Raw genomic sequence first — 279,763 nt, forward strand, 5'->3', positions numbered from 1 at the left:
ACGAGAAAAAAAATCAAATTCATACCTTCGGCTAGAAATACGGTGAAAGATAGAATATCAAGAACGCAATTGTAATTTTTAAACATTTTTAAAAGAATTCTTAACTATTTTTTTCACCATGAAAAACTCCTTGGCACGTCAATCAGTCGAAAAATATTTGGGAAATTTTGGCACGAGTACATAAAAAGGTTCGCCAACCCTGCACTAAAACATCACACTTACATATACAGTCGAATTTGGTCATTTCGAGGAAGATGGGACTGACTTAATTTGCCTGTTATAAGCATTACTTGTTATATCGTTAGATAACATTTTTCGCGGCACGTTCTATTTAAGCATAGATCATAAAAAATCCGAAAACCATCATAAAAATCTCCGAAACAAGAATGGCATTCATAAACTACCAAAAGAAGTTGATAATGAAGTAATGTATATATAAATAAGTAATGATTGTAATGAAGTGCTGAGCCGCCGGCGCTGGTAGGTACATACTGACTTTTTCAATGTTGAAAACACCAAATAGGTACTCAACAACTAATTATAATAAACTTAATACGATCCCGGCGGCACATCGGTCTAGTTAACTGCCCGGTCGTATTTTATTGCTTAGGGTCGACCCTAAAAACGATCGACACATTAACAGTTTTGCTCGGTATACCCGAGAAGTAGCTTGTTATGAAAGTTAATAAATATATGGAGAAAATCATAAATTAAAATGTCAACGAATGTTTCATCATTACATCTGGGATCTCACTATTTCTATGATTGTAATAATCAAGTTCGACTGTACAATAATTAGAGGTTTCAAAAGAGCCCTCTTAACAACCAAATTCAAATTGGTTCTCATTGGTAATCGATTAAACTCCAATAAGTTTAGATTCAGCGGAATTTTTAACTCTATCCACTACTTTGATCAAATTTACAGATTGTATTTTTCAACCAATAGTTATGTAGTTATTATTCAGTTCCAGGCAGGCTATGGACACAATGGGTTGGTCAATGGAAACAGCTAAAAAGTCCTCCAGTATTATGGTCACTCTAAGAATCATATTTTATCACATGTAATTATAATTTTCCATTTGTTTTAACTGGCACTATAAATAGTGGAACCATTTAAAAATAAATACATACATGTAGATACGATTATTACTTGTCCAGGATGGCAGGGTTAGAGTGATTATTATTAGGGTTGCACCCATCTTCATATTGTACCCATCACTTTTTCTTCACTTCAGATAATTATTCTAATAACAACCGATAAAACCTGTATGGAATATTGAATGGTGCCAAAATTATCTTACGATTGTTTATTGATTCCTTGGGAGTATTTTGAGAAGAATATTGAGAGTACACGGGGCCAACCACAGGTCTAGCAGGCGCTGCATATTTTGATGCTCGACCACCCCCTGCTCCACCTCTCATTCCGCCCAGGGCTTGGGCGAGTGTTATGGCTGAAAAAATCCCATAATTAATACCTAGAAGTCAATGGATACGTGCAAACTTTATCTAGATTATGAAGGAATCGATATTAAATTACGTGCAATATTATAATCATGTCGCCTAGCGTCTTTCCTGTGACACTTACCACAAAATAAAAGTGAGATTTTGATTAAAAACGCCATGGTTCTCGGGCACAATGAATTATTGAATTACAAAAAATGAGTGTTTAAAAAATTATGACGAAAAAAGCATAACTTAATAAATAACTTCGTTATCAAATAAGTATGCTTTCCCTTCGTTAAGCCATTATTTTTTATTATTGTTTCGTTTCTAATTGACCATCGACTAACCGGACTAACTAATGGCCATAGACAATGATAATGACATTGAGTCAGTGTTGCCAACTGACATTCACAAAAATAAGGCTGAAAATTGTATACGTACCATATTTATTTTATTGGTGAGATACCGTGTGGTACCTACGAAAGGTTAGGTAGGTATACTGTAAACAATTTAGTCTGGTGTAATATTAAAATACCTATTTTATGAGTAATTATTTAGCTATTTGCGATGCCGGAAAACAAAAAAAACGCATGTAGTGAAGTACCCATAAGCAATCCTTGGTAACAATGGTAGATACCTATGTACCCACCCCGTAAAAATCATAAAATAAAATTGTACCGATATAAGATCCTTAAAATAATACACGTAGGTACAGTAAAAACGAAACAATAATGCGGTCGGTCGATAGTGTGCGTGCATATGGGGAGCCGTGATAAATGCCTGGACCGCGTATTTGTGCATATACGTATCATTGTTCCGCATCATTGTTTCGTTTTTACTGTGCCTACCTCAATCTCAGTCTTCAATCTCTTTGACCTACCTACTTTTTTGTTCAACGAACCTACAATGTGAAAGAGGATTAATTATTTTATACACTTGAATAAAATATTTTTGTTTTGAAAATTGACATCCTCATTTTTAATAGTAACCATCCAATTCCTACTACAAAAATAAAGGGGAATATATATTCGCACAATTGAATAGACTGTTTTCACAAAGCGCTGACAACATTTAAAAAGATGTTCGTCACATCGGAAATGGATGATATTCACAAATCAACTACAACACTCAAATGATCGATTTGCACTAAGAAAAAGTAGTCTTCACGTATCAATATACTATTGTAACCAATTAATCGTAAAAGAATACAAATACTATGAAAATTAGGTTTAATGATTTAATTTAATTTAATGATAACAATATTTTGGCAAAACATAAGTATGTATTAGGTACCTACATACTTTCAGATTCAAATAATACTATAAATACCTATTTAGAAAGTGACGTTAATTAAAACTTAGGTAATTGTGCCGCAGATGCCGTCATGAGCTTTTATGTTTTTTTTTTACGAAAACAGTTTATTCCAGTAGACAATGATTGCCTTCTAATAAATTGTATTGCTGCTACAATTATTAGTTTGACATTTGTGAATTTCTATCTTTTTTTTTGTGAAATCATTTAATATATGTGAAAACTACTGTTATTTTTTTTTGTGAATTTTGATTATTGCATTGTGCGATTAATTCACACCCAAAAATAAACAGCTTGATTTCGGTGCTGCCAGTTAGTATAATTAAGAATTTACTTTTGTCGAGCACGGTACTTTCAGAGGATCGACGTATCCGTTTGCGTGTCATTTTATTGAAATCGTTGATAGCGGCTTTCGGCAATGGAGAAACTTCGAATATCACTGTATTTAACCATTTTATGTGTTATTGGTGTATATGGTGCAACTGTTGATACGGTTACTAAAGATATAGTTAACAAACATGTTGAAAGAACTATCGATATATCAACACAACTTGTAAAAATATCATCGAAAGTGACCATCGAAAATGTTGGGAAAAGTGCATTGAAGAGTTTCTTGGTTGCGGTGGAACCGTCATTCAAAGATAAGTTGGCGTATATATCTGTGAAAGACAGCTCTAAACGCGACGTTCGTTCCATTGATACCACCGTGCAAGACAAAGCCGATGGCAAGTTTTGGAGAGTCGAACTTAAAGAAGCATTGCAACCCGGCAAGTCCGCTATCTATCAAATCGACTCGGTTTATTCCAAATCTCTCACACCTTATCCGTCAAGCATCACTCAGAAAGAAAAGCAGCTCGTGAAGTATTTCGGAAATCATTATTTCTACTCCCCTTATTCAACATTATCTCAAAAAACGACAGTTTCACTTAATTCCAGAAATATTGAAAATTACTCAAAACTAAAGCCAGTAAGTCAATCTGATTCGTCGATTACCTACGGACCCTATGAAAACACACCGGCATATACTCTGGATGAATTGACTGTACACTATGAAAATAATGCTCCATTCCTGACTGTCACAAAAATTGAGCGTCTAATTGAGCTTTCTCACTGGGGTAATATTGCTATTGAAGAGACAGTCGACATGTATCATTCCGGTGCTCTTCTGAAGGGGTCATTCTCCAGATACGATTATCAACAAGATTCTTCCAGCGGAATGTCGAGTGTTAAATCTTACAAAACTTTGTTGCCCGCATCTGCCACTGGAGTCTACTATAGAGATACGAATGGAAATATTTCTACATCTCACATGCGGGTCAAGAAAGACGCTGTCGAACTGGACCTGCGGCCTCGTTTCCCATTATTTGGCGGTTGGAAAACTCACTATACCCTCGGTTATAATGTTCCCAGTTATGAATACTTGTACAACTCAGGCGATCAGTATCTCCTCAAGATGCGTCTGATCGATCATATTTACGATGATATGGTGGTAGATGAAGTAAATACCAAAATAATTTTACCCGAGGGTTGCACAGATATCAAATTGACTACTCCATTTTCTGTCAGTAGGCAACGTGATTCTCTACACTTCACTTACTTGGACACCAAAGGACGCCCGACAATATCATTTTCAAAGAAAAATCTAGTCGAGAATCACATTCAGGATTTCCAATTGCGCTATTCATTCCCTCGAATTCTTATGTTACAGGAACCTATATTAGTGGTAATTTTCCTGTATGTCCTATTTTTGTGTGTTATTGTTTATGTAAGATTAGATTTTTCCATTCACAAAGAAGACCACCATAAAGAGTAGATGTATTTTTTTATTGCACAATAGTTTTAAGAGCACTGTGTTTTTACTAAAGATGTGTTCAATAAAATGAATAAGTGAAAAGAATAATCATGTTTCATTTCCCCATTCCCGCAACGACATACCTACTAACAAACTGCCTTTTGACTCTGTAGTTTTGTTGCTTGCAATATTAATAACAATAAAATACCATCTATAGGACATTCAAAATTTTACGCAATTAAATACTGTTACTGGCCAAATAAATCTCGAAACGAATGTACAGTAAATATGTCAATAAAGTTTCAACTCATCAGCATTCTAGAAAATCTAAAACATGCCCATTTGATTTTGTGATAGTAGGTACTTTGCAAATGTTTGGTGAGCGCTCATCTCTGAAGCACTGGGTCGTAGGTAAGGTATTATTACGCATAGTCCCAGTACTTTACATCAGTTATTATATTTTATTATCATTTAATAATAATAATAAAATAAATTACATCAATACTGAAACATTAACGCTTTTAAAATACTATGGAAATGCAGTATTTTTTAAAAACTAATTGTGATAATAATATATCGAGGGTATACTGACAGAACGCATTATTTCAGTTTTTGCTGTTTTTCTGTTTTAAATGCCAAAATGTATACAATTTTACGCTCTACTTCCTGGTAAAACGCACAAAGGCATAGGATATAATGGTGAGAAAATAGAAACATTATTAAATCATATTGTTATTTTTTTATTCTGATAGAAAGCATGATAATGACCTAATGAGTTCTGCGTATAAAAATACAGGACTTTTAACATGTTGTATATTGTGTTTGCCATAAAGGTTAATCTTTATAATGTAGAAAAAATGTTTTTAAATCATCCATCCTTTTTGCGATTATCTCAGAACTTGTTTTAATGAGATAATGCTTTCTGTCAGTATACCCTCGATATTGTATTAAAACACTAGGTTTATATTGTCAGCTATTTACCAAAATTTGACATTTAAAACATTACAAAATAGTTCCTGGTAGTGAAAACACCTGTTGTGTCCTCATTAGATATAATTAGCATGTTATTTAAATGTGGTAATTAAATGGTCTGCGGTGAAGAAGTTAATCCATGGGCGTATTAGGTACTATGTGTACTAAGTCCAACTATAGTCAAACCATCGCACTAAATAGCAAGTTACGATGGTAGTGCTAGTTATTGATTATCTTCGAATGCAGTCCGGCAGTGGCGAAGGGTGGAGGTAGGCTGTTAAGATTCGCTATAAATAGTGCACACTAAGCTTTGTTAGTCATATGTATTTGTTTTTATTGAACTAAGACTACAATTTACAGATGGTGTTAGTTAGTTTTTAAAAATCAATTAAACCCTGCCTAAACGAAACCATAATAGATTTGGTCTAATTTGGGCAATACGACAAAATTGTGCACAATTTTTCATTCATAGTTATTTGTTTTCGTTGGATTAAAACTACATATTACATATATTTTTGGTTCATTTTTTTTAATTCATTAAGCCCTGCGTAAACCAAACTATAATAAATAAAAAATATTATTCTATCTATGAAATACTCAAAGTTATGTATGATTTAATTGCATAATTTTAGATATTTTATAGATAGACATGTATTTTTTGACTAATATCTATTATGGCTTGGTTTCTCAGGGTTTAATTGAATTTTAAAATCTAACCTACACTATCTGTAAATTGTAGTCTTATTTCAATGAAAACAAATATGTATGTCTGAAAAAGTTTAATGTGCACTATTTATGGCCTACCTCCACCCTTCGCCACTGCAGTCCGGTAGCCTGTTTCGCGGTAAATGAAGATTTTCAATTGAATATTTCATTCAAATTAATGTATTACCATTTTATAAGCAATTAGCACTATATGAACGAAATTTGCAGCTTTGTGCCCCAGCCAGAATATAGTGGACCTTGTATGATGTGTACATAAGTAAAATAAATTATCATGTTCATTCTGTGAGTGGAGCATGTGGGCCTACACAGGTAGAGGTTATATTGATAGATTTTTATACTTGTTTCTCCCTCCACCACCTGTCACATCTCCAGATCCGTTATGTAGGCGTATACCGTAGTGGTAGCAAGTCAGAGATTCTATTAAACCAATAGTTGTTAGCAATTTGTCGAACCAATTGAGTCATTGCACTGGATCAGTTAAACATTGAAAAAACAACATTCATTTATGACCATTTTTCAAACAATTTTCATATTTATAGGAAGACTGTGGGTATAAAAAAACTATTAATCCTTCAATAAAAATGTTTTCATATATTTAGCTGAAAAAATACAATAAAAATTTTGAATTTACACATTTATGCATTGGCCAAATCTTAATATTTTTGGAAATAAAATGGGGTACAAAATTCTGATGAAAATTTTAGTCTCAAATCGTTCATACAGAACAATCTTTCTGGGGCCCGTAAACGAGCATCAAAAATTGCAGATTGCCGATACAATTGCCAAAAAAATGGTGCAACTATTGCCCAGTTGCTGGGCAATGTATGGCCTGACATCAGTTTCGGGCAAGTGAGGCCGATGTATTTTGTGTGTACACGTGACTTGAGATAAAGCAACAACGGCCGACAATGAAATTTCTGCACCATAACAAATACAAAATAAAAGAAGGATTTGGATCGGGTCCTACTTAAACAAGCGTGAAACAAGAAGTAATATAAACCAGGAATTAGTTATTGATAATTGAGTAGCTTGATATCAAAGTAGGCCAAACGCCATTTTTAACGAAAAGTATGTTTTAATTGATTATTGTAGTGCAAGTGATGCTCTTTTCAAAAAAATCCACAAAAAGTATCAAAAATGGTAGTTTTCATAGAGATTTATGAGTTTAAAGTTGGTATGTTATATGAAAAACGGACACTTCTCACACATGATTGGGAGTCTCCTGTAAAATTTTGTAAATGGCGTTTGGCCTACTTTGATATCAAGCTACTCAATTATTTATTTAAAGACATTTGATGTATGTGCAGCTTTGATAGTTGGACTTTTCATATTAGGATCATTATATAGTTTGGCTTAGACGTTCCATAGCTCCGGATGTAAATAAACCTCATTAATAAGCTCCAATACCCTGTTGTTTGTCCATTTATTCATTGTGTACGTAGTGTGAATTGATGATGATTAGTAATAACACCATAATAATATTAATAATGACTTTGACTGCGTTCGATATTACATTACTTATTGTTTCACGTTTGTTTAAGTAGGACCCGATTCAAATCCTTTTTTCATTTTGTATTTGTTTATGTGATTATTTATATGGTGCAGAAATTTCATTGTCGGCCGTTGTTGCTTTATCTCAAGTCACATGTACACACAAAATACATCAGCCTCACTTGCCCGACACTGATGTCAGGCCATACATTGCCCAGTAACTGGCCAATAGTTGCACCATATTTTTGGCAATTGTATCGGCAATCTGCAATTTTTGATGCTCGTTTACGGGCCCCTTTATGATTTATACTAAATTAGTAGAAGAAGAGTTTCGAAATTCAGATGCCATAATATGAAATTTATAACTGAAATATAAAGAGGGTTTTTTTTTAATAATGTAAACAATAAATACAGCTCGAATACCACTAAAATTCAGAAGGTTTTATTCTCAATATAACAGGAACACTCGTGCATGGTAGAATACCCAACTCTGTCACAACAGCGGTAACCAAATCTGGTGGAGTGACATCATATGTAAGATTTAACGGTATGAGATCTTTAAAACTCCTCCAGTTAGAGAGAGGACTATCTTGATGGAGAGGATCGCATGTGATCAAATCATCAGGGTCACCTACAAAATAATCAATCAGAATAGTTGTACAGGAACATACTTACCATCAACGTTCCCTCTAATTTTTCTATTGTGTGTGCGGATCATCAACGCGTCTGAGCAGTGTCACTCGTCACCTGGTGCGGTAAATTTACACCCCCCCCACAAACACACACATAATTTTTTTCATTAAATTTCATAATTAACGTACAAAATTAGCATTTTTTGCACAGATATACCCATACTGCCATCAACAATAATTATTATTAATGTATGAAACCGAGACTTTACTTGAGACCGTAATTAGTCAAAAAAAATCTTTTTTAATGACTGCATTAATGCATTCAACAAATTCGAACGCATAATTTTTACTACGCCGGCTTTCGGGAATATCTGTGTATGATCATGAATATCTTGTACATAAAGCATAGAAGCGTTTATTTTTATACCCATTAGTCCATTATCAATTATTAACACTAGATCGCAACCAGATTTTTTGCACTAAGCAATCTCAATTCTATTCTTTCGTTCTTCGGGAGTTTCTGTCATTATTTTCAAAAGTCCACCTCTTTTTAATTTTTTCAATTTTGTAATAGAATGCCGGTGTACTTTTTGATTAAAATGCCTTTTTAAAAGATACAACCTCCATTCCATCCAATTCTTTCCAGACGTGAATTCTCCTTGCATATTTGCTGCGGAGCATATGATGCATTTGACACAATCATCTGTTTCCGAATAAACAAATATATCACCAATTCTTACTTTTTGTGAATGCATTGAAGATGGCATTTCTGTTTCAACGATTTCAGAGAGCCATTCCAATTTAAATTTATCGGATGATTTCTTCTTAACACTATACGGTCCGCGAATTTTTGCGACGTACCTACACCAATATCCGGTATTTTTAAATGAAAATCAACAAATTTCGATCACGAAGTTAAAAATGCCATAACTTTTGAACCTATTGATATATTTCAATAAAATTTTCAGAAAATACTTAAATATATATCAATGCATCAAATTGTGTCATTTATTTAACACTTGTCAACCTCTGGCCCGTGTTCCATAAAGGTAAAGTATATAATTTGTAAATTTTCGTAAATTGTTTATTATATGTTATTAGATTAGTTCAATTTGTTAAATATAATGTAAAGGAAACAGCCTATTGATATAAAGCAATCACAATATATTATTTTTTAATTAAAAAATGTAATAAAATATTCAAATACAAAATGTTTTACACCGCTATAGAATACGTATCAATTCATTTTTAGCGCTACTACTCATATCTCTGATTATCAAATATAATAAAATAACAAAGACTTCACACAAACTGTGAAGTGTTTAAAAATAAATGCACATTCATTCCTGAACGAACACTAATCTGATTTATTGGTTTTATGGGTTTTATGGCTGAGGCAGTGCAGTGGCGTGCATATTTTAGAGTAAATTCAATTAAATAAAATGCACGCATATACATTCCCACCGCTTATTACAATTTGGTATTTTTGTAAGAATCGAGACAATCCAATAACAGTGCAGAGGCGTGCGTAAAAAAATCATATAACAAAATCTATGAGCAATAAATTGTAAAACAAACATCTACTTATATTCCATAAAAATATTTGAATGAACACTCAATCTTATGGATAATACCTTTAGATAAACTGGCTAGGCACAAAATAATTATTGGCACACAATAATATAGTGTACGAGTAGATTTAAAACAAATCAAACACTAAAGCTGAAATTATTTGAAATAGTTTATAAAACTATGAATGTAAAATGAACTAACAACTAATACACTTTTTTAAATGATAAGAAAAGCAATTACCAATATGTAGATGTAGAGGTACTTTACACTCTTTGGACATGTAAATAGGTTCTTTTCGAAGTTTATGTGAGGAACACACTTCACACTTTCTTCTTAAACGTTTATTAGTTGCGGAAATATTTGATTGTGACTGAAAATTGCGGAGATATTTGATGTAATTTTATACTGCCTATACTTTGTAATGAAGTAGGTGAACTGGTTTTATGGGTTGAATCTGTATCAGAAGATATAGAAGATGCATGCGTTTCCGCAACATCAATTGATTCAGATGTCTGTATATCCTCGATCCAAACTTTATGTTCAACAAAAAATCGTGAAATTTTATTTTTCATTATTAGTGAATTGTAAATATCGCAATATTTGAAAAACCGCTTACGTGGCATAGTTTTCGAAAATATGGGAGTCTCTATAAGTGGATTTGTCGACCAATAAGACGGAGTCGCTTTTCTGACAATTCCCATTATTATCACCAACCCGAACCCCTTTTTTAACTCCGACATGGTTATGTCCACTCATTTTTTAGATTTAGCTTCAGGACTTAAATTATCAGTGTCAAATGTTACTCCTGATAATCCTTCAAATAGCTTGTTCTCTCTCGGCGGAGATCCTCAGAATCACTCGCGAAATATTTTGTACGTGGGCGTGTTCTCAAAGGAGCAGATGAGTCTGTTTCAATATCACTAAAATCTCCGATATATTCACAGTCACTGGGAATATCTGACATACAATCCGCATAGTTTTCTTCTAAAAACGATTGGTCCTCCATTTTAAAAAGTGTTTTTGGAGATAAAACTAATAAAAAATATATATCCTAGCTAAAATATACTTAGATTAATTATTTTTTCAATGAAATTAGTGCAACAAATATAAATAATAATAGCTATTATTTATGCAGTTACACAAGCAATAATCTCCCGAAAAAAGCGAACGAAAATAACAACGCGATAAAGTTCACATTTATAACTGTTCTCATTTTCAAGATAAAATTTCTATCATGGATGATGAAGCATGGTGGACGTTTCATGGGTAGTAAACCATTAAAGACAAAATATCAAATAGCACGCAATTTCATAGCTAAAAATCGCGTTCATTTTTTTAAAAAAGAATGCAGGTTCATAGATGGTTGACTGCCACTGAAAAGGGTCGACAATTAAATTTGGAAGTTGAAGTGACGACACTGGAATATAACTGAGTGTTTATTACCTTTTTTTGTTTATGTCTCGTGATTCACCCGCCTAGAAACGGGCTTGTAACTAATTAAAAATATGGTATAGGTACAAAAAATACTGAATGGTATTACGTCCGCCATCTCTGTAAAAACCCCGAAATATTTTTTTTTCCATCGTGATTTTACTTCTTGCACATGTCATTCAACCATCTGTCGATAGATCTTGCAACCAAATATTAAATTTCATATTTATTTTTCACAATAAAGATATGCGTAAGTTAAAACGCCACGTCGGCGTCACCGGACCGTAACGTTCGGCTCGCTAAGGACGCCAATGTGGCGTTCCCGGACCGTAAAGTGTTAATGATCGCATTTGAAATATCACATCCACTCTTTTTTGACATTTTTAAGGGATAAGTTATTAATTAATTGTCCAATTGTACTCAGTGGCGGCCGGTGATAATAAAATTAGGGAGTGCAAAAGTGATATTGAAAAAAAATCGGCAATAGCCTTCGTGGTGGAGGTAGGCTTTTACTTAAATATAGAATACATCTTGGGGGTTGAGAAATGAAACGACGCTTACATTCACGGACAGCATTATTTTTTTGCCAAAGTTACAAAGTTCAAACCTCTGGTATGATAAGTATGATGCAAAAGGCATAGGTCCACACTCTTTTCGATTGTATTGTACCTAATTATATTTTATATGTGCTGACATAGTTGCCACGTTTGTCACTCCTATCTTCCATAAATCGTAACGGATTTAAGTATTTTAGACATGTGTCATTGAGAAAATTCCGCAAACCCCTCATTTGTGTAACCCCGATAGGTAGTAGGTACGTGAGTCATGGGCATTACATTACCCTTTCGCTCTTTTTATCACATTCTTCTCATATACTTGCTGTATCATTTTGATAAATACTATGGATCATTTATATTCCAACGGGAGATCACTTGTTACTATCTGTTAAAAAGTTGCTACTACTTTTGTACACCTCAACTTCAGCATTGCACTCTAAATGGGACTGATTTGAAAGATATTCAGCATCAAAAATAATAGTATAAGTAGGTACTTACGTAAAAAGTTGTAGTACCTACCTACATATTATTTTGCAAAGGTTAACAGTATATATTATGTTACTTAAAATCAAACGTTTACTTTGCTGTAGGTATATTAAAATTATTTAGTCTTCAATTTTGAAATGTAAAATAATTATAAAATTGGAATTTGTATGTTGAGATTGCTATACCTAACATAATGATCACAATATTACTCTAATCGATATTTTGATCGATTCAATTTTATATGGAATCATACAACGAAGCATTTACCTCATATAACGTATGAATAATATAATAGTATTTTGAAATACTGCGCGGGAAACATTTACCTACTGCATAGGCGCGTGAATTTATTATTATAATATGCGCCAGTCGATCGCATCGTCATCTCTCTGCTAAGATTGGAAACTCTCAGGGAACACTGTACCAATCGATGTAATATTCGTATGCGTTCACTGAGCTCAGATCGGTGAGTGCAAAAAAATTTCTACGGGCAGATGGAGACAGTTCAAATTCTGCACCTTCTACAAATACTAAGAAAGTCGTACATGTATAGTGTAGGTCGTAGGATACACACAGGCTTAGCGGCCGGCGCAGCCGGTCAAAAATACGACAGAAAGTACTCTGTGCATGCGCGTATAGGACGGGCGACAAATTAAAAATATTTTACAATAATTAATTAATACAATATGTAGGTATTTGAACACGTACATATTATTACATATAATAATTTGGGAGATCAGTGCACCATTTGCTCTTATACAAGAGCCGTCCCTGATTGTACTATATATGTAACTGTGTAAGCAATCGTATTGTTCACTTGAATTGTTTGTTACATACACTGAACACATCTGTAGTTATTACTAAAATCTGGCTAAGGAAACTTTCTTTTACAATATTTTTGTGGGGGATGAAAACGTGTGTGCGGACACATTTTGGTAGGTGTGCGCGCCTTACAGGGAACATTGCTTACCATCATACCAAAGAACACCAACTAAAATTATAGCACGGTTGGGGCAAAACTCTACGAGAAACGCTGATATGTAGATCAAGCACTTGCTTCGGCAATGTAATCGTGCAACAGATAAGAAAATATTTTTATGAAAAAAATTGACTGTGTACTACCAGTGATACGGGTAAACAACTGTTTGGAATACACTGAGGTAGTGTGTTAAATAATAAAGGAGTCCATAAACAGTTGTTGCACTGTGTCATGATTCTGTAGCTATAATTAACTAAGTAACATCAGCCACTGATGGCTGAAGACCTTCCCTAGCTCTTTCCACGTTTCACAACCAATATTTTTTTGCTGTCACGTGCATCCACTGAACTTGATGAGTATCGATTCAATGAGTGTCAGGACGTCGAATGCTATTTATTGATGAGGATCGCTTTGAACTAGAAAACATATTGTCATTGTGACTGCAATATTGTGAATGTACCATTTTTGAAAATATTCAGGGAAAGTAAAAAAACCTTGTTAGGTACTCGCAGACTTGCTGTCACATAATTATGTACTTCGATGCAGTATTTAGAATTAAATGAAAGCAACTCCACGTAGTCCATAGTGTTCATATATGATTTTTTTACAGAAATTTTCCATTCTTTCTATGCAGTATTGATTTAAGCTGATAACAAGAAAATTATTGGTCGATTCAGATATTTTAATACACCAATAATTGTCTGTTCATTTTAACAGAATGCGGCAAAGAATCGTATTTCAATATTGCAGTTACACTGAAGATATATCTTCTTAGGCAATATCTAGTAACCTTCCAGGACACCGGATTCCGGTTGACTTGAAGAATAAGCAAGCCAGGTTTCAACCTGACTGATCAATCATCAACCTGTCTCTAAATGATAATATTTTTAATGTAATAATGATACACAAACCTATTTCATTGTAGACAATTGAATCTGTTTGAACTCTTTCTGAGAATTTGTATGTTTCACAGCATACTAAGACGGGAACGTTGTATTCGGCAGCCACCTTAGCCACCAGAGCAGTTCCGGCCCGAGCCATTACATATCCGTTCGCCAAGAGGGCGCCTGCACCTAAGACCACCTTATTGATCTGCAAGAGTGCACAAATTTGTTGTTCAAGAATAAATAATTTAAACCATACTTTACTTCGTGCTAAAGTTGCGTCCATATAGATATTCTCAGTCTGGATATAGAGATAGCAAAAAGATTTGCACAGGACGATCATTTGTCGGGGCGACAGGTCGCAAGGCAGATGTTCATTGTAGGGATGGTCTGGACTGAAGATTTGGCGTGGGGCATGGCATATATACGGGAAATATGCGGTATAACAGACCACAAGTTATAAGCAAAGCGAAGATCAACATCCATTTTGCCGGAATGACGTATGTGCAGTACCCCTGCAATTCCCTCAAAACAAAATCCTCATGCCCAGACTATCCCTGCAATGAACATATTGCCTGAGACTAATCGCACCACGTCGTGTGCCTTGAGGCCATTTTTAAACCCAAACCAAACATACCAATGTAACTAGGGATGTTATATTGAAGAAAAAAGTATTGATACATACTTGGTATCGGTATCCTATTGAAAGAAAGTCTCGGTATGTGCCGATATCAAGCTAAAGTGGGTATATATTGTATTATGACTAGTAATTATTGTTGAAATTTCCATGAGTTAAGTGATTAAAGTGGTTAACCATTTAATTCAAAATCCAAGTAATTCCTCCTCACCTTGTGAAATACTTAAGTGTACAAAGCATTCTAAAACGCTTTCACATTTGCCTAAGCCTCAATGGTGCACTTGGTACCGCATTTGGCTTTAAAGTTTTTCTTCAAAATACTGAGAGATCTGTATTGTACGAAAATAAAAATATCACTCCTTTTTGACATGCCTACATGTAACAAAATCGCAGTTCACCAAATTTAGCTATGATTGTACAATATTATTTTTAATTATTATATGACCGTACTTCAGGGGGTATTCATTTTTACAACCAAGCTGATACATTAATTTATTAGTTATCCACATAACAACGGACACTTACCTCTCTCATTACAAAACTCAAAGCAGATATCATAACTAATGAGCATTTAATGTTTTTTGCCGTGAGCCTTCTGAGCATCTCTTTTCCTTCATTCCATGGATGTGCTTCAATCACAACAACTTTAAAACATTTGGTTTTTGCTGCTGTTTTCAAAATGTTCTCGATCAAAGATGAACTGAAAATGTAAGAGAATGCCGTTATTCTACAACCATAATATCATATCCGCGATTAAAGCGCTGTACGTAGTGTAATGGATGGAAGCGTGTATAGATATTTGTGTGAAAGATCGGAGGGATTCGTAATCTCGCAGATCGCCCCACATCCACAGCCATGCTACAATGGTAAGGGTATAAGTAAAGACAAATGAGAGGATATCATGAATGCGCAAGTACTGTATACAGACAAAATTAATGTAATAAAATACATTAAATACAGTTAGTTAGAAAACTAACTATGTGCATATTATAGTGAGTGGTTTACTAAACTTTTGACCAAATAGGCCATGCACAGTTAAGTATAAGAAATGCATCTTGAAGAGGTTCTGATTTATGTAGTTTTATAATAAATCAAACATAGCACTGACTTAAGTACAATAAACATATTTTGTTTTAAAATCAATGTTACATCGGTTTTAACCCTTTCTAAGCGTTACGAATCCCGACTTAGTACAACAGTGCGCGTTGTGATTTCAAGCTCAATAAATCGTAATAAATGTCAGTCAAACCTACACAAATAGAGTAGTAAAAAATCGGAGTCAAGTTCAAAAATGAGTATGACACAACCTAATATTTTATGTGACTCTAAAAATAAACATTCGTCGCCTAAATCTGATAAGAAATCACGAACAAGATTTATCATTGAATAAATGCCGGCTTATTCGAGCGACGCCATGACAGTTACGAAATGGTGCTGGACTAATGCGTCGATGACAGATGATAAACAGTTCAATATTCTTATAGTCTACCGGCTACCCAATCCACTTCATAAATTTGGACAAATATGTCATACACATAATGAATAATAATATGGTTTAGGAGTTTTATGAGCATTTTTGTCGAGTGTGTTGAAAAAATATCAGTCATAAATAGCTAGCTCATTTTTATAGCATCCAGGACATCTCAAACTGTGTAACTTTTGTTTGAACTCGCGTACACATTATGTGTAAGCACTGCAGGCTGAGTATAAATAAATCATCCTTGAGAACTACTGGCTATTTGAGAGTGATGTACTTACCACCAGTGCCTGGTTTGTACCTACCATTGACCCCGAACTGAATGGAATCGAATGACACAGTTTATATAACAAAATGGTTTATTTTTCGAATACGTATTACAATTCGTAAAATATTAAATTTCAAACACTTTTTGCACTTCTAAATGCTTTATAGTCAACACAATTTTATTTTCAAGTTCAATTGTTTTTTATTATATTACTTCGATAACCTGGTACTAGAATAATCTCTTATTTTATTATAATGACGTGATAGTAAGTAACTCGAGTTATTTTCGACTATAAATATAAGAAGAATTCTACATAAAAAAATCGTAGTCATGAATCAAACCCTTCTGAATAGTATTATAAAAAAAATAATTCTCAAGTGTCTGCCTCATGCCAGCAGACGATAATTCGCCGCGCAGTGTATAAAAACGAAGTAGCGCGGGACCTGGTGCTTGCGTAATATGACAATTTCCGCATTTATGCGAGAACGGGCGTCTGAGTGTTCGTATCTTTTCTTTATAAATGGCTGAAAACTAGGGTTAAAAAATATTTTTTGTCTGTTTTACCTAATACTATAACCAGAAAATAGTATTTAAAAATGTTAATCAATGATAAACAAAGAGAAATATTAAATCGCGGACTCCTAGGTATATTTAAATGACACCTTGTTCAAATTATTTTCCGAAACTAGAAACTATTAACTCGCGGATAATATACTAGAAGATAGAGGAATGAATGCAATTTCCAAAAGCATTCCTTTTGTAAAAATGTTTTGTAAATTCACTTTGATCAATGTAACTTTCGAATATTCTGTTTAACAGTTTACGTACCAAATAGTTTTTCAATCACTAAAAAAAATATAACATATTATATCGCGAACTCGTATCGTTACAAACACGTCAGTCAAATGTCTTCGGCGCACATGCACTAAGAAGCGATAAGACACTATATACCCGGCAAATTTGAATTGGCCGATGACTGATATTTTTTTTATCCAAGACACGCTCCCGAAAAATATTTATTTAAATTAGATAGAACCAAAGTTTAGGCTATCCATTGACAGATGTCAGGAGAAGGATGATTTCTGAATAAATTAAATCAATGTTCGAATTATTCACGCCTGGCCGAAAGCAGTACTAGGCAAACAAAAATCGAAATGACTTTAGTCAGCTGACGCGCGGATGACTCGCGCGTATAGGCTGACTAAAGTCAGTTGCCGCGTTAGAAAGGTTAAAAAGAGCTTCATTGCATTACCAAAACGTATCCCTAAGCAGGGTTATGCCACGTCATGTTTGCATGTACGAGGTCTTGATATTGGAATTCTCCGTCGTGCAACTTATCAGTGAGTTTCTGTATTTGTGTTTCACGTAGGTATCTAATTTTATTTTACGGCCGGAATATTGTGACTTTATAGTTTATTTCTTTTATGATAGTTTTGAAATCATTACTTGTAGACTTTTGGCAAATTATTATTTCGTAATTTACTGGTACAATTTCGTGTCTTTTTATCATTGTAATCTGTATTGTGAGTACCTATTGATTTATTGAGTACTGATTGTTTGATTATGAGTGTCCGGACTTATTTCATTGGCATAGTGTTAAACTTTTTGAGTCAAAATGGAATGAGAATCAAATACATCTGAAAACGCCCAACTGATCGAAGATTTGATGTGCAGGGTTGGCCTCACTGTTGAATCCGAAGACAGTGACTTCGATGATGAGGAACAAGATGTCTTGATTCCCACTGTTAATGAACCTGCTACAGTTTTGCAATAGAAAGGCATTTTCTGGTAAAATTACCTCCAAGTTAGGAAAAACCATAACAATGGCGAGATGTGTGGTGTGTTTATCCAAAAAACTACTAAATGAATCAATGTATCAGTGCAAACAGTGCAAAGTGGCTCTCTGTGAACACACTAAGTGAACCTTGTTTTGAAGCATACCACACAGTAGAAGACTATTGATTTTTTTTTTAATTTCTCATTGTATTTTTGTATAATTTTAAGATTAAAGTTACATATTATAGAATTACTTTTCATAATAATCATGTACGATAATTTTCTGTATAAGTTTTGCGACAACCCTGACATTTTGTGAACGATTTGGTTTTGATTTTTTTGGATAAATGGTGGCGCAAATGACACATTGTGTATTTATTTGGTTAGTCATTATGATATACTATCGATTCATTGCCAAAAAATATATATTTATTAGGTTTTATTTATTCAAAGAAAATCGCGGCCATCCTAATATGTCCCGGCACATAACCGGATATACTAACCATCCATAAGTCAGAATAACATCGCCATCAGATATTTTGTTATATACAGTAATGGTTATAGCTTTTCCGGCTTTTCGTATCTGATCGTCTATGTACGTGTCGATGGCAATCTGAAGTTTGCCTTTTGCCTATGAAACAAAAAATAACACCATTTAACAAAAACAAATCATAAAATAAGGAAATTATTAAATATGGTGGCATATAACTAAACTAACTTATTCTCATTATAATATACAATAGTGCCACACACACTTACACACATGTGCCAGATAATACATATATGTTTAAAATAGATATGGTGCAACTTACATCGGTTTCTTCAATATTATTAGGAAGTTGAGTGAGTTGAGATTTTATATTTTTTAAAGCATTGTTCATGGATACGGCTAGTGGTCGGCAAGAGTTCAAAAAAGCATGACAAGGAGCCAAATGTGCTTCGAAGCCACGGGAGAATTCAACATTTGCCGGAAGAGTGTAGTCTTCAACAACCTGGAATATAATTGATAAAATTAGTATATTTGTACAAAATTTGCCTACGGTGGAGCGGAGAATTCCAGGTCGGGTCCTGATCGATGAGTGACAGGTTCGAAACATGTTATTTATCTTGTTTTATGCCCATTATTATGTGTTTGTATCCAAGGCAGGAGTTATGCGAATCGCCAACAAATAACTATCATAAAAATCCCATAATATAGGTACCTACTTCAACTAGATATCTTAGGGCCTACTCATACTGATACTTATTTAAATAACTCAGGTTATGCGTTACTCAACTGAGTTTCAGATAAATAGGAAATAAGATCCTATGCATAACAATAAACAGGTGGAGTCCCATGCGACGAAATTGAAGCAAGGATAACAGCTGTACGTATTTTAAACAGAAATCAAGTAAATATAGTTTAGTTGTTTCCGACAAAGCAAAATTGTTTTAAGTAATAAGTGTACACAAACACGAAAGATTAGCAGTAATAACATGTTTTATTATACCATTAAATCATGATTGACATCTATTACACAGATCCATTAGCGACTAGTGTCGCAATACTGAGATGACTTGTGTCCGCAATGCGTGCATTTATTCAAATAACCACTGATGTGGTTCGTAAGTAAGTATTGTGTGTCAATTATAAAAAATAATTGATGGAAAATTGTTATTTTAAAAATGTCAACACTTCTTATCGCAGAGCGACATCACCATGTGAGTTACTGTTTTGCGACTTGTCATTCCACTTTCATCTATGCATTAGACCACTAGAGAAGAAATGGTGACATATTGTGTTTATTTGTTGCTAAATGAATAAAATATGTATAATATATTACTTGTTTTAATACGTTGAGTAAGGCAATACAGCGAGCATTAGATCCCATTACAATTCGAGATGCATATTGAACGCCCAGCCGGATCACAGCAGGGTGAATGTCGCTACAAACATTAAATATAAATAGAAAATAGTACATACAATAAATAAAATTATACTATGTATTCACAAGCTATGTATACATTATTTGTTCATTTCAACATCCATTTCGCTTTAAGTATATAATACTGGTTTTTAACACTGATTAATTTTGCACATGCTTTAAATTGAATGTGTAGAATGCACTCTGTCAACTGTTTACACTTGTATGTCAAACAGTTTCCAATTTTTCACAGGAAGCAGTATTGCCATATTTTATATGCTGATAATAATACAACGATGTAAAAATTAAAGTATTTTGAAAAAAACAATAGTACACGGAATATTTTTCGTTTTGAATCCTTCAAAATTATAGTGTTTTTTACTTATTCGGCGTAAAATTATAGTATATTATAGGTACATTTTTCGTGGAATCATTCGGTTGGCAACACTGATTGTGATGTTGAATAGAAATCCAATGGTAGTGGCGCTACGTGCCCAGCACTAAACGGCCATTTAGAAATTGGTGGCCATGCGATGCGTTCCTCTTGTAAATGAAAAAATGCACTAATGTAGACATAGTTATAGACCATCTTATGTAAATTAAAAAAAATTGTATCATGTGGAAAACATATGTATAGCAATTATTTGTATATATTTAATATGATTTTATGAAATTGGTTAAGTTAAAATACTTCTGAATAGATTACTAAGGTTTGAATGTGGAAATTTATTTCACCTCATAAAATCTTACTATTACTAAACTTACTCTGAGTTTAATGGTATAGCGGCTTCTCTCTCTGGATACAGATGATTGAATAATTTCACTCTGCGTTGGTTCGGATTAATCTTGGATTCATTTTTTTTTGGGCTTCGTATTTTATCCTAAATTGAGATAAAAAATAAAGGATATTTAAAAATGTTTATTACCTCAAACCGGTCACAAAGATCAATTTGTAAAAATAATACCATACGCACATTTTTAAATTCATTTGCGCACTTTTGTGATGATTCACAATCAGAAATCTAGTGAATAATACTGAATTCAACAATCATATATATATATACACCCGATCCTCTTTTTGCACAGGGGATTCGTACCAAATACTACCGTGCAAAACAAAACCGTGTAAAAAAAGATTAGGTGCCCAAACGAAAATGGTAGATAGGTTCCATTACTTAAGGGGGGACATGCTCAGCGTAGGTCAAAATGGAGCTTTTGTTCTATTTTCAAAGCATGATCCTGGACATACCTTAATCTATTTATCTAATTTTGAAGCCTTATTATCCTTTATATTTATTTTAAGCATTTGATGACTGCATAAAATATTTTTATTACGAAACTCAAAAATAAATCGAATTTATTTATTATTTATACATAAAAATACATAGTTTTAGATTTAAATTAAATTTAGCACAGAGAAATATATTCATTCAGTGGCACTACTTGACAATAAACTTGCCCGTTTACTGCTGTTTCTCGCTGGCGAAAAATCACTCTCATCGCTGGAAATATTTAATGATGCTGACGCCGAAGCACGCGGCGCATCTCTCGTATTGAACCCAAAGTGACTGACTAGTGGCGCCATCTATGTACGTATGTATGTCTGGGCAGCATCCGGTGACAACATGTCATGTATGCACCAGTGGCGTGCGGTCCATACATACGTATTTTTATTCTTTTTAGTTTTTTTAAACCGTGTTTAAGCAAAAAAATCAGTGTAAATAAAAAATAATCAGTACTTTTTAAAATCGTGTTATTTCGAAATCGTGCAAAAAGAGGATCGGGTGTATATCATTGCGGGATATATTAAATTTATACTATGTCTTACCGTCAAATAGTATATATAAATCTTAGTAATTGCATTGTAAATACGTTTAAAAGTTACCAATGATTCCATACAATTTATCTCATAAAGGTTTCACATACAATTTATCTCATAAAGGTTTCACCTACAATTGTGTAATTCAGGTTATTTTTGTTCATTTTTAAAATGACAATGATTTTTTCTTGTAACTAAAAGGTTCAAGCAAGTTATTTGATTTTTATACAATAACAGTATTGTTTTAATTCTACAATTAATATCCCTTCTCACTTATATCGTAGGGTGGAAAATATATGGGCACAATATCAAAGATAATATCACCATAGTAAATCATCCATCATCTGCAAATCCATTGTCATTTTATAATTTGAAGCAGATAATTAGGTACATATTTCCAATACTGCGATTAGCCAAAGACATTTTGGATTCTCTAGTGTGTATGCGCATCTCTTGTAAATATTTGCCAGAAATATCAGGCAAGTCGCGCAACCAATTTACCTGTTGTACGATCGGTGGATCTTCTCACGTTATGGCATAAAATTGAAGTTGCCTATAGAAACCACAATGATAACTACTCATGAATCATAAGCATGATATAGTGCAATCGCGGTGTACTAACATGACATACCTTACTGAAGTTATATTATATTAGAATTTTACACAATGAATTAACTGCTGAAATAGTGAAAAAATGTATTGATTATAAAAATATATCTAAGTAACTGACCTTGGTATTGATCTTTTGAATTACAGTTGACAGTTGTTTTGGTGCTAAAATGGTAGCAGTGTCAGGTTTAATTTTTTGATTAGGGGCAGCATTTTTCTTAGGGCCCTGATTCTGCTCCTTGGCAGCCCTTTGCGCTTCTTGTATCGCTCTCCTCTCAGCTTTTAATTCCGCTTTGCTTTTTTCTTGTTTTTCTTCAACATTTTCCTAATGAAATAAACATATTATACATGAAGAAAATACAATTGTAGTATCAATTGACATAATTTTTTTAGAAAAATTACACTTTACTAGTTTTTTATTTGAACATGTCCGATCCTGATACACTGCACAGAGTGGAAGTTTGTATTAACAGATTTTTGTTTATACGAGAAATGGACGTTAGCCACTTGCTTAACCTATTAGGTCGATACTCTTGACTCCAAACACAAATTGAATACGTGTATTAATTAAGGCGCTAAGTACCAAAATAATAAAAACTGACATTTTTATAGAAAAATGTTCTACATACCAACGCCAATCACTTCAACTATAGTCTAAGTGCCTCAAGCAAGTCAAAAAAATACAGCAAAATAATTAAACCTGTCGACGTTGTTAGTCCGTTGGCGTGTTTTATTTATAATGGTGTGTTGACACTTGCGAGTTCTTAATACCTAAAATTATAGAAGCTGCCGTGATTGCTTCACACTGTAAAACTACATTTTTCAAAAGGTCTGCTTCATGAAATTTTACTGCAATGACTCGGTATTTTGTAACTACAGGCAATACTACTTTTTGGTACTTAGAGCCTTATTTAATACACGTATTCAATTGATAAACAATATGTCGACTGTAGAAAGGAAAAGGGTGTACTTCTCAGTTTTTTCAAAATAGTTTTTTATTGGATAATTATGTTGTACATGACTAAATACACAGTGTCCGAAGGATGTAAAGAACAAACACCAATTTGTTATCTAAATTTAGCCGGCAATTTAAAAAAAAAAGAAGTGAAGTGGGAAAAACGACTTAACCATCATAATTGTTGGTTTTTCTTTAATTAATATCAGATTAGGAATATAAATACCAAATTATTAATTATCATGCACTTCAAGGTTATGTCTAAAATTGTATTTGAACTTTGACCGAAAACCATAACAAAAAAGGTTTTTTGTGCCTCCTGTAAAATTTGATTTGTGTGGATCACGCCCCTTTTCCTTTCTACAGTTGATCTGTATATACCGTATATATATATATATATGTATAGGTACAGTAGAATTTTGATTATCCGGACTAATTGGGGATGAAAATAGTCCAGATAACGATAAATTCGGATTATCAAAAAAATAATAAGACATCTACATATCGTCGGTAATTTTCTACTAACACGTATCTCAAAAAACACAACTTTTGAGGAGAGGCAAATAACAACTTTATTCTCTCAGTTTTTAAATTCAGAAATAAATTTTCTTCTATGAAATATCCATTTAGTATAGTTACACATATTTTCATGAAAAGAATGTTGTTTCTTCAATCTATCGCACTATACTTTCGACCGATCAGTCATATTTTCGGAGATACGAGAATGCGTTGCAACTTTACTGTGAATCCACATGAATTCCACAATATTACTGCAGTAAACACGTATCTTGACTTACGAGAAAGAACTTCAGTATAATCATCTGACAGTTCAGTATTTCAGTATTTTGTGAGTATACAGGAGTTCAGTATTTTGTGTACTTACAAACACGTAACTCAAGATATTAGTTTATAATATTTATAAAAGTCTTTTATTGTGATACGAGTTTTATGTCATTGCTTAAATCTATTATGTTATAGAGATAAAGTATGTTTTGAGATATATGTTAGTGGAATATGTGCGTATTCAAATTCTGAATTCATTACATCAAACAGCTCAAAACTGACAAAAATTGAGATACGTGTTTGTAGAAAATTATAGGCGATATTTCACTTATTTAAAAATTTTTGAAAAATCCTCTTTTTTACTAATTGTATATTTTGTGCCTTTTTCGTATAATGACACGAAACAAATACTAATTAGAAAAAAATCCTAGAAAACAAAGATTGGCCTAAGTGGAATTAAACAAACATCTGTCATTTTCCGGGACAGTGCTCTTGCCTTTAAGCTATCGATGATTGACGCAAATTATTTTTAATAATTACATAGTACCTGAGGTACTTACCTGCCAATCGAAGGCCATTGGCGTTGTAATCAAGTAAGGTAAAGACATTACTTATAGTGGTAACCTTGAAATTGCACAGATTGTGATTTCTTCTACTTTGCACGAATTTAATTATTGTCATTATTTCCGACTGCTCTAACATGAAGCGTATTGTATCGCTTTCTCTCGCTCGGCGTCGTTCTAACCACAGTAGGCGCTCGGTAATCCGGCGTTCACTAATCCGGCACGTCCAATAGTCCGGCATTTTGCAACTCAGCTCTCCTGCACTATAATCCAGCAGGTTTCACATTAAACTGCCGGATTACAGAGCGAAGAGCCATCCGTTTGGCAGTTCGGTGCCCGACCTTGACAGATTATTTATTATTTCCTATAGAAATCCAATAATCAGGCATTTCCTACAATCTGGCATAGGTAAAAAAATATTGGTGCAGGATTACCGAGCGCCTACTGTATGTCATATTTTTTGTCAATATGAACTTCTCACTTATGTGGTACAGTCGAACTCTGTTATTACGATCTTGGATGTAATGAGGAAACATTCGTTGACATTTTGGTTTATGATTTTCTCCATACATTTATTTACTGTTATAACGAGCAACTTATCGGATATACCGAGCTAAAATACAGTTAATGTGTCGATCGTTTAAAAACATTTCAACCTTAAGCAATAAAATCCGATCGGACAGGATGCCGCCGGGGTCGGATTACGCTTATGACACTAGTTAAGTGCCTAAGTACCTACCTAATTGGTGTTTTATTGGCGTATTTTATTTTATACCTATTGGCGCATATGGTTGAAAAATTCAAGGTTTGTGTAGTCCTTAGGTACCTGGTAATGAACCAGTGTTCATTACAATAAACAACTTATTTTGTAGTTTATGAATGCCTTGCTTGTTTCAGGGATTTTTACGATGGTTTTAAGATTTCTTATTTTCAACTTTTTGTGTTGTGACCGCTCATTTAAAAATACCTATTCTCTGATATAACGAGCAAATTCAGTCGGTCCCATCTTCCTCGTAATGACCAAGTTCGACTGTATGTTTATTTATCATAATTATTGTAGCCGACATTACGGCGTTAGCCAAGTATTCATTAAATTATTTTCTAAATTTAAAGTAGTTTACAATATAATTTAAATCTTGTGTGGATTCAGAATTGAATAAAAAAATAATAATATCATCGTTCACGAGAGTACAATTCAAAGAATGACTGAAATGCTTACAACATGAACTGCTGCACCTGTTAGGGGTATTTTTTTAACTGCATCCGTTTGTTCACTTTTAGTTGGAATTTCTTTTTTAGGCAGGGCCTTACTGTTGTCGGCGACAGTTTGAACATTTTTGTTAGGCACCACATTGGGTTCCGCTTTTACTTTAGTTTTAGCGAGTTGCTTTGCTAATTTTTTTGCTTCGCGTTCAGCTTTTATTTGATCTCTTGATTTATCAATCTCAACAAGACCTTGCACATTCGATATTTTTTCAATTTTAATGGCGCTGACAAAATCAGTTTCATCTCTACCTGATGTATTAGATACTTTTTTATCTTTATTAGTGTTATGAGCCATCATTGTTGCTCCTTCACGATTTTTTGATGACTCTGTGAGATCTTGATGTTTTGAAATGATCGTTTGTGCAGTATCTAATGATGTGTGCGTGTTGTAAGTCGCAAGGTTTTCTATATTTGAAATGGAGTTCTCAACTTTCCCTGGAGGCGATTTAATCTTTTTAGGACATTCTACTTTTTTGATCTGATCGCCAGGCAGTTTGTTTTCTATATTTGAAGTGGAGTTGTCGACTTTCCTAAGAGGCGATTTAATCTTTTTGGGACTTTCTGTTTTTTTAATATGATCCCCAGGCGGTTTGTATTCAATGTTTAAAATGGAGTTGTCAACTTTCTGAGGAGTCGATTTAATCTCTAAGGGGCATTCTACTTTCTTGATCTGATGACCGGGCTGTTTATCATAAAGATTTAATTTTATGGTACCCGAATGAGATACACTCGAATGCTGTGAAGCTGTCCCGACTAATTTTAAGTCACTCGCAGTTTCACTTTCTTTAGAGAGACTTTGCGTCGAGATAAGATGTTTATTCTGCAGAGATTTCTTTTTCCGAAGTCTTCTGCGTTGTGATGGAGATAGTATTGTCTTTTCGGGATCAGCTGCTGATATGTTTTCCGTTTGTAAAATATTTTTATTCAAAACATTACTTTTCTTTTTGATTACAGTGGGGATGTTTTCTGGAAGGTTCACTGTTTTTTCAATATTTTTTTTCTGAAAAAATTTCGAATACATAAAAACATTAAAAACTAAATCTTTTTATACAAAAGCAAATTCACATTACAATAGAACCTCGATATAACGGACTACTGCGGGTGAGGGGGTGTTGTTAAAGCCGAAAGTCCGTTATATAGAAACACCAAAACTCTAAAATTACGAAAATGTGTGTAATTTAATTATAATTGAATTTGGTTATCTGACGAATGGTCAATAAAATAAATGTTATTAGATAAGTACTTGGATTTAAACATGTATAACATTAACAGGATGTTTTTAACAATTTTCACAATTTATTGGATATTTTATTTTGTCTGTTATATCGAGGTTCTCCTGTACTTACTTTTCTTGCCTATTAACTAACAACAAACCATATAAGTATTTAGCGTATAACCATTCATAATATAAAAGTAAAAGGATTTTAAATAAATTATAGTAAAATAATAGAAGTATACGTCGATAAATTAATGTAATTAAGTATTAAGTTATTTAAAAACCGTATGTAAGATTTCTATTAAAAACATACAAACAGTGACAGCATAATAATTTAGTAAATTATTACCGGCAGAGTGTACTCTATGCATAAAGTAAGACAAATACTTAGATCTTAATTGAAAAGGTATTTATGTACTAATTTACAATAATATATTTAATATTATAATATAAAATTTTACAAAACTCGTTTTTTAGAAGACAGTCATTTCTATCAACTAAAATACTAAATTTGTGGAATTTAATATTATTCATATTACTTACACTATCATAAAATATATATATCAGTGATTAGCAATGTTTTATTGAGGGCCAAGTTAAATACTAAAAACTTTTAAAGACGATAAAATCTAATTCATTCTTCGGCATATAAAAAACAGCCTTTATTAGCCGCATAAAATCATTCCGTGGGTCGCTAATCACTGATATTCATGAAATTAATATTTTTTACAGTTAATACTTGGAAGAAAGCTGTTAAAATAGAATGCAAAAGCAAAACAAACAGTCAGGGCTACTTTTTGGGCCACATTTTGTCTCATTTGGCCTGGTGTCGCTTATTGATTTAGCATATTCAAGGTATTATTAGCAGCAAAACAAAATTGTATAAAGTGTTTCTGGTAACACCATTAATAATATGAGTACTCAAAGTGAAAAACAAACTGACTAGTGCACACTATAAATATTTTTGTTGATTCATATGATTAAGTATGATGATGATATAATTATTTACAGTATAATGCTGCACAGATTTCATAAAACTTCACACCATACTGATGGGCTAAAGGTGTCTTTTAACTGAACTAAACGTGTTGTCAAGCAACATATTACTTTATACTTAACAATTGACAAGTTTTTGTCAGCAGTAAAGTGGACATATAGGTAAGTGCATAATTATACCTTATGTGTTATATACCCACACATTGATACTATTGTGAATTGATTTTTAATTTGGATATGCAGAAAGAAAGTAGGTTGAAAGACAAATGCAAATATGCTAAGAAATGAGTAAAATCAGTTTTTCAGAGGATAACGACACCCGAAGAGATCATGGATAATCTTGAGACGTAGTAAAATGTGTGATTGTAAAAATACAATAAAGCTTACATGAATATTGATAATGATGCAAAATTAAAACTGATACATACTTATGACGAATGATTTTATTATTGCGATAAAATACTTAGCCTGATACCTTACTAGATTCCATTTCAACAAAGTGGGTCCAGTGTTGGCTATAAAATAACAACCTTTATGAAATATTATTTGATTCAAAATAACCTCAAAAACATATTGGTATATTGATTAGGAAAATAGATATCAACTTACCAAAATTAAATTGCTATATTCTAACAACAGTGGTTAAAAGTGTTTCTACATATATGTCGTTATTGCACTATTATACTAATCAAAATAACCAGATACACGTCACAATAAGATAAAATTAATATTCACCAAACTTCCATGATGAAATCAGAAATGAAATTATGACAGCTGAAGTCAGTGTTGGCAAGTCAAAATTTAAAATTCCAGTAGATTCAAAATATCAGTAGATTTTGTAAAATAATATAGTAATTATGATCTAAGACTAATAAGAATAACAATAACAGTACTAATAATACCTATTCATTTTTTATAAACAATGATGTTAGTGGGTAAAATGGCGCTCTTGGATAGAATTAGGTACAATGTTTTTTTGTCAATGTAGAAGTGTCAGACACCAAAAAAGGGCGTGCGTAAATCATTTCACTTTTATTATTAAAACACAAATATCAGTAGATTTCATGAATTTCGAAAAAAAAAATCAAAAATTCAGTATAATAATTATGGCAAAAATATCAATATAAGTAGACATGGCAACACTGGCTGAAGTTGCCAGCATAGCTGTTGAGACTATTATTATAGTGGTTTGTTGATACATTTTTCTATAAATCAAGTTAAGTTTACTATTATTAATGACAGAATGTAAAAATAATTTAGCTAGTTTTATGATTATGAAAAATATTATTCTTTATGTTATGCTTGTGCATAATTTAAAATATGCCAGACACGTGTCGTCATTTTTTTTCATGCTAGTTGAATCCTCCATAATAATATTAATAAAATAATATTTTACACAAAGAGATTGAAAGACTGGGAATCCGGGAGGAGTCCAATCTTTTTGATTTTACATAATCAAAATGATAATAGATATTGTAAATTCAAATTCCACGAAGTACTCTCGGTCGATATTATTGTACCTACTATATTTATAGTACGGAATGGCAGCACAAATCCCGGATAGCGAATTATCTATTTTTTTTAATGTGTGTAAAATAATGTAAAATATCAAATATTTTAAATCTAAACCGGCTCGCACATCAGAACTCGTCTCGCCTAAAATCGTGTCGAATACGTCATCGTTATTTAACAAAACAGCAAATCACATGTTGCTAAATGGAGCTCCGCAGATTGATCGAATGCAACTGTTTCATCTGAAAAAAACATCTGGCTGTTGCATCCTTCTCGGGCTCCGAGTCGGAGGGTCGAAGTCACAAAGGAACACATACGAATTGGTCATTCCTATACTGGCTCGCGATTACCACATTCAAATATCAATACGTTTCGAAGACTATGCGCGACTGTCGCTAGATAGATGTACTTACGAGGTTATGTCATGCAACACTGGCCGGCCGGTCTCAGAAGTTTTGATTTATGGCTGTCAGGCACACGAGGCGAGTTCTGATATGCAAGCCAGCTAACAAACATGTTATGCAGACTTAAAAGTCTGCAGATTTTGGGTGTTCCACAAGAAAAAAAAAGTCCGAAGGCTGTAAATTGATTGACTCGAGGGCCAATGGAACAGGAGCATTATGCTCAAATTCTTTTGATGATCCATACTGAGGATTTCTGTCTCTACAGTACTTTGTTCCAATGAAATAGCGAGTAGGTTTGATATATTTCAGACACGTTTGGAGTCTAAAATTGGAGTATAAGTTTAATTTCCATATTAGTAAGATATTATTAAAATTCCATTAATCTCAATAAGAGTATAAGAGAGAAGTGGTAGATTAATTTCTATCAGGGAACACATGCTAAATGAAATATTTCATCACTGTTGAATTTTTAATGGGTATAGGAAATAAGATAAGATACCTAGTTATTACATTATTTCAATATTCTATTCAATGTATAAAATAATAAATGGACACCAAAATAATATTAGGACTAGTATTATTAGTACATTGGATTAATGTATGAACATTGAGACTTGCTGACAGGTGGTAGTAAAAATGTATTCGGGGCATGTTTATCCATCGGTTTAAGTTGCATGTTTCCATATGGGCATATTGTTTTTGATAACATTTTTACTGTCGAAGATTCATGCAAAGTCTGTTGCGATACGAATGTATTTACATTAGGGTTTTCAAGATTATTTGACTGCTCGGTCATTGACATATCAACATTTATATTTTGAGTATTTATTGTCTGTAGTTGTTGGGGTGCTGATGGAAGCGAACTGTTTTGTAGTTGATTATGTTTAGGTTTCCGTGGTCGAGGGGGTGCTTTTTCTCCAGTGTGTGTTTTATGGTGGTTACGCCTGTCCTTCCCTGACATAAACTTCATGGAGCAGTAGTCGCAGGAGAATGGCCTTTCACCTGTGTGCGTGCGATTGTGAACTGCCATGTATGACCGAGTCTTAAATCTCTTATCACACAATTTGCACGCGTATGGCCTGTCATCAGAATGAACACCCATATGCTTTTGTAAATTTGCATTTGTGTAGAATCTGAAAGTAAAAAAAATATGAGCAATATGTAATTCTATTGAAATAAGCTGATTTTTTACAAGGATTGATTGTTCGCCATTTGTTGCATACGCACGTCATATTAATTGAAAAATAATTTGTGAATTTTACCCAGTTGTGATTTGAACCCGCGTTTCACTGATCAGATAATGAATACGATAATCACATTACAATTTACATTCCTAGGATGGAGCATATAGACTATTATAGTGTCTTTATCTACATACATAGTGACACAATTATTTTTCAGGTTGACTGAGCAGTGGCGTAAGTAGGATTGGTGTCACCCGTCAGTGATGAGCCATCACCCGGTGCGGTAAATTTACACCCCCCCTCCCCCAACACACACATACAATTTTTCATTTATACTTATATTTTTAAGGTACCTAGGTATTTATTAATGTCGCTGATTTTATAAAATGATAACACTAACAACGATAATTTTTGAAGTAAATAAAAAAATAGGAAATAAAGAAAAAAAATATTCGTTGATAAAATATATTAAATACTAAACTTGCAGAACGTTTTTCAGTGTTATTTTTGGATTTTGAGGACTGTGCGGGGGATGAAAACATGTGTGCGGACACATTTTGGTAGGTGTGCGCGCGTGCACACGCGCACGCCTTATAGGGAACATTGCTGATGATTTATCAAAATGTAGTCAAATATTTTTTTTGGAACATTATTGACTATGTACGTTGGACGCAAACAAGTAATATCAATACATATCATGTTAATAAATTATAAAGTTATTATTTTACCTTAAGGTACATAAGTTGCATGCAAAATTTTTAACACCGGTATGGCGAAGCATATGCAGTTTATATTCTGATGGTTGTCCAAATCGTCTGTTACATGGGTCACAGACATATGGTTTTTCACCACTGTGTTGGAGCAAATGCGTCTGAAATTAATAAAATCAACATAATTATCGAACAGCCACAAAAAAAATATGAAAAGACAATGATCATAATAATACATACATTCAAATTAGTAAGCTGTACAAATTTTTTGCCGCATTGGTGACAGACATATTTCTTGATACCGGCATGGGCTCTCTCATGGTTTTTTAACACATTCAGGTATGCAAAAGCTTTGCCGCAAGTTTTGCATTTGTATTTTCTCTCGCCGGTGTGTACTCTTAAATGGCTCTTTAAATTTTTTTCAGTAGTAAATTTTTTATCACATTGGTTACAACTTATTGTAGAATCTGGCTGTAAAAGACAGAAGGAAGGAGTGAATGGAAAATTACACATGATTAATCAAAATTGTGAAAATCTAGAATAATTAATTTTCAACACGCCTAATTAAGTATTAAGATAAAACATAGTAAGTGTATGGAACTTCTTCCACATAATTTAATAGCAATCGAGACCGGTTTTGTCCGCTTCAATAAGACATTGAGTTTAAATATTATTATAACCATACCGAAATCGGATATGATATTTAAAAAAAAGGATTTCAAGTTGCATAATTGATTTTTTTTATAAAAATCGATATTTTTTAAATAAACATAAAATAGTCAAAAATTATTTCAATATAATATTAGAGAAAACTTATAAACCAAATTTGAATAAGAAACATGACCATAAATAAGTTTATTTTTGACTTTGAATAAAGATATTTTTCTTTTTATCATTTTTAGATGTTTATCTGTTATTTGTTAGATGTCACATGTTTTCATCCCCCGCACAGTCCTCACACAAAAATATTGTGAAAAAAAGTTTCAAGAAGGGATCACCATATCCGTCCCATTCTATTGAATGCCAAAGTATACGAAAAGAAGATACGTATTTTAGTGTTAAGCAATGACCACCTATGTGCCGGGTCCTCTACATTATTTCTTAGTCTTGGACATTTTTCAACTTGCAAGAAACATTGTCAGTACAGTCTCATATTACCTAGTCCTTATCGTGAAAACATCACAGTTTTTACAATATTTTGTAAACGGTAAAAGTGTTCGTGCAATAAGCAGTGTTTTTTACTTTAAATATTTATAAAACAAAACTAATAATCAATTTTTGTAATAAATAACTACAGGTGTGTTTAATGTACGTAACAAACAATAATTCAAGTGAACAATATGATTGCTTGCACAGTTACATAATATATAGTACAATTATTATACTTATTAATTATAGAAAACTTATCCCCTAAAAATGTCAAAAAGGAGTGGATGTGATATTTCAAATGCGATCATTAAGGTTATACATCAGTTGAGGCACGGTCTAAAAAGATCGTGGCTAGGCGATGCGCGGATTGCGGGTTGCGGCTGCAAATGACGCATGCCAAACGAAATATAATTTGTCATATAAATCCAAAATGCATCCATTTAATGTTCTGTTTATTGTTCTATTAGTAACAATAATAATACATTCATTGACATATTTTCTTTTTAAAGTAAATGGGTAATGTTTTTAGTCATCTTTACACGATTAAAGAATTAATACGCCCGTTGCCATCACGAAACAAATTGACGTGTGCCTGGCATGACGTTCTCTCTCATAATGCCAGCGAGTGGTGAGTGAGTCCAAAATTTCGTCGCCCCTATAGTTGAAAATTATTTGCCGTTTCACTGATGTATCGCCTTAAGAAGAAATCCTGCGATAAATTTAAATTGGAATGGCTCTCTGAAATCGTCGAAACAGAAATACCATCTTCAATGCATTCGCAAAAAGTAAAATTTGTATATTTGTTTATGCTCCGCAGCAAATATGCAAGGAGAATTCACGTCTGGAAAGAAGTGGATTGAATGGAGGTTGTATTTAAGTCAAAAAGTACACCGGGATGCTGTTACGAAATTGAAAAATTTGAAAAGAGGTGGACTTTTAAAAATAATGACGGAAACACCCAAAGAACGAAAGAATAGGTTTGAGATCGCTGAGCGCAAAAAATCTGGTTGCGATTTAGTCAAAGTGTTAATTGATAATATACTATTGGCTATAAAAATAAAAGCTTCTACGCTTACTGTACAAGATATTCATAATCATGTACACAGGTATTTCTGAATATTATTCCGAATATATAACGTTTGAATTCGTCGAACTTTGACTTTAATTTTAAACTTTGTCATTAAAAAAGAAATTGTATGTGTGTGTTTGTGGTGGGGGGGGGTTGTAAATTTAACGCACCGGATGACACCAACCCTGCACAGATGCGTTGATGATCTGCACACACAATAGAAAAATTAGAGGGAACGTTGGTAAATATGTACCTATTCATTATTAAAACGCTAATGGAAAATTTAAAAAAAATGTCTCAAATTTCAAGTGTCATATTATTTTTTTGCTGGATGCCTCTGGTAGACTTAACAGTCTTGGTGACCTTAAGACCATTTAAAAGACTTAGGACTAAGAAGATTATTGTAAATAAATAACTTACTTTCATCCCAAAATGTTTACGCATGTGGGCTTCTAGTTTTACATATTTATAAAAAGATTTATCACATTTTTGACAATATAACATTGTTGTAGCTCGTTTATTTGACTTCTTGTATTTTTTCTTCAACATCTCCCTGAAAGATTGTAAATTAAAAAAGAAATATTGTCAATCCACCAGTATAGGTAAATCATTCTACAGTGGCACCATAGGCGATTCGCGCGTGTATTGAATTGCTTGCGACAATGCCAGTTCCAATGCTAGCAAACAATACCACTACAACTGCAAGCCGCATCTGCCGTACCCATGGTGCCACTGTAAAACGATTTACCTATACCTACCGGTATGTGGCAAGAAAATAATATAAGGATTTGTATCACCATAATTTTATTATGGCTGCTCGTTATATCGTTTTTCACTATAACAACATTTTTTAATTATGTCGCAATTTCGATTAACGGCCAAAAATTTTTTTTTGATATGGTTTCGTGCATATACGTATGTATATGCATAAAAAATTTAGCAAACAAATAATTCCAGATGGAAAAATTTTGGACTGGCTGCAGAAAAATAACAAGTCGTGAACACTTGCATAAAAAAATCGATAATGTTATAAGAACTTCTCGGTCGACAGTTATGCAAAAGGAATGAATATCCTATTTCAAATTGATCCCGATGAAGAATGCATTGATTTACCTTTTTAATGGAAACATCATTTTGAAATAGATAAAATGCAACTTTCGTTAAAAATGTCGATGTTTTGTCTAAAATTAAAAGCATCCTAAGGAAATTGTATTGATTTTGTATGGAAACAAATGATTCGTTACACCACATTTCACTTTACCCGGGAAAGGGCCAACTTTCCAAGAATGTATCTTGACCATAAAGCGAGGTATTAGTGTATGCAGATTTGACTATGATCTTCAGAAAAAGGTATAATAATATAATAAATGTACAGTGAATTTTTTTAAACAAACATGGAAAATTAGTTTATTATTCAGAAGTAAGTATTTTTTTATTGTTTAATTATCCGGATTTAAAACTTCATCACAATAATTAAAAAAAAAATAGGTGTACATACAAAGACTTTAATTCATCAGTCACACGGTTATCTTCCAATTTTTCCAAATCTATTGAATGCTCATGTTCACTATCTTTTGTATGTTCTTCGGTTACAATATTATCTGAAACATTTTATTTGTAAATAAGTAATATGAGGGATAAAATGTCATGACTGTTAATTAAATACAAAAATAAGTACTTTATGATGGAAGAAACAGTGTTTACCTATTGAAGTGCATGTGAGATCATTACTGCTTTTAGAATTCTCATCTTTACTGGTAATTTTTGTTATATTTCTAGTTTCAAGAATGCAAAATTCACTTTTAACATCATAACCTTTTTCTTCTTCCTGCTTCACAAACTGAAAAAATATATTAAAACAATCTACAAAATATTCATCGACAATTTTGTAGGTAATAATATAATTGATGTACAATAATGTATAATACGTATCAGTGGTGCACTCAGGATTTAATATTGGGGGGGCCCAAGGAGGAGAAAGTAAATTAGTCCCATAGGCTCTTTTTCTTCTGCATATAATTATTTTTACATATTTTCACAAAACACGGTTGCATATTTGTACAGTTTCTCCTAGTTTTTACTAAATTGGAGGCATAGTGGCGGTAACCGTTGAGCGTGTCATCGGCGACTGGCGGATTGGAAGTGACTAACAGCGACCATGCTGGAGATGTGCGCCTAGTATGCTAAAACATTACTCAAATAATATCGGCTGTGCTACCCGCTTGGTCGAGAGAGCTACAATATTTATGCCGAATTCCACTGAAAAAATGTTCTTTTGATTTACACCACCACCGACTGTAGTCAAGTGGGTGTAGTCGTTCTTTTTGCCAAAGGTTTATCGTCAATTTTTGGTTTTTTAATATTGAGGTTCCAAAATATTAATTGAAAATAGACAAAAAAAAGTATTATTGCATTTAATTTATACACAAACCTACTCAACACAACACATCCTAATTTCTCGTTTATCGGTCTTTTGTCTATTGCACTCGGTGTACCTACACCATGGCCCTCACATCCTGAAACGGGCCCTCAGGCTAGGATATTTGGCTGGCCCCCTACCTACCGCCAAGATTAAAGGCGGTGTGAAACACTACACTAACGTTTTTCAAATTGTGTTTTAATTCAAATTAAGGGTACTTATACAGTGAATTATTAGCGATTTTCAATAAATCTACTTTAATAATGGAGCTGTCGAGTATCGACACATAATAATCAGAAAGTATATTGCACAATTATATAATTTAAAATGTTCATGGCCATGAAGTGTAATAGCGCCGCAGGCGAATTTTTTTACTATTAAAGCTAATTTATGATGTGTGTTTATTTCACTTATCTGGTCAACCCGACACGCCGGGCCCCCAGGCTAGAGCCCTGTCAGTCCTCCCCAGCCATGACCTACACCACTCCGGAATTCGGATGGGCACCGAGAATTTTTTGACAGTTCCATTAGGGATTGGGTTTCTAAAAAAAACCCGACATTAGTGTTTCGAAATTAAAATCTAAGAAATTTTTCTAAAATGGGTGCTGGAGAATTACAAATCATTTTTTTTGCCATGCTTTTATTTGTCTAAGGTTTAAGGTATAGGTATAGTTTATTGGCTTTCAATTTCAATGTTTAAAATCATTCCGATAATTTTTCTGTTTGGGGGGTGCCAGGGCCCCTTGCTTCCCCCTCTGGGTGCGCCACTGATACGTATATATAAAACAAAGGTTGGCATCACTGAAACTGGATAGAATAAATTGCGAATGAACCTTTATAGTTAGAGTAATACCATAAGTTAGTGGTTTTCAAACTATTTTGTTTCACAGACTGTGAGCTGCAAATTGAATATTTTCCGTTAAGAATCACACTTTTTTTTCGCTTTTAAAATGAAGTCATATCAAAATAGATTCTGTGAGTAATATCTACAATAAGGGAAAAGCAGAAAGCTGAAGAAAACAGACATATCTACTATCATTGTGATTGTCTTGAATTATAATTTTTAGCACAACCTGGGCATAGTTTGAATACCACTGTCATAGATATATTATGTAAATTTATGAAATGTAGAGCCAGTCAACACCTATTTTTTAACATACCTGCGGGTGAAGGGGTAAAGGCTTCAATTGCTGTTTTAATAAAATATCGGAACGAACGCATTGCTGCTTGAAATAATACAATCTGTTTAAAAGTTCAAAACACGCTTGACAAATAACCAATGGAAGCCCATCTGTTAATGTTACCTGAAAGTAATAGACATTTTTAATATTCGATTCATAATTAAATTACACTATGTACAACAAGGAGAAACAAGTCCTAAGGTCTAAAATGACAATGAATACTTCGAATTGAGACCAAGCAAGTGTTTGTAATTTTTTTTTATACATTATGATTACAAATCAGTCCCAGTTTTTCAAAAATATGGGCTGGTGGTCGTGTAGTGGGGGACAGATTGTGGTCAGCGATTTTTTTGCTTTATGATTTACCATATAGAATAGGCAATTAGTTAAATTCGTATAGATTTCATGCCTACATAGTTTTTGACATTTCATAAGGCAATCGAGGCCGTTCATTAGTTGGACTATTGGCATATGAGACGATTTGCAGCCAATAAGATTTTATATTATTAAGGTGATGATGAGTTAAAACTGAAAGTGAAATATATCAAGGCGGCCTCATAAGAACAATGAAAACATTTTAATTCATTTTGATATATGCATGTGTACTTAATGTAAAATTTTGATGAAATTTTCATAAAATATAAATAAGGTAATTTATCGCATTTTTTTCAACGAGCCTGTCTCATTTACACCGCTCTTGCAATGGTGCTCTGAAATATATTATTTATGAATGACTTCTATTCGCTAAATACTTCATAAGAGTAAACTATGTTTCGGTAGGTATATTTAACAAAAAAAAAAAAAACATAAAACCTTAACAGAAGTGCAATACGAGTAAACATCTTCTGGTATGTTTTGAATCTGTTCCTGCACAGATAAACAAGCTCTGCAAGTTTTGGAAAGATTAAAAAACCCATGATATCCGCTATAATTCATTTTATCTAACTCTTCCATTTCAATTATCTTCAAACATGAAAAATAACATGAGCGTTAATTCGAAGTCAACTAAAATGTAATGCACTTTGAAAATATTATAAAAAACCCCTTTAAATTAAACTTAAATCTATTTAACCGGTACATCAAAAGAATATACTCGTTTAAGTTCAATCATTCAGGTATTGTTTCTAAATATTATAAAGACTTATAAAACAATTTGATATTGATACATCATTTTGTAATACAAAAATTGACTTTGACATTTCTGTGTAAACAAAACTGTTGGTGTTGCCCGGTTGCCGTAATTGTTAATAAATAATAGTTGCTTTACTGTTCAAGTAAACTTTGTAAAAAGAGTCCAGCAATGTTCCACTATCGATTTAAATAAAACAAATAATGTAATAAGTACACAAGAGGTTGGACTGGGTGATTTTTAATCTCTTTGGCAATACGTCGTATAAAATTCAAAACCCATACTAGATAATGAATGTACATATCGACGGTGTTTTGGCCAATTGGTGTAACCCTCAAAATTGAAATTGTTCAGGAGAGAGTAAAAACTGTTTTTATCGGAAATATTCTATTATGAGGTATATAAAAAAATATATAATTAATACGATTTTAATTATTGAAGTATTTTACTAAAACATATGTATTTTAAACCAGTTTTACATAAAAAATGTTTCAAATTAGAAAATGAGGGTTACATCAATTGGATGGTTCAGTTATTGTCAATATCTCATTTTGATAGGAGATATCTTATGAGTTACATCATTTGACTTTATTTATCATAAACATAACATTTTGTTAAATATATTTTTAAATTACAAATAAAACAAATTTATAATTATTAACATATTTTTTAAATTGTTAAAAAGGAAGACAAATTCAAAAGAAATATAATTATGATATCTTAATAAAACAATACGTCATATAGGTAGGTAGGTACCTTATAATTAAAAAGTAATGCTGTGTTTTACTAAAAGTTTTAAACAAGAATTATGTTATAAAAAATAATGTATTATAGTTAAGTATCCATAGAATATAACATTATAAATTTTAATGTGGCTCATCTTCTTCGTCTGTTTCATTCAGTGTATTACCAACTCCACTGTGATGCCCCATTGTCGAATATTCTTCATGGTATCTGGATGGAATTATTTTATTTTGTACAAGTTTAGACAGATCTTTAAATTTGGCGGTTGAAATAGAAATTGGTGTTTCGTATAGGCATCACAATACGGTTGGCTTAGATATTCGTCGGGAAGACCTTCCTCTAGCAAATGTAAAAGTACTTTTCTCCGCATTAGGCTTCAATGAATAAGAAAAAAGCATGTGGTCAGAGTCTTTGGACAACCAGGCCTTTTTAATATTTTTAAACATTATTTTTATCTGCTTTATTTAATTTGGGGAGAATTGCATTCTGGAGACTTTTATAGTCTTTAAAGTCTCCATGGTCAATTGTAATTACGTTGTATAGTTTGGGGTTGATTTTAGAATTACTTATTAGTGTTGGCCATTCAGATGAGGCTCAAATAACTTTATTCTTTAAATTATTTTCAATTGTTGCATGATTGGAGTCAACAGGCATTTAAGTCTGTCCAGGTTTAAGGTATGTTATGCTGATATTTACAATATTATTTGCTGTTCTTAAAAACCGAATGATACAGGCCAAAATTTGGTGATTTTTATTCTGCCCGGGGCATGAATCACAGTACAGCGACACCGTGCTCGCTGAACCCCTTTCATCCACTATATTCAAATAAGTAGTTATTTAAAATTGTACACATTTCATTGGTTCCCCTATGCCCATCCTGTTCTCCCCATAAAAAAACAATAACCATTTCTGGTCACACTTTCATAGAAAGTTTCATTAAAGACTGTGCATTTTCGTAAATAATAAGGTAGTATGTTTTATAATCCAATAAGACTTTTTGGAGATCAAAATCATTTTCTACATTTGTCATATTCTCTTCAGCAATATTCTTTAGTTTTTCACACGTAATTACATTTGTCTTTGGATGGTGGATACCTAAATTGTACTTTGTACGAAATACATCTTTGAACACTTTCTCAGAACATGTTATAAAATTGCGTATCTTACATTCGTCTTTGTATAGCCTGTAAACAAATGATGTATTCTTCAATTCTGCATTTAAATATTTTCGTGTTGTGCTTGCTCTACAGTAGTGCGAAGGAACTGCTGGTAATTTTTGTATAAACATTTCAATGTCTTGCAAAACCTCTAAAGATGTTTTGTTTTTGGAGTGTGTTTTTCACAACTATATCGTTTGGCTGTATGAAGTTCTCTTTTGTTTTGAATTGTGTAGAAAACCTTATTTTGGGATATATTAAGGCTATACTTGAGCTTGAGGCTGGGGCACTTTCTAAAACGATTGTCACGACGCGACGCAAAGATTGTGCAAACGACGCGTGCAGTTCAAAACATAATTTATCATAAAAATTCAACATGCGTCCATTTAATGTTATGTGTATTGTTCTATTAGTAATAATAATAATATATTCATTGACATGTTTTCTTTTTCAAGTAAATGGGTAACGATTTTTAGTCATCTTAACACGATTTAAAAATTAATTCCCCCGACGCCATCACATTGACGTGTTCACAGCTCGACTATCACTCTCTGATTGGCAGCGAGTCCAAAATTTCGTCGCACCTATAGTTGAAAATTATTTTCCTTTTCACTGAAGTATGCTCTTAAGAGTATTTAATAAAAATTCCTGGCAAACTTTTCGGGTAGCGTTATTAACAGGAACAAAATATTCTCTTTTTATACACCTTATACGTTTAATACACCTCCGATCACTTCACAAACCGCACGTGGCGAACAAACTTTCTGAATGTGCGAACAGGGCAAATGGTGTAACCAACATAGAATAGTGGCTTACATCAATTGTCTTATGAGACCAAGTCTTTGCAGTGGGTTACACTATTCAGTTACATCAAGTGGCCGGGTCAAAATTTTTATACCTAAAACCAATGTAAAATGATGTTTACCTTCCAAAAACAGGTAAATATTTTTTTTTAATTTACAACATTTGGCCGGGACCTGCTCTGTCGTCTTTAAAATGAGATCCAATCATTAACTCATTTTTGTATAATTTGAGGGTTACATCAATTGGCCAAAACACCGTCGATATTATAAAACTTCATAAAACATAATCTCCTATCTCCTATATATTATTATCCTAAGAGATTCCCGGGTTTTGGCGAGCGATTGTGGGCCTTATTCGTCATCTCCGAAGAGTTCAAAATAAAAATCGGTTCTCGGATCGTTTAAAATCGGTTTTCCATAGTTGACAGCCGCTTGGTTAAATTCCACCGAAGTCGGTGATTTTTGTTCATTTCCCGATACATTTTCCAGCGACACGCCACTTTATTGACAACTGATTATGTCGGGAATTTATTTTTTCACAATGTTTGCAACACTCAAACCAACTCACCAAAGATGGCCGCTTTAAATTTAAAATGCGTTTTAACCGATACATACAATCAATTTTCACAAACTAATCATAATAAGATTAACCGATAAATATATTAGAACTGATTTATTAAAGTTTTTATGAATTAAGTTCTTTGTTTTAAGTTAAGTTTCTACACCTCTGACGGAAATCAAGTCTTTTGACACTACGTATTTATCACGCTATGTATACTAAACTACATTATTTCAATTGACTCACCACATATTTACTTATCGGATGCATTCGTGTGACTATAATTCGAAGCGAGCACAATTTATAAAACTTAACACAGTCATAAAAAAAAATACTTTTAAAAACTACCATCCGTCATTCTTAGGTAGGTAGTTGTTTATGTAAAAAACGACAGGTGATAATATTATTTACGTCTCATAATGATTTAAAAATGCACAGCACTATATAATAACTCACATTTATAACAAGTACCCATAGATAACTATAATTATTCAAATAAACAATAACATTTATACGAATTCCGATTAAAACTGATCATTTCATTAAAACGCGGGCGCACGACATATCGGCGTTTTAACGATACCAAGGAATAATATTTCAAAATTTGATGTCACTCTTTTTTTGTACGGCTGAATGAAAATTTTTTTGAACCAATGAAACTTATATACATTCAATTAGCTCATTATAACCCAAAAATATTTAAAAAGTATTCAACAATAATTGGTGTTATAATATACATATTATTTAAATCATCATCAACCAGGATCAATCCACTGCTGGATGAAAGGTTCCGCAACCTGATTCTACTACTAGCGGTTAAATGATTGCTATATTTTTTTATCAAAATTGTTGCAATTATATTTACCCATTCGTAATATCGTCATTATCATCATCAACCACGATCAATTCACTGCTGGATGTAGGTTATCCCAACCTAATTCTACTCTACTTGGTCATATAATTTGCTATATTTTTTTAAATTTGTGATTTTATATACCTACCCATTTATATCGTCATCAACCTGTATCAATCCACTGCTGGATGAAGGCCTCTTTAAGCTGATTCCACATCTCTAGGTCTTATAAATTCCTATTCTTATCAGAATTGTTCTATTCCTCTCAGATATAATATGTTATTTATCAACATTTGTCTCGATATGAATGTCCCGCACCGGGAAACTATATTGTTGAAGGTTAATTTTTAATTCAAATTTTGATTTTTTAAATATTATTCTATGGCTGCAAGCATTTATTTTTTATAGACAATGAAACAAAAGAATGTTTAAATTTATTTTTTACAATGCTAACCTTTTTCTATTATCTCAATGGGACCTGTGGGTCTATTCTATACTTATCGAACACTAAATTGATAAATAGTATCAAACTTAGGGTAGGTTTGTATGAAAATATTAGCACTTATTGTAACAATTACACGAAGCCGGTTTTTATTGTTGCAATAAGTGCGATATTTTAACAGCAGCAAGATAGGTGCTGTTAAAATATAGCACTTATTGCAACAATAAAAACCGGCTTCGTGTAATTGTTACAATAAGTGCTAATATTTTGATACAAACCTACCCTAAGTTTGATAATATTTTTCACTTTATCACTTTAGCGGTCGATAAGCATAGAATAGAGTGAATAGACCCACTGAAGGAGATTAATATTACGTTATATTGGATCGCTATTTATGATATCATATAATATGTTGCTTTATAATCGAATGATTGAGATGCATACTTATTTAGCATATTTAACTGCACATACCTACACATATATTGTATTAAAATTAAAATGTCAGTGGTAGCAAACGGTGATTGCCAGCTGTTCTGCTAGGCATAGCAGCCTAAGGCGGTGTTAGACGATATTCTGAAGGCCAGACTCCTGAATAGACTATGCATATGAGTCCAAATTTATATTGGCTGTGACGATTTGCAAATCGTAAAAATGACAAATCAGTGAAATGTCAAACTGTCGTGAATAAAAAACCTATCCCGAAGGGAAAACTATGGCGCCATCTATGCATAATTCACAATTATATTAAAATCCAACACCGCCAAGCCGTCTGCAAGACCTAGCGAGACAGACTGGCGACCGCCAGCTGGTTCAGCTAGTCTCCTATATATTATTATCCTAAGAGATTTTGGAAAACGCACCAACAGCCCATTTAAGCGACATTTTATTGTTATTTTTACATCTTCACTTCAAAATGTGCGTTACCGATTCATCTACCGATTGAATTGACCACATTTCAGAAATTTTCAATGATTTTACAGGTACGTGACGTTTATATCCGATATTTTCTCATATACCGTGTACAATTCGCCATATTTTATTTAACGCACAGCAGAATGACGTCTTCGTCGCTTAAGACCTTCTAATCCTTTAATTGACAAACGGAATCGATTATTTTTATTCAAATATCGTAATGTAGGCATTGGCGCACTTTTTTCCGGTGAGAAAACAATAATCTTGGTACAATTCACTACGTAAATTATCTTTCAACAGCAGCGTCCGCCACTGTCCGCCATTTCATAGATAACATGATATTCCAAATTTGATTTTTTTTAAATACTTCTTTGTGGCTGTTACGCACTCTTTTATTATTGTATAATTACCTAGGCTACTAATTTCCATAGATCACAATATAGTCATATTAAACTAACAAAGTTGCCATTGCAAACAACGAAAGAAATTAATACGAATCGTTATAGTTATCAAAATGTGTCATGTTGTATAATATCTACCTATTTTTGTCGTCCCTATCATCATCAATCTTGACCTATCAACTGCTGGATGAAGGCCTCCTCAGCGTTATTCGACTCCTTACTTACACATGAATAATTCATTCACAATTATTGTTATATTTATCAAAATCAGTGATATCATATTATTATCTACCTATCTATATATAATGCCATTATTATCACGAGCCTCAATAAATCCACTGCTGGATGAAGGCCTCTCTACGTCGATTGTATTCTTGACAGTATTGAATTTCTAATGTTATTTATCTACATATTCATATCGTCATCATAATCATCATCATCAACCAGGATCAATCCACTGCTGGATGAAGAGTTCCGCAACCTGATTCTACTACTATTGGTTTAACGAATTTGTGATATTATACATATTTCTATCCATCTGATCATCATCGACTTGAACCAATCCACTGCTGGATAATGGCCTCCCTAGCCCGAATCTACTCCTTTCTGTCATATGAATTGCTGTATTTATCAAAATCGGTGATATTATATTAATCTACATATTCATATCGTCATCATCATCATCATCGACCTGAACCAATCCACCGCTTAATAAAGACCTCCCTAGCCTGATTCTACTCCTTTCTGTCATATGAATTGCTGTATTTATCAAAATCGGCGATATTATATTTATCTACATATTCATATCGTCATTATCATCATCGTCATCATCGATCTGAACCAATCCACTGCTTAATAAAGATCTCGCTAGCCTGATTCTACTCCTTTCTGTCATATGAATTTCTGTATTTATCAAAATCGGTGATATTATATTTATTTACATATTCATATCGTCATCATCATCATCATCGACCTGAACCAATCCACTGCATAATAACGACCTCCTTAGCCTGATTCTACTCCTTTCTGTGATATGAATTTCTGTATTTATCAAAATCGGTGATATTACATTTATCTACATATTCATATCGTCATCATCATCAACCAGGATCAATCCACTGCTGGATGAAGGGTTCCGCAACCCGATTCTACTACTATATTATACCTATTTCTATCGTCCTTATCATCATTGACCTGAACCCATCTACTGCTGGATAAAGGCCTCCCATGCCTGATTCTACTCCTTTCTGTCAATTGAATTGCTGTATTTGTCAACATCGGTGATATTATATTATATCTATTTATATTTCCATTATCATTATGAGCCTGAATCAATCCACCGGTGGATGAAGGCCTCTCTAAGTTGTTTGAATTTCTGTCGGTCATATGAATTGCTATATTTATCAAAATTGCTGATATTATATTTACCCATTCATAATATCGTCATTATCATCATCAACCAAGATTAATCCACTGCTGGGTGAAGGTTATCCCAACCTAATTCTACTCTTCTTGGTCATATAAACTGCCATATTTTTTTTAAATTTGTGATTTTATATACCTACCCATTTATATCGTCATTATCGTCATCAACCTGTATCAATCCACTGCTGGATGAAGGCCTTTTTAAGCTGATTCCACATCTTTAGGTCTTATAAATTCCTATTCTTATCAGATATAATATGTATTGCTTCATTATTTATCAACATTTGTCTCGATATGAATGTCCCGCACCGGGAAACTATATTGTTTAAGGTTAATTTTTAATTCAAATTTTGATTTTTTAAATATTATTCTAAGGTTGCAAGTATTTATTTTTTATAGAAAATGAAACAAAATAATGTTTAAATTCTTTTTTTACACTGCTAACCTTCTTATATTATCTCAATGGGACCCGAAGGAGATTAATATCACGTTATATTGGATCGCTATTTATGATAATCACATAATATATTGTTTTATATTCGAACGATTGAGATGTATACTTATTTATAATATTTAACTGCACATACTTACACATATATTTTATTAAAATTAAAATGTCAGTGGTAGCCCATCCCGAAGGGAAAAATATGGCGCCATCTATGCATACTCACAATTATATTAAAATCCAACACCGCCAAGCCGTCTGCAAGACCTAACGAGACAGACTGGCGACCGCCAGCTGGCTCAGCTAGTAATAGTATTATTATCTCATCAAATTCAGGGCCGCATCAAGGAACTCAGCCGCTTCCGTGCAAATCTAAATAAATAAATAAAGATACCTGCAAGAGTTAGGTGCCTAATTAGATGCGTATCCAGATTAAGTAAATTAAGTAGACTATGTTAACCCCTCCCGTCCCAGTGCCGTAAAAATTAATACTTAATACATTATTAATTATTATGTACATTTTTCCGAAATGAACTTTATCTTTTTATTACCTATATTTTTAATAAAATGTTTTGAGCGCTTCTGTTGGAGTTTCTGTTTGAGCACCTTAAACGCCCCGTACCATACCTCATCATATTATGGCTGTACGTTTGGATGTGAAGTACGAACATTTTTAATGTCTGGGAATGTCTCAGGAGCAGCTACTCAAGATTGAGGTCACCACGCATTTAATGCTTTGACTGAGTTTACATAATTTTATATTAAGAGTGTTCATGTGGGGCGCATAGGGCCCAACGTTAAAAAAAGACAATACAGTAAGAACGGCAAAAATATAATCTATGTAGGTATTATCACCCTGTGGTGAAATCAAATTGTCATACTCAGTACCTACACGTGCAAACTTAGAGCTGCTCAATATCATATGGAGAAAAAAAATAATTGGATTACATTAGTATTCACAGAATTTATGACAAAGGCTAGGATCGCTTCACTATTTCTGAATTCCATAAACGTTTACAGAAAAGATGTTCTATCCTTAAAAAAATTAAACCCTGGAATAATAAATTTGTAAAATTTTGGAAATATGGTTTTAGTTTCAATTCAATATTCTTAATCGCGTATCCAGATTCCGAAACAAAAAGGAACATAGCCAAGCGAGTCGCAGTTTTTCGACCCCTGAAATTAGGCTAAATCAGACATGCTTTACGTTCCGTGCATTCATGCAGGTATACAGTTTAATAAAAAAAATATTGGTTATTGGAAAATGATTAACTGAGAGGACGTTAAAGGATGGAGATGGGTGACGTTCATAAAATTTTAATGGTGGTATGCAGTGACATTCCGTAGAGGTAGGCAGGCTATGCGTTGCTAAGCTAGGTGCTATGCTGGTCTATTAAAAACACTACTGCCACATTGCACGCTACGTGCTTAGGTACAAATTCAGTTGACGTTTGGGAGCGCTTTAGTCAACAACGATAATATGTCACTCTCAAAACTTACCAGAAAGCAACTTCTCACAGAGAATTTAAGTTTGAAATTTCGAAAGTCTCAAATTCGAACTTGTTAGGTGCATAATGTCAATTCATCTAAATCTAGAATACTTTTGGAGAGTTTCAACTTCTCTACAAAGAAATTCGGAAATAGGATGAAAGGTTTTTTAGTTATTTGAGGATGAACCAGAAAACATTTGACTTATTGTTGGGCATATTAAAAGAGACATTACAAAAGGATGATACGCATTTCAGATGTTCTATAACACCCAAGGAACAACTTTATATACTCTCTTTTATAAACTGCTCTTATTGAAACTTCCTCCATCTTGCAAAATCACTAGGTGACACAAAAAAATTAACCAACACGTTTGTTCGCCGGGAGACGAACTAGGTGACTAATAATCTCGTAGCGAGGTGCGAAGCGTGCAATGTGGCCATTGCGATAGTATAGTGCGCGTCCGTTTGCTAGGACATGTCACCTAGCTCGTAGAGTAGCACTAAGCACCAAGCGAAGCACGTGGCCCCGGCCTTAAGGGATTCTTCAATACGTTTAGTAAGTTAGGTAGGTGGGTAGGACTTATATATTTATAAAAGATTTGAGAAAGGGCAATTTGAATTATACAACTACTGATTGAATGCCTCTACGTACCGCGGGACATGTCTACGCCGTAGGCTCTCACAGGCGGCGTAGAGGCAATAAGGTCGCACTGACAATACAATGTGCAATATTCTAATAAATAGTGTTCCAAATTTAAATATTTTTTATTTTAATTGTATATTAAAAATAATAGAATCAAAAGTATTGTTCAATTGTAACTAGTTATTGCGTATACTATAATAAGTAGGTATTCCGTGAATCGGTATAGACTTATTACATGATATATTTTTTCTATGGTAAAAATAATATTATTTGATTAACGATTAATGTGGTTGCCAATTCGCGGTTCACTATTACGATTAAAAATGTGATATAAGTACCTAATGATTAATTATTACCATTTTATCTTAGCTTACGTTCATTGCCAACATCGTCTTTTATTAGATTATGAGTATTTCAAAATATAAATCAAATATTGTATAAACATGGCGAGTATTTTTGCGAAACGGTCATGACTATTTTGTATACAGTATAAACTACAACGTGATGATAAATTCAATATAATAGGGTTTGGATATTTAATTTTATACAAAATATTATTGTTTTAAGTATCAAGTGCGAACGAAACTTGAACATTGTTTCGATTTGTTATGTCATGATGTAGGTAGATAAACATATTTTATAATAATCATAATATTCTGAAAAAGAAAAGAATATAATAAATATATTTTTAATGTTGTTTTTAAATAAATGTACATTATATAATTACTTGCTTTATAATAATTCTTGACCTAAGAATAAGGTAAGTAGTGTTTTTTTGAAATACGCCATTTCTCTTGGCATTATCCAGTGGTTAAGCTACCACATACAGCCGTAGCCATACATTGACAAACTATAATTGAAGTAGGGAGTAAAATGATGTTAACGCGCGTGTTTGAACATGTACCGTTTAAAAAAAACGGTTAGGTAATTAGGTTAGGTCAAATAGCTGCTATGACGCTTCTATGACATATGGTGATGTGTTAGTTCCTCATTCCGACCACAGATGGCTTCACTTGTCTGAACTTTACAATTTAGAGCAATCCCGCGTCTACGTTTCTTATTTTGGGCATTTTATTGAAAAAAGGTCAACTACCGGTACATTTACCTTACTTACTTTAATTAAAATAAGTATTAATTATTACCCATCAAACATAACGTACGTATAGGTGATGTCTAATTTCTGAAAAATTATTGGGGTTATCATGTTTTTTGGAAATAGGTTTTCTAATTCTATCTAATGATAGGTACCTACCTATAATTTATTATTATTTTTACCTAAAATTAATAATAATAAGGAATATAATAGTTCAGGTATTATTTTTGTTTATTATACATCGTCTTCAAAAACTATATAAATGGCGTATTTGATAATGTTTATTGGTCTTCAATCACAAACGACATTTTTAACGACTGAATGAATGGATTTTACAATGTCACTTCAATTTGACACACAGCAAACTCATTTGACAATTTATTTATCATTTTTGCTTTTGAAATTAATTAAAAAATATTTCTAATGCTGGTCGGCAAATATTTTCCGTCTATTGACACAGTATCAGTGTTTCAACATGCAACAAAGGACGCAAACATATTAGGTACGCCTTGTTTGGGCCATTGTGAAGAGGGGCACAAGACAGAACAAGACCACAGCCCCCTCTCCCCATTTTAAACGAAAATATGGGTTTACAATTTCGCCGGTGTAAAAGAGTCACATTCGGACCCTGTATATACCTGCCTAGCCCCTATATGTCAAAGTAAAGTAGATTCTCGGGTTGAACGAATCTGATGGAAAAATCTGAAAAAAAATAACAGGTACTTGATAAACAAATGCATGATCACACCTACATAAAGAAAGCATGTTTTGTGTTGTCTTGTAAATTATATTTCATTATAAATAGATAATTATTATACACATATTATGCGTTAATATATTGTTTTGTTGTTTTACATTAATCGCGAATCCCAAGCTGAAGATAAAATAAAAAGTGTACTTCAGGTGTTTCAGTTAAAATAGAAGTTTCAAAATATAATTAGGTATAATAATCAAATAATGCATACGCACCTAAATAAATTCTGGAATGCATTCATTTTAAGAACACAAATATATCTATTATTAATCCTATTTGGATTGGGATTACGATAGCAATTAATTGACAGGTGAAATACCAGTCTACACTTAGTTATTTTCTAATCCGTATTTAATCTGGTCTCATTGCTATAAATTGCGACAATGGGTCCAGTTAATGATGGCGACTGGTTGGGAGGAGACGAGTTATTGGACTTGGAAACACAGCATTTAGGTATTGGCGAACAAACTCCGCAGCCATAGTTTTTCGAGAGAATACAATGCGAGGGACAATGCGGTTGATGCAAATGATGTATATTGGTGTTCGCAGAAGCCTTCGAGCGATCACAATTATTGGTATTGTACATATTATTATGTGACATTTTGCGGAATTCACAGACATTGACGCCTTCGCATTTTTTGCAATTATTATACCCTGGAGTACCGTGGTCGACAGAAGATTCACAATTACACGTGGTTAAATTCCTTTGTTTGTAATGCCGTGTAAGTGTGTCGTTGCTTCTTCTCATGCAAATATCGTGAAACGTTCGTCGATGGACACATTGGACTTCACGCGTTGGAGATTTTTTATTTTGCGTAACGCCATTGGATATCGTATGTTGTTTCGCACATTGTATAATATGTTGTCCCGCACCCGAATTAGATCGTCCTGCGGTGCAATTTTCGTGAAAAGGAACAATTTCAACGAGCTTGCATTGGGGAGCCCTATTTACAATTTTTTGAGAATGGTGCCTAGCACAATGATGTTCATGCCTGGAAAGCAAAAATGTAAAAACATGAACTACAATAATTACATTAACGTTCGCAACGACACATTCGATCGAAAGTATCGTACAAAATATCTTTCGATAAGCGCGCTTCTGTGCAGTTAGGTACCTATCCACTGCTACTTCTAATATACTAACAATAAACTTATTGTTGCTTTAGTGAATCTAGTGGATGTTTGGGATAGGAATAGAATTGATTCCATGGAATAATGATAATGGTCCTTCATATGTAACGATTAAAATATTATAATATAATCTTACTCGTGGGTACTGTCTAAATGCTTGCAATTGTGTCTAATAATTAGGGCATTGTCTAAATGCGTGCAACCATTGTGGCACATTTTATTTAGGATCGTTAAAAACTTTTCCCGATGGTCGACATCAAACAGACTTCTAAAAAATAACCGTACAAAAATGACATGAAATCAACTATTGGAGATTCATTTGTTTCTATTTTTCAATTATGGCTGGTAAAGATTAGTGTATAATAATAATATTATGTGTTGGTACCTAACAGCTGACCATGAACTGGCTACTTAATCATGTCGATAATATTATAACCAGCGATTGAAGAACGCAATATGATATTCTATACTTACAGAGAAGCTTGTACATTTAGTTTGCATAAAAGAATTTGGTAATTTTCTTCAACGTGTTTTATATAAATATTTATTAAATCATACATATACAAAGAAATTAGTTGTAAATTGCAATCAAAATAATATATACCTATATATATTTATTTTACATGGAGTTCTCGTAATATCGTAACATAGTGGTGGTAAGTTACAAATTATTCGAGAGGGGGGACATGCTCGTCGAAGGTCAAAACACGCGCGTTAACATAATTTTACTCCCTACTTTAATTATAGTTTGTCAATTTATGGCTACGGCCGTATGTTGTAGCTTAACCACTGGGGAATGACAAAAGAAATGGCGTATTTCAAAAAAACACTACCTTATTCTTAGGTCAATAATTATTATAAAGCATTTTCATAAGATGTTTATCACACTTGAATGGTCAAAGACATAGCCTGTGTCAAAGACATAGACATATCTTAAAATCATCTTCAAATGTGTTAATCTTGCCGATTTTTTGAATAATAAAATGCCTAATTCTTGTCAAATTTGGGATCACAGAGATTATCAATATAATTTTTTATCGTGAATATTTTACAAAAATTATCTCGTAATAAATTATACTAATGGTTTTATAAATACGTTTAAAAATTAATAAATGTAAAAAATCTTAACACCACTGCACAGTTATGTACCGAAATATGACTATATTCTAAAACATTAGAGCGAGAGGTTTAAAAGAATACTATTTTATGTAACAAAAACACTTTATGCAGTCATCAAATGTTTAAAATAACTATAAAGGATAATAAGGCTTCAAAATTATATAAATAGATTATCTACAACGTTTAAGGAGTGTCCAGGATCATGCTATGAAAATACAATAAAAACTCAATTTTGACCTACGACGAGCAAGTGGGCCGTTAAAATGTATCTTTTATAAATTTCAATTTTTAATATTTACAGTGATTTTCGGTTGTCAAATCATTCGGAAATATTGTTTTTTTGATTTTAATTTGGAAATTCAGAGGTATATCCTCTGCGTTAGAAATTTTGTAATGTAAACGAGTAAACAGAAAACAATTTTTTATTTCATTTCGTCTTCTAACTAAATGTAAAGTACAAAAATATGATTCAAATTATACTCAATAGGTACGGGTTTTCTTGCATTATAATCGATTAAATTCAAAGACGCATAATAATTTGTGGTGAAGTTTTGGCAAATGATTCATGAAAACATGCAAAATTAATTCGTCATTTGGAATCGAAGCATTCAAACATTAAAAACAAACCGATGGATTATTTGAGGACACCACTATTAGGAATGCATTGGCAGCTTACAATTCTGCAAAAAAACAGTTTTTAAAACAATTTCGAATATAATAAAAAAAATGAAGCAAAACACTGTTATTGGTTGCTAAGGGGGTCCTAGCAACTAAATTGTAGTAGATTATTCGTGTATACTTGCATCAACTATGGAAATCAATATGAAATTTTAACATGACATTTCAGTTTTTTCTATCAAATTAGTGGCAGGCCCGAACTTAGAGATTTAACACTTCTTGTTATACATAAGATAATAAAAAAATAATTGTAAACACATTAAGTAAATTTAGTGGAATATTTACTGCTATATTTTACATGAATCTCATGAATGTAGTTTAAAAAATACGAAAACAAAATAAGATATTTCAGATTCCTGCATATAACAGAAGGTTTATCTACCTACTATCACTTCCCTCCATTTTGGTAAGAGAATTTCTCAACTGTCACTTTGTGTTTTGTTTTCTTTTTTATCGTCTGTATTTGGGATGAAGGTGGATAATTAAGACACCGGAATTGTGATGGAAAACGGCGAGTTTATTTAACGTTAATATTATACTATATGGTTACATTTTGAATAATTTATTTTATCCGTACGAAATCGGCGTGCTCGCGATTTTTCTGTTTGTCGCGATCTGCGCGCCATCTTGTGATTTTTTTCAACGAGAGCCGTTGGCGAAAAAAAGCGACGTTGCAAATCGTCAACGGTTATATTATGGCATTGTTGCCATTCAACATATTATAATCTACTCTATTGCCGGCTCGGCTCTGTTATTATTATTTATTTTCGTAATCAGCGCTTTATTATTTGTTGGCTTCGATACCGATTCGGGCCTCTTCAAACAACTAAAAAAAAAAAACAAAATATACCAGTAGTACTAATAACGTATTTCTTCTGATATATACATTTCCATAAAGATTGGTTTCAATGACCCAGGGTTTGACTTTCGGTATCTTCAGGCAATAAATACCTAATATGCGCGGGCGCGTCGCGGTCTTCACTACCGGCGTACAATATAGTAGAGACGTAGTAATAGTACAATTATAGTAGTCAACGAGAGCGCCGCTTAAAGCGAGACATATATATGCAAGCCCACGATAGCGGAGCGGTTACCATGTCAGCTTATAATGTCGTAAAGCCCGGGTTCGAATCCCGGGTCTGAGAAATTCACATGTCATTTTTTGATGTGTGTTTGATCCAGAGTATGGACGTCATATGTTGAGTAAGTGGCTAACATATATTTCTCGTAAAAACAAAAATCTGTTAACACAACCTGCACTCTGTGGAGGCTCATATTATATTCTTAGGATCGGACATAATTCAAAAAAAAAAATGAGGGTAAGTATATAAGTCCAAGATGTCAAAATGCATTTTATGAAAGTAATGTTATTTTTGAAAAGCATTTGTTCACAAATTTTATTTCCATCAAGAATAAATAAATATCTCTAGCAAACTTTTAGATCGTGATAATATTATTATTGTTATTTCTGAGATACACATTAATTAATTCTGTATTTAAATATTCACATTATTATTTTATTACCTATAAGCACCTGAAAACACAATAAAATAATATAATTATGTTAGTAGTAGGTACTTAACCCAGATTAAAATAGAGCTTATAATTTGCGTTTTTTTAAATACACGCATACTTTTTATTTGGATATTTATCATTTAAAAGTATGTTATTGCTTTATTATTTAATCTAATTCCTTGTGAACGGCATCTTTTATGTAAAAGATAAACTTTTGGGTAAAAACAAAACAATGATTCGGTTCGTGGATTGTATGCGTAGGAATACGTATACCGTCGTCAGCGCTACGAGCACATCAGCCGCCATATAATTAATAGCACTAGTAGGGGTAAACATCCGCACGCACACCATCGACCATCCGATTCATTGTTTTGTTTTTACTGTACTTATTTATAGTCATGACTTTTCAAGAAGGAATAATTATCTTTTAAATACTCTAAATTAATAAGAAAATAAAAGTTGACTAGATAAAAGTATTCAATCTGAGAGTATTAAAAAAACTTCATGCATACCTACTTTCATAACATTGGCAAAACTTGCGCTTTTTATGCCTGAGTGCGAGCCTGTTTAGAAAAATTACGAGATTGATATGAAGTTAATTTCATAGATGGACCAGTGGTCCTTTTTTCTTATATTTCAAACATAGGCTCGATCTCTATTGAAGATTTTTTCAACATCTTGGAGTTTTTGTGTGGTAGGTGACTATAAATCTACCAACAAAACAGATACATACATAATATATTCTTATTGTTGTGGAAATAATTGCTCCCGACTATTTTTTAACCTGATTATCAGATATCCCATGGTTATCAACATATCTTTCCATAGCAATAATTTATTTTATTGTACTTATCGTGATAATATAATATACCTATTATACATGTTAGCCGAAATAAATTAAACAAAACATTATATAGCTGTAGAAATTTATTACATTTCACTAAGATTTTGAAAGTACACTTAAAAAAATAAGTAACCGGGTAAGTAGGTAGGTACTGTATCTATACTTTTTCTTAAATTCTCCTTGTCAGCAGGTTACCTCCTCACAGCTGGGTGCGTCAAAGCTAGGTTCCATCTAAAAATACAGAATACATATTTAATCCATTATTTAAACATAATATTATGATCCCCAATTTTATCGGAAGACATTTTATATTATTTATTTCGGGTTAGGTACTTTAAAAAATATTATTCAATCAAACATATTTATAACTATCAAAACTAGATAATAATGGAATTATTTACATAATATCGAGCATCATATTTTTGCTCTATAAATGGATCGTTCAATGATTGATTCTACTTACATGAAAATATATAATATATCGATGTTGTTTCATCTAATATTCAGTGGCAAATAATACATTTTCTACAAACTACAGCTACACCAAAGAAACCCAATATTATACAGTTTCGATGTGTTATTATGATATTATAATTATTATAAACAGCCGGACAATGTCAATATTAATAGAATTTGAGATAACAGGTGATTTTATGTTTGCTTTGAATGCACAAAAGTAAGAATGGTTAGTTGAATAAATTAAACATGAATATTAAATTTCAGAAGTGAAGATGAAGGTAGGTATTGATAACGAGTAACATATTGACGTTGTATACTAACGCAACATTCTTGCTGTAAAGGGCAGTATCTTGCATAGTCGTCCGAATCATCTCTGGGTTTTATCATCCTCGATATCGGACGATGAGTTTCCACGCCCGTGTGCGTGATCAGGGGACGGTCTTCATAGTCACTCGATGGCAAGAAACAACACGGTTGTCTCAGTCTCGCTTTTGGCTCAGGTGGCGGAGAAAGTGATCTCTCATGTGGCGGGCAGGGTGGCTGACAGCAAGGCAACACAAGCCTCGGAGGGGGGTTTTGCCTTCTCGGTCGCGGGGGAGCCGGACGAGGTGTGCGTTCACACGGCGGTGGGCACGAAGGCAGCAAAGGTGGAAATCTTCGAGCTGGTGACGGTAATCGCGGCTTTATGTTGCGGGGGGTATGGTCAAAGCGTGGCTTTTTACAGCATGGTAAGACGGGTGGCGATCTGGTGTCAGGCTCCAAGGGTGGACATACGCAGTTTTTGGTCCCGTTTGGAGATAGCATTGGCCATGTACGTGGGCATTCCGATGGTGGTGGCGCACAACATAAAACCTGAAGAGTCTCAACGCAAACAGGAGCTTTACAGCAATTTTTTCGATGCGTTTCACAATGGTCGCTTCTCCCGCTCTGTCGTGAATGACCATGATTGCTACCACCATTACCATTTCTATGTTCGTTTGGTGGACACATTTCGATAGCTGATGAAAACTGATTATTCGATGTTAATAGGTATTTTAAGAAACTGTATAGGTACCTACCTACCCTATATTTAATATAACATTTATTGAAAAAGGGACACTAAAAATTTGGTACTTATATTATTTCTTTCCGGCTAAAGAAACAACACGACGCTCACTTATTTTACTAGATTTTCGAGAATAATTGAGTGTCAATTGTTTGTTCTTTTTTCAAGACTGTTCTGGACAGATTTGAAATTTTCCGCATAAGTTATCTTTTGTTTTAATACTTATCTATTACAGAAAATTGTCAGTGAACGTTTGCCACATTTTTCAATATTTTTTAATGAAATACATTTTTAATAACAAATTCAGTACTTATTTATTTTTCGATAATATTTTGGCTAGTGTGACAGAGTGAAGAGTTTAAAAGTACAGTAGTAAGCTCAAAGTATGGCGGTTATAGTGTGTGGATCTGAAAATTTTCCAGAACCTGGACGAATATTATGCCATATCCCACAGGTGGACAATACAGAATTTAGCAGACGTCACGTCGTCTCAGATATGCATGCCAATCGTTTGAACGATAATTATTCAAATGGCGAACACAATCATTCAAACTGCTCGAAGAAATCTTTGAAGACCAACGGCAATAATTATAAAATGTCGATGAAATATCGCGATGAAACTTCTCCATGCTGTTACGACTTACCTTGCAAAGCCGCATGTTTGAACGCTCCCCTTTGTATGAGATCATCAGGAAGATACTTGAAAACTAATATTTTCCCCGGCCACATTCCACCATGCCGGATTACTTGTCGTCACAATTATCCGACAAAGCACTTCAACCCTGATGAATACTGACTAGGTATAGAAAAAATGGCGATAATAAATTAATTCACTTTTGAAATCATACATTACCTACCAAATTTTATAATAGTGCTAAAAATTCTTCTTTGATTTCTGCATAGCATTATGTAGATGATATGTCATAAAATTTACATACGGTTACTGTAAATGTGTCGAAAAAGTTTAAAATAATAACCGGTTACCTTCGAGTAATATTATATCAAAATACTTTTCACTACTTTACATATTGTATCTATGGACGGGTTCATACTAAATTTTAATTAAACCATAATAAAGTGTTAAATGGATTTTTATTGCATTTTAATTATTGTGGTTGAAAGAAAATTTGAAAATATGTGCTCACTATTATAGCCTGTGGGGTAGATGGGTAGGTATATTTAATTGAAGAAAGCCTGTAAAAGTAAAGCACACTTATTCACAAAATTATGACTGCGGACATTGTGGTTAGTATAATATTTATAGTATTATATGAATATTTATTTATAAGTCAAATTAACTACGCAAAATACTGTCAAATTTCTGATTGCTTAAATTGACTGAGAGGTTGTCGTTCGGTGATTAATTAATATTTAAATCAAACGACTTCCATCACAAGTAGGTACATTACTCAGGCATGGATTTTTCATTATAGCACAGGTGACAGATCAAATAAACTGGTAGGCGCTCAGGATCCTGAAAAATAGAGTACCTACCTACAATTAATTGCCGAGAGGAAAAATATTTTCCCAGATTGTCACGAAATTAAAAATACTAAACGCCATTGGTGAACATCAATGAAATTATATTCACTTTCTCTAATGTTAATAGTCAAAAATGTAGTTATTTTAGATTTTGATTTTAAAATATTTTACGCAGATAATGAATGCTAGTAAAATATTGTTGTTTTCTGTACTTACTTATGTTTTTTTACACCCCCCTTATATGCTCATAGGTATGTTACATACCCAGTGCCTCTTGAAGGGTAAATACGGTACTGTCCTTCAGTGGCGCACCAAGGGGGGGGGGGCAAGGGGCCCTGGTACCCCTCAAAAACATTGAAATTGAAAGCCAATAGCTTAGACAAATAAAAACACGGCAAAAAAATGATTTTAAATTCACCAGCACTCTCTTTAGAAAAATTTCTTAGATTTTAATTTCTCACACAAAAATTTCGAAACACTAATGAAATGTTAAAAAATTCTCGGTGTACAACAGAATTCCGTAGTGGTGTACACCAAATGCTATAGACAAAAGTCAGATAAACGAGAAATTAGGCTGTGTTCTGTTGGGTAGGTTTGTGTATAAGTTAAATGCAATAATATTTTTTTTCCATTTTCAATTAATATTTTGGAACTTCACTGTTAAACAATCCAAAATCGACGATAAAAATTCGGCGAAAAGAAAGACTACACCCACCACCTTGGCTCATGGCTGACATGGCCACCATGGGCTGATAGGGCTACAGCCTGGGGGCCCGGGCTTAAGAGGGTCCGGCGTGTCGGCTCGTCCAATTGTGAGATAAACATACACCAGAAATTTGTTATATCATAAAAAAAATCGCATGTGGCGCTATACTACTTCATCAAAATTAACATAAAAAATATGTAGTATGATGAAAATATAGTATACGTAACTACATGATAATTCACGTGTATCATTTTATATTAGGTACAATTATTTAAAAAAATAAAAATGGTTATTTTATCCAATATCGAAGGGTCGAATGCTACTTGGCTACTACAAGAGGGGGTCGCGACCAGTGGTTATAGTATGATAACGATCGATAATATGATATGAGGTCCGACAAATCAATAATTCAAGGGGATTATTTAAAAATATAGATAAATCCACGGAATACCATTTGGGAACACTACTGTAGAACATCACATTGCCCTTAACCCTGGTGATAAGTAAGGGGGCCCCGCCAAAAATCCTGGCCTAAGGGCCCGATTCATGATGTGGGGGTATGCCCACCAAAGTCGGTGGTGGTGTAAATTAAAAAAACATTTTTTTCTGTGAAATTCGGCATAAATATTGTAGCTCTAGACCGGTGGTTCTTAACCGGTGCACCGCTGGCTTGTTGCAAGTGCACCCCGAAAATAATAAAGCAGAAAAATCCGCGAAATAGTGAAAACCGAAAAAGTCCTTTGTGAAATTTTGAAAGCCGATGAAAGATCTAATGTGATTTAGATGTTGCCGAATCGATCGCACGCATTTTCCGTTGGCCTCACAGGTTTTCGTTTCATAAATGAAAACAAAATAGTGAATCAATATCTATGCTGCAAAGAACTCACCGAGCGTACGACATGATTGTGTGTTTGATTTTATTTCTTCATTTCTAGAACAATTTTAAATATTATGGAGGAAGTTGTATGTATAATGCTCCGTTAATGGTAGGCTCATTTAAAGGATTTTTTACCCTCGCAAAGACAAGCAACCCTAATATTATATCTTCGCACTGTTTTTTTTACGCAGGGAATCTATAGTTTCGAAAACATTACCGCAACCTAAAACCTGTACTAGACCAAGTTGTAAATATTGTAAATTTCATCAAATCCAGACCTTTAAAAACAGGCATTTTTTTTAAAAACTTTGCATTTCTGTGGAAGCTAAGTACGAATGTTTGCTTTTTCACACTGAAGTGAGATATTATCTAGGGGTAAAATTGTATGTCAATTCATAGAACTTAAGAATGAATTGTTAATCTTTTTTCCAAAATTAAGGATGGATAACAAAGTATGGATGATTTTGTAAAACGTCTTCAGAATAATGATGATTGGTGTGCTAAAATGGCATATTTAGCAGATACTTTTAATTAAGTACTTAAATAACATTAACACAAGCATTCAAGGAAAAAGCGATTGATTTTGGTGCACCGTTTTTTTTTTCTTGTGATCAAAAGTGCACCGCGACTTCGAATAGGTTAAGAACCACTGCTCTAGACCAAGCTGGTAGCACAGCCGATATTATTTGAGTAATGGTTTAGCATGCTAGGCGCACATGTCCAGCATGGTTGCTGTTAGTCACTTCCAATCCGCCAGCCGCTGGTGACACGCTCAACGGTTACCGCCACTATGCCTCCAATTTAATAAAAATGTTTTTTAATCCTTGCTGACGAAACTTGTGACATTTTGACAACGCAACAATTTTCGTTGTGTATTAGATACATAAACGATGAAAATAACAATACAATTTGTGAACAATTCATTCAATTTGTTTCTATAACAAGCATTGCAGGAGAAAGCTTATCTGACAAAATATTGGAAAGTTTCCATAATTATGGAATCGATTTGTCATATTTACATGGATAACGTTACGACGGTGCCATACCAATGAGCGGGAAGTTTAATGGTGTCCAATCTCATATATCCGCCATATATCCACAAGTTTTATATTATGTTCATTGTGCATCACACAGTTTGAATTTTGTAATTGCGATGAAGCCAATAACTTTAATGTTGAAATAAAAAAGCGGCGAACTACATCGAAACAAACATTGAGGTGTAATGTACCAGCTGATTCAGTAGACGAGTATATTTCAGAAGAACTATCTTTGTTCCATTTATTGACCAAATATTAAATCAGCTCAATGAACGTTTCATGCGACATCGCGAAGTACTGAAGCAGTTTATAATTCTTCTACCAGACGGAAAAGATGCTCCAACCGAAAGTGCATTGCAAGAATTTTGTAAGCTGTGCGAATTTTATGACCGTCATATGCCTTCTACAAATCTTGAAATTTTAAATGCCGAATTGAAATTATGGTATAAAAAGTTCGATAAATCAAATGCAGTCACTCCATGCAGAAATGCTGTTGATGCCATATCAAAATGCGACAAAACGATTTACCCCAACATCTTTTAACCCATAGCTTACGGGTTAATTACAAAATTAATTAAAAGGGCCCGTAAGCATTGTGTTAAAATATGTGAAACACTTCCCGTCACAACATGCGTCAGTGAAAAATCATTTTTAACCCTACGCCTTTTAAAAACATACATAAAATATACATAAAAACATACATACAACAAAAATTATATAAGGTGTACATGGTGACATACCGTACCATACGTACTCTAAATGGACTGGCCTTACTTTATATACACAGAGAGATTAAAGCACATTGACTGATAATTCCTTTTTAATTACCACATTTAAATAACAGGCCAATTATATCGAATGACCACCATAATCGTTACGCGCTGGGCGCGTCTTTAGCGTCCAATGTATTAAAGTAACCACGGCCGAAATAATTCAAGAGCTTTGTAAAAAGAAAAGAAAACTTGATTTTGTTCTGTAAATAAAATTTTCAAATCCTATTAAATGGTTTTTTTTTCATTTGATCATTTCGAAGAAGAAGAATATAGATAAATAAAAAAAGTAAATTACCATGTTTGAAGTGGAGCATATTATGATGAGGCCAGTGAAGGTTATAGTAACAGAGTTTTATGAGGAATAGCTGTTAGCCATTCGCCCTACCCATGGGGTCCTTGCACTGGATCAATTAATATATTGAAAAAATAACTGCATTTTTCAATCAGCTGTCGGCTTAACCGGCCATCCACAGCTTCGTAGTTATACAAAGACGGCCGCTCTATGTATTAGATTAGATTAGGCCAATGAGGGAAAATATATATATAAATAAGTAATATCACTAAAAATCCTCTATTCTCATAGCCCAAAACGAACCTTGGCCTCCTCAATTTGTTCTCCTCCACCGTCTATGGTTTTCCGCAGTCTCCGGCCAGTCCTACACACCAAGCAGTACCATTGCGTAAATGTAAAACAAAAATGAACGCAAAACTACAATGTCATTACTAAAATCCAGCATAAATAAAGGCGGTATGGGAATATTTATATCCGTAATTAATCCTTATACCTACTTGTTTATAATGTATCCGCTATAATTGATAGTCGGACACCAATATTATATAAGGTTACTAGCTGACCCGGCAAACGTTGTTCTGCCATATAAATTATTTCTAGTGAATATTTTGGTTGTTAAATAAAAAATAACGAATCTATCGTAAGTGTGTGGGGATGGGATCTATGACAGAAAGACGAATAGAGCGCTGTAGACGATGACCGCCGATAAAAACAAAAAAACATCAACCATTCATTTTCTCAATTCAAAATGAGTAATGATGTTCATAATGAATGAATTACCTGTGACAGGATCTCGTTGTTTAATGTTTATGCAATATCCGTCTTGTCCCTTCCAGAAAATTTGCGGATATTGGAGAGCGTCGTATGAACGGTGTGTGTCAGCGATGAACTCCAGATTATTGTTTCTTCTTCGAATCATGATTTCTCGCGTCGATGTGCGGTCGCCAACCACGATTCCAGCAATGTCGTCAACAACAGTCGCATTGAATCGACGTACGTGCTCTCCAGCTGGTGTTTTATCAGGATTGATGATAATAGCGTGATTGTCACTTTGCAATTCGTGTATGTGTGCTTTGAAGAATTTCAATAATTCATTGTGCTCAATCAACAGGGCGTCCAGTTCGCCGACGATGCGCCTGGCATTAGGCGAATTGAGGCTATTGTAGCCGCAACGTGCATCCACATGATTGATGTCCTCACCGCCGCGTTGATTTTGAACGTAGAATGGAATTGTTGACCATTAGCCGCAGTATTGTGAACTATTTCTGTTGCTCCGGACGAAGTCATTTGGAAGCATGAATTGAATGTGCGAATGGACTTCAGGAATAGGTTTGAATCTAGAACCGTGCCGATGAGCAAGCCGTTCAATGGTTCTGGTGGTATCTCAATTTCTGGTAGTTGAACTTTTCCTGATGCGCAACACATCCCGGCTGACTCATGTTTGAATTTGAGCGCATGACAATGGGGACATTCTTTGTCCATAGCACCAATCAGCACTTTCGGATGAGCGGAATATTCAATATCTGGCTCGTACTCGAATGCGAGACGAAGGAACGAAGCGGATGTAAATGTTCGATGTACTTGCTGGCGTTGTCGGTCATTTGCTCTGCGTGTGTTAACTACGAACCGGCGCACTTGGCTCCGTTCCAATTGTCGTTGTTGATTTCGTTCAGCTCGTGCCTCTTGTGATTGAGATGCACGCAATTGCGACATACTTACACGCACGTTTTTGTTATCTTGTTAGATTTGTTCGTCTGTTCTTTCTGCTCTACTATTTCGCATGTTTGTTGCTTTATTCGTTCGACGGCCCAAATGGCCCCCCTTGCGTCTTGCTGGAATTGTGCACTGTAATACACGCACATAAAAATAGATAAATTAAAATAAATCGTACAAAATTTTGCACGCACTGCGTTGTGATATGCCGAATGAAATGTCAAAATGACGCGACGCTTCTCTTGAATTCTTCTCGGACGTAGCGCCATCTGTCATTCAACAACATAAATAATTTCGTTCTGTTTGAAATACGAACGACGGTTAAATTTGTTCATACAAAAATAATAAAATCGCGATTAAAAAATGGGAGGGTGGAGGTAGGAGGGTGAAAATTTTGGGTTATAGGTAATTTTTTATGCCAATTAATAAAAAAAATACAAAAAAAAATGTCAAAAAAATAAAAGAAAATTTTTCTGGATAGAGATACCCTAATCACCTAGCGGTATGAAATATACTTGTTGACCTATTCTCATACCTAAAAAATATACATAAAAAATTTCATAAAAATCGGTCGAGCCATTTCGGAGGAGTTCGACCACAAACATCGTGACACGAGATTTTTATATATATAGAGATAACATGTTCAATGAAATTTGTAGCAAGAGATGCTTTTCGTAAAATCATAACGAAAGCCAAACAATGTTTTTAAACCTGTTTCAGCGTATCTATTCATTATGTACGTGACAGCCTGACATTTATATTGTGCTATGACTAACCAACAAGCAAATTACCATTATTTGGTCCTTGCACACATTGAAAACAAATCTCAGCCACAGAATCGAACCTGCAACCCACGGCTTTTTATATATATTTCGCAGTGATTACCAACCGGGCTCGCGAGAATTCGCTGAATCTTAATCTCTAAAATCTCTTTTATTGTGTTAACTGTCAATCAATAACTGGACAATCACAAAGTTTAACGTAGCTCAGTGACATAACAAGGGGTGAGCGAGTGGAGCAGTTACCCGCGCGCATATTATGTGGAGTTTGGTTTAACGTGCAAGAATAAAAAGTGAACGGAAAATTACATCCTAAAATAAATTATGGGGGAACTAACATATACATTACGTAAATAACAAGAGTTATTATAAAACTGCCGAACAATCTAAATAAAGAGACCTTTACGTTGACATCATGAAGCCGCATTTTTTTTGCAACAAAATTGGCCTTTGAGGCGACCAGGTCAGACGGTCGGATGGGCCCTACAGTTGGTTGAACCGACTTGGGTAGGTCTTCCCCTTTCCGTACACATTTTAGGTCATTCCCAGAGAATGTGGTTTGCATCCTGTGTTTCTCCACCATTTGTGACATATTATAGAACGGTTACATGACCAAGCTCATAGAGCATGCCAGCGAAGCCACCATGTCCAGTTAAAAAAAATACTGGTATTATAGTGGTCCAGAGTCAAAGTCTATTCGCAATTTGATATTTGAACGGCCTACTTCTAGTTGGATATGCCTTGAGTAGGGAATCCAATCCCGAGCCAAAATTCTGATCCCGGGATTTCGGGATTACAATTTGACAATCCCGGGATCCCGGGACTGGTCCCGTGATTGGAATTTTTTCCATATTTAATACAATTTTTTTATATTTACAAATAGCATTGATAAAATCGGTCAAAAATAAATCTAGTATAATTTATACTATTTAAGACATTTTTATACAGCGTGTTGATTAGCTCGTATTATTATCTGTCTGGTGGTTGTTTGTCCGGTACAAATCTTTCAATCGATTTTTAACTAACTTACCGACTAGCTAGACATTTGAAACTTTTAGAATATACCAGAACACGATTCCAATGCATTATTTTAATACTTTTAACCATCTTTAAACAGAATTGAATTCATTTTCAGTTAATTCTGCTTTGTATGAAAAGTTATTTCAGAAAAATCCGTAAAAAGTTAAAGACTATTATTGGTTACTAAGACGGTGGTTCTAGCAACTAAATTAATAATATATACGTGCGTTACTATGGAAATCAAAATGACATTTCAGTATTCCACATTTGTTTGTGTGTTTGTTTTTATTTACTTCATATCAAGAACAAATTTGAGCATATTGAGCATAATAATTCAACAGAAAATTTAAAAACGTTGTAAATAAAAATTTATTTTTATCTTGTAATTATTAATTATGTTAAATGTTCAATCTTGAAAATACATAAGTTTAATGGAGTAAATAATATTGTAATATAAATAATAATATGAATTTAATATGAGATTGCTGTTTCTGATAGTAAAGACTTAATGAATGGGTTAGCGAGATTTAAAATAGTAAAGCAAATCGTGGTTTATGGCCTTTCCGCTTCATAAATCTAATTAATCAGCCAAATATGAAACTGCCGTAAAATTATGAGATCATGGTGGAATTACTTTGTTAAAAGTGCGAAGCATTGTTTTTTTTTACAATCTTTCTCATTTTTATTAATTTGTGTGAAAAAATAAAATGAATCGGCAACTTACATATGGGTATAAATCAAACTTCATTCAAAATCAGTTTATTTCTAATTTAGTTATTTGTTATTAAAAGTATTTTTTCTGTTATATTTTCATTTGTATTTTATTTTCCATAAAAATTGATAAAAAAATCAATCCCGAAATCTTCGGGATAATGTTTACCAATCCCGGGATTCATAGGTATCGAAAATAGCTCGGGATCCCGGGATTGGAATCCCTAGCCTTGAGTATACAACAATGTTTTCTTGAACATCTTTAGTCTCACATCATTTTCTTCCGATATCTCTAGATAATACCCTATGGCCTATATGCTGATGTTACTTTGATGAACAATAAAATTACTATTATAATATTTTGTCGTAAAGAAAATTATATTATTTCCTCAAAATATGTTGAATAAAAGACAAGTCACACTTAAATTGTACCTTTGATATAATGTCTTGAAATACAATAGTAACTACAATCCACATTGATGAAAATGTAGGTACTTAGTTTTTTTCCAAGTTTCATTCATTATCATAATTCTTGATGTGGCAAAACAGTGTTATTATTAGAAGTGAAGTAACTATCTTAGCCGGATATAGATAATAAAACCGTCTGTATTTTTACCTGGCTGTCATAGTATTATTATAAAATACATAAATAATGGTATTTTCGCTATGGTGATACGTGATACGATTTTTTGATCAAATTATTATGGCGGGAAACATTCGCCGCAATGAGAAAAACTTTGCAGAGATCACCGGTTTTCAATTTGTTTCAGTCGTGCTCTAGCGTGCTACGATAGTTGACGCGTATGTGAAAGCGTTGTGCTAGCTTTTAGAAAAGAAACTCGTTTGAGCGAAGTGTTGAATGAAAAGTGTTGAAAGGGGTTAGAAAAAGATGCAGTCGAATAAAACCGTCGCGACGCGATGTTTTTCAAAAATGTCATTTTTTGTAATGTTATTATTTGTGTTAGGTGAGTGTCTTTTTCATAATAATTATTATACTATCTTTAACTATTGATATATTAAACTCTGTTGATATATTAAAACTATATAAGTTTACTCATCGTCGTAATAATAATTTGTAATGTTGGTATGTTTCGGTATTGCTTATAGGTACCTATTTGAAACGTTGTCGAAACAATCTACGAGTAGGATAACAACCGAACATTTTTATTAGGAAACTCTTGCTTTTTATTTATTGGTTTAGGGAGTAAGGGAGTTTTATTGGTTTATATGTATGTTATAATTTTATGCATTTATATACTATTATTTTATATGAATTATACAATATTAAATGACATACTATTAAAATATACCTATTCAATCTATAGCTATACAATATAAGTGATACCTACTACTAACAAATTAATGTAATATAAATGTGGAATTTGTAATATTTATTTTAACAGTTAAATTATAAAATTCATGGAAAATTCTTGTTTATAAATTTGACGTGTCTTCGCTCAGGTACCTATACAAAAAAAATGTATGCGCCTGCAGGTAAATATTTACATCGTATCAAAAAGAATAAGGTTTTTGACTAACTATACATAATAAAAGATTGATAATAAATCTGATAATATAAGTACTTACGCTAAAATAATAGACACCAAATAAATAATACCAATGGCCAACGATGGTCGTGCGGCTATTGCGCCGGGTTAAAATGTTGTGTGTCCCGGGTTCGTATCCCGGAGCTGGAAAATTCACAATTATTGTGTTTTTCAATATGTATTTGCACCCAGAGTATGGTCCTAATAGGTTGGGCAAGTGGTTGATATCAATTTCTCATAAAAACAAAAATCTGTTAACACAACCTCTACTCTGTGGGGGCCACATGATCTTCTTAGGATCGGACGTGCTCAGCGTGGGTCAAAATGGAGCTTTTATTCTATTTTCAAAGCATGATCCTGGACATTCCTTAAACGTTGTAGATAATCTATTTATATAATTTTGAAGCCTTATTATCCTTCATATTTATTTTAAACATTTGATGACTGCATAAACTATTTTTATTACATAAAATAGTATTCTTTTAAAACTCTCGCTCTAGTGTTTTAGAATACAGTCATATTTCAGTACATAAATGTGCAGTGTTGTTAAGATTTTTTAGATTTATTAATTTTTAAGCGCATTTATAAAACCATCAGTATAATTTATGTCGACATTATTAAAGTGAAATATTTACGATAAAAAATTATATTGATAATCTCTGTGATCCCAAATTTGATAACCTAACCTAGCCTAACCTAACCGAAAAAAAATCTTTTTTTTAACGGTACATGTTCAAACACGCGCGTTAACATGATCTTATTCCCTACTTCAGTTTTAGTTTGTCATGATGTATGACTACGGCCGTATGTTGTAGCTTAACCACTGGGGAATGCCAAAAGAAATGGTGTATTTAAAAAAAACACTACCTTATTCTTAGGTCAATAATTATTATAAAGCAATCATTATTCGTAGGATGTTTATCACACTTGAATGGTCAAAGATATAGCTTATAATTAGTATATTTATAATTATCTTCAAATGTGTTAATCTTGCCCATTTTTTGAACAATTAAATGCCTAATTATTGTCAAATTTGGGATCACAGAGATTACCAATATATTTTTTTATTGTAAATATTTCACTATAATAATGTCGATATAAATTATACTGAAGGTTTTATAAATGCGTTTAAAAATTAATAAATGTAAAAAATCTTAACACCATTGCACATTTATGTACTGAAATATGACTATATTCTAAAACATTAGAGCGAGAAGTGTAAAAGAATACTATTTTATGTAATAAAAATACTTAATGCAGTCATAAAATGTTTAAAATAAACATAAAGGATAATAAGGCTTCAAAATTATATAAATAGATTATCGACAACGTTTAAGGAATGTCCAGGATCATGCTTTTAAAATAGAATAAAAGCTCCATTTTGACCTACGCTGAGCATGTCCCCCCTTAAACATTTAAACAACCTGATAAATTAAAAAAATAAAAAACCCTACATTATAAAACGGCTTGTTGTTATTATGTATACGTAACATCTACCTTAATTTGTTAAAACACAGTAAGCTGAAGACAATATTAAATTTAATTCTTTGATTGGTTTAAAAAGAAAATGGTTAGATAGGTATTTAAATATATTTAAGTTTGTGGTTCTTGAATGGAGGAAGATATTTCCTTTTATTGGAAGTTACATTCAACTCAGCCACTCAGAACAAGGATATTTCGCCTAGACTAAAGATGTACCTATTATACATACACATATATACAAATCGTGATGTACCGATGTACCTACCTATAATAATTAATTGAGAAATATTAATACTGTACCTATATATTATAATATTATACATGTCACAATGAAGTTATTAACAATGAATGACCTTCTAATAAGGAAATTATTAATATTATTATTTGGGTATAAACTTCTACAATGTATTTAAAAATAAATTATCTTATGCCATAATATAATTATGATTATACGTGGGAGCCGCGGGAGCGTGGGGGGAATTGCTAGGATATTTAAATTAAAATCATTATAATATTTCGAATATTGTGATACAGACCAAACAATGGTTTTAAACATATTCATTTGGACTTATTATTATAAGATTAGTAGTGACAATACACATGAAACACATAATTATAACGATTAATGAACACATGATGACAACTCGATTGATAAGTATGATCTTTTATGGGGTCGGTATTATTTATGTTCACTGAAAATGTGCCGCGGCTACAGTAATTGAATGCATACGATATATTATTATTGCAATTCCATTTTTGTAAAATAAATCATTATTGGTCAACTTTATGGTTGCTGCATTATTCTGGGATAGATAAAAATAATCTACTGGTAGCTCATAATTTGCTATAAATTAAAATTATTTAAAAAAATATATATGTTTATTTATATATAAGTATATAATATGTAAAGGAGACACTCATATCCGCGTTATAAAACATTATTTGTATTGACATCAAGTAGGCAATTGCTATTCTGTAATATCATGAGGATTATAATTTTCTTCAATTTCACAGATACTGGTTTTATCCAATAAACATGTGAATATATTTGCGCGTACATTTACTCATGTACTCATGTACTCACTACGATCAATATAATATTTTATTATGTAAGTACACAAACTGATAAATATAATTTTAAATAAAACTAAATTTAAAATAAAAATATGTAAAAATATTTTATTTTGTGTCAGATATTATGTAAAACTCATTAACTTAGTTGTTTAAACATAAATTTTGTTTCCAATAAAATAAATTTGAATTATAAAGGAAGGCGTTGTCGATTTTATTGGCTTGAATTTGATTTGATTAATAAATAAAATTAATTGTATGCGTGACCGGTTGACAAGTCGTTTCGAGTGCATACGCTGTTTGGACCACCAGAGTTGTATTTAAGATAGAATAAAATATTACTTGTTTGACAGTTAGTTGGAAAAATCTATTATACACATCGTGATAAATGACTGTATATGTATTTATTTTCACAGCATTTAACTATAAACAGTGGTCAGTAGCGAATGCTTTATGGTATTATGTTGGGCCTCTATACCAGGAGCGCGTCTGATAAATATATATATTTTTTTAAATATTTATAATCTTGAGATGATGTTCCTACGCCCTGCCCTGACAGTCAGTGTGAATGTACGGGGATAACGCAATCTCATACTTTGTCATATTGTACTAAGTACATAATATTATATTAGTGTGTCGATAATTAATATTACATTTGTTGACCGATATAAATTAAAATTTGTTGGTTAGGAAAATTTTAGACAAAAAAGAACCTAGACCAGGTTTTTTTTAAATTGTTTCGCGACGTAATAATATTTATGTTCCACAAGAATCGCTGTTTTTGTAAGATATGATTTTGATAAAGGGATTGGAGATGTCAATTGTATGTGGTAATCAATTTTCCGTAGACCGATCCATTTTTACAACGTTTTTCTTAGCTCGTATTCTTATTTGTCCGGTGGTTCTTTGTCCGGTACAAATCTTGCAATCAATTTTTAACTAACTTCCCGACTAGCTAGACATTTGAAACTTTTAGAATATATCAGAACACGATGCCAATGCATTTTTTAATACTTTTAGCCATCTTTAAGTAGAATTGAATTCATTTTCAGTTAATTCTGTTTTGAATGAAAAGTTATTTCGACACCATTATTGGTTGATAGGGGTCTGGGGTCCTAGCAACCAAATTATTAATATATACGTGCATTACTATGGAAATCAATATGACATGTTAAGTACAAATTTTTTTGATCGTTTAAGCTAGTCAAGTCAAGTTTATATGATTCAACGGAAAATTTAAAAACGTTGTATATAAAAAGTTCTTTTTATCTTGTAATTATTATTGTTGTTCGTTTGATGTTCTTGGAAGACACCAATGGCTTTTGTTTCCACAGTGATCGTTGGTAAAACACTAACACAGTGCAGCTATTCTTCAGATATTATGAATTATTTGCAATACGAATACTTGGTTCGGTAGTTTATAGGTTAAGACCAACTCACCCTGTAATTAAGGGGGGGAGGCATGCCAGCAGAGAACCTAACGGAAAAATACGAAGCTTGCGATTTGAGATTTTTTTTTGATAATTTACAATTTCAACTGTATAATTAGTAAATAATATGTATCTGAAAACATTAAAAAGATATTTTTTTTTAAATTCAAAGATATAAAAAGGATTTCAAGTTACCTATACACATTTGTATTTTTATAAAAATCGATGTTTTTTAAAATAAATATTAAAACGATGAATTAGTCAAAAATCTAAAAAACGATCAAAAATTGAAAACTTAATAAACTAAATTTTAATAATAAATATAACCATAATAATATATAATGTAATACTAAGATATGACGTACAACGAATTCACATTTTATTACACTTTTTTTACAATTGTAGTTTATCTTTGAATTAAAATGTTTTTAATGTTTTCAGATACATATTTTTTAATTAATTCAGTTGAAAATGTAAATTATCAAAAAAAATCTCACATTGCAAGCTTCGTATTTTTCCGCTAGGTTCTCTGCTGGCATGCCTCTCCCCCTTAATGAGGATTTTTATCAGGCATTTTACGATGAAATATTATGCATTACCTACCTATATACTTTTAACAGTCATAATTAACTGATGAAAACATTTTACAATGTTTCACAGTCTAGTAACGTAGTACTTATAGATACGTTATGGTGATACGTTTTTTCACATTTTTTATTTAGTCGCTGGGACGCAATAATTAGTAGGTAGGTATATTGAGTAGGTACTACGAATTTAAAACTTTCGAAGGATGTGTGTCCGAGGCCCTAATGAGAGTTCATGACGCGGCGGTAGTAGCCCAAAGCTATTTTAATCATTTTGTTAGGTAAGGTTTTTAATTATTTTTTATTATGTAAATATACCTATATCATATAATATCTTCAGTTCAATTCTGCATTTTCTTTTTTTTAGATAAACGAATCTGTCATCGTTAGCGTTACCGAAAAATTGGTTAATCCACCGAAGGCCATTAATATTATTTGTAGAATGACATTAAAGCATCATCAAATATTTAGACAGGGTCTAAAAAAGAGCTGTAACATTCCAGAAAAAATGGCATCCGATCGATTGATAGGATAAGCTCACTGTCAAAAAACTTAACGCAGTATGAATTTGACGTATGTAGCAAAGCTTCCTAAACTTTCGCAACCGTCATTAATTAAGGTAATGTATTGTGGATGCTGATTGACTAAGTATTTTATAAAAATATTATTATTGATGATAGAAATTGATTACTATTCTGCTATTATTGAATTCTTATTTTATACTGCGATACTAGCATACCGTCGCGTATTAAATCTTTTCCACTAAATTACATCTTGTACCTGATTTAATACAATAGTTTTATTGCTTTAGAATATTGACGTAGGTACACACGTCTATCTATTTCCATTACAATGAATGAATAATTTTCAAACTGCGCTGTCAAGGATATTTTCGCCAAATATACAAACTTATATAGAAACATGGTCACATTGAGTGTAGGTATACCTATAAGATAATTTCAAACAATACGAGACTCCCACTCTATGCTGGCATAACGTATCCACCAAAGAAATATCTTCGCTTGAGGCTGGAAGCTGCTTCAGACTGAGAGCGAGTAGCAGAATGCATGACTAACAAGTATCGGGCGTGAAGAATTCTTTTCTAATAATTGTGGACCCAGAGGATAATTTTCCACGCAAATATAGCAGTGTTCTGAACCGATCAGGTGTGGGCTTTCCAGATGTGCAGATGTGTCGGATGCATAAGTGGAGCGTGAATGAGTGCCCACTTTGCGATTGTGGTGATGTTCTAACCATGAAGCACATCGTGGAGTCATGCACCGTGTATGTCTTCCCTGGATAAGTTTCAGCTGTACGCCAGGCCGGACCGGAGGCTGTTGCTTGGATTGATGCTTTGCTGGTTCCACTATGACTTTTCATGTGGATAGTCATGTTATCGACATATGATCTTGTAATAGTACTAATATAATATTATATTAGTTTTTATACGATCCATGATTTTTATTTGTATACAAATTATTTCATAGACACAACAGTTACAGTAAACCATAAAATTCAATCCAGATAACAACAGCTATATTATATTATATATTATTATTATATGTCATCAAATGCAAATTTGCTATTTGACCGATGTCGTAAAATGCTTTGTATTTCATTACACGCCAATGTTGGGAGTCCACGGTGAAAACAGTCCTTGGTTTCAAGTTTTCTGAAATATTATCCACATTTTACAAAAATGTAAACGTTTACTATGTAAAGTTTTCAATTCAAACAAAATGTAAAAACTAAACTAATACCGATCTACACATCAATACCATTTGAAAACGCAGCAATAAAAATAATAATGAAACTTTTAATTGCATAGGTACGTATGTACCTACTACGTTATTGTTTATAGATGGAGTTACAAAAGGTTTTATAGATTTCAAAGATTGGTTTTAATTGAATACAAAATGTATCTGTCACGCATGTGAGTATGTGTATGTAAAATAGACATGTATTTCTACCTACATTGTCGGTTGCCTTAACACCGTTATTATGTGTTTAATTGGTGTCCGATTGACAGAATCATAATAATTACTATCGTACAGATGGTAATTATTGTAAAGAAATCAAATTCACGTACAGGATGTACCTAAATATATACTTTATATATAAATTCAATTTCAAAAACTGTATAGGTTTTTCCTAATATGCGATAATTCTTTTAAACGGCTATACCTCAGTAGAGACATGGTCTAAGAAGATCGTGGCTAGGCGATGCGCGGATTGCGCGTCGCGGGTGCAAATGACACATGCTGAACGAAATATAATTTGTCATATAAATCCAACATGCGTCCCTTTAATGTTCTGTTCTGTTCTATTAGTAACAATAATAATATATTCATTGATATGTTTTCTTTTTCAAGTAAATGGGTAACGTTTTTAGTCATCTTTTACACGATTTAAGAATTAATACCCCCGTCGCCATCACGAAACAAATTGACGTACTCACACCTCCACGTTCGCTCTCCGAATGCCAACGAGTCCAAAATTTCGTCGCGTCTATAGTTGAAAATTAATTGCCTTTTCACTGATGTATCGTCTTAATTTTTGATTGGTGGAACCTTTGGAGCATTATGTAAAATCTCGGAGAACCCCTACTCGTCTGACACATAACATAATTTAAAGACAAGATGAATTATTACAAAATAACCTGTAAAGTTGACGACAGTAAAATACTTTAGCAAAGTGCCGCTCTATACTATGTTTAGAATACAATTGTATAGTAATTCATTCCTTACTAATTTGTACTATTTCTCCGAGACTTATCTTAAACAGGCACATGAAAAGACAATTTAATTTAGACACATTCAAATGGAAGTGATTTTAGTTATGCGATGATCGCACGATATTTCAATTTCAATCTTTATCAATGGCAGTGATTTTGCTTGTGTGTGCGATTATCGTATTCGATATTTTATATTTTGTGCACATGAACGTGATGTTGATAATCGCATAGTGGCTAGCAGATATATGCATTGTAATGAAACTGCTAATCGAGTCGTTTTGATTTTGTAACAGTAATATTATTTTATATTGATATTTACTTTCAATTTTTAGAATATAGTCACTTACCTACTGTCTAAAAACCTAATAAAAACTGAAATGTATTTATTATAATATTATATTGACATAATAAACATCAAATGAAAACATTGTAAACTGCATTTTAAAATTAATATACTATGGTAGATATGATTATAAAAAAATAGAGAGTTCCGGTCAAAATAACCTATTGCTTCTAAAACAAACAAGTCACAAGTAAGTAATTAGTTGTTTTTTGTAATCTAATTTGTGCAATTAAAAGTTTACAAAAAAATACTATAATCATTGCAATTATCAGGAAAATGCAGGAAATTAAATAATAAAATGTAATATTGTATTCGTTGGTAGGTATATAGTTAGAGTTAGATGTAGAATAATTAGGTATTATTATGAGATATGTGATTATAATAATTAATTACAGTTACATTATCCTCATTTGTAAATAATATACCTACCGCGATTGTCGTAGAATGAAAAATCTTAGATTACTTAGAAGAATGATCTAAACATACTGTTTTCCCATTGAAGGAGTTTTTCCTCTTTGTCAAGAAAATATATTTAATTTTAGTTATTATTAAGTATATTTTATACCTATACAATATAACTTGGTAATATATTATTCTTTATTCGAAGAAGTACAACAGGATATTTTGACTAATAACCTCACATATAATTTATTGAAAAACTGTAAATATTTATGTTTATTAATATTTCATTTCAAAGCTGGTAGTAGTTGGCAAATAACGTATACTTAATATAAAACTTACGTACGCCTGTAACAGCAAAAATAACATACCACTTAACAAAAAAATATGTATACCTGCCTCATCATATTATTTAGAATTCAACTAACGTGCGTATATCAAATCGACTTAGGTATAATCAGCAATAAAATAGTCATGTGGACAAACCAATAAATATGCAGCGTCTAGGTATTTATTTCCATTGCTACTACAACCACTAAGAAAAGCGGCGATATAGAAAGTTGACATTTCAATCAAATTGTTTTATTTAGGTTGTCTTATTGGTAAACGATTGTACGAGCTTTCCATGGATTAAATGAATTAATTTTCCTCGTATATGGGTGTGTAATTATAGGTGTTATTCTATTAACGTTGTATGTATCAATATAAAGTAGGTGTCGATTGATAGGAAAACCTAAAAAAAATATATTAGAATGTATTGCTACTGTTGAATATTAGAAGCATATGAAAAGTGTCGGTAAATTTATCCATTCTAACGAGCTTAAGCCGCACAGTAAATTTACACGTTCATCTCAAGGTAGATGATTTTCATAGAATCAATATAATCGACAATCGTTTATTTAGAAATCCAGTACAAATAGTGCGCCTTCTATATATTAATTGACATCTATCTACGTCATGGCGAATAGGGATTCCAATCCCGGGATCCCGAATCCCGGGATCCCGAGCTATTTTCGATACCTATGAATCCCGGGATTGATAAACATAATCCCGGGATTTCGGGATTGATTTTTTTATCAATTTTTATGGAAAATAAAATAAAAGCAAAAATAAAACAGAAAAAATACTTTTAATAAGAAATAACTACATTAGAAATAAACTGAGTTTGAATGAAGTTTGATTTATACCCATGTGTAGGTTGCCGATTCATTTTATTTTTTCACATGAATTATTAAAAATGAGAAAGATTGGAAAAAAACAATGCTTCGCATTTTTAACAAAGTAATTCTACCATGATATAATACGTTTTACGGCAGTTTCATATTTGGCTTACTAATTAGATTTATGATGCGGAAAGGCCATAAGTACGCCATGATTATTTTCTTTACTATTTTAAATCTCGCTAATCCATTCATTATGTATTTACTATCAGAAGCAGCAATCTCACAATTAAATTAAATTCACATTAATATTTATATTACAATATTATTTACTCCATTAAACTTGTGTATTTCCAAGATTGAACTATACAATATTAACAATAAATGTCTTAAATAGTATAAATTATACTAGATTTATTTTTGACCGATTTTATCAATGTTTTTATATTAACAATGGAAAAAAATGCCAATCCCGGGACCAGTCCCGGGATCCCGGGATTGTCAAATTGTAGTCCCGAAATCCCGGGATCAGAATGTTGGCTTGGGATTGGATTCCCTAATGGCGAAGTATGCGATTACACTCAGTACACCACGCGATTTTTACATGCTGGCGATATTGTAACGGTTTTAATATGACATTAAATTAATTATTGCCAATGCGCCAGGTAAAGGAAATATAAAGAAAAATACCAAAAATTGCTAGGGAATATTTTTCAAAATTACAGCATTGTTTGGGAGCTGAACTGTCGATATATTGTATTGCTATTATCATCATAATCATCATCTGGAGTCGGTCTACTGGTGGACGTAGACCTCCCTAGCTAGTCTCGCTCCCTAGTTCTTCGCTGCCATGTATCTACATCTTGGGCCGTGAACAAAAGTATAGAAACTTTTCTTATATGACGGCCCTACCTACATCCACTGAACATGGTGAGTTCGTTGATCCAACGGGTTTTAGGTCAGCGCTGTGCTCATTTAAGGCCTATTTTGGATACCACTGTGCTTTGATTATACCTGTACACTGTTATTACATATTATGCCCATCACGTCATAGTTGTAATATTAACCGTGATTTGGATAAAACAGCGTTAATAAATAAATAATATACTTTTTACCCGGCGTGGGACTTGAACCCGCACCGACGGATTGAAAAACTGAAGCTGTAAAAATTACTCTATCGCGTGTTTTTATTAAAATGTTACTATTTTAGACGATTTTTTTTAGAATTTTAGATACCTACATAAATATTTATTTATATTTTCATAAACTAAATATAAAATGTAGTTCTTTATTAATTCGTATGAAAGCTGTGAAATTTGAAGCTATGAAAAAGGTTTTTACTGCCTACGTATTGGACGGACATATATATTTTTTTCCGTATTCATTTATTGTTGTGATAGATACGTTTATAATCACCCTGTTTCTAAATTGTAAAAAAATAACTATGTAAGTACTTATACTTTTTTAAATCGCCTTCGGTTCGAACGAATTTGTTTACAATAATTCCTTTGTAGATATTGTCATTTTGACATTCGGAATTACCAACATCGCATATATTTGAATTCAATATCTCAACAACTCAAAACCAATAAATAGCCTGTAAAACACACAACCTACCTACATTATCTATTTTATCCTAAACTAGTATAGTCTCGTGTTTTTTTCATTTTCAGCATGAAAAGTTTTAAAAATACTTTAATGTCGCTTGCTTACTTGCAATGAATTTTATTTCAGTAAGTACATTCAAGGCTTGCAAAGAATTTTATTTCACCACATTGTCAGTAATAATGATAAATTTCTTCAATTTGAACTATTGATATAAAATTGTAAGTCATCGGGTTTGAAAGAAACCATATTGTGCCATCTACGCACATAGACAAAATAATAAACATCAGAAAATACATTTGAAAGTGTTCTTTGAAAATATCTGGCCAAACAAAGTAAGACCATTCGCCGATAAAGTAAACTGTATCAGTTACTTAGGTGGTTTATTTTTGATCCAATTTTACTCGTAGGTTCATTAAGCCGGTTGCAAAAGTGCGGTTGTTTTTAGTATTGTCAGGTGGCCAAGGCCAGATGTGTTCAATAATCGTTCCCTGGTCCTGATCCAAAGAGCTGTCAGTTCAGTAATTGTGATACTGATGACTCGATCACGTCCTATAATAATTTATGTCAGCAGATAACTTGACGCAAGGGCCACCACGGACTGTCAACTTACGAAATTAACTCACGCATTCACTAGGTGGTGATTTATTCCTCCGTTCAACAGAGTTTAATTGGTTGTCTAACCGGTGACTGCTAAATAGAAGTAAATAAATTCACAACAGTGTCATCTGTAGTTATTATCATATTATATACAATAAAAAGTTAAATATATCAATAGGTATTATGTAAACAAAATGACACTATTCTATTAAAGCTGCATTATTTGAATTATAACAAAAAGTGTATATACAATACAAGTAAATTGCGTTCAGGCATACTATACTAGCATTGAAAAAATCTTTTAAAAATTACAACTTTATAACTCTAACTAATTTATTTACTGACGTCCTTTGCCGTACTACAGAAGTATCTACACTACATATATGTATTTGCAAGAACATTTTATGCCTGTACTAACGTTAACGGCACTATTGATAATTTGAGAATTTTCGGTATTTTGTACACAACTGTGATGCATTACTCATTGATTGGAGGTTTTATGCACTGTATTTTTTAAATTTATATTTTGCATTCATTCCTCGATTTGCCGCCCGTTGGTGGGTGTAGCTCTTTGGCGATATGCAATACACTTAGTTACTTTATGTATTTCAACATAAGATTCATTTTATGTAATATACCTATAGTATAATAATTTATAATACTACCGATAGGTTTATTGGATATTTTGTCGCCCCCTTGATCCTGCTTTTCGGTTACTAGTGCAAGACTTTATTATAATATACGATACAAATGAATATACATTCAACAGTTTCAATTGCGACGACTTTCATACAAATCTCAATGATAGTAACGAGATAATAAAATCAAGTGATATACGATATGAAAACAATTATAGTATTCTAATAAAACCTGTATATTAATAATGTCGAATTAAAAAAAATATATTTTAAAATGCTTGCATAAATAAATTCATTGCAACAACATAAAAATCGATATTGAAGTATGTACCCAATAATATAGACATAGGCACTATAACATAGGCACTATAACTTAATTCCAATAAACACCACTATTTTTTCTCATCTTGGCTACAATCTTCAATATTTAAATACCTAACTAAGCATACCGGAAGGTTATGGGGATGGGAATTCAATCACTTCCCTTCAATTACTGGTGACAGCAATTTTCTAATGACCTATTATAAAAAAGTATTACGCATATTTTTTAGGAAATTTTAGCAGCAGCAGTGGATTAATGGGAAAGTGTCCATCTGAAAATACGTCGATCATGGCTTGAATTACGTGTCTGGCAAATTCACGTGTTGTTTTTTCAATATCTTCGATTTAGAACCAGAACTCAATGGATTGGACGAATAACTGATAGCCATACCTTGTATAAATGGTATTTTGAGGTAACCTTCATTCTAACTAAAGTGGTAATTTAATTGTTGAAGAATAATTCTCACATCGTAAGTTCTATGGATTGCGTAGTAGATCACTGTTTCAACATCCATACATAGATTCCAAATGTTCTATGATTGGATTTAAACAAAGTCAATAAGTAAATGAATCTTTCCATATAGCACGGTAGGTACATTGTGACTAGGGATTCCTATGAATCCCGGGATTGGTAAACATAATCCCGAATCTTTCGGGATTGAGTTTTTTATCAATTTTTATGGAAAATAAAAAAAAAACCAAAATATAACAGAAAAAATACTTTTAATAACATACAAATACATTAGAAATAAACTGAGTTTGAATGAAGTTTGATTTATTACCCATGTGTTACCAATTCATTTTATTTTTTCACCTAAATTAATAAAAATGAGAAAGATTGGAAAAAACAATGCTTCGCACTTTTAACAAAGTGATTTCACTATGTTTTTTAATGCATTTGTCATTTTTTTTTATTTTAATTGAACTTATATTTATTATCTTTTCATAAAGAACTAAAACTGTTTTACTTTCACATTATTATTTATACATATTACAATATTATTTACTCTATTATACCTGTGTATTTCCAAGATTTGAACGTACACAATATTAACAATAAATGCCTTAAATAATATAAATTATACTAAATTTATTTTTGACCGATTTTATCAACATTATTTGTATATATAGAAATTTTATATTATTTATTGAAAAAAATGCCAATCCCGGGATCAAGATTTTGGCTCGGGATTGGATTCACTAATTGTGATCATTTCGATGTTTTTTAACATACGCGGATTTGTTATCTGGTTAAATAATATTTATCCATTGTCCATAAACTTTTGCATATTTATGTAACTACCATTAAACCTTTCTAAATACAAATGTATTGAATTAAAAAACATATTTCATATTATTATCAAAATATATATCAATCATTTTGCGCAGTGGCGTCCCGTGGGGGTAGACAGTGCATCTTCTGCTTAGTAGTAGCAAATTAAGCGATGCGAATACTTTTTAGAATAAGACCAGGATTTTTTTCGCCTGTCACACTGAAAAAGTATATCTGGTCTAAGCATCAATGGATGTACGTGTATAGAAACAATGAACAAAACATTTGAAAATAGCAAAATTAAAAAACCTTTATATATTTATTGAATGTCTGTCACATTCCTACATACTTACATATTACATAGATAATACCTTAGTAATATAAACTTACTACTTCCTTACAGAATCTCTGTGGCCTAATCAGCTGAGTTTTCAAAATATGAAACTCTAGTTTATGCATAGGTTTTGACTAATCAAAACTACTACTAATCTAATATATAAAAATTAATATTTGTTTGTTTGTTTGTTTGTTTGTTTGTTTGTTTGTTTGTTTGTTTGTTTGTTCGTATTGTATGCACTGCCATACCGTTCATCCGACTACGATAAAACTTTGTAAACTTATTGCTTGCACTTCCGTGAAGAGTATAGGCTATATCTTATATATAAAAATGAATGTCTGTCTGTCTGTATGCCTGTTTGTCTGTCTGTCTTTCTGTCTGTTCCGTATGCGTTCCTATACCATTCATCCGATTGCGATGAAATTTTGGTAAGTGGTTGTATGCACACCCGCAAAGGTTTCTAAATTAGAAAAACCATCTTCTTCTACTTCTTCTTCATTATATCTTCTTTTATTCGTATGGTTCCTGTACCATTCATCCGATTGCGATGAAACCTTCGTCAGTTGTTGTGGTAACACCCGCAAAGGTTTCTGAATAAGTTCAATCATCTTCTTCTTCTTTTTCTTTATCATTCTATCTTGTTTTATTTGTATGGTCCCTATACCATTCATCCGATTGCGATGAAACTTTCGTTAGTGGTTGTGCCAACACCTGCAAAGATTTCTGAATTAGTACAACTATCTTCTTCTTTGTCTTCATTATATCTTCTTTTATTCGTATGGTTCCTATATCATTCATCCGATTACGATGAAACATTCGTCAGTTGTTGTGGTAACACCCACAAAGGTTTCTGAATAAGTACAACCATCTCCTTCTTCTTCATCATTCTATCTTCTTTTATTTGTATGGTCCCTATACCATTCATACGATTGCGATGAAACTTTCGCGATGAAATTAGTGGTTTTGCCAACACCTGCGAAGGTTTCTGAATTAGTACAACCATCTTCTTCTTCACTATATCTTCTTTTATTCGTATGGTTCCTACACTATTCATCCGATTGCGATGAAATTTTGGTAAGTGGTTGTATGCACATTCGCAAAGGTTTCTAAATTAGAAAAACCATCTTCTTCTACTTCTTCTTCATTATATCTTCTTTTATTCGTATGGTTCCTGTACCATTCATCCGATTGCGATGAAACCTTCGTCAGTTGTTATGGTAACACCCGCAAAGGTTTCTGAATAAGTACAACCATCGCCTTCTTCTTCATCATTCTATCGTCTTTTATTTTTATGGTCCCTATACCATTCATCCGATTGCGATGAAACTTTCGTTAGTGGTTGTGCCAACACCTGCGAAGGTTTCTGAATTAGTACAACCATCTTCTTCTTCTTCTTCATTATATCTTCTTTTATTCGAATGGTTCCTACACTATTCATCCGATTGCGATGAAACCTTCATCAGTTATTGTGGTAACACCCGCAAAGGTTTCTGAATTAGTACAACCATCTTCTTCTTTTATTTTATATTCTTCTATTCGTATGCGTTTCTATTCCATTCATCCGATTGCAATAAAACTTTCGTCAATAATTGTGCCAAAACCCGCAAAGGTTTCTGAATTAGAATAACCATCTCCTTCTTCTTCTATTTTATGATGAAACTTTTGTCAGTTGTTATGCACACACCTGCGAAGGTTTCTAAATTAGTATTATATAAAATACAACGTTTATTGTTTGTTTGTTCTATGCAATTTTGATTTTTTTACTACATATTAATAACATTAATAACGTTTGCATATTTTGGATTCGATTTTAATTTAGTGGTCTTTTGTTTGACCTTTCTCCTATTAGAAATATTTTCATATTGCCATATTGTATAACACAGATATTTTAAAATTAAAAAAATAATTACCTCTTATTATTTTTTAAATACCTAAGATAAATATAACCACGAAGCGACCCTGTGCAAAGCCGGGTACTTCAGCTAGCTATATATAATATGTACCTAGTTATGGGTACCTACGTATTTTTACAGATTCTTCTTCTTCATTTTAATATGTGCAATATATTATCAACACTACATAATATGGAAACTATTTTTATTTATTTTGATCAAATTTAATATGCACATAGTTGCAACCCGAAGCAACAGTTTTTTTTGTATTTAACGATATTGTGTCTCACTGTATTAATTTTTCAATGTGTCGTTGTAAATCTAGATTTTTTTTCATTCACTGCTTGATCGCAAAAGCAGATTATTTATTCAAATAAAATTTGTATTATCATGCCACTGACATTGCTAAGTCATTAAAAAGTCCTCCCACTAAATAATATTAAAATGCCGTCGGTTATTAACGATTTTATGAATCGCATTTGCAACCTCTTGGTGTTCGTCTATCTGTAAATAATAAATATTACACTATTTTAATTTATTGATTTACTAGACAGACTAATCGGCTGCAATTAGTATATAATGAAACTAAGAAAAAAATATATTACATCATGCATTCATTCTACAAGAAACAGGACGTATTTTTTTTCAAAACATTTTTCGAATTCAATTCGAATTCAGTCGGTCCACAAAGAATATGTAGTAAATAAAGCATTTCAATCCAATGTAAAAAAAATCTATAAACCAGATTTATAAAAGTGACTAAATGTGATTTAAATACTTAGCGAAAAGTAGGTTTGTAAATCAATTTTATTTGTAATGAAAGTGATCCAATTTTTATTCTATACAATCGCATCATCATGGTTTAATTCGTTCGAGGGCTACTTCAATAAATTTATTTTATTTACATAATATTAACACCTCTATGGACTAGTAAGTAAGGTTAACACCGGAGCAACAGAATATTAAAATACGGTAAATGCTTTGTATTGTAACAAGTATTATTTCATTTCGAAAGTCGGAATAAGGAGTTCACTTTCCAAGTAATATACTCCAGGGGATGGTGCAACAGAATAAAATGATATTTAATATTATATCACAGAATATAATAGATTTAGACGGGAGAGTTTAGGTTTAGATTGAAACTAGAGGGAATGTTGTGAGCTGGGCCCACATGCGCTCCGATGCGGTCAAAATTGAGATTTTATGTTATTTTCAGAGCGCCTGGGCATTCCTTAAACGTTGTAGATAATATATTTATATAATTTTAAAGCCTTATTATCCTTTATATTTATGTTAAATATTTGAAGATTCCATAGAGTATTTTTATTACATAAAATATTATTCTTTTAAACCTCTCGATCTAATGTTTTAGAATATAGTCATATTTCGGTACATAACTGTGCAGTGGTGTTAAGATTTTTTACATTTATTAATTTTTAAACGCATTTATAAAACCATTAGTAAAATTTTTGTTAACATTATATAGTGAAATATTTACGGTAAAAAAATATTTTTATAATCTCTGTGATCCCAAATTTGACAAGAATTAGACATTTTATTATTCAAAAAATGGGCACGATTAACACGTTTGAAGATAATTAATCCTAAAGATACTGATTATAAGCAATGTCTTTGACCATTCCAATGTGATAAAACATACTACGAATAGTGATTGTTTTATAATAATTATTGACCTAAGAATAAGGTAAGTAGTATTTATTGAAATACGCCATTTCTTTTGCTGGAATGAAATGCCAATATAATATAATAAGGCTTCAAAATTATTTAAATAGATTATTTAAACGTTCAAGGAATGTCCAGGCTTATGCTCTGAAAATACCATAAAATCTCCATTTTGACCTACGTGGCGCATGTGGGCCGTTAAGATGGTTGAATTGCTAGTCATGTCAAAATTAATATTCTGTTGGGATTGAGAATGGTGACTACAATTTTTTTATTTTTTGCCTGACGTTTCGTAATTGTATACGGTTGATATACTTACGCGGTTTTTGTGTCAATTATTTAAATATTCTAAATAATTGCATGAGCGGTGATTTATTTCGTAGGGTGGCCGTCTCTGAAGACGTGGGTCGTAGGTTCTACCCAAGGCTGGTCAAAATACGTGTTGTGTTTTCAATTGACCCAGTAGCGCTAACTAGCTAATTGGTAGGGCGAGTGGCTAACAATCATTCCGTGTAAAAATGTCGTGTTTCTCTGCCACATATGTATATCTATTATTGCAACAATTTACGCGATCAGTCCTTTAAAAGCCAGGTATAAGTTTTATACATTTGTATTATAACTCGAATGCTTTAATTCAGGTACAAGTAAAACATATATCGCATTCAAAATGACCAATGTATGTAGTACATACTTATTAAAACAACATCATCTATTCGTAACAAATTCAAGTGGCAAGGTGTAGTTTGGAAACATCTATATCTACATTTAATAATTAATCGAATTGACTGATTGAATGAGTCTAAGATTGTGTAATTTCGGTTTTTGACATATGCGACAATATAGGCATGACGTTCACTATAAATGAATTCGCAATACGAACGGACGTAAACGTTAGTATTTAAAAAAAATACTTTTATTCATTTAGGCTCCATCCTATGTAGAAGTTCTTTTCATTGTCTAAGGTCAATGTAGACTAATTATTTTTGAAGAAGAACCTATGTCTAACATTGACAACATATCTTATAGAATAATAATGCCTTATTAGATATAGATACATAATGTTTTTGCCATACAGTTAAATAACATTTTAATGTAATACACACACGTCGTATGATAATATAATACATTTCAATAATAAAGTTTTGAGTAGATATTATAGTATTTATTTATTTAATCACTCTTACGAAATTGTTAGACGTTCCGCATTTTCAAGTTTATTTCATGTAAGGCCTGAATCACCTGTAAATTTGATTATTTTTTTCTTCCTTATATCAATAGTAGTTGAAGTACCGCAATTAATTTTGTTCAGTATAAACTTTAATCAGTGATGAATTTAACATTTAGCATGTTAGAACAATACTATTTCTGGGTGAGGTTTCCCGCGATGTGCATATCAATTTTGTAAATCATACTCGATCTATGTAAATCGTACTGTTTAGTCTATTGGCGCCTTGACTTCTGAATATTTTTTTCTACCCAGATGCTAATTGTCGTATATTTATAGAACCTATTGAATTTCAAAACATTAGACGGAGATTATACTTGCAGAGTTTGCATAAATTTAGTTATCTCTAATAGACTGACACCGACGCATTGTACAGCGAATGAAACCACAAAAAAAAAACCACTTACCTGTAGATAGATGTTTAAACGTTTAAATTGCATTATTACTTTTCATATAGCCGTCATATTATGATAATGAAATAATATGGCGATATTATATATATATATATATAATATGTTGCCTAGAAATATAATATTAAATACCAAGCAGATCATATTAAATTATCAAATTCATTAGGTAATCGAAAGATTGGCGAACATGAAACATAATGTCTATCTCCTTGTATTATCTTTGGAAACTCCAATAAGTAGACTATGTACGCTTCATAACTTTGCACTCCGGCTCTAGGATGAAAATGATGTAGTATATTCAATTTTTTTTCACATGTATTATATATTTATTTATTACTACATAATATTAATACAAGTGACTATCATTGTTTGATCTAATTGTATGTGAAGTAATCAGGCAATGATGTGTATCAGTGTAGTAAAATGTGCAAATAAGTGCAAAGTTATAAAACGTATACCTACCTACTTAATTATTTTTTTACAAATTGTTGGTTATTCTGGTTTTATAATACTTTAATTAAAATATTCAGAATAATCAAACTCAAATGAAATATATTTTCTCGTGTCATCTTTGCAAACTCCAGTAAGTAATCATTTTATAGCATTTTTGGGTAATTTGGGTTCATAATAATTTAATTAAAATATTCGGAACAAATGAAACACCTTTCTCGCGATTAAACATAAAATTTTGAATTAGTTATTATTTTTTTCTACCAATTTTTAATTTAAAAGGAAAAAAAATGATAACGAGACTAACGAAAAATCTTCGAAACGGACAGAAGGAAATTGTCAGCATCGGACTCCTTAATATTGCTTCTCAGTACCTACGGCGACAAAATTTAAACACAACATAGTTTACCATATTTTCATCAAAATTAACTAAAAATAATTACTACTAACTTTATATTTAACACAAAAACAATAAATCTCAGCAATACTTGATCGCAGTTATTGAATTGAATGGAGTTATTCAAATCAATATTTACCGGTGATGCAGAGGGAAAATAAAAATAAAGAGAACTGAGTTGCTTCCTGGGTGAGGCTGTAACTAGGTTCCGTCCGCTTTAATATTGCTATAAATAAATAATTTTCCATCGGAAGATAAATATGGCCATAATGGTAATTATTACGAATTCGCATTCATGTCTTTATTCCTGTCCTGTTCTACTATTCTGCTACTATATACAATTATTTGTTATTGATATTTTGTATAGCAGCCTTCGTCTTGGTATACCTACATAAGTCAATGATATCATTATGCCAATCCCTGAGTAAACTTTTTCAATGCCAATTTTTTTAAAGTGTCACTTTAGATAAAGACCGTTCATACATAGCTCTTAAAAGCTTCCGTGATCTTGTCACGGAATCAAAACCATAATTTATTTGTAATCCAACTACAACAAAAAACGTAAACAAAGAACTACAGTTGCGAGAGACGCCGGCATCATGAAATGCTTTCAATGACACATAATTAATTATACGACGACATAGTTTCCCTTTGTGAATAAAATTTATTCGTATTTAGTTCGACGAAAGCTCCAAGACACAATATGATCAATGCGATTGGTGATATTGTTGATAACTGTGGTCAATATTGCTCTGTGTCAAATATTGCGTAATATTATTCGTTGTTTAGAGCAGTGCTCTGCAACCGGTGTTCTGAGAGTCGCCTAGTCAAATTATATAAATATTGATTGATAGGTATATATTAATATTGCAAATTGCCATCAATATTATTTGATTTTACGTGGAATTCTTACAATATCGCAACAATTGTTACGAAGCCTGACTCGTTTTTATTAGCTCGTATTCTTATTTGTCCGGTGGTTGTTTATCTAGTACAAATCTTGCAATCGATTTTTAACTAACTTCTCGACAAGCTAGACATTTGAAACTTTTAGAATATATCAGAAGACGATGCCAATGCATTATTTTAATTCTTTTAGCCATCTTTAAGTAGAATTTAATTCATTTTCAGTTAATTCTGTTTTGTATGAAAAATTATTTCGGAAGAAAGCCGTAATCCAATCCACTATTATTGGTTGCTACGTGCTGTGGTCTAGCAACTAAATTATTAATATATACGTGCGTTACTATGGAAATCAAAATGACATTTCAGTATTCTATATTTGTTTGTTTATTTTTTTTTTATTAACTTCATATCAAGTACAAGTTTGAGCATATTGAGCATAATAATTGAACAGAAAATTTAAAAACGTTGTATACAAAAAGTTCTTTTTATCTTGTAAATATTAATTAGTCATTCATTATATATAGTGGTGGTAGAGTTAAAAGTATTTTTTTATAAATTTCAATTTTTTTTATTTACAGTGATTTTCGGTTGTCAAATCCTTAAAAAATATTGTGGTTTTTTTATTTTAATTCGGAAATTCAGAGGTAGGTATATTCTGTGTGTTAGAAAATTCGTTTGTTTGTTTTAAAAAATATTTTTTGTAAAAAAATGAAAAAATCAAGCCGTGTTTTAAAAAGAGTTTCCATACATAAGACTATAATGATTATAAATGTATCTAAATGTAAAGTACAAAAATATGATTCAAATTATATTCAATAGTTACGGGGTCTTGTGTTATAATCGTTTAAATTCAAAGACCTCAATGTGTAATTTGTGGTAAAGTTTTGGCGAATGATTCATGAAAACCTCCAAATTAATTTGTCATTTGAAATTAAAGCATACAAACGTTAAAAACAAACCTATGGATTATTTTGAAGGATAATAACAGCATCAAACGCACAAACAAAGTATTGCAAGCTCCACTTGAATCTAATTCCTAAATTATTGTGAAATCATCATTTTTGGTAGCGAAATTACATATATCGAGACTAAGAATGTTTTAACGATTGTAGAAGATTTAATTAAACCTTGTATGTTTACATCGCTTTATTTTTTAATTAAAATTTGATTGGAAAGGGTTAATTTTCGAAAAGAGTGGTTTTAATAACACATTTCTATCACGTTAGGGAGTGGGTCCGCAAAACTTCATTCACATTGAAAGGGGTCCACGATACCGAAAAGGTTTCGGAACACTGGTTTAGAGTGCTTAGACATTATATTGAACGTGTGTGTAAATATATTGGGTCAATCGAAAATTGGTGGCAATATATTGCGCAATTTGCGGAATAGGCTTCCGTTTGTACCGATTATTGCGCAATATCGATAGCTCAAAAATAATATTCTCGGTTTCTTTATTATGGGGAGATATTTTCTATTATTCTGCTTATTTAAAGTCATAATAATTATACGTGAGTTTTTTTGAGCATTTCATTCATCTCAAGCGATGCCCAGATGTCAGTCGTCTAGTTGTTCCATTACTCAATAATCCGGCGTCCAATCGATAACAGGACACTAGAACAAACACCCCTGAACAAAAACCCCCGTATAACAACCAATGAACCCAGTACAACCAATTAATATGAAACATATTTGACAAAATAACAATTATAAGAATAATATATTTGAGACAATGGATTGAGAATGGATACAAATTTACAACAGAGTTATTATCCGGGGGTTATGACAGGGGGTCCTGGGGGTTTTTCCCCAGAGAGTATTTTTTCTAGAACCGTCCAGACAGTTCACTCGCACAATCATCATAGTTTCAATGTTATGCAGGCAATGACATTGTATGCAGGTTATTAATTCTGAACATTAAGTATCATATTATGTAGGTATCGGAAATATTTTATAATGTACCCATGTAGGTAGTATAATATTATCATCCAGATTCTAGTAATTTGTTCGAAGTGATTAAGCGTTTTTAAAGTGTAAACGAGTAATATGTTTTCAGTACTTATGCATATTTTTGAAATGTGTTTTGATAAAAATGATTAACGTTACGAATATTTGCATCCCGATCAGTGTTGCCATCTTTTTCTATGCTGATTATAGGACAAAGGCATACAGATTATAGTATTTCTGAAATATATATAGTACAGGAACATTTTTCGTCTTGAATCTTTCGAAATTATAGTATTTTTGTATATTTGGTGTAAAATTATAGTATTTTACATTTTTCACGGAATTAAAATTATAGTATTGTACTATAATTATAGTACGGTTGGCATCACTGATCCCGATGGAGAGTGGGGGTCAATTTAACTCACAGGAAGAAACATGGTTTAATACTAAAACACCACTTATAAAACTATTGTTTCATGTTATCATATCATGTATTTTATAATACAACAAGAGTTCTACGTAATTTTTCCACATAAAAGATGGCCTATTAAATTTTATAACGAAATTATGTTAATTAAGTATCATTGCTAATATACTATTATGGTCACTAAAAAAATATACATATATAATATGTTTACTTTTATGTTATATGTATGCATTTTTATTAAAATATCTATTGTATGCGATGAGTTTTAAATATTCATGGAAAATATATGTTTAGCATATTATACCTACTGATTATACAAGTAGGGATAAATTCGTCTGTAAAAAATATTACCTAATAAAAACGTGTTTTCAGATGATAAAACAATCTAGTGTTGTAAATTATAATAACAATATTATAAAGTTGTCCATAAAATCGGCTTAATTATGGATGACAGGTCGTTGATAAGTTGCCAAATGTTTGTCATAAATTGTTTTGATATTAAGAATGCACGCTCAGTTAGCTCAGCACGCAACAGTTTCGTTATTAATGGATCTTTACGGAGTATTTATAAGATTATTTTAATACATATTAATTACTTTTAGCAGAATATAGCAAATAAGAGCCAACAATAGTTTGCACTTATGAATTATATCGAACCTAATAAGTGGATAATAATTCCACAGCCTTCAGCGACATGATAATAAATTAATCTCGCGGCGAAAAATTTTTCAAATATATCAACTTACGCACGAAATTGATTATTCGATTTGGAAACTTTTAATAATCAAAATATATTAAAAAAAAAAAAAAAAACGCTTGTAAATTACATAATATATATAATATATTATAATAATAATATATATAGGTATATCAACAAGGTTCAAGGTTACACTTGTCTACTATATTATTATAGTGTATTAAACTCTACAGAAACAGCTGAATACTATTATGATATGATATATGTACGTTATATACTTCATATGAAATTAATCTAATTAAAATATATTATAATTATAAATTTACGAGAAATTTATCTATATTCAGGGAACACAGACTTAATATTTGTAGATGGCAGTTTATATGCCGTCGCCGATACCTAAATAGGCTAAACCAGTGTTTCCCAACCTTATTTGTGCCATACCCCACTACAACGCTTTTAAAATGTCCATGCCCCCCCACCATATCAAAATTTCATAGTTAACTAACAAATTCTGAAAAAAAAAATGAATTGCTTCAAATAAAAAATGCACATAGGTAGTACTTACTCTTTTTAATTTAACTTCCGTAAGTAAGTACTTACCTATGTAGTATGTATATTATATTATATGTACAACTCGGAAGAAAATTAGTGTGATCCTTGTGCTTGATGTGAGCTGCAATGAGTTTTTATGTGAGGTACTAATTTGGTAAATTTTAATCTTAAACCTCCACAGTTAGCGATATCAAAACGATTTCTTTTTGTCAGTAACAAATCATTTACAGTGCTAAAGCGCCGCATTTAACTAAATACATATTATGATGAAAATGGCAACAGTAATTTTTTCGGAAAGCCATGGTTGCAATATCAAAAAAACATTTTCGAAAATGCGTTTTTTAACAAAACAAATGTAGTTACCAAATATTAATGATTTGCATATTGCCCCCCAAAATATTCAAATTGCCCCACGTTGGGAAACACTGGGCTAAACTTATAATGAATCTTCTTCTGGTGTCCGCCACCGATGATTCCATTGCCTCCAGCTGACCCGATCATCTGCACTTTTTTGTTGATAAAATGTCTCCTCGGCGAAGCTATTGTGTATAATGCAGCCGAACCTAACAAAACAACAAATTTAGTGTGTAGAATCTGCGGCATTGCATACTGTATCACCCCCATTATAAAACAATATAATCTGCAAAATTTCAAATTTGAATAAATATCTCGGACTTAGAGGTAAATATTTTCAGTCCAGTCAAAAGATAAAAAAACTATTTAATTAAAAAACATATCATTTTAATTAAATTAAACAATTATACTGTTATGCCTTAATAAGATATTAATCACTAATAATGGTGAATAAAAATAATTCTAGAATTTAGTCTGTCTTAATGTTTTCATTATAGCCCAGTTTATGTTTCAGGTTCAGTTATTATTACTATCTGAAGCAAGATGTTCTGTTGCGTATTTATCTTAATTTATTAAAAAATTATCCATGGAATCTTTTTTAACATACTAAAGTTGATCTATTACTGATTAAACTACTAAAGCGAGAGGGAAAGTATTCAAAACTTAAAAAACCTGTTTATTTGGTGGTATCTTTGTCTTAATGTTTTTTTGCGTACCGACCAATTAATTAATTTAACGATTATTCCAAAACATTGTAGGTATAGTTTTTAAACTACACCGCATATCTATAGGTAGGTATTCTACGTATCATAGAAAACATAGCGAACCCATACCTTGTATGTTGTTCCTATAAGCTATATACAATCGCGATAACTAACTACCAATACCCAAAACCCAATTTGAGCATGACCGGTGATGTTAAAAGCGTGCATTGCGGACTGACAGAAAAATAATACACCCAGACGATCTAAATAATTATTCGATGCGCTGAGGTACAAGTAGCTGTGAAAATTCAAACGTTGACAACATCTAAACCATGGGTGGCCAACCTTTTCAGCAGCCGGGCCAGATTCTAAAAATGAGATTTCGTACCGGGTCGCACAACCGATTTTTTTTTGTTATACAAAACAAAAAAGAAATATATTATATATATATTAATTAAATAAAACAATGAGAATCAAGCATATTTATTAGATTAGACTTTTTTTAAATAATACAAAATAAACAAAATAATATAAAAATAATAAATTTTAGTGAAAAGTTTGATTTTGTGTGACAGAACTAAGTGCATAAATATCGATATCGAGTGAAGTTGTTCTTACACGCAAACAGTTTCCCAAATGCACATCAGTGATCCGTGTTCTCACTCGGGATTTGATATGATTCATTCGACTAAAAAGCTGTTCACACGTGTAAGTGATTCCTAACAGCGAATAATTGATCATTAGAGCATGTTTGTAAAATGCAGGATATTTCTCCTTGTCCAAATATGTTTTGTAAAATTTCCATTCGTCAATTCCCCGGTAATAAATTCACGTCTACGGAGAATGGCGTTGCAAATGCAGCAAAAAGCACAAGGTGCTTTTTAAAATCTTGAAATCGGTTTTCGAATTCAAGGTTCAAGTCGGATATCAACGAAGAGTATTTATCCGCCGCCCCCTGTGTCATGTCTGGTTGCAATAACAATGTAGGAAAGTGAGTGAAGATTTTTTCCCAAAGCCCAAGTTTCGTCTGGAATGCGGAAATAATATTATAGGTGCACGTTATTAATTAATTAATCTTTTCATAGTAGACGACTATCAACATCATTTAGGTGGCTAACTATATCGAAAATAAATAAAACTCCATCAGTGATATAACTTTCTGACATAATATGAGATGGCGTTGGAGAATTGCAAAAATGAAAAAAAGAGTATGTGCGTGTTCGCGCGCAAATTCAAATTCGAGCGAGCCAATATCGAATCTCAATTTCCGAAATTAGCACATCTAGCGGCAGCATTTGATATTATTTATATTTTCTCATTGCTCCGTGGGCCACAAGTTGACATCCAGCGGGCCGCGGGTTGGTCACCCATGATCTAAACTGTTCTAAACTAAGATCCGTATCCTATATCGTACGGTGACCATTCGTCTATTACGTTATTTTAGAGCCGTGTTCTTTTAGTTTATTTTACAACGTTTTTCTTAGCTCGTATTCTTGTTTGTCCGGTGGTTCTTTGTCCGGTACAATCTTGCAATCGATTTTTAACTAACTTCTCGACTAGCTAGACATTTGAAACTTTTAGAATCTAGCAGAACACGATGCCAATGCATTTTTTAAAAAATACTTTTAGCCATCACGAAGTAGAATTGAATTCATTTTCAGTTAATTCTGCTTTGTATGTAAAGTTATTTCGACACCATTATTCGTTGCCAAGCGGATGATCCTAGCAACTAAATTATTAATACCTAATATATACGTGCGTTACTATGGAAATCAAAATGAAATGTCAACATGACATTTCAGTATTCTATGATCGTTTAAGCTAGTCGAGTCAAGTTTATATGATTCAACAGAAAATTTAAAAACGTTGTATATAAAAAGTTCTTTTTATCTTGTAATTATTTCTTTCAAGAACTCAAATTTGTCCTTTATTTCATATTATGAATTTTGAATACGAAATTTTGAAAAAAAGTATATAAAATAAGTAACACGTACCTACATTAAAAACTGCACATACTTGACAGCTCAGAAAAACTAAAAAAAACTCGAATATGATCCTGACGAAAATTTTAGGGCCTGTGAAAGAATCTCCACTCACCAAAGGCGCTGTGAAACATAGCCTTATAATGTTCTCAATTCGGTAGGCTTTATCACGAGACCTTGTTTGCGTAATGCTTCTTTGATCGATGACGTTTCTAGGCAAAGTTGCCACCCGTAAGCAGATTTAGAATGCCGCCCCCTTTTATTTTTAGTTTCAAATTGTTTGAAAATTCGTTAGCTAGATACCTAGTTGCTTATTTTCGGCTATCTTAAACAAACAAAACATCAAGAATCATTAAAGTTACATACACACCATATATTGAGAATTAAAGCATTTCCACGAAATCTGTTGTCAAACAGTGGCAGCTTTAGTTACGTAGATGTCCGTGACACTAAAAGATTTGGAAGTACTCTTGTAAAAATTTCGCCTATGCGACAAACTACCTATGTCATATACAATACAACAGTGTTCATGTTAGCAAGATTTTATATGGTTTCATATTTTTTTTTTAAACTAAATGTCGATACTTTCTAATGAAGCGACCAGATGGTCTGCTTCATTGCTTTCAACAGTTGTAATATTTTTATTGGCTTCGCCGCCCCAATGCAACGTATGACCTGCTTACCCCCACTGGACGTGACTGCCTGATTATAGTTGAAAAAAAAATGACTATTGTATTATCTACTCGAAGGTAAACTGAAGGGTCTTAAAAGTAATTGCATAATTTTCCGAAACAAATTATATCTCCGACTTTCGTGAAAGGTAGGTATTGATATTAATAGAATAGATAAAATACACTTAGCATAGTATACAAACTCTGTAAAATTAAATATGTACGTAGGTATTTATTATTAGTATGATCGCATTTTAGTTGACTACTTATATACCTACCTATATATTATATATGTATATAAATTGTTTAAACATTCATCATTGATCGTAATATGAAAGATTCAAATAATATGACGTACCTACTTATAGGTAATATTGATACATTGATTAACCTCAGTTATTTACCTAGTTAATTGATTAACCGTTTTTTAAAGTTTGTAAAGATCGATACGCCCACGATGGCCGAGTGGCTTATGCGTCGGTTTATAATGTCGTGGGTCCTAGGCTAGAATCCTGGGTATGGCAAATACACTAATTGTTTTTGAAGTCAGAGTATGGACTTAATAAGTTGAGCAAGTGGCTAACATCCATTTCTCGTAAAAACAAAAATCTGTTGATACAAACTTCCACCCTGTGGAGGCCCATATGATTCTACTATGATCGGATATAGTCTAATGAAAAGGATCGATAAGTTTTGCGAACAAAAAAAATCTATATAATTCAAGTCCTGTACACATATCACATTACGTAAATTTCGATAGTTTTAATATGAAATAAACTGAGTGAGAGAAAACGATGTAATAGCTTGTTGTAAGTGAAGTCAGCAATAAAAACCGTAATAATAATCAAATTCACCGTATGCAATTCGCGCGCACTAGAAGAAATCGCATCTGCGCATTTAAAGGTTAAATTGTTCCATTATGGTTTGATTTAATATATTATATATACAACGGTATAATCAATTCAACGTAATAATTAATATGAACAACTATGTTTTCGTTCACTTATATTCTATTCGTTTAGTAGTCATTTTTATAAATTCAAAAGAATATTCATAGGCGTTTCCATTTTTTTGTGAAAAAAAAATCTACTATATTGTGGTTTTCACATACCGGAGAGACTTGATATGCGAACTATTGAGTATAAATAATTGCCAATTAAAATAAGACCCACTGAGGGATCTTACATTAATTTATAAATTATATATTAAGATATTTCTAATACAGAAGCAGGACTTACGACTGCCCGTTGATTAACGATTATAAACCAGTTACCGAGGCGCCGTGAGTAAGGTATTTAATTATTGTATACAGCGAGCTTTTAACACCAATACTAATAATAATTCTCATGTTATAAATTATTCATTTGGCGTTAATAATCTATTATTATATCCCATTGCCCTCAGGTAATCTAATAACATGGGTTTCTTAGGTATTTAGTAAACTGCTAGTGATAATTACGATGCCAATAGATCAATTAATAATGCATTATATTTATATATTGTGGTAATATCATAATAATATTATATTCTATACTCGTTATGGCTTGATTGAAGCTTATTGGGTCGTTTGTTCGTTTATAATAATATACAATGTTAACATTGAAATAACTGCATTGATGTCATATAGACAGACACAGATATTTAATATTCATCTCATATACCAGTCAGCATCAGCCTGAATCAATTCACTACTGAGTGAAGGCCTCTCCTAGCCGATTTGATTCTTTTCGGTCAGTTGCACGGTGGCATAGCTACCTCACTACAATACTATGCAAAGCATTGCGGCAAAAGTAATGTTTATTTTTTATTTACGCCACATTATAGGTATATTAGGAAATATCACTTTTGAAAACATTATTCAGCCGACCAAAAGTACTCTAACCTTCATTGTTCTGCGAACAATTTCATCAGAGTTGTATACATCTATGGATGCTTTTTGTCCCAGTTAGTTATAGTTCTTCACCAGAGTTGATAAAGATTTTGTTCAGTAAATATAATAATAGTTTTAGTGTTTGTTACATCTTTGCTCGTACGATTATCAAGATGTTATGTAGGTAAATAGCTACATTAAAATATACATATGTATAATTTTAAAACACTTGCAAAAGTATGGTATAGAGCAGTGGTCTCCAAACTCAATAAGGATGTCGGCTAATTTCAGAAATTGAAATTGTCTGGTGAGCTACTTATACATATTCCTTCTTTATAATGTTTTATCATCGTCCTTTATCGTACCTTACATCATATTATTATATTACTTAAAATAAATTAGGACACCGGACTTCCAATAAAACATTAAATGCGTACTTTAATTATTTATTTATAAACAAAATAATAATTGAAAAATATCTTCAAATAAGTGTGAGTAAAAGTAAAAATAATTAGTGAAAAGAATGCCATTCACTTTCCTCCACATTTTTTTCAATTCTCGGTGAGTACCTTATCGCTCCCATCCGAATGCAAGTATCTGTGAATCTGTTTGTATATATACTTTTAACCACCTTGATAGTGAAAAACGTTGATTCACATAAATAGGTAGAACAAAACAATGCCTTCATTTTGAGCGCAATTCGAACTAAAATTGGATATTTTTCTGTTGGGACGAAAGACCATACAGATTCCACAGCTGAGGCAACCAACTTTTTAAGCATTTCAATTTATTGAAACTTAGTTCGAGAAATATTTCATTTCGGAGTCCAATAATAAAATTTGAGAGGCAAATTTATAAATAATATGATAAAATATCGTGAGCTACCGAAAACGTCGCCGCGAGCTACCGGTAGCTCGCGAGCGACAGTTTGACGATCACTGGTATAGAGATACATTAATTGGAATAAATTCATAAAAGGTACCTATCAACTATTTTTAAATTTGAAAAATTACGATTTAAATTTAAATTATGTAATCCCTAGGTACTTACTGTTAACACAACGCATTCTCTCTGTATTTATGTAGATACCTAATTAATCAATTATATCCAAGAAATTTGTGAATATTTTACATGAACTTTTTGAAATTATTATTCTTAATAAATAACTCTTGACAGTTTCTTTGTGGGTTTGCTTACAATATTGCAATTAATATTCTATGTCGTAAGTAGGGGTCATAGAAAAAAAAGTAATAAGTATAATATAGTAATAATAAATATCGGTATCCTATCGAAAGAAAAGTATTGAAGTACCTACGGTGACAGATGATGCTTGACCGCGAGCGATTTATTTCTAAAATAATCTTTTTTATAATATTTTTTATAGTAAATTTATAACATATTGATACGTTTTTCACGGCCCGAGTCGTAAGACATTTTTTGTTCGATTGCAGAGCGTTGGAGCGGAGCTCGGAGCAGGAGCACGGAGTACTGGAGCAATGAGATTTTACCCGGAGCACCAAAATTTTTAGTGCTCCACTGCTCCGGTTGTTTTTTTTATTATGGAATTTTCATCCTAAAATCTAATGAAAATAGTAGATATATTTTGACACTTGGCAACACTGGAATTATTTTAAATATGGTAACACTGCCGAGTGATAAATAACCTCACTTTTTTGACATAATGAAAATTTGAGAGACGATTTGCTGCCGTTTGTTTAATAGAATTAATAATGAAAATGACGATTATTTTAAAACTACTACTTTCTTACTTATTTTTTTAACATTTTTATACGTATAATACTTATTAAAACCCGGAGCGGAGCAGAAACTCAAAAAAGGGTCCGCTCCAACGCTCTGTTCGATTGTGTTGTATTCGCAAGTTGGCAACACCATTTCAGATTATTTATATGATAAAAGGGTACTGTTCGGTTATACCGGAGGCAGCGGAAAACGCATTTTGAAAATAGCCGATAAACTGAATTATTTGTTAGGTTAACCTAACCAAACCTAACCTAACCTAACCTAACCTAACCTAACCCAACCTAACCGAACCTAAACTAACCCAAACTAACAAATAATCCAGTTTATCGGCTATTTTCAAAATGCGTTTTCCGCTGCCTCCGGTATAACCGAACAGTACCGATAAAAGTTTTTCTTACAGATTTTACATCAAAATTTTGTGCGTTCGAATTTTGAACCGCAAGTCGAAATACACAAGTAACTCGATTAATTAGTACCATTATGATTCAAAAATAAATTTGATGTTGATAAAAGATTTCTAACAAAAACTTTCAAAATATGAATGAAAATTAACAAAAACATCGCAATTTATGTTTAATTTTGAAAAATACGCTAAAAATACAGCTATCTTTGGACATTCTGAGAATTGGGAAAGCTAAGACGCGACTATATTTTATATTAAAAGTCAATAACACCAACAAAGACATTTGTCACCCATTGAAGTGTAGATGGTTTTTTTATTGTCATTTTTATACTTCGATGTATTTCAACAACTATTTCGATCTGTACTGTAATTTTAAATAATTTTTATTAGTTAGTATAAAAAAAGAAAAGTAATATTTTTGTATTAAAGTAATATTTATTCGTGAAAGTGTTTATATGTGTCACACTGAAACTATAAATATATCCACGAAGATTATACAATAAATAAATAAATTCACAATCAATTTACGATTACTGGCTAGGTGACGTGATGTTCTTTTTTGTTTGCCAGACAAATTTATATTGGTATCTAAACATCTGATATAAATACTCTATCAACAATGTCAATGTACAAAAAAGATTAGAGGTAATTGAGAGATTTATATCGTTTCTTTCTACCATTTAACCTGAGCGATATAAATCACTGATGGCGGTAATTAAGGCGTATGTAATCATTTTTAAACGGGACGGCGCCACCGACTCGGAATTACCACATCTATATTTATTGTTTTATTATCATTATTTTAAATTAAATAAGTCTTATATATCCACACATAAGTTGTCCACCAGCAATGGCAAGCGAATAGTTGACATCAGTGATACACAACCTTTTATCGACAGGGCTAAATTAAGTAATATTTATTAGTGGACCGTACAAGTAACATATTATTAGTCTCCCTTTATTTCAAACTCAATTATTTGTATGTAAGCTGATGCATCAGCATGGTGGAGTCTTTTTAGGCTCCTGGCTATGTCGAGTACACCATAGCTGAACTCGTTCATTTGCCAAATGGCGACGAGATGATGGTTCTTCGTCATCGATAATGTTTCTATTTTTTGATTGATTGTGGATGTTGCCTAATGCCGTATCCACATTGGCAACAAGTTGCTGGAAACCACATTAAATTTCACGATAATTATCATAATTTACAACACCCTATCCTTATTGATCTTTTGGAGATCACACTAATGTCTCGATACGATAATATGCTATTAACGCACGCTGTTTTTTTTTTCACGACCCGGTTAAAATAAACGATTCCTTCAATTTTAAAATTTAGTTTAGTTTATTCGTGTATGTTTGATATCAAATATTGTTGTGTAACATTTTGATCAGCACATTGATATAAAAGAAAATTACATAAGTAGTCCAATTCTTCTTTATTGTATTATTCAAGCTTTACTTAGTAAGTTTTCTTTAGTTATTTTGTATTGTAATTTTCGTATCATAGAAAAATATCCCTAGTTATTTATTATTGAAACTGCGATTTTTGATAACTTGGTTAATAAATGCTACAATGCAAATCTAGGCATTTTTTGATTATTATCTTGATTTAGAATACGTTTTGATATTTTTATTTTATTATAATAACTCGCGGGGTACGGGACTGTAAAAAGTCATCAGAGACTCTTAAATATAAACAACAGGGGTCATATACAATAAATCTGTGCAACTCCTTGGTTATGCCGATGATATAGCCAAGAACCAGCCTTAAAAGAAGCATTTATCGCACTGGAAAGAGCTGCCATAGAAATGGTACTCCAGGTCAATCAAGAAAAAACAAAATACATGCCTGCAAGTGAGGCTCCTTCAAGCTCACTACTCACGATTGACACGACGTATCAGTTCGAAAGGGTCGACGAGTTCATATATCTGGGATCACGCATTACCCCTCAAAACGACATCAGCCAATAAGTTAGCAGAAGGATTACTCTGGCAAATAAATCTTACTACGGGTCACAGAGACACTTCAGATCAAGACTCCTCTCAAAGAAAACTAAGATAAAGTTATACAAAACCCTCATTAGACCCATATTAACATATGGGTCGGAATGCTGGGCTTTATAAAAAAAAAGATGAAAGGAAGCTGGATATCTTTGAAAGAAAGATATTAAGAAGAGTCTTCGGAGCTGTATGTGAGGATGGCACGTGGCAAGGAAGGTACAACCATGAAATATTATATGCGTTGTCTGAAAATCCCCCTGTAGTCTCAGGCGTGAAAGTGGAGCGACTTGTTGGGCAGGCCATGTCTCAGGGATGGAAGACACCCAACCACCAAAGAGGCTTCTCTTCAACAGACCAGAAGGGAAAAGGAGGGTCGGGAGACCTAGACTGCGGTGGCTGGACTGTATAGAAAGAGACACAGCATCCCTGAGATTAAGGCGGCGGAGGGAGCTTGCGGCAGACAGAGGGGAGTGGAGACGTTTCCTGGAGGCGGCCAAGACCCACATTGGGTTGTAGCGCAGATGATGATGATAAAATAACTCGCGGGGTAACATTGATACCCTATCAAAGTCATCACAGTAACTAATTACTTGTAACTCCTGAAAAAATTGAAATATAGGGATGGGTTTAAAATCCCACATCTAACGAAAGCAGAAAAAAATAGGTATCAAGCCCCACACTATGGTGTGACTTCGATAAGGTACATTTTATTTTTTTATTTTCATACCTATTCATTAAAATGTCAATATAATATGAGTATTATTCGGTTGGCAATAATAATTATTATGCAATGTTTACGTTTTTTCAGTCTATTCCTATAGTCGGTTTCAAATTTTCGTAAAAATAAAATCAATATCGATCAAAGTAACCTCACTTTACGTATCCACATATTTTATAAAATAGTAAACTATTAATTACATAATTCGTAGCGGAGCGCTTGAGCCTCCAGTGAGAACAAATAAAATAACTTTAACAGATTTTTACGCGGAGTAGTTATAAGCCATTCACTCAACACATTAGGTACATGTTCTGAATACAACACATTGGAAAATATGTAATCCACGTTTTCAGAGACGGTCGCACTAAAAACTGCGGGGCACATTTACATTATTTTATCAGGGATGCAATTTAATATTGTTTTTGAAATTAAGGGATGTGACCCATTAATACGACTGAGTGGCCTATTCGGAGAGCGGACTCATTATTATAACCTAATATCCGTATAGGTAGGTATGTAAACATAGTTGCTATATTTGCAAATATTGTTTAAATTTAAATGAAATCAGAATGGTTACCATTATGCATTATTTTACCCAATTCTAAGAAAAATGTAAATTGTATATTATTATACTATGTATGAGATGTTCGATCTATGTCCTGACATTGTACGTTGTCGTGATTTTATTTCAAAGTAGATACATTGGTAGCTGCTTGAAACATCATTATGGAAATAGATTCATCACATTCTAGTTTCATAGTTGCTTTTCAATAAACGCTGTTAATGAACGAATATGTATTATTATTGTATACATGATAAATTATAACTATTGCTTGTCCGGACGTATAATTGAATGAACTTGATAATTTTATAATAATCATTTACTGTCAAACAAATAATTATATGAATAGTAATAATATAATAAAGTAGCTTTTCAATTATTATTATAAAAAATAATACTTATACTAGTAAATTTGAGTATTAATATAAGTGAAATGTGATATAAGTACCTACCTACTGATAATAAATAATTGAAATATTTGCTTTTGATCAACGTTTTGATGCCTTAGCACAAAATACATATAGTTTATTTTAATGTGTTTCGGTTTAATCCCACATATCCAGTTTATTATCTATTCTGTGGTTATATCTAAAACATACTGGACCAATATTGATGAAACTTGCACAGCTTATAAACTACATTGTTGATTCCGATTTACAAGAGTTTCTTCTCGAAAATATCGCACGTGCAGAAATTCATCACGTGTGAGATGAGTAGTCAGAAAGTAGTGGTGGAGTGGTGAGGTGAGGGTAGAGAGACCGCGCGCTTACATCAAACTGTAATCTTTTACATAGGCTCACTTGAGTGTAATACTGAAGTGTATAAATGAGTGGAACTGCTGGGTAGAGGGGCACGTGCCTAGATCTAGCCGTTGTCTATCTCATTGGTTTGAAAAGAGCTTTTCAAAAGGAAAATATTTCGAAATCACATGCAGGCATTAGGCACTTCAATGTTAATATTAGTATAAATATGTGAACCTAATATAACATTAATAACGTATTATATTACGAGTATGTATGTTGAATACATGAAAGAAAATTGTAAAATATCGTATATTTTTTTTACGGAGCACCTGTTTTTTAATCGAAATGTTGTAGGTACCTACCTACCTAGCTATTTTCCACGAACTATTTCAGTGAAAATGTGTAGGTACCTACATTTCCAGATATGTTTAAAGAAAAATAAACATTTATCTAACACTTTATTAGCGTACTCTACGTTAACGTAGTTTCTGTTTAAAATTTGAATAGCCGATAGTATTCACCCACTCGCCGAAATAGTGTACTAATTTATTTATAAGTTCCGCCTAACATTATAATATATAAATACAATACTGTCCCCTATAAACAGCGGTTTAATAATAATTCTTCTGAACTAGTTTCTATGGCTACGGTGGCTGCACTACCTAAGCTACAAATTATGTTATCATAAATTTTTCAACAGTCAACGCATTAATAATTTACGGAAAATTATGTTAATCAGTGGTGGTTTTAGGTACGTCGAGACCAAATTGACGTCCTTACGATAAAAAAAAACTATAAATATAGTCTAAGATAAATACCAAATATCAATGTAGTAACACCGCTTAAAGGTGTCGTCCCCTAAGTATCTAATTCCATAGTATCCTAAAGAGGCCGGAACCATTATCGAGCTGACTCATAGAAATATGAGCAGTGTTGACTACGATACATAGCATCCTTTAAAGGATGCTATGTATCGTTGGTCATTAATGCATATAGAATTCTGTATTTTTTTCATACATTAATTCTAGAAGAAAGCCTAATTAAACCTATCATCATAATAAGTTATAATTAATCATACAAGCAAGTCGCAATTCTAAAAACAATATCATAATTATTATAGTTAGTACATACATAATATATAACTTAAAGCAAGCATTTCTTTATATTTAAAGCCTTAATGAAATAATAATTAATATATTTTTTTAAATATCTGCATTCAGCAATTCGTTTACAACATTAAAATCCGTAATTGTTAACTGTTGAAGTTGAAGCATACTTACTAGGTTCAAGCCATGCGATGTATTTAGTACCTATTAGATTGATAATAAGACTTTATAAAAACGCAACATGTACTGTCCAACAAGAAGATTTAGGTACAAGCCGGAAGGCGCTGTTTTCGGCTAAATGGGAGGGGCTTGTTAGTTTATAATGAAAGTACGGTTAAAAATGGGAGGAGCATGTTAGTTCACAGTTTTAACACGTAGCCGAGAAGATGTTGTTCGACTATAGTATTCAAATTTTGCTGTCAAGTCGATCACACAAAAATTCCTCCAGAATTTCGCTGTTTGCTTTTATTATAAATATTATTATGCATTATCCCATTCGGTCGCAAAATATTATGAGTTTTGCCTTTGGAAAAGCTTTTTGTTTCCAGGATGAGACTGTGAATCTCAGTCTAGCTCGAGTACATACTCGGCGCTCGCAAAAGAAATACCGACTATGTTCGCAAGGGTGAAAAATGGACTTGACTCGAAGATTTCAGAATGTCAACATATCTCGCGGCAGTTTGCATTGCAGACAGCCGCTGAATAATTCTAATCAAATATTGACAATTTTTAACAACCTCGTTGTAAATAAAATTCGCCATTCTCTATACAACCCCTTGTTATTTTTTATGACTCTGACATCGGAGACATCAATCCTTACAACATCGTTATCATCGATCTTCGATACACTGATCGAATCAGCGAAGCCACGTCATGGTTGTTTCGCCTCGGAGTATCATCAGTAGATATACCTAAAAAAACTTTTTAAAAAGCTCTCGAATTTGATCTGAAAAGGATTTTAAAAAATTCGATTGCAAAAAGCGGCTTGATTAAATAATGAATTTAAATATTTCTAGAGAAATCATAAGCACTGCGCACCATGACATTATGCGCCCTAAAAAGGGACGGTAGTTCGAAAACGTTTGGGAAACTGATATAAAATAATGTTTAATGGATACATTACATACATTCGAGAATATTATTTAAAAGAAGACATACCTACATAATAAGGATAATACTAAAGTAGGTACTAACTTAGTTACTTTCATATGCCTAGTCATTAATTTGACATGACATAAATATTGTTGCTTTACTGCAAAGATCCTAGAAGTTTCGATACAAAATGTGAATAATGTCTTAACTATTGGAAAGTATCTATCATCCAAAGCAGAGTTTCTTAATAACCCTGTGCCCACGGAGCTATTTTCACGCAGCCAAGGTATCAGCAATAATTACTGATGCTCCACATGCTCCAATGATGAGCTCCAAGAATGGATGCATTTCCCATTACATGAAAGATGAATCCTTCACGTACGTTATGTATTATTATTTATCAAGAAGTATTATGTGCCAAAATACTATCCATTGCACATGTCATGAATGTCGTTCTGAAAATAATCAACAACATTCGAACAAATCCTTTATCACATATTATTATAATGTTTAAAGCCCTCGTAGAAAAAGATAATTTCTCACAGGCTGACCTTATTTTACATACGTATAATATAATATGGCTCTTGGTCGATTTGCGATCTTGTGGAAGAGATTTAAAATGTTATCATTTAAAAAAATCAAACATTCGAACAAACTCCCCTTCATGGGGGAAATAAAGAAATATCATACCTAGCAGAAATAATTAGCTTTATAAAATCTTTCAAAGTTAAGCTGATACAGTTTTGGATAAGTAGTTTGGCGGTAAATTTTCTTGTACATTTTCCAAAGATGAAAAAAATGATCGGTAAAACAGTGTTGACCTAAAATTATTTGACACTGATTATTAAAGAAATGTAATATATAATACCTATTCATAATAAAAATCTTTTTTTTTAGAAATCCGGCGTTCGCCCGCTACTATTTATTATCCTTAATCACGAATGCGCCCGCGACCACGATAAGGTTAAGAACACCTGATCTAAAGTATCACCAATTTTCCATTTCTGCTATATTATTGCTAAAATAATTTTCTTTTAGGTAATATAATAATATGTAACGCCAATTAGCAAATAGCCGTGAGCCGACGATGATGAAATATGGAGACAGTTCAAGAAGAAAGAAATTTTTCATGTCAATTATACAAATAGGTCGTCATTTTGGCAAATAGCTGAATAGGCACGCTATCGTTTAAATAAGACACGAAGAATAACATATGTCTTGCATACTCTTAAACAGACAAGGTTACGTCGAGTCTAACATAACATGACAAATATTTATTTTTCTGGTTAAAGTCAGTTTCATTTCAAAGCAAGCTATTTCGTGAAATTATTTTAAAATTTAGAGGAAGTCTCGAGCGATCATTCATTCAATCAATCCAATACTTGGTCAAGGTCTTGAATTCCTGAAGAAAAAATAAGAGTACCTATAATATATTACTACGTCTACTTACAAAATTATTTTTCATACATTTCATGAAAGTTCAAATTATTATATTTGGATCTTGTATTCTTATGTTAGTCAACCATTCAATAATTTATTTATTGGCACGATTACTGATGCATTAATTAACTACCAACTATATTAAATTCATTAGTTCGTCAGTTATTTCGATTTAGATTATTGAAAGTGGATATTGATTAATTGAATGTTGGTACAACACTCAGAAAACGAAAAGTTTGAAAAAATATGAATTCAGACGCGTTAATGTCACTAACTGATTTTTGATTCGGAGCACATTAATGACCAAGAAAAGAGTGTCAGACACATTGTCAAAATTTTAGATACATGCTATCAGCGGTTACAAACAATTTCAGCGTTTCTATTTTTTAATTAAACACTTTAGCTTTAATAATTTTCGTGATCGATTCAGCTGTTTTTTGTGATATTTACATAGTACAAGTAAATTATTTCAAAGTTAACGCTAAGTTAACTATATTTAATGTATATGTACACTATAATTAGTCAGAAAGTGTAAAAAAATGTGTTTTTTTTTATCATAATTCATATCATAGTCTTTCAATATTTGTGGGTGAATCACAATGAAAACTAATGAAAGTTCATTTTTGGGTTTGTGAAAAAATCCTGAAATTCCCGCAGTACTTAGATACTAGATCATAAATAAAATCAAATTAGGTACCGATAACAATTTTAATAAAGAGTTTCAATACTATTTCCACATTATTTAAAGTAGGCACCTAGTCAATATGGAAGTTTTTCACAACCAGTGTGGACAATCACTTACAATATTTTATAAAAGCTTGGGTAACTTGATAACACAGAGATTACATTGATATGTACGTAGGTACATTTTACACCATTTTTGTCTTACTGGGTATAAACGACCATTTTATATCTTAGCTCTCTTTTGTTGTTAATATAGATTATTTTAATATGAAGCTACATTTCCAAAACGATTAATTGTTTCTTAATGAGGCAGCTGAAATACTTAATAAAATTACTGACTTATAAAAATCTGGAAAGTTGCATCATTCCGCGAGCTTTTACGAAATCCTGGTTGGGAGTCACTTCACCCATCGTACATAGATTATTCTGGTCTCTTGGAAATGGTTATTAAATGTCTTATCTTATGATTGTCAATGCAGTAGGTACTTATACTGTAGAGCCAATAATAAAGCATGTCTCCACAAGGGGAGGGCTGACAGGGCTCTAGACTGGGGGCCCGCGTTGCGCGTCTACATTATAAGTGAGATAAACACACATCACAAATTTGCTCTAATGGTAAAAAAGTCGCCTGCGGCGCTATTTTACTTTAAGAATATTACCATTTAAAAATAGGTATGTGATTGTGTGATGTTAATTTTGAATATTGTGTGTCGATATTCGAAAACTTCATAACACAAATGAATTTATTGAAAAATACAAAAAATCGTTAATGATGCACTGAATATCCTTAATTTTACCTGGAATACGATTTGGGAAACGTTTCTGTAGATTGTCTATTTTTAACCCTAGGGATAGGTAGGGGGGCCCGACAATGATCCTGGCCAAGGGGCCCGCTTCAGGTCATGCGCTACATAATGAAAATGTTTTTTTTTTACAATATAATATATTATTATGTAATAGAAAAAGGCAAATTATCGTATAGTATGAGTATTGGATGTAGTTTAATTAACAAACGTATTTTGTGATGATTAATAATTATCAATTCTGGATCAAATACCAATTATTGAAAAAAGCAACGCGAATTAGCTCTGGAACACACACCCACAACTTGAGATAGGCGCCTACCTCTACCACACCGTCTTCAAAATGGAATACGTACCTATCGTTTTGTTATTCATTTCAATGTTTTTTCTATTGTTATTTTTTTGACATTCACTAACAGGTATTAACTTATAATAATGAGCTAATGATAATAAAATTATCATAATAAAAGATAGATGCATTTTTTATTTATTTTTTAAATTAAGAATTATTCAAACTAACATTAATGGCAATTTATGTTTGATGCATTTTAAGCATGCAGAATGTTTATAAATTTTGGAAGATAATTTTGGTTGTCATTTTTTTTATAATTTGGACGGCTATACTTACATTTTCTAATCTGCAATGAATTATGACGTTAAATGGCAACTTGCAATGCCCTCTAAACACGAATTTGTAATAACAGAACATAGGCGGATAAAAAAAGAAATATATTCTATAAATCTATAGAAATAGTCTGGATTCCGTCATATAATGTTCGAGTTGACCTTTAAAATGGGCAATCATATAAAGCGTTTTGATTTGCCATTCATATATTCGCATAGAATTTAGATTTTCATTTCTCAGCCATTTTTTACACACTCAAGTTTTGTACTTTACTAGTCTTAATTAATAACTTTACGTTATAGAAAAAAAACTTTTATGACATTTTTACATCACACATTTTGAATACCTAATTATATTTAATAATGACATTCTAACACATTAAATAACATAACTGATGTGATTATGTATATTAGAGATGAAAATCTAAATGCCTACTTTGTTCACAAAGCGCGATTGAGATTCGTAAATATGTAGGTACACCTAAAGGATAATTATTAAAGATTGCTATGGACTGCAACTTGATGTGATCAGTTGAGATTAGGGATTCCAATCCCGGGATCCCGAGCTATTTTCGATACCTATGAATCCCGGGATTGATAAACATAATCCCGGGATTTCGGGATTGATTTTTTTATCAATTTTTATGGAAAATAAAATAAAAGCGAAAATAAAACAGAAAAAATACTTTTAATAAAAAATAGCTACATTAGAAATAAACTGAGTTTGAATGAAGTTTGATTTATACCCATGTGTAGGTTTCCGATTCATTTTATTTTTTCACATGAATTATTAAAAAATGAGAAAGATTGGAAAAAAACAATGCTTCGCACCTTTAACAAGTAATTCTACCATGATATCATACGTTTTACGGCAGTTTCATATTTGGCTGACTAATTAGATTTGTGAAGCGGAAAGGCCATAAGTACGCCTTGATTATTTGCTTTACTATTTTAAATCTCGCTAATCCATTCATTATGTTTTTACTATCAGAAACAGCAATCTCATATTAAATTCACATTATTATTTATATTAAAATATTATTTACTTTATGAAACTTGTGTATTTCCAAGTTTGGACGTATACAATATTAACAATAAATGTCTTAAATAGTATAAATTATACTAGATTTATTTTTGACCGATTTTATCAATGTTATTTGTAAATATAAAAAAATTATATTAACAATGAAAAAAATGCTAATCCCGGGACCAGTCCCGGGATCCCGGGATTGTCAAATTGTAATCCCGAAATCCCGGGATCAGAATGTTGGCTCGGGATTGGATTCCCTAGTTGAGATGATTGATATTCACGTGTAGAATTTTGTGTTATAATTGTTTTAATGTATTTCCCGACTAATAAAAATAGCAATTTAATCTGTCCAAATATTCCGTCTAATAAATAAATAAATAAATGTCTTCACAAAAATAAATTACTTAATGCACGATAATCAGTAATCACAGAAAGTGATGATGAGTTGAGTTGATGCGGAAGATTCTGGTACCCCCACCGCCTATTAAAAATATTGTGTTAATAAAAAAAACTTACTCATTAGCGACACACGCGTTTTAAAGCCAATTTCATGATCGTTATCAAATAGTATGGAAAAAGTACAAAGTAATAAATAAGTTCCTTATTAATATTATGTTTTTCCTCGAAGTCATTGAAAATGAACACCATTATAGTAATTATCATGTTGACAATACCTACTTGTAAAAAAAAACTCCACAAATATTGTACGCATAAACAATAACCTTATATTTTATGATTTACTAAGTATGTAATTAATTCTGTTAATTTAAACATATATTTTATATTATTTTCTTACATTCACGGTAAATGTATTTTTTTAACCGTGTACTGGCAAATAGTTATTAATTGGATCTAGTTGAAGGTTGGCCAGGATTAATGGCATCGTTTAAATATGTCCTTTATGTACATACACACATTTTAAATATCCTTATAGTAGACATATTACATTCTTATTGATATGAGGCCATCGATCTACCGGTTGACCGTAAGAAAACCAGCCATAAATTGAAAATGTGTCAATTAGTTTAATAATGAAAACTCCACTAACGAATTCTCTCGTTATGCTGCATAAAAAGTTTCTACTCATGACCTATGTACCTACTAACTTACTATAATAATATATTAATATAACTTACTAACAATTAGAAGATAATTGTATATTATTATGTTAATAGTATGTATAATATAATAAACATTGGGTTGAATTGAATCAATATTAGCAGACAAAAGATAAAGGATTGCAGCGTAAAAGTATATAATATAATAATTTATTTATTCAGTTATAATAAGTTTTACTGATGACGCGAATGAATATTTAACGTTTATTTTGAAAAACTTAAAAAAATTGAGAATTCGTTAAACGTTATTATGTGGAATTATAGTGCATGTAGTAAGTATATACACGTGTATTGATTTACTGGCGCCACTATCGTTCTACTGCGCAGGCTCAGATATCGCACAGACCAACTATCGCGTGAAAATTCAGAAGCTTTTGAACTCTTGATACATGCATGCAATCTTGCAACTTGCACAATAATACGTCATATGAGCACTAAATCCATGCACGTTGTGTAAACAGGGTATTACCACAAATATGTTGTGCAACACGGTTCAGTATAATTCAAATAGTATGAAATTACAGTCTGAGAAACTTGCTATATTTACTCGGTAGATCAACACGTAGTTATTGGTCTGTAATCGTGTCATCATAACTATAACAGCTCATGATGGCCGAGCGATTATTTTATATGTCGTGGGTCCCAAGTTCGAATCCCGGGTCTGGAAAATTCGCATGTTGTTTTTGAGAATGTTCTATGCCAGAGTATAGACTTAATACGTTGAATAAGTGGTTAACATTCATTTATCGTAAAAAAAATGTTAATACAACCTCCTCTTTTCGAAGTCCCATATGACATAATATTATGATCATCTGAATCGAACATGATAAAAAAGCCAAATAAAACTAATAACTAATAAACTAACTAAAAAAACAAACATTGTCGTACTGCTGTCAAATGAAAAAGATTCATGTTTGTCTATACCTAGGTACCATAGAGGTATAGGTAGGTACATACAAAGTATACTTAAATTAAATTGAACATTTTTTTATTTCTTTCTCACCGCTCTCCTGCAACTGGTACGATCCTATGGTGTCTCTCCAGTAACGTAAAAATGTAACTATGTATTATACCTATCTGCATTTTATATCAGTGATTTTAAGCAGGTGTGCCGCGGCCAATAACATTAATATTCATTGGCCGCGGCACACTGGTGTGTGACGAGTGTCCTTCTAGTGTGCCGCAAAGAGCTCAGTGAAAGAAAGATGTAAGTCGGTCCATTTTTTTGTAATACACTTAGTATTTTTTTATGTATCTATCCAATAATAAAGAGTTTAACATTCTTAATTCTTGTGAATAATTAAATAATCATGTAATTAGTTGAATTTAATTTAAATAAATTAATAACAACGATTTTCCCAAAGACACGTTATTTGAGTAGGGTTATTTCACACACTCCATACATAGGAATTTAGTTCTTGTAAACAAACATAGTTAGGTAGGTATTACAATTGCACCTAAATATAAATTTTGTAAAATGTAAGTTGAACGGCCAGGCAAATATAGAATGGCGAGTACTTACGAGTAAGTACCAGTAAACCAGTGGGGATTATTTGTGGGAATTATCAATTCTATTCTTATTGTATCAAATATATTCCAATCAAATAGGTTGGTTGAATAATATTATATCGTACCAATTGATATTATTTATGACCGTTTGTCATGATTGTATTGGACATAACATGATAGATAGTATAAATTTTAGTTTGGTACATAGGCCAGTGGATGGCGTATGCTTCCCAACCTTTTTTAATTTCACCGAATTCTTGGGACATTTTCTAAAATTTCGGGGAACCTCTACTATCGATATTTAGAAACTATAATATGTGGAGAGCAATAGGCAATCATACCGACACAAAGTGCTGTTCGGCTGTCCTTTACGTAGAGTAAAACGCTGCCTTTTACTATGTGTATTCTAAAAGCCGGGAATAATATAATGGGAAAGATATTTTAACATACAGTCGAACAATAAATTCTTGTCCACGTGTCAAAACTATGAACTGACAATCCCCGACAGTGCAGCTAATCACACTTCGATTTTCAAATGAAGAACGCCCCCAAATTTATCATTTAAACTGACATTCCCGTGGTGTACAAATCTGTCAATTTACGTAATTTAAAGCTTTTTATAATAAAAATATGTCTAAAACGATTAGGAGTGCGTTGCCGCCATGACAGGTACGTCACTAAAAGTCTTCTACATGCGATTAGAGTGACTTCCTGTTATCGCCGATATCTTGTTGTCGGAGAATACCTTTTAATTAGTCGAAAGCTATCAGGTACGTCAATAAACAGTTAAATAATAAATGATAGGTACATATAACAATAAATTATTACCGTTTTGTGACCTTGTTGGCCCTTTAAACCTTTAAACATAAACGATTTGGCAGCAAAAAAATGAACAGTGCGTAGTAAGTGGTGATTTTCATTATCGACAACTTGATTCTTCAATTTTAAATTTTAAATATTCTATTGTTTGAAAAATTCCCCCTAAACTATTTTACTCTATTACCAAATATGTTCCAAAGTCGTAGGTTCTGCGAATTCTAGTGGAGACCCTGAAACGGCTCACGTAACCCTGTTGGGAATCATATGCAGATGAATCATAAAAAATATACTATTATTACACCCATACGTAAATACAAACGAGATTCCTGACAGAAGTCAATAAATTAATAAACTTGATGAATAGTACTTTATAAACAAGAACCACGACAAAACTATTACTTATCTGTATGTATATCCATAATTTATTAAAAGCTATACCTACATACAATAAAAAATATACTTATACAAAGTACTAATACGGTTAAGTAGGTACGTACATACGTATAATATATTATATTTTGTAATATACGAATTCAGTTTTATTGATACTTAAAGTAGGTAATAACTTTGCAAATACGATAGTTTGTGCGGGGTGGCGATATATACCTAAATACATACGAGTATACAATAATATTATTAGTTCGTCAAAAAATCGTCCATGCATGAAAGCTAAAACGAAGTGATATAAATTTAACATCATAAATCGTCCGGTGTTCGAATTTAGAACTAACCTCATCACAGTATAAGAAGTATTGAATGATGCGTCAAATGTTAGCATGTGGCACCCTCACTCTTAGGCCATCCTCCCACGGCGCAACTGAAATCTGATGGAACTAGTTTGTGAAGGAACTCATAAACTGACCAATGTGATGCTTCGCACACGGCGCTACTGAAACCCAGTTGAAATAATAATCACATAACCTCAAACTGTCAAACTCAACTATCAACCGTGTTGTACAAAAACTGACAACACGCGCGCTGCAGCGTTTACATACGGTTATTTTGATTTTCCAATTAATATTTAACCAATTTTGGTAAGAAAATATGATTTTTCACCGAAATCTAATGATGTTGGTACCACTGTTTTACGGTGACTGGAAAATTCAGAGACCGCGCGACTAGCATGTCGCATCTCTTCGCGACCGTTTTGAAGCTGAGAGATTCCAGTCTCGCCGTCAGCGAGCCGCCATTAAAATACATTAGCTAGATACTGGCTGGAATTTTAGTTTCAGTTCCGACGGACATAAGTTGCGCCGTGGGAGGATGGCCTTACTCAACTTATATACTGGTGGATCTATATCAAACATATTTTATTTAAGGGCGGACGTGGTCAGCGTGGGTCAAAATGGAGCTTTTATTATATTTTCAAAGCATGATCCTGGACATTCCTTAAACGTTGTAGATAATCTATTTATATTTATTTTAAACATTTTATGACTGCATAAAGTATTTTTATTACATAAAATAGTATTCTTTTAAACCTCTCGCTCTAATGTTTTAGAATATAGTCATATTTCAGTACATAAATGTGCAGTGGTGTTAAGATTTTTTACATTTATTAATTTTTAAACGCATTTATAAAACCATCAGTATAATTTATGTCGATATTATTATAGTGAAATATTTACGATAAAAAAATATATTGATAATCTCTGTGATCCCAAATTTGATAACCTTACCTAACCTAACCGGAAAAAAATCTTTTTTTTTTTAAACGGTACATGTTCAAACACGCGCGTTAACATATTCTTACTCCCTACTTCAGTTGTTGTTTGTTATGGCTACGGCCGTATGTTGTAGCTTAACCACTGGGGAATGCCAAAAGAAACGGCGTATTTTAAAAAAAACACTACCTTATTCGTAGGTCAATAATTATTATAAAGCGATCATTATTCGTAGAATGTTTATCACACTTGAATGGTCAAAGACATAGCTTATAATTAGTATCTTTAGAATTATCTTCAAATGTGTTAATCTTGCCCATTTTTTGAATAATCAAATGCCTAATTCTTGTCAAATTTGGGATGACAGAGATTATAAATATAATTTTTTATCGTAAATATTTCACTATAATAATGTCGATATAAATTATACTGATGGTTTTATAAATGCGTTTAAAAATTAATAAATGTAAAAAATCTTAACACCATTGCACATTTATGTACTGAAATATGACTATATTCTAAAATATTAGAGCGAGAGGTTTAAAAGAATACTATTTTATATAATAAAAATACTTTATACAGTCATCAAATGTTTAAAATAAATATAAAGGATAATAAGGCTTCAAAATTATATAAGGAGATTATCTACAACGTTTAAGGTTTGTCCAGGATAATGCTTTGAAAATAGAAAAAAGCTTCATTTTGACCCACGCAGAGCACGTACGCCCTTAAGATCCGCCATAAACAGTACACACATAGATAGCCACACTAAAGTTTTTCAGTCATACGTTTTCGTTTTCATTGAAATAAGACAACAACTTACAGTGATAGTGTTGATTAGTCTTTAAATTTCAATTAAACCCTGCGAAAACCACGTCTTTCTAATATCTAGTGTGTTCACTTGAAAATGTCCCTCTGAGGCGGACGAAATCGGTACTAATTTATTGATTAAAAGTGGAATAAGTACTACAAAAAAATTTGCGTTTTATTAAATTAAACAACAATACAATTCAGTTCCACCATGAATTGACAGTTAACAAAATAAAAGAAATCTAGTGTGTCAATAAATCACTTTACCATAATCAGTCTTCATCCTGACCAATTTCCCCTCATAAAAATATTCCACCTCTCTCTCCTTCGATTCTACGCCTTATAGGTACCTCCGGAGCCTATTAATTTGTTATTTTATTACTTACGTATGACGTGAAAAATCACGTTGATGTTAAAAAGTTATACACATTATATTATTTTTATTATAAATAAATTTATACGTATAATTATATCTTTAAGCATAATATTGCACATTGCATTAACATCGCTTTAGAACTTTGTAATGGGATAAGTATTTATAAAGCTGCAATAACTACCTAAATCAAACATTCAAGTATGTATGCATCTTATAGAGATCGTAAAATAAGCTTTTAATGTAGCCGGAAATGCATTTCGATTGTGTTCTTGTTATTTCGATTGGACTTCATATTCTATTTTCGATTTAATTTGATTGAAATTGTGTTAAAATTACGTAACATAAAGCGATTTCAATTGGGTTGGTACTTTGTTTTTCATTCTATAATACCTACTAAGAATACAATACCGATAAACAATAATATAGCAATATAGGTATAAACAATAATTACATGTAAACTGTACGTATTATATTTCCCTGTAGAACTTACAGCAAAAATGAAACGTAAACTTAAACTACTCTGTGCATACAGTTCACCGGAAAGAGGTGGCCATTTAAAAAAAATACGCGTTGTTCGTGGAGCATTGCAGACAGTATCTAACGTTGCAATTTTATTTTATTAGATTCAATAAGAACATTATTTTGACATTAATTGTTATCAACTATTATCTGATTGTAACGCTGCTCTTATTATTATTCACCTACCTATTATAGCACCTACCAGAATTTTATATAAATGATTGTATTTTTGATTTACTTACCAACCTGTTTTCTTCCGTCTTTCCCTTGTACATATTGCCTTAGTTTTTATTACGTGCTGTTAAATGTTTTATTTAGACATGAATTTGATCTAAATACTGTGCGGCCGTCTATTTCCGACAAGGATATAAACATCATAGATAGTTTGAAAACGCAACATACCTACTAGAAAAAATACGATGGCCAGCGGGACTGGATTCGCGCCAGTCTGCTTTATTCGTTGAATAAAAAAAAGTTTATACCTTGTGTTATTAAAATCACTGCACTGATATATGTACAGTATATTAGCTAATATAACATAAATCATCGATTTAGAATGTTTTAGATTACATTTTATACATTTAGTTCCGTATTAGTGAATATGTACAATATATCACAAATTATAATGAGTTAATGTTTTATTCATAAAAAGGAATTAACACAAGCATAGCTGCAAATGAATATTTTGTCAATCTAACGTAATTTATTACAATAGGTGATTTTCAAAACGTGTTTATCGTGTTGTATAAATAAATTATTTTCTGATATTATCGTTTGTTAATAATAACAAGCCTTCTTACCAGTAGGCACAATATTTGTTTGTACTTTAGTATGACTTTTGATTTAAAATCGGTATTTTCTATTTTTTTTCCAGAATGCAGAGGATTTAATACTCGGGAAACAGATCAGCAGAGGTATGTGCTTTCTTGTATTGCTACATAATATTATATATTTAATCAATTTATACATTTTTTTAAATGTAAGATGCAAGACCCACTATAGTCAGACCGTGACACGAAACTGCTAAATTTGACAGTAGTGCTAGTTTTTGCTCATAGTTCGAATGCAATATGGTAAACTGTTTGTAAAAAAATATGTTTGTTTCATATTGAAATAAATTGTAATAATTTAACGAAGTGTGCAATCGGAAATCTTAATTTGGTTACTGCAATGTATTCGAAGATAATCGATAACTAGTACTACCATCGTAATTCGCAACTCAGTGTCACGGCCTGAATATAGTCAAGCATGTGTAAGATGCTATGAATCCCGCGATAAGTTGAAGTATACACATTATATAATATCATGATTCCTATTATGAGTGTTTACAATCCTACATTTAACCTTATGTTAGTGGGTATATTATATTCTAAAATCTTATAAAATATTCCAAAAAGTAGACCCATTAGAAAAATTATCACTTTTGAATGGGTCCAAAAATTTATTCGTTATTTTGTAATTCAACTAAAACAGCAATGTGCGAAATAAATAACAACGGTCTTGCAGCTTGCTAATATACAAGAAAAGTCTTTTTACTGTTATTTTACTCTCATTTAGACTCATTTATAATTTAAGAAATGTATTTTTTATGACAAGGTGACAATCTATAAAAGAAATGTTAATCGGTGTCTTTAATATTTAGAACATCTGTTTTTAATTTCCATTAAGTTGGCTCGCGTACGGCAAGTATGTAAGTAATGAGTCGGAAAACTTTCATATCGCGTGTGGAAATAATATCACCGAAAATACGTCGGCCGCCGCATTTTTCGTGCTCACATGTTGAATAAACAACACAGCACTCAAAAACTGCAGTCATATTGTAATTCAGTACGGATTTAAACAAGATTGATGCCTCGTGGAATATGTGTGGTATTTTTACAATGGCGGAACGTCGACGCGTGTATTTTTTATTAAAGCATACGTACATTTTTATTTTCGGTTGAATGGATGTTTGTAGGTACGTGTTTAAGAATTTATCAAAGGAAAATTATGAAATATTACAAAAAATACATATTATTTTATAATATAATAATTATTATATCAGTGGCGAAGGGTGGAGGTAGGCTGTTAATAAATAGTGCACACTACACTCTGTCAGTCATACGTATTTGTAGATGTTTGTAGATGGTGTTAGTTAGTTTTAAAAATTCAATTAAACCCTGCGAAAAACAATCCATAATAAATAATAGTCAAAAAATACTCATCTATCTATAAAATATCTAAAATTCATCTAAAATCATTTTGGATATTTTATAGTTATAATAATATTTTTATCTATTATGGTTTGGTTTAGGCAGGGCTTAATGAATTTAAAAAAAAATACCAACAAAATGTGTAATATGTATTCTTAAGTCAACGAAAACAAATAAGTATGAAGAAAACGCGTGCACAATTTTGTCTGATCGCACAAAGCGTATCTATCAAAACTATTTTGGTGTGGTTTAGGCAGGTTTTAATTGATTTTTAAAAACTAACCAACACCACATGTAAATTGTAGTCTTAGTTCAATAAAAACAAATACTTATAACTGACAAAGTTTAATGAGCACTATTTATGTCGGATCTTAACAGCCTACCTCCGCCCTTCGCCACTGATATATTATATGTATAAATGGATAATATTGTGGAAGATTGGTCGTAGGCGAAGACGTTGAAATAAACCTTCTTCCATAGAGATGGAGCCTAAATATGTGAAATGAAGCAAAAAAGGATATCTGGTCAACCGATTAAGTTAGCTACAAGTCAATCTCTCAAATTTTCCAAACAGGGCGGCACTCAGACATAAAAAGCCCACGTTTTGCCAACGTTCGGTAAGCCTGAATCAAGTTTTACTTAATTTCTCTTTCATGTTATCTTACAGTTTAATTCATTGAAAATCATTCTTTGTGGGAAAGCCAAGTTTGGATTTAAGTACAATTTTCGAAAGTTTATTTCTACAGCAAATATGGCATTGAGAAGGAATTATTAGTCTAAAGATTAAAAAATAAAGCAATCATATAATTATAAGTATATATTTAAAAAAAAATACAAATTAATTATAAGGTCTGTTTTAATCTGAGTTAAGTAAGTAACTACTACCAATACGATCATATTATTGTAAGGTGTTTTCAGAATTTAATAAAAATATAATAAATAAGGGAAATCTTTAAAAACTATATCTAATATTGTGATAAATTAATTACATATTACCTATTAAAGTCCCAAAACTAATAATTATACATAATATGTACCTACAAAGTCAATAGTGTTATATAACAGTAGATATATCATTCCTTTAAATTACCTCGAGGACATTTCAAGGGGACATAAAAATTATAGGTAGGTACACTTGTTATGTTCAAAATGAACTTTGATTTGAAAGGGATGCAGGTAACTCATGGCCCTTGCTTATGTCTCATGCTCTCTTTAACTTTACACTTTACTCTATTCTAAATCCATTTTAGAAACTTACTTTTATTTTGTGATTGTGACGACAATGATCACAATCACAAATACTAAATATATCACACTGTAAATTTTGTTTTTATAATAAATTGCGTAGGTATATCAAAGTAAGGTAAATATCTGTTTGACAAGCTATAAAACATTTAAATTAGCTGTTAAACTTTCTTTGGCACACCACTTTTTTACGTTGGAAAAATGACTAGACATCTATCACATTATTACATATTAGTAAGAAGATAACTACGCATTTAGCTGATTTCGCTTACAATTAACTACCTACCGATAATAATATAATTTGATATATTATTATATTTATTACCTAATATAGATTGTAGGTGATACAAGATTTAATGTTTAACAAATCAATATTATTTACTATTTTGGTACTTTCTGACAAGGCCTTTATCGACGTCTTAATACACAGAGGTGCCAACTCCACTTTCGGGCAAAAATGACTTTTTCATTCCAATTAATAGTATCATACATTTCTAATGTTTGTATTACAAAAGTATTAACTCCAAAAATATCAATAACAATCCACGAAATAGGCCGCACAAAAAAGAGCTCCTCAATAATTGGAAATGTCTTTTGCATTTACATCAAGATCCGAAAAACGCTGCTGACACAGTGAGAGCTCAGAAAATATATCCTTATTATCTTCTATGTTATATTATATTATTTCTATATTATCTTCTTTTAATTTTGATAGCTTGGGAATATATAAAATCCATTCTCAGCTTTCGGGCCATAGCAAAAGAGACAGGGTCGGATTTAGCATTTGTACCGTAGTTTGCTGTCTCCTCTACATGCAACGGATACCTATCGTGAATATCGTAAAGCAAACCAATACTTATTAATTGTTACCTTTATAATAAAATTTGTTTCGATACTTTAAAATAATTGTGTTTTCCTGTGGCGCTCTTTTAAAATACATCTCCACTTAATGGTGGACATTAAGTGGATATGAATTTTAAAAATGTTGATTTCTAGTCAGATTTTCATTCATATATCGTTTTTTAATATGTACTCTTTTAATATATAATATTCATGCCAAGCATTTTGTGAGCGTCTGAAAAGCGTAGGAAGGTGTGCTAATCGACGTCAATCAGAAAAATTTCACACTCTGCTTTTCCAAGAGTTTTCTATGCACAATAATAATAGTATTTCGACACATATCTACTTACATTTTTGTCCACCTACCATTATTATAGGGGTATATATATTTAAGCTTATCGGCTAAATGTATAATTATATACATTTAGCCGATACTTACAGAATGATATTTTTTTGTCTTTCCATCAAGAAATTATCCATTTTCATAATTTTCAACTCCTAGCTACTTAGATAGCGAATAATTAACATATACAATAATTACAATATAGCTAAATACTAGCCTTTTTATTAATTGTCTAATAATATTGTTTTATATTGCATTTCTCATAATAGCAATGGGCTAATTTAGGATATATTTATCAATCATACCCATGATGTTTTTTAAGCTATGTGCGACCCTTAGAATTTTAAATAATGAACATACACAGAAGGAAGGTTGTATTGCCTAACAGGTTTTATTTGTAATTTTACGATAAATGTATGTTAGTCACTTGCTCTACGCATTAGGTCAAACACATTGAAAACCCAACATCTCACTATATCACAACACTATAAGCCGACACCGTAACTGCTCTGCCATCGAGGTTTAATTAATTAATTAAAAACATGTTTTTCCCAAGAATTCGTTGGTTCTAATGCACATCGACCCCGCATTTCAGTGTATGTTTTATACTGACTCAAATATTTAATTTAAATTAATAACCAACTTTAATATATCGTTTTATTGCGACTCTCGAGGTCACTTAGGGCGCAAGGCCCCCCAGAGCGCGAAGCCCGATTGGATCAATATCCAATCGGTTGATTCGATACAGTGACATCCCTAGATAAAATGCCGCCCCTAGCCAGCGCCAAAATGCCGCTTCATTTTTTTATGCAGTATTTTTATCATCCTTTCATGAGTCCAATATCTAAGAAATGTGTTTAATTTGCGAATAATTAATCTGATATTACTAACAAAATATCAGATTAATTATTCGCAAATCTGCACGTGTCGTTTCTGGTCATCAAAGACGTCGAAGGGCAACGGAAGTAAACTAGATATCGCGAACCCGATAAAACCAGTGAGCTTATTTTTTCAATGGAAAGATAATATGTTCGTTATTTAGTTTTTAGTTTAGGTAACTATTGTTATATATTCCAAATGATTCTCCTCGATTTGCCGCCCTTCGAGTAACTGCCGCCCCCAAGCGACGCTCAATCTGCCTACCCCCACAGGACGTCACTGATTCGATAACCAAACGTATTGAAAAATGTCTAAGAATAATCGTCCAAAATGACTATGCGTTTCAGGCCCGTATGCATGCATTAATTTCATATTCGATTCATACATAGCCATACTATAAATTATGGCCCCACAATCTGAAACGGGCCCCCAGGATAGGATCTATAGCTGACCCCACTACCCATCGCTAAGGTTAAGGGCAGTGTGATTTTCTACAGTAGTGTTCCCCAAGTGGTCTCCACGGAACCCTAGGGTTAAGGGTATTCCGTGTATCTTAGTGTTTTAATGATTAATTTAGTGAATAAATCCAGTCGATTTATTGAGTTGTCGGCACTTAGCATATTATAAAGCACTGATCGCGCCTCCTTTTGTGGTAACCAAGTAACATGCAACCCTCGCCATAAAAAGTCATTTTGTAAGTCAGGAAACACACTTAAATTAATTACTTATAAAATAAAATTCTACGCGTGAATTATCATTTAATTATATCAATCATCATATCACATCAAATTACATCACACAACCACATATTTTTAAATGTTAATAATCATTAAGGAAAATAGCACCACGTGCGACTTTTTTTTTACTATTAGAGAATTTTTTTTGTGTGAATTTTTCACTTAACTGGTCGACCCGCCACTAAGCCAGGGCCCTAGGCTAGAGTCCTGTCAGCCCCCTTTGTGTGGGCCATGCTATACATACATGGATTCATACCAGATCGATCTCATGGAAATCAGATTTGGGTGCGGGATGTTAATGTTTTGTCGATTTTGCGCCCCGAATGGGATAAGACATACATTCCATATAGAATAGATAGACTATAATTGTATTCGAATTCTTATTAAGAGGTCTCTGTTTAAAAGTACCTACCGCTTTCGTCTTAAAAGGGTTGGTACTTAGGGTCATCTCGATTCGTAACCTCATTATGGACTCATAGTCTCATACTATATTCAGCCAATGTATTTATTAGGTGTAATTTATATGCAAGTGCTTTGAATTGCCATTGTGTCATATAATATATTACATGTAATATAATTGAAATACCTACCGCACTACAAGTGGTTAGTAATCGTTTGGATTGAATAATGACGTCAAATCACAAAATAGTTTAATGTGCTGAGTACAAATAATAAATTGATTATGATTATTGATTACAAACATTACAACAGGCAGTTCACACCTACTTGTATTTTTTGAACAGTAAATAATGATTTGCATAAATAAATAATATTATTTGCTTCAAAAACTTCTTAGTTCAAACTTTAGTTAAGAGCCTGTAGACTTTTTTATTACTCGATAAGTACCTACCTTTAAAAAAAAACATCTCTTCATTTTTATTGATATTGTTTACTGTAAATCGTACGAGGAAGGTCATTTAAGAACTGATAATGATAAAACAAAATGGTAATTTTATTTTTGTACTAACGTATTAATATTATTGACATATTGAATAATTGTGACGTTCTATTTTGGATTATTTTGATCATTATAACAAGCAAAAGCTTGGTGAGTCACCCTCCTTTGTATGCCGGTGTGTCCGATAATTTGTACGAAAACACTAAACTTGTACTTGTATTGTGAGTGCCATGATAAATTATTGCAGAAGAGCATTCAAGTCGAATGAAATTTTCAGCAATCGACACTTTGCCAATGAGTTAATTTGTTCATTTTTTTTTTAAATAAAACGTTATGTAAGTACGACATTTATTAAAATAATTGAACATCAATTCGAAACAAATAATATTTAATAATAATTAATTATGGCTTAACTTTCAGCCATTTTGAATGTTTTTGTTAAGTACATTATATTTAATATAATTATTCTTATTAAAAGTTGTGTAAATTTAGTTCATCAGTAAGAACGAAACAGTATTTATTATCAATTAATATTTAATTCGGATTAATATCAATTTTTTATTTGATCTAAGTGGAACACCATTGTTGTCAAACCAATGTCGTAAGTATTTTAAATAAAAGCTAGTTACTTATTGATTAATAATGTACACTGTACAGGATCGCCAAACAGAGCAGTTGACATACTAATATGAAAAATCCATACAGTTTGGGTGCTTTTCGCTGTCATTTATAAATCAGCCGATTGGCGTAGCTACTCGTATCTCTTCACAAGAATATCCAAGACATTGGGGTCCAGCTCGACAAGGCTAATAAATCACAGACCAATAGTTTGGAATAAAGTTATAATATTATACTGTTCACAAAAATATAGATTAACAATAAATCGCACGGAAATCGGAAAAAAAAGTTGAAAGGAAAGCTGAAAAACGCTCACGACATACAGAAAAAATTAGTTAGCAGGAAAATTTGTAAGAGCTTTGAAATGTTTCGACTTTGATTTTGGAAGGCCTTTTTAAACAGTTTCATAGGGGTCTAATATTTTTAGTCACGCCACTGAATCCATCTGATGATAATGGTTTAGCATACAGCGCTTTTCGGTTTTCGCGTACAGTTTTCCCGTCCATACACATGGGCTTCCCGATACAAACCGGTTTCCGCAGGTAAGCTTGTCGTAAAGCATGGCGTAAGCGTCTAGCAGGCGCTTATAGTCAGGTCTCAGGACTGAATTGCTAATTATTATCAATGATAGTGGTAGTTATTGATTATCTCCGAATGCAATGCGGTAACTTGTACGTAGTAAATGAAGATTTTCGATTGCATATTTCGCATAAGAACATCTTTATAATCGGCCTGGGAATCGGATTATTTTTCCTCGTTTGTAGAAAATGAAAACCGTAGTTTTCCGGCCCATTTTCCGCAAGAATATATTGGAATAAGTAATACCTACCACTTTATCATTATTTTTAATTAAACTCATTTAATCTGTTCAAACTGACAGTGTCCATGTTTTCCAAGTATATTTTTAATGTTCAGAAGTTGTGTTTTTATAAAATAATTTTTATCTGTTTACAAATTGCCACCGCTTGTATACGAATCTTTTTCCACTTATATTGACTATGTACCATCGTACTTTTTATGATGTATGGAACAGCAACTGTGCGTAACCGTCGTATTTACTTGCGGCCGTGGTAGGTACCGATATAAGTGCAGTGTAATAGTTTATTTAAAGTGCAAAATGAATATGTCATCGATAGCCATAGTGGTCTGCATGTTTAATGATGATATCACCATCCGCAATGCGGGCGCGATCCCACGCGAAATGATTATTTTGTTGCTAAAAGGACCCAACAGGTCATTGTTGATTTATGCTGAGACAGTGATGAATAAATTGGTCAGCCGGGCTATAAAGAAATGCACAAATTAATGCAATCTAATTGTACTAGACCATACTATGATTTCGTAGTTCTCGGTGACCTCGTGAACACTTCCGTATTGAATATTTACCAAAGTCATTGAATACAGTAAAGTTATCTAATAATAATACACTGAAATCGGTATTATCAATAATAATTGTTTTTATTTCTGCACGCAGAAGTGATACGATAGAAATGTGAAAACCAGTTGCCCTGGACCAAAGTTTTGAAGCCGGGTCATTAACTATTTAAAATATCATATTCATTGACACGTGCTTAAATTTATCACATATTTCTCCACACTCGCGAGCCGCATGCGGCTCTTTGCGGCTCTTCAAACATAAACTCCAATTTCACGTCATCTCAAGTAGCCTGCTAACTTTATGAGATAAAGCCGCCGAACAAACTTAGACTTGTACGGCATACTCCATGGCCCCCACAAGGGGGGTCTGACAGGGCTCTAGCTAGGGGCCCGGCGAGGCGAGTTCACCAGATAAGTGAGATAAACACACATCACAAATTTCCGACTGCTTCCTTCAATAATGCTATTATTTAATAGTATGTGGTTGTACGATAAAAAAAGTAATTGTCTGTCGATACTCGGCAACTCCATGATTCAAATGGCTGTATTAAAATAAGCAAAAAAACATTAAGTATACACATTAATTTTACCGCATACACCATTTGGAAAACGCTACTGTAGAGCGTCATACCTCCTTTATCTTTAGCGATAGGTAGGGGGGCCGGTTCAGGATGTGGGGGTCATGGCATACTCTCTACCACTATTTACTCTACCTACTTGCGTGCGCACACGTGTTGCTGAAATGGGTAGCGAGTACCTAGATTTACTTCTGCACAATAAGATTTGCTAAATTGTTCCTACGCGAAAAAACATTAAACATCAGGAATTGGAAGAAGACATATGGCTACAAAAATTACATTTCATGGTCGACATTGCTTCATATCCTAAAACATCGCATATATATTATTTGAAGAAGAAGAGTACTTTGGAAATAAACTAAAAGTTATCATCGAAGATATAGAGACAGGTGAATTACTTCACTTCAAGAATTTAAAACAGTATCGTGGCGAAAAAAGCACTTGTTTTGATGCAATTTATTTCAGCAGCGTATTAAGAAAAATGAAAAACAAACAAATAAGACTACCTACAGTTGATTTTATCGTACGTCCTTTTAAAATAAATGTCAATGAACTTAACTTGACACCGTTTGACACAGATGCTGGTTCACTCCACATACAGTTAATAGATTTAAAAAGCAAGGAACTGTGGAGTAACAAATTCACATATCTGACCAGCCCCCTGGAAGAACTCGAAAGAGAGAAATCCAATTTGATTTCTCAGCACGTCAAGTGGACAGCTATAAAACAACTGCCTAAAATAGAAACAATAATATTTGATACGTACCTACATGGGAATAGTTTACCTGAAACATATTATGACGCGTTAAAAAACTAGCTTTTGGTATTCTCACAATATTTGCCTCTATATGTACCTATATATGCGAACAAACATTCTCATCTATGAACCAAATAAAAAAAAACTTAGAAGCAGAATAACGAATGACAACTTAAAATCATGTATTCAATTAAAAATAAGTAGATATTTGCCAGATATAACAAAGCTATCAAAAGCGATGCATGGACGCCGTTCTAATTATTTTTTAAATAAAAAATCTTGATTCCCCCCCCCCCTAAAAAACCATATACATATGTATATTACATATATATGCGGCTCTCTGGTACCTTTGTTATCCTGTTTCATTAACAATTTGGCTCTTCTCACTTGACAAACTGCCGACCCCTGGTAAGCCAGTTCCGTGTTCCTGGTGATGACGATCGTCGATCAATCATTGATAGATTGGTCGCTGAACACTTATGTACCTACCATATCGACTAATGAACACATATATGGATATTAGGTAAAATATGACATAGGTAGGTACAGATAATAATTTATTTATTTTCACAAAACCGCTGCATTTATATAAAATTCGTTTGGAAAAATAATCTGAAGTTAGGCTTTGGCAGGATCCTTTCTCAAACCTTGCAAATGAAAATGTCCTCAATGATAGTAGGACCCTTTTTCTGATATTGTTAATAAAAATATTCTTAATTTTGACCATATATGATTTTGTATGACAAACATTAATAATAGTTCCGAGGACAGAACAAATAACATACCATAGACATAAAATATTTAACAAACAGTATCTGGTATTCCAAAGATACCTATAGAGCAGTAAAGTCTACAGGAGCAATATGGGAACGTAAATTGCATAAAATATTTCGTTATTTTTTAAAATCAACGGTGGTAATAATTCTTATTAGGCACTGATTTAAACCATTTTCGTAGAAAACGTGACATATTATTATGTATGAATATGAATTACATAAATAATTATTAAGTATTACGTCTCAAATAGAGGTTGTTGTTCTATTTTAGTAATATTGCATCAGGGATTACAAATTCATTATGCATTCCAGTAATTGACACACAAATCTAATTAGATAAGAGTACATACAATGCAAAAGTGAATCATAAAATTTACTAAAACAATAATATTATTATATAAAATTTCTCTACATGAATTTTATTTGCGATTCCTTTGTGCCGTCCGCCGCAATGATCTGTTTTGATTAAAGTTGTAAAACATAAACAAATAAATTTCATAAAAATGATTTTAGTACGTATAACCGCCAGAGTTTATACATACATAAATAATAAGCTTAATGATAATATCACTGCTAATATTAGGTAACTAATCTATCATTATTTAATTTTTTGCGTTTACTATGAAGTTTTTATGTACCTACCCATTACACATATACACGCTATACTTCCGTTTATTGAGGTTTTTATTATTTTTAGGTAAAAATCTAGTTCAGAGCAATAACGTGTACCTACCTACCTACGTGAATAATGTTTTCCATCCGCGGCAGAATACAAAAATATACTATATAATATATATAAAAATATACATATTATGTAGGTTCATTTTGTATCATAACGTACGAGTATTATTAAATGTTTGTATAGAAATGTCGTAAACAGTTTGTTTGTATAGTATAGAAGGGATGGCAAATAGGATTTGATCGGCGTGCTAAAACAAGCCGATTTTACCACGTTTTTATTAGCTCGTATTCTTGTTTGTCCGGTACAGATTTTTTCTTGTGTGTCCAATACAATTTTTTTCTTGTTTGTCCAAGATTTGTATTGGACGATTGAAGATTTTTAACTAACTTCCCGACTAGCTAGACATTTGAAACTTTTAGAATATATCAGAACACGGCGACAATGCATTCTTTTAATACATTTGGCCATCTTTAAGCAGAATTGCATTCATTTTCAGTTAATTCTGGTTTGTATGTTTCGGGAAAAAAATGTTAAAAGTAATATTTACTACTCACTATTATTAGTTGCTGGGGTCCTAGCAACTAAATTATTAATATAAACGTGCGTTACTATGGAAATCAATACGAAATGTCAAAATGATATTTCAGTATTTCTATCAAGTACAAAAAAAGTATTTATTAATAGGTACATAGAATTGTCAAGTTTATATGATTCAACAGAAAACTTATAAGCGTGGTATATAAAAGGTTATTTTTATCTTGTAATTATTTTTTTAATTCGTGGCGCGTGCCATTTCTTTTTAGGTGTACAAAAAAGATTAATCTAAATTTCTAAATCACATTTATTGAATACTTATATAAAAAAATGATACACATAAAATGGAAGAATATAAGGAAATAACAACATTTAATAACACACAAATTTTTGCTTGAGATTTTTTGTTTCATGTTATTTGCAAGACTTTTTGTGTATATCAGGCTGATACCTATGTCATTGAGTGCAAATTAATGCATGCTGCTGAATCTTCCTTTGTCAACCTAGTCTTTGAATGGCCGTGATTGTAGAAAAAATACTTTCACATGAGTACGTGGAAGAAAAAATGGTCAATAACGAGATTGCTAGTTTTTTAACAGATGTAAAAGTATCAGGCATGCTTTTCCATGTATTATTACTTATAGGTATAAAATATTATAAAAATAAAAGGAATTTGTTTTTTAGCGTGCCGTCGAAAACTTTTAGCGTGCCACGTATTTACCATTGCTGGTATAGAATATAGATTATAGAGTAGACCAAGGGTTCCCAACCGGTCGATCGATAAAATAAAATTTATCTAAATGTACCTACATGGGTAGGATATTTTCTAAATTTTGTTGACACACATTTTTCAATAACCTCAGTTAAATTAACTTGCTTAGCTAAATCATTTTTGATTGACATTTTTTTAAATCAAAAAGCAATTGATTTTAATTGTCTATGTATCAAAACAGGCACGTGTTTCCCATCAGCAAAAATTAGAGTAGGTACCTATGTATGAATGGCAATAAATCACAGAGATGAAACAAAAATTTGGTATGATGATAATGAAATGTGTATAATAAAATAATAGTAGGGTGGACAAAACAAAATACAACAATTATTTTCTCCTTAAGCCCGGGCCCCCAGGCTAGAGCCCGACCGCCTTCCTCTGTGGGGCCCTGGGCTATGGACTATCATTATCCTTAACTCATATCATGTTAAAGATAATCCTGAAATAACTAGTACACCGAAACCGTCGTTAGGCATGAGAGCTGTACTTTTATAACGCTATCTTTAAATTATTTTTTGAATATCACCATATTTATTTATATATTTAACATTTTTTTTTTCAGAATAGAACGATATTACGATAACCCAACTTCGTACAACCGAGAGTTTGATAGACCATCGTTATTTTTACATTCCCGGCATCCACCTCGATATCGAAATAGCCAGCATCGAAGAAGTTACGACATTGATGACCCACGATCACCATACAGCCACGGAGGTCCAGCCATCATCGCAGTTCCCGAATCCAGAACCATTTACAAGTCTGCCGTAGATCCGTCCGACATGTATAAGAATAGAGAATCCTTGAATGTCACTGAGAGGGAACGAAAGCAATTTTACGCGAAATCAACGAAGGACAGATATCCTGGAATGGGTTTCGCTAAGCCAAAGTACAGAGACAATATAAGATTGCACAATTTGCCGCCCTATTATAATAATCGTGATGGAAGGACAGCTGACACTCAAACTACGACTACGGCGAATTACGATAATCATGGAGACGAGAGATGGAGATCCTCACTACTTGACCAAAATGCATTTGACGTGCAATACTCGCATTCAGGTAATGTATTCACTTTAAATAAAGTTAAAGTTAAATGCAATTTTACCAAATAAGTAGACGAAATCGCTAATACGGTAATGGAGAAAAAATGCATTAAGTAGATGACATAATAATATATAATTTTACTAACCAGCCTATACGTACATCTCGCATGGCATTCATCGCATCAGTCATGCTCGCCTTTCATTCTCTTGAAGCTCGTAGGTCACTTCTGCTCTTAAAGCATTTTTCCCTGCTCTCACGTGGTATCATTTTCAATCCCGATATTCTAGAGAATATTCTAGAAAATTTAAAGTTTTATGCACCTGTCAATTAAATGCGTGGTCGCAGCCATGACCTATGTTGGGTGAAAGCTGTTTCCTCATGTCAGGCTCACCAGGCACCAATAGCGAGGCTGTGCGGTTGTTCAATGCACTCCCTAGATATGTAGATATTTTTGGCGATCCATTATATATTCTCTTTTTTAAATTCTATTTTATTGTTTAATTTGTACTTTTTGAATCATTGTTGTTTTTTTTAATTTTATTTCTTTTGTGTAAAACTATTTTTGCTTTCTTTTTTTCTTCCACTTTGTTTTTTCTGATTTTCCGAACTGATTACTTGTAATTTTTATTCTAAATGTCATGTTGTGAACGTCCTGAATTAATAATTTGTTATGTACTCAACGTGTCTTTTTCAAATAAATAAAATATAAAAAATCTCTGCATACATTAGTAAATCGTGTGCAAAATAAATTTAAAACGACGAAAGAAAATGTAACTGTAAGTAAAATGATTTAGGAAGGCCTACATTCAGCAGCGAATAGATGAGGTGATCCTCGTGAAAATATATCACTACACTTTTCAATGAGGGCTCTTAAATTAATTATTTGAATAATAAAAAATACCATATACCTACCTACCTACATAATATTTCCAGACCGCCATAGTAAGTTTTATACCTACAGCATCAGATCAGTATGCGAATAGGTAGAATAAGTATTGGGTATGTAAGTACCTACGTGTACAGAGTGTAGTAACAGATTTTTTGTTCTTACGAGAAATGGACGTTACCCACTTGCTCAACATAATATTATGTTATGTTATGTATAGACAGCATTACAACATTATTATGCTCAATATATTAAATGTTGGACTTCGTCATGCGTACTTCCTGGGTCTTATTGGATGTTACGGTATTGAAACTTTTGTTTAATTCTTTAGTTCGAAGCAGCCTAGAGAGTGGGTCTATTATTTGGGCACCGCATCAGTTGAAGTATGGCCTTACGGTAGAGAGGGTTCAGAAGAAATTCTTGAGACTCCTTTACTTCAGTTTGCATGGATACTATCCGTGGCTTTATCCAAGTGACTTTCTCTTATGTACCTACCTATGCTTACATAATGCAGTCTGCAATTTGGAAGAGATCTTTATTTAGCTACGAGTATTTTAATAAAATAAATAGAGCAACACATAATTTGTTGCATGTAACGTACAACGTTACAGTATTTTTTTCGACTTATACGAGGTATAAATGAGAACTCTGCCATTATGGGCAGTGTTGACCTGTGTGTCCCTGATAACTATCTTAGAAATAGGGAGCATCAGTTGTTTATTCTCCCAAGGTGCAGAACCAACCTGCCGCTGGAAATGCCAATTGGGAGGGCGATAACTATGTTCAACCAAATCCACTTGCGTGAGGTGAGTTTAGATGGACGCTATTTTATAAATTCTTAAAATAGGGTCTCCTTAGCAAACTCGGTGTAGGTACTTCTTTGAACTTCTGTAGATGTATAATTATATATTCACTGCTTTTGTATGTTTATATTATGTTCTCTTTTTATATTTACATTTTTATCCCTCTTATTACTTTTATTTTTCTTTCTTCTTTATAATAATGTTTCATGTCATGTTGTGAACGTCTTAAACTTATAATTTGTAATGTCCACAATATGTTAAAAAATATAAATAAATAAATTGAAAATTGAAAAAAAAATAGGTCCACACTCTGGACCCAAACACAAATTGAAAAACAATACTCGTATGTGTATTTGCCAGTCCCAGGATTCGAATCTGGGAGCCACGACGTTACAGGCCGACGCTTGAGCCGCTCGGCCATCGGCTTTTCATTATAGTCAATCCCAAATGAATTACGTAGATTATAATACTATGGTCATCACGTTATGTAGAGGAATAGTAATTTATTGATAAATGCATATCATTGTGAGTTTGATTACCAATCGTCCCGCACAGTCTGCCTCTGAATTAAATACTAGTATTATACACATTAATCTTTTAGACTTTAGTTTAAATGAATAACATACATCTGTGAAAAGATAATCATATTTTCCTTGTGGAAATATTAACCGTTACCATTTTTCAGGCCATTCGATTCACATGCGCAATGGCAAAACTAGTCTACTGCAACTGAACATTGATTAGTATTTTCTTTATACAAATATATATACATATTAATATATTATTAAAACTGTTTACAAACATTTGTACAAGAACACTTAAAATGTTTTGATTAAACATTCGTGTTTTTTTGTAATCCACCGCGACTGAAATACATGTGCAAAAATACTGACAAAAAGTTTCATCGAAAATAGAGACGGTCTCGTGGAGTGTGGTTTGTTCTGCAAGCGCACACCGAAAGATGGTGTATTTCGAAAAAATATCTATAATAATATATTTTTATTGACTTTTCCTGGTGGATTATCCATACCCAGACACACCAATTACGGATGCACATCTACGACATCAACGACAACCACAAGTCGGTTTATAGAATGCGCTTGGTCTAGCGGTCATAATTATCAGGATTGTTAGGGTTCATTTGTGTCGTCCGCACTTGCGTCGTCTTTTAGAGATGTCACGTCAGAAAATTAAAGCAAACATTGGGTGCCTCAGATTCATGAATGCCACGAGTCACCCACTGATACAGGACTTCTGTGTGCTAGAATGCCGAGAGGAGTGGGGCCAACCCATTGAGAAGGCAGTTTGATAGCCAAATCATCTGGGTCACATTCCTCAGTCGTGATGCCCTGATGAAGAGGAAGAAAAAGATCTTCCGTTCACTTAAATAATTTGTATTTTTTCCGTTCCTGGGATTGGGGGGTGTTCACCCCCACGTGTCAGTTTTAGTTCCAGAAACGACCGCGGTGACGTGTTCCTATGTCTCGATATAGAGCCGCAGTCTATATTACGATATTTGAAAATATAACATACATAATCAGTGATGTCCCGTGGGGGAAGGCAGATTGAGCGTCGCTTATGGGCGGCAGTTACTCAAAGGGCGGCAAATCGAGTAAAATCATTTGGAATATATAGAAATAGCTACCTACCTTAACTTAGTAATAGCGTAAATATCTTTCCATAAAAAAAGACAGCTCACTGGTTTTGTCGGTTTCGCGATATCTAGTTTACTTCCGTCCCCATTCGACGTCTTTGGTGACCAGAAACGATACGACGTGCAGATTTGCGAATAATTAGTCTGATATTTTGTTAGTAATGTGAATACGTGTATTAATTAAGGCTCTAAGTACCAAAAAGTAGTATTGCCTGTAGTTACAAAATACCGAGTCATTGCAGTAAAATTTCATGAAGCAGACCTTTTGAAAAATGTGGTTTTACAGTGTGAAGCAATCACGGCAGCTTCTATAATTTTGGGTATTAAGAACTCGCAAGTGTCAAGACACCATCATCAGCCATTTTATATTGAATGATGTTGACCACTGTAGTGCTATTTACACCATTATAAATAAAACAGGCCAACGGACTTACAACGTCGACAGGTTTAAATATTTTGCTGTATTTTTTTGACTTGCTTGAGGCACTTAGACCATAGTTGAAGTTATTGGCGTTAGTATGTAGAACACTTTTCTAAAAAAATGTCAGTTTTTTTGTTTCTGGTACTTAGCGCCTTAATTCATGTATCCATACAACATATTTCTTAGGTATTGGACTCATGAAAGGATGATAAAAATAATGTATACAAAATATGGGGGCACTTTAGCGCTGCCCAGGGGCGGCATTTTATCTAGGGACGTCACTGTACATAATACATGTATGGTAGGTACTTTTCAGGTGTAGTAAAAATGATAAGTACATATGGGTTTGTTTTCATTTCGATACATAGACTCGGTATGAAATCAGTTAGTTTGAAAAAACAGCGGAATATTATCGTGTATTTCTGAGAAACGAGAAAAAGTGTATTATTTTTAAAAGCGAAGATAAATGAGTTTGGCAGGGTTTGCGATGAAAAAGCATTTATCTTTTAGTTTACGTATAGGTAAGGAGGAACCGTCACGGTAAACTATTCGGAGATTATGTACTCCCACACTAGTTGTAGAAAGTTTTAATCGGTGATTTAGAATAATAATGTATTCGTTTAATCGAAAATAGTAATTTAACTTGTACTCCATTATATGGCATGACGTGACACCATGGCCCCACAAGGGGGGGGGGGGCTGGCAGGGCTCTAGCCTGGGTGCCCGGGGTCAGGTGGGGCCCGGCGTGTCGAGTCAACCAGATAAGTGAGGTAAGCACACATCACGAATTTTCTCTAATAGTAAAAAAGTCGACTGCGGCGCTATTTTCCTTCAATAATGTTATTTAAAATTATGTGGTTGTACGATACAATTTTTAATTGTGTATCGATACTCGACAACTCCATAATTCAAATGGATGTTTTAAAATATACCTACATAAAAACCACTAAATATACACATTAATTTTACCGCGTACACCATTTGGAAAACGCTACTGTAGAGCGTCACACTGCCTTTATCCTTAACGATAGGTAGGGGGTCCGCTTCAGGATATGGGGGCCATGTGTGACACATTCTCCAAAGACGAAGTATAAGAACACCCCCACCCCTACACAGTGTTGTACTAAATAAAATTGTGCCCCCAACTCAAAAGCATTTTCTTCAATGATATGTCAATGTTAATGTACCCTCAGAAAACTATGAATTTAACCGCAATCAGTAAAATTTTAAATACATTTTCTCATAATTACTTTGATTAATTAATCGCTTCTTTCACTTGTTTGCATTCAGTTTATTGGGTAGGTACCTATTTATTTACGTATTATTTAATTTTTCCCTAATTGATTTTTTGCAAACTATTCAACTAATATACTAATCTATATTGGTACTAAATTGGTAATAGAGTAAAATGTATAAATTTTCTCTCCTTTTCCTCTACAAACGGAGTAGTCCCCCAATGCAGTCGGTGATTACGAGGATTGCTTGTAAACTATTTTTTCAGTACCTATGATGAAGTTAGGTATAGAAGAGAGAAAAAGAAGAGCACCTTTAGATCAGATTCATAAAATGATTGTAAGGACGTGTGTATTAGTGTATTTAAAAACCTCGCCATCGGAATTCGAAATCTTGCCCCCCCTTGTAAAGTGGTCACCTTATGCCAGTGTTGCCATATTTTTCTATGCTGATTATAGTACAAAGGCGTAAAAATTATAGTATTTCCAAAAAATATATAGTACAGGAACATTTTTCGTCTTGAATCCTTTAAAATTATAGTATTTTGGTATATTTGGCGTAAAATTATAGTATTTTACATTTTTCGCGAAATCAATACTATAGTATTGTACTATAATTATAGTACGGTTGGCATCACTGCCTTATGCATTAGTAAAATTTAATATCTGTAACTCAGAGGCAGACGGATGCAAGTGCACAATACCCAATTGTTCAGGAAAGCCAAAAAACATTTTTTTTTTTAAACAATACTCCAATAATAGGAATAACTTCCAAGTAAATATACATAGAATCTTCATTATTTTTTGTATTCTAATTCAATTAAAGTACTTCTGGAATATGTAAGAAAGAAATAAATATAATACAATTTTATATCTAAAAAAAATAAAATAAAAAACGTAGTGTGGATTTACATCCTTCTGCCTCTAAAGTTATTTTGTTAATGTGGATTTGTATCTTATTTACCTAGCCAAAATGAAAAAAATTATAGGTATAAATATTACAAAGCAAAACACATTTTTTTTTTTTTATTATGTCATCATCATCATCATCAGCCTGAATCTATTCACTGCTGGATGAAGGCCTCGCTAATCTCTAAGCTGATTCCACTTCTCTCGTTACTGTGCGTTGCGTTGCCAAGTACTTCCGCAGAATTTTATCATTTCATCGATCCAGCGGCCTCTAGGTCTACCTTGCGGACGTTTTGTACCTCTTGGATACCACTGGATGACTAAATTTGTCCAACGATTGTCTCTTCTACGAGCTATGATCCATTTGAGACTTTTAATGAACTCTATTACACCACAAACCCTTGTCTGCTTCCTTATTCACTCATTCCTCTTTTTCCTTTTTTCCTTTCGCGTTATGCCCAGCATGCACCTCTCCAATCACGTTGTGCTTCTCTAAGTTTCTGGATCTCTCTTTTACTTAGGGTCAATGTTTCACACGCATGTGATTAAGGGAAGCACACACTGGTTGAACACTTTGCGCTTTAGGCACAGTGGGAGGTCATTTTTGAAGAAATTATTCAGGCGGAAAAAGCACTCCAGCCTAGCTTTACTCTGCGAACAATTTCATCAAATATACATCCATCTATAGACACTTGTTGTGCCAGATAGATGTAGTTTTTCGACTGTTCGAGCTGAATGCCATTGATGAGGATCTCTTTTTGGCCCGCAAAGCAGTTGAACATGACTTTCTTCTTTGATAAATTTATTTTCAAGCCTACTTTGTTTCTTACTTCAGCGAGCTCCTGCATTCTGCTTTGGAGGTATTCTGAGTCTTGCAAACTACTATGTATTGTCATCGGCAAAGCGCAGATGACTCACGTATTCTCCATTTATGGGGACCGTTGTCATTCCAGTCAAGTTGCCTGAATAAGTCTTCAATCGTAGCTGTTAATAGTTTAAGTGAGATTGTATCACCTTGTCGGACTCCTTTGCTGATAGGAAATGCGCGATGGTTTATGGAGATGTTGTTGCGCTACTATATATATTATTGAAAATATTTATATAGCGCCCGGGGATTCCTTGATTTCTGAGTGCATCAAGTATTGAAAATTTCTTTATGGAATCGAACGCTTTCTTATAGTCTATAAAACCCATGGATAGCGGCAGCTTGTATTCCTGTTACCGGTCTGATTTCTCTGATGACTTGGATATGGCCCATAGTGCTGTATCCTCCTCTAAAGCTTGTTATCCTGGCTGGTTCTCGTCTAGTACATATTGCAGACGGTTTGAGAGAATTTTATCTTAGTGGATTATTGGATTTGCATCTTTCTGCTTCTAAGGTAGGTATGGCATTTGCATCTTTATGATATTATGCCTATCTTTTTATTATAGCAACTAGGACTTTCATCTCTCTGCCTCTAATAAATAAAGCCTTCAGCATGACGATTCTTAAAAAAACTCATTTTCCCCAAAAACGGAGTTTCATCCGTCTGCCTCTGAGGTACATATATATTGTGTCATTCTTTCAATCGATACAGGATGTCAGTGTTTAATTGTTCTCCCCTTCCCACATCCTGAAAAATCAATTGGGTTATTATAGTTATCGACCTTTTAACAAATTGATATTTTTCTTTTTTATATTATGTTTAAAAACGACGAAAATCCTATTTATTAACAATGTAACAAATTTCAGCACCATCATCGTCTCGCTCACAACCCTCAGTTTGCGTGAACTGTCCTTCTGAGCGCACAGCTGTTGCAGCGCGAGGCAAAGAGAGAGCTATCTTGCTAACGCCGGGTCTGACCGATTGCAGAGGAGGACCTGCCCCCCCAGGAGTCACCTTTAGCGCGCTCTACGGGCCTAAGATTGGTTCACTCGTAGGAGAAGGAAGCCATGTCGTTCTCGGCAACATCGTCAGAGGAAATGAAGTAAATGTCGTAATATTATTTTTTGTTTACAAAACATTAAAATTACATTTTTGCAAACATCTACACATTACGACATTCTTACAAATTACATTTTCCCCGCTAGGGATTTCTCTCCAGTATCGCAGAATTCTCTCTATCACGAGCCGGGATTGATGGATATTGTACAATTTTAAGTAACACAATACCTATGTATTAAATTTCGATTTCATTTTTAATCCAACCTACATACCGATGTACCTATCTACGTCATACTATAAAAGTTATTTTTCCTATTGAGTAGGTACCGTAGGAAGAAGTTTTGTGTTTGAAAAAGCCAACCCGTAATATTGACAAAATAAATTTATAGTTTAGATCAGTGGTGCACAACCTATTTGAAAAAAAGGCCAATTTATCCATTTTCTAATTTTTCCCGGGCCGCAGTGGGTAAAACGTGTTAAAAATAATGATAATATCATTATTATATTATAATATATTATACTAGTAAGTGTAATATACTATATTATAGGTAGGTACTAGGCGAAGCATACGTTTTATTATTTTAAATTTAATAGTTACATATTGGTGATTGAAGTGCTTATTATTTTGGGCCGCAACAAAATGCCATTCTGGGCCGCGGTTAGTGATGCACTGCTTTTGATGAAAGCAAAGACAAACATGAATCTTTTTTATTTGACAGCAGTGCGGCAATGGTTGTTTTCAAAGTACCTACATAGGTTTAGTTGTAATTTTTTTATCATGTCCGATCCTAAGACGATCATAATATGGGCCTACACAGAGTGGGTGTTTGTATTAACAGATTTTGTTTTTACAAGAAATGGATGTTAGCCACTTGCTCAACCTATTGGGTCCATACTCTGACTCCAAACACATATTGAAAAACAATATGTACCTATATTTTGGCAGACCCATGATTCGAACCGGGGACCTACTACATTATAAGCCAACGCATTAACCGCTCGGCCATCGTGGATAATCAAATAATTTATGCCTGATAAAAACAGTCGATATGTATTGATTAAAACAAGTCTTCTAAATTTTAATCTATGATAAAATCGATGTAATTGTACGATTAATATTAAACTATTGTGTTTTAGACCGCAATTTATACAGTTTGAGAAGTTATAAGTGATGCAAAATAATGTCCGTAATTTGTCCAACCCCTTATTTTCCATCTTTATATTTCAGACTATAAAGATGTGCCAGTACAGGTATAATGTCATAGTGAGACGGTGTCCGCAACAGCAAATGGATGAAGGTGTAACTGCTACGTGTCAACGCAGATCAGCATGGGGATCGTCATGTCGATTCACTTGCACCTCCCCTAGCCACGCACTCCGGGGGCCTGTGCGTGCTACTTGTGGAAATGATCTTCATTGGTCAAATACACCTCCAACATGCCAAGGTATGACAAATATAATATTATTCATTATTATCCACTTTCAGATGCCTTCCTTCCTCTCTGTCTGTCGAAGTTCCCTCTAAGTTTCAGGGATTCTGCATCTCTTTTTACACATTCCAAGTACCTACCTACCTCAGTTTATGTTTTACAACCTTCCATTTTCAGTATTCTCACTTTCATAGAAGGATGATTATAATACAAAGCATACAGTTTTTGACCATATCTTCTTTGCCAGGTGGCATCTTTTTAAAGTAATCCGGCTTCTCTCATTTTTTTAGCGAACACTCAGCATTACTATCCATTGTCAGAATGAACCTAATATTTTAGTTTTATCATAATGCTTTACATCATTGTAATATTTGTAAATCACGTAATTATTTAACAACCTTCTTCGGTTAATATACTCTATAATCCTCGTATTTACCCTATGATCATGGAGGGAACTCTCTCTCAATGTCCCTATCCACAGCAGTCGCTGCTCACTAATTTGGTGCAACAAGCACACGAGTCAGTGACAGCTCCGCTCCACCTATTGAACGAATTTTAAGCTGGTGTCTACTCTTCTTACTATTGGATTACTCTACTTAATTCACCGGTTGATGATCATTCATGGTCTTTTGATCTGAACTGATTGCGCTGTACTGGAATTACTATAAAGTCTGTGGGAAATCAATGTTCTTCCTTCAATAGTTGCCATCTGTGATTATAGCGTAAGGTAAAATGGAGGGTTTCGAAAAAATATACGGCAAATGTTTGAGTTAATAAATAAACAGCTTTAGCAATCTTCAACGCTTAAGCATTCTTCCAGTTCTTCGAGAAAACCGGCGGTATTTAAAATATTGTATTCAACCAAATGATCTAATATGCTGTTATTCTTTGCATAGAGCCTGCTGGAAATTGGTGTGAAACTCGTCCCATGATTCAATACAGTCGACTGACATGCGATGCTCCTCTGGGAGAAGCGCCCGCCGGAGCATTGCCGGAAAGGACGGCCTGCAACGTCTGGTGTCGAGGAGGAAACGACCGGAGAAGACCTCGCGCGGGAGTGCCCGATCGACAGCTGGTGTGCCAGAGAGGATTATGGCGGGGTGACAATTCACCCTGCCCCAAGCCGAAGCGACAAAAAAAGCACCGAAATCAAGTGAGACGGCAGATACCTAGAAACTCAGGCATTTATCCAACGGCGAGGCCTCATCTGAACTGATAAGTCAGATGACGCGACGGCATGAGATGAAATCTGCCAAATAATATCGCATTTTAACAACCAAAAATTACTATTGGCAAACCAAAAATGCAGAGTGCGAGAGCAGCCCGGCGATTTTGTAAAAATTCGAATCGATCGATGCACACATTTCATTAATGACAATGAAATCTTGTCGCATCAAATTATGATTTTTTTCCAAAGAAACTATATGTGGCCTTTATTAAGAATATGTGTTACATTTAAGTGTTTATATTTCTTTTCTTATTCTATGAATCTGCCTGTTGATCGTTTAGTAAAAGAAGCGTTTCAAAAGTCATTTAACAATTTCTCAAGAAACATACTACCTACTTTCAATTTCCAACCTAATTTATTGTAATAAGAGAATGATAAATCTGTTTATTAATCTTATTTTCTGTGATTTAATTAAGAGTTTCGGTGTTAAAATTTCCCTCCTCTAATATTATGTTGCTTTTAAATCTACGGTTCACGTAATCTATGAAACCATTGTAGTGTGTTCAATTAAATACTACCAATTTATTTTTTAAGAATATAAATAAATAATTGAAATGAAAAGAAATGAAGGATGCCTTCTTGTAAATTATTTATGTTGAGTATAAATAAGAAAGAAACAAATTTTATTTTGTATAATTTATTCAGTAAAATTGTTCATATCAACATCCAGGATAAATATATTATAATGTATGTGAATAACAAACAATAAATAAACTTTTAGACATCTATTAGTTTGTTCATCCTTGGAATGGATTCTTTGTACTAAATTAAAATACAAATTTTAATACATAATAGGTACAGTACACTATAAGTTAGTAATCACAATAATATATTAAAACAACATTTTGATAATTATTATATCATATCGAATAAATTCTACCGCAATCTCGTCAAGACGTTTGATGCGTTAATTTCTTAAAATATTTTTTCAATCTGCTGTTTTAGAAACTAATAAGGTACTTAATAAAAATCATAGTATCACATGTTCTGTACATATTTTCATTGGTATGATAATATCAAAGTGAGAAATGTTTTACAGTCCTAAATATCGTAATGAGATTTTAAACTAATGCGTTTTTATAAATATAATATTTTAATTTGACACAATATATATAATATAATATATGTTTTTTATCATAACTCCAAACTTTTATATTAAATTTAATATGATGAAAGTATGATCATAAAAATTGTAGAAAGGCTAAATGTATATAATATGTATTTATATAGCGAGAGCAAAGCTACTATGGGCCCACGAAGCAATGGTATAAAATTGAAATCACCGTGCGTTGGCAGAAATATAATATATGAAATTAGTGTTAGACCCTAGCCGTCGATTAGATATTGCTGCCGGTGAGACCTTCCATGCTCACGCGAGTCGCCACCTGTCCCACCGCGTCCAGCTGGCAGCGTCCAAAAAATATCATCAACTATTCATACAATTACGATTAAATAACAAAAACACTCAAAATTAAATTAAACGAATAAATCCACTTTTAAGTATCACCATATAGGTACCTACATATCACAAAATATCAAACAACACAATAAAGTGAAAAACCTATATATTTCCGTTTAGGTTGCCTGATGCACTCTGAAAGAAAAAGAAAAATAAATTAAATAAAAAAAACTAACATAAAATAAACAAAATAAAATAATCAAAATTTAAATTTACCCTAGGACCTCTTCGTATGTCTCCCATCGAGTCTTCGATACATAGGTCTGAATCAGAATCCGTACGCCTCATTGTACTATCCTGAAAAAACCATTTGAAGATTATATACATATATTAGAGATGAGGAAGCAGTGTGGCCAACTACAGAAATATGCCAGAAAAAGAAGTTTAAAACCTCCTTCTATAGAGATGGATCCTAAATATATGAAATTGAAGCAAAAAAAAAGAACCAATCATCCACATACGAAATTAACTAAAAGTGACTTTTGCATTGCAAGTTCATTGGCAGAGAACTTTACACTGCTGCTGACATTTATTTGTCAATTTACAGGGTGTATAAAAAGACAATCAGTCACGATGAGTAGATAAGCAGAGGATAGGTAATACTAAAAACTTCGGCATTATTATTTAGTTGAAAAATTTGTGTAAAACTGTTTATAACTGGATCGAGTAAGTAATCACAATGAACGTAAGAAATGGCCGCTGTTGCGTATGTAAGAAAATCGAAATAGCAACCGAGCGATTTTAATATTTCTGGAGTTTACCAACTTAACCATACTTCATGGGCTTGCACAATAATTTCAAAGGTTATAACAGAATTAACGTATAAGACTCATTCTATTTATAGTCCAAATTCTTTGGCCATAACGGTAGCTGGAAAAAAAATGACTGAAAGCATAATTGACTTTTATATTATGGAAAAGATAATGCCGAGACACAAATCCTACATGCCGGACTGTTTGAGTGATTGAGTCTCCATATGCAGTCAGATATGTAGGATATCTGTTCTGGTGTTGTCAGGTTTCATAAAATTCGGCACATCATATTCAAATACAGAAATTCCACATATTGGGCAATCTGAAACCAGACTCTCAATACTTTAAATAGTCCGACACGTAGGATTCGATTCCCTTTCCAAAAAAACTCCGTTCTTTACTTCTTTCATTCATATGTCTTTAGCTTTCCATCGAGATTTAAGGTTGGGGCCTTTTTTAGCTTCCATCATTAAGCAGACCTGGCGGAATAGTCTAGGATTTTTCTGAGTAATTTAAAGCTGTTAGCAGTGGCCGTAAAATACCAGACCATACGTCAAAAGAGTATTTTCATATTAATAAATATTCACATAAAAATGTACATATTTCGAAAGAACCATATAATGTTTTTTTATTTATGTTTGTTATGAATACAAATATCTCGAAAACTTACAAATTTTGTGTCTCACTAGAATACCCTCTTAAATACAGTGATAAAATATGAATCCCCTCGTGTGGTTATTTATATAGTATATATTTTCTAATGTTTATGAAAAATATTAATTTTTTAACCATATTTTAAAATCAATAAGAATACTTTCAACTATAGCCTCTATTTTAAATTTCTGCTGCACCAGCTTTGAAATGTAAAAGATTATACTATATCCAGTGGTGGCAAACATTTTTATGCTAAAAAAATATTTGTAATAACATAATAATTATGTTATATAATATTATTATAGAGTGCCAAATATTTTTCTTTAATTTACCATTTACAAAATTTTGTTAAAATAGATGAACATACTGGACACATCTTTTAGAATGAAACACACATTAACTCATTTAGTGCTAACAATGCGACTGGTGCAATTGCATTACCTGGCCATTAGCCTAACATGATATTTAAATGTAGTAATTAAATATTAATTCAAAAATATTAATCAGCAGTGATTGTGTGAAAGACCCAAGAATTTGAAATGGTACTTTTATTTTCTGAGGAATTGAATCAAGAAGAATACTGATAAGCTGGATGCGGTGAATAGAAAAAAACATAACTTACTGGTTGTGTCATCTGCTGTGTGGTGGTGAGTAAACGCGCAATGCGAGCACAGCAGACGGGTAAAGTGTCGAGGAGTGTGGGTCGAGAGTGCGTCAGAAGCGGCTTCAAATAGCGAGAGTCCAATCCTCCCCATACGCGTGCCAACACTGCTTTGTCTGCCCCATTTGAAGTGCGTCGACTGCTCGGCTCCTTTTAGTTAAACACAATATTCAACTTGCAATTTATACATCCAAAACATTTATTTCATAAAAAAAAACATGTGGTACTACAAACAATGAAATAATAATTTATTAAACCTATTTCGATGGCATTATGTAATAATAGATCATGTGACCTTTAGGCGAAACTGATATATCAGTTTTAATGCTTTGTTTTTGGCTGAGAATTAATAACACTTTATATAAGTCAAAATTCACAACAAAAAATATTCAAACATTTAGATAGCAGTTTTCACATAATTTAAATAATACCTAGAACAAAAGTAACGCATCACTTTTTAAAACATGAGATAATTAACTTTATTTTGGCAACTAGTCACATTAGTAAAATTGCTGCCGCTTATAAAGAATATATCCAAACATTGAAATGATAGATTTCCACAAAGGAGTAACAATTCATTTCACAAAAATAAAATAATAAGTTCTTTACCATACTACCAATGTGTAACAAACTTCTCTGTGATCTTAATGATAATTTTATTATGAAAATATGACATTAAAACCGAAATCTTAGTGTAATGCCAAAATCAATGACATTTCTTCCTGACTTATACAATTTGGAGTGTTATGCGAATTTCGTAATAATAATCGATTGCGGAGGCAGTGACAACTATTGCTTTCCACCGTGAAGACAGTTGTCGCTCATTTGTGAAAACAATTCATTTCTAATGTCACTTTTGTTTATTTTAATGTTGTCAGCGCTTAGTGAAAACAATCTATTTTATTGTGGCAATATATTATATTCTCCTTTGTTTTTTATGTAAGCAATCAGCCCATTGACATTCAATTAAATATGTTCTCAAATGAACTTAGATCTATATTTCTGTCTATTCATATTTGTTATCTGATTTACTATCGTTTTGCTGGCAGTTTTCACTCAAAACTATTTTTTTTTGACATGATCATGACACTTCATGATCTATAAATGTATGACGTGAACCATTTTACCTTTTTACATAAACTTATAGATTACTGAATATTAAAGCTAAATAAACTTGTTCCAAAAGTAAGATCTAATGAACAATTTAATTACTATGTTTGGAATAAAAAAGAAAGGATAATGAGTGTAGCAACACTACTTTAAAAAAATATACATTACATTGTTAAATTAATGGGTTAGTAATCCTTTGAAAGACTTTCAAAGTTGGTTAAAAATAGTCACAAAACCCATATTATTTTAAATGAAGAACTAGCACCACGTAGGCAAAACCTACCCATGTTAGTATGAGGGCATTACTTAACTATAACTACAGTAAGGAGATTTTATAGGCAACATCTCGCCAGGCTGGTTAAAAAAATATATCATCAAAGCAAAAATTAATATTTACTGAAAAAAAAATCACAACAATTAATGGGCGAAGAAGACACCGGCCAGCAACTTTTCACGACAGATTGGTCCAATTGCACGGTACAGATTACAACAAGACAACACGTACAAGAAGGTTAATATATTACACAAAAGGTGAGCAAATAATAGACATACTTCCAAATGCGGCAAGTTAAGACTGCCGTCTGATGCATTCCATTCTACCACAACAGTTGACATGCAGAAAGGCTATAAGTAAAAAAATTAAAACAAGCAAATACATTAATCTGAAGAGATAAAGGGCATGCGGATGTGTAATATTTTTTCAATAAACCATATTAATAATGTGAATGGTAGAAAAAATGAAACAATGAAAATTGTGCATCCCCATTACTATATAATTTTTATATTACATATTATTATTATGAATTGCGTTATATTACATTGATTGATAGAAAATAGTAAATTGATAAGGCAATAAATTACTAATATGAATCATATTTTTTTCAAACAGGCTTTTATTATTAATTCCTTATCCACTTGACAGACTTTCGCTGTTGACTGTATTAAACAACAATGAAAAAAATATAAAGATTTAATGAGAGTTAATGCAGAGTCTGAAGAGCATGCAGAATGTTTGGAGTATTAATACCACATCACTATCCCTCCTTGTTAATTCCATCTGATGCAGATGTAAACCCATCTCCACAGGCTGAAATACCAGCAAATAATGACTACATATTTAAAAAAAATCTCCAATCTTAACTCATCTTTTTTCTCATTATCTCATCATTTTTAAAAAGAAAAAAGGAATCCAGAATGATACAACACAGTAAGTCATTGCTTCAAACAAAAATAAATATCCTTATTTCTACAAATCTGAAAGAATCCCATTACCATTAGTATTAATAACGTATTATTGACCTGTATACAAGGCAATTTTTATTTTACTAAAGCTACATATTTAAAGACTTTATCGCAGTAGTGCATAACCTGCAGCCCACTAGGTCAATTTTATGTGAAATCAAAATGTTTCTTGTTGTTGAAGGAAAGTACATTGTTCCTAGCATGTAATGTCAACTCATTCAGTAGCGTGCTGTAACTGAGTTTCATCTTGTAAATATGTATGTAATGCAAAGTGGAGTGTGACTAGGGAATCTGGTGTGTATTTATCTAGATTCGGGAGAGAATATACCATTATCCGCGACACCTGTTCCGTGTGGCTCACGAACAATTATGAAATATATAAATTAGATCCACTGATGAAAAAGTTGTGTACCACTGCTTTATGGCTTGAAATTATACATATTTAAAAAAAAAATGTCTCATGTACGGGTTAATAGGTATATATGGTATACTATTATATAGTGCTAAGGCATACATAAAGATAGTAGTCTCCCGCTTAATTAAAGTCAAAAATTCAGACTCGTAAGTGCTTATCGGAAAGAGTAAATAAGAAAACTCAGTTATATGTGGCAACATCACACTGATTATTTTTCACAGTTAAAAACTAAATCAATATTTATTTAGTTTACTGACCCATATATTCGGGAGCTTACTTTAGTACACAAAATTAGTTATTAGGATATGTGAATAGCCAAAAAAGTGTGGTTTATGTAAAAAAAATACCTACCCCTGGTGTGTTTTCCGTCGAGTTGTAAACCTTTAGTGGTAGCAGCACATTGAATTCAATAATAAATCATTATTTCATAATGCAGTCAATACATTAACTTAAATGAATTAAATATAAACACCTTATATAAACCTAACAGGAAAAATGAATTTCAAATTCTACATTAAATATAGCATAGGTACATACTTATTAAACTAAAGAGGAATTATCATTAATAATAATATTATCACAATAATATGCACTTATTTTAGAAGGCTTGGTTAGTTCATAAAGGAATGATATTATTGGTTTATAGTTGTAGTGAGAATTTTTGGTGCCACAGGCAAACTATGTCTCTGTAGCCCTTTATGAAGGTTTTTAGAAGTAACGATATACAGTAGAAACTCGATTATCTGGACTAATTGGGGATTGAAGATAGTCCAGATAATTGAAAAATTAATAAAACATCTATTTTACTTTCACAACAATTTTTTAAAAATTCATTTTTTACAAATTACGTTTTAAATCTTTTTTTATAATCATATGAAACTAATGATCAAAAAGAAATTTGGATAACCGAGATTCTACTGTATTCCCAAATAATTTTGATTCAAATGCCATGTAGCCTATCTAAATGAGTAAAAATAAAAAGAAAGAGTATCACAAATGCATTTAAATTAATATATGTTATTTTGAAAATAATGCATTTTTTATAGTTTAATATTCTATGGAAAGAATTACAAATGAATTAAGTCATTATTGACTTATTGAAGCTAATCGATAATTCTTAATATTTTTTAAAATTCAATGTTGGGTTCTGCTGGCGTAATTCCAACAAGGAACATTGGAAATATATATTCAGTAAAATGTCTACTTACATATTATATTTGGAGAAAAAAACAAGATTTCACTTTCAAAAAAATATTTAAATTGTTTCCAATTAATACATAGTATTATCTTCTTTGAGATCAAATTTTATAAATGACCCCCACTCATTTAGCAACCATGGGCTTTTGTATATTATGATACCTAGCATATCCCTACAGTTTTCATTTGATACGTAGATGTTACATTAATTATAAAAAACTGCATTCCTACCAAATATTTACAGACACAAAATCTAATTTAGTTAGTAATATTTAGTAATAAATAATTATTGGATAAACTCAATCAATTAAAATAATCCTGTTGGTAATTATATTAAAAAAAAAAAAAACAGTAAGTTTTCCATATTAACCTGTAGACTGTAATGGGCATGTCAACATGCCCAAACAAATCTAATTTATACAATGGGCAATTGAACATGCCCTAAAGTAATTAAAATCAAATTTTGCCGGAGTTAATCAATGAATTGTAAAATAATTGACGTTCATTGAAAGAATTATATATAATATGGAAAATATCTTGCATTAGCTACCTGCTACAACTGTCAATAATGGTGAAACTTTAAACAATACATTACAAACAATAAATTAAACCGTATAACTAAATTGGAAAACAATATTACTATTTTTCAATTATGATAGAAGTAATATTTTCAGATGTTATAAAGTGATGTTTTCACAAATCTATCATAATAAATTAGAATAACAAATTAGTAATTAAATAAATATGATAATGTTTGCTTTGGGAAATTATCTTTAAAAATTCCATTGCAAATAGATCACAAATTGAATGCGCAAATTTTGTATATTATGTAAGTGCTACCAACACAATTATCCAAACTACGTATTGAATTGTTATTTGTAATTAATTGTTAAACTTTATTAAAATTAGCATTAGTGAAAAATGCATTTAAAAAATATTACAAAAACTTACACTTCTCACCCCTTGATAGGGGAGTGCTTCTGTTTCGTCATTCTGGCCAACACTGGAAAATAACAAATACGGATTACTGATTGACAAATATATTTTATCAATTGTAAATCAATTCATAAACGTCAATATTGTGCCGTAAAACACAAATTTAAAATTTTACAAGAGATACAAAAAACTGTACCGATACGATGTATTGCATTGTTGTATTGAATGTCGTTTTTTTTTTTAATTCGGTTAGTTTTATTATATTAAATAACATGTATTTTAAGATAATAACATTATATATTATAAAATATAATATTGCTATTTAAATTGATTGTGCAGTATATCTTTTTGCATTATGGATACGATTGTATGAAGAATACTTGTTAAAAATTGTTTATGCTCACTAAATCAAACAAAAAAACTTAGTTTGTCCAAGTTAGAGTGTAATGAAATATTGCAGTCTATACGATGAGATAATTTATTATTCAATAACATTTGAGCTGATAAATCACAAGATTCAATTAAATTATCAGATTCTATTATTATCCTCCCATTCTATTTGTGTTAAATGATGTAATAGTATTAATAATAATTTCTCACCAACTATATACAGCTTGGAATATGTAATGATAAATTAATAAGATACTGCAGTACATATTACCTTCTTCATATAACGTACGTAACGTTCAATTGCAATAATAAAATACTCACGAACAACCAACGTGATTATTATTTATTCCACTCAAGGCCTTCTGTAGCCATACTGCAGTGTAATAATGTAATGTTACTTATTGCTTATAGTTCGAATTAAATGCCATGAAGTGTGCACAGAAAATGATTATTTCACAATTAAAAGAACACAACATGTTAATTCAGCATTGCGATTTTTGTTATTATTTCAATCAAAACTTTGTAATTTAACGATTTCGGTGTGTCCCGAAATCTTAATTAATTATAAAGTGTCTCTAATTCGATAAGTTTGGCAAACAAATTTTCATTTACAGCATTACGTTAGAAGTATAAGCAAAAACTAGCACTACAATACATTGAAACTCATAATTTCGCAAAACAGTCTGACTATAGGGGCCTAGATGTCGCTTTATGAGTCAACTGTTCTAAATCACATTGAATTTTTAAAATTAAGCAGAAATAGTCAATGATTAAAAATACAAATATTAATAACCAAATTACCAATTATTTCATTTGTAGCAATAAACATCTTAAATACATTATTGTGACCATACCATAAACCTTACAAAAGAAGAAGAATATAACAGAATTATGTCTTATTAATATTATTATTTTAGCATGGGTGTACTCCTAAACCACTGTCAGTGTTGTGTACAATGATTTTAATTCATTAAGTTGATATTATTAAATCACTAACATGGGTACAAAGACCAGTGAATACAGTGCAACTGTAATTTGAAAACTACATTAATATAGGAAAAATAGTTGCAGTATTTAAGACGTGCACATATTTGAAATTATCCCATCACCACCGTGTGACTCACCCTATTTCAGGCAAATACGGGAAAGCTGTCCGCTGTCCTTGTTGGCTTTAAATCATAAGCAACACAATAACAAACACCGAAGACAATTGTACCACTAACTTTTCATAAACATATAGGTACAAGTATGTAATAGGTAAATCACCATTTCCACGATATACAAATAAATTCCACGAGAATACAAATATCTACTAATAGATATACTTTGAATCCAAACACATATTAAATGAAAAAATCAATATGTAAATTTAGTCCAGTTATGTGATTCAAACCTTCGACTGATCTAACAATTGTCACATGACGGGCGTCTTATATACAGGGAGAGGTTTATAAAAAGAAAAGGAGACACTCCATTTATTCTCAGACCTATGGTGACACATATTTTATGAAAGATTATGTATATATATAAATATATATTATATAAATATATATTATGTATATATTTATATAGGCCTCCATAGAATAAAGGTTACCACACTTTTTTACAAGGACTGGTTGTTAGCTATTCGCCTGACCGATTGGATCTTTGCTCTCGATCAAACACACAAAATGCACTTTTGTTTAACCAGCTGCACAGTATCACAGATGGCCGCTCTACCGACTCGCGATACGCTACCATGTTTGCAAATACCAATATGTGTGCGAAAACTCAATTTATAGTTTTCCGATCTTGCAGAATAAATGAAGTTAACACTAGTTCATTACTCTAATAATGACTTGCCATTATATAAAAATAATTAGTTTAAGTAAATAGATAGAAACTGTTTAAATTTGTTTGAAATTGGTTGCCTTACAAACCATGAGTGTGTAATTTGATTTAAAATATATCTCACATAATGCAACTTGAGACATTACATAGACAGACAGGGCAACATTATTGACAATGAACACATACAAATACGATAGCAAGACAGCACATTAGAATTGCCCTTATTAAGAATAATAATCACAAAACTTACGGGATTTTGAGCCAATTCAAAATGTGACTAGAAGCTCCTCCTTGGAAAATGACAGTTGCGATGACAATGAGAGACGTCGTAGTAAGCATAGCTTGGCGGACTTCAGAAGCGGTATTGCGAATTGCCAAAGCAAACGACATTGCGCCTCTTAGACCTATAGACAATAAATTAATACTGAAGCAATCCCATTACCAACTTAGTAGCATTGGGTTTCGCGGTACATACATAATATTATTTTACATATAATATCGGGCGTGAAAAGTAAGCAATATAATGTCAAACGCATGTTATTATATTATAAGGAACCACTTAGAATAATCACAAAAGATTAATTTCACAAATAAACAAAAAATATTTGCTATCGTTAATCTGAAACCTTTTGGACATTATACGTACATGAAATATTTAGACTTACGCATGAAAGTGCGACTTTTATATTTTGGTCAACATGTCACCACATCCATCTAAAAATCCTCATTCATTTATAAACATCTATCTATATGCTCCCACTTTCATACTACATAGAGCGCTCTGATGTATTTATCAGCCAATATAGAAATCGCAATGTACATGCAGCATTAAAAAAATAAATACTTAATTGTATATACAACTATGCTTGCATGGACAAAACATGAGGCAACATATAAGTATGTATTTTTTAATAGTATATTCTTAATTTCTTTTTAACCATGGTTTAAAATTCCTCAAAAGTACATGCACTACAGAAACCTAACTACATACTCATTCAAGTCATAAATATACGTTTCTTTTGTAGTCTTGGGTAGTCTAATGCAGGGTTTCCCAAACTATGTTCCGCGATCATTTGGAAAGGTTTTATACACTGCAACACATTTAAAGATCTTCTACTAGATAGAAGTAAAATAAGTAAGTAAAACTAAAATAAGTAGGTAGTAAAGAATCTACACTGATGTTTATGACGTCACGTATCTAGGTACAGGCGGAGGACCATCTTTTCTCACACCGTGCGCATGAAATAGATGGGGTATATTATTGTTTTTACCTGACCGGCTGACAAGTCTTGTCAGTTTAACGACAGTTACAAAAATACAAAGATCAGCCTTTAAATAATTTCTGGGCGAGTTTGTCAGAAGAGTACCCCAATTTTTCAAAACAAGCTATTATTGTTTTACTTCCGTTTTCTACGACCTATTTATGCAAAGCGGGATTTTCTTGTTATGCTGCAACTAAGTCAAAGTGCAGCAACTTACCAATATTGTGCCTGATATCAAGAAGATATGCAATTCAAGGACTCAAAATCATCAAAGTCATTAAGTGCTTCATTTATTCATATTTTTATGTTTATATTAGGTATATTATAGTTTTATACTTATTTACAACTAATTACTAAATAAATAATGTGTTTTAACATATTATTTATTTTAAATAAAAAAAATTTTAATTTTTACTAGTAGGAATTACCCAACCTAAAAAATAAGCTAAGTGTACCGTTAAAATTTCCGGGTTTGCGAAGTGTTCCATTGCAGAAAAAGTTTGGGAAACCCTGGTCTAATGTAAACTATCGGCCGTTGTTAAATAATATTACATACTTTACCAATTAGTTTTAAAAGGTAAGTCACCACAAATCAAAACAAAATCAATACAGTCAATATTTTATTATCCAGGCCCCGATTATCCGCATTCTATGTTATGTTATATAGAATTTTCTGATGTACAATTATTCTGAAAACTTGGTTTAGATTATTTAAGATATACTTATTAATATATACTAGTATAACTATTTAGTACATATTATAACCGAGACTACTCTGTTACCTGCAAAAAACAGCATGTGCTGAAAGTTCCAAGGGATACTCGGTTTACGACCAAGGTTGAGTAGAAATGATAACGGGTATATATTTACAGCTCTTCCTAAAGCAGCACACACCTGAACAAATATTTAAGGAAAATTGTCACATTTCTGTTGATAACAAAGATACAATTAGCATAATATTAAAAAACACCGTCTTTGCAAATGGAGTTTTTACATATGAAAGTGAAACACAAAAAGAGTAACAAGGAAGGGACACAGAAACTGGATCCCACCAATATGTGCGATTGTTTTTTCAAACCACTCTACCTCTCTAAAGTGAATACATTGGGTCGGTCAAGCCGGGCCTGGGTGAACTGTCCGGGTCGCCACTGATCAAGCATTTCGCATTTTTGATTCATTTGTAGCAGTCTTGTTTGTGCTCTGACATTTATTTGTCAGGGCTACAATGAGATAAAAACATATTTCTCTGTTACAATCTTAAAAGAAGTTTTGTATAGAATGAACCAGAATTATTTAGATAAACAATCACATAAAATGGCCATTGACATGATGCAAGTAAGTAACCAAGTTAGGCTGCCATTTTTTCTTATTTATAAATAATGCATTGAATATGCTGCCAATGAAGAGAATATAATTTTTTTATAGTTACAAATTCGACTATAACAAAAACGCTCTGGAAAAGTTATAAAGTAGGTATTGTTATACAAAAAGTTTATCTTATTCTATCTAATAAAAGTAGTTCAATCCCTTGAGCAATACCAATCTTTCCAAAAGCATAAAAAGGATACAAATCCAGACAATATAAACCAGGGGTCGAAGTGGTGTTTTGGGAACGTGAACATGGAAACTCCGATGTAAGTAAAAATGAAATTCTCTGCAAGGAAGTTCAACAGCTCAAATATTTGTTTGGTTCGAAGCCTAGAATCCTCGGATAGATTGTTGTAGGTATAATGAGCTTGACAAATTCCACAGAATAACACGGCAACAACACCTGAAACATAGGAATAATAATCATACAACATCTATATGTGTCACTACTTCCCATCTATGGTAATGTGTCGGCTTATGAAGTTGTGGGTATTTGGTTCGAATCACGGTTGGCCAATTCACATGTTGTATTTTCAATTATGTCTTTGGACCCAGAGTATGAACCTAATAGGTTGAGGAAGTGGTTCAAAACCAAAATCTGTTAAGAAACCTCTTCGTGAGCCGGCTAAGATCCACATCGGGTTGAAGAGCAAATAAAACATTATATTTGAACACATTTGTCATCATCAGCTGGGGTTGATTCACGACTGGATGCAGGCCTTCCTTAGATCCTTCCTCTCTCTCGGTTCCTAGTTCTTCACTGCCATGTACATCCACCGAATGTTATCAGTTCGTTGATCCAGCGGGTTTTAGGGTATCCTTACGGTCGTTCAGTACCTCTTGGACATGTCTGCCTCCATTTCCATATATTTGAAGACATTAGTATCTTTGGAAAAATGTTAAATGATTTTATGAAAAATTACCAGTGAGCTCTGCTACTTCAGCAATGAGGAATGTACTGTAAGACATCAGTACAAACAAAGCACTTTCCAGTAGGGGGAAATCACGGACATGAGTGAATTTGGTCAAGTAAACATAACGATAAGGAAAATACAGCTATGTATCAGTGGCGTGCGGTGACTTTTGCTTACAGGGATGAAGAAAAGAAATCATATTATACATACTATTAGTTACTTATTATTCTATGGTTTCATAACAAACTAAAACTCGGAAGGCGGGCGATAAATTATATGGTGTGTGTTATTAATAATATAAGTATTATTCAATTCTTTCAATTCCAAAATAAATACTGACAAAATTTATTAATAGAAACACGGTACTTTGAAAGTACTGTGAAAGAATTGACAGTTAACACCATTAAATGATCTATAGCATCTATGGACCGCCCATCTCTACTATGTATGCATGTAGGTACATTTTAAATAATGAAAAGTTATGTATGTGTACTTATCAATACAGAAAATAGTTTTAGAGATTATTGACAATGTGTTTTGTGAAATGAAGCTAAAATTAATCATATAATCATTGATCATGTGCTAGTATCATTATAACATTCATAATCAGTGACCGTTTTACTCATTATCAATGAGGATAAATACTATAAATAATACCTATATATTATGCAATTTTTATAATATTTATCCTCATATTTATATCTGTGTGCAAAGGAAAAGACAGTTCAGTTTTAAAGATTTTAAAATGGGTTGAATATACTAAATTAACCATAATGCATACATGAATGAGAAAAAAAACGAGTCAAGTATATCACTTACTAATTCTACACTGAAATTTTGTTCACATAATATAAACATATCAAAATTATTCTTTTGACTTTATTGTAAAGTAGTGAATTTAGACATCTTTCAGATCACCTTTTGTATACAAATATTAAAGTGGACTATCTTTACGAATTTGTATGTCTTATTCTTTATATTAAATAGAATTTAATAAACCATTTTCTTTTATTCAATGAATAATTCACAAGACTTAAGAAAGTAACATTCTTTATTGAACATATAAAATTTGGAAACACCTAAGAGACGTACCATATCTTGTATGTATATGTCTTGAAAATCAGTTTATAATTGTTGCCAATGTTGCGAAATTTGAGAAAAGCTTCAGTTGCATGACTTTTAGTTAAGTTCGTCATAATTAGGTAATGTGCAGGGTTACATGTCAATTGTACGTATTACACTTCACCGTGAGCTTTCTTATTGGAAAGAGATGACCGTATATTATACGGTCATTTCTATAGTACAGAGATGAAAAAAATTACGCGTTGTTCGTGGAGCATTGCAGACATTAATTTTCCAACTTTATTGGATCCTAACCTAACCTAACAAATCATCCAGTATATAGGCTATTTTCAAAATTTGTTTACCGCTGGCTTCCTATAAACCGACAAGAACCGTTTGAAAAAGTGTTTTTATTTAGACATGGATTTTATCTTAGTACTATACGACCCAAAGATTTTGGACGGTCTTTAATATACGACCATATATTTCCGATAAAGTTTCAGGGTTAAGTGTGATACGGCGAACTGCAAACGTAACAATTTCCGGACATGAATGTGCAGGTGGCTATATTGTTAAAATACATTGGCCAAAATCCAATGGATGCGGGCGGGTTTAAATCGCCCATGATACCATATTTTATTGAAATTTTTTCTAATAGGTTTTTGAGGTGTTTCTGAATTATGTACATATGCTAAATAGAATTAATAAATATTCATAATTCTTCATTAGATAGGTATGGAAAAAGGATATGAGAGCTGTCAGACATCCCATTATTGCGCCAATGAACAATGACAAGGTGAAAATTCCAATAAAATCTCCGAAGGCTTTGAAGAATGCCACGGTTTCAAATCCACCGGAACCAGCATAACGTTCACCATAATTTTGAATCGCTCTGAAAAAATAATAATTAACACATAGAATTATTTTAACCTGAAAGGTGAAACAGAAAATGTATATTATGTGCAGAGTAATAAATGCAATCACTACTAACCCGCTTAACACTAAAGCGACAGCGTCATTGAGAACACTCTCTCCAAAGACCATAGCGTACAAGTTCACATCTACATGAAGATCGGAAAAGATGGCGAGAATAGTGAGGGGATCAGTGGGACTGAGAAGTGCTCCGAAATAGAGGGTGTCGAGGAAGGTAAATCCCCGAGACAGGTGCTGAGGCATCAGCTGCACGCAGCCGTACATCAGAAGCCCGATGAAGAAGGATGACATTGTTGTCCCAATTATGGCATATGTTAGTATGGCTCCCAAGTTGCGAAAGAAATATTTCTGAAATGTCAGTATAACAGTCAAATATTGCTAAGAAGGATTTAAATATCACGCAGGTTTATTGTAACTAAATTAACTAACAAAATAAGTTGATAGATAGGTTTATTCATTTTTAGGCAATAGGTAAAATTGATAAGACTCCATGCATAACATCTGGAAAGGGGGTATACTATTTGTAAGCACAGCAAAAATGACATGTCCAATAATTAATTGTATATAACAAAAATAATTAATACAGGTATAATTATATCTAGCAATCAAATAAATTTTATTAATGATTTGATAGTTATTATCTTTATCAACATGATTATCACAGTCAGAAATATTTAACAAATTATTAACTGCGTGGGCATTTTATAAAGTTACATAATAATTTCATAGTTATGTATCTCTATTAACATGAATGCTACACATAATCATAAAATTTTACAATGTCATTAAATGTGTGTACCATTTTGTTAATTTACAAAAAGGATTCGAAAACAACTTGTTGAATTAATAAATAAAAATGAATACACAACATAAATGATGCTATCAATAATATTGAAATGTTATTAGAAGATCGCAAATTTAGAATGATAGCAAAATAACACTAATTCAATATACAGTACACTCTCAGTAATCCGCCGCTCGATTATCCGACAACTACTATAATCCGCCGTTATTTTTACTAGTTGAAAGCACAAAATCAAGCTCTAATTCGCCGTTATTCGATTGTCAAATTCAGTAGTTCGCCGCGTACAAGTAGTATACAATGCAAATGAGACGTGTTTATTTTGGAAACTTCTCCTTCGTATAACGTACGTTCATTGCGAAGAAAGTAATGTACCAGGGAGGAAAGTGCCCAAGGACCGCAATTATGCCGTGCTCCAATGCAACCGGGACACACAAACTGAAGCTTTTGGTCATAGGGAAAGCCAGGAATCCTAAGCCATTCAAGAATATCTGCCTCACTGAACAACAGGTTGTGTCAAGTGATTTAGTGTTTAATATTTTATACATATTTATAAACTTAATTTGATAAATACTTAATTTTGATTATAAATAAAACTGTAATTTGCTCGTACAAATTTCCCAAAAAAAACTATTTTTACGAAAAACCTGTTTTAATTTTTACCATAATTTTGTATGTATGCACTATAATCCGCCGCTTTCACTAATTGGACACTTGTCTGGTTTTTGGGGTGGCGGATTACTGAGAGCGAACTGTATTATTATTTAATTTACAACACATTTCACATTTCGTTTATAACAACAATAGTTAATAGATTTTTTATAATTTACTACAACATTATTCAAATATAAAATCATTACAATCGTAAGGAAAACAGGACATTACACACAGTTGTCAAATAAATATCAGTGGCAAAGGGTGGAGGTGGGCTGTGGAGATTCCACATAAATAGCGTACCTACACTAAACTTAGTCAGTCATACCTAAATATTTGTTATCATTGCTAAGAATACAAATTGATTGGTTTTTTAAATTGAATTAAACCCTGCCAAACCAAACCAAACCATAAGAGATAAAAAATATTTTGTTCATTTACATTTATAAGATATCATATCTTTTATGGTTTGGCTTAGGCAGGGTATAATCGAATTTTAAAAACAAACAACATCATCTGCAATTTGTATTCTTAATTCAACAAATGACTGACAAAGTTTAATGTGCACTATTTATGTCGGATCTCCACAGCCTACCTCCTCCCTTCGCCACTGGTAAGTATAGCTAATAGCATTGTTTGACATGATTATAATAAAGTTGAAGCTATATACTATAACTGTATTGCATAATAATTATCAGTATAATAGACCAGTGATTTCTAACATTATTTGATAATCGGAACCCCGAACAACATGTAGTTTCTCAAGAAACCCAACTGATACATAGTAGCCACACAGTGGTGAAATTGACACAGACTCCGGTGCCACAACACTAATCTTGCCTGTTTCCAATTGCAATCAGGCTACCCCAGTTTATGTGAATTTGCGGTGCCGTGTGGCTCGGCCCTTAAGTCCGACAGGGTTAAAAAAAATGACAAATATTTTTACTTTACATCCAGGTTATTGCTGTTTAATTTAATAAAACGCAATTGTCGCAAATGAAATTTTCAGTTGAAAATGTCCCTCTGAGGCGGACGAAACCGGTCCTAATTTATTGATTATGATATATGATAAACAAAAAAAATTGCATTTTATTAAATTAAACAACAATACAAAGCAGTTCCACCATGAATTGACAGTTAAGAAAATAAAAGAAATCCAGGTTATTGGTTACATATATATAGAGTTGGGTATTGCCCGAGAAAATCTCAATCTCGAGTTTCGGGATTTCCCGAAATTGTGAAATTTTGAATTCTCAAGATTCGGGATTTCCAGAAAAGAATTCTCGAGATATCGGGAAACTTAAAAAAAACCTGTAAAAATCCTAAAATTCCAAAAAAATATGTTTTAAGAAGACAAACAAATAGAAGTAGGAAAACAAAAATAATTCAAAACATTACTTATTAAAATAGAATTTCAAAAAACACAGACTGTCAATTGCTGCGTCTGACAATCGCGTACGTTTTTGAGACACAAAATTCCCTGACGTTGAACAATTGCGCTCATTTTGAATCGAAGTTGTCTTAATTGTGTTAAATGCCTCGATCAGTCTGTGAACGTTTTATGTTTTCATATAGAAAAATAGTTTTTCAATTAATATTTGATAATAAAGAAATCCCGATTCCCGAGAAAAGATTCTCGAGATCTGAGATTTCCCGAAATGTTAAAAATCTCAATTCTCGCGATTCGGGATTGAAAATCTCAAAAATTTCTCGAGAATTCCCGAAACCCAACTCTACATATATATTGTGTTAATAAGTGAAATCAATACAGCAATTTCACAAACCCTAAACACAATAAATATATTGTAATATGAGTTACTTAATCACTAAACCCGCTCTGCAGATTTTTTTGAGTTTCGAGTAAATCACAATTTTTTTGTGCATTTACGATAATATTGATGCTATTAGTGGTGATGTTTGTATAGTGATGCTCATGTGATGTGATATGCTCAAAAACATGGTTTAAATCGCGACATCTGATTGGTCGACTACGTACAGCAGACTCAGTAACCAGTTATTTATCCTACAGTGTATTTGGAGACTCAAGTCAATATTCATTTTGATTTTTTGACGAAACAAGGTGGAATTTGAAACTCACACCTCGATAGGCTGGTAGACCTATTGATATAGCACATCCGTACATTCAAAACTAATTTTATTGAAAAATCGTCCCGAGGGGGTTTGGCGACTAAGCGACCCATATATACTATGTGATTGTTGACATTTTGATAGTGAATTATTGTTAAGGGAACCAGTAATATTTTAAGGATGTTTGTATAATAATTACAATTTTAAATGATAACTTTAGAAGTATAGTTACAAATAGAAATCTAAAAAATGTACAAACCCGCTTCAAGCAGTATCCAGCATGAAAGATTATGGGGGGGAGAATTATGTTGAAAAATATTTCAGGATCAAAAGTCGCCTTCAAATCAATCTCATTGTCTTCCACATTCACTATTTCGCCGGTAAATGTATATGAATATGTCTTATTTGGTACAGGCCCTGCACCACCCGGACCTGTTAATTAATATTTACAATTGCATTACATGACAATCACAGTGCCTACTTACTTACATTTTTTTAATATTATTGCAATCTTGTGACATCCTTATTTATACTTGTCAAAAAATGTAAAAACAATAGCAAATTAAAAAATCATTAAAAATTATCTATTGAGGTTGATTGTGTAGGTCTGTTCTTATCATGAATGAATCATCAAATTTAATAGATTAATAATATTTTTTCCTGTTTGTTTCATTTGATAGAAAATCTATTTATAGTTTAGATAGGATTAACTAGAAATTCTTTTCCGCAGGATACTTATTAGTACCTATACCAAATTTTATTCATAAGCTATATCAGGCAAGTTTGTGATACCACTCAATAGACATTTTTAGTATGTAGTTTCAAAATAGAATTGTAGACACATGTTAATACCTGGTGAAATAGATTGTAGATTCCCTGGAAACTTAAACCATAGGGTATCAGGAGGAACAGACAAATTATATCTGGTTTGGGGTTCAGGCGCAACAACAATGTGCGAAATTTTACTGGTGGTTCCAGCATACCGGATGATAGCACCAACAATCAAACCTATAAATTGATTTATACATTATACAAACATTATATTAATGAATAATTATTGAATAATCATGATGCATTTTTATCATTACCATATATTACTGCTAAACCCGTCTCATGTAGCCAACTGACTCGTCTATGTTTGAAGATCCAAATTGTCAAAACTGTCAAAGTGAGTAGGCAGGTGTATATTAGTAAATTCAAACTATCTATCCTATGCAGTAACGTTGCTTTGGCATCTAATGCTATATCTGTGCCAGATGCATTACAAATCCCTATGAATAACGATATATACAAAAATATATTTGTAACTTTTACGTTCCCACTAGACGACATAACATCCATGATGACATTTACCACCAGTGCCAGTGACAATTGTGATCTGTCAGTTTTATGAATGTTGCTACTTTGAAGAAATTGTTTATGGTTTACATTAATAGTTTATGGCTATTCAACTACTTGTGCAATTAAAAAATGTGGGTGAATAAAATTTCATTATTATTTTCAAAATAAGAGTAGGTAGGTCAAAGAGATTGGACTCCTCGATCTCTTTGGAGTAGAATAAATGAATTCTGATACTCTTCAATCATTGACAGGATACATGAAATTTTAAGTATAGTAATTAAAACTGATAATAATATAGGTATTATGAAACACAAAGTTTGTCCGGAATTTAAAAAAAGCTCAAAGCGGCAGGATCTAAAGCAGGGGTCGGCAACCTTGTTGCCACGAAGGGCGCAATACAAATTTTGAACATAGGTTAGGTTATATAAACATATGAAGGTACTTTTTTTTAAAGTTGATAACTATCCTAATACAACTTAAAATCTCAGTGTAACCCCGAAAATCACAGAAATGTACAATATGGAGTTCTATATTTATTTTTAAACACCATATTAATCAATCAATTAATATTTATTTAAGAGAAGATACAAACATATCGACATAAATCAACATTAAAATATATAACTAATATTCCAAGGTTTAAAATAAAGAATACAGATAGGTACTTACTAAAAAAGTTAAAGAATAATCCAAGATTCAAATTTTCAACAATATTATTATATATTATTTAAATTGTTAATAATAAACATGTTAATAATAAATAACACTTACATGACTCTCGTTAAATTGTTTTTGTGGGTTTCACGTATCTTATTTCATATTGTTTGTTTTTTTAATTTATTTATCAACAGAGGAAGGCTGGGAATTATTTTTTGAGATTTTGGGCCCGTGGTGGCAAACACTAGACTCTTAATTAACGAGATAATATTATGTGGTTTCCCAAGCATTTTTAAAATTTGAATTTATGGACGTGTGATTTATGACTTCATTTTATATTCCTTTAATAATCTGAAACCTTAGTAACGGCACACCAAAATTTTCTGAAGTCATTGTTCGACATAAAAGATGTATCGATTTGTATTCAGAATTCACCGATAGTATCTACAATTTTAAAATAATGAAATGATATTCTTGAAATTGCAACAATCAATCTCATTCATATCAGATGTTGAACGAATGTATTCTGGTATAAGGAAAATGATAATAATAAGACAATATTATTATGATCGGCCCAATTGTTATCCATACTGGGGATTTTTGCCAAAATATTGCCATTCATTCCAAGATGTAACATGATTGACAAAATTAAAGTATACATCAAGCTACCTCATTTTGACCAGAACTTTCTTAAGGTGACGCATCAGTGAAACGCCAAATAATTTTCAACTGTACGCGCGACGAAATTTTGGACTCGCTGCCATTCACTGAGAGAATGTTGACCCGGGAACACGTCACTTTGCTGCGTGATGGCGACGGGTCAATTAATTCTAAAATCGTGTAAAGATGACTAAAAACGTTACCCATTTACTTTAAAAAGAAAACATGTCAATGAATATATTATTATTGTTACTAATAGAACAATAAACAGAACATAAAATGGACGTATGTTGGATTTATATGACAATTAATATTTCGTTTGACAGGCGTCATTTTCACCCGCCACCCGCAATCCGCGCATCGCCTAGCGACGATCTTTTTAGACCGTGCCTCAACTAATGCATGGCCTTAATGATTTAATTAAACGAATTGTATTGGTATTATGTTAAATCATTAAGAAGGGATAGTGGGTTTACCAAGGATGAAGAGGTAACCAGTCATGGAGTGGCAGATATGGTCACGTTAGTATTTAAACTTTAGATATTGCCTCAACATCAAAAAAATCATCGGACGGTGCGCACTCCGTCAATATTTTTCGAATTGATGAGGGTGATGTGTATGTATATTAAAAAATAATACTCGCTCTCAGCCTTAGTCTCATAATGTCCCAACATTTTTAAAGAGGTGTAATGACAAAAAAGCCTCACTATCATGATATATACCTATTTAATTTTACAATGGAGACAGTTATCTTTCCGAAAATGTGGAAGATGTCAAATCTTATAAGTAACCCCAGTTCATAAGAGTGGTACCTGCAGACTCATCAGTGGAGAACTACAGGCCGGTAGTTGTTATCTCTGTATCAGCAAAAATTCTTGACATGATCGTGTACTTGAATCATTTACAACCAATGAAAATTGATTTAGTGCAGGCTGATCAACAATCAACTAAAACTTATCTGATACTTTTATCGGGAATGTGTGTGTTTCCATATTCCCATGTATTCCAAGCGATTTGCCTATAGCTTTAAGCGGCTTCAATTTTTGAAGGTCAGTCGTTCAGTGCGACAAGAAATAACATACACGATGACTGCTTCCCATTTGTGAATTTTATGGCGCAATATAATAAGTGGATAATCAAAAAACCTACCGTGATGATTTCCAAAAAAGATTGTCTATGTCAAAGGCTGAAAATTTATCTTTGGGGAAAAGAATGAAATCTAACCAAGAAACATACAATCAGAACCTATATAGTCTTGACACTAGATATTATTTTAGTAAATTTATTATTTTCTTTTTCAAAAAGTAAAAATACACAAACACCAAGGAAACCCCCAAGCAAAGCTGGGTACAAACGCTAGTATTAAATAATTTCCTTCAAAATAGATAGTATTTGATATACACCTTGATGAACTGCAAGTCTTTATCATTGGAAGACAATCTTTAAAAATGATTACATATTTGAATATTATATCTTTTCATATTATTTGGTGGTAAAAAAGTATATCACGATACCATTATACTGCGGAGGTTCATGTTATGATACATCATGTATGGAAGGTGATTTATGATTTAGGTAGGTACAAATAAAAATGTATGTAATAACTCACAAAAACAAGTTTTTTTTCTTATAAAAGAAGTTTATTAAATTATTTTGTTATTCATACATTAAAATTTAGGTAGGCATTTTAGTAGAATATCTCTTAGTTTTAAACGTAATGATGGTTCACCTTGACAAAAGATGTGGGTAGATTTTCCATCAACTTGTATCAAGGTATCTGCTTTTTGTAGATGAATAATACATCCATTAGCGCCTCTGTCAACTTTAGCATCTGTAATCCCTTCCATTGACAGTTTACGAACAAACTCATCGACATCAAGATTGCTCCATTCATATTGTATGCCTTTCATTACCTTCTCCATAACCGGTACGGCTGAACCAATATCTGATGACGTCGATGCGACATCACTATCCAAAAGAGTGATATGATGTTGATTATCCCTTACAGTTAATAATGCTGTTAACGTTGCTGCATGTAACCCTGGCCGCAGTTCTTGAGGAGATAAATTTGCAGCTACTTCGGGAGCCATAAAGACACGATCTCGTTTTCTCTTCAATGGAAGTCGAACAACACTGCCTCTTTTAAATGACAGAACAGGTCGATCCTAAAATTATATCATAACTTTGTTATAGAAATAAAAAAATAGAATAATTATATAAAGCATATATTATATGTTTTTCAATGAAATGTTGATCGATAAATAAAGTGATGGTATTTACCTCTATGACTAATGCAGATTTTGGTGGAGCGTTTGGAGCCGGTATTACATAAGGTTCAGGGGCAACTAAAGCCTGCGGTCTGAGATCCTTGATAAGCTTATTGGCTTGTGAAAAATTTAATGAGGTGTCGATTGGGCAATGGAATGCTTTCATTGCTATTGGCTGAAACGGAGCCAGCGCGTCCATGTATGGGAAGTCTGGTTCTGAAATTCCAAATGAAGGGTAAGTTAATGTCAGGCATCAGTACGCATAGACCAAAATTTGTGAAAAAAATTGCTCTGCACCCAGCGTACACTTCACAGTTGGCGACGAGTGTGGCACAATATAATATAATAATTTTGTTATGTTAGACGAATAACTCTTGATTGATATCAGCAAGTCCCGACAGCAACACAAAGGTGACAGACGAAAAAGCAAAATTTTCTTGATTATAATGACATTCCGCTAAGGAGTAAAAGTAAATGTAATACATATTTCCATTGCTTATTGTTATTGACATCATATAAAGTCAACAGACTGTTTTAATTAGCTAAAATTTATATATAACAATTACCTGTAAATATAACAGCATGCAAGGGGTTGGAGCTCCACATTTCAATAAAATGAACTGCATCTCCAAATCTCAGGCTCGGGTGGCCACAGAAAACAACACAGGGCTGAAAGAAATAAACAATATAGCTATAAAACATTGCCTTTGATAACTAAGACACCGTCTTTGATGAATAATTACGACTAAAGAATGGAAAAATTAAAAAAAGTATCATCATAAGAAAACACCGAAGACAAATTATTCAAAAATTAGACCTAACACAAAAATTATATTAATCACAAAATAATATTATGTAACATCGTATTGTTATTTTATCTTCTAAGCCTCCCAAATCTATATTTTTTCATAGTACTAAACCGTTAGAATAGAAGTTTGAAATTCAAACAATGAAAGCATCCAAGAACAAACCGTCTATGCAAAATGACAATGATTTCTAGTATTTAGGAGGTTTGCATAGTTTTCCGTTGTATGGACTGGATTTAGGAACTTTTTGCAGATTAACTTTAGACATATTATGGATGCAAGAATTTTACAGAGGTTCGATAATAAGAGGGTATCCAATAAAAATCTAATTTTTTACCAAAATGGGGTTAACTGCAGATTGACAAATTACTGCATTACTGTACATACTGAAAATATTTATTTTATGTGTCTACATATTATGAATATCAAAATTAAATGAAAAATATACCTGTCTGAATTCAGTGCTAAAACCTTCAGCATGAATGTGTTTGAAGTGTTTCAATCGAGCATTTCTCACCAGAAAAGCATGAGGGAATGGTTCTTCTGGTAAATACACTTTACTCTGCTTTGCACTGGAAAGCCATTCTGCCAATATGTTAGAATAAGCCAGGGAAGAGTCAGCGACGGGAGAAATGAAAAACATGGGAACTTGTGTCAATCCAGAATTGTCTAAATGTCCAGAAAGACATTCAAAGAGGTCATAAACCACTCCGCTCGGGTAGCATGGAATTAATACTGAGCCCCCGCCACGAAGAGTCATCGCTGCAAACATAGAAAATATATATTTTTAAGAAATCAATATACTATACAGCTACATGGAAATCGACAGTACTTATTGGGCTGAGACTTGCCGTAGTTTTAAACCAACATCAACATAAAACTATACAAATTCGAATCTATCGAGATCCATAGATGCCGAAAGGCAAAACGAATTTATCACATGTCTTCCCTCCACCATAAAACACGTTTTCACATCATTATAGGTGTTTATCATGACATAATGAATGAGACACGCTGTTCATTGTGCTAGGAGTATCCTGAGAAGAACTTTCCAAGGTTGTAAATGGCTTGCACTAGAGTGTACAGGGTTCTTAGTTTGATTAATCCGACCTTCCCACTCACTGTATGATTCCGTAAATTTACTAATCACAAAGTAATTGCCCTTAGTGGAAAACACGTCTCTTGGTCAACTGAGGGTCAGACAGACTTAAGAAGCAATGACGAATAGTCCTGCTTTGTAAATGTGTAAAAATATATAATAGGTATAATTCAATTACCAGCATGCATGCATAAGTCTCCTAGCATGTTGTCAGGGTTGTGGGCCGGTGTCTGTGTCAGCCCAGCAATTATCAACAAGTCAGCATTCTTCAGTGCCGCTTGATTTATCGGTCGAGGGTGTGTCGTCAATGTACTCGATCCACTCACATATGCAACTTTCTCATGAGCGGATGTCAACACCCAGTTACTTGATCCGAGACAAAAGCCTGAGCTTACTGGCATTACTTGTAAAGCACCATATACGTCCTAGATAAATATTTTTTTTTTACAAACATAAGTAAATGTTTTTGGTGCTAATTAAGTATATTTCTCATTCAGTAGAGAAAAACATTTGAGAATGTAATATCACTCTTATTTAAATTATATAATTTTGAAAAAACCTACTTATTAGAAATAATTCAAGAGCCTAATACATAGTAACGGGTTACCTAACACATAGTAACCCCTGGCAGCGAAATTTAAAAACATAGTGAATGCTTCTATATAATTACATAATACTCTAAACAGAAATCAAGTACATTATACAAAATTGTTTTTAAGAATGTGAAGAAATGCGATGACACGTCTTACCACTATATGGAAGGATCGGGGATTATCGATTCCCACAAAAATGATGCTTGTGCAAACATTAGTGTTCTCTATATTTTTATACGCAGTCGAGTCATAGACCCTGAAGGCAAGGGAGCGGAAGGCAATCGATGCCTTTGAGATGTGGTGTTGGCACCGAAACAAAAACTAAATGAAATGAGTAGAACAATAAATTATTGAAATGTGCCCTTTATCGTTGTTGCTTGTTTGTTTGTTGCCTTCAATTAACAAAACATACATTTTACTTTACAAAGATAAATAATTGAATTATTAAAAAGTTGAATATCAATTGAACAATTATCAATTCGGTAGTAAATAGTATGCAATTATTTTTTTTTCAATTCCATGATTAATACATAAAATTTAAGACTACGTGCCAAGATGGATGTCAGTTCAAGTCCCATTAGATACAATATTTTTTCTACATTTTCTAACAGGAATGTTTTAGAGGTTCTCTCAAATTATGTAATTTAACTTAATTCAGCAGTGAGTCCAACAGAGTACATATAAATTTTCAAACAAGCTTAACAACTCACAATTTTTTCATCATATCCAACAATCCGAACTCTAGACAGAGCTTTCGATAATGTTTCAGTATTATAGAGTCTTTTCCAAGAGCGAGGCTTCAGTGCTTCACTCAAAGGAGGAGGTAGGACATGTAAAGCTTCTTTCCATTGACTTGCTACAACCGCTTTTGGTGCTTGCTCAATGAATTCCACCAATTCTTCTAAAAAAAACCTGGAAAAAGTCCTCTATTTTAATTCGATACTCAAGTAGGAAGGTGATAATGTGATTTCATAATCAGTAAAAAGCGGAACTTCAAATTCTAGCCCTGCCAGCAAAAAAAATAACAGAACTGCCATTTTTAACCGGTGTAAAAAATATTATTATATTCGACTACAATAATTATTACTCAATAAAAACAATAATGGGGGTTAAAAATTATTTTATATTTACACAATATGGTAATAAAATATGTAAACCAATCGTTTAATGAGATTTACTGAGGTCACGTTTAAAATAGCGCTTTTTATAACGGTATACTATTTTTTTGAATCTGCTCTAAAATCCAATGCGGATCTCGGTTACCTCAGTTGCCAGGTTTTGAAATAGATTTTTGTTACATGAGAAATTGATGTTAGCCACTTGCTTAAACTGTTAGGACCATGCTCCGATTCTAAACACACCTTAGATTTGAACCTCAGACCCACGACTAACCCAATACCAAAACCAACTAAGCCAATGCATTACTGCTCGGCCATCGTGGGCACCAGTGGCGGCCAGTGATTTTTTGGATTGTAATTTTTGAGGGTGCGCTAGAAACTTACCTTATTGAAAAATGAAATCAATTCGGCGTTGTTTTTGATTCGACAAAACGTTATTGACATTTGGGAAATTACCTGTATTTTTCATATTTTTAATATAATATTGTCTCTCTTATAGTAGATAAATACCTCTTACTTTTAACGTAACCCATCTTATTCTATATAAGTACATTATCTTTAGCAATTTGTACACTGTATGAATAATGATTATTATGAAACTGCACTTTGTGAAATAGTATTAAGATTTATTAGGTTATCACTAGAATTCATGAATTAATTATTTTCTATACCTATTATAAATAACCAACATCATTTCGCGTAGTCAACACACAGAATAATGAAATATTAATTTTCCAGAAATGCGGTAGGTAGCAAAATTATTTTTATCTTCACTGATTTAAATTGCAGTACACATAAATTAAAATATCTTACTGACATTGTATTATATTTCTTACCCATTTTAAATTTAGAAAATAATGAATTCTGTTGTTTTTAGTTTAACAGGCATTTTACATACGAGATTGCTAAATATGATATTAAACATAATTTGAGCGTGAACAGTAAGCTGCAGCGTCTATAATAACAAACCATAATTCAAATCTGTAATTGCTCTCTACTCAGACCAATATGATGTCATTTTACCCGGTCGGCGCACGATATTCTGGAACTTACGCATGGCAAAAACGATTAGCACGGTTCAAGTTGTTTTATAATGGCTTTAGTTAATACTAAGCTTTTTAAGTAAACTAAATATATTGCCGGGGCGCAAACGATTTCAGTGAAGATGATGTATATGGTGCGTAGTGCCTGTATTATCGCCGATTGGCAATATGAGCACATTGGTTTATGGTTTGCATTACAATAAGTGAGCAATAATATTAAAAACCTATGACGAAAAAATATAATTTACGATGTTGAACGATGTTTCATAGCAATGCAAACAGTGCAGTACACTTGTATGATATTAGACTAGCCGCCGCTGGTGGGCACATACTTGCCGTAATTATTAAATTAATCACCACTATCTAACAAAATAATTAAACAATACATCTCCTGCAAACTGTTATTATTAATTGTATTGAAGATACCCACTTGACGGATGACCATACTTGATTAAATTTCGGTACTGTTCGGTTATGAGGTATTCCAGTGGAAAATACATTTTGAAAATACCCGATATACTTGATTATTTGTTAGGTTAACCTAACCAAACCAAACCTAACCTAACCTAACCTAAACTAACCCAAACTAACAAATAATCCAGTATATCGGGTATTTTCAAAATGTGCTTTCCGCTATATTCCTCATAACAGAACAGTACCGTTAAATTTTTGTTGGTGAGAGTTTGGACTCTTTTTTATTTAATTGCAATACTTTTTCAGAATTTCCGAGCACCTTTGTTTGACACGAGGGATGCATGATGTAATAATCAGGAAAGAAACATCTGTTTTGTCTCTCACAAGAGTCTATCTGAGAGTCTCACCTTCAATAATTAATATTTCAACAAACTGTGATAATAATATAATTAGATTTTACTTTATTTTATTTATAAATATATTATACTTGTGAATATCATTTTTAATGTAGTTCCACCCTTGGTTGTGTGAAAATATAATTTTATTACCTAAACTCATGACAAAGAAATAATATTTAACATAAATATAAGCAGCTGCTGTATGAATATATGAATGCTACACCGAGGATATAATTCTTACCACATAATTATAATAAATGTCCAGAATGTTATTTGTAGGAAACACGGAATTAATGGGAACTGAAATACCCAACGGGTGTGGAGTAACAGGCAATCGATCTCGAGTGTGGAAGAATATGGGATAAACTTAAACACGTGTCAAGAATACGCATGTCTACCGTTCTGACAACTGCTCTCAGACTAACGCTCATTCAATATTGGCGTATTTGAAGGTTGCAAATCACACTATTGCATGTCTATAATGTGTGGTTCATTTTCTTAGGACACTCACACATTCAAAACCCTGCGTCAAAATGTAGTGTATTGGGTATGACTTATCGGAATTCAATTTTTTAATCTGTTCTGTGGTTATTTGTGTTACTGATTCATATAACAAGAAACCAAAAAACATATTGTATTTTAAAAATATGAGTTGTATTCAAAGTGATTGAAGTACTATAATTGAGGTAGTAATACTAACTTTTTACGACACGTGACAGTAATTCCAATTTTCTCTATATTGGCATTGCATTACATTGTTTGTAAATAAAACCTGCTGTTCACGTCTTGCTTCAGTTATTAATTACCTTTGTACTGTTATTTACAATTTTACATAATTATTCATCTAAATAATGATGGTTCTTTATCAAAAAAAATCTTTTAGGCTTGTAAAACGAAATTAAAATATTTTTTATCGTAGTGCACAATTATTGTGAACTTGCAACAAATAATTCGGCAATACGAAAAATTACTTGCTGGTAATTTAATCATTTTCACTTTCTCATATAAAAATAATCTAAATCTGCTTAGAAGGTTTTTTTCAACAACTTTGATGTCAACATAATTAAATTATTTACTGACCGTCCAATTTGTAGTGTCGGTTCTGTGGCATATACTACACCCTTAAAGCCTGTTCCCTCTGTAATAAACGGCAATGCCATCATGCAGGTGTAATTTGAAATCAATATGACATCTAGTTGGGAAAAATCTATCACTTTATCCAAAGGAGGGCAAAACTCTGGTGCACTGTCTACAAACACGCGCCCACAGCATTCTTTTAACTCCTGAAAAATATTAAATAAACATTTGAATCAAAAACTTTATATCACAAACAGCGGCGGCTTCTCTAACACCATGCATGTGCGCTGCACTCCTTTTTCCTAAACATCACTCAATGTGCAACAATGCTATTCATAAGTCATCACTCGTTTATCGCTATGTATTTGCGATGAAATGGTTGTATTTGCATTTTTAGTGCCAAGTAAGTAAGTAGGTAGGGTAACTGCATTAGTCCCCGGACAGCTTCAGTATACGGACAGTTTTGTACAAATATAATGAAAATAAGCAAAGTATGAGAGTTTCATATGAAGGATGACTCACATATTGTGCCTGTATTGTTCCTTGACCAATAAAATTATATTTGTCACGCACAAAGGAATTCATTCTATAGTATTACATTAGTAGTGGTGCACATGCTGACTCAACGAAAAAAATATTCGATTTCTTAAAAAATAATTAGTGAACGAAGGATACAAAAAGTACGTTAAAACTATGATTATTTCATTTATTCGCTTCAAAGATGTTTCATATTATTCAGTAATATGTTCTTGTATATTATTCAATGATAAAAATAATGTATTTTGTTAAATTTAGTTAAATATTTGGTGTCCGGCAACTAAAGTGCAAAATTTTATCTTTTTTTAGTTGTCGGACGCAGTGTCCGGGCACTGAATTTATAAGAGACATTGAGTATTTGTGTGTGTACAGTATCACACCGAGGCTTGCTTGGTTTTATACAAGTTAGAAAAGGACAAACATAGAATTGTAAATATTTTTAGTTTTCGGACACGATTTTATAATTTTGATCCTGCTGTCCGGCGACTAAAATTCAATATTGAATGACCGGACAAAGCTATTTTCTAATTAATTATTATGTATTTACACAATTATCTCCAATAGCTGGTACGAGTACGTCAAATGCAAGCACCGGTTCATCAAGTGTGAGCAATTTAACATTAAAATCTCATCTTTTTTACCCCAAACCTACTCAATTTGGGAGTAAAAATAGAATAATAAGACACTGTCAAAGCACCAAGCGCCATTTCTTCGGAAGCGTGGAGGAAGATCATAGAAGAAAAAGTGAAGGATGACAAAAGTACAGCAATTCATAAAAGATGAAAGGTCTTCCTTAGAAAGAGAAGACAAATAAAAAAATAAAAAAAAGGAAAGCGAAAAAGGCGATTTGCCAAAATTGTTCTGATGAATTAGAAAGTGATGTTGAGGATGGTTTATTAAAGAACATTGGCTGTGATGGATGTGTTCGTTGGTTTCACCTTAAATGCAGGACAATGTCTATGTTATCTTATAGTGAAGCATCACTTAAAGATTTTGTATGTAATTTTTGTTTAAACTTAGACCTAAATTAATATGTTTATCACCCGTATAATCACTCAGACACCCATATTACGTTGAACCCCGGTTCCGGGTTTGTAGGTGTTTAGAAATTAAGTCACATATCCAGGCTATTGGGTTGGGGGTATAGCACTGAAGCATTTTTTTCTCTGTAAAACTACTGAAGAGTGCTTGATTCAAGCATGGATTTTTTACACTTAGTTCTCTTTTATATTTATGATTGAAAATAGTACTTGAAAACATTTATTTTTCGTCAGAGAAGGGATTAGGATTAGTATTGAAATTTATTTTAGTGTGTTTGGAAATATAATTATGGTGACTGAAGTGTTGAACCTTTTTAAAATTATCAATGGCAATAATTTAGTTGCCAGCAGTTCTCAAGTATGTTTTTTTTTGTAAGCCTGCTTTGCATATTATAGTACACAAACAAAAGTTACACAGTTTGCGATTTTTTGGATGTAATAAAAATTAATGTCAAAATTTGGTCAACTCACTTGAGATGTTTATTAGTTTTACCATTTGATTTATGAAGTTCAGTTTTTTATTTCATTTTGCTTTGCTCAATTTGCACTCAAAATTACTTCGACAGAACTATATGAAAGAAACACATTGAATAAATAAAAATATGTTTTTTTTTCAAGTTAGCAGTGTCATGAGTGCTCATTGTGAACTATTTCTGCTTTTATTGCATCACTTTATTAACTAAAATTGTTTAAACGGGAAAAAATATTTTTTTAACACCAAAACTTGTCTTATTTTCTATACGAAATAATCTCTCCGACCACTAAAAATAGTACGTCCGGAAACTAAGATTGTGTGTCCGGAGACTAAAAAAACCAACCATTTTTCTTAACATGAGAAATATGATAGTAATTTACCTAAATATAGATTTTTTAAATATTTATAAACCAAAAGAATATATATGTTAACATTTATAAATCATAACATATTTTGTTTTCTTCTAAAAATGGAAAAGATAATCGAAAATAAGGTGAGAAAATAGTTAACTGTCCGGATACCAGTGCATTTACCCTATCTGAAAAATCTTATTTTCCATTCATTTCCATTAAAACAACGAGTAACAACTTAAGTAGGTATATTTTTGTTATCTTGTAAAAGAAGCAATTACGGTGAACTTTATATATTTAAAAATATAATACGACTTACATTTTTTTAAAGTGTTATAAAATAAATTGGCATCTAAAAATATGAGTTCGAGCCCGTCACTAATTTTTATAGAAAAAATGAAATGTCATTCTGACAATTTATGTTGATTGAAATTTTCTTCAGGATTTTACCAAAGAGAACCTTAGAGGGCTCCATATTTTATAGACATAACATTTCTATGTAAAACAGATCTTTTGGAAGTAACTTGAGATTCAAAATGGTACGTATACAAACCTTTAGAATTACCTATTTTAGTATTAGTATATTCTGTGCATTTAATATATTTACCCCTTCTAGTAGAGGATCATTCAGATGTGGGGGCATATATGTCGGAAGTGATGACAATCTTGAGCTTGGAACTAATGGAAGAGGTAAAAAGCTTAATGCTGAGTGCGCTGACAATCCACAATCCAACATCAAATACAATTCTTTGAAGCTTATAACTAAGCATGGCTTCGCAGCATTCGTACTAAGACTATACTATAAACAGAAAACGATTATTATTAACCATAATGGATGTCTTCATGAATTCAAATATTTTAATTACCTACCTAATTAAAAATAATATAATGCATTAAGATTCATTAAAAACTATTATGAAAGGATGAATAACAACTAACCAGCTTCATCGTAGATGGGCTAATATTTGAAGAAAAGTTTATTTGAGCTCAATATAACATACAAATTGAATAAAACGATTAATCTTTGATGATAATATTCTGCTGTTTTCTTATATTATCTTTTCGGTTTTGCTTTTGGCATTATTTGGTTGAAAACAAAAACATAACCCCACAAATCAATCTTGACAACTCCGGACTGGGCTGCCAGTCCGCCGGAAAACTATCGACAAAATACATTTAGTTTTTCAGAATAATTTGTCGACTACGGATTCCTATAATCTATCATTTTATCGTATCATTTTTGCATTAGATCTGACTTGAGCTTAATATTATTATAGGTACGATGCTTCTTGCAGCAAGGTGAAAGTATGTTATGGATTAGGGAAACAAATTCCTCAATATCAAATCATAGATAATATACCTCAATATTCTTACAGCATGCAGCACACGATCTGTCAAAAATTTTATTCTCCAGTTTCGGGAACGAAAAAAATAGACGCAAAATTGTTGGTTTATTGATATGGATTAGATTATCATATCGACAAATCAATATGGATCCTCAACTGAGAATACCTGATGATGACGCTGTTAAAGCGACAAATGACGATGCTAGTGAGTGCAAGCGATGTGCTGTAAAACTAGGCTATTGGCAAGATAACTATATTTCGCACTTCGTGAAAAGCGTCGATCGTAAAGCGCCAGAAATTAACAGAGGCTACTTTGCCAGGGTTAAGGGAGTTGAAATATTTATAGATAAGTTCCTAAAGGTACGTGTGTTTAGGGTTACTGACAATGTATACCTAACTGTGTCAATATACTTACGTACCCCTTTTAACCTATAACTAACTGTTGCTTATATCTATACTGTTACGTTTATTTATAGGAAACTGGAAGCAAATGTCAAATAATAAACCTGGGTTGTGGCTTTGACACATTATATTGGAGACTGCATGATTTGAATCAGCTTGTAAGCAACTTTGTAGAAATGGACTTCCCAAGTGTCACAGCCAGAAAATGTCAAGCTATAAAAAAGAACAAAGTATTACTTGATAGAATCCATGCCGAAGGTTTGTTTACTGACCATTCTAATGATGCATCAAACATAATGTAATTTTATTTAGAAATCTAAATCGTTTGTCAAATCTTAAATTCGTTTATGTAGGTAATTTTATTCAAACATTTTAAATAGGTCTGAAGTTTAAATTTTACTTGTGATCAGTGGCAGCTGGTCTAACATCATACAAGTGGACTCCACTGCTTGCATTGTTATGAAACATCATAAATCATATTTTTCCTTCATAGGTTTTTAGTATTATCACTACAAACTATGAACTGATGTGCCCATATTGCCAAGAGGCGATAATACAGACAATATGCACCGTATACATCATCTTCACTCAAAAACAACTTAAACAGCGCTAAACGTTTTCGTCTTGTGTAAGCTGCTGAATATTGTGTGCCAATCCGAGAAAATGACATCATATAGGTCTGAATACAGAGCATTTACTGATTTGATTTATTGGGGTGTTAAAGTTTACTCTTCACCCTTCAAACTATGTTTAGAATCAGAATTAGCATTTCATATGTAAAATGCATGTAAAACTAAAAACAATAAAATTGATTATTTTGTAATTTTAAAATGGGTAAGAAAAATAATAAAATATCAGTATGTAAGTAAGTATGTTAAAACATTTTGACTTATGTGTATTCCAATTTAAATCGGTATACTCGGAGGGAGGATAGTATGGCAGTAAAAATAATTTTACTACCATCAGCATTTCTGGAAAATTAATATTTCATTACCCTGTGTGTTGACTAAACGCGAAATGATGTCGGTTATTTATAATAATATAGAAAATTATTAATTCATGAATTCTAGTGATAAGCTAATGATGTTAATGCTATTTCACGAAGTACAGTTTTATAATAATAGTGACATTATTCATACAGTGTACCAAATTGCTTAAGATAATGTATATATGATTAAGATGGCTTCCGTTAAAAGTGGGAGGTGTTTTTCTACTATACGAGAAAAAATCGTTTCTTAAAACTAAATCAAGAAAGACTTAAGTAACTCGCAACATGTCTTATTAAATTTAAAATATACAGATAATTTCCCAAATGTCAAGAAAACCGTTTAAAAAAGTTATAAATAAAGTTTTGTCGAATAAAAACAATGCCGAATTGATTTCTTTTTTCAATAAGGTAAGTTTCCAGCGCACCCTCAAAAATTACAATCCAAAAAATCACCGGCCGCCACTGCTTGTGATACCTCTGTCACAGCCATTACTGATGTATGGAGTTTGTTGGTAAATCGTAAATATTTAGTGGATGCTAAGGTTGACGTGGATTTTGTGGTAAAATTGCCAAATTTTAACTAGAATACGATTATTGTAAAGATCATACATCAGTGAAACGACAAGTAATTTTCAACAATAGGTGGAACGAAATTTTGCACTCGTTGCCAATCGGAGAGAGGTAGTTGAGATGTGAGCACGTCAATTTGTTTTGTGATGGCATCGGAGGAATATATTCTTAAATCGTGTAAAGATGACTAAAAAAGTCACGCATGTATTCGAAAAAGAAAACATAGCAATGAATGTTATTATTACTAATATAACAATAAACATAACATTAAATGGATGCATGTTGAATTTTTATGACAAATTATTTTTTGTTCTGCACGCGTCGTTTATATACCTAATCTGCGCGTCGCGTAGCCACAATCTTTTTAGACCATGCCTCAGCGGAAGTATAGCCTTAAGGCCATTGGACCCGTTTTTTCCTGTCTTCTCAGAATCGTGGAAATGGCAAGGACGTTTAACACGAATTGACACTTAATAAACTCTTTATTTATTTAAAATCTAATAAATAATATTCAAATAAAACTTTTTGTGTCATTAAAATTTTCTGATTCGCTTTACTTTTTAAAATAAATGACAAATAGTCGGTCCTGTTTTCGAAATTGGCCAAAACGACTGTCACGCCACAGTGAATTTTTGAATTAAATAATAGTTTTGCAGGTATATATTGTATGAAAGAAATGGGTAAAATAATACATTTGATTGATTAACCCACGTACTTTTTTTAATATCAGAAAAATAAATATTTTAAAGCCATTTTAGTTTGAGTATACATCAGCCAATTTTGAATGATTTTTTCTCACAAAATAATATATACTGCACAATAAAAATATTTTTTTATTATAATATAACATTCAAGTAATACTATAAATAATAATTAACAATGAAAAAATAAATAAAACCCTATAAATTCGGTACAATTAGTGTTTGTTTTTTTTTTTAAACTTATTACTAATTAGTTTGGTAACACATCTTGAGCGGGTAGGGTATTTCTACCCGCGTGCCGGACCGGTGTTCGTCGGCGGGACGGGTAGAAATACCTTTTACGCCGGCTCCACTTGAAGTGCGGGAAAGGTATTTCTACCCGATTATTGCATACGAATATTTTATGTCAACGGTTTGAAAATGTTTCAAACTACACACACATCTACAAAAAAAATAATTTACCGTCGATTCATTTACTTACACACACACTCTTGCGCAGCCCATATGAGAGCTTGTGCGTAATCAGGAAATTTGTTTAGAGTCCTAAATCAGCGAACTATATTTCTGTAGACGATAAGAATGCTAAAACTATATGCGTCTTCTTTTTACACTTGTTTATTTTTTGATGGGTGAGCAGGAAGACAACATTTTGTGAAATATCGATGTATTCTTTAAACATAGTTTGTTCGCTGTACTGTGAATGCGATTATATGTATATTTTTATGATGTGTGATAAATACATAGGCCTCCTTTTCATACTATAATATTATCCTTTGTGAGCGAGTGTAAAGACGACAATTTGTGATAGACGGAATGCATTCTTCGCACTTGTTGTAAGTGATATTGTGCGGTGCGATAACGCTGGTATGCGAGCGGAGCAATAAATTATAACATGAGTGGAAACCAATGTTATTTAGATGTCTGTAATCTACTACGATCTATATAGAATATCAGTATTGAATTTTCAGTCTTGAAATACGGCGCTATAGAACGGGTGTGTTTTTACAAGTGAAATATATTTAAGTAATCGATATTTTATTTAATCTTTAAAAAATGGCTTCAGACAATTATGAAAGCGATGACGAAATATTTGCCGATAATTTGTCTGCCTATTTTGGTGAAGATTTACCAGAATTAGGCAGCGACAGTGATAGCGACAGCGATAGTGAAGAGTTCCCTCACACGAGAAGGGTACCAGTGATACCGTTACAAATCAGTGATTCGGAAGACAGTGAAGTGGAGGAAGAGGAAGTCATGGAATGGTCTGAAATAGACAACCCACCGCATATTGAACCATTTTTAGGCAACGTTGGTGTTTGCGTAGCACCAAACAATTCTGAAAATGTGATGGATATAGTTAGTTTATTTATTGGAGATGATTTACTTAGCATGATGGTAGAAGAAAGCAATCGATACCGCACACAAAATGAATCCCGAATCAAGAAAATGAAGAAATCTATCAAATGGAAGCCTGTAAATCTTGGTGAGATGAAAAAATTCCTCGGACTCATTTTGCTTATGGGACAAGTTCGAAAAGACACAAGAGATGATTATTGGTCTACTGATCCGAGTATAGAAACACCAATATATTCTAAAACAATGAGTCGTGATCGTTTTAGACAAATTTGGCAATCGTGGCACTTTTCAAATAACGATATCATTACGGATTCCAGCGATCGCCTTGAAAAGATTAGGCCAATTATGACATACCTAATACCGAAGTTTTCTTCGGTTTATAAGCCTCAAAGGGAACTTTCTTTAGATGAAGGTATTATACCGTGGCGGGGAAGACTTGTATTTAAAGTATATAATGCATCTAAGATAATAAAATACGGTATCCTAGTGCGCATGGTCAGTGAAGCCACTACGGGATACATCTGTAATATGCTCATTTACAGTGGGCAAGGAAGACCACTATTAGACACCATCCAATTGCTTCTTGGTCCGTATTTAAATTTGTGGCATCATGTCTATATGGACAATTATTATAATAGCGTAAAAACCAGTGAAGCACTTTTAGAAAATAAAATTAGGACGTGTGGAACAATGCGAATAAACCGAGGCTTCCCAGAATGTTTTAAACACGTCAATCTTAGTGCAGGACAGAGTATTTTCCGTCGGCGAAAGGATGTATTGTTACAACTCTGGAAATCAAAGAGAGATGTTCGAATGATTTCAACAATACATCCATCTACCATTTTAGAGAGTCACAACACCGATTGGAATACGAGACTACACATTTGGAAACCGCTATGTGTTATCGAATATAATAAATATATGAAAGGGGTTGACCGTGCGGATCAGTATCTCTCTTACTACTCGATCATACGAAGAACAAAAAAATGGACAAAGAGAGTTGTCATGTATTTGTTAAATTGTGCTTTTTTTAATTCTTTTAAAGTTTATAAAGTATTAAATCCGACCAAAAGGCTAACTTACAAACAGTTTTTGCGTAGTATAAGCAAATTTTGGATAGCCGACCATATCGTTGAAACCGACCCAATTTTGGAAGAAGCAGGGCCATCTACATCACGATTACCAAGAAGAGTGGGTAAAAGTGATCATCCTGGTAGGTTATCACTCGATATGAAGAAGCATCGAATGATAAAAATTGTTACAGATGGTAAAAAAAAATACCCACAAAGACAGTGTCGAGTGTGTTCGGTGCACAAAAAGAAAAGTTTGACTAGTTATATGTGTACATTTTGTGACGTCCCCCTACACAGGGGTGAGTGTTTTCATAAATATCATACTTTATCCAAATATTAGAATAATAATTTTTGTGCGGGAATTTATTTATAGTGAATGGAATATTTTTTACGAAACCTTCCTGTAAATATGTGATTAGCACCATGTACTTATGTTATTTTAAACAATTTGTTCTAAAAAGAAACACAGCACTGAGGAGCAATATATGGTGAGTGTGAATTCCAAATTTCATTTAAAAATAACTGATAGTTTAGAAGATAGAGCGATTTTTGTAAAATTCGATTTTATTTCAATTGCCGCTGGTTTTCGCCCGCTGCGTGTACCTGTGAATTTGTACTGAGGCCCGCGCAAAATGTGGTAATATAGCCAAAACACGTCGTACATTTTCATGTATTTATCCTATTTTCAGACAATTTAGAAATATAATTATTTTGCAAAATCAACAAAAAGAGACCATTTGATCGATTAATCCATATAGTTTTTCTAATTTCTCATTTCTAACGTTAGTAGGGTTCTGAATTTCAACGGGTGATGATGTCTTTTTTTTCCAAAATTTAATCCGTCGCGAACAGTATTTTAACTCATAGAAAAATGACCTTTACTCGCATTGCAGTAACAATCAAATTGGCAAGTTGCAATTATTTACATATATACCTTTATCGTTCTATGCAGACCACATGATGTATTCCAGGTGTTATAATTTGTGTTGACAAATATCAAACATCGTAAAATACCCTGAATGTCAAACTGAGAAAAATATAGTTATATTATATTATTTATTATCTTGTAATACAAATGGTTGCAGCATGTGAGATATTGTAAGATAATTGAATCTGCTACAAAGGCTACAATGAAGTCCTGAATGTATTCGTTCGGTGCAACATTTATAAAAAAAAAATATTTTGGACTTGAGCAGTTTAGATAAAATATAGGTGGACTTTAATTGTTTTGATAAATACCTACTTGGTTGGGCTTTAAGCGATTTGAAAAACTTTGCATGTACTTAATACAGTTTTTATGTACCTGGGTGGCCATGTTTTGTTATTTTCAAAGGGACGTATCCAGGAGTATGTTTATTGGCATTATCAATAGAAACAAAATAATATTATTTTTCAAGGTCTATTTATTATCGATCTTAAGTGGTTTATGTCACAAATAGTAAATTGGTAGAAAATTTAAAGTAAAATACGTTTTCGAATGCTGTCATAGTAATGGCCACTGAAACATGTGTCATAATTTTCCTAATCGTCAAAATAATAATAAAAAAAGTGTTTTGGGGCACAAAATCACGTATATGTTTTATGATGTATGTATTTTTCAGATGGTTTGTGGTAAAATCTTTTTTTTTCAGACTGCCACAATTCAACTATTCATAATTAATTGTTTGTTAAATTTTTCATTGTGCACTTTGACTTAATAGGTAGGTGATAAAGTTTTTACCTTACTTTATTGTATTAATTTATTGTTAAGTGAGAATTAGCTGCTTTCGTTGTCAGTGTATATTTGATGAGTGCGGATCCTGACGATGTCAAAAGGCGAAACCAGGATCTCATAAAACGACTCAAATGAAATAGTACAAAACTTTTAGAATTTAATATATTTAATGCCGAGTTGAATTGAATGGAATCACCTTAGGCATTTATTAGTAATTATTTCACTCAAGTAAAAAATATATTGAGGTAAGAACCTAGTTCATTAAATAATAAAAACAATATTACTCTTCACATCAAAAGTGACAAGATTTATATGAATTGTGTATTGCCTGAACTCGTTGATCCTAGACTAACACGGTCGATGGATATAAGAAACCCTCAATATAATAATTATCAAGTTAACAATTAATATCTATCAATATAATAATATCAATTATCAATTAATAGCTATCAATAGAAAAGAAAATAAAATTATAAAAAAAACAATTTATAATAGTTATTCTAATACATTACATACTGTTAAACCTATACACTAATTAAGGAACCAATTATTAATTTTCTATACACTAATGTTCCGAAATCCTCCGCGGCGACCAAAACGTACTGCCGTCAAATACACGCTATTATAATAATTGTTTCTTAAATCATAATTATTGTGTACTAAATTTTAAAAAAATTGTTCCTCGACAAATATTCATCAAAACACACCGTCCAAACCATTTTATGAAACATCATTAAGATCATCTGAAAATTAGATTGTTTTCGACCGATCTTTGTAAGTGGTGTCTAAAATGAGTTCAGATCTATATGGCAATTTAACCTATTGTTTCTATATTTAAGACGGTGAAGTCATCATCAGAGAAGGCGATTTACATGCAGACGGTTACCATTTAATGGGATGCGATCTCCGCTGCTTATCTGAAGTCCAAAGGAAGATCGATAGAACGGGCACCCAATATAACTTGCCGACACTGTTCCTGGCGGAGTGTGTGCTTGTTTACTTGAAACCGGAACCATCGCAGCACTTGCTCTCATGGATTGCGAAACAATTCACTAACTCAATGATCATCAGTTACGAGCAGGTGAATTTGAATGACAAGTTCGGAGACGTGATGCTCACAAATTTAAGCGCCCGAGGATGCCCGTTAGCCGGTGCAGAGTTCTGCAGTTCATTGGACACACAAAATCAAAGGTATTTATATGAAAGTGAAGCTGATGATAAAGTTACTACGGCCAATGATTGAATTATCTGCTTTCATTTTGCTGTTCATTTGAAGCATGGTTGTCAATTTAATACTCTTGATCTGTAATTTATTTGCCAGTTCCACACTGAGATAAAGACATCGACTCTGCACTATGCTCCTTGCATTTTTCTCATAATGTTCCTTTCACATGGTTGTAAATGATGGTGGAGTCAATCAAGGAGTGGAATAATAAAATTCGCCCGTACAAGTCTGTTTACTGGAAGCCAGGCGGGAACAGCGGCAATAACACATGTGAAAAATTTTTCTTTTTCCATACGTCCAACAAATATCTTTCACATTAAAAAAATACATATTTTTTTGTTTAGCTGTGGACAAAAATAACAATTTATACTTTGACAGGTTTCTGTCTTGCGGATGGGAGCATTCTCGTTCTTGGGACATGGAGACAGTGTGGAAAGCATTGCCGGCGACTGAGAGGCGACGGGTGGAGGCTATTGAAATGTTGGACGAGGGAGAGCTTCTTACTCAGCTGTTTCAGCATTATTGTATTGTTGTCGCTACACGGGGCGACACTTTAAAAGAGATAACCTTAAATAGTTAGATGTTGTGAAATGTTCTATTCAAAATTTAATTATAAATGATTGTTTAAAAATATATTATTACTGAACTGTTATAAGTTGAATAAGTCTACAATATTATTGTAAATATTTAAAAAATTAAAGAAATCATTTAAAGTAGGTAGCTACACAATCCAGGTGTATTTCAATATTGTTGACTCAATATCAAGTTTCTTTGAAATCAATAATATTTTATTGACATTTTGTGACTTATCTACCTTAAAGTTCATTTAAAATTAGGTTCCCACTCTATCTGTTCTATAACAGAGGTACCCAATTTTTTTCAAGTGGGGACGTATCGATTGTATTTTTTCATGGATAACATTTTCTGATATTAGCCCAGATATGAAGTATGATATTTTGATAATAATGAGGTATTCAAGAATTTTTAACATAAAATATTGTTTCATTTTGATATCGAAATATTGTTTGTTGATGTACCATGACCTCTTGTATGATTTTGAGTATACATATATCTAGTCCTGTGCCATAGCTCAGAAAATCTGATGAATTGTGCACTTTTATATGAAAGTATAATGTTCAGCATGATAAATAGGCATATTCTAAGGGTTATTTTTGAGATATTGACCCGCTTCAAAATTTACCCAGATGCCCCTAAATTTGAAAATGGAAGACAAACATTATTTTTTTTTCTATAATTTATAAGTTTTACTTCGAATTTTTTTCAGACTTAGAATACATTTCCAAACTGAAAATCTATCGATCAGAAAGTAATAGAAAATTGATATTTTCTTGGACTTTAGGGAGAAGTTTGAAGCAGCTGACTATCTTAAACGACCCATTCATCATATCAAAGGTCATGGCATTTACATAAAAGTACACATTGTTAGCTATGCAGCTGGATTAATATTTCTACAATGCGTTATGTTATAATTTTGAAATGATAGATAACAATGCATCTGTGTACGTTAATATTTAATATTTTTTCTTCTATAATTAATTGTCATACAAGATGTAAATTATATTGAAAATAACTAACTTGTATTATTGTAGTAACGAATGGTGTGGAAAAATCATAATTATAGCTATGAAGGATTAAAATGTATTATGTAAGACAATAATTAATACACAATATTATGCAAAGCTAAAAATATTTTTAATAATTTTATTGTGAGTATGAGAGCAATAGTTTAACTTAACTTTCAAAGGTGAGACCAATGGGGTGTGGGGTTGGGTACCTCTAATATATTTTTATATAAAAAAACAATATTAATTTACATTTTCCTTATATTTAACCAAATAAAACCTGTATTTGTATTTGATTGACGTTTCCGGTAGACTTGTCAGAGATTTTTTTAGATTTAGATATACCATCAAAATCATATATTTATATTAGTGTGGACTAGTTTTAAATGTATGTATATTATGTAATTACATGTCCTCCTTTCTTGACGCATGCATTGACAGACAGACCACCCTATAAAACAAGTTCCGTCAGAGGTTTTTGGTAATCAGTGTACAGTACCCATTAAATTTTAATCTAATCACCGATAGATATACCCTTGAACTTATTCCATTATATGATATAAATATGATAATTAAACAGTGTAATGTAACCTAACAGTGTATATTATGTTTAGTTAAAGTTTCTACTTCTTGCCACGTTATGCAGTTGCATCTTTGTGGATTTATTCTTACATATCTTCTAAACGTATGGACATTATATTTTATAAGAAACTTTACAAAAAAAAAGGATTTTTCATCGATATTGCTGATATTTTCATTATTCAGAAAGTTGAATACATTATTGTGTAGTCTATTCTGTATGTAGTCTTACCAATTCTTCTCGTCTGCGTGTCAAAATTGCAAACTGACTGCTTTCAGTCACCATGCCTCTGAACAATCATCATTTGTTTTTTTAATTTGCTTTCGTGATGCGAAACACATTATGTGCAAGGTTTCAGTATATTGTTAAATGAGAAAATACAATACTTAAAGGAGAGCCTATTTAATGTTTAAACAACACTCGAATAAGCAGCGGTGATGACGGTCATGTCAAAATACTGTGTTGTTATGTTATAAATATCACCTGTATTACGGGAATTATCATTTTATATAAATTTATTTACTATAATATTTTAAGAGGCATAAGAAATACTTTTTGCCACAATGATAGTACCCATATAATATATCAACACCCGTGAAGTGTATATAATACATATTACAGCATTTTGTCAAAATGTAATCACAAGATACCAACCAAATAGGTACATAATAAGCAGGTATAAATTTTGCATGAATGTTATAGTTGGAAATTCGAATTCTGTCATTAATTTACAGAAATTTCTCCGAGCACCTATTCCAGAATCAACTTAAGTTCTAATTACACTGACGGATTCTCACACCGATCGTGAAATGTCATTTCGGATCGTTCCCTGGAGCCAGTTACTAATATTTGGTATACTATTAATTAGATATTTTGTAGTTCCTTGGATTAAATGAATACTACCTACCTATTACTAAATGGCGGATAATAAAAATTAATTTCATTAGGATTTTTCTTATCAATCATCAACGCTTAGAATACATTTGGCCAATTGCAGCGATATATGGAAAAAGAGATGATATTGTTGTAAGACTAGTGTTTTAATTTTTTCTGAAACTATTTTGGTATGGCAGACTCAATCGAATCAGGCCTATTCAAAGAGTTAACTCTTATTTCATCTGCATTATGAAAATTCAGTTGCAATGTTCTACGTTTAATTAATGGAAGCAAAAAATGCTAGTCATAAACTTATGTGGATTACCTATATGGTAAGTATATTATAATAATAATTACTCATTTGAATTAATTAAAACCATGTTGTCAATGTTCTAACTTAAGCGTTTTCGGTGTATACATTACTCAAAGTTAAATTTTAAACTTACAGCTTATAATATACCTAAAGTATTTTGAAAAAGCCTACAGAGTATAACATAACTTTACTGTAAATTGATAAAAGTGCTAGGCTAATTCATATTTTGTGATATAGTTGTACTTGAATTTAATGTAATAAAATATTTTAAAAAATATTCAAAAATTTATCTATTTAATCCTTTCCACGCGGACGAAACACCTGTTGTACACTAATTAATTGGCCATTCGATATAATTAGCATGTTATTTAAATGCGGTAATTAAAAAGTAATTAAATGCTCCGTGGTCAACAAGTTAATGCCACATGATACTACTAACATTACTTTTTCGTTGAAGTGTATTAATTGATGTAAATGAGGTTTAATTTTTTGGCTGTGCTCATGGAGACACCATTACAAACGAAAATCGTTCATCGCCCACCTTCCGTTTGGGTTAACCTGTATCATAATTATATAAAACCTCACTGGCTGCATACCATTTAATACCAATGTGCAGACCAATAAATGGCCGAATGACATACAAACTATTGGAAATTAATCATCACATGAACAAATCTAAGAATTTACCTAGAAGCCTATCCTATATGGGTAAATCAATGATTGATACAGAGACAACTTAGGCCGTGCGCAGACAACAACAGCCATAGGTCGTTGTCCCACGTTGTGGATTTTATTTCTCATACTGTATACATATGTCGCATTCGCTGCAGTGAACATCTTCTCATACAAATATCACCAAATGATGTGGTTTTCTTTTTTTTTCGTTTCGACCATGTCCGATCCTAATAAGATCATATAGGCCTCCACAGACTGGAGGTTTGTATTAACAGATTTTTGTTTTTACGAGAAATGGATGTCAGCCACTTGCTCAACCTATTAGGTCAATTCTCTGACTCATACACAAATTGAAAAACAATATACACACTTGCGCTGTACCCACGACACAATAGGCCGACACTTCAGCCGCGGGGCCACTGTGGGTGTTTTGTTGACGTGAATGATGTGGTTAGTTGTATAATATTGGACAAATGTTTCAAGAATAACAAAAAAAATAACTTCAGAATATCTTTATTAGTAAAAAAATATATAAATTTTCAACACGAATACTGTATACACCAAATTAGTTTATTACTTTATTTAAGAAATCACCAAGGCCCACTATAGTCACGCCGTAACACAAAACTGTAAACTTATACGGTAACGCAAGTTATTGCTCATAGTTTGCAGTATGGTAAACTGCGTAGACAATGATTATTGTTGCATATTCAAATAAATGGTAATAATTTTAATAGGTTACCACATTGCATCCGAATCAATCATCATCGGATCAATCAATCAGTAACACTACCATCGTAATTCGCAATTCAGTGCCACACCCTGAATATAGTCGACCTTGAGGAATCACTTTTAACCATCATAATGTATTCAATTATCATTTCAGATGACAATCTCATATTGACGTTTGGACAAAATATGAAAACAACTATTAGATGAACTTAACCCAAGTATGTCTTTTTTACAATGAACCCTCAGTTACTTTCAGACATCTATATTTTATTCAACTCGCTGAAGTAAAATTATAGTGAGAAATAAACAGTACAATGAAATAACTATGATGGATAATATTGAATATGTCTGTATTTTTTTAAAGTAAAAAGACCATAAAACCTATGAAAATATGTGCATTATATGTCTCACCTGGATGCGAGACTAAAAGAATCTCAATTTAAATGATTGTAGTGAAATCCAACATAGTTTGTCTAATGATAAAGCATTGTAAATAAATATCTAGTGTCAATTTTATGCAATGATTAATTTTATCTACCCACATCACGTTACTAATGCAACTATTTAATCGTCGGTAATATCTTTTCCTATATCAAAAAATATAACAAAAACTCATATTTTATAGAATCTTGCAACAAAACATTTAAATTTTAAAAACATTCAATAGATAATGCTGCTAATATCATAAATTAGTTTTTCAGGATGAACAGAGTATTGGATAATAAATACCATAATTATAATATAATTCCTAAGTGTAATGGCTGCAGACAAGAGACTCGAGGTTTTTACCCTCGGCGTAAACTGCGACAATGACTTATATATTGAGTGGATTCATCTGAACAACACCCCCGTTTTCGCAAACATTTTTCGATATCGTCGCAAGTTTTGAATAAATGTCAAGTCGGGATGCAGAGGTTATTTCTTTCAGATTGCTTGTCACTCTATCCGACGCCTGAAATAAAAGATTTACATAATATATAACATTGCCTATTAATTTGAGTGGAATTTTTGCTTTCTAAAGGAGTGATGAGCAATTGCAGGCCGCATGAAGCCTCAGGATGATTTTCAGCCACCCAGCAAATTTTTCTTTTTAATAAAATGGAGATTTTATTGTTTCGCATAATTATGTGAAAAATATATATAAAAAATCTTAATTAGGTCTACCAGTATAAGTTTTCTGCCGAATGAGAGCGGTACATGGTACATTTGGTTCATCATTCAATATTTTTTATGCTGAGATGAGCTTAGTTCCAAATTCAAATAGCGAATGATTTATGTTGATATGGTTAAATGGTCTATAACAACCAGGGTGGTTTTCATGAGAATTTTTAAAATTTGAAAAAAAATCAATTTGGTATGTACTTTTTCTGTTCTTACTATCTTTTTTCAAGGTTTTCTCCTGACCAAAAAATTTAATTTATAGACATATTATACGAGACAGTTCTTAATGAATATATTTATAAAAAAACATGAAATCAATATATTACCACGTTTCTTTTTCGACCATGCCCCATCCTAACAAGATCATATGGGCCTCCACAGGGTGGAGGTTTGTTTTTACGAGAAATGGATGTCAGCCACTTGCTCAATCTATTAGGTCCATACTCTGACTCATACATACACAAATTGAAAAACAATATTATGTGTACTTGCCAGACCCAAGATTTGAACCTGGGACCCACGACGGTATTCGGCCGTTAAGGCGTGCGGCCATCGCGGGTGTACAACCATATTTTTTTTGTAAATTTATTCAAAACCATTTTTTAGCCGAGAGAAATATTTCAAGAGTTCACCTACACAAAACTAATTGGGAATCAAATCACTGGTGTATAGGAACATAAATATACTGTCGGAATGCATTTACATCTCAACACAGTCCTAGTCTAGGTTTTGAGAGAATATATCTAAATATTATTCCCTATGGACCCAATACAGTCTAGTAATAATCGTGAGATTTTTTCAATTCAAGTATATGAGTATGAAATTATTTAATATTATATATTAAATCAAAAATTATTTTAAAAAAATCCTTTGTAAATATCTGAGATACAGTAAAGTTATCTTATCTAAAACACCCACATTGAGGTAAAGTACCTACTAATGTATGAAAAATAATTTATGTATGTATGTTTTAATTTACTTTTTCTATTATCAGCTGATATATTATGTCTATCTACTAAAGAGATTACGTACAAATGTATGCATGCAGCAAATGTGACATAAAGTAGGTCAAACTATATCACCAGATATTCAATAAAGTAATAGTTTACCTCGGAGCACCAGACTTGAGCCATGAGCGTTTCGTGAGAAGCAGTGGGCAAACCGAGTTTAACAGCGCGAGTTGCTCGAGATAAGACGACCGCCATTGTATAATTATCCATAGCGGCTTGCGCCAATCTGTTCAGAATGAATTGCTCCTCCACTATTCCCTTGCCATATTTGATAAGGACAGATTCTATAGCCTGACCGAAATCATCCAAACTCTGAAAATTTATATTTTTGTAATTAACATAACACATGGAGTAAACATTGGTCAAGTGATGAATTTTGTAAACTATATCTAAAACCAACTATACATGATGTTGACTAATTAATGACAAGCAAAGGAATCATATTATTATGCTGATACGCTACTAGCTATATAAAATAAAAGTAAACCTTAGATGCCAGCTGCGCGGACGGTTCGAGAGCTGGCGCTACGAGATGGCTCATGGAAGGTCCGCTGGAAAGACCAGCCGTACGAATTGCTCTTTTTCCCGCTTCAGAGAATATTAAGCCGAGATTAGCGGTCGGGTTTTTGAAGGCCTTTTGCAATTCCCTCAAATGTGCGCCAGCGTATTGGATACCTTCAAAAAAATAATTATATTCTAAAGAATGATACTGTTATATGAAAACCCGATGTGATTGTGGGCATTTTGAAATTTGTAGTTTACCTGTCAGAGCCACAAAGAGTCGGAGAATGTCATTGGTGCCTTCAAAGATTCTGAATATACGTAAATCACGCAATACTCTCTCTAATCCGGTTGACTTCATGAAACCCATTCCACCCAATATCTGAATAGCTTCATCACACACCCACCAAGCGGATTCGCTGGCAAAACACTGCGAATGAAGGAAACAATTATTTTTAATGCACTTGGCGGTGCACAATACAGAATACTCAAAGTAAGGTATTCAAAGTATGTGTTAACATGGGTGCTACAATTTGAGGTGTAAAAAATGTAAATATGGCATAGAACTCTTCTCTTATCGAAATCAGATTCACAATGGTCGATCACCGGTTGATACATTTAACCATGCCAACCTAGAAAACAACAGTCTTTTCAGTAGTGATGATTTGTTACTAGGGAAAAAAATACCAACATAATTATGCAGACGTGTATTATATTTTTTTTGCAGAAATACTAATTAGGACGCTGTGAACGGGAGAGTTTGAAAATCATAATATATTTAGGTTACATTTTACATTGAAGGTAAAAATAGACTATTGTGATATCAAATTATAATGTTAAAAATATTGTATTTCTCATTATGTCTACAGTAGAAACTGTAGTTCATAATAAGACAAATTACTATAGTACATTTATTATTATGAGCTCTTTTGAGTCTGATTGGAATTTTTCTTCTTTCAATAGAAAATACCTTGGATATAGCTGCCTCTAAGTGGTAGTCCTGGCTTCCTGCATCCATGTTGGAACTAATCATATAAGCCACAGATTCAGTGATATAATGCAACATCTGCATACGCGCCAACTTCTCTTGAATCGTTCCATAAGAGTCGATTCGGTAACCGAACTGTGTGCGAGTGGTGGCATGTTCTGTCGCTTTCTTTATGCAAGCGCGCATCGTTCCAGATAGGGCGGCTGCCATGCCGAAACGACCATTATTTAAAATATTCATCGCCACCTAGAAAAAAAAGTTATAAAATAAACGCTCACAGCAAGGACAATATATTATTGTGAAGGCTATTCAACAAAATCACTTACTTTGAAACCATTACCGACACCGCCCAAAACATTCTCAATAGGTATCATGACATCTTCATAATATACCTCCGCTGTGTTTGAGGCTTTGATTCCCATTTTTTTCTCAGGAAGACCACTTGAAACACCTTTGAAGGACCTCTCTACTATGAATGCGGTCACCTGCAATTTAAAAGCAGGGCTTAAAATAAAATTGAATGCTGAACGAATTTTCATAGCAATTTTTTTCGATGCAGTTGAACAGTAATAATAAATATTGATATTAATAGAAAAAATGGATTTTAAGTTTTAATGAATGTTTTCTCTTAATACTTTATTCCTCATAAAATAATCAGAAACACTGTGATAGAAAACATGTTCACACAAAATAACGAAACTCAAGAGTACAAGCTTGATGTGAGATTTTTTATCGTATTGCCACTTAATTTTTTATTTAAATTGTGTCACTATTTACACTGCTGAAAGAAGAAGATTTTATAATCTTGAGTCCCATTTTTTTGAGTTCTCTGGATGATTTCCAATTTGGTAGCCGCTATCAAATTAAAAATTGTAAAGAAAGTAATCACTCTCGAATACATGATGTGGTGCATATCCATTGGCGGTGAGTTTTGAATTCTATATTACTATAAATAAGCCATTACCTTGTCAATTTTCTTGCCATCTTTTTCGAATGGTGTTTGAGCAAATACAGTCATGACTTCGGCAGTTCCTCCGTTGCTAATCCAAATTTTGGATCCATTTAAAATGTAATGTTTTCCATCAGGTGACAGCACTGCACGTGACCTATAAAATGAGTTATGAAAAATAATGTTTATGGGGAATAAATGGTAAGATTTTTTTATTGTTCATTGTTTTCGTTCCCATCATAGATACGACATTTTTGAAACAATTCTTTCAAATTAAAATCAGAGCTAAATACCAAGTTTCATTTACATATGTGTGGATTTACTGCTGGAATATAGGAAGACCCGGTAACTCATATAGGAAGACCCGGTAACTGGAGAAGTGTGGCGAGAGACCGGAGTGAGTGGAGAGCGGTTGTGGAGGAGGCCAAATCCCACCCCGGGATGTAGCGCCGTGGAAGAAGAAGGATTTACTGCTGGTAGTATGTATTGTTGCGACTATAAATATGAAAGTCAAAACAAAGCACCCAACAACAGATGCGTCTCGATGACACTTTAAAAATGGAATTGGCACAACAATCAGTATTTTACAATAAATTATTTCCTAAAATGGTTTAAACAGACACCATGGAAAAAACCTCCGAGTTTCATTAAATTTTTAATTTTGTTGCCAACTGCCATTGGTGTCACTTGTACTTGACCTACCCCAAAAATCACATCAATTACTTTTTATTACAACTTGCAACCAAGGCCATGTTGGCTTTTCTGTTTGAAGCATCTTTTAACTACATATATTTCAATCACTATTTTTAACCAGTAAGTTATATTTATTATAAAACGCTTCCATCGCAATTTTCAATATAATACATATTGTTTTGTATGTAATCCCAGTTTTTATTTGTATTTCAACTCGTATTTCTTAAAATTTTACATTGAACAACAATAATTGTGACCGACTTGCTTGTATGTTATTTTACATTTGACAGTGAATTAATCAATTTTAGTATTTGTTACTGTTTCTTTTGAACAAGGAGCAGTAGAATTGTGAACTGTCAAAATGGTGTCTCTAAAATAAACACTAAATGTACCTATTGAATTAAAAAAATATTTCATTTTTATCAGAACACATTTCTAATGCTGTCTATAATTAAAATTTAATAATAATCTTTGGCTGAGTTATAGACAAATATGTAGGGTGTCATTTGGTTTAATTAATGAAATAACAGATTTTCTTAATATCGATACTAACCTGATAGAACCTGCATCTGATCCGGACGAGGGTTCAGTGAGGCAGAAAGCAGCCATCTGCTTATTAGTGACACGGGGGAGGTATTTTGCTTTTTGTTCGGGAGTTCCAAACAAAAGAATTCCTTTGAAACCTATAGACTGGTGAGCGCCCAGTGTGATTCCCACTCCTAGATCATTCTCGCCAACTATCTCTACCAAACGAGCGTACTGGGTGTTGGATAGGCCTATTCCACCGTAATCGGTGGGCACTTGTAATCCAAACGCTCCCAAATCCCAAAGGCCATTCATTGTAACTTCATCTATGGATTCGTTAGAATCGTTTTTTGCAGCATCATTGACTTCCTAAAACCAACATTGTATTAATAATGTAGTGCGTAATAATACTCTTCAACATTGATTGCTACTTTCCGCCACATAATTAATTAATACTTACTTCATTGACTCATAAACACATCACGTTTTATGTTGAATGGTTCAATGGAAGAATATAATCATATACGTATGTAATTGGTTAAGCGATTTTGGAAATGAAAAAGGTTTTTACATGCCAAATATGTGTACAGAATTATAAATTAATAGTGCACTAACAGTGAGTCTTTGCTATCTGCAGATTTCGATAAAACATATTTTGTAAGGGTGTATATTGTCACAGAAACATAGATACGAGGGTGGGTCAATAATTCCTTAGAAAAAAGCATTAAAACAGTTTTTATTTTTGTATTTTTTTTTATTTCTCAACATAATCTCCTTGGAGAAATAATTCCACGTGCATCCCAAAATACAGTAGCCATAACCTTACCAGCTGATTTTACGGTTTTCGCCTTCTTTGGACATGGTTCGCCTTTCGCAATCCACTGCTTTGACTGTTCTTTCGTCTCGGGAGTATAGTGGTGTATCCATGTTTCATCTACAGTCACAATGCGACGAAAAAATTCATCCGGATTGCGTTTCATGAGCGACAACAGGGCTTTAGAGGCCACCACCCTATTGCGTTTATTGTCGACTGTGAGCAAACGCGGCACCCATCTTGCAGAAATTTTTTTCATGCCCAATTTGTCATGTAAAATAGAAATGACGCTACCTTTTGAGATCCCTGTAACCTCAATTATCTCACTCAACTTTAATCTTCGGTCACTTAACACCATATCGTGGATTTTATTGATCATTTCTGGTGTAGTCACCTCTACAGGACGTCCTGAGCGTGGTTCATCCTTTGTTGATGTACGACCACGTTTAAATTCATTTAACCAGTTATAAATAGTTGCAAGTGAAGGAGCAGATATGCCGTGAACTAAATCCAACTCATTTTTTATTTCCTTTGCTGTTAACCCTTTTATATTAAAATGTTTAATAACAGCTCTAAACTCAATTTTCTCCATTTTTGTAAACAAGCAAATTTTTTTTTAAATGTACGAGAAACACACAACAATTCGACCAATCTGATTGAAACTTCGCAGCATACTGAATCGGTAGTGCCGCTGCATGAAAACAAACCGCTTACAGTACTAGTCGCGTCACCTGTCGGCTTTTCTAAGGACTTATTGACCCACCCTCGTACCTACTTGTAAAATAAAATCAAAAATAATAATAACAGTAAAATCAATAAATTTCAAAGTTTGATGTTTGTTATAAATGAATTTGCAATGTGAAATGACTTGCAAATAATTTAATCATTAGCCTTGCTAATCTTTTTTTTTCAGCTCATCTTTCAATAAATAAAATAAAGGATGGCGAGGTCTTTTATAGATAGCTGTTTTTGAAAAGTGGGTTTCCTACATGAACGTATGTTGAATTTTAAAGACTGCCAATCAAGGCCTGAACAAAAACGATGCATGAGTGCGAGTGAGAAAGTATTCGGCACCCTTACAATCTCTGCGACACGCGCTAGAGTAAGATAAAAGGTCTACATATCTGTGAGCTAGTTTCCAAAAGTATCGCCATCAAATCGGGGCGAAACGCTTCACATAGCGTCGATAACTTGCGAGCTCGAGTTGCTAAAATTGATATTTTTTGTGTTAAACATAAAGTCAATGGTAAATATTTTTAGTTAATTAAGTAGAAAAGATGGTACTGTGTGTTGTCTTAAAATGTGGTAGCCGTACTGATAAGCAAGAAGATGGTATTATGTTTCATAGGTAAGTTGATACATGTTCGTGATTATTTATTTGTATTTTATTATATATTTTAATATCAGTGACCTAGTGTTTCTTTAAAATAACTTAAATTATGGATATCTTTACCTAATGGTTGCATTTTGACCGCTTAAAAATACTTTATAACATAAAAAAATAGAAAATTATATTTTAATTCTGAGCGTCTAGTGCGAGCACTAGCGAAATGGTCTATGGTCTCGAACATTTGTAGACGAACGCGTTCGCTCGCCTACCAAACGCAAGGCACGCGGCTTCATTTAGCAATGCAACGGGTGGCGTCTAGATCTATCTATACCTATAGTCTAAGCTGCCAATTCAATATGTTTGTAAACAAATTTAACTTAATACATAATAATACAAATTCACAATTGTATTACCTACTTATGTAGAGATAAGAACAGGATCAACTTTGTAAACTAAACTATTCAATGTTCACACTTTAAAACACACATACAGAAATGACTATTTTAAGTAGGTGCCTACAAACTCAGAATTTTTTTTCTAAATTGATTTACAAAAGCCAAAGTACAAGATGATTTGTACATTCAAGACGATTGACAAGTTATAGTAACAAATAATAATGATAACAACTAAATATTGTTACACTTAGCTATATTAAGCAATTACTAATGATATTTGAGTGAACATAGGTCAATTCAATTGCTAAATATACCTAACTACAAAATGAAAAATGACTAGTACAATAGTGAAGACAGTAATATGTTATCACAAAATTGGGCTGCATCCAAGATGTGATATATGTAGATATACTACATATATATTAATTTTACTATCATATTAAGTCCAGAAAATTTATGCACATAATGTTTAAAAAAATAAGTACTGGAAACAGGCATTGTGATAATTTAAAATTAAATTAGCAACGGATATTGACTAGTATATATGTACAAACCGCAAAGAATTTCTCAGTTGGATCAATAATAGCTCCCAAAACTTCTCTTTGCTCTTCGTTAAGGACGTCAGGGTAAGGAAATACTTGGGTAGCTTGCAATTCTCCACGGAAAAGATTCATCGTGAATGACATATTTTCTTTTTGAGAGCCATCTTTGGGCTTCGATTCTGCAGCTGCGGTTGCCAAACATCTGGAATTATGTAATTTGAATAATATTCAAAGAATTAAGTACTTACCTGATTTTTTTTTAAAGAGAAGTACTTATACAGTTTTTAAATAGGATTTTCTTCAACGACATTGATAAATTACCACTTCTGCTCTAAGACGGAGAATATTTCTTTGTTAGACAATTGCTTAACCTACTGGATCCATGTGCTGAAGCCAAACCCACATATTGATGCGAAAACAATACATTTGAACCAGTAACTTGTGGAAAAATAAATGAGTGTTGAAGCTTTTGCTCCACATAGGGCGTAAAAAACATAAATTATTACCAAATTTCATGATTCAAAGATAACCTCTTTCAACAACATTGATAATTCAGATGGCATAGTCCAAAATGTAAACAAGTCAAGGATACTGGGTTAGCGAGCGTATCAACAATATTCACATAAAAAGAAAGTAAACACATTTATATGCAAGACCATTCATAATCATGAGCGTTAATAAAACTACGATTAGATTTTGGTGTAAATGTATTATATTTTTCTTACCTTTGGTAAATAGAGATGTTTTTGGGGTTTGCTGCTTTTGAAGCCTGAATAAGTAGACGAGTCGCTCGCATGATTATACTTTCGGCTGACCGTTGTTTAAAAGAATTTCCTAACTAATCTCTCACTATTACACTGTGACGGCGAATGGTGATTAAGTATCTTATCTATGATGGTGATTGCTAGAAGGTCCAATTAAATAACGTTCAATTCAAAAGTCCAAAGGTTGGAAAATATTTTTACAAAAATGTTGGGCAAGATTCAGTGACGTTTCCGAATGTTGAGTGTAGCCAGATTTAAAAAATCGTTTGCCGTTTCCTTTCATTTATTTTTCAACTTTGATTTTCAACTTCGACAATATAATATTAGGTACTTAAGAGTAATTTTATTAATAATTTTAACCACCACAGATATTCATAAGATGTTAGATCAAACAGCATTATTAAACGGTTAAAACGGATCAAAACCTCTATGACTTACCATAACCTTGACAAACCCATCGTCATTCGTCATAGACAATATTCATTCATTTCAAAACACTGTTATTTGATTTTTGTATCATCGCGTTGTCATAAACTTGTTTACTGTAGCCGACTTTTTATATGAATTAGTTCAAAACTTAGACAAACTATTTGTTATTTCAATGGTTTTCAATAATATCAACCAAACAATCTCTCACGTTTTCGAAGATGTTCTAAAACACAACTCATACTATTTAACAGATTTTAATTATCCACCATGGGCTGTAGAAAACGACACTTACTACTGTCATTATGTATTCTACAATTGGTATGAATATTAGATTATATTAATATTAAAATCGTTCTTTATCAATCGTCTAAATATACAAGCATAAAATCTATCTGCAAAATTCAATTTCAGATATAGTTCACCTACTTCAACCTTAATATTTGTTACAAACCATTTCTATTGCTAGATTTATCTCATGGTTTTATAATTGTTATCATTAATTAAGATATCAAATACTTTTATTGTATTAATAGTTAGACAAATTCAATAATACTATAGTTTGGTCGAAGAATTCATTCCGTAAATTTAATGATCCTTACCTACTTATATTTTTACTTTTTTCAGCTGTCGACGTTGGAAAGACAAGTTTTTGACTTTCTTGGATTTATGTGGGCTCCAATTCTTGCCAATTTCTTAAATATTCTCTTTATAATCTTCGGATTTTTTGGGACATTTCAGTATGTTTCAAAATATATATTTTCGGTGAGTTATTTTTTAGTTCGTTTTCTATTATAAATTTCTATGTTATGAGAGGCATGAAATGAGCAATACTCGAGGTGACACTTCATCCCACTGGATGTCAACTTATTAAGACTTTTTACTCGTCTATATTATCTTGTACCCCAAATACTGTTTTATACTCTTGAATTGATTATTATATAAGTATTCCACGTTTATCGGCACCACAACTCATAATGTGTTGCTGTCAACAGGCTCCAGGAAATGTTTCCATACTTTGTGTGCTGCATCTTTTTTCCACTGCCTTAACCCCGAGAAATGCTATTCGTCTTTCTACACAGTCAGACAACCTCAGTTTATATCTCCTGACTTTTTTTTTTGGAAGTAAAATGCATGTATTTGGTTGTCCCGTTTACCATGAATTCCAAAGTCGAGTTAGAATGGCTAGGAATCTGCTGTCTCGTACAAATTAATGAAGCAGGGTTGTAAATTGCAGACAAAAACTGACCAATAGCAATACGATAAACAAATCTAGGGCATCATAGAGGATTTACTTTGCATCATTGATGAACATACCCATATTATAATAGCCAAATAATAAAAGAACACAGTTAGGATTTTATATTTCTATTTGAGAGTTAAAATGGTGCCTTGAATTAGTTCGTATGTCAAAGTAATAATAAGTAATTACTTAATATAATATTAATTTACTGTCAGATTTTGGTAATGGTGTATTAGTCGAAAATAAAATTTTGTACCAAAAAAAATTCTGCAAATTGTAATTAATTTAGGTATTATACGGTTTTATTCAGATCTAAGTAATTAGGTCTGTCCTAATTTTTTGTATAATTAGAAGAATATACCTACCTAATGTTAATTTTATTTTATTTGGAATATGATATTTTATATCGATAAAATTAGTATATTTACAATTAATAATAGTTATAGTTAGGATTGGAAGACCAAAAAAACCAAAATATAGCAAACAATAAATAAATAATTGAGGTATAATAATGATAAATGCCTACATAAAAAGACGGCGATGCCTATTTGGCTATTAATAAAATAAAATACAAAACAATATACAGTAGAACCTCGATTATCCGGAATTTCGACTATCCAGATTGATCAAAATAAAACAAAAAAATTATGATGATTGCATAACTTTTTTTTTGTTCGTTGTTTGGCTTATTTGCTCCAATAACATCTGGTGTAAAATATGAGTCATGCATCCTGTGTAAAAAAAATTAGGTCAGTAGTCTTCCGAATTCAACACGTATTAGACGTTTGTTTCTTGAAAATTATCGGTCACAATTTAAATATTTATTTTTAATATTACCGATATGTCATAAAAAAGAAAACGTGTCGTATCATCATTAAAAGACAAATTGGATATAATCGATCCTTTGAAACCCGGTGACTCAGGATGTTATCTTTCTAATAAAAATGGTGTCGGAACGTCAACTATCTCGGCTATAAAAAAACAAAGTGAAACTATTATGAAGTTTACTAATTGTTTAATGTCAGAAGATGGGATGGAAGCTCAGAGCGGAAAGTTATGAAAAAATCAGAAAATGAAATGGCTTGAGAACCATGAAGATTGTAATCCAGGACACCTTAAGAGTATTTGTGATTTGGCAGCTTCTAATAGGACTTTAAGCAAAAATCGATAACTGATTTTTTTAATAAAAAATAATTTATTATACACAATATGTATGTATAATATGTAAATCTAGACAAATAAAAATTATTCATACTGAATATACTTGTCTTTTCCTGTCAATTATGATTTTTTTTCGATTATCCGGATTTTTCCTTATCCAGACTATCTTCATCCCCAATTAGTCCGGATAATCGAGCTTCTACTGTAGTTAAGTTAGAACTTTTATAAATATAAATTGGCCACAGCAACATGAAGCTGCTAAAATAATATATCAAACATTACGTCGTTGAAATTAGAAAAATGTGTAACTCAGTTTTAATTGAAAATTGACTTTGAATTCCATCTAGTGGCCGTTGTTAATAGATACCGGTAGATACGCGTCTTGCAAATGATGTGATTCCAAAAAAAATGTAGCATTGTTAAATCATAATTAAGCCATAGATTTTTACACGAAACTATGATGATTTTTGCCTCTCCTGTAAAGTAGCGTTTTTGGATTTTTCTAGTTTCAACGGCGATCAAAAAAGTTATCAACTATGTAACATATTATATGAAAATAATATTTTTATTTTTCATAATATAGGTACAAAACTTATATCTACCACATTCTGAAAATAATGATGGGAATGCATTTCTTTCTAACATATTGTGCTTTCTTATTTTTTGAAAATTTGAAAAATTTCTTAAAAAATATGCCAAACAAATTGCCACGTATTGTTTCAGATCAGTTTAGCCGACTTCCATATCATGTCAAAAGCTAAATCAAACATAATATAAGGACATGCTTTCATGTATCTATATGGACAACGGTAGATACGGTGAACAGAAGCCTTATAATTAATCAATAACGAAACATCACTCATATTTTATCTAAATATATAATATAGAATATTATCTATGATTCCATCCGACAGTTAATTAAAGTTGTTAATGCATAAATTAATGATACATACTGACAGAGTGTTTAACGCAACAACTTTACACAAGCGTACGGCCAAAGCTATTTAAAATTACTAGCAGAGCCAGCTGGCGGTCGCCAGTCTGTCTCGTTAGGTCTTGCAGACGGCTTGTCATCCTAATGACATGGTGTTGGATTTTAATATAATTGTGAAGTATACGTAGACGGCGCGGCGCCATAGTTTTTTCCCTTCGGGATGGATTTTCATTCACCTCGGACAGTTTGATATTTCGCTGATTTGTCAGTTTTACGATTTGCAAGTCGTCACTGCCAATATACATTTGGGGTCATATGCGTAGTCTATTCTGGAGTCTGGCCTTCACAATATCGTCTAGGCTGCTAGGCCTGGCAGAACAGCTGGCAATCACCGATTGCTACCACTGACATGTGAATAGAATATATGTGTAGGTATATAAATGTTTCGTTAAATCACGTGCATTTAAATATAATAAATAATTATACATCTCAATCATTCAAATATAAAACAATATAATATGTGAATATGATAAATAGCGATCCAATATAATGTGAATATTAATCTCCCACGGATCCATTTAGATAATAGAAGAAGGTTAGCAGTGTAAAAAATAAATTTAAACATTATTTTGTTTCATTGTCTACAAAAAATAAATTTTGAATTAAAATTTAATCTTAAACAATATAGTTTCCCGGTGCGGGACATTCATTTCGAAACAAATGTTGATAAATAATGAAGCAATGCATATTATATCTGAGAGGAATAGACCGATTCTGATGAGAATAGGGATTTATTGGACCCAAAGGTGTGGAATCAGCTTAAAGAAGCCTTCATCCAGCAGTGGATCGATACAGGTTGATGACGATAATGACAATATAAATGAGTAGGTATATGAAATCACAAATTTTGAAAAGTATAGCTTTTTTATAGATTTTTCATTCTTTGCAATCGCAATTTTGTCTTCAGTAGATTCAAATTTGGCATAAATTATGATTATTGTAATCTATGGAAATTGGTAGCCTCAAATATCTTTAGGTAATTATTCAATAAAAAAAATAGTGTGTGAACAGCCATAAAGAAGTATTTCAAAAAAAATCAAATTTGGAATATTTATTTATCTCAGTGTTTCCCAAACTTTCGACATCTGTGTACCGCTTCTATAATTTTCGTAACACTGAGTAGGATGAGGATGAGAAGGATGAAATTATTTATTTTGAGACGACAGGTCATCATAATAAAATTTGGTTCCCTGGCTGTTAATTTTAATCTGAGATACGGTTCCACATCCAAAAGCATGTTCCTTTTTTTGACAAATGCTGAAAAAGCAGTCTTCACATAGATATGAACTTGGAAAAGGCAAAATGTATTTCAGGACTTTCTCTGTTTAAACTGGATACACATGTTGCATTTACAACCAGAATGATGTTAAAGTACCTACACTATTTCCGTCAAGAATCCGTCTGAAGCTAATTCCCACAATTGCTCTTCTTCCGCATGCGATAAACATTATAGCATGGATATTCTATTAATGTCGTATTAATGCTTATTGCACCAGGCGCAGCCAAAGCCCGGTGCAGCGCGTACCCCCACCAAACTCTTCCCGTACCCCAGGGGGTACGCGTACCACACTTTGGGAAACACTAAATGGAATAATTCGCTATTGGACAATGTGGGGCCTGTGAATTATACCAAGATAATATTTTTCTCACCAGAAAAAAATGAGGTACGGTAATGCGTACATTCGATATTTGAATTAAAATAATCAGTGCTATTTGTCAATAAAGGATTAGAAGGTCCTAAGCGACGAACATGTCATTTTGTTAGATGTCAACAGTAAATATGGCGAACGTATACGGTATGTAAGGAAATATCAGATATAAACGTGACATACCTGTAAAATCATCGGATAATTTTGAAATGTCTCAATTCAATCGGTAGATAATTAGGTAGCGCACAGATTGAAGTGAAGATGTAAAAATATTATTAAAACGTCGTTTAAATGAGCAGTTGGTTTTATAAAATCTCTTAGGATTATGATAGTATTAGATTATTTGAAAATGTGTAAAATTAATGAGATATATTATTTACTGGTGAAATTTTACGCCACCAATACGTTTATTATTCGCGTTGCTATATTTTCTTCACTTTAAAACTGAACAGATAACCATTCCAGCTTTATTCTAAGTATGACAGGAGAACATTTCATGTCAACAGCACAATGAGAAGTGAACAACAAAACGTACGCACATTGAAGTTTTATCAAAATGTTTGCGAAATGCCTTCTGGAGCCTCAATTACATTGAGCTTCTTTACGAGCTGTTTATTGGCGAATTTACAATCTGCCTGTAAAGTCGCCCAGTGTAATCATCGAACAAGCTAATAAGCAGGTTGTAAACACTCTACCGAGAAAAGTTGAAAGCCGGTCAACTTTACACGCCGGCGTGTGGGCCTACTGCGTCTGCGCAGTAGAACGCACTAGCAACCTCCCGGTAAAAAAACGAACTACGTTCTGTCAAAATAGTCGCTGGCTTGTGGTTTCTCAGCGAATGGAAAGTTTTGTGTGTAATCATCAAATCGCAGTAGCTGAATCGCCCGCTTTTAAATTCGCCAACAAACACCTCGTAAAGAAGCTCAATGTAATTGACGCTTTACTATAATTTGAGGCATATTTCCATCCCTAGGTGAAATCAAATATTAATATTATATGTGACCTTTGACCTCTCTGCACCTTACTGTTTATTGTGTAACTAATAACAATTTGATCACTTTTTTTTAGTATGCAGCATGGAACTTTCTTTGGGTAGCATGGAATGCATTCATAATTTGTTATTACTTAAATGTGGGAGTACTCAGTAGGGTAAGACAATACTATTACTTATTAAAGCCATCATTTAAGTGCAATCACGTTTGATAATGTCATCATAAGATAGAATTCAGTAATATGCTCCTAAAATGTTAGATTTCTTTTATCCACAAACAGGATAAGGGAATATTTATTTACATTTGTATTGTAAATATTGCTTTGGCTTATGCAGAATATTATCAAGTTGGAAAACCTTGAAAATGTATAAAATTTCAATGAAATTTCTCTAGAATTTGTAAAAAAAGGTAAATTACTATGCTTGCCCATGGAGTGGAAATAATATTAACTGACTTTTTTACAAGGAATGGTGGGTAGTTATTTCCCCAACGTGTTGGGTCAATGCATTGTAAAAAAATGTATTTTTTGCACCCACAGTGGTCAGGTTGGTAGAGCGGCCGTCTTTGAAGCCATGTGTATTAGGTTTGATCTCGCAGCTGGGCACACAAAACATACTGCGTAAGGTTAATACTGACTTACTATCCTAAGCCTATGCTTTTTTTGACGGCTTGAACCAGTCTGTCATCACTTCATTGTCAAATTGTTATCCTTCTTCAACAACATCGAAGAAAATTACCGGATAATTAATATCTATTTGTCTAATGCAGTATAGTTGCGTATGCTCATTTGGATAAAATGAATAATGACATATATTGTGGCCTGAAGGAAAGCGGTATACTGGCGCTGGGCACGGGGAGCATCAGTTGGTGGGAAGTGAACGGTTGGGGTTGCCAGGCTCACTGGGATACAGACGGCGGGGAGTGGCATCGACCCACCAAGGTGGAAGGCTGCCTGATGCACTTCTCTCACATCGAAGCCGTCCACGCTGCGCTGCAATGCTCGCTGTCCCTCGTGGCCGGTATTCTCGGCTTCTATCATGCCGCCACCTTGTCCAAAGCTGATGATCAATGTGAGTTGACATTTTTTTGTTTACTTGATTGAATTTTCTTAGCTATTTTCTCTTATCTGAGAGTGCTTGTCCTTAAGTTAATTGAGGAGACTTTGCATAAATGACTGATAATTATCGTATCGTTATCCTCGGCAGCTGGAAACAATTCGAAGTCGTCCCTTTACTCGGTGGAATTCTCCCGGCCGGCAGAGCTGCGTGCGGATCCCCCTGCCAAACCGATGACCCCAAGGAGAGTGAAAAGGCGCTCCGTGTCGTCTCGTCACTCCACCCGCCACTCGTCACGGAGGTCGTCCCAGCGGCGGCACGGTGCCCCTCGCGACCCGCAGCCTGCCGCCCTGGCCAACCCCGCCTATCGCCAGTCCAGCCGCCGCTCCCTCGACGACTCCTTCAATGACGACGACCTATATAACGACCGGCCGCCTTCCGTGCGGTCCAGTTACTCCAACTTTCATGCGGCCCGCCCCCTCAGCCTACACACGGACACTGTCCCCTACCCTCCCTACCCAGACCGCGTCGACACATACTCGCAGAGGTCTGCTCCTGGCCCTTCGTTGTCGGCCGAGGCGCTCCCGCAGGTGCCCCACAAGCGCGGTGCCGACCTGCCTGACCCGTCTCGTTTGCCGCTGACTTACCGGCCCCGCCCCGACCGTAACGCCTTCTTAAATGGCGGTCCTCCCGCTTATCACTTGCATCAGGGATCTCAATATATGCCTCCGCCTCCACCACCCCCGGATTCCGAAACGGCCATGTGAATCTTGACGTTGAATCCTCCACCGTATTCTGCGCTCCATGCGCTATGAATGTTTTGATTTGTGATTTTCAAATGTCACTCATGACATTTTTAAAAAATAAAATAAGCATACTGCATTTTTTAATTGATTTCCAGAAACATGGATAAAGTTTTTGTATATATTTTTGTAAATAGTAGAATAAGTATTCCTCAATTTTTTTAATATCAATTTCTCTGTGCAATCTAAGATGAACGCGACTCCTCAATGTAACTCTTCAGGGAACACGATTTGTATTGATCGATTGACGAGTTAGTGTAATATGGTTGAAAGCATGATACTGACATATTCGATTTAATTTCATCAAAATGTTTTATTGTGGAGCTCTCATGTATGTTGAAGACAAGAAATATCTCATGTTGATATTGGGATTATAGTCTAGCTCTTTTATGTTTTTTTGTTCACGAAAGATATAATAAAACTTAATTTAAAATCACCTTAATCGTATTGAAGTAGAATCTTCTCAGCTTCTTTGATATAGTGCATAGTGCCTTTAAAAATAAGATTTTTCTCGTTGATCGATTGTGAACGTTGGTGTAAAATCTTTCGGAACTTATTATCAATGTGATACTAGTGTCCTAGGTGTATTAATAGGTCCAATATTTAGTGACAATATTTCATATTTTAGGCATGAATCTACAGAAAAAATATTTTATTGAATATTGTATAAATAATTTAGAAATAAACTAGAAGTAAGCTGTGCATGCGCACCTGTTCAAACTTTGTTGTTACTGTTATTTTAGAAGTTAACATTAAATGCCCGTTTACATAGGCATGCTTTATTTTACCAATGAAAACATTATAAAAAGAACAGTGAGACTTTCAAACGTAATATAATAATTGGCAGCTTAATACAATCAGCATTAAGACTGCGCTGTACGCGGACACAACCGCAACGTGTTGCATTTTGATCCCGTTTATTTTCCACACTAATTGCACATGAGCTCTATGCGGCGGGGTCAAAACGTAACGACCAAACATTCTATCGGGCGCACAGCATAAAACGTTGTTATGATTGCTATCAGATCTCAGCAGTTGGAGTTACGCAATCCTCCTATTTGAGTTGGTACATTTAGTATAATGTTTATTATAATATATGTATGTATCAACATGAAGTTAACTCGTAAATATTATTTATTGAGTATTTTTTTATTAATTAATATTGAAATTAAATAGAGCCTATGTAATAGGATTATGTGTGCAAAAATAAACTCACTCAAATAAATAGGCAGTAAAAAATAAAATACATTACCATTTTTGCTCCTAACCAGAGTATAATCATGAACCACTCACGGAGTGGAAGTTCTATTAACAGACTATTTATGAGGAATTGTTAGACATTCGCCCAAGCCATTGGGCCCTTGCTCAGGGACATGAAAGAAACGTGATTTCTGCCAGATACGGGATTTGAACCGTACCCTTATAATATAATGTAAAGAAACAATTATTTTGTGGTATATACTAATTTCGAATTGCCTTAAATATACTATAATCTTTCACAACTGAAATGTACACAACTTGAAATAAAACGTCCAATATTTTATCAACAGTTTTATCCAAGGCTCTCAGAATGAAGAGCCGGTTTTTCCGAATAAACGAAATAAATCTGTTGATAATGACTAATTAGTTCTCCTGTGATTCTTGATCTTATTAAAAGTTAGAGATATATTAGAACAAACTTAATCAGCATATAATTTTATTATGTAATACCTTTCCTGATTTACTTCTTGACACTAATTAATAAGGATAGCGTTAAATTAACTTTAATACATTGTTGTTGTTTCATATTGTTAATGCTGTTTAATGCATAATGTTGATAAATGTCCATTAGTAGTAATAAATATTTGCCTTGTGTACTTACATAGTTTGTTGAACTTGTAATATAAGACTACTTTGACAATACAATAATTAATTCAACATAGATTTCACTATGTTTATTAAATCTTAATTTACATGCCTACATATCATAATATACATCTATGCATCATATACACATCATACATTCAGTTGTAGTATTATAATGTATGAGAATGAAATAGTGACAAAATCATTTTTGATTAGTTAACTGATCCGTCCAATTTCAGTATTTCTATTACAATAATATAAATAGCTTTAATTTTTCATCTATGAATCCAATTTTTTAATACTAGTGATGATTATTAAACGCATTCATTGTTTATGGTCTTATAAAATGATATAAAAAAAATGATTAGTCTCTAGAATTTGAGTTATCGTTTTAGATTTAAAGCTGACTTACCTAAATTGTATTCAACCTAACCTAATCTATGTCTTTTTATCACGAATTAGAGATGTGTTTGTAATTTATTATATTTTCCCGTTTGTTTACTCTGTAGGTAGTGTATAAAATTCGTCTTTGTTACCATTTGCTTAATTCACTACTGTATTCATGTACTGTTTATAGAATATGTACAATACTTTTTATTAATTTAGTATAGTTTGAAATAGTTTATATAATATTATATTGTACTCCTACATTTCAATCTCCGTCTGAAGTTTTACAAATATCTGTATTATCCTATCCAATCCAATGCCTACTTGAAAAATTGTATTTCATCTATTTTTATATATATTTCTATATAAATTCACCACGGTGAAAATCAAATTATCAATACATAACATGATATCGTGTTTTGAATTATTAACTGCCAATGGCTTCTGACTCCAAATACCAATTTTAATAACTGACCAAACTGTACAAATCATCAATTTTTATTTAATTATGTATAAATATTTACATATAACTACCTAAGTACTTAAAAATAAACTCCAATTCAATGTCTATGATTTTGTATTATTTTTTCACTTTCCTCAAGCTACTTTATTTCTGACAGACATCAGTATGGTATACATACTCATTTTGGCATGTAGAGTCCATTTGAAAAGATTTTTTTTTTTTAATTTATGTCCTCGTATTGCTAGGTATTTTGTGTACCCATAAAAAAAAATATTAGATTGGGTCAAACTACCCTTCTAAATTTATCATTTATACTCTATATAAAATTATAAAGGGATTAACATTGAACTCGATAAATTAAAAAAAAAATATTCATAGAAAATAGTTTATTTACAAATTACTTATCAAAATATAAATTGATATGACTGGTGATCACTTTTATATAATTTAAATGAATTAACCTAAATCTAAAAATGCTACATTGATTCGTAAACATGTTGATAATTGAAATTCAATGATAATTATGTAATGAGATATATGATATTATATCGCCGGTAGTGAGGCACGTTCCTTCATTGTGAGCTCCGGATGCCACAAGTCGACGATCAAAACAATTCGCAAGGCACTTCCATTATGCCAAACTTCATGCTCAAAGCTGTCATCGAATATGAAAACTTTTCCTTTTCTCCAAGACCTGTAAAATAAAAATTACCAGGTATCAACAACCGCATTTAATTTTTGTGATAACTACAGTGGAACCTCGATTATCTAAATTTTTATATGATCATAAATTTCATATGATTATAAGAAAACAGTACAATTTTAAAAAAAATCTTCATCAATCTAAAATTACTTCCGATCATCATATTTATCGTTTATCGGGACCACCTCACCCCAAATTAGTCCAGATAATCAAAGTTCTACTGCATGAAAATTAAAACTTAATTTAATTAAATGAAAATGTATCTGAGAGTAACTTTTGATTTTCAAATTTAATTGCTTTTTAGTACTCCCAAACAAAGCTTAAAAGAAAAAAGTTGAAGTTGAAACGGATGAATTTATACCTTGTTTCTTGTGAGACTCTAATAAATGTGTTGTCAGTGCCTTCGAGTCCCAGGTGCGCCCTGAGGCGGCAATTGGTAGGACCCGTGTGAGCGAATACATGAGTAGAAGGAGCCATCGCGCTGAACTTCACTTGACCCCGTCTGCATCCAGAAGCGGCTGCCTCTGCGCGAATCAGCCCACAGGTAATGGGGCACCTGGCACACTGCTCTTTTACCTCTTTGCCTGGAATTAGTGGAAAAAAAGTAGGGCCGTGCGCACAGATTCACATAAATCACATGTAGGGTTAGCCAGTCGCCCACACAACCTCATTTGTACAAGCCTTAATAAAAAAGCAATATTTTAATACAAGACAAACAATTTTATCGAAAGATGAAATATATTTAAAATGTACTGCTTATAGAGGGCCTAGAATATTAAATGAGGTTTAAAGAATTTACTCCAATATTTCTTCCAAAGAAATTCATGACCATGTCCGATCATTATGGGCTTCAACAGGGTGGGGGTTTGTATTACTAGGAATGGGCCACTTGCTCAACCTATTGGTCCATTCTTTGACTGAATTTCTCCATTCTCTGAAAAACAATATGTGTATTTGCCAGACCCAGAATTCCATCCTGGGACTAATGTTCCCTCTAATTATTCTATTGTGTGTGCGGATCATCACCGCATCTGAGCAGTGCAGTGGCACGAACACTTTTACCGTTTAAAAAATATTGTAAGAACTGTCATGTTTTCACAATAAGGACTACTATGAAACTACTGACAATGTTTCTTACAAGTTGAAACATGTCAAAGACTAAGAAATGTATAGGACCCGGCACATTGATAAACACTAAAATACGTACCTATCTTTTTTTCGTATACTTTGGCACGCGATAGAACGGGACGGATATAGTGATCCCACTCGACGTAAAATTTCACTTTCGTGCTCGCGTTAGTCGCACTTGACCTTCGCGTTCGAGGAATGAGTCGAAGAATTGTGCATGTGCCGGTTTCATGCATTTGAGCAAAACTAAAATCTGGCAATGGAAACTTTCTTCTACAATATTTTTGTGTGCGGACTATGCGGGGGATGAAAACATGTGCGCGGACACATTTTGGTAGGTGTGCATTGCCGGGAACATTGTCTGGGACCCACGACATTATAAGTCAACGTGTTAGCCGTTCTCCATGGAGAAAAACAGATACACCAGAACTGCCGGACGCTAGTTATTATCAAATGCTTTATTTAGAACAAAGTAAATTAGATTAATTATACTGAATACGTTATTTTATTACAGATACATAATTATAAATAATTAAAGATAAAGATCACTGAGATCATTGTAACAGAATGACTTCAGGTCACAAAAGGTTCTCTCCGAGATAGATAGCCTCATGGCTAGTCTTGTCTACGACTATTGATATTTTTAGGAATTTTAAACTTAGTCTGTTTTTCTTTGAAAAAAAATATGGCGCCCGACAGTTACTTCATTATCATGTTCAATAAAGAATGTTACATTCTCAAGTCATCTTGTGAACCATTCGTTGAATAAAGAAAAATAGTTCATAAAATTAATTGGATAGATCATGATGTTGGCGAGCAATTAAGGTACCTATTATTTGTAACTTGACTCAAACCACAAAAGCCGATTGCCAAAATGAATGGAATTTGTTGGGGTAGGGTAGGCCATGCGTTGTTTATGGGTGGCGGATGAAAGAAAAAATACTACAACTTTTGAGAGCAGTGGTGGTTTTTCATGAGTTGCTTCATTAGAAAAAGCTGACATCGAAAGGTGACGGCATTACAATTCTACCTAAAGGCGGTACTTTGCCTCGGGGTGTCACTGTATTTACTACTAGTTAATTTGATCATAATTAGTTGGAATGCAAGTGGCTAATCCACTGGATGTGGGTTTCTGTCCCGCCGGGCGCCGTATTTTGTTCTCATACCTACATAAGTGTTTTTAAATTATAAAATGTTCTATAAAGAATGTTACATTCTTAAATCTTGTGAAAAGATTCTGTGTGTATGTATTGTTAGTTTGATGTAGAGTTGAATATGTAATAACTTTTGCATAATCATTAATAGAATATAGTAACTAATATTGAAATCACCTCGAACAAACAGTTCATACTGTGACCAATCTCCAGTGTCTTTTAGATTTTCCTGTTCCGGTTTGAACTTTGTCCGTAATTGTTTGGCTTCTTGAGCAATTTGTTTCCAATTGGCTTCAAGTTTGTTGACAAAATTCGCATAGGGTGTATCCTCCGGTTTCCACCACGGACGTCCTGTTAAACGGTCGACGTTGTACAGGGATCTCTGGTCTCTCGATAGGAAAACGCCGATGGAAGATCCCATTTCATAGATCTGAAATATAATATAGGCACCCATCTGATGGCATCGACAGAAATAAATTTTGAATGTATGAATATGGATAAAATAATGACTGAACCTTAAGAGCTTTATCGTTATGGCCGAGACGAGCGTACGCATCTCCGAGGTGAAATAGAAATCTTCCTTCGAGAGTCCCGTCAGCTCTGGAATCGATTCCTTTCTGCATGTAAGTGACGGCTTCAGCTAAGTTGTTATCAACCGTTTTTAAAATAAAGCCGTAGTGTACCAAAGCGACCCCGTCATGGGGCCATAATTTTAAAGTCTCCAGAAGGACGTTTCGTGATAAAACTACCCTGAAAGTGAAAATAAAATTTTCTTTTTAATCAACATTTAACTCAACTACAATTTTAATATGTAAATAATCTCATTCGACGGATATTCTTAAAATATTACTTTAATTTAAAAAAAAAAAATGTCAGGTATTCCTAAAACAAAATTTTACTACCTACTTATTGACCATCAGATATGTGATAGCTAGTTGATTTCTGTAAGTCGGGTTTGAAGGATATTTCTCTATTAACATTGCGTGAATGGGAACAGCTTCAAGATGTCTTCCTAAACAGGAGAGCAGAGATATATAAGCAAACAATTACATATATATTAACTAGGTGACCAATAAAAATATGTATTATAAATTTTTATGCATACCTCTAAATCTAATCAAGCTGATAGTTCTATTGGCAACGGAACGAAATAAGTCAGACTTAATTTTCATATTTAGAATTTCTTTGTAAGCGGCGATCGCTGATTGCAGGAGCCCGTTGCTTTTCTTGATTTCGGCCAAGGAGTCAAGGGTCCGAGCGCGGCCCACTTTGGCGAGCGGGCACACCGGATCAGTCAAACTCAGCGCGGTGAAAAGTCTGAAAGCCTCTTCCACTCGTCCCTTGAGGATCCGGAAAGGAGCAATCGCAAAAACACTATGTTACGTTGTTAAAAAAACACACAAAAACAAATGCAATAATTATATTATAATTAAGTCGCTCTTATACTATTTTTAAAATAGGTTGCACACAAATTATCATTGAAATATATTATGACAATTTCGACATTTTCAACACTCAGTTTGAATCTATTACTAAATTTACAGTTTCATGCAAGCTTAGGGCAACACGATAACGTGATAAAATGTGTATTTAGGTATATCTCTTGAGATAAAGAAGGTAAAAATTCATGATAGTAAAAATATCATTATTCAGATGAATAATTTTCTCTCTGAACAACATGGGATTTTGTGGGTGCAAAAATATTACATAATGTTCACAAGAAAAGAACTCATATGCTAATGAATAAAAAAAAATCATTCAAAGATGAAGTATAAAATTAATAAAAATTATTAAAGAGTTAATTACAATGTTCTTCTAGGTACAAAGCGAATAAGTAACTAATGGCATTTATTGGTTAAAACTTATTTACAAACTAGTATACGCAGCGGGAAATGGAAAACTTATCAGTTAAGCGAATTTTATAAAATTGGTGAAGACTTAATCTAAGTGTTTAATGATTAATAATGGTCGAGGGGTTAATCGAAGAGGCCCTGTCAAAAAAATAAAATAGAAATCACAAATGTAGTAAATAATTACAAAAACAATCAATCATAATATAACAAAACATAATATGGAAAGAAATTAATGAATATAATATAAAATCTATAATAAAAATATAAAAACAGTGCCTAAAATGATGTAGTTTTTTATAACACGTTATCGGGCATAGTCATTCCTCACCTCATCCATTTCGGCTTGCGCTAAATCTAACTGCTCTTTCCACCGGTCATCCGGCTCGCTGGCCCAATCGTCCGACTCTGAATCATCCTCCAATGCGTTTCCGCCAGTTGGTTTACCTCCTGAAAATGATATCGAACATTCCATCAGCACTTCTGTACTTGTCTCAAATTAATTGCTAACCGTATTCGTAACAATGATAAAAAGTTAATTTATAGAGAGAGAGGTGTGTATTATTTCTGAAAGAATCTAACGGTCGATTGATTCGACGGGTGACATGAGAAGTTTTATAAAAAAGAATAATAATGAAGCGGGCATATGAAAATTGTCACAAAAATTAGCGAAATTATAGCGGTACGTTTTCTGGAAGGCATCGTAGGTTTGTCATCATCACTGTGCCCTTCCGCATCATCCTCATTATCGAGCAGCTTGCCGTACTTGGCTTCCAATTTCTTCATGAGATCGCTATCGTCAATTTCTTCAGAAATATCTTCTTCCTCCTCTTCCTGTTCCTCTTCGTCCAGCAGTTCTTCGTCCTCCGCTTCTTCTTCCAAGTCTTCTTCGTACGGCTCATCATCATATTCATTGCCCACGCCCTTGTCTCCTGCCGGCTGTGTCACTCGGGACTGCTCTGTCTGTTTAGTCTCTGCGTCTTTCACTTCTTCCCGATTGATCTCTTCGACGTCTTCATCGTCATATTCTTCCTCTTCTTCTTCTTCTTGCCCTCGGTGAGGCTCGTCTAGGAGATCGTCATCGTCAACGACAGGCGGTTGATTGACTTGCGAAAAAGATTTTTTCACCGGCTGGATAATTTCTACCTCTTCATCGTCAGACTAAAATAATAAAAAAGAAATTCATTTGATTATGTCCTATGCATATATTTATATATTCGATTAAACTTATTGATATGATCAAACGTTGATAAATCTAATTATGACAACTTCTAATACTGCTTTACAATAAAAATGATAACTAACATCTTCATAACGATGAATGATCTGCTTGGGTCTGCTGAATATGGATTGCGGAGGTTCGCTTTTCAAATTTGAAATTGGGTTCCTTAAATTTGAGATCTTTTCTTCGATTTCCTGTTCAGCCTCATCCATGATGTCTATAAAAGAGAACGGAAAATGTTCAAATAATGAATCATATTTTCTCTAATAATGACAAACATTAATATTGCAATCTCACCGTCGGCATTTTCGTCATCAACGAGGGTCATCCTCCGACTTAAATCTCCCGATTCGTCTTCACCATCTTCAGAAACTATGGCATAAAAATTTATTAAGCGCTTCATAAAATGACAACTATTCGCATCACTTTCTATATATTATGAGCAATACAATATATTATTTGTATGTAACTAGTGATATCTTTTGCATATTGTGGATATTTTTTTAAGAGTAAAATTAACAGATAAATAGTAGATATAAAAAAATAAAAACACTTACCAATGGTGTCTATAACAGTTATCTCATAAATACAAAAAAAAATAAAAAAAAAATAAAAGAAAGTACATACTCAATACTAAAGTGTTAGCACACATTATTATTGAAAAATACAAATGGTGTTAAAATAATTGTTAAGGAAGCATAATAAGAAGAAGGATTAAATTTAACAGAAACAACAAGTTTTTGGAACTATATAATATTCAGAATAACATTGATCACATAAAATAAATAAAAACAGTGTTTAAAATCAAAGCGATTACAATTAGTTTGAAATTCGTAAGTATGTTAGTTAGGCCACGAGCAGTGGAGAATGATGTACTAAATTTAGTATGATTGTACAAAAACAAATTACAAAATTTATCAACACGATTTTTGGTTAATATTTCAACAGCGTGGTAATCATGTAAATGTTTTTATTCTGCTAATGAACTGATATGAACTCGGTATGCGCAAAAACATCTAAAGCATGCATAAATAAAATTGGCCGTTCGTGCAAAAGTGCGGTACCGACCGTTGCGCAACTTTCTCGCTAGCACGCAGTACGCTACCGTCATTAGCGCCAACCCTACGGCGAGTCTCATTCCCACTGTAACATATTTTACCGTTCTTACTGTTCAAACATTGCATAACAAATAACACTTTGCGAGTGGATATCAGTATCGCGGTATTTTAAGGATAGCTCGTGACCTAAGTTTCATACTTTTACAAGACGATTTGTAAAATTTGAATACAATGCAACGGATAAAAAAGATTTCTTATTCTAGGACGATTAAGTAATATGTAATCACATAAGGTTAAATTTATAAATATACAAAAGTTATGAAAGGTTTTATTAGTGAACCTTATACAGATAAATTTTCATATGCCCATCGTTCATTATTTCAATATCGTCGGATGTGAAACAGACTCGAATAAAATTTGTTAGATAGTAAAACCTTTTGAACATTTCAATTAAAATACAGATACGATAAGAGTTCTGAAAATATGCTATAAACATGAAATTATCATTGTGCTCTGTCCACAGTGATAATAATACTATAATTGAGATATTTTTTGATAAAGCAGTGAAATATTCTTATTAGTATCCATTTGTAGATTCAGAGAAAAATATACATATTTGTTTAAATTTATATATAAATTTATTAGGTAGCTTCAAGTATTTTAAAATGATCACAACCTCTCTTTTAAAATAGGAGCATTAGCTTTAAAATGACTCATAGCTTCTAGTACCGATAAAACTAAAATGAATTTAAAATAAAAATTCAGGTATAGCTTCTTTGTTACTCACTTCCGGTGGTTTCCTGTTCTTGTTCTTGAGCGAGCTGCTCAGCTCGCTTTGCAGCCAAATGCTCTTCCTCTCCGGCATGATTATCGATCACTTCTTCTTCTACCGAGTCCACCTACAAATAGTTCAACAGTTACACACCATAATCATAGTACAAAACATAAATACAGGAAAGAGATCAATTTCATTCGATAGCTTTTGATAGCATTTGAAAGTATACATTTAACTCGTAATGGTATCATATTAGAGTCGAGTTTTTAGTACTGATCGAGTTAAAGTATCCACATTTTTATATGTACATGCATAATATATTAAATTTTTATATATATTGGTTTAATTAAATATGCAAGAAATTTTACTATGATAATACAAAAAATATTTATAGGAAAATAAGTTCGTTTAAATCAGACTTGTTTTAATGTTAATTCTACAAACTTTCTTACAAAGCCAATATAATGGTGTTCTATCACGTAAATGAAAGTTCAATTTAACACTTATTTAGCCAAATGGTGTAAATTTCACACATGTTATTGGTCACTACGTATCTGGTAAACTCAATATTTAGTTAGTTAAAATGATTAGCAAACAAACAAAAAAAGCCATATAAGTAATATCATTATTGTTCCTAAAATATTACACTTTGCATAATTAATAATTCAGTTTCAACTCTATGTAAAGTGAAAGGTGAAAATTTCATTGAGATACTGTTTCATAATATTATAAAGTAATCAATAAAACAACCCAACGATTAAGTAGATACATAATTGAATCAGTATTTTGAACAATTGCCTACACTCAAATCAAGAGCTCTTACTATAACTGTGGTCGAGCGGCTAACGCGTAGGTTTATGTTGTCGTGAGTCCCACGTTAGAATCATGGATCTGATCAATACGCATATTGTTTTTCAATGTGTGTTTAGGAGTCAGAGTATGGACCTAATAGGTTTGAGCAGGTGGCTAACATTCATTTCTCGTAAAACAAAAATACAACTTCCACTCTTTAGGATCGAATATGGTTTATAGAAAAAAAATGTAAAGAGTGTCATGTTATATAATAAAAACTATTTCTATTATAATACTTGATAGCAATACCACAATGGTAATGATAAAAAAGAACATTCCATACCTTGGCACGTTAAAACATGGCAGCCAGTTTCAACATTTACTTATTTTGTATGTATAATATAGGTACATACATACAGCTGTTGTTCATAGTTTTTAGTAACTGTGATTGAATCTAAAATTATATTTAAACACTTGTGGTTTTTGACAGATGTTCACGAACACTATAAATGAATCTGCAATGCAAAATGACTTACACCTAATTTAATCATTAGTCTTAGTTACCCTTTTAAACACCTTCATGTGAATATATTTAGATGCCGCTCTGTCCATATAGAGATTTTCTTCAACAGTTTTTTTAAAGGTAACGCACAAATGCCGATAAAATTATTATGTCAAGTAGTGGAAGATAAATGTTAAAAAATCACACAAAACCCATGAAAAAAAACTAATGGTCACGCAAACTTTTCACTCAAAAGCAATATCAAACCTCCTCAAATGGCTCATCTTTGTCATCTTCTTCACTGTTATTTATGTTGGAATTGTTTTCTTGGCTGTCTACATTGTTATCATCATCATCATCATCATCATCATCATCATCATCATCATTATCATCATCGTCATCGCCATCATTGTCGGCATTAGTTTTTTCAGGCGAAGCGTTCAAGTAGTCATCATCATCGTCATTGATGTCATCATCATCATCGTCATCATCATCATCATGAGTGGGATTTAAATATCCGTCATCATTATCTCCCTCACCGTCATAGTCAATTTCATTATAGTGGTCTTCCACATCTTGTTCATTGTCATTTTCTCCGCTGTCATCATCGTCATTGTCATCTTGTTGAGCATCATCATCTTCATTGTCATCATGATCATCATCATCATCATCATGTTCATTATCTTCATCATCATCATCGTGATCTTCTTCGTGGTGTTTATCATCTTGCTCGTCGGCTTCATCACTCTCGATAGCGTCATCATCCTCTTCTTCATCGTCATGGTGTTCATGCTCTATGTCCTCGATCTCTTCATCGTCGTCATCATGGTCATCGTGATCATCATGATCGTCATCATCATCATCATCATGATCATCATCCTGACACATTTCATCAAATTGAGAATATATCACATCAATGATAAGAATGTGACTTTCAAATTACACACTAAGGTACTTTTATTTGTCTTGCTAATTTTAAGAGATGCAATAATCGGTTAGAACAATATTATGTTCCAGGTTGATTCGATTTATCTTAAGGGCTCATCTAAATATGACAGCACATCCTAATGGGAGGTGGGGGCAGCGTTGCCAACTTAGCGTTTTTCTATACCCATCTAGCTTGCAAAAAAACCCATTTAAAATATTATGGCATTTTTTCTACTGTTTCTACTGTTAACAGCTTTAAATGTGCTGAAACAACACTAGAATTTTGTTAATTTATTATTTGCACATTAAACTTACCCGAATTTTTTCTTGACCATGACTCTGAATGCACACCTGACATAAAAAAAGCTTTCCAGCCGAGAGAGGTAAGAAAAAAACCCTCAACTTTCAATTTGAACAGAATTTCGCCAGTGAAAAAATTTTTTCAGCTGAGAGGTAGAAAAAAAAAGTTCTTGACCCTCATTCTAAATTGAATTTAAAAAAATTATGGGATGTTTTTAGTTCTTATGATTTTTTTTTTCAAATGCCAATTAAGTACCTAGAGACACGTAAATTATTTTGAGAAAATGTATCATTTTATTGTTTTTAACACTGTTTGGCATATTTTCATGAACAGTTGGCAACACTATTGGGTCTGATATAATGTGATGATTTGTGACGATGATGGTAGGGGAGGTCGTAGAAAATGTGATGTCACAAAACCAACTACCTAACTCATTTTTTCTGAGAATAAAATATTTTGTGACTAATTATACAATATGACATCGATCATGTTTTACGAATTTATTTTTTAACAAATGGAATTCAAAAATTTTACATAATTTAGACAGGGGCGTATAAGATTTTGTAATGACAATAGGAAGTGGAGGATTCAAAAAATCGTGACATAATGATGACTCCTAATATCAAAGATGGCATACCTGCTAAATTGTTCAATTTAGGATCACAGAAAAAAAGCGATAGAATGATTCCATAATCGAATGGAAGACAAATTGTTAAAACGATATCAGAAAAGAACCGATTGACTTACACCATGTTTCAATTCCAACGTGTGTTCATCGTGGTGGTCGTCGTGCGCAGGCCCCTCATCCACCCAACCATCAAAAACTTGTGCATAGCGAGATTCTGCCACAGGAGTATCCACTGAAATAAATGGTATATCAAATTTTAATTCGTTCAGTTCCATATTTTGCAATGTTTTAAAAAAAATTATAATATTATCTACTATAAATTTATAATAGGATTTGGAGAACTACTTCAAATGTCATAATTAAATAGTTTAATCAATGGAATTACTCACAATCTGTCAGTCCTCTATTTTCCAATATAATTAGTCCTATCAATCCAACCAGAACACCGAGAAGAACGAAGAAGATAAGTTTGGCGCACCAATGGCCTCCTGTCCCCCCTTCATGGTGAACATGGATTATCGAATCCCCTTCACCCAGCTGTGAAGCGGTATGTGACCCGTGAGATGAATGAGACGTGTGAGATGAATGAGACGTGTGAGATGAATGAGACGTGTGAGACGCCTGGGGGGCACTCGGTTTGGCTGGAATGCTGGGCCCTTCATCTGAATCATCTGAATAAAAAAATATTTCATTTGAATGGGGATATTAACAATAGATAGTTTCGATATTTAAGGGAATCAAAAATAGGAAATAATGGAATTTTTATATGGTACAGCAGTCCACAACATAACAATGGTAAATCCAACAATAGGGTTCCCTCATATAAAGAGGTATTGATAACATTATGAGGAGGTCAGGAAAAATAAAACATCAGTCAACTCATTCAGAACAAACATGTATGGGATTACAAACTGAATGAAGACATAAAAAAATAGTTCATGGATTCTAAAAAAAATAGGATCGACAGGCAATAAATATGAAAGTCCAATGGCAATCTAGGGTTCATACAAAAGTGGTTTATTTGTCGGGTAAAAATACCTGCGACACTCAATTTACGGGCGATAAACTCAGCTTCGGCTTTTGATCGTTCGCTGCTTGACGCATCTGTTTGAGATTAATACAATGTAATTTATTATATAACCCAAATTTAAGTATGTGCTCGGTAACATCGACCCATTATAATATGAATAGGCTATTGCAGGGACTCCCAACCCTGCGGAGCCCGCGAGCAGTTTTGCGTGCGACCACGGATTCATTTCTGCATTTTATACATTAAATTGTTATAATATTTTAAATCGATTAATAAAAATAGAATATTTGTGTTTCGATATATAAAAAAAATCATCGATGTATGGTTGAACAAGCAACCTGGTGAATTGAAAAAACTATTTCTCCCTAAAAAGTGGAGCATATAAAATAAAATCATGCTTTACTAATTAAATAGTCATTCTTTTTTATTATGTGCTACTCGTGTATTCAGTCATTCTGAGTTTACTTTATACATCTAATACTGATATAAAGATTCTTATCTTTAATATGACAGTCAGATGCAATTAGTGTGTATGTTTAACGAGGCCGCTAAAGTAAACAAAAATATTCATTTATATCATTGTTACTCATAATAGTCAATGAAAACTCTTGTGTTTTCACAGTAAAAACTTTTTAATAGGTTGGGTGAGATTTATTTAGCATCTTCTGTGACAAAAAAAAAGTATTCTCCATTTTTTTTTTCTTTTTTCGACCATGTCCGATCCAGATAGGATCATATGGGCCTCCACAGAGTGGAGGTTTGTATTGACAGATTTTGTTTTTTTATGAGAAATGGATGTCAGCCACTTGCTCAACCTATTAGGTCCATACCCTGACACACACAAATTGAAAAACAATATGTGTACTTGCCAGACCCAGGATTCGAACCTGGGACCCACGGCTTTATAGTCCAACGCTTATGCCGCGCGGCCACCGTGGATAATTAAATATATACTAAATATACGGTAGTCTCAGACATATTTATAACAATGTCTTGCGTAGATAATAAAAGCATCTCAATAATTGTACGTATCATATTATACTGAAGCACAGTTCACTGTGAGTTGTCTTGCTGATAAGATATCGTCGTTGATCTGACAATTATATCTATCTGCAGTTTTGGCGAATTCTGGGTTATTGGTGTATTTTGTACAAAATTTGGTGACGGATCGAATGGAAATATTATTGTTCTACGAAAAAAATCCTAAAGTGCTCAAATTTAACGCAGAAAATAGTGTCTATCTGATAATAAACTAAAAAGAAATATTATCTATCTGCTTGATTTCTTTTATTATATGACATTACAATTCCATACATCTTCTTTAAATCGCTGTTTTTGTACTTACTAATATTAAATCATTTCACTTAAAAAATAAAAATAATACTGATACAGACAAAAACAGTTTTTTGTACCCTCTGAAAAATTGACTATATGTCAGATAGATACTATTGTCAGATCACCGTCGATATGGTTGTATAGCATTGGCATAAAAAAATAACACGTTCGTGGAGTACTGCAGATAGTAATATGTTCAGATTTTATTAGATTCAATAAGATTAATTTGATATTGATGGAATCAAATATCTAACAATAATCAGAAATTTAATAGTAAGTACGACTTGATACTTATGAGCACCTACCAGAATAAATATCTTTATATTATGTATTTTTAATTCAACTTTTTTTATTTAAAGTAACTACTTTCTTCTGTCTTTCCGCTGTATTCCGGTGAATTTTTACATGAATTTTATCAATACTATACGGCCATCTATTTCATACGGCTATGGCGGATATGGCTGACTCATACGTACAAATTTTATTACTTATACCTATATTCTTTTTAGCACTACAACAAGTCATGAGACCCAATGATAGTAGTGTAGTAATAGAAGTGAAATAATCACAAACGCCTAGGCCAGGGATGGCGAACCTTTTTAGGTACGCGTGCCAATATTTCCCAAATAATATTTTTCAACTGTCCGACGTACCAAGCAGTTTTTTTATGGTGAAAATTTTTTTTTTAAGTTTTATAAAAAAAAATAGTTAATAATTCTATTAAAAAGGTTTAAAAATAATTACAATTGAGTTATTGCTATTCTATCTTTCACCGTATTTCCGAAGCATATTTTTTATTCATAGAATTTTTTTCCCCTGTTTTCAAATTACTCAAAGTGATCGTGGAAGCATTTAAACCACTCCAGCACTGAGCGGTTTTCCATTTTTAGAGAATATGTTTGAGGTAAAATAACAAGCTGTTATTGTATTTGAATGACTGCCGATAATTAATTTCATAAGGTTTGTTGACTGTATATTTTTATGCTTAATTCCGGTCCTAAGGACCCACCTATGCAATCGTATGATTACATTAAACGTAATGATTTGCCTGTAATTTTTATACAATGCGATTTGTCATTATTTATGCATCATTCATCGTTTCCGTTTGCGCATCGATTGGTACCTAAAAATATTATGAAAAACTGAAGAAAATACGCATGGCTATATCGTCATTATTTTTTAACATTATAAGTAAGTACTTATATATTTAGTTGTAAAACTTTTTTATAACAAAGATTCTTTTTAAATATAATATATAAAACAGTAATATTTCTTTTCTCTTCATAATGAAACATTCGCGTGCCATGCAAAATCATCTCGTGTGCCACTGGTGGCACTCGTGCCATAGGTTCGCCATCCCTGATCTAGGCTTTGAGAAAATCGCATAAATTATATATTGTGACCTCACCGGGAGCGAACGAGTTCGAGAGCGGAGCGAGTTACGCAATAGAATGTGAGGGCCATCACACATTCATTGTAATTAGGGATTGCAATAACGAATGAATATTTCAATACTGATATTTCGGTATTTCTTATTGAATACCGGTATTCATCAAAACATATTATAGAAAAAGAAAGTAGTACCTATCAATAATTTATAGCAACCCAAAGTACCTACCTACATTTATTATGTTGATCATTAATAATTATGTATAGATCATAATATTTTAACACTGCTAATTTTTACAAATACTATACGTCCGGGTACAGGAAAATCACTCTCAAATTCAACACTGGGTGTACTATCGCCGTTGGATCAATAGTTATAGAATATGTTTTCTTTTTTGAAATATTTTAATTCTATAAGTATATTTGAGCGATTTTGTTTTATTATTATTTAGTTTCAGTCACTATATTTGCGTTTTGGCAACATTAATCTTATACACTAAATTCAATATCAATATAGTAGTAGGTACATAGTAATGAAAAAATAACATTAAATTCATTTTCGAAAAACATAAATGCTGTCTTAATACCGAAAATACTGGTATTTTGAATTTTTGAAACCGGTATTTTGGTATCGATAGACATAGGACAGCATGCATATGAAGGGGTGGACAAGTTCACGTATCTCGGATCCAGCCTAAATACCCAAAATAAGACAGCAGAGGAGATAAAAATCCTCCTTATCTCCGGGAATAAATGCTGACATGCCTGCAAGCGACTGGTGGGGTCGAAAATTCTAGGCCGAAGAAGTAAACTTCTAATTTATAAAACAATTATATGGCCAGTGGTCACTTATGGCTGTGAGACTTGGTGCTTAACTCAAAACGAGGAAAACAAATTAGCTGTCTTCAAGCGCAAAATACTCCGCAAAATCTTTTGGACCCACGTGGGAACCACAGAATAAAAATGAACCACGAGTTGGAAGAGCTGATTGAACAGCAGGCAATCATAAGATACTGTAAGTCCCAAAGACTACGATGGGCGGGACATGTGGAGAGAATGCCTGAAGTTAGAGCGCCAAGGATCATGACGAAGTGGCTACCCCAACGGAAGAGACCCAGAGGCCGTCCAAGAAGGAGATGGGCTGACGCCGTAGAAGTGGACTGGCTTCATATAGGAAGACCCGGTAACTGGAGAAGTGTGGCGAGAGACCGGAGTGAGTGGAGAGCGGTTGTGGAGGAGGCCAAATCCCACCCCGGGATGTAGCGCCATGGAAGAAGATTTCGGTATCGATAAATAATTGAATATCTACCGGTTTTGAAATACCGGTATCGCAAACCCTAATAATTGTAATCAACCACTACTTTAGAGAGAGAAATGTCTACATTCACTCCATACATCCATAATTTCTTCTAATCGTCGAATGATATTAACATATTAAGATTTTAATAAAGTATGATATCCTATTTCAAAAATGGTTTGGCTATAAGAGCGAGTCTTATGAACTTTAAATATTACATCAATTCTGCAAAATTTATAGAGTGGCTAAATGGACAGTAAAATAATATTCTATACATTGGCACATTGAAATAAAGCGGAGCTGTATTTGGCAGCATCTTCAATATTTCGTCATTTTGTAGATATGACATGTTATGCGATTTTGTGATTGTTCATCAAAATATTGTAAACTATTTTTTTATATTTAATTGCCTACTTATCTAGGTATACATATTTCAATTTAATTTCTATTTCAATTTATTTATTTTTTACATATTGTGGACATTGCAAATTATAAGTTTAACACATCCACAACATGACATGAAACATTATTATAAAGAAGAAAGAAAAATAAAAGTAATAAAAGGGATAAAAATGAAAATATAAAAAGTGAAAATACAGTTATACATATTATAGAAATTACAAAGAAGTACACCGAGTTTGCTAAGGAGACCCTATTTTAAGAATTTATAAAATAGCGTTCACCTAAACTCACCTCATGCAAGTGGAATATATCAACACCCAAAGCAATTTGGTTGAACATAGTTATCGCCCTCCCAATTGGCATTACCAGTGGCAGGTTGGTTCTGCACCGTGGGAAAATAAACAACTGATGCTCCCTATTGCTAAGATAGTTATCAGGGACACACATGTCAACACTACCCAGAATGGCAGAGTTCTCATTTATACCTCGTAAGTATAAGTCGAAAAAAATACATAGCTAAATAAAGATCTCTTCTAAATTGCAGACTGCAGTATGTAAGCATACCTAAGAGAAAGTCAGTTGGATAAAGCCACGGATAGTATCCATACAATCTCAAGTAAAGGAGTCTCAAGAATTTCTTCTGAACCCTCTCGACCATAAGACCATACTTCAACTGATGCGGTGCCCAAACAATAGACCCACTGTCAAACCTGCTTCGAACTAAAGAATTACACAAAATATTTAATGTATATCATATATAATAATTTGCAGTCTTTTCATGGGTTGTTCACAGTTATAGTTACATTTGCATTGTGAATATTTTGGTTTCGGTACATATTGAACATGTCTCGTGTTTAAAATGGTCAATATAATTACATATGTAGACAATTAATACAATAGTATCAATCCATAACAAATTCAAATCGAAGAGTTCATCTTGGCAAAATCTGCACATTTAATAATCTATGGAATCAACTCGCACACTGAGATCTATATGGTCATAACTGCATATTACATAATCTTGAGTAATTCGAGTTTGAAAGTTAAATAATTAACTACAATTTAATTAATTGCAGTAGACTGCTGAAAAATACGGAAAAATATAAATAAAATATATAATTATACCAAAGATGAAATATTTTTTAGGCAAAAGGGCCTCATGTAAGATAATGCCTCTATATAATATGTAGCTCTAAATTAAAATTTTAAATATAAAATAATCATGGACACAATTGTGTAATAGGCCACTGCTTCCAAGTAGCAGTTAATGCCATATAGCAGCGTTTCCCAACCTTTTTTGGCTCGCGTACCACTTGGTAGTACATACTTCGTAAAAATGATTGTATTTCGAGAAATTTGTTATTCTATTTGCATTATAAATTTTATAGGGTGACTATATTTCCCAGAACTCAATTTATTTAAGTTTAAAAAAAAATACCAAAGGTTCTATTTTTTCTGATAAAAATGAGACATTTGAACTTTACATATCACAATGTTTTTTTTTTAATAAAAGGTGCCGAAGCTCATTTCTTGTCGAAATTCAAAACCAGGACATTTAAAGAAGTTGTTTTTTAACAACTAATGTTAAAACTATTAAAAAAAAATTACATAGAATTAAATTAAATTATTTGTATAAAAAAAATTAAATGCGCCAAAAATTACCGATATTCATAGAGAATATATGTATATAAAATTAATTAAACACGGTAAATGTAAAAATTCTTCTGATGAAAACGAGAGAATTCATACTTTCACTTGTAAGCCGCGCGCTCAAGTGAATGGAGTACAGCGCCATCATAACAGTGACGGCGACATCTCAAGTTACTGATAGCTAACGTGCTAAATTTAAAAGTGCACTCCAAAAATACGACATTGATTGTTGGGTTTTCGATCATCGACTGTACATATTAACAACTGTACTGTATATTATTAATTAAAATTATGAATTAAGTATAGAAAAAATACAATAGTTTAAATGTTATTTTTATGACTGATTTTTTTTTACTTTTTATGTCCGCCATTACTGATTATTTTTCGCGTAGTACCACCAACTATCCACTCGCGTACCACAGGTTGGGAACCGCTGCCATATAGCATTAAAAAATAGATTTTTTTTTCTAACGAACTGCATTCATAAGTCATTTTTGGGTTTTTTGCAGTTATGACCTCAGTGATCTGTGTGCGAACCGTTTGAGTGATTCTGAAATTGACAGATACGGGCAATAATATTATGAGTTTGCTACAAATGAATCTGCAATGAATGCAAATGACTTGTAGCCAATGTAATTATTAGCCTTAATAGTCTTTTTAGCTTCACTTTCATATATTATGTACCTACCTAGGGTGTCTACAAAGATAAGGTTGTTTTCAATGATGCGGTTTTCAATAATTTATGCAGTGGACATAATATTATGATTAAATTGTTTTTTTTTTACTATATACTAAACACAATGAATTAAGTTTATTTAATAGTTGACACATAACATTACTATCGTTTGCGAACACTTATTATTGAAGTATGAAAAAGACTACATCTATGGAAGTTAAGATAGTAAGTAGGTATTTATTTTATGTCAAAAATAGTTAGAAATTGGAATACACAATAATTCTGGTAAAGGTGCACAACTTCTAAAGAAACACAGTCTATTGAAAATGTGAAATAATGAAATAGGAATTTGAATATTGTGATTCTTATATTAAATACTACAATACAAGGTAAAATAAATAAATTTGAAAATAAAAAAATTCGACTAAATCAGCTATAATTTATTTCTAAAACAACACGGTGTTAACGTGCTTTTAAAATGAGGTATCTATTTATAACTCAGATAGAGTGCCAAAAGCGGGAGAAGCTACATGAGCGTGTCCCGAAAATTATTCGATGAAAGTAACGTGAAAATAAGTAATCCGATGATTTATGATTATTATGAATACACGGTAAACAAGAATTTGAGCGTATTACACAATTTCTACATACTATGGTCCTTTGAGGATGGGTTAAATAAAAATCAGAAAGAATGAGGGTCTGAAAAGAAAATAAATTTCTCCATACCTTTTTTACGTCTTTTATCTTTACGTTTCCTTGGTTGCACATCTCCTGACATTTTTATGAATTAAATATCTAATGAAAAACTATATTGTAGTATTATGGACCGAAGTAAACATGACCTTTCGTGTCAACGAGGTTGGATTATTTGAAATTAGATGTAATGAACAAAATAACCGGGAGTGCAAAATACGTTCATTAAAACGTGATTTTGAAAGTAATGAACCCGGTGCTAAAAATAGTTTACTAGAGAATAGAATGAGCTGCGAGCTGCGGCAATTCAAACACAGCCACCAATATTTGACCACCATGTGACACTTCAAAAAATTTACAAATGATTATCTGTCTTTCTCTAATATCACTTATGTGCGTATACCAGAAAGAGATAAACAAAATGATGATGAAGTTGCCATAATATGGTCAACTCGCATCTGAAAATAGTTGTGACCATAGACTAATATACTTGTGACGATGATAAAGATTGGTTATGAATGATCAAAAATAATGCGAATAAAATTTAAAATCTCATATTAAAGTTTATTTTAAACATTTGAGTTGACTTTTTTGTTCAAAATGTTTATAATCATCGTAAATGTATCAATAATCAGTATTTTTTTATGTTGGAAAAAATCGATACTAATTATTAATGAAAATATAAGTCATAATCGTATTTGCTTTGAGGTCCTAAGCGGCCTAAGCTGATACAATACTGAGACCCAAAAAACAACTAATATTATTTTTTGATCCAAAATAACTGAATTCATCAAAATCCATTTTAGATTCTATTGGCATTCAATATATTTAGTCATTGCCGACTTAGATGGCGGTGATTTAGTACAACCTACCGAAAGAGATTGGACGGTCTTCAATCTCTTTGGACCACAAAACATCCCCAAACATACCATGAGGCCCTACGTTACAGAATGTATCAGGAGTAGTTACCCAAGACCGAGGTCACCACATCCACAAACATACTTTGGCTGAGTTTAAATTTCCTTCATTAAAATATATGCCTATGAGAGAGAGAAGCAGAGAGAACTGACAAAAATATTTTTCAAAGCCAATCAAAACTGACATACTTACTATATGACAGATTTTCACATCCACAGTAAAATGACAATTTTTTTTTAATGCAATATAATTAGCCTTTGTGGCGACCAGCTGTTAGGCCTAACGAGCCCAACAACTGGTTGTATTGATTTGAGCATCTCTTCCATTTCTGTAGATTCCCAGAGGATGTGGTTTGCATCCTGTATTACTTTTCCACATGGATAATGTTGGTCGGGTAACAGGTCCAAGCCTATAGATAGAGCTTAGCAGTGAATCCACTGAGTCCTGTCATAAATTGACTGGTGTTACAGTAGTGGTCAAGAGTCAAGTGTGGTTACCTTCAATCACATTAGATAAAAACAAATACGTGTGCCTGCCATTGTTTACACCGTACCCACTGTCATTAGGCATATTGTCAGCTTCCTCAAGAATAGTTTGAAAGTGAACAAGGTGACAGCTATCTGACAGTTCTGATGTAATTATTCTGCAAATTTTATAGATGGATTACTGTTAATATAATATCTTCTTTATTTTTAATTTTACCAATTTTGTTACTATAAATAGCTGTAATTTTGTATTTCTTGATATCAGTTGACAATGTCCGTCCATGGACGGAACCGGTCTTGATCGCTAAAAATTAAAGCAGAAAAATGTATGATATATTGTGTTTTCCATCCAATTTTTTTTTTTTTAAATTTTAACAAATACAGCTTACCGCTACCTCTCATAATACAAGGGTGGGTCAATAATTCCTTAGAAAAAAGCATTAAATCAGTCTTTATTTTTGTATTTTTTTTTATTTCTCAACATAATCTCCTTGGAGCTCAATACACTTGGTTAGACGTTTCTCAGTTTTTTTTAAACCGTCAGAAAAATAAGTTTTCGGAAGGTCCTCAAAATAAGCATTTGTCCGATCGATGACTTCTTCATTTGAAAAAAAACGTTGTCCACTTAGCCATTTTTTTAAGTTTGGGAAAAGGAAAAAGTCACTGGCGAATACGGTGGGTGGTCGACCAATTCGAACTTCAATTCTTCAATTTTAGCCATTGATCGTAAACATGTGTGAACACGGGCATTGTCCTGATGAAAGAGGATTTTTTTCCTGTTTAAATGAGGCCGTTTTTCTTCAATTTTGTTTTTTAGCTGGTCCAATAAAGATGCATAATAATCCCCTGTTATTGTTTTTCCTTTTTCCAAATAGTCAACGAAAATAATTCCACGTGCATCCCAAAATACAGTAGCCATAACCTTACCAGCTGATTTTACGGTTTTCGCCTTCTTTGGACATGGTTCGCCTTTCGCAATCCACTGCTTTGACTGTTCTTTCGTCTCGGGAGTACAGTGGTGTATCCATGTTTCATCTACAGTCACAAAGCGACGAAAAAATTCATCCGGATTGCGTTGCATGAGCGACAACAGGGCTTTAGAGGCCACCACCCTATTGCGTTTATTGTCGACTGTGAGCAAACGCGGCACCCATCTTGCAGAAATTTTTTTCATGCCCAATTTGTCATGTAAAATAGAAATGACGCTACCTTTTGAGATCCCTGTAACCTCAATTATCTCACTCAACTTTAATCTTCGGTCACTTAACACCATATCGTGGATTTTATTGATCATTTCTGGTGTAGTCACCTCTACAGGACGTCCTGAGCGTGGTTCATCCTTTGTTGATGTACGACCACGTTTAAATTCATTTAACCAGTTATAAATAGTTGCAAGTGAAGGAGCAGATGTGCCGTGAACTAAATCCAACTCATTTTTTTTTTCCTTTGCTGTTAACCCTTTTATATTAAAATGTTTAATAACAGCTCTAAACTCAATTTTCTCCATTTTTGTAAACAAGCAATTTTTTTTTTAAATGTACGAGAAACACACAACAACCCGACCAATCTGATTGAAACTTCGCAGCATACTGAATCGGTAGTGCCGCTGCATGAAAACAAACCGCTTACAGTACTAGTCGCGCCACCTGTCGGCTTTTCTAAGGACTTATTGACCCACCCTCGTATGAGTAATTTAATTCATTACCTTCATATACTCCGCTTTAAGAACTTCATAGATGGCTTTGCACGTTTCTGGTATCAGTATACGATGAGATGGAACCGATATTACGATATTACATTATACGTGACCAAAAATCAAAGTGTAACTGTACGACGTTCTTCCGCACTGATGCTTTTTCTCATAAGAGTATCTTGTTTTGTAATTTTGATTTTCACTTTATCTAGTAATAAATCAAATGATGAACTGTGCATTCTTAAATAATTTTTAAAATCATCGGGATAGTTTTGACGTAATTCACGAATTAATGGTAGGTGAAAACACCATCGACAGTCTTTAACCCAGACTTAAACTTGCGCCTGCAAAAGCTACTGCTAGTATAATATTTCTCCTTTTTATACCCATTATAATGTACAAATCAAGCGTGTACATGCCTTATTATATAGCAAGTAATGCTTATAACAAGCAAATTCAGTCAGTCCCACTTCCTCGTAATAACCAAGTTCGACTGTATATTATAAATTACATGACTTTTTCTTGTGAATTAGGATATTTGTCATCACTGTTTTATGTCAGTAAATATGATGAGAAAATAAAAAAGTGACCTTTCAGTACTACCACGTAGTACTATTTATAAAATATAAGTCGTGGGTGTCTCGAAAAGTATACGATATATTTTAAAATAACATGCTAACAGTACAATAATTTTGATGTGCGCGACTATAATAGGTTCGCCTGATAGCGGGGGCGAGCGATAGTGGGGCACCCGGACGGCACTGTATGCGATATCCGATGAGTGAAAGAGAAAGTATTCAAAGGCCCCGCGCTATAAATTATATTGACGTAGTATGAAGTGAATTTTTTTGTGAACAGTTTTTATAATTCTCTCTTAAGGCCGTACATCAGTTGAGGAAACTGATCGATGAAAAAGATCGTTACTAGGCGATGCGCGGATTGCGGGTCGCGGGTGCAAATGACGCCTGTCAAACGAAATATTATTTGTCATATAAATCCAACATACGTCCATTTTATGTTCTGTTTATTGTTCTATTAGTAACAATAATAATATATTCATTGACATGTTTTCTTTTTAAAGTAAATGGGTAACGTTTTTGGTCATCTTTACACGATTTAAGAATTAATTGGCCCGTCGCCATCACGAAGCAGTGACGTGTTTCTAGCTCGACGTTCTCTCACTGAATGCGAGCGAGTCTAAAATTTCGTCGCGCCTACAGTTGAAAATTATTTGCTGTTTCACTGATGCGTCACCTTAAGTAGAAAGGTCGCCAGAGCGGGTTTTGTCATTCGACGAAATGATAGTTTTGTTCAGTTTGTGAAAAACATTGATCAATCTATAAATACATAACTTGGTCAAATACATTAGCACATTATAGCTAAACAACTTAAAAACGGATCTGCGCAGAAACACACTTACTTTCGTGCGCATATAGTAGGTGTGTGAAAATTCTGTTTTACACGATACAATAGTATATTTACAGTTTTACAATGAATACCCTATCTCGATCGGGACATTACAAAGCAAGCACGAGAAATTATTGTTTATAATGTGATCAAATATGTAAGTGATGAAAAAACAGTACAATTTTATAATGATACAGTCGAACTCGGTTATTACAATCACGGATATAGCGAGATCTCGGATGTAACGAGGTAACATTCGTTCACATTTTAGTTTATGATTTTCTCGATACATTTATTCACTTTTATAAGGAGCTCCTTATCGGATATACTGAGCTAAAATATTGTCAAAAATTTTCTTTAAACTGTTAATGTGTCGATTGTTTAAAAACATTTCAACCCTAAGCAATAAAATCCGACTGGACAGGATGCCGCCGGGTTCGAATTACGTTTATGACACCAGTTAATGTCTAAGTACCTACCTAATTGGTTGTTTCGCCGACAATATTGAAAAAGTATCCACGCATATGGTTGAAATTCCATGTAAAAAATCCAAGGTTCGGTAAGTACCTACCAGAGTTCATTACAATAAACGGTAACCGGACAAAACAGAAGTCAGGGGAAAAATGAAACATTAATTTTTGTGGAATCTATTTAGGTTAGGTTATGTTAGGTCATTATTTTGTTGTACCTAGTCACCCAATCATTTTGAACATATTGTATTGATTAAGATGAGATATCCTAAGCTTGCCGGCAAAGTCCCGTTTATTTGAGGCTTTCCAGCGATTAGGAATGCGTAAATTAGGTATGTATATAATTTGATTTATTATGGCGTATTGAAAATCTTTGCTATTAAAAATCTGTAACATAATAGAGATACGACAATTTCAATATTAAATGTATATTTTTCCTGAAATGTCATAGTTATATTATTTGTTGTTCTGTTTCTGTGACCGCTCATTTAAAAATACCTATTCTCTGATATAACGAGTAACGCTTATAATGAGCAAATTCAGTCGGTCCCATCTTCCTCCAGATAACCAAGTTCGACTGTAGCTAGATATATATTTTTATAGAAAAAATGATTTTCACAGCATGCGTTTTTATAACTTTAATAAAAATACCAATTAAAAGACATTATTTGAAAATAATAAAAATGTGATTGGGTTATCTATATTTAATATGTACAGTACAACCCATTAATACGAATTCCACGGGACAAAAATCAATGACTGGTTCATGAAATAGTGTACTTTATTACGATTTATTGGATATTTTTATATGCCAGTGAAATCATTTCGAATTACGAAATTCTAATTAAAGGTATGCTTTTATATGAAAATAATGTTCAAGGGACTTTCTTTCGCGAAAATTTCGAATAACGGCGAATTTCGAATTATCAGTGTTCTTACTAACGAGGTTTTACTGTATACTGTTCACTTCTACTTATTAAGTCATAATTTGTGTCGTCCTAATTATTTAATTAATAAATACCTACAGCAATATATGTAATCAGTGGGTTTAATGATTTATTTCCTTCCAAACTCAATAATTACCCAGTATTAATTAATTTTTCTATTGTTAATTTTCGAAAAATAATTATTGAGCTTCCAAGTGAATTACTGAGAATAGAATTATTGTTATAAATTAAAAACCTAGACATTACAATTAGACAACACAAAAAATCTTATACATGCGACCTTCTGTTATCGCCGAGATCTGGTTGTGGACAGTAGTTTAATAATTTATTCATTATTCTTTTTTTACAATTTTCTGTGTAATACGACTTGTTTCCTTCTTAGCGCTTGTGGACTGGCTGAAAACAGCCGAACATCAAAAGGTTCACTTTTATGTTGTCGGACTATAATATTGTAGAGAGAGTAAATGAAAACACCAAATATTTGGTGATAAAACAATGTACCTAGGTATCTTCAACTGCTCACAATTAATACAGTAAGGAACACTCAAAACATTTGCAAAAACTAAAATAAAAATGAATAACTTATAATGATGATCAGTGGCGACCGGTGAGTTGTTTTACTGGGAGTTCACTTTTTTCACCTTTTGACTGCCGTAAAAAGGCCTTTGCCTTCATCAAAACCTCACCAAAAAATCAAAAAAAAACTATTGAGAATATTATCATCAACAATGCCATTTATCAATTAATTCCAATAAAAAAATAGGACTTCTGCTAATGAGAAGCAACATATTAAGGATTGGCTTACTTCAATAACAAATTAAGAAAATAGGTGACCTGATTTAATGTGGCTCTTGAAAGCAGTAACTCATCAAAATTGACATTATTTAAGCATGTAGCCGTGATATTTTACGATTTCCACCCTACCACGCATATTAAACCCCCCACAGAGCTAGTTTGGAGAGATATCATACTTGATAAACATTGTGAATTTAGTTATCAAACTGAAAAAAACTTTAAGTTTATTTTTAAATTGTACTTCGCCTAAATTTGAGAAATGTTGTCAACATGTGCGGAAATTTAATATACGTACCGTGAAAAGAATTAATTTGTATAATAATATTAAATAAAAATTGTCAAACAATAATTGTACGTGTGATACAAGCTGTATTGTCTTAAAACCGATGAAGCCGCATTCGGGCCGGGAGCGACTGAAACTGTCGCTCCGGAGCACGCAGAAAAATATTTACATATTGCTAGTCCACGAGGCAGACGACGCTCTTTCTCATTGTAAAGAAATCGAACTGGGCGCTTAGGTCGAGCGATGTCGGTTATCGCTCCCATCAACATATAATATTTAAAATAGCCGGTTAAATACACATATTAGAATTTGTTTTTGTATATGAATTAATGACTACGGTAATAGATCAGAACACTTTTAATTAATCAAATATAAATGAAATACTTATTTAAAAAAATAAGTCTTTTCGCATAAATTGAGTGGGTGGGTGTTCACCGCTCCAGCGCTCTCAAGGGAGCATCGCCACTGATGATGATACTTTTCAGAGATCAAAACAAAGGGGTAATCAATGTAAGATATATTTTATTATCATTAAAATTTATCCAAACCCTACTGTCACAATAAAACAGAAAAAAAATAGGAAATTGACACACATTAAAAAAATTATATATTATTGGGTTTATTTAACTTAGAATAATTTATTGTTGGATACCTGTGCCAACAGTATGGTAAACATGGAATTATTTTGTCCATAATAAAAAAACAGTTTTCAACAGTCGTTAAAATTTACTTAAGATAAAATAAGACGCTTAATCTACAAAGGGCTCAAGATTGAGTAGAAGTACATCACTGACGAGACATTCTGCAGGCTGTAAATAAAAGAAATTAGGAATAATATTGAATACTTGGTAAAAATTAATGATAGAGAAATTATTAATCATATGTGAAAACATGGACTGTAGTGTTATAAAAACACTAGTGGCTTGTGGGGATAATATCCCCCATGTAGGTGTACAATTTTGGTCTTGCTCGTTATCGTCTTGGCCATTTATTACTTTTGTACTCATATTGGGATTCAAACACCGAAATAGGTTCAGTGGTTTTCGCAAAATTTAAGGTACAGAATTATATACATATTATCATGGCCCCCACATCCTAAAGCGGGCCCCCCGGCCAGGATCTTCGGCGGACCCTCCTAGCTAACACTAAGTTTAATGGTATGACGTGAGGCGGCTCTCGTAGTGCAATGGGTAAGGCGCTCGCCTTCCACCCGAGAGTTCCTGGGTTCGATTCCCGGTCATGACAAAAACATTTATGTGTTTTTCTCAAAGCCTGGGTGTTTGTGATTGTTCAAAATTACTAACAACCACCTTGTACGAAAAAGCAAGGACATGGTTATTAATAATTCTAAAAAAAAAAAAAAAAATGGTATGATGTGTGACACTCAACAGAAGCGTTTTCAAAATTGTCTTAGAGGTAAAAGTAAGGGCCTTCAGTGTATTGTACCTCTACTTGAATTATGGAGAGTCAATAAAAACAGTCAAAAATTGCACCGCACAATCTCATGTCATGTAATATTTAATAGTAATTTTATTATTAGAGCAAATTCGTGATGTGTTTATATCACATATCTCATCTATCCACCACGCCGGGCCCCCGAGACCAGGCCCCTAGGCTAGAGCCCTGTCAGCCCCCCATACAGATAGATTATAGATAATATTAAGCAATATAATAATATTAACACAATGATCCAAAATCTACCGGCAACCGAAACGTATTATACCTGTCAAATGCACTATATTATTATTATTTATTTTCTTAAATCACAATTGTTCTGTCGGTATTATATTTTTATGTTATTGCCATATTTTTCGTAATTGTAGCATTACAACAATCAAATGTGTGAATAAATTTGATGCAGATTGACGTCCGGCGTCTCTGTTCCATCACGCGTCTGCCAAAAATGAGAAGAGCCATGCGATTTAATACCCAAGAGTCTCAGAATATTGCAAAAATGTATGTATTATCGGATAACTTCCAAAGTGATTTAAGAAACAAAATAGTTAAATATTATTATGATATAATAAAGAGAATTTTCACTTTTATATCCTCAATACTTTGATTATTTATAAAATAACCTTTGAAGATTTGATAAATGATTATTATTTAAAAAAATAAATAAAAAATTAACAGTAATAACCATCTTTTCAAAGAATAATGTTTTGTTTTATTCAATGAAAATCAGTGTCTCGAAACCCTGTGATTCTCTACAAGAATGTGTTTACCTCGGGGCTAATTCCTACTAGGGAATCTGCGTGTCCATAGAATTCTTCCTTTAGAGATATAACAATAGTTTGAAGGTTTTCAGTCTTCTGTCGAATATAGGAGGCCACTTTGCCAATATTTGTGTTATCCAAGGCAGCATCAATCTCATCCAAGAGGAAAAATGGCGCAGGGTGATAGCTGAAGGAAAACAAAAGACAATAATAAAGAGAGATGCCGTGTACTCTTACTCATGTAATAATTGAGAACAAATGCACAAGAATAATTATTCCTTCTTCCCGAAACGTACCTATGAATGGCGAATAATAGAGCCAGAGCAGCGACAGTTTTTTCTCCTCCTGATAAATTAGACATAGGTTGAAAGCGTTTGCCGGGAGCGACGCAATTGTAGTTAATTCCGTCCAAATACGGCTCTTCAGGATTTTCCGGACCAAGGAAAGCTTGCGCGGATTGATTCATCGCCAAAGACTAAAAGAAACCAAAATATATATATTGCAATGATAATCAAAGATATTAGATTAGACAAAAAAAAGTGCATTTTTGAAGTTATACTTCTTTAGGCACGTTTGGAAAATCAGATCAGAGTGTATTTTTGACGTGTGACATGTAACACATAATTTATTTTTTCACACAAAAATAAACGCACTCGATTGGATTCGAACCACCGATTGTTCGGTTATCACAGGATGATACTGCAATCGTAACGATTATACAGTATAATATTAAAGTTTAGAATTGTTCCGTTGCCTAGGCAGCGAATTTATTATACAGTATAATATTTTAGTTTAGAATTGTTCCGTTGCCTAGGCAGCAAATTTATTATTGTCGGCCATTTGCAATTCCTTAAGTTAACAAACTATTAAACGTCATAGTGGTAATTGTTATTTTAAAAATAAAAATAACGATAAATAATTATATAATTTAGTAATATAAGTTAAAGTGTATAGAAATAAACCAACGGCGTTCCAATAAGCGGTCCTTTTTCTTGAGTGTGTGATTTAACAAGATAATTAAGAGCTAGTCGAAGAATCTAGGTTATCACAAGTTTTGTTTTTGTTTTGTTACGCCAAAGTATAACTTCTAACGCTCGTACGTAAGTACACACACCGATTTTTTTGTTTTTAAATGGAATAAACGTCACTATTGTATGTAATTAGTTATGAAATTATACAGAATTGATAAAATTACAATTAATTACTTTTTTTATTCCACGAATAATTCATAAGATTTGAAAACACAAAATATATTATAACCAATAGAAAAAATCTTTTTGAAAAAAAGTAATTAATTAAAAATTATTAGCAAGTTCAACGAAGGTACAACACTAAAATATCTTGGGAGTGATCCGTGACGTTGGTTAGTAATTAAAGTAATACCTACTTTGATTTAAAATACAAAAGCCGATAGCTAATAGTAGCTCAATTTGGAAAGCGCTTCAGAGTATTATAAGAGCCATTAATTACCTTTTAATTACCACATTTAAATAACATGTTAATTATATCTAATCCTCCAAACGCGCCAGTTGCACTAAATGAGTTAAAATTTGACGTAATTACCATAGTACCTTTAGCATAGTTGCCTATGTGCGTGGGCGCGAAACCCGAGAGATGCAGGTTCGATTGGTTATAATAGATTTTCTCAGACGTGTTATCAAAATTATGTATGTTCGATAAAATTATACTTCAAAATGCCTTAAAATATGATAATAAAAATGCTCAAACAAACATCACAAAACTGCATAATTATTACTATAATTAAATTTAAACATATGAATCATTTGCTTTGTTTGATGTCTTTTATTATTTATTAAATACCTTGTAAATGGCATCAATTTCGTTGGCTACATGATCGAAGCACTCGTTGAATTTATCATGTCTATCTTTTTTAACCCGTTCGAATGCCAATTTTGCTTTGCGTGCTTTTCTTCGTGCTGTTTCAAATGCTTTGTTTGTTACTGTCACCTTCTCACGCACCTCGTTCAGTTTTTGCATCGCCTGCAAATAATATATAGTTTTGACTACATTGAAGAACAAGAAAAAATGAAATAATAAATAAAAAAGTAAGCATATGATTATTACAAGAACTGCAATTATAAGGCTGAACCCTGAAATGATTCAAAATCCCCGCAACAGCGATGCACAACTACCACAGTGTACTAAATTGAAAGTTATTGTAGTTTAATATAGTTATTTTAGTGCTGGGCCAAATTGTATACAGAGGAATGTTACTTTTTCATGTACATGCATAATTTATAGACATGAAAATGTGTGATGCAGAGTTAGTGTCATGCCGCTATGTTAGGTGTAGCCCAGTCTGACCGAGTTCTCGCGGAGTATTTTTTTTATTATAAGTAGTCCCGGCAAATTGCAATGATTTATATTTTAGGAAAAAATAGTTAAAAGTTATTATGCAATAGTAAATGTAAAAAAAATATGACTACAGCTTTTTCTCTCTCAATATGTTGATATTTCGTTCGACACGGGCTTAAAAAAACTAGAGTATGGGGGGGATACTTATCTTATCTGTTTATAAATTACAAGACTCGATATGATACAAACTGGTGAATATGGTTAAATTAAGTATGTCAAAGGTTGGAGTTAAGCGTGTGAGTTAAAAATAGGCTATCGTCACCTCTACTGATAACAAATAGTTTTAGCTTAGACAGGGGATGCACCGGTATGTACATGAATGACCTCTGTTTAACATAATCCTCGTAAAGGTTGTCCATAACAAAAAATTGGAAGTAATGGCGTAATATTCCATAAACTAATTCAATTATTGCCTAATAGATGATATTGATACAATTCATTGCCGGTCCCCAGAAGCTTTTAAATAGCCATTTATTTCAGTAAAGACAGCTGCTACAAACATGGGACATAGACAAAATACATGCCAGTTTTTCACAATTCATAAACAAATAATATTATGTAGCAGTCTTGTCGTTGGTGGCAATACTTTTGAAGCAGTGGAGTCACTTCTTTATCTCGGGTTCCTTACGATAAACACAAATAATACCAGTGACAAAATAATTGGTCAGATCAATCTCACCGCAAGAGATGCTATTTTGGTCTCCAAAAGATTCCGAAGAACAACGCTTTCTCAAAGAAAGATAAAATCACTTTCTATAATACTCTCATCCACCAGTGTCAACGGAAGGAATAGAATACTGGGCACTCAGCAAACTGATAAGAGAGGATAGATATCTTTAGAGAGGAGAGTCTGACAAGAAATTTTGGGATAGAAGATGGCATTTGGAGGTTGAAGTATATTGAGGACTTGTACTCTTTATGGGGACGAAAACTGTGCTGGATCGGCCACATGCATAGAATGCCGAACAAGGTATTAGTAAGGGGTCGGCTATGTATGCATCCCCTACAAGAGACCTGGACGGCCAAAACTGAGAAGGCGCCACAAGAAATTTAAGAATGTTTTGCCAAAGAAACTGGAAAGCGTCGGATGCTGGATCGTCGTCCAGGATGGAAAAAGTTTTTAGGAGAGACCAAAACCCATAGATAGATAATATTGTGAGGATTTTTTTTCTTTGATTGGTGTTTTACACTAAGATTGTGAAAACATTTTCTGAAGAAATGAAGCCCTTATCTGCTTATCTATCCAACAAAACATTCATATTTTGTTTTATTTCATGGACATTTGCTATGCAAATAAGTGACTCGAAATGGGTTTCACTGAAGTTGTTTACACTGAATAAAAAAAAGAACATTGTACAATTGTGCATTGAACAAATAAATATGTACATACTCTCATATTAGGTGCCTGGATTTTGTCAACTGTCTGTTGTAAGTTGTATATGGATTTGTTCAGCTTATCAGCCATCTTTTTGATTTCATCAGACTCATCCAATTCTCGTAAATTTTCTGACAACGAACTGTAGTCGACACGGATTCTGCAAGGTACGTTGTAATATGATTTAAAAACAATATAATATGCGTAGTCTGTACTGCACGTCAAAGAATAATGAATGAATGGTTTACTAATTTGTTAATTAATTAAAATGTAATAGTTCGAAATCAAGGCATACGATTAACTCACTATGTACAACAAATCATTAAATTTGATTGACATACCGTGCTTCTTTCTCAATCATGGCAGACGTATTCATCGATGAAGAATCATTTTCTGTTGATGCGCTTTCCATAGTAAATATGTCTGCCATATTGCCATGCATCATGGGAATTAAAATATCTTCAATCTATACATGAAAAAATCATTTCATAATAATTAATGGTCCTGGCAATACAAAAATATTCAATAAATCGTAATAAAGTACACTATTTAATGAGTAAGTCATTGAAAATTGTGACAGACTTTTTTTAAAACATCAAAACTTGCTTATTTTATGAAGGTAATAAAAATAATCCTGACCCATTTATTTATACTTTATGACCCATTACTTAATTGTGTTGACAAATTGGAAAAATAAAAAATATTTTGTATTTTCTACCTCAACTCTAGCTCAACACATGGTGGTAAATACCTACATTACATGGTAACTTCAATTAATGGATTAGTGACACACGGTATTTGCAAAGATTTAAATTTGAAAGAATTGTATCGGAAATTTGGTACACATATCTATGATCGTAAACGAAATAAATGAAAATCAAATTCAGATTTTTGGTCCCGTGGAATTCGTATTAACGAGGTTTTACTGTACATACCATGGTAAACTCAAATAATTTGTTTACCATAAATATTTATAAACTACAAATAATTCAACTGAATAGCATTTGAATCTAATTGTATTTAGTGGTTGAATGGGTTTACTTATTTACCTTGCACTGCTTCAAGATATTATGGCGATCACTTTTTTTACTTTCAATTTTGGATTCAAATGAGGATACTTGTTTCTGAACAGCCATTATGTCTTTGGCGATGTTGCCAACTTCCCGCCGAGCCTTAAAAAAAAACAAATAAAAATTGATAAAAATTAATTTTAATTCAATTTTGAATATTTTAGATATGTTGCGGGAAATAAAAATCGGTTATTAAATGTACTAAAATGAAACAGGACTGCAGATACTACACACTAATAACAGTAAAACGTGAATACATTCCGGGCACGTAAAATGGGGGTTCAACTGTGAAAATATTAGAATACAAAATTACTTTGCCCATTTCTTCGTCCATCTGTTCCGCTTGATGCCTTTTAACTTGGCGTTCTCCTTTGAGATCCTCGGCACGCTTCAGTTCCCGGTCGATGTCGCTTCTCTGCTTGTTCTCCGCTTGACGGGAAGCTTCCAATTCGTCTTCCCCGTCTTGCACTGTTCGTTCCCAGCGCAATACATTTTCTAAAAACAGACGATGATTCAGTTAATGACTAAACCTAAAACTATTTTTTCTCGCAACAAAAAAACAAATAAGTCTTACTCTGTGTATCGCGTGACCTCTCAAATTCCAAGTTACTCGTAATTCTATCAATTTGTTTATCGAAATCCATTCTCTTCTTCGCTCTTTCTTGCTGTGCTCTTAACTCTCTCTCTTCATATTGCCTGTCAAATTTGTTGAAATTAAATATAAAATACACATTTTTTAAAATCTATCTTCAAAATTAGACACTTAAAAAAAAGAAAATACCTTATGTTGGCGACTCCGATGTCACGACAAAATTTCTTAAATACAACATCTTCAACATTATTCATATTTTCTTTGATCTCTTGAATTTTCAAATCCCTTTGAAGTAGAGTGCGTTCAATTTCAGCAATCAGTGGCTACAAAAAATCCCACAATTGAATTTACTGACAAATTTTTCAAACAGGATAACGTATTATATGGATGTACAATGATTGAGAACTTACCCCGCACATATCTGTTTTACGTTCCAAGTCTGCCATCTCAGACTCCAAAGTTTTGATTTGCTTCATCTGAAATGTGAAAGGATTTTTTTCTTAGAAACTAATTCTACCCGACAAAAATTTGGAATATCTGAGGTAAAAAAAAAATCTTACAGTAGTATCTTTATCAGTTTTCGAGTATTTCAATCTCGTCTCCAGTCCCCTGATTTGAGAATCAACAGTGGTGAGTTCAGATTCCTTTCTTGATTTTTTCATGGACTCCCTTAATTCTTCAGTTAATTTTTCCTAAAATAAACAGAATACTATGAATAGTAGCTATGAGAAATGAGTCACTGATTGCAAATAGTGGGACAAAAACTCTTATGTCATGTTGTGTTGAAAATAAGATTTTAAGTCTTAAGTGTGTACAAAATGCCACTATTTTTGGTGTATCGATTTTATCAAAAGCTAGTACGATTACGATTCGGTCATTCGCGACAATGCATCAACATTTTCTTAAGTGGTAAATGTACCTACTCGGTGTGTCTAAAAAGTCATATGTTAATTGCATATATTCATAATACTTTGTCATACCTTTTTTGCCTTTAGCTGTGACATATGTTTTTCATCCCACCGCTTGGCTTTCCTTGCTAAATCGAGACTTCCTCCAGAGATAATACCAGATTTTTGATAGAATGTACCATCAAGAGCGAGAGCCTTCAAAGAATAGAAATGATACACGTAAGTATGAATAATAATGAATCACCAACAGTAAAAACATTATAAACAATTAAAATATTAGCCACTGTAATTAGACTTACGTCAAATCTGCTATTGTGCTGCTTACTACGATCCAAATCATATGCGACCCGGGAAGCATCCTCAGGAGTTTCACAGACCAATGCGTTATTTGTAACAAACAACACAGCTCTGTGGATGGCTGGAGGTTCAAAGCGCAACACGTCAAACAGAAGTTTCACATTTTTTGGTTCCTTGATATCTCTATAATATAATAATTTTTTTTAAAACAGTAGATTTCAGGGGAACACAAATAATTATTATACAATAGATTTTTGACCTAATATTTTAGAAGGTTGAAGGGACCAGATGAACCAAATGATAAATGCGGTACATATAAGGGAAAACAATTGAAATTATAATTTCATATTTTTTGGTGTGTAAACGGAGATTATAGTGGACGCCGTCAAGACTCCATACGAGCACGAAATATCAATCAATATAATGTTTATAACACGAACGTCTGGGGACGACTGTTGACAAAATTTTCTGAGGGGTGGGGAGATAGAACCGGTTTATTTATTTTGTATCACAATGTCTACATAAATTCATCCCGCACAAAAAGAATCAAACCAGCATTTTTCAGGACCCGACCGAATGAATGATACATGTGGGAAAACAATAGATGGCGGAACGATGGATCAGGATTCCACTGTATAGATTTTTTTTATAGGAAATATAATCAAAATGATATAAACACCTGAGTCTCTCCTTTAAAGGTTTCGCTTGAATGTAGTCGAGAGGTAAAAATGTTTCAGGTTCAAGCATGCGTTCCTTCAATATTTGAATGCATTTCCTGGCAGTTTTCTCAGTGTCTACAACTATGGCTTCCATGTATTTTCCCAAAACTTTTGTGATGGCCACATTGTATCGCTTGTGGGTGGGCTGACACATGTTGATCATACGATCATACTGAAAGAAGTCAAATTTATTTTTGAGATAAAGATATAACCGTGCCTGGGTTCGATACAGATAAAACAAATATTGATCCACTACACTTACCACCCCAGGTATTTCACGTTTGAAGCTTTCCACAATTTCTTGCTTCTTGCGCCGTCTCGCGTCTTCGTGCTTGTCGACTCGTGCATCGCCGAGTTGCTCTCCCACGGATTCCAACGCCAGCTGCAGTTCTTGGGCGCGCCCTCTGCCTGCACCCACATCTTTATTCAATTCATCGCGAAGTCTTTGCTGTTCCTCCAGAGCTTGCTCGGAAGTCCTGGAAAATGTCAAAGTTCACCCACACAATAAGTATCGAACATCCCTCACCGAACAAGAGCAATAATTGTGTATTGAAAACAGTGTTTCATTTAGTAACAAATATTTAAATATTTCTTCACATAGTATATTGTAGTGTAAATATGTAATTACTTAATATGCTCGGTGAGCTTTTCAATTCTTTTAATCGCTTCAGCTTTTTCGTGACCCTTTTGACGAGTGTTATTGTCAATGTCATTCTTCTTACGAATTTCATTATCGAGTCGATCCTGGTCCGCTTTCTGCTCTCTGTTTACTGAATCCAGTTCTTGGAGATACCGTGCGGACTGCATTGAAGCTTCCTTTTTCAATTGCTCATATTCTTTTACCTACAATGGAAAAAGGAATAAAAAAAATTAATAAGTTTGATAAGTTCAATGATACCGGATTGACGTTGATAATGTGATGAAATTTAACCTGAACTTCTTCCAAGTGAACGTCCCGTCCTTGGCTTTGACTTTGGCCCGCGACAGATGCCTCCCAATCCGCTTTGGAGTTTTCATTTTGTCGAAGTTCTTCTTCTAGTTTCCGGATGTCCGCTTGGTGAGCGTCGTTGGCTTTGCGGGCTTGCTCCAAAGTTTTTTGAGCGCTCTCCAACTTTTTCTGGTTGTGGGTGACACGCTCCTTGGCTTTAATGAAGGTCGGACGCTTCTTGGAAATTTCCACTTCCTAATGGAAAATTGATAAGGTTCCAATGACTATAAATTCCAAAAACTCACTCTGATCTGCTCAAATTAAATATTTTCATAATTTAAACAAATTTATTAATATGTATTTGTTTTCATCATTTTGCATCATTATGTATTTTCAGGCATAACTTATAGAAGACAAGGTTTACTCGGTACTCTCCAGGACATTGTATAAGGACACCCATTGTGGAGGTACATTAATAGCAGTGGCAAAGGGTGGAGGTCACAGAACAGATAATAAATAGAATACCGATGCGCTATATTCAATACACCGCATGGTGAAGCAGGCTTTTGAATGTGTGAGTGTCCTACGAAAATGAAGCACGCATTATGCACGTGCAATAGTGTGTGTAATACACCAACATTAAAAGAGCGTAAATGCATAAACCGAGAGCAGTTTTCAATATTCAACGTAAAACGTATTTTAACACGTGTGTAAGTTTAACCCGGATTCTTCCTTACTCGAGTCGGTTACTTGCTAACGCCTTACCCGTTGTGTATTTCAGTTCCCATTATTTCTGAATTCCCTGGTGGAGGTAGACTATAATAATTTTTGAGACTTTCAGTTGTTTGTAATAGTTATAACTGTGTATAGCAGTGGCGAAGGCTCCATACTAGGCGATTATTTAAAGCCTACCTTCTGAGAAAACTATATCTTCAAGTATTTAATTTAACGTGTGGATCAGATACATAACGACGGGTTTTTTCAAAGATGACATATATTATTAAGAGCGAATGTTGCGTGTATGAATGTTTAGGCAAGTACATAATTTAAACTCACCGTTCAATTTTATATCATCAGTGTGCGATTGAAATTTCATCGATTTAGTGTGTCGTTGTCATTAGTGTGTACCTATTCATCAGTAGTAATATCGGATTATCTTCTTATTGCCCATAAGTATACCTGACAAGTGTATTTTTTTCTCGTATCTCCACAGCCTACCTCTTTCCAAAAGTCACCCTTCGCCATCGGTGTATAGTGTAGTATAACCGTGTACTTCTTGGAGAACTTCCGTGAGGAAAAAAGGAAGTGCACACGGTAAAAACCCAGAAATCTATAAATACGATGGAGGTAGGCTGTCAACATCCGACATAGAGAGTACACACTAAACTCTGTCACTCATACTTGTATGCTATCATTGAACTAAATATGCAATTTTACAATTTGCAGATGGTGCTGGTTAGTTTTTAAAATTCAATTAAACCTTGTCAAAATCAAACTATAATAGTTTAGGTATGCTATGGGCGATCCAACAAAAATAGTGTACATTTTTTCAGCCATACTTACATATTTGTTTTCGTTGAATTAAGAATACATAATTATTACAGATGGTGTCAGTTAGTTTTTTTAAAATTCAATAACAGGTTTGCTGCCGCCCTATATAATATAGAATTGACCCCCTGTGCCATTTATGTCAGTATAATATAATGGCACCGCTCGGAGCCGGCCGGCACCATGAACTTGAACTGTGTTTGTTGTATATAAGTTATGTTATAAATTCGTAAATTATAAAAATTTTCACAGTACCTACACATTGAAAACATTCAAGTGGGTTTTGAATGTCGGCCTTGTAAAATGCTCCAAAATATTATGTTACGATAACGAAATTTATTGGTTCCCTAATTGCTTTTATGGGATTTGGTGCTCACCATGTTATGAAAACTATCAAATTTCAAAGCAATCCACTTTGACTTGAGTAACACTAATATATGAAGACCAATTAATATTTTCTTTGAACAGTGGTGTGCTTGACTAAAAAACTTTTTATCTTATAAAATCCTACTGAAAAATATTCTAAATAACCTAATGTTGCCACTGCTGAACATGTGATAAGTGATAATGATAAGTGTTAGGTAGGTAGGACCTTATAAATTATGGGTGCCGAAAAATGTCTATAAAAAATCTAATTATGATGCAAAATAAAAACCAACTACCGAAAAATATCGGTAACGTAGTCAACTATGATGCCAGCTAAGAAATAAACCACTCAATGGTAGTGCCAGTGAAAGAATGACATCTTCGTGATCATTATACAGGCGGCTCCGATCGGATACGGCGGCACCGAATATGAGTGGCCACGCGGCTCCAATCGGAGCCGCCGGCAGCGAACCTGTTAAACCCTGCCTATACTAAACCATTATCAATAAAAAATATTCTTCTATCTATAAAATATCTAAAATTATGTATGGTTTAATGGCATAATTTTTGATATTTTATAGATAAACGAATATTTTTAGACTATTATTTCTACTATGGCTTGAATTAGACATTGATTGAATTTTAAAACTAACAAACACAATCTACACTTGTGTAGTGTTAAGCGTCAATTACATTGAGCTTCTTTACGACCTGTTTGTTGGCAAATTTAAAAGCGGGCGATTCAGCTACTGCGATTTGATGATTACACACAAAACTTTCCATTCGCTGAGAACCCAACAAGCTAGCGACTATTTTGACAGAACGTAGTTCGTTTTTTACCGGGAGGTCGCTACGCTCTACTGCGCAGACGCAGATCATAGACAATAGCATAGAATAAACAAGTTAGCGAGTTGATATCGTAATATGTCAATATTATTGTGTTGTTTAATTTTCTCGGGCTCTAGCGCTAAAAAATGAAGTGGAACGTAAATAATATTGTGGAATTTCTTAACGTCTACCAGCAGTAACCTGTGCTATGGAATATAAAAGACAAAAACTATTGCAATACAAAATTAAAAGATGAAATTTTCAAACTTCTTTTTAGTGACCTTAATGAAAAGCAGTGAATTGGGGGAATTGATGCGAAACAATTGAAGTCAAAAATTAAATCTATTAAAGATGTATATAGACTTGAATTAAACAAAATTGAAAAAAGTAAAAAGAGTGGCAGTGGCACCAAGGAAATTTATTCGCCTAAGCTGGCATGGTTTAACGATGGAAATTATTTGAATGAGGTTTTAGCTACAAGAAAAAGCAAATCAAATTTGATGAGTAAAATATTATTTATTTTAATGTCTATTTATTTACAGATCATTATAAATGCATTATTAATCAGAGTCCAACTTTCTCCCATTGCCAAGGCAGGGGATGTTCTTCTGTGAAGTATGTAGCATATGTTCGTCTGACTTCCTCAACAGCACGTCTGTAATTATTGCTGCCTAGATTATTAATAGGCTGCAGAATATTGGCACTTTCCCTCCAGAGCCCAGGTGTTACATTCCCAGTGTTTAAATCCTCTCTATCCACTGCTTGTTGTGGAAAGTAGTTGCCTGGAGCAATCTTTCGTAGCCAGTTATGAAGACTGCAAGTAGCCCAAATGACTTTATTGATAGTTTCGGGTTTCAACTCAATTGGTCTTGAAAATACTCTAAATCGCCATGCAAGTATGCCAAAAGCATTCTCTACAACTCGTCTGGCACGGGAAAGACGATAATTGAATATTTTTTCAACATCACTGAGACCAGTTTTACTGTACGGTTTCAGAAGATTTTCTCTTAAAGGGAAAGCATCATCTCCAATAATAACGCCGTATTCAGGCATCCCAAGAGTATTGCTTTCCATTGCAATGTTCGGAGTGCTATCTCTGAATATGTCACTGTCACTTGCTCGGCCATTTCCACCTACGTCGATGTAAGTAAAGCAGTAATCGGCATCAACCATAGCAAATAATATGATACTATAAGTTTTTTTGTAATTGAAGTAGGCTGAACCGGAACATGGAGGTCTTTTAATGGTGATGTGTTTCCCGTCGATGGCTCCAAAACATTTAGGAAAATTCCAACGCTGGAAGAATTTCTTTTCGATTTCTTTCCATTCATCAACTGTTTTAGGTACCTGCAAACAATAAAAGTAATAAATTAAATTTAATTAAATTAAAGTAATATTTTAAATAAATTGAAATCATTAACAGATTTGTATTACTTCTAGGATCTGTCACAAAACAGCCAAGAAACAGTGCCAGATGAGGGCAGTGAAAGCTGTAGGGAATCTGTTGAGTCCGACAACGACAACAACTGCCCAGAAAAACGCTGCAAGAACAAGTCGCCTGCAAAAATGAGACCACCAGCGACGCCAATGAAAACGGTTAAAAACGACAAGCATCCGAAAAATATCCTTCTGAAATATCAGAAGCGATTCACCAATTGGACCAAATTGCACAGAATGCATCTGAGGAGAAACCGTTTGACATTTTCGGAAAGTTTGTTGCATCTGAGCTTCGTCAGCTACCACAGCGGCAAGCCATCTTACTACAGCAGGAACTTCATTCGTTCTAAGCTATCCTCTTTGGAGCATGTCGTTTATTTAAGCCCACAACAAGTTGTCGATAGTGCATTTTCACCATCTTCTAACCATTCACTTGCTTCGCATTCTGTCTCTTCAAACAAGGATGTTTTAAGACAGGCTATGTTTAATACATTTGGGGCAAGTATGCAGTAATACTATATATTGTAACTATACTTTCATGAAATATATTCTTAGAAGAAAAACTGTTGTTAATAATTATTCATAGTAAATTAATTTCCACTCACCTCAATAAATGGTTGAAGGGCGCGAGAAATCGCTGTAAGCACTTCGGGCAAAAACTTCGATATTGTTGGTTCCAGAATTCGAAACAGGTATTCCAGAGACTTGAAAGAATCTTCTTCTTTTTCTTCTTTTGCCATATCCGCCCCTTAACTGGAGCATATGGACACCACGCGGCGCCTCCAAGAATCCCTGTCGCTCGCCAGTCTTCTTGCTTTGTTCCAGGTCAAACCAGCATCCTGTAGCTCCGCCGTATACACTCTGTAGATTGTATTTAGCGGCCTTCCAGGACGCCGGAATCCGGTCGGCTTGAAGAACAGGCAAGCCAGGTTGAAGTTCTCTTCTGGCATCCGCAGCACGTGGCCGAGCCAGGTCCAACGTCGCCTCTTCACTTTCAGCGTGATGAGAGGCTGCTTGGTGCGTTCTCTTATCTCCTCGTTGCTCCTAAAGTCATACCGCACACCCAGTATTCGTCGCAAACATCTGTTTTCGAAGCTCAGTATACAGTTGCTCTGAGCCTTCGTAAGGTGCCATGATTCGCTACCGTAAAGCAGCACCGTCAGAATGCAAGCGTCGAATAGGCGGCATTTGGTTTTGACCGAGTACAATCGTGAGTCCCAGACATTCCGCATCAAGTTGAATGTTGCTCCAGCCATTCCCATTCGGATAGCGAGCTCTTTCTGCAAAATGCCATCTCCCGTGATGTGTACCCCCAGGTACTTGAAGCTGTGACGCTCTCGATGTTTTGTCCGTCGCTAATCAGAGGGAAATCTGGATCAGGACAGGTGCTATTACACAAGACATTGGTTTTCTTCGCGTTGATTTTCAAACCAACGCGAGAGGAGTTGTTATGCAACCTGTCGATTGTCTCTTGAATGCCCTCGATTGAGTTGTCGAATAGGACAGCGTCATCGGCGTATTCTAGGTCGCATAGCTTCACCGTGGGGGTAACAGGTATGCCTCGGTCGGGTGGTATTGACTTCCGTAGTATGAAGTCAAAGAGAATGATGAAGAGAAACGGTGCAAGGACACAACCCTGTCTGACTCCGGTCGTGACCCCGAACCATTCCGTGAGTGTCTCCAATTCTGACACAGCATTCGCTATTCTCGTGCAGGCTTTTGATTATGGCAATGATCTTGGGAGGGATCCCGTATGCTCCCAGTATCGTCCAGAGGGAGGGGCGGTGCGGACTGTCGAAAGCCTTCTCATAATCCACAAAGCAGCAGGCCATCGGACTGTTCAGCTCATGGCTCTGCTGGAGAAGACATCGAAGGCTGTGGATTTGGTCTGCACACGCTCGACCAGGTAGAAACCCGGCTTGGTTTTTCCTGAGGACGTGCATTATTGGGTCCCTTATTCTCATCAAGAGGATGTTTGCCAAAATCTTTCCCGGAACACTGAGTAGCGTAATGCCTCGGTAATTGTCGCAGCTTAGAGGGTCACCTTGTGAGAGAATCACCAGTTGCTAAATAACGTAGTGTAACTTCCAGTTTTGTGACTACTGGGATTGCCATCCTCATTTTCGTATCTTGTTTTTTGAGCATTCCATCTACCATTTGCAGTAAGTCATTAAAATGAGTACAGTTTAATCTCAAAATATTTCGATAAGCCACATGATCTTCGTCTTTCAACTCTTTCAGTAAATTGCTCGATACACCATATTTCTCACGTCTTTCTATCCATGATTTTACCCACAATCTTCTGTTCCTCAATTTCTGCTTTTCTTTCCTTTCTAATTCCTTTTTGATAGCATGAGCTAAAATAACGACTCCCGCGCGAATTACTTCCGTCGACATTTTGAAAAGGGTCTACTGATTGTATATAATAATTATATAATACTGTATGTAATGTATTGTATTCAACTGCTTGTAGTTATTTAAAACTTGTTTAGCAAAAATGCTTGCCGAACAATGTTTCCATTAAACGTCAAAACGGTAAATTTCAAGATGAGTAGTTCGTTTTTCCCGCCACCATCGCTCTACTGCGCAGACGCAGTAGGCCGACACGCCGGCGTGTAGCGTGTAAAGTTGACCGGCTTTCAACTTTTCTCGGTAGTGTTTACAACCTGCTTGTTAGCTTGTTCGATGATTACACTGGGCGACTTTACAGGCAGATTGTAAATTCGCCAACAGCTCGTAAAGAAGCTCAATGTAGTAATTGACGCTTTAGATCAATGAAAACAAATACGTTTGACTGACAAAGTTTAGTGTAGACTATTTATGTCGGATCTTAACAGCCTACCTCCACCCTTCAACAAAGATTCATGGACTTTGCCCTGCATTGAACAATGTATTGAGTAAAAAAACCAACACATTTATTTGACCCAGTTGTGAGATTCGAATCTGCCATCCACTGATAAAGAAACAGTGCAGCAACTTACTAAATATTTGCAATTCGTCAAAGCATTTAAATTTGAACAAGGAATAATTTACAATTTATCAAGCAGTTTTTGGTGTTGTGGAAATATAAAAAATGTGTAGTTTTATATACAAACCACTTCTCTGATATCTTGATCGATTTTTGCCATTTCTCTCTGAAATGCACCCGCTTCCTTTTTCTTTTCTTTCAAAACGTCTTCGGCTTTGGATTTCTTCTTTTCGACCTTTGCCAACTCCTGTTGCTTATGCTGTAGATCGTCCTGCCATTGTTTTATGTCATTCTCGTTATGATACAGTTTAAACAGCTGTTGCTCCACTTGTTTATCCGCCTGAAAAGTCGTCAAATATTGAACGTTTTTAAAAAAATTGTTGGTCAAATGGTAAATGACCAACAACTACACCTAATACTCTGACGTCCGAATGCTCCACTGAAGAGCAAAAAAAGATCATTTACTTCAATAAATTATTTTACATCTCTTTTAAACTTTTCCATCATCATTTGTGATACTAAGCTGACTGGTGAAAATAGTATTCATATGAGTGAAATGATTATCTATGCAGGGCAATTCTAAATAGTTAACACGGCAACACGTTTCCGATTTTTTATTGCTTCAAAATAACATAGATCCCTCGGAGTGATTCCATAAACAAGGTTATCTACAATAATTGTTAGCACAGTTAACACGTCTTACTTGATTCCAAAAGCATCCCATTAGAATCAAGTAAGACGTGTTAACTGTGTTACTCAATGACATTTGATAACTCGCGGTTAACGCAGTCATAGGCGGCTGTGTTAAAAAATATCACACCTGACAGTTACTTCTCGTGACAATTAACAGCCTGAATACGACCCTATAATCAGATCACTTTTTTTATTGATTTTGGGGTTAAGTGATATGCTAGAATAACCCTGTATAATGTATTGATCGTATTATAGACCCACGGGAATAGTCATAAAAATGTAAAGAGCATGTACATTCAGTTGTAATATAATACGATTTCATTGAGCTTTTGAAGTGTTTTGTTTCCTTAACCAGTTTACATGAAAGTCATTTTCAAATTAACCATGAGGAAGCCCGTGTGACCTCACCGTGTCACTTGATTTGTATAACATCACTCCATAGCCTACCACAGCAGTTTGAGAAAGAGGAAATGTGCATAACCACGCTTTTAACTGAGGCGTAATCTCTCTGTCTCTATTCTATTCTGGGGAATAGTTAGACAATGAGTGCTCAAAAGACGAAAACATATAATTTTCATGACGAATGGGAAGTTGAGTATTTTTTTGTGATGGTGAAAGACCAGTGTTGTTTAAGTTGAAGAATGACATTGATAACGGGAGAATGCAGTAGATCACTGTCAGTTTTGATACTGGATAGTGCAGAGATCACAACCTACTTGAAGTCAGACATGGCTGATGTATGCTATGCAAAATAAATGACTAACCAATTCCAATTTCAGCTGAGTATACTTCTCAGCCTCCTCTTTCTCTAATTTGGCTTCCTTACGTTCGGCAGCAATGCCCTTCTTTTTCTGGTAAGAGAATTGAGTTTCTTCATCGGCTCTATTCATATCCAGCCGACATCTTTCATACTCTTCTTTAAGAGAACCAGATCTAGAACATAACTCAAAACATAATTACATCTATACCATGTTATTACCATATGTTGTGCACTGTTGTGAATACAATAAGATCTTACCCACTGATTTCTTCAAACAGCAATGTCCGTTCTTTAGGATTTTTCATTGCAATGCTTTCAACAGCACCTTGAAAGACTAAGAAATTCTTTGCCTTCACATTGATTCCAAGTTTTTCCAGCTCAACTAAATATTGTTGACTGGGGACCGACTGAAAAAGAAAAAAAACCAAATGAGTTTAATGGCCCGAATACATTATCATCATGTCACGGCCTTTCACGCTGAGATAGAGATAGAAACGTTATGATAGAGATAGTGATTCAACATCGTGACAGCATATGACGTGATAGTAATGTGTTTGGGCCATGTGAAGCATTTTAAATTCAGCTGTTGTAAGCAAAACTATTACTAACATAATAGAGGCCTTTCACGCGCATAGATTTATTGCTGCTAATACCTTTGTCGCAAGAAATATGCATATATAAACACTTACTGTTGCGAGAATTTTATTATGCATGAGTAATATGCACAAAGTTAGAATCTACATGCGGAGATCTATTGTCGACAATAATGTGCAAATTATACTTTCACAACAAAAACTGTTTATACACGAAACGATGATTGTCTCACCAATCCCATTTTTCAAGTGCCAGCGGGAGACGTTGATTATCTTTGTGCACTATTTAGGCACATACATTTACATATTTTGCGAGTTGTGAAAATGTTGAGAGAATTTCGAATGACAGAAGAATATTTTGATTTACTTGTATTACATGTAAAATAATACATTGAGAAGATTAAACACCCAAATCAAGGATGGTTTATCTACGAAACATCAATTTACAAGCAACTTTGATACCTTAAGAACAATGTTAAATAATCCCGCATTAACCGTTCCCCGATTTATCGTTTTCCTCGATCTATCGTCTAAATATTATGGTCTCGTCACAAATATTATCCCGATTGACCATTTTTTTTGTAATTTTTTTTTCATTTCGCTTTCGTAGAATTGTTTATGATACATACAGACCTTTCAGTCGCGTCGCTTTGTTTGCACAGGTCGGTCGGCGCTCAGGCTTGCTTCGCATCTCGTATCACAAATTTTTATAAGTCGCAACTAAAAGCCCCCCATTAAGAAAACCAGAACTCTAGCTAAAAAACTGAAAATAATTCAAGACGTCGAAAAAAATCCAGGAGAAAAACGAGTTTTTTTTATATATCCCGCATTTATCGTTTTCTTTTTAGGGTACCTTGAAAACTGTAGAATCGGGGTTTGACTGTATGAAAATTTCAACCAGATGTTTGTCAATTTATTTACAATGAATCGACAGATTATATTAAATTAAGTAGGTAACAAATTATTCATATTATTTATTGCTTAAATTGAATTTATCACATTGTGTCGTTTTCAAAAGAGTGATTCCGAACAATTGATGGAATATAATGATAAAGAGATGTGCCTTTTCTATTATTCAATATTCTAGAAAGTTATTAGGGACTCCAAAATTGAATCTAATGGCACCATCTTCCATGATACATGCCAAATCATGGCATATGAGTTACACCTAGTTATAATAGGCTGATCGAAAACGAATAAGAATGCCTTAGAAAAGGTTAACCTTCAAATTAACTACATACATACATGATATTATTGGTAATACCATTACACATTTCGGCTCTATATTACGACCGTACACCCTGGATAAACGTCAGATTTCTTTAGTCAATACTTGAAAGCATCTAAGCAAGATTTTTTGAGCATAGACAATCATGGAAAAAACCGCTATTATATGGCGAAAACGCTATTATAAGCGTAGACAATAAGTACAAATATAAAAATCATTTACAATGTACTGTACGACAACATTATTTAGGCGACAACAGGAAGTCGCTCTTGTCGCGCATAGAATATTTCTCAGTGTTGTCATTTTTTGAGAAAACAAATCCCGCGAAATTAGGTTTTTAATTTATATCAATCAGTAAGTTCTCAGTATGTAATTAATTTAGGAGTTCAATTATTGTTCGATAAGTATCAATAAAAAAATTATTTTAAATAATTTCACCTCTTAATTATTACTATTATATTAGGATAATTTATTAATACAGCGTAATTATTGAATTTGGAAGGAAATATATCATTGAACCCAAATTAACTGATAATATTACTGCAGGTATTTATTAATTAAATAATTAGGAGAACACAAAATATGACTAAATAAGTAGAAATGAAAGATATAACATATTCAATATTATTTTGATGACCCAATCACATTTTTTTATAATTTACAAATGCTGTCTTTTATATCGTATTTTTAGTAAAATTGTTGTCGAAACACATACCTACTGTGAAAATAATTTTCTATAAATTAAATTATATCCACCTAACATTATAAATTTTAAAACAATATGTACCTACTTATCGGTTTAAAAATACAAGGGAAATTAATTAACTAACCGTAAATACAAATATGATTAAAATAATTGATAACGTCATAAGGTCATCAACACAACTTTTAAAAGTACATTTCCAAGGACACGACATTAACAATTGATTAAACCAATCGTCATGTGAGGTATTCTACACCAGACATATTGGTTTCATCATCACTCGATACTAATTCACTGTCACTACTGCTGTCAAAATCGACACTAAAAACTAGACTTTGGTCACTCATAGTCTCACAACATCTATCTTGTACCATATAATCCTCTTCCAAATGTATTGTGTGTTCACATTGTTTTTTCCAATCGTTCCAAAAGCATCTTCTGTTAGCCTCTGCGTGTCAGCTGTTCGGCAATCAACATTATTACTTGCAATAATTCTTCTTTTCACAAGTGACCAGATAAATTCTATTGGGTTAAGATCACAGGGGTATGGTGGTAGACGAACTACTGTTGAGCCTTTTTCTTTAATCAGCTCGTCGAATAAATACTTTAGTGGTGGTTTATTTCTATCAATTATTTCTTTTAATTTAGTTTTAACCATATTTTCTTCGAATATAATATTATTGCCTTTCAGCCATTCTTGCATAATGCTTTTTTTATTGGCCATAGTTGGCATTTTATTTATTTTAATGCTATGGTAAGGGCAATATCCATAACTATTATAGAATTTGTGGGAATGTTCTCCACGCAGCTATGTCGTGTCTCTCTATGGTAACATTTCTTTTAGAAAGGCTTTTTTTTTTAATTTAAACCCTAGCTTATGTAACCATCGCCGTAAAAATTCTTTGCTTCCTTGAAAATCCATGCACTCTCCTAAGGAAACCAGTAAGTTTTGCAGCGTCGGAACTTGTTTGTGGACAGTATAAAACTCCTGCACTTTTTGACATATGGTACATATAAGTCTATACTGTCAAATGCAATTTTATTTTTTCCAGGCGTTACGATTTTTGAAGAGGAGGCACTCGCTGTAGTCATTTCTTTCATGATTCTAGAAACTGTCCTTGGGGATATTTCTGTAAATTAATGATACACTACGAATAAGTATCTAGATAATTTTAAGCATTTTTGTAAAATTTACATCTCCGTAAGAATTGATTTAATGACAATAATGTTTATTCTTGAAAATATTCTTCTTGCCAATTTATTATTACACTGCCAGTGTACTTAAATGATCATTTATACTTAATGATAATACGTCAAAAATATTATTAATAAAATAGATTACAATACACACAACTATATAATATACAAACATAATTCCCAGTTTTTGGGGAAATATTTCTAGTATTACAACACTGAATTTTGACATACCTGACAATGACAGCAACCCGTGATATGGTATTGTATAGGCTCGCCTTTTAAATGCGACTCTTTTTCTTCTTCACAATAAATCAAAAGTTTACTGATAATAATTCGAACATGACATCGTATTGTTTTAGACATCTTTTGAATATAAAAAGCTTCAAATTACGTAAATTGATAGATGCGTCCAATACGGCTGTCAAAAATGTAATGAATAATTTGGAGGCGTTCCTTATTTGAAACCGGAAGTTCGATTAGCTGATTGTAGTTCACAGTTTTGCCACGTAGCCAAGATGAAGTTGCCGGACAATAAGTATAAAATTCAAACACTTTAAATTAATAAAATTCGCCGTTTTCAAAAATCAGTATAGCATAATAGAGTTCGCCAATGCATTTCATAAAATTTAAATAATTATAAAGTAACCTAAGACTTTCGTGCACACACCAAAGCGAATTATTCGCCAATCAAGCTCGTATTGGCTTACGGGAAAGAGCACGCGACGTTCAGATTTCGGAAGGGAATTAAGTTATTTTCTTACAAAGTTCAATATGGAGCGCTGCGATTGTTTGACGTTTCGGTATCGAACATTCAAATAATATATCAATAATTTTATATTATCATTGGTACAATTTGTCTGCGACACTGCCATCCATTCGCATTTACCCCGTCAAAATAACCCGAAAAAAGCACCCGCATCGATATGGAAGGTCCGGTCAAAAGAGTCTCAAAAAATAGCCAAATATATGACAAATTGATGGCTTTCATTGTATCTTTTGGTCCCCTGCGTGAATTTGTTCATTAACAACAGGTAAGTAAGTAGGGAGCATTACAGCGGCATTGGCTTTTTTTGAGACTCTTGACCGGACCTTCTGTACCGATGGCGGGTGCTTTTTTCGGGATATTTTGACGGGGTACTTGGTGAATATTCGCATTGGTTTGTGCGAGCCTTAAACCTTCGTATAAAAACGCTCTAAATAGGTAGGTAGGTATGCGAAAATAAGGAACATTTTTCAAAATAACGTTATAGATAACCATATTTTATATATAAAATTGAGCCGTGTTAACTAAACGACATTGTTATAATTTCAGATAATTCCGACTCAAATTTGATCAATAAAATAAGAAATACGAGTGAAAATGGCTTGGATGGCTTTTATTTACTCTTTGATTAGTGATTGTTCTTATAAGATTGTAATATATATCAATAGTCAGTATTCCGTATTAACGCATAACCGAGAAAATTAAGATTTAAAAAAAATACGAGGTTAGTTTGGTATAATATTTAATATGAAAGATAACACGCTTCATGAATATTTATGATAGGTATATTATGCCGAAAGGTAAGTTTTAAGTAGGAAAAGTGGCATTTTAATGAAAACCAGTGACGTTTAATTTCAATCAGTGTGAGCCGTTTTATCGAGGCTATTTGACCAGGCCATTTGTTTGTGGAAGCGAAATGTTAAATATCATAAACTGGAGCCTGTTTTATTTATTATACATTTAATTAAATGAATACAAAATAAATACGGAATACTGACTATGGATAAATATTATTATCTTATAAAAATCAAAATCACTAATCAAAGAGTAAATAAAAGCCATTCAAGCCATTTTCACTCGTATTTCTTATTTTATTGATCAAATTTGAGTCGGAATTATCTGAAATTATAACAATATCACGGCTAAATTTTATATAAAAAATATTGTTATCTATAACGTTATTTTGAAAAATGATCCTTATTTTCGAATACTTACCTACCTATTTAGAGCGTTTTTATACGAAGGTTTAAGCACGAGTGTCTGTGTCAAAAGTTACTTTACAATTATTAAAATTTTTATGAAATGCATTGGCGAACTCTAATATGCCATACTGATTTTTGAAAACGGCGAATTTTATTAGGTAATTGAAAATGTTTGAATTTTATTCATTGTAAAAGATTTTTATATTTGTACTTAATGTCTAAGCTTATAATAGCGATTAAGCCATATAATAGCAATTTTTCAATGATTGTCTATGCTCAAAAAGTGGCGCTTAGATGCTTTCAAGTATTGACTAGAAAAATCTGACGTTTCTCTGCGGTGTACTCTCGGTAAATTGAGCCCACATTTCTTTACTTTCCCCAACGTAATCTTGTCTTGAATTTATAATTTGTGAAGCTCAGAATGAAGGTCCCTAACTTTTTGATACAAGTATGCATGCAACGTTGTAATTTGCACAACAATATGTGTTTACATTAATAACGCCTGTACATGTCTGTGAATTTACTTGCACCAAGTGTTTAGACGCAATAGTGCTGACTGTCTCACCAATTGCATTCTTCAAACGTAAGCGAGACGAGTTGTCATTATTTCCGGCAGGTTCGCCACTATTGTTCTGCTGCGCAAACGCATTCGTCATCCAAGTTCCAACTATAGCGTGAAAATTCAGAAGCCGATGAACTCTTTTGGTCCATGAATGCAATCTTGCGACTTGCACGATAATATGTGTTTACATGTCCATTTTCTTATTATGGCCGTGATAATACATTCTATCAGCAGTGAATCCATGAACGTGTAAACGGGGTATAAATTTTCCATCGATTATTGCGACAGTACTTATTGCCAGAAAAAAATCCATGCAAGTGTAAAGGCCCTAAGTACTATAGACAAATTAATATCAAATTTCATGTTTTGTTATTAGTTTTCATTAAAAATATCTTCTGTTTAGTTAAAACTGACAACAAATTTATTTTTTGTGCCTGCTTAATGTGACATCAATAACTTGCAGAGATCACATCTGATAAAGACACAGTACCTATTATTAATTCAAAATCAAATAGCTGGATAAAATATAAGAAAATTTATTACCTGTCCATCAATTTTATGATCTGAAGAAGGGCCCAACACCGTACGTTGGAATAACTTTTCTGTTCCACCTTCGAGTTCAAATATAGCTGTTACTGATGCACTGTAAAGCAACAAAATAAAACAATGGTATGGATAACGAAAACGCTTTAATGAAACAAGGCATAAGCAAGTGAAAAAATGATAAATAATGTATTCTATATTATTAGAATTACCTTCGAGAAGCTGGCCGTTGTATAGATGCGCCATGAATTAGATCTGCGAGCCTCTTTACTCGCAGACTAGAAGTCTTCTCGCCCATGACAAAACTGACAGCATCCATGAAATTCGATTTCCCTGTAATAACAACAATGAATAGTAACTAATGGAAATACAAATATGTATACGCAAAAGTCTCATACTATTTATGTAGACCTCCTTGGAACTGGAAAATATGTAGTAGGTATTAATGTAACGCAAAATCGTTAATGAGAAAATTGTTTACCTGATCCATTTGGGCCTATTACTGCAGTAAACGACTTGAGAGGTCCTATTCTTGTTTTCCCTCGATAAGACTTGAAATTATCAACTTCAATAAACTTCAAAAAAGCAGGCATTATGCCTGATTTATGAAAAATACGCCCAGTCTGTTAAAAACTATTTGGATAGGATAATTATTCGGGCTCGGCGAAAGAAGTGACAAACAGCGTGAAATGAATGTTTTTGTCAGTTTGTCTGGTCCATAGATAAGATACTTATAGATTCGCAAGAGTCGAACAAAATTATTACCGCTATACAGCGCCATCTCTGAGCTGTCCCTGAACTACTATCGAAAAAGCCCGCCAATTTTGAAAATATATTTTAATTAAAAATTGGAATATAAAAAACATACACTTAATTATTATAGAAGTTATATATTTTTATTTTTCTTACTTATTTCTACAGTCATATATAAATTGAGTATGTCATAAAGACAAAACCGAAATTAAATATAATTGTGGAAATAAGTAAGAAAAATTAAAATATATAATTACATAATAATTAAGTGTATGTTATTTTATAATTCAAAGTCTTCAAATAAATAATAGCAATGAAAATAATAAAAGACGATTATTTAAATTACTTCATATATTATATTCTTCACATACATAAATTGGAACATTTCAGACACAAACCTATTGAAAACATATTCATAATTATTATGTAGGTATTATATAAATAATGTGAATAGTATTTATGTCGGGTTGAACAGGCAAACAGCTTGTAACTCTTGATGGATCATTGGATTGATCTTGATGGATTTTTCATGGCCCGTTCTTATTTATTTTTAATACTCTATCAATCAAAACATCCAAGCCACAATTTTACAAACTGAGAAAAACGCATTTGAAATTTTGAATTAACAAATTAACATTTAGTATGATTTTTATCTTTTTAAGATTGAATTTGTAATTTAAATACTTACATGGAATTATAGTGCATGTTAATTGATTATTAGATTTTTGAAAAACATACTAATTTAAAAGTTATTGAGTGTTTTGAGGGTTGGATGTTTTCTGCAAATTAAAACTGATTGTTATGTGTTTGTATTTTCCTAAATATTGTACTGATCTTAGCACATAACACCTTGGGACAATCATCTTTATTTGAATATTTCTTTATAAATAAAACACTATATTAGTACATTTATTTTACACATATTTATTGGAAATTTGTTTAATAAAAAGGATCACGCGATAATCATTAGAACTTAAAATAGGTAAGGGCACTGTGGTCACAATAAATTTATATGTAAGTACTTAATGTTATATTGGAATTTCAGGTTCAAAATCTAATATTTGAGAATTGTAGCCATATACATCCTCGGTAATATTTGATGAACCCGTAAGATTTTCAATAGTGTATTTTTGCATCACTTGGAATTAAATGCATGATGATTGTCAAATCATCTAATTTTGGAAGAGCAATTGCTTTTCCTTCTGGCCATAGTGCAGTAAATAGACTTAATAAATTGTCAGTCGACACACCTCTACGCTGTATATTTACTGCCACGAAATCCTTTTCAAAACTATTGCTCTTGGTATAAATTAAATATGGGTTTATCGCTCTTATTTTGAGCCAATTAATTTTTTGGCAATTGGTATCGACTTTTCTATTCACAATATGTTTTTCAAGATCTTTACTACCCTTGAAATCAACGCTTTTCATTTACGTAACAATCAAAAGATTTTTACATAATTGCGGCAATTTTTCATTATGTTTATATATTCGAATGGAGTGTATATTCGTTGCTGGTGTTTGAGACTGCATTAAATATCACCAAAATCTTTGTCGTTGGGCAGATAGCTATGTCCACTACACAAAAATTTTAGTGTTACTGTATTGAGGGACGGCTTTGATCCAAGTAATGCCTTAAGCATGAGAGTAATCTTGGTTCTGCCCCCCACATGAGTCTGACCATAAAATTAAATCTTTAACTGCTGAAGATACGAGGGTGGGCCAATAATTCCTTAGAAAAAAGCATTAAAACAGTTTTTATTTTTGTATTTTTTTTTTTATTTCTCAACATAATCTCCTTGGAGCTCAATACACTTGGTTAGACGTTTCTCAATTTTTTTTAAACCGTCAGAAAAATAAGTTTTCGGAAGGTCCTCAAAATAAGCATTTGTCCGATCGATGACTTCTTCATTTGAAAAAAAACGTTGTCCACTTAGCCATTTTTTTAAGTTTGGGAAAAGGAAAAAGTCACTGGGCTAAATCTGGCGAATACGGTGGGTGGTCGACCAATTCGAACTTCAATTCTTCAATTTTAGCCATTGATCGTAAACATGTGTGAACACGGGCATTGTCCTGATGAAAGAGGATTTTTTCCTGTTTAAATGAGGCCGTTTTTCTTCAATTTTGTTTTTTAGCTGGTCCAATAAAGATGCATAATAATCCCCTGTTATTGTTTTTCCTTTTTCCAAATAGTCAACGAAAATAATTTCACGTGCATCCCAAAATACAGTAGCCATAACCTTACCAGCTGATTTTACGGTTTTCGCCTTCTTTGGACATGGTTTGCCTTCGCAATCCACTGCTTTGACTGTTCTTTCGTCTCGGGAGTATAGTGGTGTATCCATGTTTCAGCTACAGTCAGAAAGCGACGAAAAAATTCATCCGGATTGCGTTGCATGAGCGACAACAGGGCTTTAGAGGCCACCACCCTATTGCGTTTATTGTCGACTGTGAGCAAACGCGGCACCCATCTTGCAGAAATATTTTTCATGCCCAATTTGTCATGTAAAATAGAAATGACGCTACATTTTGAGATCCCTGTAACCTCAATTATCTCACTCAACTTTAATCTTCGGTCACTTAACACCATATCGTGGATTTTATTGATCATTTCTGGTGTAGTCACCTCTACAGGACGTCCTGAGCGTGGTTCATCCTTTGTTGATGTACGACCACGTTTAAATTCATTTAACCAGTTATAAATAGTTGCAAGTGAAGGAGCAGATATGCCGTGAACTAAATCCAGCTCATTTTTTATTTCCTTTGCTGTTAACCCTTTTATATTAAAATGTTTAATAACAGCTCTAAACTCAATTTTCTCCATTTTCCATTTTTCCATTTTCCACAAGCAAATTTTTTTTTAAATGTACGAGAAACACACAACAACCCGACCAATCTGATTGAAACTTCGCAGCATACTGAATCGGTAGTGCCGCTGCATGAAAACAAACCGCTTACAGTACTAGTCGCGTCACCTGTCGGCTTTTCTAAGGACTTATTGACCCACCCTCGTATGTGACTTGAATGCTTTAATATGCTTGACCCAACCTCTTGAGAAACTCTTCCTGCAATGCCTTCTAACCACACATAGCAGAAACTTTTCTGTTGTTTTCCACTATGGATGCCTAAATTATAAAGCCATAGTTGGCGTTTATAAAATATGATATTAGTGGAAATTCTCGGTAAGGGAAGGGTCTTTTGCATATCAAATGTAGACATTCTGTGTCGTCTCTGTTTTTTGCAGTAAGCAAATTTCATTTTAGCAAATCTTGCGCATTTTTTGCTAAAGCCTGGTGTTTCTCTTTTTCTGTGATAAGTTGTGCTTTTTCCGAACCATCTCTTACGTTACCGATGTTCACCTTAAATGTATCGCAAACGTTACACGTATCTTTTTTTAGCGTTTTTGTTTTTAGGTTGAATTAAGCATAAAATATCTGTTTATAGATAGCAAAGGTTACAGGATTATTAACTTCCGTTTTGAACATAGCATACATTTTTGCCAATGTCATGTCAGGTGGTAGAAAATTGCTTTCCGTGTCTCCACGGCAGTAATGTGAGGTATATTTTGGAAGCATATTAATTTGTTTAATGACAGCATTCACTTTTTCTTCAGGTACTTTGTTCAACCCACCTTGTTTTAACCCTCTTTGATCCAAGAGTTCCTTACGGCCTGAAATTTTCTGAAGAGCAGTGTTAATTTATTCTGGTAGTAGTTATATTGATTGTTTTGCAAAACATCACTCGGTATACTTACTCTTTTTTTGTTGAGAGTATAAACCCTGGAGAATTGTCTTTTTGTAGAATTTCTACCATAACACCGTTTTTTGGATGTTTCAGTCACAAGGGTAGTGATGAATGTTGTTTGTGAATTATAAGAACCTAATTCTCAAAAACGTTTGAATTCGAATTTACATTCTTCTTCGGTAATTTGTTCATTGCATTTCATTATACAATTACAATTAATAGGTAAAAATAAATAAATTCTTTGCCTGATTTCAGTACACCTTTATAGTCACAATACGGCTTATTAGCATTTCTGTTCAACTTCGATGTCGTCTTTGATTGCCGATATTTTGGCTTCGGACCTCTTTTAGGACGACTGGTAAATATTTGTGACGAATTTTCAAGAGATGAGGAATTGACATCATTTGTATCCATGGAAACAGTCTGCATTATCTAGGCTTGGAGAAATAACTCTCTATTATAAAATCGTATCGTATCATATCTCTATCGAAAAATAATCTATAACTCGTCCAAGTAACATGGATTACATACATGCGAAGATTTTTAAGACTCCTAACAAGTCCAACCCACATGGACGTATTCTGACAATATTAAAATTATAGTTTTGTCTAATTGCAATAAAAAAGCAGGATACGTCCAAACCACATGAACGTTTTCTCGATATTATTTTTCGTAAATTGTTAGTATGTGGGTTAGAAAAAACGTCGATAACTTTTTCTGGGTGTATATTTCTGGTTGGACGTTTTCGCCATTTTAAAATATTGATGTTTTTGAAGGATTATACGTAATAAAATGAAAATTCTCAATTTCTGGGTTGGACGTTTTCTGCTTAACTACATCCAATTATTATTACCAATTTTATAGAATAAGGCCTACCGCGCATGAACGATTACATAACCGGCCAGTCGCATTCGGACAATCGTCGGTTTGCCCGCGCATGATCCAATTTTTTACCGGCCGGCATGTTTGAGCGCGCATGGCGTGATATAGATCGGAGGCAATGCGCGCGCACTGAAGATATGCATCCGCACCGAAAAATGGCGGACCCAATATAAGAAACGTCAAAATGGATTTTGTAGAGCTTATATTATATAATATATAGAGGTTTTGTATAGATTATCAAACTGTTTTAAAATGTGGGTGTAAATATTATTAATTTATGAAGAAAGAAACTGAAAAAATGGGACTGGTACGCGCATGCAAAGCCAATAGGTACGCATCGATGAACTGTCAAGTCAAATGTGGATCTCATAACGGTTCGATGTGTGTGTGCGCTCCATACGACCGCGTCACTTGTGCGTGCATGTATGAGTGCACTCTCGGCCGGCCGTAACTTGCCATGCGCGGGCTCTCATTTAATAGCATTGCCAATGGGACCTCGGCCGGTTCGAATCGGTGTAAAATTTTGTGTCTGAACACAGATTTTCATTTCGGCCGTTCGCTCGATCGTCCATGCGCGGGGTTGCATTGCAATACGATGGTTACAACTCCTCGATTGTTGACCGTACGATAGTAGATCGTTCATGCGCGGCAGGCCTAAAAGTTACCGACCTAATACTTATATCAAAAGACTAAATTTATTATCATGACAGCACGCGATGGTAATCTGTTATTATAAAATGTCCGTTTTGTTTTAATATTTTTTTACCTCTTATCACATTGCTAAAAATTTTTGATTTTGAGCGGCCGTCAAGTTTTAACACCAAACATTTTTTTAAATGCATAGGTACCTTTGAGTCATTATATTTCACGTTTTTCATGTAAGTATTTTGTTTTTTCATTTACACGAAAATTCGTGTTTTTTGTTTCAGTAGGTACCCCGTCAAAATATCTCGGAAAAAGGCAACCGCATCCGCACAAGGTCCAGTCGAAACAGTCTCGTATAAACTAATATACTTTATACTAGAGTCTCGAAAAACAGCCTACACCGCTTTAATGGTCTCTCTCTAATTATGTACAGACCTACAAACTTATCGGATGGGGGAGCCACAGTAGAAAACTACCCAATGAAGACTCGCAACTGGACAGAAACTGACATTCAAATGACGTTTTCAAAATGGCGTCCATATGGTAGTTCGTACAGACCTACATACTTACCTACAAACTTATCTGGAGAATGGATCTCCACCTTGTCGTGGTGAGGAGGCTTGTGCGTTCCGAGGATTCGTAGGGCTATGCCGGTGGTAGTCAAACTACCGGAAGGGTCTCCCAAGCCAGACAGGTCTATGATGAGGAGCCAGACTAAGAGGGATCCACTGGAGGAAGGCAGCAATTTCTTCAGTACTGACTAAGGGTGGTGATCAAGGGTATTTTTTTTTCCCTAGATGTCTTTATGGATACCTCGCATTTACTATCGAGGTTTCTTAAGGACTTTGGCACGCAAACTACTCTACTTGATGCTAGTCAAATGAAAATTGTGCCGGCTGAGAGAATATGCCTTATTGAAAACTGTTCTTCTACCCGCATCGGGTATTGCTAATTTGAATTCGGCCAGGGCCTATGAAACCGCCTTGCAAAAACCCTGGAAAATTCTTAGTAGCGCAAGGCGGAGGTGATTCTGATGAATATTTTGTCGTATTCATTGGGAACTGAGGACTGCGATTTGTAGTCGAGTTTTTTCCCGTGGTAAAAGAAATGTCGCATAGGACTGATATTCTGAGCATATACTTATCCTATCTTATAAATGATTGCAGTCACTGGATCTGAAAGGCATGAATCATCTTTACATGTCACCATTTATTATTTTTATTCTTTTTATTACATCAATACAGAAATTAAAAAGTGCATCTCTTCCGGCCTCGTTTGCCATCGTCCCCGGAAGGTCTCGAATGTCCGCATCTGCCATATGTAATAATAATCTAGGAGTAAATGTAGGTTTTCCTGGTCACTTCCGTCATCGCATGGACACTTTCCATCAGGTGTTATTTTAAGCCGGTGCAGGTATGCTCGCATGACTCCGTGACCTGTAAGAATCTGAGTCATCTCAAAACACAGCCACTTATGCACCCTGACGTCTCGTGCTGCTAAAATTGAAGGTAAAAACTTTTGGGTCAACTCCCCTGTCGATGAGTTTATGTATCGTGAGTTCCATTCGTTTTTCACCATATCTGAAATTGTAATTTTCGCGTAGCTCAGAGAAAATTTATCATAAGCTATCGCGGTCTTGGGTTCAGAGGCACCATGCCGAGCCAATTTGTCAGCTCTTTCATTTCCTTCTATCCCGGTGTGTCCCCTTATCCACTTGAAGTGCACCTCGGGATGGCGCCGTCTCAGTATTGCGGACTCGCTGTGAATAGAAAAGACAATCGGATTAGTAGACAAGGGATCTCCAATCGCTTGGATTGAGCTTTTGGTGTCCGAATAAATACAAATACTATGGTTTTCGGTGAGCTTTCGTTGGATTGGATCTGAGCCTGCCCACCCAGAGCGCATTGGATGGCATAGAGTTCGGCCTGCATTACCGTACAATAGCTGGCAAGGCGGTACTTACGAGCCGCTATCTCACCGCCATTAATGTATGCCACAAACCCTGCACCAGTACCGCCATCAATTTTGCTCCCATCCGTGAAAATCGGCATATTATTGCATTCGTTGCTTTCCAACGTTGCAGGATAAGAAACCACTTCAGAAAATAGTCTAGCCGGGAGGATCAAGGGTATTGGAACAGCCTTAGAGCAGACACTTGAAGGCGATAATGAAAACATTATGAACGGTTTCAATTTTGAGATGTGGAAGGCAACGGGAAACCACCACATTAAAATCCCACGAAAACCACATGAAATGCAACATCAAAATCGTAACAGTACGTCAGGCGATCCGGCTGACACCCGGCGCCACGCAGGGTCCGGGCCGCGTGGTGTGAAATTGGTTACTGGGCACACGGGTGTGATTTATCAGGCATCGTGTGGGAAATCAGATACTGGTAAATCGGTCACGAAAATCCCAAAGAAAATAGGTACATGGAACGTAAGGGGACTTGTACAACACCTCACCCCGGAAAGCTCACAATCATCGAAAAAGAGATGCAGAGATACAACGTAAATATAATGGGTTTAAGCGAAACACATTGGAAAGGATCCGGACACTTCGAGACTGAACTTGGCAACATGGTATATTGTTCAGGACAAAACGAAAGTTGAAACGGAGTAGCTTTTATTGTACCACGAACTCTCCGAGATAGTGAAATTGGATACAATTCGACCAGTGACAGGATAATAACAATAAAGCTCAACGCCCAGCCATGTTTGCTGAACATTATACAAGTATATGCGCCTACAACTGCATCAACAGACAAGGATAGCGAAGAATTTTTCAAGGAGCTAAGAAGCACAATCCAAGAAATACCCAAAAGAGAGATCACCGTTGTTCAAAGCGATAGGAACGCCAAAGTCGGTAATACCATGAACGACAATCATCTCAGAGTGTTTATCGGTAAATTTGGACATGGCAATCGCAACGCAAGAGGAGAAGATTTTTTGCAGTTTTGCGTAGAGCAGGATCTTGCAATCATGAATACATGGTTCCAACATCACCCTAGGAGATAATATACATGGATCTCACCTGGTGATCGCCATAGAAACCAGATTAATTTCATAACAATAAATAAAAGATGGCGGTCATCAGTGTTTAATGTACAAACCTACCCATGTGCAGACTGCGGTACCGATCACTAACTTCAATATGAGACTAAAGTTGAAAAAGACTAAACGATGTGAGAATACTCGACCGTTTAAATTTAACGATACTACGACATCACAATTTAGCGAGGAGGTCAATCGTAAAATGGCATCACTATACGTAGACCCCAGCGACAATGTCGAAACAACATGGAATACATTGAAGGAAGCCACCTTATGCGCGATGGAGGAAATCCAGAAACTCAACAACAATAAGGAACATCCGAAACGTCGCAAGATCTGGATATCTGTTGAAACATGGGAGGCCATACAAACAAGAGCCGATCTTAGAAATAAACATGCAAGGTACTCTGAACAAAACAGAGTTGTTCAGCGACTCTGTCGGCGGGACTAGAATCTTTTCCTCAGAAAGAAGTGTGAATATATCGAAACCCATGCTGTCAGAGTAGAAACTCGCGATCTTTCCAAAAAGTGAAAAAAATCACAGGAGATTTCAAGAAAATGAACTGGGCCATCGAGGAAGAGGACGGCATACTACTTATGGAGTTGGATAGGGTCACGGCAAGGTGGAAAACATATTTTGAAGCCCTATACAGAGATGTAGAAGAGGATGATGAGGTGGTTGACGTACGTATCGATGAGCATGAACCTGAAATACTTTTTAGTGAAGTGATAGAGGCGATAAAGAGACTAAAAACCCACAAGTCACCAGGTGGCGATGGCATATCTGCAGAAGCCTTAAAAAAGGTCAATGATGACGAAAAAAGAATCATACATCAATTATGCAACATGATCTGGAAAAATGGTGTATGGCCCAAGGACTGGACAGAGTCAATTTTGATCCCCCTGCACAAAAAAGGTTCCTCACGTAAATGTGAAAACTATCGAACAATCTCACTTATTCAACATGCAACCAAGATCTTATTACATATAATCAGCAGACGTCTGTATCATTTCATCGACCGACAAATACCCAAGGAACAAGCAGGTTTTGTTATGGGCAAGGGAACTCGAGAGCAAATTCTGAACATCAGACAACTAATTGAAAAATGCATAGAGTTTAATACCCCTATGATGTTATGCTTTATTGACTATCAGAAGGCATTCGACTGCGTAAGATGGAACTGTATGTGGAAGGTACTTCTGGAAATGGGAGTTCCATCACACCTTACCTGTCTCATCAAAAACTTATATAACAATAGCCACACAAAGGTAAGAGTAAATAGTGCGTTTTCTGAGAGTTTCCGAACCGACAAGGGAGTTCGTCAGGGATGTGTTTTATCTCCCCAGTTATTCAATATATATGAAAAGCATATAATGCGAAGAGCCCTAGATCATTGGCAAGGCGGAACAATTGGTGGCCAGAAAATAAACAACTTCAGATTCGCAGATGATACCACACTAATCGCTGCTGATGAAAGAGAACTCACAGAGCTGCTACACCGGGTAGAGGAAGAGAGTCCCAAATACGGTCTCCTTATTAATAGGAATAAGACCAAGTTAATGGTTGTTGATCGAGCCAACCTTCTACCAGCACCAAGTACACTCCAAAACCTCGAAACAGTCGACGAGTTTGTATATCTTGGATCGACCATCAGTGGAAAGGGCGGATGCAAACCGGAAATAAAAAGGCGCACACAGATTGCAAAAAATGCGATGACACGCCTTATCACTATATGGAAGGATCGGGGAATTTCAATTGTCACAAAAATGATGCTTCTGCAAACATTAGTGTTCTCGATATCTCTATGTCGAGTTGTGGACCCTGAAGGCAACAGAACGGAAGGCAATTGATGCCTTTGAGATGTGGTGTTGGCGCCGAATGCTTCGCATTTCTTGGACGGAGCACAGGACGAACCAGTCAATCATCCAGAGACTGAAGATAAAAGAACGGCTCTCGATGATATTTCTGAGAAGAATTCTGCAGTTTTTTGACATATTGTCAGGCGCGGACCGGACAACCTGGAGAGACTGGTAGTTTTGGGTAGCCTCCAGGGAAGGCGAAGCAGAAAAAGAGCGTCTGCGCGATGGAGCGACCAAGTGAAAGAGCTGACTGGGGGGGCTGACTGGGGCACCATCCATTCTGCCCTGAGAGAAGCGGAAGATAGAGAAGGATGGAAAGTCTTGGTCGCTCAAAGGATGGCGAAATTTAAATGTGGTCACGATCCTCGGCACAAATTTATCTGGGGAAAGGCCAAAAATGGAACTATGAACTACCATAGGACGCCATATTGAAAATCGTCATCCGAATGTCAGATTTTGTCAGTTACGAGTAGGAAATCCAATCCCGAGCCAAATTTTTGATCTCGGGATTTCGGGAATACAATTTGACGATCCCGGGATTGGCATTTTTTCGATAGTTAATATTATAAAATTTTTATTTATACAAAAAACATTGATAAAATCGGTCATAAATAAATCTAGTACCTATCATTAAATTTATACTATTTAAGACATTTATTGTAAAAACTGTGTACGTTCAATCATGGAAATACATAGGTTTAATGGAGTAAATAATATTGTAATATAAATGATAATGTGAGAGGAAAACAGTTTTATTTATTTATGAAAATATAACAAATGAAAGGAGTTTTACCTACTAATAAAACTCTTCTTATTCATGTTGACTTTGAAGTCAAGAGATAGGGTTTGCTCTTCCTTCTTCGCGTGAGGTGTTATTCTACTAATTTAATTTCTTTTTTCTTGTCGTTGGTCATTCCTCCCTTTTTATTTACTGGTGATACCCGCGCGTCCCTTTTTCATGTAGGGAGTTTGGGACTCCTTTGTCTTCATTATGATATGGCTCAAGAAACCAGGTAGAAGTTACATGGACTTCAAAGTCAACATGAATAATAAGAGTTTTATTGGTAGGTAAAAATCCTTTCATTATTCGAAATTGACTCTGAAGTCCTTGAGATATCTGTTTGTTATCACCTGGTGTTGGGTATGCCAAATTCCTGTATATGACAATGATTCATTGACGAGGTAAAGACAATCGTGACGTTCAATGTATAGGGTTGAATAGAGAAGTTAATGGGTTCTTTTCCCCTTCTGATGGTGGTGGAGATATAAATAATTCCGAAATATCCCCACCTTCCTCTCTTCTTGGGTTTGACATGCAGACGAGTTTCCGTAACCAAAATACTGGGTCGATGTTCTGACACGTGGAAGCGTTTAGCTTCCATTCCGATTGACGATGCTTGGCGGTATCTGTCTTTGCGCCAAACATTGGCCATACAATTATGTGTGTCACCTTTATCCACTAATCCATTGTCTACTATTACTGAATAGTGTGAGATCATGAACCCTTCGTCCCAATGCGAGAAGCAGCCGAGTTGCTGTCCTGCGAGACGTTTCGTATAGGTTGTACTCCACCGATGTTGTTTTCCTAAGATGATCTAGGTACCACTCGTCCTGGTGATTTGACAGGTTTGGTTTTATGTACCGAAATTGCTTTTAACATATTGTGTTGTACTGCCACGTTGATGCTGATATCTCCAATGATCTTCGGTTTGCAAAATGTGGCGATGGTTGACTTATGCACCAGGTGGTGTTGTACGACAAACCATCCGTGTTGTGCAAGTAGCCTAGGTATCTGGCTAATTCGATTGGTTGAGGGCTATTATGATCCATTAAGTTAAGTTAAGTTACACCATGTCATTGTCTTTTATTTGTTCCAAGCTGGTGCGAAGTTAAGTCGTCCTAGAAGGGATTGAACATGTGCCTGTCTGAGGGACCAACTGTCTTTTTGTACCTGCTTTGTGTCAACTCTGAGGATTCTATTACCTAGAGCCACCACATGATGTCCTGTTGGGCCTGTGGTGGGATTGTCATCAATTGGCGAGGATGGGACCTCGGCCATATTGATGACTGGAGCGTTGTAGCCGTCGGCAATGCAACCTTCCTCGTGGAGGTAGGATATGAAGTTGAGTCGCCCCAGAAGGGATTGGATATGTGCCTGTCTGAGGGACCAAATGCCTTTCTGTACCTGCGTTAGCAGATGGTGACGGAGTGCTACACACTTCTCCGGCGATAGAAACCGATCAGACAGGATATTTTTATATTTATTAACCACGCTAAAAACTGTATGAAGGTTATCCTGTATTCCACCTGAACTGAGACTGTTTCTCGGATTGGTTGGCTACTAAGAAGTCATCTAGGTAAGTGAATATTCTCAGCTATTCATTCGTAGGCGTTCGGCGATCCAATTGGTCAGGGATGCAAACATAATCGGAGCGGCGGACAGCACTAACGGGAGACACGAGAATTGTAGGAGCTCCCTCGGTAGGCTAGTCGAACGAATCGATGATGTTGAGAAGCCATGGGTACCTGGAGGTACGCCTGGCTTAGATCTATTATTACTAGCCAGTCTTCTTTTTGTAAGATGGCTGGAACCTCGTAATGGTGAATTAATTTGAATGGCTTTGGCTGTAGGAACGCATTCAAACGCTTTCGGTTAAAAACAGGGCATAGGGTTCCATCTTGTTTCTTCATCAGAAACAGGGTTGAGAGAAAACTGGTGGTTGGACCCGCTTCTTCTAGAACCCCTGAGATCTTTAAGTCCTCGATCTCGAGAGTGACCTCTGCTGATTGTTGCGTTTGAAATTCTTTCCGTAAAAGTAAAGAAGGACTTACCAATGGTGGTGTCCGCACAAAAGGTATGCGGGCTACGGCTATTATTTTGTTATTATGTTGGGGAGAGGGGTAAATTACGCCATCCAAACTCCCCGAAAGTCTCTTAGGCGGCCCCCAATGTTGTTGGTCGTCCAGATGCGGTCACCTTCGCTTAGAGTACGGATCCCTGGTGGAGCCCGTACCTCCGATGGAGAACTCCCTTCCCACAGGACGTCGCCCCTTGGAAGTACCCCGGCCATAATGTGAGTTCGAGGGTCTTCTGGGACTCTGAGCTCGGAGGAATTCTTGATAGTGCCTCCCGACTGAAGGTATTGTTAAGTCCCGGGACCTGTGGCTAGCTCGGGATGTTGGTGGGACCCGGGATTCACAAAAAATAAAAACTAAATTGGTACTTTTCTCAAATTTTATTTGTGTCACTACGAGTCGTGAGAGTCGAATGTCACCCCGTTGGCTCGCGGCCATAGACTGACCAGCAGTGTTGCCATCCTCCCCTCACATACTCCTTATTATTAATTAAATACAATAATTCTTACGTCCTAAGTACAAGTACTTACTTATCGTGTCCGGGATCACACCGCTCCTTATCAAAACGTTGCAGCGGAGACCACTCTGTCATTGGCCTTCAACAGGTCCTCCTCAACACACTCAATCCTAATTCGAGGGCAAACCAACATATGCTTCGCATCCTGCACCTCCCCACACTCGCATGAGACATCCTCGCCGGTTAAGACACCCCACTTCTTGAGGTTTGTCTTGCACCTTGTGACACCAACTCTTAGTCTGTTCAGTGCCTTCCAGACATTGAAGGGAAGTTCGTGTCCCGGCGAGGGTTCCTCTGTTGGCTCTATCCAAGGATTGCAGAGTCTTTCTTTTCATCTTTGGATACACCGATAGAGCTAACTATGCCATTTAATTATTTAAGAAGTTATAAAACAAAGAATTTATAATTCATTCATATAAACTCGTTCTCACGCAGGTGGAATATACCAATATCCGAAGCGATTTGGTTGAACACAGTTATTTCCTGCCCAATCATTATCAGCAATCGCAGATTAGTTCTGCAGTACAATATGTAACCATTCTTAAGATAAATCAATCGGATAAAGCCATGGATGGCATCCACACAGCTTCAAACAAAGGATCCTCAAAGATTTCTTTTGAACCTTCTCCACCATAAGGGCCATTAGGCCATACCTACTTCTAAGAAAAGTTTCAAGCCATCATCACCAAACAACGTAATTATAGCATTTTAAATTACCAATGATGTATCATTAATTATCGGCTTTTGAGCTTTGAGAATCGATGTCTCCGCCGAATCTTAGGGGTACATTGGTACGACCGCGTTACAAATACCCGAGTTCGTGAGGAGACACAACAGCCTTCGGTGATTGAAGTTATCACGAAGAGACGATTAACGTGGCTGGGACACGTATTCCTGATGCCGCCAAAGAGTGCGGCACTTCGTACCCTTGTGGCACAGCCTCAAGGGCTCCATCGCAATGACCACCCCTCCCTCACCCTGCAGCGATGCTACAAAAGCGACCTATTTGCTGCAGGTCTGACATGGCGGGAGGCGCATGGCGATGGACCGAGGGAAGTGGCGCCAACTTGTGCTTGCCCTATGCTCCAATATTGGGACGTGACAGGGTGGAAGAAGAAGTATCATTAATTATATAAGATAAAACATGACGGAAGGTGCAACTCGAGTTGCTAAACACGATTCCTATAGAAAAATATAAAA

General features: G+C 33.3%; 11 protein-coding genes across 19 annotated transcripts; 4 read left to right on the top strand and 7 right to left on the bottom strand.

The window, feature by feature from the left end:
• The first annotated feature begins 3,035 nt into the window (after positions 1 to 3,035).
• LOC147072283 (dolichyl-diphosphooligosaccharide--protein glycosyltransferase subunit 1) lies at positions 3,036 to 4,654 on the top strand. Its single transcript, XM_085947574.1, has one exon. The coding sequence runs from the start codon at positions 3,173 to 3,175 to the stop codon at positions 4,565 to 4,567; it is 1,395 nt and encodes a 464-aa protein (XP_085803700.1). The 5' UTR covers positions 3,036 to 3,172; the 3' UTR covers positions 4,568 to 4,654.
• Positions 4,655 to 6,815: 2,161 nt separating this feature from the next.
• On the bottom strand, positions 6,816 to 29,327 carry eIF2Bdelta (eukaryotic translation initiation factor 2B subunit delta). Of its 3 annotated transcripts, none has more exons than XM_085947770.1 (12): positions 29,155 to 29,327; positions 29,021 to 29,060; positions 26,287 to 27,333; positions 22,888 to 23,091; positions 21,104 to 21,219; positions 20,258 to 20,360; positions 19,247 to 19,426; positions 18,938 to 19,065; positions 15,439 to 15,613; positions 14,304 to 14,484; positions 7,998 to 8,366; positions 6,816 to 7,043 (listed from the first exon to the last, which is right to left on the bottom strand). In XM_085947770.1, the coding sequence occupies exons 2-11, from the start codon at positions 29,033 to 29,035 to the stop codon at positions 8,161 to 8,163; spliced, it is 2,355 nt and encodes a 784-aa protein (XP_085803896.1). In that variant the 5' UTR covers positions 29,036 to 29,060; positions 29,155 to 29,327; the 3' UTR covers positions 6,816 to 7,043; positions 7,998 to 8,160. The 3 variants fall into 3 exon arrangements, with proteins under 3 accessions (XP_085803896.1, XP_085803895.1, XP_085803897.1); XM_085947769.1 differs by having other exon boundaries at positions 7,986 to 8,366; XM_085947771.1 differs by having other exon boundaries at positions 6,816 to 7,073; positions 7,958 to 8,366; positions 29,021 to 29,075.
• Positions 29,328 to 30,753: 1,426 nt separating this feature from the next.
• On the bottom strand, positions 30,754 to 39,380 carry LOC147072285 (uncharacterized). The gene is made up of 8 exons (XM_085947772.1): positions 38,987 to 39,380; positions 38,153 to 38,296; positions 36,278 to 36,413; positions 36,072 to 36,174; positions 34,994 to 35,126; positions 32,596 to 32,826; positions 32,374 to 32,516; positions 30,754 to 31,594 (listed from the first exon to the last, which is right to left on the bottom strand). The coding sequence occupies exons 1-8, from the start codon at positions 39,125 to 39,127 to the stop codon at positions 31,042 to 31,044; spliced, it is 1,584 nt and encodes a 527-aa protein (XP_085803898.1). The 5' UTR covers positions 39,128 to 39,380; the 3' UTR covers positions 30,754 to 31,041.
• Positions 39,381 to 67,972: 28,592 nt separating this feature from the next.
• LOC147072286 (uncharacterized) lies at positions 67,973 to 144,360 on the top strand. Its single transcript, XM_085947781.1, has 6 exons — positions 67,973 to 68,169; positions 119,555 to 119,594; positions 132,471 to 132,970; positions 140,593 to 140,828; positions 142,014 to 142,230; positions 143,112 to 144,360. Exons 1-6 carry the CDS (start codon positions 68,094 to 68,096, stop codon positions 143,429 to 143,431), a joined length of 1,389 nt encoding a protein of 462 aa, XP_085803907.1. The 5' UTR covers positions 67,973 to 68,093; the 3' UTR covers positions 143,432 to 144,360.
• Positions 144,361 to 144,576: 216 nt separating this feature from the next.
• Positions 144,577 to 164,549, bottom strand: Nhe3 (Na[+]/H[+] hydrogen exchanger 3). Of its 4 annotated transcripts, XM_085947774.1 has the most exons (16): positions 164,261 to 164,549; positions 164,025 to 164,180; positions 163,432 to 163,604; positions 159,687 to 159,976; positions 159,446 to 159,587; positions 157,643 to 157,748; positions 156,920 to 157,122; positions 156,134 to 156,245; positions 154,340 to 154,493; positions 151,885 to 151,936; positions 150,088 to 150,117; positions 148,632 to 148,703; positions 146,931 to 147,119; positions 145,119 to 145,199; positions 145,005 to 145,037; positions 144,747 to 144,846 (listed from the first exon to the last, which is right to left on the bottom strand). In XM_085947774.1, the coding sequence occupies exons 1-15, from the start codon at positions 164,511 to 164,513 to the stop codon at positions 145,005 to 145,007; spliced, it is 2,046 nt and encodes a 681-aa protein (XP_085803900.1). In that variant the 5' UTR covers positions 164,514 to 164,549; the 3' UTR covers positions 144,747 to 144,846. The 4 variants fall into 4 exon arrangements, with proteins under 4 accessions (XP_085803904.1, XP_085803900.1, XP_085803901.1 ...); XM_085947775.1 differs by lacking the exons at positions 144,747 to 144,846; positions 150,088 to 150,117 and having other exon boundaries at positions 144,862 to 145,037; XM_085947777.1 differs by lacking the exons at positions 144,747 to 144,846; positions 148,632 to 148,703 and having other exon boundaries at positions 144,862 to 145,037.
• A 2,882-nt stretch (positions 164,550 to 167,431) lies between these two features.
• Positions 167,432 to 178,184, bottom strand: IntS9 (integrator complex subunit 9). Its single transcript, XM_085947779.1, has 9 exons — positions 177,987 to 178,184; positions 177,655 to 177,846; positions 174,649 to 174,851; positions 171,306 to 171,507; positions 170,181 to 170,427; positions 169,352 to 169,665; positions 168,664 to 168,766; positions 168,111 to 168,313; positions 167,432 to 167,995 (listed from the first exon to the last, which is right to left on the bottom strand). The coding sequence occupies exons 1-9, from the start codon at positions 177,993 to 177,995 to the stop codon at positions 167,498 to 167,500; spliced, it is 1,971 nt and encodes a 656-aa protein (XP_085803905.1). The 5' UTR covers positions 177,996 to 178,184; the 3' UTR covers positions 167,432 to 167,497.
• A 246-nt stretch (positions 178,185 to 178,430) lies between these two features.
• LOC147072289 (leucine carboxyl methyltransferase 1) lies at positions 178,431 to 188,234 on the top strand. Its single transcript, XM_085947782.1, has 4 exons — positions 178,431 to 178,753; positions 178,870 to 179,053; positions 186,037 to 186,388; positions 186,801 to 188,234. The coding sequence occupies exons 1-4, from the start codon at positions 178,538 to 178,540 to the stop codon at positions 187,000 to 187,002; spliced, it is 954 nt and encodes a 317-aa protein (XP_085803908.1). The 5' UTR covers positions 178,431 to 178,537; the 3' UTR covers positions 187,003 to 188,234.
• A 2,712-nt stretch (positions 188,235 to 190,946) lies between these two features.
• Positions 190,947 to 201,099, bottom strand: Acadvl (Acyl-CoA dehydrogenase very long chain). The gene is made up of 10 exons (XM_085947780.1): positions 200,815 to 201,099; positions 200,102 to 200,291; positions 197,037 to 197,377; positions 195,806 to 195,947; positions 195,168 to 195,326; positions 194,824 to 195,087; positions 194,115 to 194,283; positions 193,840 to 194,027; positions 193,452 to 193,664; positions 190,947 to 192,133 (listed from the first exon to the last, which is right to left on the bottom strand). The coding sequence occupies exons 1-10, from the start codon at positions 200,883 to 200,885 to the stop codon at positions 191,996 to 191,998; spliced, it is 1,875 nt and encodes a 624-aa protein (XP_085803906.1). The 5' UTR covers positions 200,886 to 201,099; the 3' UTR covers positions 190,947 to 191,995.
• Positions 201,100 to 201,322: 223 nt separating this feature from the next.
• Positions 201,323 to 209,818, top strand: NKAIN (Sodium/potassium-transporting ATPase subunit beta-1-interacting protein). 2 transcript variants are annotated; one of them, XM_085946538.1, is made up of 6 exons: positions 201,323 to 201,600; positions 201,907 to 202,044; positions 206,174 to 206,341; positions 207,395 to 207,475; positions 208,145 to 208,388; positions 208,524 to 209,278. In XM_085946538.1, the coding sequence occupies exons 1-6, from the start codon at positions 201,550 to 201,552 to the stop codon at positions 209,138 to 209,140; spliced, it is 1,299 nt and encodes a 432-aa protein (XP_085802664.1). In that variant the 5' UTR covers positions 201,323 to 201,549; the 3' UTR covers positions 209,141 to 209,278. The 2 variants fall into 2 exon arrangements, with proteins under 2 accessions (XP_085802664.1, XP_085802665.1); XM_085946539.1 differs by lacking the exon at positions 206,174 to 206,341 and having other exon boundaries at positions 201,350 to 201,600; positions 208,524 to 209,818.
• A 2,424-nt stretch (positions 209,819 to 212,242) lies between these two features.
• Asph (Aspartyl beta-hydroxylase) lies at positions 212,243 to 231,702 on the bottom strand. Of its 3 annotated transcripts, XM_085947784.1 has the most exons (17): positions 231,417 to 231,702; positions 223,506 to 223,582; positions 223,301 to 223,469; positions 223,031 to 223,143; positions 221,323 to 221,934; positions 219,774 to 219,885; positions 218,997 to 219,071; positions 218,226 to 218,300; positions 218,012 to 218,145; positions 217,393 to 217,867; positions 217,038 to 217,156; positions 215,962 to 216,196; positions 215,763 to 215,868; positions 215,372 to 215,606; positions 215,034 to 215,286; positions 212,936 to 213,158; positions 212,243 to 212,565 (listed from the first exon to the last, which is right to left on the bottom strand). In XM_085947784.1, exons 1-17 carry the CDS (start codon positions 231,466 to 231,468, stop codon positions 212,415 to 212,417), a joined length of 3,216 nt encoding a protein of 1,071 aa, XP_085803910.1. In that variant the 5' UTR covers positions 231,469 to 231,702; the 3' UTR covers positions 212,243 to 212,414. The 3 variants fall into 3 exon arrangements, with proteins under 3 accessions (XP_085803910.1, XP_085803909.1, XP_085803911.1); XM_085947783.1 differs by having other exon boundaries at positions 223,301 to 223,582; XM_085947785.1 differs by lacking the exon at positions 221,323 to 221,934 and having other exon boundaries at positions 223,301 to 223,582.
• A 7,181-nt stretch (positions 231,703 to 238,883) lies between these two features.
• On the bottom strand, positions 238,884 to 264,955 carry LOC147072293 (structural maintenance of chromosomes protein 1A-like). The gene is made up of 24 exons (XM_085947786.1): positions 264,735 to 264,955; positions 264,466 to 264,586; positions 264,254 to 264,353; positions 257,721 to 257,869; positions 257,467 to 257,635; positions 256,137 to 256,349; positions 248,866 to 249,117; positions 248,563 to 248,777; positions 248,197 to 248,410; positions 247,895 to 248,106; positions 247,218 to 247,398; positions 246,991 to 247,113; positions 246,571 to 246,702; positions 246,421 to 246,486; positions 246,200 to 246,333; positions 245,993 to 246,114; positions 245,732 to 245,913; positions 245,398 to 245,520; positions 244,690 to 244,814; positions 244,364 to 244,508; positions 242,419 to 242,598; positions 240,894 to 241,072; positions 240,607 to 240,784; positions 238,884 to 239,190 (listed from the first exon to the last, which is right to left on the bottom strand). The coding sequence occupies exons 1-24, from the start codon at positions 264,844 to 264,846 to the stop codon at positions 239,131 to 239,133; spliced, it is 3,687 nt and encodes a 1,228-aa protein (XP_085803912.1). The 5' UTR covers positions 264,847 to 264,955; the 3' UTR covers positions 238,884 to 239,130.
• Positions 264,956 to 279,763: the final 14,808 nt, after the last annotated feature.

The sequence above is a fragment of the Rhyacophila brunnea genome, unplaced genomic scaffold (genome assembly GCF_057557595.1).
Source record: "Rhyacophila brunnea isolate RB1 unplaced genomic scaffold, BYU_Rbru_1.0 scaffold_2, whole genome shotgun sequence".
Classification (NCBI taxonomy): domain Eukaryota; kingdom Metazoa; phylum Arthropoda; class Insecta; order Trichoptera; family Rhyacophilidae; genus Rhyacophila; species Rhyacophila brunnea.

Bases quoted from the DNA above. Each gene is read 5' to 3' on its own strand.
- Acadvl (XM_085947780.1), bottom strand. From the start codon at position 200,885: ATGCGAGCGACTCGTCTACTTATTCAGGCTTCAAAAGCAGCAAACCCC. The intron at 200,292-200,814 runs GTAAGAAAAATA...ACATAATTCCAG, and splicing joins AACATCTCTATTTACCAAAG to ATGTTTGGCAACCGCAGCTG. The intron at 195,948-197,036 runs GTTAGTATCGAT...CTCATTTTATAG, and splicing joins TCAGATGCAGGTTCTATCAG to GTCACGTGCAGTGCTGTCAC.
- Asph (XM_085947783.1), bottom strand. From the start codon at position 231,468: ATGTCAGGAGATGTGCAACCAAGGAAACGTAAAGATAAAAGACGTAAA. The intron at 218,301-218,996 runs GTCGGTACCGCA...TTTATGCCATAG, and splicing joins AGCGAGAAAGTTGCGCAACG to TTTCTGAAGATGGTGAAGAC. The intron at 212,566-212,935 runs GTATAAATTCAT...TTTATTTTACAG, and splicing joins AGAGTCTCACAAGAAACAAG to GTCTTGGAGAAAAGGAAAAG.
- Nhe3 (XM_085947774.1), bottom strand. From the start codon at position 164,513: ATGGATGTTATGTCGTCTAGTGGGAACGTAAAAGTTACAAATATATTT. The intron at 157,123-157,642 runs GTAATTTTTCAT...CCTATGTTTCAG, and splicing joins TGAAGTAGCAGAGCTCACTG to GTGTTGTTGCCGTGTTATTC. The intron at 147,120-148,631 runs GTATGTCTATTA...TTTAACTAAAAG, and splicing joins TTAACTTGCCGCATTTGGAA to GAGCCGAGCAGTCGACGCAC.
- eIF2Bdelta (XM_085947770.1), bottom strand. The intron at 14,485-15,438 runs GTAAGTGTCCGT...GCACTCTTGCAG, and splicing joins TGAGTTTTGTAATGAGAGAG to ATCAATAAGGTGGTCTTAGG. The intron at 8,367-14,303 runs GTTTGTGTATCA...ATTATTTTGTAG, and splicing joins AATTGTCTACAATGAAATAG to GTGACCCTGATGATTTGATC.
- LOC147072285 (XM_085947772.1), bottom strand. From the start codon at position 39,127: ATGGAAGAGTTAGATAAAATGAATTATAGCGGATATCATGGGTTTTTT. The intron at 36,414-38,152 runs GTATGTTAAAAA...ATATTTTTTCAG, and splicing joins CTTTACCCCTTCACCCGCAG to TTTGTGAAGCAGGAAGAAGA. The intron at 35,127-36,071 runs GTATGTACACCT...ACAATCTTTCAG, and splicing joins ACTGATGAATTAAAGTCTTT to GGAGATGTTGAAGAAAAAAT.
- LOC147072286 (XM_085947781.1), top strand. From the start codon at position 68,094: ATGCAGTCGAATAAAACCGTCGCGACGCGATGTTTTTCAAAAATGTCA. The intron at 140,829-142,013 runs GTAAATGTCGTA...TTTATATTTCAG, and splicing joins ACATCGTCAGAGGAAATGAA to ACTATAAAGATGTGCCAGTA. The intron at 142,231-143,111 runs GTATGACAAATA...TTCTTTGCATAG, and splicing joins TACACCTCCAACATGCCAAG to AGCCTGCTGGAAATTGGTGT.
- IntS9 (XM_085947779.1), bottom strand. The intron at 168,314-168,663 runs GTAATTGTTATA...TTGGAATTTCAG, and splicing joins GCATGCTGTTATATTTACAG to AACCAGACTTCCCATACATG. The intron at 167,996-168,110 runs GTAAATACCATC...ATATAATTTTAG, and splicing joins AATCTGCATTAGTCATAGAG to GATCGACCTGTTCTGTCATT.
- NKAIN (XM_085946538.1), top strand. From the start codon at position 201,550: ATGGGCTGTAGAAAACGACACTTACTACTGTCATTATGTATTCTACAA. The intron at 201,601-201,906 runs GTATGAATATTA...TACTTTTTTCAG, and splicing joins CATTATGTATTCTACAATTG to CTGTCGACGTTGGAAAGACA. The intron at 206,342-207,394 runs GTACGGTAATGC...ACTTTTTTTTAG, and splicing joins TCTCACCAGAAAAAAATGAG to TATGCAGCATGGAACTTTCT.
- LOC147072283 (XM_085947574.1), top strand. From the start codon at position 3,173: ATGGAGAAACTTCGAATATCACTGTATTTAACCATTTTATGTGTTATT.
- LOC147072289 (XM_085947782.1), top strand. From the start codon at position 178,538: ATGGATCCTCAACTGAGAATACCTGATGATGACGCTGTTAAAGCGACA. The intron at 178,754-178,869 runs GTACGTGTGTTT...GTTTATTTATAG, and splicing joins TTATAGATAAGTTCCTAAAG to GAAACTGGAAGCAAATGTCA. The intron at 186,389-186,800 runs GTATTTATATGA...ATACTTTGACAG, and splicing joins TTGGACACACAAAATCAAAG to GTTTCTGTCTTGCGGATGGG.
- LOC147072293 (XM_085947786.1), bottom strand. From the start codon at position 264,846: ATGCCTGCTTTTTTGAAGTTTATTGAAGTTGATAATTTCAAGTCTTAT. The intron at 257,636-257,720 runs GTAAGATCTTAT...GTTATGTTCTAG, and splicing joins CTGTTTGAAGAAATCAGTGG to ATCTGGTTCTCTTAAAGAAG. The intron at 248,411-248,562 runs GTAATTACATAT...GACATTTTCCAG, and splicing joins AAGCTCACCGAGCATATTAA to GACTTCCGAGCAAGCTCTGG.